The sequence below is a fragment of the Xiphophorus maculatus genome, chromosome 24 (assembly GCF_002775205.1).
Source record: "Xiphophorus maculatus strain JP 163 A chromosome 24, X_maculatus-5.0-male, whole genome shotgun sequence".
In the NCBI taxonomy this organism is placed as follows: domain Eukaryota; kingdom Metazoa; phylum Chordata; class Actinopteri; order Cyprinodontiformes; family Poeciliidae; genus Xiphophorus; species Xiphophorus maculatus.
The window spans coordinates 1064829-1345891 of record NC_036466.1 but is presented as its reverse complement, the minus strand read 5'-3'; the positions used below and the strand labels follow the sequence as shown (position 1 = coordinate 1345891).

Sequence of the window (281063 nt, the reverse complement as noted above, 5' to 3'; positions counted from 1 at the left end):
AGACTGGAGGAAAGGCTGGCTGATCTGGCTTCAGCTACTGTTGCGTCAGACATTAAACAGAAGAAACGGGAACGGGGAACGTTTCCTAATCTTGTTGATGAGCTTTATGCTTTCCAAGGAAAAAGTGAAAAAAATACCATAATCCACATTATTCCAGATTTATCAGAACATACCTCCAGAAATGTTTATGACCTCCCTCCAATCCACCAGCTTTGTTTGTTTAATCTGAACCTGGAAGTGACTCATGTTGGATAATAATAGTGTAAAATGTCAGAGTTACATAACTGACTATTGAATACTATCTTAATCCTGATATCTGGAGTGTGTAGGTCACATGTTAATTACATAAAAAGAGGGCTTTAACAGGTTAGCTCATTTTAACCAACAATAAAGTTTGCTGAACGATAAACTGTCCCGGTTGTAATAAACGATAATATTGTCGTTTTGAGGCCATTTTCAAGTCACATAATGATGATGGCCTCATAATGCACGTTCATTCTCTAAAAAACCAATAAACTTTCTTTTTAATTTTGTAAAGAACACTTAACACTGAATCTGGAAGGTATTTTAAATATCCAAAATGAAACAACAGCGAAATACAATGAATAAAATGGAGATTAAAAAGCACACACAGCCAAATCCATAAATAAAACGGATTATGTTCTCAGTGTAAACAAAATTACCATTCAAAAAATATGAATCATTAGAATGGAAAGTATTGAGCTTATTACGTCTGAATGGGATCTGAGCTAAAACAGCATTAGATGAGCCGTCACCAACTCATAGCATGCACATCAGAGGTCAGAGGTCAAGGCCGAGGCCCCTCTTTGACTCCAACATGGGTTCAAATGATGTTCACACACCTAAATGGCTCCATCTTCTAAAGCAAACAAGGAGACAAAAACTCAGTAGCTCATGAATAAAAATGTGCTGCATTTGGGTTATTCTGACCAATTTGTCCGGATGTCAAAATGACAGATAATTATACTCATGCTGGCTCCTCTTTCAACTCCACTGCGGCTAATTAAAGTGACGACCGCCACAACCGCTGTGGTAAATGTGTCAAACAGCTTGTGGTATGCGGCGGCCTTCACAGGGTTCAACAAGGCAACCCGATCCCCCTGCGACCAGCAGCGAGGACTAACCAGAGAAACCCGTTCACCCGACAAACCCAGAGATCACCTGCTCCGTCCGGCCATCATTAAACCCAATCCTGTGAGAAATCCTTCGCCAGACCCTTTTAATCAGATTAATATCTAATCACCTTCGGTATGTTCTCCTCCTGAGTCTAGTGAAAGCGTTAAAAGGAACAAAAACGGTGCCATTTTACAAGATTTACTCTAAAACAAATATGTTTTCAAAAAATATTTTATGTATATTTACACAGCAGTTTAAAGAAGGGAAAAAAAACTTGTATGAAATAATTTTATTAATAAAAGATTTTATCATAGCATGATTTTTCCAATTAAAAAAAAACAACCTTGCTTAGAAATGGGAAACAATTATTCCTGTTATTGTTGCTAATTATTACAGCTAAGAGTTTCACATTTATTGAGGTGCTTACTGTGCAAAACGATGGAGCTTATCTTTATTGAGGAACACTTTTATTATTCTGTTTTTGTTGGATAACTAACGCTCTTATCTAGTTTTAGTTTCCAAACAGTATTAGTTAGGGTGATGAATGGTGACATTTTAGCTTCCCCATCATGACTTTGCACATTTTTCATGATGTGAAATATTTTCCAAAGCCCTGTATTTGTTTTCTTTTCTTTTTTTTTTTGTAGGTGAGGAGAAAAATCACATTACTATTTCATCAGCCAACCAACCCGAAGCTTGAAGCAACAAATTGTTAGAGGGTGTGCTTCATTCAGCTAGAACCAACTGAGGTCACTTGGACATTTTCAACAGCATCTTGTTGAAAGGGCTATAAAACACAGGAAGGGATTTTCTTTTTCTTTCTAGCAGATTTGAAATTGTAGATTTTTAAAACTACAGTTATTACGCAACCAATGCCTCGTAACATACAAGGCAGATGCATACGGCCTAGTTAAAGTCCAAAAATGGAAGCAACCTGTTACATAAATAAGGCGATTTCTATTAATAAATGCACATCAAATTATTGTACGAAAGAAAATTAGGATCAATGTAAAATAATTCTGGCTTTTTCCATTTTTTCACTTTATTAGAATTCTTTAAAAAAAGAATTACCCCCTTATTTTATTGAAAAGAGAAATCAGTCAAAATTGAGCTTAAAGTGGTATTTTCCCCCCAACATGAAGCTTTAATCCTCTTCTGCATTAATGATAATAATTCAGAGGCAGAAATAAAGTGGCAGTTTGAGGTTTACCTTTACAAGAGATTCAACAGTCTTCATTCATTTCTTAACATCTTTTTCTGAGAATAGAGTCCACTGCTCAACTCCACGGTTTTTATTCAGCTGCAGCGTTTTTTCTTTTAAAGTGTGAATCAGGTAAAAGCTCCGCCAGCAGCTAAAGCATCAGCTGCTCAACAGATAAAGGAGAAAGGTTTGCATTTATCCCTCAGCCATGACTAATGTGCACAGCAGGAATGCCAACTTTAGAAACACAGGAAAAAAATACACCTTAACATACACATCTGCATTCCGCGAAAACTAAATCGAAATTATATTGTTGCTTAAATACGAGTGAATTTTCCAGAAAATGGGTTTGTAGAGAAACTTTCACCTTTTTAAAATGTTAATGCTTTAGAATTGGATGGATTTAAGCTGTAGAAGTTAGGCTTGTAGTTCTGAAATGGGAGAAAATTACAAAAGTGAGGTCACATCTGTGATGCGACACAAATAATAAAAGAAGATAAGATTTTTTTTTTAAAGTTAATTATAAAACGTTTTTATTGGACGTTTCAAGCTAGTGTCAAAGCAATTTAATGCCATCACATACAATTGATGACTTAAATTCTCCCAAATTTTCCTCCGTTCTGAATTAAAAACACTTCCTGAACTTAAACGGGAAATAATATAACATATGAACATAAAAGCTCAGTGAGAGTGAAGACATGAATCGGGAAGAGTTAAATAAACTGTTAGCATCCCGTTTTCGGCCTCATTCCACAGCAAATATCGGGGAGATATTGCATCAGCTCGCCGTCCACCGAGCCAATATCTGAAAACCACATCTCCCAGCATCACTCTTACATCCTCAACGCTTTTCAAACCGTTACTCGCCCGTCTTCTCTTACCTAGAGGTTCAAATGCAGCCAGAAACCGATGGAGAGGAAAAAATGAGCTTCAAGACGAGAGGTGACTTCAGGACGCAAGAGGCGGAATGAGACGCTTCCGGGAGGTACAGCGGTTTTGGAGCACAATGAGCACGTGTAGCATACAGACAGGAAGCAAGTAAAGGAATAACTTGATTGGCTATGGTGGGGGCGTCTGTTTGGACTGCGTCGCCCAATCAGAGAGGAGGTCTCTCGAGACAGGATCAGGATAAACAGGGTCGCCTAGTTGTCCGCACCACCTGTTTACCTTTTTGCTGACCAAACACAAAGCCTCGTACTTTGGTGCCATGTGTCATCTTGACGGCTTCTCATGAGCTTTGGCTTAGATATCAAAAATGTTGAGTAGACAAAAAAATTACAATTATTTTTACTTATAAAATAATTTCTGCGCTTGAGTACAAGTGATATCCTTGTCAAAAACTCAAGGATGAAAATTAAAATAACTAGACAAAAGGATACAATTGCTTAAATATGGGAACATTTGAGACATGTTGCTACATGATTATGACTCAGTCTACAAAATAAAGTGCCAGTAAAAATTCCCATGTATCACTTTTACATGATACATGCAAAAGTATCACATGTACTTCATTTCAATTCTCTTAAATATTGGATTTATAAACTTATCTGAGCTACTTCACAGCATTGACTTAGATTCAAGTCAGAAAAATCAACCAAAGAAATTCTAGCAAGAAATTTTCCAGTTACCCATGTAAGATAATTTTGGTTCAAGATTAGCTTTCATGAAGATTTTCACACTTGGCTACTGTTTAAAACAGTTATTTGTGCAAATTTATGCCTGAAAAGTTTTCCTTCCACTCAACCTTCCATTAATAACATCAGGTAAAGCATTCTGAATAGTAAGCTTACGTAGTTTACATGCGACTTAACTGATAACTGTTTACATGAACGGAACCAACAAAACAAAATCAATGACTTTAAATCAAGGTTACTATACATTATCTGAGGAACATTTTTAAAAAAAGAGAAATTTCCTAAATTATCCATTCTTCACACCTATTTTAAAATATAAAATTAATGAATATATTGCAGACATTTCTACTCTGGGTAGACTTTGAAATTGGAACAAAACACAGACTAGTAATACGGGTGGAAATACAAATAACAAAAAGAAACAATGAAAAGCAAACAAAGAAAGGAAGGAAACAAGCAAGGAAGCATATGAAGAACAAAGGATGGAAGAAAAAAATAAGGTAAAAAGAAAGAAAAAATCGATACACAGGTGAGATGATCACAAGGAAGAAATGACACGAGGAATAAAAAATAGAAAGGAAAAACTTGAGGTAGAGAGGAAGGAATGGCAAAGCATTGATTCTTGTGGAGAGAATTCACAGACGGATATTCTGGCGGTGCAGTTACAAATCTGTTTTATTGAGAAAGCGACACGAGCTTGTCTTTTAAAAAAATTGAATAAAAGAAAATAACAGTTTCAACAAGTCATCGAAACAAAAACAGAAAAAAAGAAGAAAAAAAACACAAAAACATTGCTGGGTTAGGAAGTAGGGGATTCAATGCATCAGTCTCAGCCTCTTTCAGAACCTCCCGGACCGCTCCCGGTCCCTGGACTTCCGCCTCTCGCGATCGCCCCGCCGTCGATCCTTGGAGCGGGAGCGCCGTTCTCGGGAACGGGAACGAGAGCGGTGCCTGGTGGACAACAAACACCTCATTTACAGACCAACAGTGACTGGAGAGAGAGAACATTTGTTTCCACTGAGGAGTAATTACTTTTTCCTGCGGCGGCCGTAGAGCTCCCTACGGAGTTCCCGTGATATGGGCTTCAGATGCATGAAGTTGCAGAATCCTCCTCGGGTGCATTCCCTGTAGGAAAACGGGACATGAGGGGTTAAAATCTCTGGCCTTGCTGCAGATGGAGCCCTGCCATAAAAAGCTGGCTCTACGTTACACATGCCAAGGAGCACGGCAGCAGAAAAAGTTGAAACTTTTATCTGCTGCATGGGGAACAAACCAGAATCAAATGGAAAAACCCTGAAGGGCACGTAGCTTATCTTGGTTCTGAATAAAATGTTAGCTTACACAAAGCAAATGCAGCTGAGACGACTTCAGACTTTCAAAAGGAAAACCTTGTGACTCTGCTCTGGTTCTGTCAGAAGCAACCTTTAAAGGCCTCTCGGATTTAAAGGCAGGAGACTCTGGCCAGCAGTAATCCAACCTCAGATGAGGAGAGAACAGTGAAGCTCTGTCATGGTCTGAACAAAGACAGAACCTTCTCTCTTCACGCAGCACACCACACACAACAATAACCTGCTTCACTGCTACAGCAAAGAGGTCGGATTAAAATCAATTAATCCGATATTAATCGTTTCAGTCTTAGTATCGGTAAAACGAGTGACAGCAAAGGTAAATAAATGTCTCCTAAATCAGCCATAAAGAGGCGAGTTGCAGGCTTGATTCAGCAACCTGAATAAAATAGTTCAAATAAATCTGTTTTCGACACTGATGTATGGTTTGGGTCATGTTCAGGACAAACCTGTGTGCAAATATTAGTGCATGTGATTAAAAGACAACATTTCAAATTGTATGGTTAAGAATCATAAAAAACTAAAATTTATCAAAAGACAAAAATAGTTTAAGAAAAACTAATTGTCATCCAACAACAACACCTGCAAGAGCTGATGAAAAACTTTCACCTGATCTTCTGCCACCTTGTGGTAGCAGCTATACATTGCAGTCAGTTACAAATACTATACTACTGCTTCGTGCCTTTGCATAAAGGACTGTGGTGTGAGAGTGAGAGAAAACAGCTGGAAGAGAAGTTTAATCTTAGACCTCAAAGCTTTTTTATAATGATTACAACAGCAACTCTGGAAACCAGAAAATTTTATTTGCTGAAAGTTGATTGCTCTAATATTTGTAGAAAAAGTTGCCATGGTGTGTTTATGATGATCGTTTCTCCACTTCCAAACACCAGGCTTAAACAAAAACAACATTTTTGATGTGACTTAATCACATCAAATCAAAGCTGGAGGACACTGTAAACCCAGATTTGATTGAGCAGAAGAAGGAAAACAACTCAGCACTGACCAACAAGCTAACAGACATTTAGCAAGAAGCATTTCATTCTTCTCATAAGCAAAAATGTTTCTGGATGCATAAAGCTGCTTAGTTGGTCTTCAACAGGTGTGTGACCAACAGCAGACATGGACAAACTTCAACTCATTTGAGACTCACCCCATTTCATACTGGCGGCAGCAGGCTTCTCTGAAGTCAGTGACCGGGGACAGCTCTGCGTGGATGGGCTGGGCGTTGAACCAGCGGTTGTTCAGGTCCATGACTGCTTTCTCTGCGTCCTCCTCACGACGAAACTACACACAGAGTTAGACATTCATTTTTGCAGAAACCAGATATGTACACACACTGAATGCATTCCTCACATTCTGAGATCAATTCAAACTAAACTTTATATTTAAATCTGGCTAACATGATGGCTACCTGGAGTATTAGATGTTCAGGTGTACATGACTCACCTTCACATATACATTGCCGACAAGGTGGTCACCGAGGTTATCACACACATTCATCTCCTCCACCTCTCCATACTTCTCCTCCATCTCTGTGAACACCTCCTAAATTGAAAAATGAGGGGAAAAAATTTAATGAATTGATCCATAATTTTGCCACTTTTCAACATTACAATTCTCATTTTGATGTTTTTTTTTCAACAGGAAGTAGTTACCAAAACTTTCCACTATTAACAAAGTTTCAGGTGTTGCACAATTCCTATGAACAAACTCCGAAATCCGCCCACAGAGGCCCCATTTTGGCTGCTGTTTTGGCTCTCCTGAGGCAGATAAGGAGGCATAATGGGCCGCTGCCGGGCCAGCAGGTCACTCACCTCAAAGAACTCGTCGTAATGTTCCTGCATTTCCACATCGCTCACGGCACCTGCGAAACGGCAACGACAGACGGTGAAGGACGAGCTGGACAGACGTTAAGCGTCAGGAGACTTCAAAAAAGTAAACACACGGCGCTTTGAAGAAGCATTCACACCTGATGAACCCTTTAGGTTTACGTTACAACCACACAAAACTATCCCAAATGTTAAAGGTTGGTTGCAATGTGGCAAACTGGGGGTGTAAATACTTTCTCAAAACGCTGTAGGAACATTTGGAAGTAGGGATGGTATGTAAATCTGAAGCTAAATGTCACAGAAGCAGTCAAAACAAAGTTTCTCCCTCCCATTTTTCAGCTTGTTTGGTGTTTAACTTTAAACTGACTTCAGCCAAACTCTGACCTTTTTTCTTGTTGCTGAACTATTTGCATAACTGTGTCATAACACAGACACACTGATAACACTTTCTTCATGACAAGCAGGCCGAGAAACCATGCAAAACAGCATGAGGCCCGTGCATCTAGCCTTAAAGACACATCTCTCACTACTACACTGTGCCAGTTTGGTTTGGGGAGGAGTAATAAAATGAATTCAGTGCAGTCGGTGCTGGAGGGTCCTGTGGATAAAGATAGAACTTACAGTGGAAACCATCAGCGGACTGGGCAGTTTTGAAGGTTATGAAGGTAAATGTTCAAGAGGGAAATGGTCTGAAATACAAAACATAAGCTTCTGTGATAAAAATCCAACCAAATACGAAGCTGGGGAGGGAAAAGAACGTTATTAGATATGTTTCGCTAAAACGGCTTCGAGCGATTGGTTGAGAGATGAAGCTGCATTTAACAAGAGTATTTTAGCAATTGCTTTCCTGATATTTAGCATTTATGTTTGAAGCAACATTTTAAACATACAGATTGTCTCACTGAGAAAAACCAGTTAAGCAACCAGAATGACTGGCCTGACTGGGACAGAACCAGGTACAAAAGTCACACCAGTGACTGGTGTTGAGAGAGCAGAGAAAGACCAGAACGTCTGAAATGATGTTCTTCGGAAATAAAAGTTATTAGGACGCAAGAAAAGAGGACATGCTTGACTCAAACCAAAAGAACCTCACGGCAGCTATAAAGCACGGAAGTGGAAGTGTCATGCTTTGGGAAAAGATCATAGAACCCATCAAGAATTCTATCATGTATCGCAGGGTTTTTGTTGGAGATTATTATTAGACTAGCAGTATAAGAGATTAAAGTGAACATACCAGGAGCTCCATTAAAGACAGGCTGACGTTACAAAATAAAAAGCATTGGTCTAGTCAAAGCCCAGATTTAATACGAAACGCTTTAAGATAACAAACGATGATGCAAGAAACATCTCAAACATTAAAGTGAGGAAGGAAGCCATCTTCCTTAGAGCGATGCTACAGACCGGTGGACGGATAACAGAAGTAAGTTCAACTACTGAACTCCCCCTTTCTCAGCAAGAAAAATATCTGTTAAATTAAAATATTTACTAGATTTCTTGCGGTATTTCCAAACAGAGCTTAAAAAAGCAAGCTAACAAAAATCACAATGAAAACGTGAAAAAGACGCATCTGAAGAAAACTGAAGGTTTTGAGCAGCAGACTTGTTGTGGAATAACTAAAATCATAATCATAACTGTCAACAGTTATGGAAATGTTGACATGCAGTGGGACATAACATTAAAGGGTTCATTCTTTGAAATATTTTCCACAGATAAAAACAATAATTTAGACATTGGCATGTAAATATAACTTAATCAACAACTGGATATTCAATAAAGTGTCTTATCTTGTTCACATGAATGCAGCTTTATGTTTTGCTGCCTGAGGGGAAACAGACATTTCCTCCTGCTGACTACACCGGCATCCAACAACAAACTCCAAGACTTGCAGTAAAGTCACTCTTATTGGTTGTTTAACAGTTTCCCTCAGTTACTGTATGTTTAAAAAAAGCTCAGTTTACATATTAGCTAAACTAATATGGGAGGCAACATTTTTTAAAACTTTATTTTTCAGTTAGTTGGTGGCTACCTTCAATAATCAAGAGGGTTTTTTATATGTTTTACCCTTTAAAACACAAAAAACAATGTATTTGCCACTCTAATTGGTGCAGACAGTACTTTGGTATTAATCAGAACATTTACTATTTCCACTCACCTCAAGATTGATTATTTAAATATGTATTTTAGGGCCGATTTATTTTCATATTAATATTTAACACACCTACCTGTATGAGGCGGTCTGTTTCTGTTTACGGCACACAGCCCCACCTCATGTTTCTACGTATTCCAAGCTAATCATCTCTACCTGGAAGTTCTGTTTGCTTTCATATCCTAGGTGGCATTTGTTCATATCATTGAGTCACACGAAAGTCTTACAGATACATACTTGTCTACTTTAAGCCACTGAATGGCTTAGGGGTTAGCTAGCTAACAGGACAAGAGAAGAACCTCAGTTTTAAGAAAAACGTGTCTGACTTACAGCGAGAGGCGTCGGCAGTCTGAGCGCTGTTCTGAGGGTTACGGTAGATGTTCTGGATCAAGATGGTCTACACAGCAGACAAACGACAATAAATCCGGTGAAACTGGACTAATAACTTTCGAGTATTGCACTTTATTGAGATTCAAAGACAGAGCAGTCCAAAACAGAAGTGTACCTATGCTTATTTTGTCACTGACTGAAGTTAAATCAGAACTGATTTCTATTTTATTTTAGGTCTGTTAGAATTACCAAAATTATTTGTATTTGACAAATATAATAATAAAATTCTGTACGTAAATCTCTGATTTTAAAGACATTTGTGAATAAGTCTCAGACATATTATCTGATTCTTGTGACATTTAACTGACTGAAAACAAGAAGTTTGGTCTGATTTAATATCAGAAAGAGAGAAAAAAAGAGTTTGTGTCTTTTTATATGTATATAAACTTCTGGTTTGGATGAGGCAAACGGGAAATGATAGCTAGACAGGTGTAGTTCAGGAAGCTGTTGACCGATTGGTAATTTTAGAAATATAAAATCATTTGTAAGGCAGAAACTTACCTGGCTGAAGGTTGGTTTATTGTGCAATCTTGAGCATCGGTCTCCATGTCTGCAGGCTCCAATTTTGAAATAGAAGGAACAATTTACCCTGGAAGCGAAGTTGACATTATTTGTTTATTACCGACTCGGGAACCGCTGCTAATTTGTTAAACAAAAGTAACATAATGACTAATTAAAATCTCATGTCTTAAGGTTATCACATGCACAGACTCATCTATGTAAAGGTTTTGCTACAACATTTGGCTTTGCAGAGCCATGTGTGACTCTAGTGCTGTCTCCTTTCTCTACTCAGCGTCCAACTGGAATAATAAGCATACATACAGTAACTGCAGCAACAAGTTGTGCTGGGTGACAGAAGATACCATCACATCTAACTGACACAGTGAGTGTTACATGTTGAAATGTATTGTTATCAGGAGAGTAATAATAATGAACATCTAAAAAGAAGACTATATATTTACGTTATGGGAGACAAAATGCTGCTTCTTCTCCACAGTGTTTAATATAATTACACAAATGCAGCTTCCTTAGCCTTACACCTTACCTTCTAGTGACTAAAAAGAATCTCTATATGTATGTAGTTCTTGATCACTTTAAATAATTTGATTTTAATTTAAAAAAATAAAAAAGCAGCTTATATTTGTACCCCAGTACTCTAAAAATCAATACAACCAAGCTCTGACCGGCTAACTAGCAGGCTAAGGGTTACTGGGTTTTGGTTAACTGTGCTGCAGGCTTTAAGTGTAGGTAAATAAACAATAAAAGCAGCGAAAATTATATAAATGTATTAGTTCCTTAATATTTTTTCATAAACCAACAGGAAACAGAAGATTTACGTTCTGACTACATGAGTTTCATTCAATGCGGTAGCTCTATGTTAGCTTCCCCTCGCTAACTATAGCTTCAGCGGGACTTCCAGGGAAGCTGAACAACCTAAATAACCTGCTAGTAATGAACAATAAATCTGCAGCAAAAAGACTTTGCATAAAAGTCGCAGTTAATGCGTCAATCCTAACCAACACTGAATAAAACTTACTTGTCTTTCTCTGTGCCGAAGATGGACGCCAGATACTCCGCCATTTTCGCCCCGTCTAAGACGTTGTGGAATGCGTCATCACGCAAAGGAAGAGACGCCTGCGCTCAAACGCTATGAAGGTAACCATGACAACATGTACATTAGCTTTAATGACCGCTTAGGGGCGCTGTTTACCCAATAAGAGGTTTAAAAACACCTGAACACGTACCTTTTTCATTGTATGCCTATACATTTAATATTTTAATTAATCTCCTGAACTTCTGAACTTTTTCTTCTTCCAAAAACTTAATTACTCTTAAGACTTTCCTTTTCCCCCTCCTCAAATTAAAAGTACATGTTTAGAGACTTGGATATACAAAAGAGAGGGGAAAACCAGAAAATGAGCATATTTTTATTTCAAATGATAACTGTAGAACCTAACATTACAAAAGTACAACAAAAAATACGAGGCACAAAATTCTAAAAATAATAATATTAAAAAAACTGTTTAAGATGACAGCCGACTATTCACTTTGGCCTGTCTTGTCTACGTCTACTTGGCAATTATGAAAATAATTAAAATATTTCATGGTAAAAACATCACTAAATAATTAAGTCTAGTCTTTTATCCTTATAATATCAAAAAAACACTAAATGGTTCTTCAAAATCTGAATATAGCTGATTCACAAGGTGTAAGTGTTCATGTGGTGACAGTGTTGACCCAATAAAAGCCACCAAAACACCATCAACACAGTGGGCATTGAAGCCATTAAAGAGGCTGTGGGGTCCCCATCTGCTCATCAGAGCACCTTACAACCTCCACTGAAACCACAGGCGCTCTGCAAGAGGTCGCGCAGCGCTGCAGGAGATGCACATGGCGGAGATTAAAGAAGAGGAGAAAGGAGAGGAAGTCAGCTTGAAGATAGCAAACCACAGAGGCTGTCAAGAAGTGATGAAGGCGGTGTCAAGGTGCACAGACTGAAAGACGCCTCGGAAACGACAGCAAGGTCTGTGAGAACGATGAAGATTTTGGCTCAGTTTGTGATATTTGCTGCAGCTGGATGAGAAGGGGAAGCCCTGGCCTGAGTCGGACCTGCAGAAATTGCAGAAGCGAGACCACCCACCGCCTGATTCTCACCTCAAAAACTATAATCCCGTCTACTTTCAAGGGGAAGAAGTACCGTACGTTACAGGGCGTGTGAGTGGCAGCCAAAGAGGAAGCAGCTCTGGCTGTTTTGTTTAACAAATTAATGATGTTTTCGGAGGAAGATTTCTCAGTTGAGCTGGATGTGACCGGATAGTAACGAGCGAAGAGATCATGAGGCTTGAGCACCGCTGGGTGGTCCTGATTTGGTCCATTTGGACCGTCCAGTTCCTCACCACTGAGGCTGACGGTAAGTGAAAATGTTTCCTTTCGTAACTACAGAGGCCAAGTAAATGGTTTTTGTGCAGACAAATCCAGAGGGCAGAGGTCACAGCAAAATCTGACCATTAGTGAAACTAGTAGACATGTCACACCGGGAAGTCAGATTAAATAAAATCGAAGCTCCTGATGATTTTAGCAAACATGGATTGTATACTTTATAGAAATGTCGGTTCTCTTCTCTGATGAATGTCATACTATTTTTTTTTTAGATTTTGAAAAACAATTTTCTTTCATTTTGTTTCCCCGGTACGTATGACCAGGATGTTGTGAAAGAGTTTAAAAACTCACAATAACAAAATATTTACAAATTGAGTTAAAGAGGGAAAAAAAAAGATAATATAATTTAGATGTTCCATTTTTTACTCGGCAATCAATCAATCAAGTTTATTTGTATGGCACATTTCAGCAACACAGCAGTTCAAAGTGCTTTACGTCTTGAAAACATAAAAAAATAAAAGAAAACATCATCAACAGTTGTGAAAACCAATAAACATGACATTTTGTCAAGTGTCATCGTTAAAATAATCAATACGCATCAAATATGTTGGTCAATTTTCCATTTAGAGTTTCATTATGGTTCAAAAACAGCTGTAAATAAAATGCTGACCAATAAAAAACTAAACTAAAACTACAATAAGGTTTTAGCATCCATATTTCAATTATACGCTGTCAGACCTCTGTGTTGTAAACAAATGGTTAAATAAGCAACATTTTTAATGAAAAGTTGCTATTTGACTGAAAGCCTATTTTCTCCAGGTTTTATTTTTTTTAAACTGTTATATTATTTGTGGAAACATAATTTATTGGCTGTAACTTGTTTCTTTATTTAAAAGTCGCATCATGTTTTCTAAAATGTTCCGTCATGTTAGTAGAACAAAGAAGTTTCTGTTTGAACGTTTGACTTTCTTATTTTCAATGAATAATTTGATTATTTAGAAAAAATAATAATAATAAAAAAACAGCTGGGCAGGATAAACTCATAACTAAGTGTGGTGTTTGAGAAAAAAGAAGAAGAAGAGTAACTACAGAGGATGAAGAGTTGCTCATGTCACTTTAAAAACTAGTCTATGAAACAAATAAATTTCCTAAGGGCAAAAAAAAAACTATTTTGAGTTTTAATGAAGATGGAAAAAGGCCCAATGAGAATGCTAATGCTTAAAATTTGTCAACTTATATCTTCTAGTTAGCGGATCAACAGAAAAGCTTCCTGTGATACAAGAGGCTGAGCTCTTCATGTAAAATAACTCAACACTGACTATTTAAGCAACTGCTTAAAAAAGAAACTAGTTTATTATAACTGTGCTTCAGAGAAACAGAGAGACATACCTGTAGGTGTGTAAACATTGACATGAGGTTAAATGACAAAAAAAGGTGAAAATTTGAAAACATTTTTAGATGTAAAGCCTGTTAGCACTAGTATTTGTTAAATCTGATTCGACAGAAGTCGCTTTTAGATTGAACAGAAACCAAACAGTTATTTTATTGTAGCAAAAGGATTTTCCTGAATTACGTGGGCATTTTGTGAGAAGTTCATTCAAAGTTTAAAGCTAATTAGACACAAAAAGCACAATTTATCTATATTATCTTATGTCTAATGTCTTCTCTTCCTTTAGATGACGACTGCACAACAGATCTAAAAGTTCGTCGGAATACGAGTTATAAAGCGTCTCTGGGACAAGAACTCAGGATTGAATGTCCAGTTGCGTTCTGTAGCAATTTACCACCAACAATCTGCTGGTATAAAGTTAAGGAAGAACATATTTGTCTCAATGACAACAATAGCAATCACATGAAGACGGAATGGAAAAGATCAAATCCGTCAGAAGGGATATTCTACTTGTTATTTCAAAGCATCATCAGCAATGATTCAGGTGAATATCGGTGTAAAGGTGGAGGCAGTAGGAGTCACATCATCTATATCAATGTTTATGGTGAGTAATTTTTCAGATATATTGTTTATAGCAACACGACAAGTAACATCAGCCAGCTTTACATTTGTATCCATGCATGAATACTTCCTTATTTACAAGATTATAACTCTGGCTCTACAGATATGGACACAAACGACACACGTAAACCAATAACCAATGACACAAGTAAGAAAACGTTTATATCTGTATCCTGATTTTGTACATATGAATGGCAGAAAGGAACAGATCAGAATTGTCAAAAAAAGAAAAGGGGTGAAAAGACTAGAATTTGTATTTGAAAAAGACACTTTTAAGTTGGATAATTTATCATTATTTTTGTTTTATCATGTTCTGTTTTGTCTTCCTGCAGACAACAAACCCGAAACTGATCCAGCAGATACATTTTTGATGTATATGTACTCTGCTGCTGGGATTGGTTCCTTTGTCGTCATAGTGATTATTATTTCTGTGATATGCATGGTAGGGTGTAAAGGTGAGACTTCTCTACTAGTTTTATTAACATCAGCTTGTAATTGCTACGTTAAATACTCAGTCACTGCCACTGCATTTAACAAACTGTTTATCCTGCAGGGAAGTCAAAGAAAGAGAAACAAAAAGAAAATCAGGTAAGTTATTCTTACCTGATTATAGCCTCTTCATTCCATGTTTATGCCTTTAAAATTTGAAAACTTTAGTTTAAAGTTTTCTTTCTACTTTTCTATTCCTAAAGTACATGGAGATGCCGTTGGCTGAGCGAGTCGTCCCAAACACCAGCGGGATCCAGCACTCACCAAGAGGAAGCCCCAACCCGCTGCCACCCCGCAGGCCCAGCGGGAGAAAAGCCACAGGGCAACCTGCGGAGCTGATGCCATCGAGAGACAACCAGCCGCCTTACGGCCAGAGGACACGAGACAGAAACAGGAATGGGGCCCAGGCGGAGGAAGCAGGTTCTGTTGTGTATGCTGCTCTCAACCATGTACCCCCACCTAGGGAAGCTCCCCGGCCACAGAGGCAGATAGAGGAGACAGAGTACGCAGCTATACGTTTGGTGTGAAGACTGAGAGTCTGCTGGAATAAATCACACTAGAGGAATGAAGTCTGAATCTGGATCTTCCTCTCCAGAGGAGCACAGGATGGATTCCTCACAGCAAGGATTCTGGAATCAAACAACTCAAATCATGACTTCCTTTACCTTTCGGAGACACCGATCTTACAACAGAACATGCTGACGGATTTGCTTAAGCACAATACGACATCGGCATCACAAACTGGATGTGTGGTTTCTACTGTTCTGTTTGGGATGGAAAATGTTCCAGCTGAAATCAAGAACATCAGCGTCACTGCAGGCGGTAGCCTGCGGAGTAAAAAGCACGTTTCACATCCTTCATAAGTAAAACCAAAAGGAAATGAACCATGTAACTTTTTTTATGATTGTTTACCAAAAGGAATTCAACATTTGTCTAATTTTCTTCAATCTGCACTTTGTTTAAAGACTCTTTTCCTGGCCTTGGTGCTTTACAAGAAGTAAACCACAATGGCTAAATGAGATGAATAAGTAGGTTATCCCACCCGTTCAGGCTCCAGAACACGATACAGAAATCAGTCAGCGCTTCCTCACCAACTCAGTGCACAGAAAATGTCTAAACAACCACAATAGAGCATGGAGCTAGCAAACCCAAACCGCTTAGCTAAATACACGCTAGCTAGTTGGCACCACAGCATAATAAAGAGCTAAAAGAGACTAAACCCTTATTTTGTAACCATGTCTAATTTGCTTAAAGACAATTTTATTATCTTTTTGTCTTCCTCCACCAGTGGCTTAAGACCTAAAAAAGTACGCTATTCTCTGTAGTTAGCGTGTAGCAAACACAAAGCTAAAAGAAACCAAACACCAAAAAGTTACCATATTATTAGTTGTGTTTCAAGAATAGCCATAGGTCGTCATATTTTACTTTCTTAAACTGGAAATGTTGAGTCACACACGAGCTAGAAGACATCTTTGAAATAATTGATATTCAGCAGCTAGCTTGAATGAGAACTAGAAAAAACATATTGATTTGGCTAATTATATCAGGCATTTAGATAAAAGTAAATATGTAGCATGTTAATGCATTAGGTGCTGGTCAAAATGACCAAATGACCAGGTTTGAAAAGATTTGTCTACCACAGGATTATGTTATTTCTATTAGTAATCTAATACTACAGTGTAAACTTAAAATTGTTTGTAGCCCAACATATTTAACCAACATGCTTGTTCAATTTATGAAAAAGGTTAGAGAATTAAACTGATAAACATTGGTAAAGTACATGAGTGCAAAATTGTAGAAGTAGGCAGGAATAAAATGCAAATTAAGGACATAGATTTGCAAAATGGTGAGTTGATCTGGAAACTTTTTAACTGGCAAAATCATAATTGTAATATACAGTTTACAAACTTTCCTACAGAAACATCAAATTCGTATTTTCTTCTTCAAATTCGTCTTCATTCAATGTATGTTTTTCTTGCTCTGCTATGAGGTACAAGTACAGCCGTTATTTGGACTCTTTCCTCAAATATGAAACTTAGTTTTTTTGTGTGACAAACAAGCAGTAATTCAGATCTTTGACAATAATGAATGCAATTACAGTCTACAAACTGAGCATGTAAACTACAATGTGTGATATACACAGGAGAAGCAAAAAAACCAAACTGTTGTTCTCTTGAATGTTTTGCACGTATTCGAGTAAATACTGATTTCATTGCATGTGCATGACTTGAAATCACTATTTGGAAGAATTTCAGTCATTTCTGGTACTGTAGCCTCGGACGGTATTAGATGAGTCATTTTCTAACTTTCACTGTGACTGAAAATTTTATTCTGATTACTGATTGTGATTCTTTGAAAAGATAGAATGTAATCCTAATCACTGTGTGCAATGAAATAATGTCTATCTAAAAAAAAATCTGGATTTAATCTTGTGGATTTGATTCTTTTTTTGTGGTAATTATGAGTATTTCCCTAAAACAAATTCACAACGCAGATTAACTGAAGTTAAATGAAATGTGTGGAGAAAAAGAAATTTCTTCCTGTAATGACATCAAAGCTTGTAGATTCACATTTACTGGAGGAACTGTCTACCCAAAGACCCCCCGTAATCAAAAACAGGAAGTAAAACCAACCGCATGTGACTTTCTGTAAAATTCAGAATGCAGTCAAGTTTCACTGAAGTGGATCATTTCTCAGGTGCTCGACATGAAACCTTACAGCTATAAAGTCCTTTTTTATGTCTTGATCCTAGTGGTACTCGGTGGCACTCAGGATGATAACAGTAAGTTATTATTACTACAATAATTTATCTGCGTGTTACATTTTTTATTATATATTACAAAATCATTCATTTTGACTTTGTGCAAATATTTGAGAAAAGTAGACATTATGAAAGAGCAACTTGCACCTTAAAATATTACGGAGAAATATTTCCATACCGCCATACTTATTTATTGTATGATATACAAACGTATTTCAGGCTATGTAGTAGTTTTTAGTTTATATTTTCCATTTTTGTTTAGATTTTCTTTCTTAATTTGCATAAATTGAGAAATATCATTAAAAAATAAAGAGCAAAAGCAAATGGAAATCTGCTTTTCTGACATTCTGAAGCAAAACGAATGTGAAAAGCAACAGAAAATGTTCAACTTAAAGAACCAGTTCAACGTGGAAATCTTAAATATTAAATGTTACCAACTTTAATAAAATTGCTAACACTTTTAATATTCCGTTATGTTAATTTTAAGCTTTTTGATTCATGTTTTAAGTGGCAAAAACTTGAAACCACAGGATGCGCTGTGGGTTTCTGCAGCGGGTTTGACCTCAATTTGGTGGACACAGCTGCTGCATCACATCTGTCTCTGATTACTGGCTGTTAATACTGAGGTAGAAGAAGCAGCCAGTCATGTGTGACCTTTTATGATTCGACCTTTTCCTGCAAACTCCAAAACAGAAATAAAAGCACAACAAGTAACTAGAGACTTTAGTTAAAGTGACAGAAAGTCAAAACTTCTCATTTCCTGACATTTTTGCTCATTCTTCCCAAAGTAGTTCTAGCAGGGTCAGGTTGGATGGAGAACATCTGTAAACATGAAGTCTTAACAAAAAATTCCGATTGACTTTATGTTTGGACTTTGACTGGGCCATTCTAAGTCACGAATGTGTTTGGATTTAAGCTTGTCCAGCTCTATTTTTCAGCCTCTATAGCAGGTTTTTCTCCAGGGCTGATCTGTTTTTGCTCCATCAACCTTCCAATCAAACCTAATCAATTTCCCTGACCATGTTTAAGAGGAACATCCCACAGCCTGATGCTGCTCCCACCAAATTAACGATGTGCAGTGTAAGATTTCCTTTCAAATTCAGTGTAGGTTTCGCTTTATCATATGGAAATTGGACTTTTTTTTTTAACTCAGGGTATCAGGTTGCAGGCAGCTAAACACAAATCCGTGCCACACTTTTCAGATTGAAACACATCTGAACACATGTTGCGTTCTCCTTCCTTCTTATGATTGTTTACGTTCTTCTCTTTTCTTGCAGAGAAGCCGACCAGTCTGGACATGTTCAAACATTACATGTTCCGCATTTTGGCCATTAAGATTTTTGTCACCGTCGTCATACTGATGTTTGTGAAATTTCGCCCTGTGATTGAAGGTAGGAGTCTAGATATAAAAATACAGGTGGCTGATTATCTGAGAGCTGTAACTCATTGAACTTTGTATCCGTTCTGCAGAAAAAGGCCAGACAAGAGATGATTATGGTTCTTCGTCTTCCCATCACATCTATGAAAATTTACAGCTGCTTCATAGATGAGTAGATAAACATGTTTGCCCTGAGTGGAGCTTTTGTAGAACAGCTTCTTGCTTTTGTGATCTTGAACTACTGTAAGCCAAACTGCAAAGTAGTGAAAGTGAAACTGTGAGGCAGCTTTTGTTTACTGTACAAAGAATAGTGAGACAGAGGACAGGTAATAGTCATGTTTCCTGTACAGGTAACACATCTGCACACATCCTGTATAAAGTTTACGTTCACAACAGACTGTCTAGACTACAGAGTACTGTGTTCTCACCTTCCTTTCTTTTATTTATTTATGATTAAATAAGCTTTTCTTCTTGGGTAAATGTATTTTATGAAAGGAAACTAATTTCACCCATCATGACTGTTTTCATTCTACCCAAAGTATTAGTTGTACATTCTGAAAAATTAGAAATAGGCAGCCATATTGTCACTTATCATTTGTATTTGTGTTCCGCAAAGAATTATTCACGATTAGTCTCAGATTGACATAATCTGTTTGTTTTTGTGAATAAATTTGATTAATCTTATATATAAATCTGCTGTGTTTGTGTAATTTCTCTGACATTTGGTGACTCACAGTGTTTGCAGAAAAATCACATCAAAATGATTTAATTGTAGAAAGGTACCAGTCAGGGGAAGAGCAAAAAAAACTCCACTGCAATATGTACAATACATATCATTAGTGAGCAGCGAGCTGATCTAAAACGGGAACATTTTAGTTTGACTTACTGTAGCATCGTTTATGTGCATTTCTGGTTTAAACTGTTTGTCGCACTAAGGGCGGAAAAAGTTATGAACATAACGATTTCATTCTTTATGTCACAACAGTCTGAGCTTTAACTAGCTTTAAAAAAAAATTACATCCACAGCTGAAATTGTCTGAACTTGATTTTAAAACATTAGTTTTCTTTGGTTCTTTTTTCTAGTAGTACAATTAACAACTGTTGAAGCACATGTTTCTCCTTGTATCGACTTCATCAAAGCTATTAGCATTTGCAGGAGGGTTTATAGAACCCCATAATCGCAAACAGGAAGTAAATCAACCACATCTGCTGTGGTGTAAAACTCAGAACATACAGAAGCTGAACAGAAGTGGACGCTTCATCAGACTATCAACATGGTGTCTTACAGCTTTAAAGTACTTTTTTATGTCCTGATCTCTGCCAGACTGATGGTTCCTCTGGATGCTGATGGTAAATTACATTAACTATTAAACTAAGCTATAATGGATTGTATAGCCAGGCCGTAACAATGTCGGTCATGAAGATTCAGTCGAAATCTGTTTTTTTTGTTTGGTTTTGTTTAAATTCCATAATAAATATTGGTAGAAACTAGATGAAATGTAATTTCTTTAATATCACAGTGTTTAAAACTTACCAAAGGTTTTTCACATCACACGGCGTTTCTACAGTTCCGCAGTTGACAAGATGACACATAGACTAAATAATAGAGTCTTGAAACCCAACATGTATAAGTAAAACAACCAGACATGAACCTGGACGTCTTTAATTCTATGTTGCCAAACTAAACTAATAATTTATATTTTTACTACATGTTTTAAAAACATATAGCGTAAAGAGATATTTTACATAAAGCTACTGTCACTTTGTTTCCTGTCTTGCCATATTTGGCGATGTGTTGAAGAAAGCGTTTGGTTGGTCTAAACATCAGGAAATGAAGTTGATTTTGTGGAAAATTAAGTCTTTAAAGCATGTTTGTTACATTTTAGGTGCTTCTATTCCAATGTGGGTACACAAGTCAAAAGTTAAGGATGCACAATGTTAAACTGTGACAGAATCATCTATGTTACTTGCATTGTGACAAACTAAGCAATATTTAACTGGCTGCAACTTAAATTATTACCAAATTTTATCATAAATTGAATTAAAGTATAAGTTTTAATTTCAGTTTTAAGCATTCAACATGCTGATGTGAGTGGAGCATTACAGGTTTAGTCTGAGTATTGAATGAATGCTGCAGTATTTGCAGCACAGAAGCATTGATCCTGCATCAGTGTTGCACAAGTGTGTCTAACATGATCAGTGAAAGTGATGGTTATTATTTAGAAATATTTTTGACATGTCCAAAGAAATGTGGTACAGGCAGGCATAGCTAGTGATTCAAATATCTCTGCTAAAAAGGCAAATATGTAGGAAAGTGATGTTGGAGCCTTATTTTCCCATTGCATCATGTCTTCCAACAACACTTGCATGAAAGGCTCCAGAAAAATTGTTAGCTAAAACTTGTGAAGAATAATTTACAGATTTCAATTAAAACAACGCAACATGTTTTTTTTAGCAGGTTGGACATGAAAAGTCCAAATCCTAGCTACTTTAATCAAAATAGACACATTTTTAACAGTTAAATAAGAAGATTTTCACGTTTTTGAAATTGTTATTTACATTTTTCTGCACAAGTTAAAAATCATCTAGTGTTCTGGTTTTTCAGCAATTTTCCAAGTCAAATTTGCTGAATCAAACTGATTATTATAAAATGAACCTTTATTTTCTACTTTTGCAGTGTTAATAAGGCAGCAAAAAGCGCCCAGGTATGACATTTCAATGTCTGGTTCTTTCTTGTTGCAGATGACGACTGTACAGCAGATCTAAAAGTTCGTCGGAACACGAGTTATAAAGCGTCTCTGGGACAAGAACTCAGGGTTGAATGTCCAGTTGCGTTCTGCAACAATTTACCACCAACAATCTGCTGGTATAAAGTTAAGGAAGAACATATTTGTCTCAATGACAACAATAACAATCACATGAAGACGGAATGGAAAAGATCAAATCCATCAGAAGGGATATTCTACTTGTTATTTCAAAGCATCATCATCAGTGATTCAGGTGAATATCGGTGTAAAGGTGGAGGCAGTAGGAGTCACATCATCTACATTGATGTTTATGGTGAGTAATTTTTCAGATATATTGTTTATAACAACATTACAAGTAACATCAGCCAGCTTTACATTTGTATCCATGCATGAATACTAATTTAGTGACAAGATTGTGACTTTGTTTTGTTCTACAGATATGGGCACAAATGACCCTCGTACGACAATAACCAGTGACACAAGTAAGGAAAAGTTTATATCTGTATTCAGAATTTGTACATATGAATTACTATTTCATGCTTATTTAATTTTATTTTGCACATGTAAATAAATCATTGTTTTTTAGCAGTGCACATTTTCATAGATTATGAATAGATATAAATGGTGATATCTTACAGATAATTTAGTTCACTTGTGAGACAACTTCTGAAAACTATTGTACTATTTGGTTCTGACTCCAATTTAAGCCTCATAAAAGATGAGACCAGTGATCAAACCACATTAACTATTGCAGTAATAGAGTAATATGAACAATGGAGTAATATGAACTATATGTCACCTATCTAACAGAAAAGTACTTTAAATCCTAGTTATTAAAGTGAATAGGAAACGTCTCTCTGACAGTTATGTTAGGCACAAAATGTCTCATGGCAGAAGGAGCCAGACCAGAATAGTCAAAAAAAGAAAAGGAGTGAAAAGACTAGAATTTGTATTTGAAAAAGACACTTTTATATCTAGTTATAAGATTATGACTCTGTTTTATTCTACAGGGATTCATGAGGACACAAACAATGTCACAAGTAAGAAGTTTAGATTTCTATCATTTTGGTTTTGCTAATTCAATCTTTCCTACTTCTATTTTGTACATGTAACCAAACCATTTCATAGCAATGTACATTATCTTAGATTAGATAGTGAGAAGACAAGCATTTATATTTAGAAAAGAACATTTTTAAGTTGGGGGAATAAACACCATTTGTATCACGTTTTATTTTGTCTCCCTGCAGATAACCAACCTGTACCTGAACGAGCAAACACATTTTTGATGTCTATATACTCCACTGCTGGGATTGGTTCCTTTGTCGTCATAGTGTTTATTATTTCTATAATATGCATGCGAGGGTTGAAAGGTGAGATATTTAAATTCTTTTTTCTTTTAACACCAACTTGTAATTGGTAAGTTAAATACTCTGTAGCCGTCACTACAACTGTTTATCCTGCAGGAAAATCAAGGACAGAATCCACAGAGGTCCAGTCCTCACCCAGAGGAAACCCAACGCCGGCGGAGGAACAAACTTCTGTTGTGTACATGGTCTGCCAGGAGGGGAAGCTGCCCGGTCGCTGAGGCAGATAGAGGAGACACAGCTATACGTTTGGTTTAATGACTGAAAATCTGCTGGAATAAATGAATGATGTAGCATTTGTAAACATTAGGTTTACTTTGACTGGTCCATTCTAACTCATGATTATGCTTTGATCTAAACCGTTCCCGCTCTGGTTGCTTGTTTAAAGTTGTTATCCTTCTGGAAGGAGAACTTCAGCCTCAAGTCTTTTTCAACCTGTATATAATCTGTTTGTTGTCTTTAATAAACTTGATTCATCTTTAATATAAACCTGCTGTCTTTGTGTCAAACTGCTTTGCTTTTAAATGATTTCATTGTAGAAAGGTAACAGTCAGGAGAAGAGCATAAAAGTATCCACTGCAATATGTACTGCAATACTTGTGTTTGCCCACTTTGTGATTTATTTTCTGATATCAATGTCATTTGCAAACGTTTCAGATCATCAAAAGGTCTGCAAATGAACATCCAAAGAGATATTTTTACCCTAAATTTAACTAAATAAAACTAATTTAGAGCCACAAATGTTACCTGGCCTCAAGAAATAAAGATAACTACAAAAAATGTGTTAATATGTATAAAGAACCCCTATTTTATGTCTAATTTTTAGGTCTTAAAATAAAGAAAAACATCCAACAGAAACGGGATGGATTCGCTTTCTTCTACAAAATGTTGATTTTATTGAAAACCTTGTAATAAAATCCACAGTTTCCAATGTTTGACAAGAAAACTAGATCTATAAAAACACAACTGGTACTTTTAGTGTCACTCTGTTGTGGAAACCAATAAAATTATTACATGAAAATATAGAAAAACTACATCAACCTGCATTTGGTTACATTTTAAAAAAATTAGTTGGCTATCAGTTACTAAGAGCAACTATTGGTTGTTTTAGGTTCAGCTTTATGCTAAAACTCTCCAACACGTCGAATGAGGCTGAATAAAATGGAGCATCAATAGTGACTTGTGACGACTACATCAAAGTTTATTAGCATTTGTAAAATTCAGAAAACACACAAGCTTTGATAAAGCGGATTATTTCTGTTGTCCAAAATGAAACCATACAGACAACTAAGTTGTTCAACACCATGTTCCTAAAACAATTTAGCTTATTACTCATAGTGAGATCTTGTGTTTTTGTATCAGAGCTGCAGAGGTCTTTCACATCACAAAGGTTTTCACACTTCCTCAACTTAATAATAGATGCAAAGATCAAACAATGCAGCCTTAAAACATAAACTTTGATCCTGCTTTAAATAAAAGAGCAGAACACAGCAGATCTTTAGAAACTTTAAATACTAACTTACATTTAAGTTACATTTCCTAATAGATCAGAGGTAAAAATGCTTGCACTGTTTTTTCTGTATGAAAGTAAAAATGTGGAACTGCAATTTTAGAAAGAGTTGCTTCATATTGGGTCAGAGGACATTTATTTATGGTCGTTAACAGATAAAATAAAGTGATTCACACAGATCATTCAGACATGTTTTTGAACCTTGGTTTCTGTAAAGAGAACCTGGATTTAATTAATGCAGGTTCATCATGAAAGATAGCACCAATTTATTCTGACCTCTAAAATGTGTAAAGTGATATACTAATATAGTCATAAAATAAAATCAATTCCTCAAGTACAAGTATAGTTACATAATTAAATTCATCCCAAGCTCAACTTAGCTTTGTTGAAATCTAGTCAAAGAAAATGAACTTGACTATGTTGAGTTGATTCTGCAGTGAGTTCAGTTAATTAATCTGACATATTTATTCGTTTCTGCTTTTTTAAAATTTACTTGCTGTAAATATTTCACATCATCAAACACATTTTAATAACAGCAGAGCAAATAAACAGTCATATTCAATACATTAGAATATTATTGAACATTTCACTGTGTATACAGGTAAGATTTTCCGTGTTTACTTACAGAAACATTACTGTATAAACGGCTGCAGAAACGGTTTGGATCATCTTGATTGTCCTAAAACAGTAACTTATGACTCTGATTTACTAACAGACACTACTACATAATGAGCTTTAATAACATTTTTCACACTTTTTGTATGTATTGTGTTTTTGTCCACAAGAACAAAATACTTACTAGCGATCTACAACAACTGCAGAAGCAGAAATGTTTCTTCTTCTAATCGACTATTAGGCCTATTAACATTTACAGGAGGTTTTATGTTGAATGACCAGAGACTCCAGAATAGCAAACAGGAACTAAACCAACCACATCTGTTGTGCTGTTATACTCAGAACCTACAGAAGCTGAACAGAAGTGGATGATTCAGGAGACCAACATGATCTTTTTCAGACCCAAAGTCCTTTTTCATGTCCTGATCTCAGTCGGACTCCTCGCTCCTCTGGATGCTGATGGTAAGTTACTATAACTCTTAAAATGAACCTTTTTATCTTGTCAAAGAAGATTCAGTTCAAAGGCGGTTTTTGGTTTAAATACCTAGGAAACAAACTAGATAAATTCATTCTTTAGCACAGTACAGTTAATAACAAAGTGTTTAAAACATACGAAAGGTTTTCAATATCACACAGAGCGTTTTACAGTGTCACAGTTCAATAAGTGATGCGTAGGACAAATAATGCAGCCCTAACATTTAAAACGTAGATGTAAAATAACAAGATTTGCAACTGGATGCCAGGTCTTTAACTCTATGTCTGGTTCTTTCCTGATGCAGGCTGCACAACGGAGATGAAAGTGTGGCGAAACAGTTTATGAAGCGAGTCCTGGACAAGAACTCGGACTGATTGCCCAGTCGTGCTCTGCAGCAACTCAACACCTGCAGTCAACTGGTATAAAGTAGAGGAGAAACGTGTCCTGATCAGTGTCAGCGATAACAGGCACATTAAGACAGGCTGGGAGATGAAGAGTTTCCTACCTTATTTTCCTAAATATTCTCAGAAGTGACTCTGGAGGAAATCGGTGTGAAAGTGGAAGCGATGTGAGTCATATGATCAACGTCATTGTTGACGGTGAGTGAATAGTTTACATATGATCAGAGGTAGTAAAGTCAATGTAGTTTCATCTCTTGAATCAGGAGTATGCAGATATCGTGCATTTGGAAACTTTTCTTTTTGCCAAATCTTTAGCTTGACTAGGACATTTAAATCTATTTACAACTGATCAAATCTCCATTGATGATTGTTTTTTAAATTGTTTTATCAGAGAGTGCTGGAACCTACACACATTTTTAGCTTTCCAAAATGACTAAAGCTGCTCTCGCATAGGAAGCGGTGGGGTTGTGAACCTCTTATGAAACCGTTCATGGTGGCGGCGTTTACGTCAACATGGCGCACGGCTCTTGCAAAACATCGCAGCAAATAACTGGTTTCTAAACTAAAAGTTTGATCCATGGAGGGTTTTTTTTTTTACAGAGAAATTCCCACTTTAATCATAAAAATTAACATGCTTTTTCAGACGACACTCAGTCCACAACAACAGCAAGTTTTCAACTGCGGACGAGTCCAACCTCAGGTTAGAAACTTTAACTTCTTACTTCTGTTTTGTACTTTTACCAGGTTTATATTTTCCATAAAAAAAAAACGTCCTTCACCAATGAATTGGCAAACAGAAATGCTCTTATGCTAATGTGAATGTCCTCTTGTCTTGCAGAGAACGACTCTCAGTACATGTGTGGACACTATATGTAGCGTCTTGTTGGAATTTTCTCATTATAGTGATTTCTATAAGTGTTACATCAACGATAGTGTTGAAAGGTAGGAGCTTTTAAAGTTTATTTACAAACATCTAAAAGGTAAAATACATTCTATTAATGCAGAAGAGCTAACAAAAACATGCTAATTGGAACTTTGTATCTATTTTGCAGGAAGAAGCAGGAAGGCAGATGATTCATGTTCCCAGTCTTCTGATCAAAACTATGAAAATGTTTAAGATTAATTTATAATATCAGTGCTGTTGTAATATATAGAGAATTATTATTTCTCATGAGTTTTGTTATCTGGCCTGTCTTAGCTAGTGAATGTACTTCTCTGTGTGTACTTTATGTACAAAAGTAGTGAAAAAGTGAAAACAAAGTACATTATTGCAAAGATTTTACCCGTTGAAGTTTCCATCTGTGTTTAGCATGTTATAACAGCCATGAAGCTGTCATGCAGCAACAGCCTTCAGTCAGAGGCCTCTTCAGACTTGCTGCAAGACTGACTGCTACTGCCCACAGCATCATCATCCTTAACAACTCTTAAAGATACTAGGATGATTTGAGTTATGCCAATATTTAATTTTCTTTGGGATAAGTAAATAACTTTTGAATTGAATTGATCAAATTGTGTTCTCAAACTTTGACATTTGTTTGATCTGTAGGCTGCATGGAAAATTTTGAATGAATTTTGTTCTTTTTCCTGTAGCGTACTTTATTAAAACGAGAAACTTTTAAATCAGGAGACTTTTATGATAAAGAAAAAAAGTGTTTCATTTTTCAGGAAAGGAAAATCTAATAAAAGCTCAATTTAGTGAGTTGTGGCTTCAACTGATGTATTTTTGACACTCTGCTTCCTGAACTGATTGAGTTTAAAGTTGCTCAGTAGATTTGACAGGTTTAGTGGTTTAAGTGAGTAATGAATGTTGACATACAGGTGATAATCAAGAGAAAAAAGAGAAGACGCCGGCTTATAAATGGAAAACTTTGAAATACTAACAAATCATATGTTCAGTTTTTTTTCCAGCTTGAATCCAGGAAGCAAAACCTTTCAGGTCAGAATGAAACCATCTGCAGTCTCCTGAAACACCCAAACCAGAAACGGCCACAAAGCATCATCAGAGAACAATTTTGACTAAAGCAGAAACGTAAAGTATTATATAAACGTAAACAGGAGAGTAAAGTGTAAGAATAAATTAGATTTTGGTCTAAAACTGAGAACTTACTGATTTTTCTAGAAAAATGACAAAATCTTTCCGTAAAACCACATTTGTATTCATAAATAAATCAAAGTGAGCAACTCTTTAGCCGCAAAGGCAAGATAAGATATCTTTATCTACTTCATTAAGCAGCATCACAGGAAACATCTAGCAGCCGTGACAAAACCACAGCGCGGCGTCGATCGCAAGTTATTGAAGCAAAACCCTGCGATCAAAACGGGTTTTTAAAAAGAAACGAGGAGAGTGGTAGGAAATGTTGGATGTGCAGTTGCAGGGCCGCGCGAAACCCGAGGGGAGGATGGGCCGTGGGACGTGTTACCTCTGCGGTTTTGAAAGTGCGAAGGGTTGACGTGCAGCGCCGCGTTACTCATGGCTGCAGACACACGCTCCTTTTTCTCACACAGCACGTCCCAGCCCTGCATGCAGTCACCCACCAATCACCGTGTCACAGACGCAGGCTGCTGTTAAAACGGCAAAAACAAGAAGAGTTAATACAAATCTTTATTGCATCATTTCCTCTGTTACTGTTAGTGGAGGTGAAGGTGAAGGTGAAGGTGGGCTCAAAATTGATGAAGAAAAACCTGGTAAGATCCTGTTAAACAGCAAAGCAAACAGGGCTGCCACCTAGTGGTGAGTTAGCATAAAACTGAGGGATTTGTTAAAAATAATAGAACATGTTTCCACTATCCAGAAAATAAATAAATTACCAAAAAATGTCCTCTAAGATTTGGGATGATTGGACTATATTCCACAATTCCTTTAAGGTTCTAGGTTTAGCCTCAGAAACAGCATTTGGATGAGACAGAACAAGTTTTCTATTGGGTCAAAGGTAATAAACTTGGACAGGTCATCCATAATGTCAATCCTGTTGGTTTAGAAACAAGATGCTGTTTTTTAGGCTTATTTTGTTTTTAAAACAAACATTTCAAAACAATTTCCTCCAGGATAAAGCAACAGGACATTTTTTTTAAACATATTTTAATAAATCCATATTTAGGCTGAATATAGTATGAGAAACATCCACATTCCCAATAGTTTGTCTTCTAACCATTGCAGTTCTCAGGTATCTGCAGGCCTCCTTCCTTCAGCCATTTTGATTCGATGAGCCGATTTCTGTTTTCCTTCCCATATTTTCTTGTTCTGGTTTCTATTCCGCTCTTTTTGCCTGCTTCCTCTTCTCTATTTAATTTTTTTTTAAAAAAGTAAGTCATTTTTCTGAACACTTTGATAGCCAGTCATCAACTTGCACAGAATAAGTATTTTACATGTTGTGATTTTCAATCTCAATATTCCATTTCTAAGGAAAGCAGAGATTGTTCTAGTTAGTGATAAACTACAATTTAACAGCCTGGAAAATATATAAATAGGGAAATAAATCTCTTATAGAAAAAGGAAAGTGAGTGAAACTAAAATAATTTCCCCAAACTATTGGTTTGAACAACTGAGCCATTCAATGATCTTTGTGAGACATATGGAAAGGAAAAAAAAAAACCTGTTAAAAAATAATTACTTGAACGAAAAGCCGAAAAATACTTAAAATATGTATGTTTCCAAAAGCGTAAACTGCAGGAAATATTTGATGAAGCTCATAATTAGTGCTCTTATTGACAAAAACAATTAATTGGCTCATTTTTTTTTTGACAATTAACGTTTAAATAGAGAATTAAATTTTATTCGCAGCATTAAATAATTAGAATATTGAATTTCCTGTCACAAATAAATCACCAGAAATACATTTTCCAGTGTGGTATCTACATCACAGGTATCAGACTGAACATGATTCATGCGTGACTCATTCAATTTCCACGTATACCCTTATAGAAAACGCAAAAATTGCCCCCTTTTAGCTATTTAAAGAGAAATATTTGCATTTGCAAGAAGGAATATTTGAATTCATTTGATTGTATAATGATCTTTAGACTTTCAGAGGATTCAAAAGTGAAACAAACTAATACCAGCAGCTGTGGGTGAAAACGAGTTTCCTCCTGTGTCAGTTTTCCACGTGTCGAGCAAACCACCAACATTCTCCATGAAATGTTTACATCAGTCAGATTTGCTACTTTTCATAAGAATAAAAAGAAATCTCCATGTGAACACGTTTGATAGTTAAACTTCTTGGACTTTTGCACAATAAAAAAAATCATACTCAGGAAAATGAAAGATCCTGCTTTTCCCCAAATTTGAAACAAAGTTTCACATAAAAATAAGATTTCATTGAATGTGAGGCATTTGGAAAGTTCAGTAATTCATAGTTCAGAATGTAAAATATTCACAGAATTACATATTTGCCATTGATATGGATTGAAAAACAAATATTTGACAGGAAAACTGCTCCAGTGTGCAGCTCAGTGTTCCACATCACATTTATGTGGCCGATGTCCTAAAACATTACAGTTGGGTGTTTTTGTAAGGAATTCCTGTTTCATGCAATAACAAGATACGTTTCCATTGACCATATTTGACGCAATTTGAGATTTGGAAAATAAAATGACTTCATAGAAACACACCAATTTAGGAAAAAATCGTTTCTTGATAAGGTTTGTGCGTATCAAAATTGTTTTATTTTTTTCACAAAACTGCAATGGAACGACATTTTTTTGCATCAAACGAGTCACATGATTAACAACCGGATATTGTGTTGGTGCAAACCATGAAGAAGAAGACAGGAAGCAGTTTAGGATCATGACAGAAGGATTTATAACGACTTTCCACGTGAACAAACTTATTCACGTGTGATTTTATTCAATGGAAACAACGGAATTGCAAAAAAATGTTTTTCGGCATTAGCGGAATATCGACAAAGTTTTATGCACATCTGTAATGGAAGCGTGGCTAGAGCCATACAGTTACCTGAAACAGAACCATTGTCATTTTCATTGTTATCAGAATAGTATCACAAATTATCCTGATAAAACTTTAAGTCCATGTCGCCCAATCCTAAAGCCACAATAGACAAATAAAGTCAAAGAGGGATTCCACAAATATTTGCAGGAGATATTGTGATGCAGCAGAAATAGTAAAGGTTCTCCCATAATTCATCCAAAGACTCAAAATTGGGAAAAAGCTTGAAAATATACAGTTACTTGTGAAGGCGAAATTTTATTCATTGTGAAATTTTGACTACATTTTTTGACTAAACTTCATTTTTGACTAAAATGAAGTTTAGTTTTAGTCCTTCTAGTTTCTGTACATACCAAGTCACAGAGAAATGCTTTGTTAGGGACATTTCTTTATAACTAAGTGAATTATTTAACTTGAAGCTGAATTAAAGTTAGATTTTAGAATATGTTGATACAAATTAATATATGCAATTTGAAATTTGTACTGTAATTTACTCTTCACAACTAAAAAAGAAAGAAATCTGAATCACGATGTGCATGTGATTACTTGCATATATCAAGTCTGGGTATTTTTCTAGCCCACGGCACTAAAATTAGATGACTTTCATTCTGTAGGAGTTTTAATTTTACTTTCACCGCTTGTTTGGGGAGAAGAAAATGTGACAAAAACTATGATAAAGCTATAAAGAATAAATCTGCTGAAAGTGGCTAAATTAAAAGGACCCAGTGGAGAATTTTGGACAAAACAATTCTGAATATGGAGTCAATTATGGAGACTTTTGAAGACAAATCACAATAATTTGCAATGTTTCAAAAAAAAAGTAACATACTCTAAAAGGTAACAAAACAGCTGCACAATAGTGCTTTAATTCTTTAAAGCTCATCCACAATCACAATGTGTAGTACTATATAAGTGTCATTGTATAAAAATTATTTAAAAAATTAAGAGTACATTTACTTTTCTCAGTACAACTACAAAAATGTCGATGCTGCTCAGTGATTCAGAAACACATAAAAACAGAAACTTCCTTTAAAAACAAACGTGTGCGTGGAAACGGATCCGCCCTCTATCTGTCTCACACTCGTACACACAAACGGTGATTCATAGGTTCATCTGCTCAGGAGGCGTTTGGGTGGCGGTGACCCCAGAAACACACAGATTACATCTCGACCACCTGTCCCCGTCCCACACGCAGGAGTTCAAAACCGACAGAGCTGCCATCCTCTCCGCTCTCAAAATGACTCACGAAGGTTCAACAAAAAGTCACATCCTTCCTCAGAACTTTGGATGCGTTTGGGTTTCCCGTTACTTGCAGGTCCAGAACTGGCCCTCCTCTAATCAGCGTACGTCTCCAGGAACCACTAATAGATGCATTTTGGTGGTGGTGCTGGCGTCCCAAAAAACCACCAGGCCTGAGGGACAATGGCCAGACGTAGAGCTGGGGTATATTTATCCAGTCAGTACACGAAACAAGGCTAAACTTAGAACAGAGTTGGACATTTTGGTTTTTCTTCCAACATTTTTCTGTGTGCTGGATGAACCAATCAGGACTGTTAAAGAACTAGGGCAGTGGCGTCGCTAGCTTATGGTGCTAACAGGTTAATCTCAACATAAAACAGCCACAACAACAAATTTCAGAGCATTAGAAGTAAAAACATTATTTAAGACCATCAGTTTTAACGTGGATGTGTGGCACTTTATAGCTGCAGAGGGTGTTTGTTACAGGACAAAGAGGAATGACATGACCTGAAACCAAATCGTAAAAGGTTTTCAGGCCACTGAAGGTCGACTTCTCAGCAGTTTCGTCTCATTTGTAGCCTTAAATAATCCTTTCAGTAGAAGTGTTTAGTCTGCTCTGGCAGTACATTTCTGGTTGGTAGGAGCAGAACAAGCAGCTTCTTCTGCACGGTGCTGAGCAGCTGGGTCAGGCTCAGAAATCCACTGAAGCATAACAGTGGTGGCGACGCCAGATGCCGAATCAGTCTGGACAGAAACAGAAAATAAAGATTTTTTGAAAAATAAATAAATAAATAAATACATTTAAAAAAAATCCTGCTACAACAAAATCCTCCTCAACCAATGATTGTGTTGCTTTTGTTAAGCATCTCATCAGTCTGGAGTTCCGGTCAGGCTGGGACCTCATCAGGGGGCCAGAGATGTTCAGCGCAGAATAAGCAGTGGGATTCTTCCAGTAATCAATGCACTTTCAAAATTTGATTATTTCAATAATCAAATCAAATTTCAATTGGATTCTCTGATTTTCAGATTCATTTAAAATGGTTAGAGTCTAGATTATCTTGTGCTGTAGTAAACAATTTACAGCGTATTTAAGCTTCGTTTCCCATGGTTACACAGAAACAAAAGGAGACAACCAGGCATGCTGCGTCTCACTCCTACGGTCCATTTAAAGCCTAGTGATCTCCCTCTTCAGGCCTTATTTAAAATAACTAACATTTTACATTTCTCTGGCTGGTTGGTTCCAGTCAAAGTGGTATTTGTGAAAACTGTCAGTCTGGTTTTGAAGCCCAGCACTACACAGAAACAGCCTTTTGTAACCTCTGATAAGGGTCATTCTGTGTTCATTGTATGTGACGACCTCTGACGGCACAGTGGACCACAACATCCTGCTCTCACTTCTGAAATAATGTTTTGATTTTAAATGTACAGCTCTTAAATAGTTTCATTCAACTTTAAAAGTCTTTCTTGGGGTTGTGGTCTGAAACAAACTTTCTTTGTTTTTTTCACTTGCCTTTAATTTTAGTAGCAGGTCGTCAACTCTTTTGAGCTATTTTAATTTTCAAGGTATTTGTTAAGTTTGAATGCTTTCATGTTACAACAGCTTCACAGCCATCTATGTAAAACCCTTTGGTCAATTAAAAATGGATGCAACTGCTAGATTTAACTGTGCTACATAAACCAACAGTTTTCTCTCCATCTGAGATGTAAGATAACATTAAAGTAAAAACACTCATGTTAAACGAATACTTTATACTTAGATGTAATAGTAAATACACATACAGTGGGTGGATTATTTTACCACAAACCACAGAGTCCTATGACTCAGAAGAAATACGTCTGCCACAACAGTTTCCTTTGACAGTTTGTGAAATTTTATGGCGTCCATGAAATCATTGTTGGTGGATTTAACTTTGAACCAGTGTTGTGCAATCTGACATAATAATTACTGAGTTAAATTTAAGCCATGTTGGTGCAACTCCTTTGTTCATCACTCAGTGTTGTCAGAGTAAATCATCCGAAATGAGGAGTTTCTGATCTAATTTTAAAGATGCAGCACAACAGGGTGGTGATTAAAGTTCATGATTAAATGTGTCACAGAGTCGAAGCAAAAGGTTGTAAATGCAACAGGAAGAAACATGTTTGGACACATCAAACACCCACAGGCATCTAAAGAATGCAGAATTTCACACTGAACATGTTCCTGAGTCACAAAGAAATGGCTGCGACACCTTCTGAGTCAACATCCTGGAATGAAACAGCATAGTTTTAAAGCTAATTAAGAGCAAAAAGATTACCTGGTAAAAACTGAATCAATGCACTTCAATGACCACACCAGCAGGTGTCACCATCGGCATGTCAGGATGTTTCCCTTCATCTAATCTCAGAGGAGCTGCTCTCCTGATTGCAGGGCAGAAAATGTTTTTGAGATCCACGCAGGATGTGGCACCACCCCTCTGCGGCAGCATAAACAATGCTGCTTAAGTTTATTTGGGTAAAAACCTGCCATCCTTCTCCAAGGTCAACTTCCTTTTTCCGTGGCGGGCTCACCAAGAATTAGGGAAACATGGTCACAAATAGATCCAACAGATTTTTACTGGAACAAGCTCAGGACCAAGTAATACCCAGAATCAGAGGCCGGTCTGAGGCTTGTCTGTGGTTCGACCTCAACCGCAGACATCACAGCTCTATAAAAAGGTCCGCAGCTCAGAGACTTTGTTTTAACATCCTGTTTTACTTCAGACTGCTGCAACATGCGAAGAGTTTCGTACTTAACAAATGCAGCAAGGAAGTGTGGATTTCTTTCTCCGTGTGGTAGCAAACAAAACGACAAAACCAAAACAGAAATACCAGCCAAGCCAGCTCTGACTGCTTTAGCTGCGTTTCGCTACGTTACATTAAACCGGCGTGACAAAAACTGACACACGTCAGCCAGAATTTAAAAAATAAAGTAAATACCAACAATAACAAAAGCCATCAGTTACTTGATTAAAAACACCTTTTTAGAACCAAATTCACCTTTTTCCTTTACAACTCATTTAATTCATTGTGGCATGGACTCAACAAGGTGTCAGACACATTCTTCACAAAGATGTTGGTACCTATGGAGAGATCACAATGCAGGTACTGCAATTTGTCAACATGTCTCATTCAAGTCTCTTGCCACACAAGAGCTTTGTTGGGTTGGGATCTGGAGTCTGTGGAGGCCAGTGAACTCATCACGCTCAAGAAACCAGGACTGATGTGCTTTGAGCTTTGTGACAAACTCACAACCTGCTACATAAATCAGCAGGATGTGAGTTAGGTCCTCTTATTCCTCAGTTGGAATAAGAGGACCTAACAGCTGTCAAGACAATATCTCCTGCACCATTAGTCTGTGGTTTTAGTACATAGAAGGATCAATCCATGTTTTTAAGAAGTTCTGAATTTGAGACTCGTTGAATGTGCAGTTTTTCTTCCTGTGCTCCTTTGGTTTGAGCTGCACACAGTGAAGATCCAGAAATGCACTGAAGGGAGGTACTGACTGAAGGAGACAAGAAAGACAAAGAAGGACACAGTGGTGCAAGGACACATAGTAGGAGACATTGGTGTAGGACAGAAGATAGGTGGCATGGGAGCAAGGCTGCAAGGAGGTTTGTATTGGCAAAAGGAGACAAGGACAGAGGGAACAAAGGAAAGAACCAGGGAGGCAAAGAAACTTATAAAGAAAGTATGAAACAGCAGAAAAATGCCAGAAAAAAAGTGCAGAGGGACAAAAGACTGAAACCAAGAAAGGGGGAGATGTGAAAAGGAATAAACTATTATAATTAAGCAAAATTTAAAAAATAATTTTGGACTACATTAAAACCCATTCTCAGGAAAAACAATCCTGAAGTTCCATCCATAAATACATTCCATGAAAGACAAATTATGAAATGATCTCCACAAGTCCTCACTTTGTGTGTGACGTAAAAACGAAAGTCATAAAGAATGTGAGCACGCGTTTACAGCTCATTCCAGATACAGGCAGCAGCTGTCATTTCCCCAGAACAACAATTTGAACCACATCACACTAACAGACCGTGTTCCCGTCCAGCATGTTCCAGCTAAGACAAGGACTGGGAAACACAGACGATGCGTCTTTCCCGTCCAAGCTGAGAGGACGCCTTGTTGTCAGACTGGGCATGCTTTCAACTATAGGCATATCAGTGGTCCCTTTATCCGAGCCCCCTGCAGTCTGTCGTCTTCGTCAGCCTAAAGGAGCAGACTGAAAGAAGGCCTTTCCTTCAGGCCGTCAGCTGCAGACAATCAGCGCAGCCACTTGTTATTCTGCTCAGAGCAGGCATAGCTGAGAAAAGAGGAAAACTTCAACTAATGTGGAAAAAGTCAAGTAAAAATATTTTCATTTCGGATTATCAGATTGTTCCAACTCAACAAATCACAAGTGGGGGGAAAATGCACTTCAGATATGATTGTGTCCGCAGCCTCTTATCTGTAACTCAGTGGAGAAAGTTAGGTATAATTTATGATAACAGAAAGAATGAAGGCAATGGCTTTTCCACAGTAACAGTCCACCTTTTGAAAAAGCAGGAATTTTCAGTAAGTCCTGCCTTCTTTCTCCTCATATGTGTAATCAGTGATCAACGCCTTGGTTATCATTCGACCAAGGCTAAACAGAAAGACCTTGTCACTTTATTTTTCTTTCAACGCTCTGGTTCCTACTTTGTTCTTCCCTCCCTTGTGCGCGGGAGGATTTATGGTAAGGGAACTGGGCAGCAGTTCAAGGCCTGGCACCACGCAGTTCAACAAACCAAGAGGAAAAAGGTGTTGCCGCAGTGACCACCTTCATCTCTGACACGTGAAGGTGGGAGATGGCTGCAAAGTGACCTTCTGTCCCTGTTAATGTTTCTTTAGTTTCATGGCAGAATATTTGTGCCAAACTGATTTTTTTGTTACCAACAAATTCAGCACAATTTAGATGCTATCATACCGCCAAGCTTTAAAAGACAACTACTCATGATCCTTGGCTGAAACGACAAGAACCTGTAGATAAGACTGTAGATGTCAGGTTCTGCATTAGTGCTAAGATGGTGTAATACACTGTGTGTATTAATGCAGGCTAAAGAATATTTGATGTTTTAACTATTAATATAGGCAATTCTAACAGCCTTTAGAGCGGATCAGAAGTATTCGAGGGTTTGTGGATCTAAGAAAAATAAGAAATGTTCCAATGAAAGGAGGTAGGAAAACAAAGGAAGACAGACAAGACAATAATGAGGAAAGAATGACAACTTTTAGATTATAAAATTAAACGGATGTGAATGAGCTGTCAAAGCCCAGGTTGGGATGCAGAATTTGGTCTGAAAATACATATTTTTACTTCATCTTTTCCTTTTCCAAACTGCTTTGAACTACAGAGTCAGAGGTGAAGGTGCTTCTTTATTCAGAGGAACATAAGGAAACTGCAGTTCTCTGCCAAAACATCTGTGGATTTAAAACTTGGTCCAACCTCAAAGATGTTGTTCATTATTACAATAAACCATATCAAACTGAAACAGAGACTTAAATATAAATTCGTCTAATGAGACAAACCCTGGCTGGGCTACTGTAATCCTTCAGGTCCATAAAACACCCGACAGCTTTCTGCTTATGCAACCAGCAGATGTGGGAACGCTTCATCACAGCCACACACAATGACAGCCACTCAAAACTTGGCCTCCACAGCAGGCCACAAGAGAAACAATGCACTGGATATCTGCTGAGCGTTTCCTCCCCAACGGCATACACCCAGAAATTCTTGTGGCTAAAAAAAAACATGTGAATGTGTTTAAAAATGCTTCACTTCACATTTTAACTCATTTTCCAAAGTTACAGAAACACCTGTGAGAGCTTCCCAGAACAAACGTCTGGTGGACTATGAGGGAATCGCTCCAATTTTATTTATTTTTAGACCCACACTTTTTTTCCCCAGCTGCAGTAATGCTGAAACCAGCTCTCACTGTGACAAAAAAATCCGTTTCACGTAAGCAAAGAGATGAGCTTCTAATTAGCTTTTGATTACCGGCTTCACTTTCTGGGAAAGGAGCTTGGGTCATCCCGCTGCCACAAGCAGAGGCTCTCTGAAGTGTTAACAGAAGGAAATGTGGTGAAGTGGACTTCAGACTTACCGTCAAATACATACGAAGCGCTTGCAGAAAAACACACACAGACCCAGGATGACGACAGTTGCAGCCAGACACACAGAGATGAGGACAACGTTGGGGGAACTCACTCCAACAGGCAAAATATCATAATCTATAAAAAAACAAACAAACATATATTATAACATGTGCAGAATATACAGTATATGCAAGTTTATTTATAATCGTTTGATAAATTTGTCGCAGGAATTCTTCCCCTCAGTCCTCTTTGCTCGAATGCCACACCAGGATCTTGAAATGCAGTTGCAAACTGAGGAGTTTGGACGTTGACATGCCATAGGTACAAATTAAACTTTAATTTTAACTTTCGTAGATTTTTCTCCAAATTTTCCTGTTTGCTGATTTTTCTTGGAACATTTCTAAAATGTTCAAAAGAAACCGCAGCTTGGAAAGCTGAAAAACCTCAACGCAATGCTACTCGGCATGCTATTGGCTTCATAGATCCTAGTGATTCTGGTTCTTGACCCTCATGAATACCAGACGTCCACTGAATAACGTAATGTAATGAAACACATTGATAGATAGACAACCTAAAGACCTGCAGCTGCAGCTGAGGTAAGGTGGCGGTTCTACAACGTATTGACTAAGTGGAAAAAATCAAAATGAAGCACATTGTTCTGATATAAATTTGTGACAAAATGTTAAAAGCGGTGTACAGTTTTCTGATTCTGTGCTGGTATATTGTAGAATATCCCAGTAATGCTGTATTCTGGGTACCACAGATCCTCCCAGCAACAATAAAAGTTAGAATCTCAATCTAAAAAAAGTGTTAACTTCTCTGCTGTCATTTTATTTCAGGTAAATCAGCAATTTTTCATGGATAAATACACATTTTGTACATTTTTTAAAAATGATCCTACTCCACTGCACATTTTCTTTGAACTGAATGTGCTATTTCAGTAGCACATTGAAAAACTTTTATTTCCTTACTTACTATAAAGTTTCTTATTCTTTCTTGCATTAGTTTGAATATAACTTGCTGCTGGTACACTTAGATAAAGGATATTTTTATTCAAAAATAAACCTGAAGTTGTGGTTCTTAAGAGAGGGAATGTGAAAAAGTCAAAGGGGAGTGAATGCTTTTTTAGACATCTGGACTAAACATGTCAAAAACATTAAACATGTCAAAGTCATGCGGTGTGAGAAAAAGAAACCTTCCTGAGACGTTACGGGATGCAGGATCCCACGACCAAAGTATCCATAATTACACCCCGACTAAAATAGAAAACCTCTAATCTCTGCACCTCAGAGCCACAGATTGGGAAGCAGCGACAATCATGTCTGGGACGAACAAACATGCATCGGTGCATAAACTGCTCACCGTCTGCTTTGACGTCCAGTGTGAGGGCTTTCTCTAAACCCTGGTGCTGCACGATGCATTTCACGGTTCTGAGCGCGGACCGGAAGCGCAGCATGCTCATCACTATCGTGGTGCCGTCACCCTGACTGTACGCCGACAACACCGGTGGACCCAGGGTGACGGCATTGTTGCTAATGTCCCACAGGATGGTGGACGGAGGCCTCGACTTGGCGGTGCAGTTTACCTCCGTGACTCCCGAGGGCGACGTCGAGAAGCTCACCTGAGGGTTGGGTAAGACTGGGGATAGAAATGGGAGATCAGGTCAGCTGGTTGATTTTTACAGCTTTGTAACTAAATTTTTATTTGGTCAATAAATGTGGAGCTTTTGGTCGATCCGCTTTTTTAAGCACATTGGTTTTCAAAACAAAGGAGAATATTTCTGTTAACATTAACATTGACCAAAGTTTCAAACATTTAAAAATGATCGTTATTAGAAGTATATCGATTAGTGTGAACATAAGACAGCAGCTTGTGATAATTTATTACATACTATGCAACATTACTACATTATTATTAAAAAATAATTAATAACCACGTAAAATGTTATTACAGCAGAAAGTATTAGGAAATGAGTTAAAAGGATTTTATTATATTTTGTGTTATTACTCATAATGCGGAATTACAAGCTTTTTCTGTGCTGTGTTGTGACGCAGAGAGAGACAGAATATCAGCATCGATGCCTCCAGACAAAGACAACTTGGAAGCAAAACCCAGACAAATGTTGGTGTAGCGGCTTTTAGCGAATGTTTGTGCGTTTGGAGCAAAGCAAGACAAACACACACCAACACAGAGGCTTTGTTTGGAGAGGAACCATGAGCAACTCAAACCTCACGGGTTGCTTTCCATGTTAATCACTCCATTCCCTCGCTGCGACACTTTCCTCTCCCTTCCTTCCTTATCAGTGTAAAAACAAACTTCCAGAGGAAAGGGAGCAGCTCCTCACGCTCTTGGAAGTCTTGCCACTGAGCGTCTGAACTCGATTACTCTCAGCGGAAATAAAAAAGGAGGAGGTTAAGTGCTGCGTTAGAAAAGTGAAATCCATCTCCAGAACAGTAGTTTAATGACCGACTTCAGCTGCCATCATCTCAGGGCTTCCTAGGGTGTGTTTATGCTGAGAACTTCCTTTTCCTGAGTTGTTCAGAGAGTTGCTCAGAGTGCACAGCGTGCGTGTGGCCCTGTCCACCTGAGTAATCATTACTCAGGTGGACAGAAAAAACTTGAATATAGCACAAACAGCGTGATTTTAAAGGGATTTGGAGGGAGCAGGTGAACAAGTGTTGGGGGAATTTTCTGGCAGAATTCATCTTATTAAATCACTTCCTGCAGTTTGTTTTACATTGCAGAAATATGAGGGGGAAAATGTTCTGATTCTCTGCTTTCAAACATTCCTGATTTCAAACTGCTCAATAAGCTTTCACAACAAGGCTTCCCTTGCCTCCCAGGGCACAATTACTCTTGATAGGATTTATTTCTTAATAGGTTTACACACCATTGAAACAGCAAAGTGAAGCTTGTTCTCATTTAGTAATAATTACTTTAACTGTCAGAGAGTGTAATAGATGCCAGATCTGCAGATAACACTAAAAAGGCTCAGAGTTTATTGAGCCAACATGACATTAAAAATCTGAGACGCAGCAACTTGCAAAAGTGTTCGAGCATCTTGAATGTTTCCACATTTTGCCTCATTACAATTGTAAACTTTACTGGGATTTTATGTGACGGATCAACAGAAGGAGTGCAACAGTGAATGAAAATTACAGAGCTACTTGGTTTAGCATGTTTTACCTGTAAAGACCTTCATTCACTTGAATTAATGCTTTGCAGATGTGTCTTACCAGAGCATCTTCTTCCACATATTTAATGTACGACTACATTACACACAGGTGGACTGTCCTAATTTACTATTAAACGATTTTTTTTCAACATTTGCTTGTCATTTCCTACAAAGATATCAGATTTTCTTTTTTATTTTAACTTCACAAAATGTTAGAAGGTCAAAGAACGTGAAGATGTTACTCCAGCATTAAAACAAAAGTTGCTTAAATCATGTTGAAATTCAATATAAGGTCAATATTTCAACTAAATGTTTGCATAACTTAAATTCAAGTTTTTACCTTTCAGAAATCTAACTCAAACATTTACTATACATTCCTGAGTTTCTGTATCATTTCTGTCTTTTTATGAGCTGCAATAAGTGCTTTCTGAAAGCTGATACTTTCTAAGAGAATCCAAAGTTTCAGCAGAAAAAATATTGAAGCTGCCTGAAAGCCATGTTAGCCTCACCGTAGACGTGGAGGCAGGCGACGGCGTTCCTGGTTCCGTCCGGGTAGGTGTGGAACTCGCAGGTGTAGCACGCCTCGTCCTCCATTTTGACCTCCTCGATGGTCAGTCTGGTCTCCCCCAGCGTGGGGCTCAGGCTGACCCGACCTTTGAACTCCTTCCCCAGGTAAGAGCCCAACTTGGCGTACGAGGCGACAGTGACGGTGTCACCCTGCTCCGTCGTCTTCCTCCACAGAGCCTGGGCGACCCGTTTGACGAGGGTGTACGAGCAGGACAGGGTGACGGGCAGCCCGCGTATGGCCGTCCTGTTCCCCTCCAGGTGGACTCTGCCTCCTGTTGCAAAGAAGAAGAGCAGTGTGCAGGTTTTCCATTTAGGAATTGCCTATCAGCAGCAACACATTTGCATGGGGTTATCTGTGTGTGTGGGCTTTTACTTCTGCTGATCTGGGAGTTTAACATTTATTCTGCAAAACAAACCCAGTGACTAATCAAAAAAGTTACATGGCCTCAATAAATAAACTTTAAACAGAGTTGAAATGTCGGGCAGAGATGCTGCATATTTCCTGAGATAACTAGAGTTAAATAAAGTACATAAAAAGTTTGTGAGACACGGAGGAGAAGTGGAGGTCTTCCTGCACCCACCGGTGATGGTGATACAGGTGGTGCCTTGCTGCTTCCCAGAGGGGTACACGTCGAAAAAGCAGTGGAAGCAGCCCTCGTCATCCGGCCGCACCTTCTTGATGGTGATGTAGCTGGAGTCCTTGCGCGCCACCGTCACCTTGAGGTTGGCGTCTTGGTGGACGATGCGGACCGGCGAGGTCGGCAAATACGCCAGGATCATGTTGGAGTGAGGGTCGTGCCAGCGCACCTGGTGCACGCTTTCATCCGCCTCCATGGTGATGTTGCAGCGAAGGTGGGTGGGATCACCAGCCACTGCATCCACTCTGGCGGGAGCTGTGACCTTAGCAGCTGTCAGACACGCAGAGAGGCAGAAACTGTGAGCAAATGTCTGGATATCAACAAACCAAGGTTTATGAGGCTGTAACATGAATGCAATGAATTAGAAATGTACTTATTTTAGTCATTTGGCTTTAAAAAGTGAAACTACAACCTAACCCTTCCTGAACTTCCTTATATTTTCCATCCAACTAGTAGGACTTTCTTGTAACTTAAGTGGTTAAAAGCTCTCAATGATTTCTGAAGGTCTTTTAAAGTTCTCTGGACTTTGGCTAATTTTAAACTGACATTTGATCATTTGGATCTATATATGCTCCCAAAGTCCAAGGATGAACTTGAGATTGATCAAATTTGGGAATTTTCTTTACTTTATACCATTTCCTTTACACAAAATATCAAATATTATTCAAATGGAACATACAGCTCTTTTTTTTTGGCTTTTTGTTCTCACTCCATTTTCTTTAAAATCAAACATGAGAAATAGAGACTGTTAATGAAAGGTCCTCTGGTGGTATAATTTTAGCTTCACCTGGTTCAAATTCTGCAACAAAAGATCTCAGATTTTAGCACTTTTTGATATCCAGTTAATCCAAAAATAGACCCTAGATCAGCTCTACACTGCATTAAAAAGGGCTGAACTTTTCACAAATTGATGTTGGCAGCAATAAAGTATTTTGTTTTGTTGCAGATGCATCCTTTGCTACAAATGACCAAGAATGCTGTTATTGCCTTTTAGACCATTTAAAAAAACTAATTAAAATATTAGTTTATTTGCATCTTTTAGTTTTTATACTATGTCAGATGGTATAAAAAATTCATAACTGAAAAATCTGCAAAATGTGCAAATTGCCTTTAGCCTATTAATCAATAAATTGTCAAAATAATTGAAAGATTAATCTTTAAGTAAAATAATCATTAGTTGCTGCCCTAAAACAACCAAAGAAAAATTTGGAGAGCACCAGAGTAAGAAAGGTAAACCTAAAAAGGAACATATATGAAGCATCTGCACAGAAAACTGCTGTGTGCTGCACTGTGAGTGAAACTTTATGTCTGATGTTCTCATAAAACCAGCAGCAGTCTGCATAAAAACCCTCCTGGAGGTGAAACATACCTTGTGTTGCTTGCAGGATCCACAGCAGCAGGCACAGGGGGAGGACCGGTTCACACATCGTCTGATCAAGTCGCTTTCACATCTAGTCTGCAGCTGCAAACACGGCCAGCGAGCCACAACCACAACCTCAATCTGAGTGGTAGACCTCAACTTTGACAGCTTGTAGCTACAGAAAACGTTAAATGGTGATCCGTTATGTTTCCTTGAACAGGTTGAGAATGGTGTCTACAAAAACATGTTCATGAATTTTTTGCACAAAACTCATTCCTCAATAATGAGATTTCAGTCAGAACTGGCCAGTTCTGCCTATTTTGAGCTCTTTTCAGAATGAGCTGTTTTATGGCCTCTTGTCACTTTAAATCCAAACAAGCTGCTGCTGGTCATCCCCCCACCCCCCAAACTAAACAATTACAATCACAGGTGAAAATGAATAGATGACCTATTATACAACCATACATCTTTGGGAAGCATTAGCAGAGCCTCCTGCACAACCAACAAGAATGCAGGATGTAGTTTCTGGATAGTAAGTCGACAATAAAAGACTTGTTTTTTCCAGCAGCCATTGTAGAGCACATAAAGGGGTAAAACCAGCTGACCAAACACACCAGAGCTCACCTTGGGTTGCCAGGTAACAGGCTGGGCTTTGCTGGGGTTGCTAGATAAGGGCCAGTGCCTACTGATATGTGATGTTACATATGGGAAGTTTTTGAAATGGCATCAAACACAAAAAAATCATCAACCTATCGCCAAAAATCAGCTGGATGGGTGTTTTATAAGCTGTTTTTAGAAGCAGTTGAGACCAACATCGAAGTAAAAAATTTACAAAATTTGAATTTTGTGTGATAAATCTCCTTTAAACATCATATAAAGTAGACTTACCTCTGTCAGATGTCCAGTGTTGTGGCTTGGTGAGCTGCTGGTCAGCACATGCTGAGCTGCTTCCTAACACCAACTCCTGTAATGAGAAACCAGGCGACGATTATGATGATGCCTCCATCCGGATTTCTAAAGAGAAAAACACTAGAAGGAGAGATTTTACGGGAAAGGGGAACCGATTTGCTCTTTAGATGTTTTTAGTGATGCTTCCAAGTTACCATGGTGATGAGGATTATCACCTGGGGTTCTAATGGAGGTTTCGCATGTGCGCCACAGTAGGCGCTCTGCTTTGGTAAGCCCATAATTACACAAACAAGCTGCCACCTCAACAGTCTAGACGGCATCAAAGCCTGGGGTTTCAAAATCGATACCTGGGAGAAATTATAGATGAGGAAACACAGGGCAGTGAGGCATTAATCACAAGATGACGGAAGGTGAGTGTAAAGCAGAGGGTGTGTCTGTAAACCCAGTGAGATGGGTTTCAGCTTAGGAAGTGCTTCCCTGTCAGAAACAATGTTATTGCAGTGGGATTACAGGAGGACCACCCCCTGCTGGTCCAGACCCCACTGCTTTATAGGTATCCTTAGCTGTTTTTACAGGGCCAACCATCTGGTTTAGAACAAGCAGCCTGCTCCTGTTGGGCAGCAGCTGAAGAACATTTCCGCTGCAAAAACCTCCTTCCACAGACATCTCCAAGAACCCAATCAGAGTTCATCAATCAGCTGCTCCCAATGAAGAGCACTAAAATAAGGATTTAAGTGACATTTCTGGACAGTTTCGTAGCATATTTGGGGGGGTCATGATACAGAGGAAACATCCTCAGATGGTTTCAAATGAGATTTCTTTGTTACGAACATGATAATAACTGTGGGTTTAACTGTTGACCACTGTTAAACAGATATAAGCGCATCAATGAGCGTTTCTGTTGTTAAACCGTCATTACAGGGCTAAATTACCACCGGCTTGCTCCATAAATATTAGAAACATTACTCAACTAGTCGATTAGATTATTAGCATATTTTTACTCAAGTAACGAGGAGCCGTTCAAGAAATTACTTGAGTAAAAAAAATAGTATTTGGTCAAAAGGCTACTCAAGTACTGAGTAACTGATTAAAAAAATATCGAAATTATGACAAATTGACTAAAATATGAAGCTATGTGGAAATTTATGTATTTTAAAGACCAGAATGAAAAAAAATTACACAATGATAAATTCTGGGAAACCAATTTCTTTGGATGTAAAAAAGTTTACGAAACTAACAAAAACAGCTGTGAATTTTTGGCTAAAACAAGCTTGTTCTTCATTCAGTGAAGTTATTTTAGTATCCAGAAATTTTACTCAAAGTAGCAATACTAGATATTGCTATTACTCAAGTAAAATTAAAAAGTACGGCATAGTAAAAATACTCTTGAAAGTACGTTTTATTCCCCCACTAAAAAGTTACTCAAGTAAATGTAAATAGTTACTGTCCAACTCTGTCAGTCCCCAAACCCTGGTAGCGGTTAATTATAAACTGCCAGCTCACAGAAACTAACAAATAAATGATATTTAACCGCTACAGTCAGAGTTACACGGTCAGCTTTCCAATGTTAGAATGGACTTCTAGCACACTTGTATATTAATATTATTGTGTCAATAATTGATATTTACCTGACAGATCCAACCGACAACAACAATGGCCGCCTCCGTTGTTCAACACCCGTTACAGCGCTGAACTGTCATTAGATAATCAGAAGTGCTCAAGGTGTTCGATACGCCCTCTGGTGGAAAATTGCTGCAACTACATGCTTACTGACACTGAGTCTCAATAGGAGAAATGCAGCTTGAGGAAAAATGTCTATGTCAAAACAGGATAGTCTTCACTTTTAATAAAGTACATAAAAACAGAGGGGGTGTAATTATATCTAAAGTCTATTCTGTCCCATATCCATAACATATTGAAGAGAAAATTTCCCATAATTTCTGTTCCCTAAAACTATTTTCCTGACAAAAAAAAAAACTATTAAAGCTGGAGCAACACAAAAACAATTAGGATAAAATTTAAAGTTTGAGGTTTTGGATTTTTCATTTTGTATATTTTAAACAGATTCAGTAAACAATAAAAAAATGCGGCTATAAAAGGTTATGGTAATATTTTTAAGAGCTTAATACGTCGCCCGCAGGTGTGTTTAAACCGTGTCGATAAACTACAAAGCTTCATTTTAAGCTAAATTGAACGGTCTTTTAGTCTTTTTAATTTAATATTTTTTAAAATAACTTTTGAAACTTACCCAGTGACAGCAGCTAGTAGTCCGTAAAAGCAAAAAGTAACTCCGATATGCTCCGTTCTGCCTTTACTGTCCATATGAAGAGGCCGACCTTTACGTTGAAGCATTTAAACTGCTTGTTTTCTAAAATCATGCATCAACAGTAGGTGGCTCTACCGCTCTACCGCCACCTACTGTTGAGTTTGGGTATATCCTCACATCTTGAAATAAAACCAGTCTTTACATACAGTACAGTAGATCCAATCTATTTGAACGTTTGATTGTGCGTCAGCCTTTTTTTTTGTCTTAGTCATTACTTATTTAAAATTATTTCTTGAGAACATCTATGAGTTAGATTCACATTAACGAGGCAATTCAAACAAAAGCATGTTCTTTTACTCCTCAGCAAAAATCCGACATACATGCATGTCGGCATCATAAAGACATGACAGTTTGATTCTTTAACTGGGAACAATTTGTCGAATTTTTAAAAAAAGTATTTGTAATTGTAAAGGCTTTCTTCATTAGCAGATGTTCGATTTAAGCAATTAATATCTTTACTGTTTAAATCTCACTGCGGAGTTCCCTCTGATTTTGAAAGCAGAGTTATGATGCATGAAGTTTAATACTGCTAAAGCCACCATTTCCTCTCTTTATTTACTCATTTTTTTACAGATTCAGTGGATCTTTTTAAGAAGACATCCGTTCTTACAAATCCTGAAGTAACACCCAGGCAAAGACACAAAGGTCACTGAAAGCAACAGATTAAATACAGAGTTGCTAGTGATGCACAGTTGTGCAAAAGATTCAACAACAATCAGTCTCTCCTTGAACTCTGCGTGTGTCAGGAATTCCTGCATTACAGTGACATTTGGAAAGAGCTGCTGTTTGCTCAAGAAGGAAAGTCTGGCTGGTTCCACTAATGGTGGAAGTACAGTTCTTCTTCAGCTGCTTTGGTCAGGTCCTCCTTGATGTCCAGCATAGTAATTCCTGGTAAAAGATGATCAATCTATCTGTGATACTGAGGAATGAATTACATGCTTGCATTTTCTGTGGCGTCCTTTGAAAGTATTTTTTCTTATTCCTGTGAATGAATTAAATTAAAATGTTAGCAAAGAACTGTTTCTGAAACATTAATGAGGTAAAACAACAACAACAAAAAGCGATTTGATAGAAGTACCTAGTACAAGCAGGACAGTAAAAAATGCCAGGCTGCCACTGCTGCAGCAGTAGAAAGCCATGCTGTAGGAAGAAGACGTGTGGTTCAGCAAAAGGAAAAAAAAAAAAGAAAAAACAAAACTCATTTGAGAATCTGACTGTGAACTTACTGACGCCTCTGTCATACGACGCAGAATATTCAGACGACCCTGAAAATGAAAATGAAACGTTTAAATCACATCGAGCATCAAATGATCATCAAATGAGGTTCTCACCATAAACCTTCAGGCAGGTTCTCCCTATCAAATTTCCATCAGGGAAGGTGGCGAACAGGCAGCGATAACATCCTGCATCCTGCTCTGTGACGTTCCTGATAACTATGGAGTTCTTCTGCAGTCCAGCTTCTGTAAACTGAACTTTATCTTTATATTCTGGATACACCGATGGACCAAAGTTCTCGGAGTAAGCGCCGATATTCCTCTCTGTGTTCTCTGAGACCTTCTGCCAGGTGACCTGCGAGACAACTTTAGTTTCCAGGAGCTGACAGATGAAAGTGGCATCTTTTCCCAGTGCGGCTGACACAGTCTGCTGAGTTTGGACCACGGCTGCTACACCTGTAGGAAACACACAGTTATATAAAAACAGGGGGCAATTTTTAAACTAAGGCTAAATTATTCTTGTATTCATCAACTGAAAGGCACTCCTTTTGAGACAAGCACAAAGAAAACAAAAATGAAATTTAAGTGGTTCTGTCTGTCTTAATTGAGCAGAAAAATCTGCAGAATGTGCCTTTATTTTATCCGATTAATAGTCAGAATTAATCGATGGATTAACAAATAACTAAAATAATCATGCTTATGTCTGATGTTCTCATAAAACCAGTAGCAGTCTGTATAAAAACCCTCCAGGAGGTGAAACTTACCTCGTGTTGCTAGTAGGATCCACAGCAGCAGACAGAGGAGGAGGACCGGTCCACACATCGTCTGACCCAGTTCATCTCACATCTGCAAACAGCCAGCGAGTCACAACCGATCTGTTCACCACCGCTACAGTGCTGAATTGCTGTTCTTGCCCTGTAAAAGAAAGTATCAATAACATTGCTCAAATAAATTATTTCACCTTCGCTAACGTCTTCTGGAACACAAACAAGAGCAGCGTAACAATTATATAGAGGCGGATACCCAAAAAATACTTCAACATCTTTTTACTCAAGTGAAAGTAAAATCTAGCCATTCAAGAAATTACTCCAGTAAAGAAATACTTGATAAAAAGGCTACTCATGTACTGATAACTGATGAAAACATCAATCATTTAATATCTAAAAATTACATCATCAGACGGATCAAAATGTAAAACTGAAGTTGAAATTTTGGTATTTTAAGATGAGAATGAAAGTAATTCATACAAACATAATTACAGAAAACAAAATTAGGCAAAAAATAAAGAGTTCTCCAAATAAATTTCTTTCAACATAAAACTTGTGCAGCTAACCAAACCGCAGGTGTGTGTCTGAGTCTGGTGATTTTATGTTTAAAACAAGATTGTTCTTCTTTCAGTGAAATTAATCAAAGTTTCCTCAAGAGAAGGGGTTCTTCATAATAACATTATTCAAGTCAAAAGTACGGCATAGTTAAAGTACTGCTAAAAGTACTTTCCCCCCCCCAAAAAGTTACTCAAGTAAATGTAACGGAGCAGGTGTAACTAGTTACCTGTTTAAGGCCGTCATTAGCGGACACAAATAACATTTAACCACATTTAACAGTCAGAGATAAACAGTCAACTTTCCCCAAATATGGAAAATTGTGTGCAGCTGCAGACATTAACATTGCTATAACTGTGTCAATAATTTATATTTACCTGTTGACAGATGAGCCGTTATTCAACAGCCGTAACGACGCTGAACTGTCGCTGGCTAGTCAGAAGTACTCAACGTGATCGATACGCCATCTGGTGGCAAACTACTGCAACTACATGCTCACAGCCACCGCCAGTCTCAATAGGAGAAATGCAGCTTGAGGAAAAATGTCTACGTTAATACAGGGCAGACTTTAATTTAACTAAAATAAATGAAGAAAGGGGGTGTAATTATGTCCAACGTGTATTTTGTCCCATCTTTAACATACTGTATGGAATAATACATTTTCTGATTTCCCATCATTTCTCTTCCCAAAAACTATTTTCCTGTCAGAAACCTGTTACAGCTGGAGTGAAAAATTACACTTTAAGTTATTTGGGGGTTTGTGTTGTTTTTTTTAAAAAATAAATGAAATAAATTGCTTTAGTGAAAATAAAAAAATATGTAGTAATAATAATAATGATGATGTATTTTCAAATGCTTAAATCATCGCCCGCAAGTGTGTTTCATTAAATTAAACAGTCATTGGCACGCAGTTTTATTTTTCGACTAATTTTAATGGACTCTTAAGTCTTTTCTATTTTGATATTTTTTAAATTACCTCATGAAATTTACCCCATCACAGCAGACAGTAATCGGTAAAAGCAAAAAGTAATTCCAACAGCTCCCTGTTCTGCCTTCACTGTTCACATTAAGAGGCAGATCTGTTCACATGTTCTTTTGTGTTTTTACAAAACAGTCCAGAATAAAAGCCACACTATGCTATTGCTTAACCAGGTGATTTTACTCCTTTCTCCCTTGTGCATTGCACATATTAATGAAGTTGTTACTTTATTTTATGAATTTCTTCTGTATCAGAACAAAAATCCTGTAAGAATATGAAGCAGCAAAACCACAGAGCAAATCCACAGGCTTTGGGAATTTCCACTTGTTTATTTTGCTTAAAATGTTCACAAAATAGCAGAAAACTATTTCATTCAACTGTTTTGGAGCAGCAGATGAATATTGTTTTAATCCATTATTAAAAAAAAAAAATAATCCAGCTGTTGTGTTTTTCTTCATAATGCAAGAAACTTAAAATCAGTTTTGTTTACAGCAGTAATGAGGTAAAGGTTGACACGTTGTTCACTCGGCTCATTTAACACATGCATTTCTCTTGTATAAAAGAGAACATGTGCCACTATTTAAATAAACAGGCTTTCCGTTTGTATCAAATGTATTGCAAAGGATTATTAAAATGTAGAAAAAACAGTATGTTCATATAAAGAATGTACATTTGTAAAATCGTATGCCTTTCCCTTTAGTTTTAAAGAAAACAATAAACACCATATTTTTACACAAATGGTCTCTATTTACACATATACATATATATATAAAAACTGACGACGTCAACAATGTTCAAAATACTAAAAATACAGACAAACACTAATAATAAAGGCTTTTAACCATCTGTTTTAGCTTCTACTCACATTATTTAGGATGGCACCTTATGTAACAGTAGCAAAACAAAACTATAGTGAACAATGTTTTTTAAAATCCAATAGTTTTTGTAACGACACAGCTTCAGCTAGCATGTAGTGTTGTGTTGTTTTCTACAGTGAAAGTTTTTGCTCCATAATTATCGATTACATGCAGGAAACGTGGATGAGCTTCATTGAAGCCAACAGTTAAAGAGGCAACATGGCTGCCGACGGACAGAAACAATCAATGTCTAAAAGTGCAACTTTTCAGGAAAGGAGCAAACATCTTGCATTAAACATTAAAATACAAGTCAAGTGGTTTATTATATTACCGGTACTCAGATTTCTTGGCGGTTAGTTTTTGATGTAGTTTCATACCCTCAGGTGAACAACTTTCTATATCAGGTGTTGTTGGAGTTGTTGGTGATGACTGCTTGCTACTCTGTCTGTTAATCAATGAAGCTGCTACTTTCTTGTCCTTTTCAGGTATCGGAAACTCTTCAGACCTTAAAAAGAAACAAAAACCAGATTTAGATGAGAAACTTGTATAAATGAACACAAGGAAAGATAAACATATCATTATACTGTGGGGCAAATATGATATTAGGAAAATTCAGAGCAAATAAAAAAACAAATAAGACTCTTACTGATTATTTCTAGTTTGTTCTGTGGGGTTTTTCTCCTTCCTGTGTGACACATGCAGAATGTAAGAATGAGGAAAAACAAAAATATTGTTGACAAAAAGCTAAAACTGTCTGACAATAGTCACCTGTTCTGATGCCTTTTTCTGAACCACAACATGGTTAAACAACCAAAAGCTCCACAGAGAATCACAAGTAATCCCATTGCAACAGCTACAAGTCGTCCTTTGGAGAAAGAGCAACAGATGTTAGCGACATTTCTGAATGAATAAAAATACTCCAGCACATGATTCTGAGCTCACCTTTGTCCTTGTCATCAGATTCAAAGTCTTCATCCAAACCTGTCCAAAAATCAGAACCACAAAGTGACCATCAGTCTGACCTTTGCGGTGATTAACAATAACAACTAAAACCTATTTTTTTGTCACAGATCTTATATTGGACGTTTGCAGCCACAGCTGCAGTCTTACGGAGTTGAAAACTTATTCAAGGCACAGGAGGTTAATAGTTTCTTAGTCATTAAAAGAGTTTCTTACTATCAGACGTCTCAGTGAGTCCAGGAACGGTGACCAGCAGCTCTCTGGGAGCAGCAGAGTCCACTGACACTGAACATCCAATCTGTGTGCTGTTCAGAGCTGAGAGCAGAACTGTAGTGGTGAAGGTGACGGTACCGTTGGTGTTGCTCACTCTGCTGGTGTTGTAGTGGGAAAAGCTGAGGTTCTGATGGAGAACAGTCAGTGTTACCATGGGAACAGGTCGACCTGTGGCTGAACAGGTCACAACCGACCCTGGAGGAGAGTTTGATCTGCTGACCTCAATGAAGGGTCCATGCAGCTCTGTGAACAGAGAACAGAGATCATGGTCGACATTAAGTTATAGAAATTAACCTTGTAATCCTCTTGGTACCTGCTAGGTGGTAGCATGTTGGAGTAGCTCTGTGACTTTCATACCATTTTTTACTTTTTAAAAAACTTTCATTCCTCAATTTCTGGCAGAAACTTTATTGTTTTAAAAAATGACTCCCTCTGGTTTTCATTGCTTTGCAGGTTGGAATCAGTTTTGCTGATTTCCTTTTGGGCATTTGTCATTATGCACAACCATAACAACCAGATGGCTTACAACAGGAGTAACTGCTAAATATTGCAAAAGCTCAAAAAAATACCTCAATTGTAGCCACAAATGTCATATCAGTTGAAAAGGAGGCCTAACAAAGACCCAGCTAGAGTCATGAGGTATTCAGCAACTCAGGAGCACCACAGGGCACTGCACTCTCACCATTCCTTTTTCACTCTACATTTCAGACTTCCGATACAAAACAGACTCCTGTCATCTACAGAAATATTCAGATGACTCTATAGTTGTTGTTTGTGTCAGAGATGGACAAGAGGCTGAGTACAGAGAGCTGGTGGACCGCTTTGGAACAATCCTCTCATCTTGAATATGAACAAAACAAAAGGGTTGATTTTAGATTTCAGGAGAAACAGGGTTACATCAAACCCTATTTCCATCACATGGGAAGAAGTGGAGGTGGAGAAGGAATATAAATATCTCAGTGTTCCTCTGGACAACGAGCTGGACTGGCTGAAACAGTAAAGCTACAAGAAGGTCAGTGATGGTATAGTTACTTTGAAAAAGTAACTTTAATCGGATTACTGATTACTCCTTGAAAAAGTAACTCAGTTAGATTACTGACTACTTGATTTGGAAAGTAACTAAGTTACATTAAAAGTAACGTTTTTAGTTACTTTCAGCAGCTGCTAACAACGCTGTGAAAATGACATTGATCTTTGCCGATACATTATTGGAAGCTATTTTATAATGGTAACATCAACAATGTGTCTCCACTGATAAGGTTGAACTGAAGGGGAGACTTTTTAATGGTTACAGTACAAAAAGAAAACGTTACTAATTTGTGCAGTTTTTGTGTTTTCCACTATTGTCTGGAAAACTCTAAGAAGGATTTTAAGGTTGTGTTTAGTTGCACAACTTTACGGACTCGTTCATTTGCGGCTGTCTTCACGTTTATTGCGCTGTTCATATTAGTCTCCATGTTTCCAATGTTCTGGATAGCTCGACGTAATTGACAGGTAATATATTAACTTGACATTAACAAAGACACAGCGGGACGGATCATCCGGGAAATGATGGACAGGGAGAGCCTGACTAAAACTAACTGGAGGTCAGACACATTCTGGGGTTTCTGTCTGCTTATTTCCAAGCCCAAATGAGCAACTTCACGTTCAAAAACGAGCCCAAAAAGTTCAACCTGCGACTCATTAAATTTGCGAGCAATTTCAAGAAAAATAAAAATCCCACAGCCGCTTATAATAATCAGACTTGGCGACAGAAACTCAAAGTAGTTCCTGTTTTTCTACCAACAAAATGTGCATCTCCCTCTTCTCCCCATTGTTTACGTTTCTGTCGCTGCTGATGCTGTCGCATAGAAACGGCGATCACTCGACAATAAACTCGAAATAAAATTAAATTCCAAAAGAAAATAGTAACGCACAGTAACGCAAAATGATTTCGATAAGTAACAATAGTCTGACTACTGGATATGAAATAGCAACGAGTTAGATTATTTGTTACTGAAAAAAGTGGTCAGACGTCAGTAACATGTTACTTAGTAACGTTTTACTAAGTAACGTGTTACTGACATCACTGAAGAAGGTACAGAGCAGACTTCGCTTCTTAAAGAAGATAAGATCCTTCAGTATTTGCAGAGAGATGCTGCATATCTTCTAAAGGTCTGTAGTTGAGAGCATCATCTCTTCTTCTGTCATGTCATGTCATGGGAGGCAGTATCAGAGCTAGGAACCTAAAAAGGCTCAACAGCCTGATGAAGGAGGCTGGTTCTGTTCTGGGGACGACTGTGGAACCTCTGGAGATTACTATGCAATGAAGGATTCTTCATAAAATCATAAAATCATGAAAATTATGGGCAATCCTGAGCATCCTCTTCACAAGACTGTTGCACAATGAAACAGTGTCTCCAGTCAGAGGGTTTTCTAGAACTGCATGAATACAGACTGTCACTTTCTGCTCATGTGGTGACGTGGCCTCCTTTTTGAGTTATTTTCAAGTTTCTTCATATATTTGCTGTTTTGAATTTGTTTTGTTGTGATATTTTGAAGTTATCCACTTTTGCTGTTATATTTATTTTGAGTCTATGTTTGGAATGCTGTGTTTTTTTTCTGACTGTTTGTGTTTCACTTTTGCGGCTGGCGTCACCACCCACAGCCCGTTGGAGACGCCCACTTTGGCTGGCACAAGTGTTCCCTGTTAGTTGAGCAGCATACAAGCCAGGAAATTGGAGGGATAAAAAGGGTAGAAGATCCAAACTTCCTACTGCGAGACACTCTACCTCACGGTAGTATTGATCTACTGTGAGTGTGGGACATACACAGTCATCAGCATCTCTTTAAAGAAACGTCAAGAATATGAGCTACAACATTCAATTTTCCTTTGGGATTAATAAAATATTTCTGAATTGAATACAGTCAGGTTCTCACCATAAACCTCCAGGCAGGTTCCAGCTATCAGAGCTCCATCAGGGTAGGTGTTGAACAGACAGAGATAACATCCTGCATCCTGCTCTGTAACGTTCCTGATAACTATAGAGTTCTTCTGCAGTCCAGCTTCTGTAAACTGAACTTTATCTTTAAATCCAGGATTCACTGTTTCACCAAAATACTGGCTGTAGGAACTAATACTCCTCTCTGTTTTCTCCAACACTTTCTGCCAGGTGACCTGCTGGACGTCTTTAGTTACCAGGAGCCGACAGCTGAGAGGAGCATCTTCTCCTACTGCTGCCAACACCGTCTGCTGGGTTTGGATCAAAACCGCTAAAGCTGCAGGACATGAAGATAATAGATCAGAGTAACTTTATTTATATTATGTATCCTCTATAAGAGTGCTTTAATTTGCTCTCTCTCTGTGTTGAAAAATAGTTTGTCACAATTTTATATTAAGCAGGAAACTGAATGTGGTTCACTTCCTCTTTTTTCTTTTTCCATAAAATTCCGTCTCCTCCTTTCCCTATATAAGGTTATAAGATGTAAAAATTCCCACAGAGTTCTTAGTTTGTCAACGTTTGCATGTTGGGATTTCATAGAAGAGGCTGCCAACAAATAAAATTGTAGTCAAAGGGCATAATAAAATGATCTGGGGCCTCATGTATAAAAGAGTGTGCAGTTTTCACACTAAAATTTGGCATATGGACAAATTTAGAAAAGTGCAGCACACAAAAAACACGGATGTATAGTATTGTGTGGGAACCATACTATGGTGGGAACTTAAGAAACAAATCTGCCTAAACAAACCTGAGAATCTCAATGGACTGAAGCTTTGTTATTAAAGCCAATATTCCTCAAATATCATTTAATAAAAGTTACTGCAACTTAATGTTGTTCTAGAAGCTGTAAAATATATTTTCACTCATTTGTTTAATGCATTACATCGAAAGATCTGTTGTGGTTTTCTACAGATTAGATTAGATTTCAATACATTTTGTCCTTAATAATGTTTAAAGACCAGACAACATTACATACTCACATTTAAAATTCTAGAGCTAAAAGAAGTTGTTCTTTTTCATCAGAATGATTGTTATTATGCTATAAATTGGTCTTCTCTGGTCTATATTTAGGCAACAAATAATTAACTTGTGTAGTTTATTAAGTTTACCCACTAGAGGTAGGAAGCTGGTCAGAATTAAAGTTTCATTAAGTTCCGGATTGGAACATATTTTGACACAAGACTGGTTCTCAACATCTGAGAACCTTTAAGAATTTACTCCATTCTAGGTTAAACACAATTTCTCCCCCTCAGTTTAACGACTGTACTAAAAGAAATGAACCGAAGCTGCTGCTTATTGAAGCAGGTAGTAGCAAAGCTCTGTGCAAGTTTGATTTGAAACGAAAGAAGAACTAAAAATGTAGGAAAGATTAGTTTAACTCTTCCGTCTGTTAAAACAAATCAGTTCTCACCGGTTTGAAGGATGGTGGTGATTAAAAAGCAGCTGGTTATAACAGGAGGAAACATTTTGTTGTCCTTTACGAAGTCTTCATATTTCATATTTCCTGTTCTCCTTGTTTATCTCGAGCTGGGCGGAAACAGACAGGTGTGTCAGGAGTCTTGTGACAAAGTCTGCGCCTCCGTAAAGGTGTGACGCGTCTATCCAAATTCATCACTCTTTATTTGTTTTATTATTTTCTTATCAAGTAAAGTTTTTAAAGACACGCCCAGAGCCTCTTTGATTACAGCGTACAAACAAAATATACAGATTATAGAGAAAAAAGAAATAAAGAATTAAAGGAAATGTATTTATGTGCAGTCAAGATAATATATGCAAAGAAAACAAGGACATACTTTCACAGAGCAAATGTGCTTATTGTGCTTAGCAGTGACTCAAAGGGCTGTTAAATGAATCTTACACTCCTTTAATGTTCCTTTGAAACATGAAGTTAAGGTAAATGTTCCTAAAAGAAGGAAAAATGCATTTCATGGTTAAACCTATTTTCTCAGAGATAAAAAAATCTTTATAATCTAAATGGGTAAAGGAGAAGATTATTTCACAATATGATGATTTAAACAAGTTGTTCTGCTGTTAACCAGACAGGAAGAAAAAAAAATTAAGCAAATTTAAGCAAATAAACTGTAACTAAGCATACAAAATACATTACTTTACTTTAGGACAACAAAAATCAATAAAAAGAGAAGATACAGAACAGCTTTACACACATCTTGAGGCAAGGAGATTTTATTCATATAACACATTTTCAGCAAAAATGCAATTCAAAGTTCTTTACATTAATTTGAAAGAAATACAGAAAGTATTAGCCTTTCATTAGCCTGTCAGCCTTTTTTTTCTTAAAAAAATTATTTAAAATTATTTCTTGAGAACATCTATGAGCTAAATTCACATTAATGAGGCAATTCAAACAAAAGCATGTTCTTTTTCTCCTCAGCAAAAATCCGACATACATGCATGTCGGCATCATAAAGACATGACAGTTTGATTCTTTAACTGGGAACAATTTGTCGAATTTTTTAAAAAGTATTTGTAATTGTAAAGTCTTTCTTCATTAGCAGATGTTCGATTTAAGCAATTAATATCTTTACTGTTTAAATCTCACTTTTTTTTTTTTTTACAGATTCAGTGGATCTTTTTAAGAAGACATCCGTTCTTACAAATCCTGAAGTAACACCCAGGCAAAGACACAAAGGTCACTGAAAGCAACAGATTAAATACAGAGTTGCTAGTGATGCACAGTTGTGCAAAAGATTCAACAACAATCAGTCTCTCCTTGAACTCTGCGTGTGTCAGGAATTCCTGCATTACAGTGACATTTGGAAAGAGCTGCTGTTTGCTCAAGAAGGAAAGTCTGGCTGGTTCCACTAATGGTGGAAGTACAGTTCTTCTTCAGCTGCTTTGGTCAGGTCCTCCTTGATGTCCAGCATAGTAATTCCTGGTAAAAGATGATCAATCTATCTGTGATACTGAAGAATGAATTACATGCTTGCATTTTCTGTGGCGTCTTTTGAAAGTATTTTTTCTTATTCCTGTGAATGAATTAAATTAAAATGTTAGCAAAGAACTGTTTCTGAAACATTAATGAGGTAAAACAACAACAACAAAAAGCGATTTGATAGAAGTACCTAGTACAAGCAGGACAGTAAAAAATGCCAGGCTGCCACTGCTGCAGCAGTAGAAAGCCATGCTGTAGGAAGAAGACGTGTGGTTCAGCAAAAGGAAAAAAAAAAAAGAAAAAACAAAACTCATTTGAGAATCTGACTGTGAACTTACTGACGCCTCTGTCATACGACGCAGAATATTCAGTAACAACACAGTAACAACACTCTCCCTTGTGCATTGCACATATCAATGAAGTTGTCACTTTATTTTATGACTTTCTTCTGTATCAGAACAAAAATCCTGTAAGGACATGAAGCAGCAAAACCACAGAGCAAATCCACAGGCTTTGGGAATTTCCACTTGTTTATTTTGCTTAAAATGTTCACAAAATAGCAGAAAACTATTTCATTCAACTGTTTTGGAGCAGCAGATGAATATTGTTTTAATCCATTATTAAAAAAAAAAAAATAATCCAGCTGTTGTGTTTTTCTTCATAATGCAAGAAACTTCAAATCAGTTTTGTTTACAGCAGTAATGAGGTAAAGGTTGACACGTTGTTCACTCGGCTCATTTAACACATGCATTTCTCTTGTATAAAAGAGAACATGTGCCACTATTTAAATAAACAGGCTTTCCGTTTGTATCAAATGTATTGCAAAGGATTATTAAAATGTAGAAAAAACAGTATGTTCATATAAAGAATGTACATTTGTAAAATCGTATGCCTTTCCCTTTAGTTTTAAAGAAAACAATAAACACCATATTTTAACACAAATGGTCTCTATTTACACATATACATATATATATAAAAACTGACGACGTCAACAATGTTCAAAATACTAAAAATACAGACAAACACTAATAATAAAGGCTTTTAACCATCTGTTTTAGCTTCTACTCACATTATTTAGGATGGCACCTTATGTCACAGTAGCAAAACAAAACTATAGCGAACAATGTTTTTTAAAATCCAATAGTTTTTGTAACGACACAGCTCCAGTTAGCATGTAGTGTTGTGTTGTTTTCTACAGTGAAAGTTTTTGCTCCATAATTATCGATTGCATGCAGGAAATGATAGAATAGAATAGAATAGAATAGAAGTACTTTATTCATCCCGGCAGGGAAATTACTTCGCAGTTACAGCATAGAGACAAGACACACAACAACCACCACTGAGTAGCAGTTGTAGACAAAATAAAAAAATAAAAATAAAATATAACATGCTGTTAATATAAAAAGCAACTTAGAGCAGTCCTTGCAAAGATTCAAAAAATGCAGATATGTATATGTAAATATATGTACAGCAGTGTGCCACAGTGCAGTTGTGCAAAATTGGACTGATTAGTGCAGAACAATGATTTAGCTTTTATTGTACAGTGAGATGGCCTGTGGCAGGAAGGATTTCCTGTATCTGTCCCTACGACAGCGGAGCTGGAGCAGCCTATGTGAGAAGGTGCTCCGCTGTCTGTCCACTATGTGGTGGAGAGGGTGCTGTTTATTGTGCATAATAGACAGAACCTTCTTCAGTGTCCTCCTCTCCACCACAGTTTCCAGGGACCCAGGAAACGTGGATGAGCTTCATTGAAGCCAACAGTTAAAGAGGCAACATGGCTGCCGACGGACAGAAACAATCAATGTCTAAAAGTGCAACTTTTCAGGAAAGGAGCAAACATCTTGCATTAAACATTAAAATACAAGTCAAGTGGTTTATTATATTACTCAGATTTCTTGGCGGTTAGTTTTTGATGTAGTTTTATACCCTCAGGTGAACAACTTTCTATATCAGGTGTTGTTGGAGTTGTTGGTGATGACTGCTTGCTACTCTGTCTGTTAATCAATGAAGCTGCTACTTTCTTGTCCTTTTCAGGTATCGGAAACTCTTCAGACCTTAAAAAGAAACAAAAACCAGATTTAGATGAGAAACTTGTATAAATGAACACAAGGAAAGATAAACATATCATTATACTGTGGGGCAAATATGATATTAGGAAAATTCAGAGCAAATAAAAAAACAAATAAGACTCTTACTGATTATTTCTAGTTTGTTCTGTGGGGTTTTTCTCCTTCCTGTGTGACACATGCAGAATGTAAGAATGAGGAAAAACAAAAATATTGTTGACAAAAAGCTAAAACTGTCTGACAATAGTCACCTGTTCTGATGCCTTTTTCTGAACCACAACATGGTTAAACCTCCAAAAGCTCCACAGAAAATCACAAGTAATCCCATTGCAACAGCTACAAGTCGTCCTTTGGAGAAAGAGCAACAGATTTTAGCGACATTTCTGAATGAATAAAAATACTCCAGCACATGATTCTGAGCTTACCTTTGTCCTTGTCATCAGATTCAAAGTCTTCATCCAAACCTGTCCAAAAATCAGAACCACAAAGTGACCATCAGTCTGACCTTTGCGGTGATTAACAATAACAACTAAAACCTATTTTTTTGTCACAGATCTTATATTGGACGTTTACAGCCACAGCTGCAGTCTTACGGAGTTGAAAACTTATTCAAGGCACAGGAGGTTAATAGTTTCTTAGTCATTAAAAGAGTTTCTTACTATCAGACGTCTCTGTGAGTCCAGGAACGGTGACCAGCAGCTCTCTGGGAGCAGCAGAGTCCACTGACACTGAACATCCAATCTGTGTGCTGTTCAGAGCTGAGAGCAGAACTGTAGTGGTGAAGGTGACGGTACCGTTGGTGTTGCTCACTCTGCTGGTGTTGTAGTGGGAGAAGCTGAGGTTCTGATGGAGAACAGTCAGTGTTACCATGGGAACAGGTCGACCTGTGGCTGAACAGGTCACAACCGACCCTGGAGGAGAGTTTGATCTGCTGATGTCAATGAAGGGTCCATGCAGCTCTGTGGAGAGAACAGACATGACAAATGTTACATCATACAGAGAAGAGTTAACCATCTGCAGATGTTCTGCTGCTCTACAGAAAGAATAGATATGATAAATATAAAGAAATTTTAAAACATCAACCAGAGTTAACCATCTGCAGATGTTCTGCTGCTCTTCACTCACCACAGAGTTTTAAGCAGGTCCAGCCTATCAACGCTCCTTCAGGATAGGTGTTAAACAAACATCGGTAGCAGCCTTCATCCTGCTCCGTCACCTTCCTGATCACCATGGAGCAGCTCTGCAGAGATTCATACTGAAAATCCATCTTCTCCTCCAGGACAGAACTCACTCTAGAACCAAACTTCTTGGTGTAAGTGGCGAGGTTCTTCTCTCCAATGGGATGAACTTTCTGCCAGGTGATCTGGAGGACATCTTTATCCTCAGTGAGCCGACAGCTCAGAGAGGCCTGGTCTCCCACTGCTGCCCAAACAGTCTCCTTTGTTTCTATTAGAGCAAACTGACCTGAAATAAAAGTTTTCAGAATTAAGGCTCTAAATATTAACATCAAAAAGTTCTGGCCAATAAAATGTTTACATCAGTAACCTTAAGATGAGATTAGTTTTTCTGATGGACTATGTAGTGGCGACTGTTTGCCAAGCCAAACATCCGATAAAAGTTCCATCAAGCCACTATAGGCACTGGGGTCAAGTTTCTGTACGCAGTTCAATGTCCAAACTTGTTGATTGTTCTGGATGATTTATTTTCCTATTTCAGCAAACAATTACAGAGTTCAAACTTTCTTTCGTTCTCATGCTACCTCTCTTGCTCTGGTAAAAACCGTAGGACCCAAACCCAAATGCCTGCTGGTCCTTTACCAGGCTGCTACACTTATAGAAAGTGGACTGACCCACATTACTTCCTGTCTTACTTAGAAAAAATAAATAAGAAAAAAAAGATAAATAGAATCAACAATTATTAACCTGCAAATAAATTCTGTAAATAATACAACAAATATTAATTTAAGAATTAACTAACAAAATTCTAATGGATAAAGAAATAAAGCATAAATAGCTCCAACAGACTATAAAGAAAATTATATATACAGTAGATATATCTGCAATTTTAACGTTTAATTTCTACTTCCTTATTTGATGCTGAAGTACTGAAATAAAAACGAAACCAAATATTTAAATTATTTAGGATGTACAAAATGTCCGAGAAAAAAAACTAAATTATTAAGAAGAAAACAAAAGATATATAATAATAACAATAACAAAATGTTGATATCTAGTTCGAAAAGAAGACAAAGCTGAATAAATCCTACCTCCAAAATAGGTAATACCATAACTCACATGCTGCGATTCTTCCACGTTTGCTGTGTCATGAATCATTTTTCTTTTCCTTTCATAACTAAGCACATCTTTGTTTTATTTTATCACGTAAAACTCCAGTAGAATACGCTGAAATGTGTGGCTTCAATGTAAAAAACGTAAACAGGTCAGGTGACGCTCTGTAACTGCGTCATGACTGTTTACAAAACAGCGCAACCGTCAAGTTTAGTCAAAACACTTTTTGTTCAACTTTTACAATTATAATAATAATTATAACAATTATTATAATTATAACTAGTAAGGTGGCTCGATGGTAACGTTATTACTTCCGGTCATACCAAGAATTCAACAAAGTTTTTGTGAAAACACGGAAGTTTGATTTTTTATTTTATTTTTTCTCCCCCAACCTTCCTGAGCATCGCACCAGCTGATCCTGATGAAGCCTGGACAGATGCTTCAGATATTATCAATAAATTGTCAATAATTTATTGTTTGTCATCGTATAACTCACTATGAGGTTGAGCATTTCACACATTTGGGGACATTTCAACAATAGAAACTTTTAAAAAATTGGCGAAATAAGTCATTTCATCTAATAAAAAAAACACGAATTATTAATTTCTCCTCACCTGTGTGAAGTAAGCTGCTAATAAAAACGCAGATGACGATTGCAGAGTGTTGCATTGTCGACAGAAAGTTAAAACATCCACCGCTCCTGACTCGCAGACGTCTGCGAGTGACGTCATTGCGTCGCTAGGTGTTGGATCAAGGATGAAGTATAAAAATAACGTCCTCAGTTGTTATACGGATTTGTCTAGAATCAGCGACTTTATTGGGTCAACAAATTAGCTGAGTTTACTTGAAAAGGCAGCCTGCTAAACCTGGAGTAACAAAATCAGATTTGTTGACATATTTTTATAAAAGTGACAACATAAAACAATATTTGGGTCTTATCATTTTAAACCTTGCATTGCAATTAAGTGAAAAAAAAGTTGCACCAAATTTTTCAAACTTTATATAAAAAGCAAATCAGAAGATTCTGACTCTACTTGTTCAGTTTTAAAGAAAAGCAGAAACATATTTGGACTCTTTATTTTAATAACTGAAAATACATCCTGGAAAGCATTTGTTCAGTTTTTCAGTCGCATCAAAGCATCTCTTTCAAACCGAATGCGTCTTAACACTGAAAATGCTCTCTGCAAACAAAAAGATGTAAGTGATGAGCTTCAAAAGCACATTTTCTTTCCCTGTTCTGTATTTGAGAACTTGTCTAGAATTGCTTTTAGCTCCTTAACACACAAATACATCTGAGTGAAAGTTACAACATGAGAACCAGATTCCTGTCTACTAATAACAAAACTGTACTTTTGACCCGGTTAAATGAAGGGGAGAAATGAAAAGTGTATTAAAATGTTTCAACCAACCGTGTCGTTCACAAGGTTCAGTCTCCTTCATCACTCTGTGGCTTCAAAACTTTAACATCCAACGATTTATTTTAAGACAAAAGCTCACAGTGTTGAAATGAACTTTTATGGATTCATGTTTTGTACCAGTGAGTCTGACTTTATTGCAAACTTTCAATTTTCTCTTTTACAGCTTGCCCGTTTTTCAGAATATATTTTAGAGGGTTTTTTTTTTTTACTTTGGCTGATCTTTCAATCATTTTCAGTTTGGTAGAAAACAATGACAGCAAACCCTGAAGTTCTAAAAATATTAGAAAGTAGAAAAATTGAGTACATTATGAAATTTTAAAGAGAACATCATGACATACATAAGATGTTATATTGTAATATGGTGACCAGGTTAATGTGTTTTTGTCCCAGGTGTTGATTTCTGCCTTGCACTATTTTGTACGTTAACATGTTTGTTTCATATCCACATTTTTCAGATTTTAAAGCAAATGTTTCAAAACAGCTGAGCATCTACTGAGCATTTATTCATAACCTGCAATCAGAAAATGTTTGCTGACATTAATAAATCACTTCTTCAAGGCCTCACCCACATTTTTTTATTACCATAATTCAGCAGAATAACTACTTACTAATGAAAAGAAACTGAAATGCAATTCTATGATATATTGATATGAAACACTTTATTTATGGCTATGAAACAATACAACTATAAATGAAAATTGTTTGAGAATACAAAGGGGAAATTAAAGCAAAGAAAATTCTCCATAAAGGAATTTGTTTTTATTTTAAATGAAATATTGAAATATGTGATTTAACTAATAAAAAAAATCTACCTTGTGTTGAAATTATTAATGTCTTTTAAATCATCCATCATCTTCCTATTAGTCCAGGGTCGTGTCATGGAGGCATCGCTCCTTTGGAGGAATCCCAAATTCTCAGACCGTCAGAGAAACGTCGTCCCTCCAGGACGTCCTGGAAACATCTTAACAAGGAGCCAAACTTCACAATAAGTTCTTTTCCCACAGCCTTTGACCTCAGGTGTGGCTGTTTCATCTCTTCCACCACTAACTAGTGGCTCAGTTAGTTTTTTCATGGTTAACATTTTCAAAGTCAGATTTTTCTCTTGGTTCTTCTGATGACGGCTGGTCTTTGTTGCAGCGATGTGTTAGGCATGATGAAGGACGTGCGTTCTGTGTCACTTTCATGGGAATCACAAAAGATTCCACAACACTGAAAACAACAACAGAGAATGTATTATTTTGTGTTATTGTTTGTTTCTTTTTCCATTTGTTTTCATGCATTTGAAGCAAAGTGAGTTAAATCTGAACACATCAGATGAGAAGACATAACAGATTAAATGTTCTAAAATTAAAGGTTACATAAATCTGCAGTGTTTGAAATTCAAAGAAAAGGGAGATAGTAGTAAATGTAGAAGTAGGTTCATCTTTTAAAATGTTGCAAACAAGAGATACCAGAATAAAGACTGGTGTAAATGAGGAATAACAATAAAAGCCTTACAGAGAGTCCATATCTGATGCATCTTCACTTTCCCTGTGTGATACAAAATATATTCAGTTGCGATTACACGGTTACTCCTACTTCCACTTAACATCATACCAACCTGATGTTGGTCCTTGTCTGTCCTGTAGCATCATTCATCTCTTCTGTATCCTTGCAGCTGCTAAAGTCTTTTCTGCAAAGTAGGTTTAAGACAATCAAAGCACATGGAATAAAAAAACATGACATGTTCAATATGTCACAACAGCACTAATGTTCTATTGTAGATATAGTCTATTTTTCTTTGCAGATTTCTCTTTATGTTTATAAAATAGATTGTTGTTCTAGTTAGCCATGACTCTAATTGGAATACTTCTGAGAAAACTCAGAAGCACATTTGTGCCGTGATTTTCCTTCAACATAAATTCCTTTTCTAGGTCATGTTAAGTAAGGAGAGGAGAGTCACTTAGTGTTTACAAACTGGGTAACACAAGGGACACTTAAATGAGGTTAATACAGGACATTTGGATATCTTAGTATACACCCGGGTTTGTGACATAAAGAAACCGGAAAAATGTTAAAATTTTGTTGCCAACGCTGCTATCGAGTCTCTTTTTGGGGGGTTAAAATTGTCGCTATCGTTCGTCGCTTCCTGTCTGTCGAGGCCATTAGTGCATGTGGAGCGACAGCAGGAGAAGGAGCAGAGGGGCGCCTATTCATTATAGTGCCTTTGTTATTGATCATATATTTCACACATGCACAAACAGCTGTTAAATTCAGCTATTTTTTGGCCACCACTTTGTCGTCCACTCTATCGTGGCACCACTTGGTTCATACCAACTTTTGTGACATTGAGAAAGCAGAATAAATATTGGTGTTAAAGAGGAATAACAATAAAAATGATCTTACGCCAAATAATCCAATGCATTTTCTTTCTCCCTGTGTGATACAAAGATATTTTCATCATACATATATTAATCAGTTGATTGAAACATTTACTGAAGTGATGCAACCGTCCAGATATTGTGTAACAGAAGTACCTTTTCTCTGCCCATTTTCTGAGCAGCAGAGAGATGAGAGCAGAAACACAGACCACAAACAACAACGTAGCCACCACAGACAATCCTTTGGGGAAACAGGAACACATGTTGATGGGATCAATTCAACAACAGAAATGTAAGAACTGAAACCTCAGCCTGAACTTACCAACAATAATGGAACTTGAACCAGGTTCTACATCCAAACCTGCTGAGAAAACCTCATGGATCAGAATCACAAACAGACCATCAGTCTATAAATGAGTCTTCAAAAAAATTCCTCACCATCTCCAGACGTCTCTGTGAGTCCAGGAACGATGACCAGCAGCTCTCTGAGAGCAGCAGTTTGCACTGATACTGAACATCCAACCTGTGTGGTATTGAGAGCTGAGAGCAGAGCTGTAGTGGTGAAGGTGATGGTACCGTTGGTGTTGCTCACTCTGCTGGTGTTGTAGTGGGAGAAGCTGAGGTTCTGATGGAGAACAGTCAGTGTTACCATGGGAACAGGTCGACCTGTGGCTGAACAGGTCACAACCGACCCTGGAGGAGAGTTTGACCTGCTGACATCAATGAAGGGTCCATGCAGCTCTGTGGAGAGAACAGACATGACAAATGTTACATCATACAGAGAAGAGTTAACCATCTGCAGATGTTCTGCTGCTCTACAGAAAGAACAGATATGATAAATATAAAGAAATTTTAAAACATCAACCAGAGTTAACCATCTGCAGATGTTCTGCTGCTCTTCACTCACCACAGAGTTTTAAGCAGGTCCAGCCTATCAACGCTCCTTTAGGATAGGTGTTAAACAAACATCGGTAGCAGCCTTCATCCTGCTCCGTCACCTTCCTGATCACCATGGAGCAGCTCTGCAGAGATTCATACTGAAAATCCATCTTCTCCTCCAGACCAGAACTCACTCTAGAACCAAACTTCTTGGTGTAAGTGGCGAGGTTCTTCTCTCCAACAGGATGAACTTTCTGCCAGGTGATCTGGAGGACATCTTTATCCTCAGTGAGCCGACAGCTCAGAGAGGCCTGGTCTCCCACTGCTGCCCAAACAGTCTCCTTTGTTTCTATTAGAGCAAACTGACCTGAAAGGAATAAAGTTTTATATAATTATCTGTTCTTTCTAGTTCCTCTCAAAGTTTCTGAATAAAATGGGCTAACGTCATAATCAGATTACTATACCTCAAAAGTGTGGGAACCTTAGATTATATTATTCATATTATTAACATAGCAACATCGATCAAAACTACCAAGTCTTGTGATCTTGAAGAAATCTAATATATCTATATCTATATCTATATATTCCTTACACTTTTCGGACTTAATGCTATGCTATTTCAAATTAAACCATAAAATGCACCCTAACAGATGGATTATTATTATTATAAATTGTACATTAATTAATTACATTCTGTTGTCAAGTAGCGCAATTCTCGCTATCTACGTTTGGCAAAATCTCGCGTTAGTTTTTAAACGAGGAATTATAAATGCCCTTCCCTGTAGGGTCAACTGTCTCCTAAAAATATTAAGAAAACATCAAATTATTGTGTTGTAGCCTCTCAATAAAACTCCTGAAACCATGTTTTAGATCAAATCCATCCACTATAAAAAATAAAATAAAATAAATGACGAAAACGAAAGAAAACTAAAACCGTGGGAAAAATTAGCTTATCCGTTTCGGTCTGTTGAAACAAATCAGTTCTCACCGGTTTGAAGGATGGTGGTGATTAAAAAGCAGCTGGTTATAACACGAGGAAACATTTTAAACTGTCATTAGCCAGTCTTCATATTTCATATTTCCTGTTCTGCTCGTTCATTTCGAGCTGCGCGGAAACAGACAGGTGTGTCACGAGTCACGTGACAAAGTCTGCGCCTCAGTAAAGGTGTGACGCGTCTATCCAAATTCATCACTCTTTGTGTTTTTTTCTTCTAATTATTTTCCTTTCAGATGCAGTTTTTTAAAGACCTGTCCAGAGGCTCTCTGATTAGAGCGTACAAAAAAATTGATTATATAGAAAACAGAAATAAAGACTTAAAGGAAATGTATTTATGTATTTAAAGAAAACAAGGACATACTTTGACAGAGCAAATGTGCTTATTGTGCTTAGCAGTGACTCAAAGGGCTGTTAAATGAATCTTACACTCCTTTAATGTTCCTTTGAAACATGAAGTTAAGGTAAATGTTCCTAAAAGAAGGAAAAATGCATTTCATGGTTAAACCTATTTTCTCGGAGATAAAAAAATCTTTATAATCTAAATGGGTAAAGGAGAAGATTATTTCACAATATGATGATTTAAACAAGTTGTTCTGCTGTTAACCAGACAGGAAGAAAAAAATTAAAGCAAATTTAAGCAAATAAACTGTAACTAAGCATACAAAATACATTACTTTACTTTAGGACACATGTGTCAAACTCAAGGCCCGCGGGCCACATGTGGCCCGCTACGTCATTTTATGTGGCCCTCTCCCCCCACCACCGTTTTACAGCCCCATTGATTGACTTAAAATAGGTTTTGAGCACGAATTGACTACAAACTACATCTCCCATAATGCCTTCCGATTGTTACCAGCCAACATTACGGCTTCTCGCCACTAGAGTGCAGCAGAGTCACCTCAAGCTGATTATTAATTTTCCCAGCGAATAAAACTGAAACATCGACAAGCTAACAAGCTAAAGAGTGAAGTTTAGCTGAGCAGCTTAAAATTACTGAGCATATTTTTAAACTGCTCAGTAATTTTACATCCATGCAAACTCAAATGTAATATTTAAAACTTGAATACATAAAATCAGTTATTTAACAATATAAGGTGTTGTTTAATTTATTTTTAACATTGTATTTTCATACATTTATGCTAGGGTTGTGTTAAGGAGAAAAGTTATTATGTTAGCTTAAATTTTGGAAAAAGCATGGCTCTCCTTTTCCTCCTGTTAGCCGGGTCGCGAGCGGATGTCATCACGGCTGCAAAAGTACGGCGAAACAGAATGACGTCACAGATCACAGAGTTTAATTCATACAGAGCAATCGACAACAAAGCTGCAGAGATACAGAGATATGCATTTTCTCATGAAAATAAAAACACACAAGGGAAGACAAACGAACACAGAGACAGACAAAGGCGCCCACGTGGAGAAAAGATGAAAAAACTCTCTACTCTCCGGTGCTGACCTGAAACTATAAACCAAAAGGGTGTTTCCCTATTTAATATATGCAAAGAAGGCGTTCTGCTCTTCGACCAATTAGAACTCCCTCAGGCCCCCAAAGAAAGTTGGGACTTCCTGATTTATAGCAAAGGTGTCTGTTTTTTATCTAAGCAAAGGGCGGACTACCCCGTGGTCATCTCTGCCTGATACGGAAGATCCCTGGCGCCAAGAAGTCTCTTCTGCTCTATCGGAATTGTAAATTTTATTGCTGTGTCTGTCAAAAGGGGGAGGAAAAAAGGGCCCTGCCTGCCTGTCTGCCATTCCCAGTTCCCACATGCTCAACAGAAAACCGTTCCAAATAAAAGTGTTGGCTATACCTTTACACGTGTCGTATATTAGCTGTATTAAACGCCAACAAATAATCATTTTCCTTTACAATCCCCCTTTTGAGGTCTTAATCAAAAGACCTCAATAAAAATTGAGTAAGCCTTCTAATACAGAACCAAAACTATGTATTAAAAAACGAAAAAACAAAAAATAAAAAGACAAAAGAGTGACGTACCCTAATTACATACAATCCCCCTTTGAAACAAAACCCAAGGTGTAGAAAGACTTATCCTTAAAAATGTAAAATCATAAAACAAAATTATCACAATACAACCAAAACACAAAGTATAAAATGAAAAAAACAAAACAGGGACATACATAGAAAAATTAGTAAGAAATGCTCTGCAACTTCAAAGACAACATTCATCACAAAATTACAAACCGTCGAAACAAGAAACACACAAAATTACAATCTGCTGCACGTCTTTTCTGTTTTTTTTTTGTTTTTTTTTTAAATGTCCATCGACAGTCTCTCAAAAAATATGAAGTCTTCGTCAGGAATTGTTCAAAAAATGCGCGCAAAAACGAAACGAAAGTCCTTTCCAGAGTTCACAACGAACGAAAAAACACGCAATAAAAAGTTAACGATGATCCTCTTGCAGCCTGATCTTCGTCGGTCGGAAACCTCAGGTTTCCACCTGAGCGTCCGTTGCTCACTGAAAATTGGATTATTATGCCAATTTAAACAGCGAGTTCTCAAGGAGACAGTGAAATCTCCTCGTGCGGAAACTAAATCTCGTGAAACGACCTGTCACAGGTTATTAAACAGACATTTTGTTTTCAACATGAATTTCATTAGCATCAGAAACACAATTACAACATTCTTTAATATCACCTTCATTACCGTCAGCATAATCAAATGATGGTTTCACCTAAAAATAAATTTGTCTTGTTATTTTCCATCCGGGGAAATCATTTTAATCCTTTTTATCAAAGAACGCAGATTTTGAATGAGATCACATCCACAGGGCACCAGGAAAACGGCTGCAAACTGAAACGACAAACAGAGATCAGATTTTCCAAAAGCATCATTCATTTTGTGTATTCAACACAAACATCTTCAAGTCACTCCGTGTCTGAGTGAATCCTCCACCGCTCGTGACTCTGTGGCTGCTATCGTCGAAAAAGTGTGAAACCGCTCCTCCAAGCAGCCGCACTCCTCCTTTAACGACAGCTTGTGTGACAGAGTCCAGAGACCCACCTGGAGCTCGGAACTCCAGGGCAGTCTGTGTGTAAAACCATGAGCAACACATCACTTGAAACCTTATCTCCTAGTTTGTCCAGTTCTGCTCATCAAATGGTGGATGTGATCCCTTCAATTTACGTTGCTATTATTATATACTATAGCTCCAACCGATGAAAAATACCAAAACCCTGTAATCATTTGCTTCAAAAGACATGTTTCCAAAGTAACGTTTTCCCAGAATGTTAAGCAAATGCAGATCTTTTCTTAAAGCAATCTTGTAAAAATAGGATCAAACAAACGAAACAAAACAAACACAAAAACCTAAAAATGTAGTTGTAAAGCTTACATTTACCACCAAAATGAATAACAATGTGAATTAAACAGTCCAGTTTAAATTACTTTCATAGAACAAACTAGATCCTACTGTTTATTTGTCTAAATGATTTTACATGCGTTCCTTAAACAAAATTCAAAAGAGTTAGACCTGGAGAAATTATAATGTAACAAATCCAGACATATTCAAAATATACCAATTTTACCTAGGCTTTTACTTGTCGTCGAATTTAAAGTTTTATTCAAAATCGTTTTAAATGGATGTAAATCAAAACAAAAATCAAGTTTAGAAAAATCATTATACTCCCGCCTGTGTACTTTTACTGATTAGTGATAACTTTAATCAAGAACAGATTCTTCAAAACGTTTCTTAAAACATTCATGCTCCATTAAATCAATGCTCTGAAAATGGCTGACACAATAATATTTCTAATTTCTATAATTATTTTCCCAAGTCAATTAACCAAAATATGCTTCATTATCACTATAAATTTATCTATTTTCTCAAAATATGTTAGCCCATTATCAGAACATCTTTTAATGGAGAACAACTCAAATCCATTCAAAATAAGCACATATCAGACATATTCTTCAAAAGTTTTGTTTAAGTAATAAGTGTTTCAGTAATCTAATTAAGTAATATAAAAATAACCCATAACATATTCTCCCTCTGTATGATACATTACTGGCAAATGTATCATCATTACCTAATATGTTAAGTAACGATGTTGATGAAACAGGGTCATTATTTTACTGAGAAATTCTACCCAATACTGCCCCGTCCTAACAGGCAAACTGTCAAAACAAACAGAACAATTTATTATAGCATGCTTTAAACCTTCAAGATTACTATTTTCAAAAAAACATTTCACATTACAGTTTTAAAACTCAGTATTCAATTTTACTCTCATGATTATCAAATAATTCGTTGTAGAAACTTCTCAAAAATTTTCAGCAGTGTTTGACAAAGCACGTGTACCAATTAAGACTCTGCGAAGGTTTTGCATAAACGAGCCAGAGAGACGTTGAAGAAAAAAAAAATTCAAACACAGTTAACAAAGAAAATCCAAAAATAATAAATTGGGCCCCTACTGAAATCAACATAACAAAAAACAACACAGGTAGTAACAGAACGACGTAAGCACAAACTGACCTAACAAGACATGAGGGGAACTTAGATAACGGCTGATCAGACCATTAACACACTAAGGGGTAATTAAACACAAAATCCTAAAATACTGGTCAGTATATCACTAAATCTACAAATGAAAAGAAAGTAAACTAAAGATCAAATTTCCCCCTCCCCCTTTCGGAACAAAATAAGAGGAAACTGGTAACTCAAAAATGAATTCGTGATATTTAACAAAATATAGAAGAACTGACACTTAAAGTTAACTAAATGAGTGCACAACAAATAGCCAACTAAAGAGTCAGACTAATGAAAACAAATTTAAAGATAAAAATCTAAACTACTCACTACTCACTATATAAAGTAATATGAAAGGAAACCAGAAAATCATTACCAAGAGTGTCAGCGTGTGACAGTCGACTCAGTGTTTTGATGCTAAAAACTTATATTTAACATTTTCCACATTATTCCTTACTCACTATGTATTTGCTTGTTTAAACTATCTACTTTAAAGAGAAAATGTTTCACTAAAGCTAGGAAACCAAACTGCATCAAAAATCCTGTCTTATGTGATGAGAAAAGACTCTCTACTCCTTCCTATAATCTATAATGTGAAACAATACCCTAAAATTTAAACAGCCAATCTCTATGTTCCTTAGGAAAAAAAGAAAAATTAAATCCTTTTGTATTTTTAAATTTTACAAGTTGTATTTTTAAAGTCACTACACTTATCCGAGCAACCTCTTCTGCCAGAGCACAAAGCAAATCTATAACCCCACCATAAAACCCCTCCCTCACCTCTTGGAGGGGCTGATTTTATGGCAGGAAGAGAGCCGATAGGGATTTCAGGAGGAACTCCTAATTCTTTATTAGGCTTTGGCACTTGAATCATCAGATATGTTTTAGTTCCTTCTACTTTAAAAAAAAATGAACTTAAAAAACCTTTTGTCGTTCCACTACTAAAATTGTAACTTACATGCAGATATTTTGTCAGGAGGTACTGTAAACGATGGGAGAGAAAATGATTTGCCTCACAGCTGCTGGTTCTTTTCTGCTGAGCTGCTGTGAGCAGAGGTTGCTTCGCATTTAAAATTAGTGGTATACAAAGAGGCTTCACATGTTAATTAGTTGAATCTAGTGGGGGTAGAAGTTACAGCACCGCTGTTGCTTGTTCTCCCGTGCTGAATGTCTGTAAGTGGGGGTTGAAACTCCTCTTTGGGCTACATTATTCTCATATCTAAATAAACATACTCGTCGCTTTGTCTTGTTTTGTTCTATGTATTTATTTTTAACAATATTTTATCTATCTTAAAGTTTTGGTCAGTTTTAAAAAGACTGATTGTGAAACTATCTAAAATCGGTTGCATGCTATAGTTTGTTATCTGAGCAATTCCTCTTAGAGTTAGAGCCTGTTTCCCAAAAATCTTCGTTTTTTCAGTATCCTCCACCCATTTAAAAAGGTCCTATTGTAACTCATTGTATGTTATTCCATTTTCCTACTACCTTCACAGCCTTAGAAGGAATAATTAACATTATATCCACTATTTAGTTCTCAAGTCTATATAAATTTTTATTTAATTTATTTCATTGCTGTACCTAATCAGTTATGTATTTATCTATTTATCCATTCACCATATTTATGTATTTAACTATTAATTTGCCAAGACAGCATTTCTAGAATCCTCTGTGACCTAATTTTCTTGGCTTATTCTTTCTTTCTTTATTTATTTATTCATTTATTTAACCGTAGAACCCATAATTTATTTTCAATTTGTTCAGATGATTTATTTTATCAAGATTCTATCCTTTAATCACCTTCCAAACTTTACACTGCAGGTCACACTTACTGCTGTTATTACTTAATTTTAATAATTTAGTCCAATTTAACACAGAGGATGTTCGTAAAAACTGGAAATTTTGCACCATAAAACAACACTAAAAATTTCTCTGTATGTATAAGACAAGAAATACCCAGTGATATTTTATCTCCAATCACACACACTTTCACACCAAAATGAATTGCAACACAATACAAAAACACAAAACATGTTACAGAAAACACAAAACCCACACATCTGGCCAGGTTTTATAGTCAGTCAGAATTTCATCAGTCCCCAAGTGTCAGTCTGTGGTCATTATTCTATCAAATTTTACTGTAATTTATATCAATTTTACTGAAGTTTATATGAAATTTACTGAAGCTTCAGGAATTGTCCAATGTTTTATTAACATATTTTCATGTGTCCATTTAATTAATTTTAAACTCCAATCGTCAGGAACCTTTTAATTCCCCGTGCACGTTTCAAAGAGACATCTCAAAGTTATGTTAAAATCAAACCACAACCAATAATTTAGTTTTCTGGTACCAGTTTTATGTATTTAACTCCTATTTTTATTTATTTATTTATTTATTTTTTAAACTAAACGACCACGTTTTCGCCATCGTTCTACTGTCCCCGTTAAGACGAACCCCGACCATAAAATAGCGTATAGCACGTGTCGCAACTCAGTGTCCATAATAACTTTACAATAAAACGCAGCAAAAACAACTCATATTCAAGCAAACAGCGCTATTTAAACACAGCTTCTCACTCTGCACAGACACACAGCCAGCCCGAACGCACACGGCCACACACACACACACACGCAGATACACACATGCACACATACACACACCCAGAGCTCTGGAGCACACAGCCTCGTGTCGCGGCAACAAGCACAGATCGCGACACACAGAGAAACACAAACACGGTGTCGGACAAACGGAAGAGACAACGGGGAAAAATAAAAATAAAATGCCGGCTTTAAAAATGCATTTCTATTCGTCACCACGGGCGACGCAACCCAGCTCAGTCACTTCGTCTTACTGAATACAAACGATTGGCCTTGCTCAGGCACTTCGTCTCATTGAAGACAGGCGATTCAGCCTTGTTAAGCCAATTGTAAGTCTACTGGAGATGAGTCAGTCTCCGGGCCAATACAAGCCCAAACTACCAAATTGATACACAATTCCCAAATTCTTTTTAAATTTAGAGGTACAAGAATAAACCCTCCGGGTAAAAGAACCAAAAACGAAGAAAAACCCAGCCTTATGACAATAGGGTAAGCAAGCCCTATGTCTGGACCCGCTACGGTCCTCTTGTTTCGTGTATTCATAATCCAATCACTCAACCATCGACTCTTTTATAAACACAATCTCTGTACCTGTGCAGCTCCGTGAACTCCGCGTGGCTGGATACAGCCGCAACAATCTAGCTCGCCTTTTTCCAGCACACGGCGGTGCAAACAACAAAAAATAATCAAAAGTATCTCACCTCACCTCACCGAACCAGGCCAACGCGTGACAGCTCCACCCGCTCAGAATCCGCAATCGAACGAGCCCCCAAATTGTTAAGGAGAAAAGTTATTATGTTAGCTTAAATTTTGGAAAAAGCATGGCTCTCCTTTTCCTCCTGTTAGCCGGGTCGCGAGCGGATGTCATCACGGCTGCAAAAGTACGGCGAAACAGAATGACGTCACAGATCACAGAGTTTAATTCATACAGAGCAATCGACAACAAAGCTGCAGAGATACAGAGATATGCATTTTCTCATGAAAATAAAAACACACAAGGGAAGACAAACGAACACAGAGACAGACAAAGGCGCCCACGTGGAGAAAAGATGAAAAAACTCTCTACTCTCCGGAGCTGACCTGAAACTATAAACCAAAAGGGTGTTTCCCTATTTAATATATGCAAAGAAGGCGTTCTGCTCTTCGACCAATTAGAACTCCCTCAGGCCCCCAAAGAAAGTTGGGACTTCCTGATTTATAGCAAAGGTGTCCGTTTTTTATCTAAGCAAAGGGCGGACTACCCCGTGGTCATCTCTGCCTGATACGGAAGATCCCTGGCGCCAAGAAGTCTCTTCTGCTCTATCGGAATTGTAAATTTTATTGCTGTGTCTGTCAAAAGGGGGAGGAAAAAAGGGCCCTGCCTGCCTGTCTGCCATTCCCAGTTCCCACATGCTCAACAGAAAACCGTTCCAAATAAAAGTGTTGGCTATACCTTTACACGTGTCGTATATTAGCTGTATTAAACGCCAACAAATAATCATTTTCCTTTACAGTTGCCCAAGTCTAGTTTTCCAGACCAATCACTCTTTAACTTTAGATGCGTTCCTTCTCTAACACACCTGGATCATTGACTCATTCATAGGCCTGTACAGAACTGAGTTGCTGCTAATGAGGGAAGTCAACTTTTTGTCTGGGGTATGTTTTAGCAGGGACGCATCTAAAAGTTGCAGTCTGGAGGGCTGCACTTGGGCATTCCTGATTTATACCGTCAATGTGGCCCGTTGAGGGTGGCCAATATGCTGAAGTGGCCCTTGGTGAAATTGAGTTTGACACCCCTGCTTTAGGACAACAAAAATCAATAAAACGAGAAGATACAGAACAGCTTTACACACATCTTGAGGTAAGGAGATTTTATTCATATAACACATTTTCAGCAAATGTGCTATGTAATGTACATGAACTTTGAATTCATGTGAAGAATTCAAAGTTCTTTACATTAATTTGAAAGAAATACAGAAAGTATTAGAGTTTCGTTTATCCAAAAAATAGATTTCCAAATGGGATCCATTCAGTTTTCAAGCATTTTAAATGATCAACTGGATCAACGCTCATGTCAATCTGTCAGGTCAGAGGTCATCGAAACAGTCTTTTTGCCACAGAAGGAAATGCTTTGAGGTCATTGTTTTCTGGACTTTTCTTGGCAGAAGGTCTCTGTTTAACCTCATTCGTCAGCTTCATAAAAGGTGTTATGTTCCTGTAAAAATCATTTTAAATATTAAAACAAGTAAATATTAATATAAATCCGATGACACTCTGCAGAAGTTAGTTTCATTTTCAAAGGAGACCTGGCCCAGGCAGGCAGCAGAACATAAAACTATATATAATTAAAAGACACGATGATGCAAATAAATAATACATGATAGGAGATCTTAAGAAGGAATTCCAATGAGAGGAATTAACCTGAAGCATCATGACTCTCTAAAGTGGAACATTTGTGATGTCTGTGGAAAAAAGAGCATCATTTAAATGTGGTCTGCATTGAGAAAAAGATTTAAAATACAAATATGCAACTAAAGTATTCAGACTATATGAATTTACACTGTATATATGAGGAATAAAAAGTACCACTGTGGCATCGCTTCATAAACTGACTAAACGGAGGTGAAATCTTAACCTAATAAAAGTTTTAGGATTGAGAATGAACAGGTTTAAGGTCAAAGTCAAACAGCAAATGTTTGTTCTGTTACAACATGTTCTCACCTGTCTGCATGTTTGTCTGATCTTAATGGTGTTTTGTTCTCATCGTCTCTGTGAACAGAATAGTAATCAGAATTTAAGAGGTTTTTATTTTATATGGCACAGATTAAAAATGCTAATGAAGAAAATTACCTGTTTTGGACATTTTTAAGTCTCCAGAGGGCGATGATTACAGCACAACAACAAGTCAAAGCTATACCAGCGACAACTACAAGGATCATGGGGATTACTTTGAGAAAAAGAAGAGAAATGTTTAACGGATCAACACAGAAAATGGAAATCAAACTTTTACACAAGAAGACTTACTCGGGTCTTTAAACTCCTGACTCTCATCAACACGTAAACTAGATTGTTTCTGTAGCTCTGTCAAAGAAAGACAACTTCAGAATCCCAAACTGATCATCAGTCTATAAATTGAGAGTTTTAGAAAGTTTTTAACCATCATCAGACGTCTCTGTGAGTCCAGGAACGGTGACCAGCAGCTCTCTGGGAGCAGCAGAGTCCACTGACACTGAACATCCAACCTGTGTGCTGCTGAGAGCTGAGAGCAGAACTGTAGTGGTGGAAGTGATGGTACCGTTGGTGTTGCTCACTCTGCTGGTGTTGTAGTGGGAGAAGCTGAGGTTCTGATGGAGAACAGTCAGTGTTACCATGGGAACAGGTCGACCTGTGGCTGAACAGGTCACAACCGACCCTGGAGGAGAGTTTGACCTGCTGACGTCAATGAAGGGTCCATGCAGCTCTGCAAGCGAAAAAAAGAAGAAATGTTCAAGTGCCTTGTAATTTTGTAACATTATAACCTCCAACAATTATAGCCGTCTTTCAACAATGATTTCTTCTTCGTTGGTCATCAACTGAAAACAGGTTGTCAGTTTCAAAAGCACTGACCGTTTCCAAAAACGTTTTCATTGACATGGAAAACACAGAAAATGCCCAAAATGCTATTTTTACTCCCCTAGATCTGAATGTGATGCTGAACAGAAGGGAACCGGATTTCTACTGAGCTCAGATCACACACTCATGGACTCTTCTGCTCATCAGGTGATTTTAAGGGCGACTGATTATATTGAGGGCTGAGTTAGCTCCTGGTTTATCAGGATTATTGTCAGATGTGGACTAGAAAGCTCTCAATTTTACATTAACATTTAAATATAAGAAACAAGTTTATTACCAAGAAAATGCTATGCCAAATTACTGAAATGTTTTTATTGATGTATGGTGCTAGACAATACTTTTATGATTTATTAAACAGGTTATTGAATTTATTTGTTTATAGAGCTCAAATGTCGTTTAAGAAAGGTGTTGTGTTGTTACAGATCTGCAGATGTTCTGCTGCTCTTCACTCACCGTAGAGTCTTAAGCAGGTCCAGCCTATCAGCGCTCCTTCAGAATAAGAGTTAAACAAACATCGGTAGCAGCCTTCATCCTGCTCCGTCACCTTCCTGATCACCATGGAGCAGCTCTGCAGAGATTCATACTGAAAATCCATCTTCTCCTCCAGACCAGAACTCACTCTGGAGCCAAACTTCTCGGTGTAAGTGGCGAGGTTCTTCTCTCCGTCAGGAAGGACTTTCTGCCAGGTGACTTGGAGGACATCTTCAGTTTTAGAGAGCTGACAGCTCAGAGAGGCCTGGTCTCCCACTGCTGCCAACACGGACTGCTGGGTGTCGATCAAAGCCACTGCACCTGCATGAAGGAGATCACGCCTTCTGTATCTGGCTTTTATAACATATAATAGAAGTTTTGTGGAACATGCCTTTACATACTGCAAAAATCGAAACAGCCTGCTCCAACTAAGACTTCTGAGCTGCTTACTTTCATTTAAACATGAGTAAAATTCACAAGTTAAAACGTTTTTAACAACAAGCTGTCTCCAGCTGCTGCGTCTTAGCGGACAGCTGTGAAAGACAAAATGTTCTGATCTTACCTTTTATAAGGATTCCCAACGAGAAAAAGAAAATCGGGACCGCAGAGCGAGACATTTTGTGCGCCAGAATTTCAAATGCTTGCGGTCATGCGCAATGCTGAAGAGGTGGCGCTTGCACGCAAACAAAACAAAATACAACACGAATTAAATGTTTATTTTAAATCTGGGCATTATATTAGAACACGTATAAATGCAGTAGTATTCTAACGGCTTATGTTTAATTTAATTAGTTGAATTTTTTCCTCCCCGTGTAGAATCACCGCTGCCGTACGCATGCGCACTTAACCTACTTTCACTTTCTGTTGGGTTTTTAACGATATAAAAGCTACAGAACCATAGAGAGAATCATAACGCAGAAAATCACGTCCAGTAAGAAAACACTCATTTATTGTAGTTTGAATTAAACTTACAGCTGCATCAGTGGCAGAGAAAAACATCCGACAAAACCTGGATGAAATGCATTTTCATCAGAAAGAGACAGCGACCTCCAGTGGCCATTTACCAAAATACAGTATTTTTGTATTATTTTTCCTTTTTTAAAATTAGAAACTATTGAAATATATCAAATAAATTAAACAGGCATAAAAAAAACGAGTAAAATTGGTTTTCAGTTCAAAGCACAAAATATAACAACAATATGAGCATTTTTTATTTTTTTTGTAGAGAAAATACAAAATTCGTTTGCAGTTCGGTCATATTTAAGACAATACAAACTAAAACGACCAACAGAAAGACAAGAGAAAAAATTGCAATCTGCACACGTTAGCTTATGCAAGCAAAGAATAAGTTTTACTGTAATTGGCTATATGTGGTATGGGTGAATATTTTTTACATCATAGGCCAAAAAAAATCATCCTTGTTCAAATTAATAAGAATTTTCAATCAGTCCTTGAATTATTTTACATTTTCATTAGTTTTTCCTCCATTTCTAATGTGTGATGCAACATCTGTAAAGGCTCAGGTTCTGTCAGTACTCTGTTTGGGAATAAGTACTGACTCTGGGATTAATAAAGTATATTCATTCATTCGTTTACCACAGAACAGCTGAAAAAGAACATAAAAAGTAATGTACTTTTTTTTATTTTACATCTGTTTGAATATGATACTTTTCCTTTGCCTGTAATTCTAAGTTCACATTGTTTTAAATGTATGTAAAAGAAAAGATACAAAAAATTTTATTTCTCATTATTAAATGTAAAACATTTTTCTTTCTGGTTTTACATCATTGATTTCATCGGAAATCCTGAAAGTTTGCAAAGATTAAAAAATACCAAGCATAAAGTCTTCATAATTGCAGTTTCTTTTGAATCAGCAGCAGTAACTTCGACATTTGTCTAATTCATTATGTAGATGAATACATTACCTTCAGTACAAAAACAAAAATACATTCTTCTCCTTTAGTCACCTGGTGTGAAGATACTTAAAAGATAATCTTTAGTATTGTAAAAAAATAATAATAATAAAAAAAAAAAAACAGGAAAACAATTAAGCAATACTTGAAAAGGTGCAGGATGCATTTTTTGTCTAACAGCATCTTTATAAGAAATGTTTTGTCATCATTTTTGATCAAATTTGGTGTAAAAACCAAACAAAGCATCACTGAAAACAATACAAAAATAGAAAATATTTCATGCTCTTGCAATTATAAACACTGATTGTTGTTCAGTGGAATTGAGACAAAAACTTGGTTACCGGCTTTTATCTAATTAACTTGAGGATTAGCTGCCTTATTACATATTGGTGGGTTAACCAAACAAAAAGGTTAAAATGTAGTGTTTCTGTTGTCATGGCGATGAGTACAACCCACTGTTTAGTTTTTGTTTTTCAGGTGTTTGTTGTCTGAGGTTTTTGCTCGAAGCTGTTGAGATGTTCATCCTTAAAATTAATCACAATATGTTAGTAAGACACTGAGGTTCTTTATGTCATATGAGCAGGAAATGGAAGGGAGGAATAGATCGATAAAATACTTACTTCTGATTTTCTGTGGTGTCCTCTGAAGGTTTCTTATTCCTGTGGCTGATTTAACAGTCACCAAAGAAATGTTTTTGAGACTTTAGTGAGGAAAAAAAACCTCAGGAACAAAAACACTGTTTGATCGACGTACCTTCTCTGATATCTTATTCTGAGCAGGAAAGCTAAAGAAATCATGACTGGCATCACTGCAGCAATCAAAGGCCATACTTTAGAGAAACAAAGAGATGAAATACGTTTCAACAACAGGAAGAACTGGAAACTCCATTTGTGGGAATCTCAGCAGGCACTTACTGGGGGCGAGGTGATATGACCGAGATTGTTTAGTCAACCCTGACAAATGAGATTGAAACATGTAAAATATACCAGTCACTAAATAATCATCCAATGAGAGCCTTCCAAAGAGTTTCTAACCGTCATCAGACGAACCTTTGACCTCAGGAACGGTGACCAGCAGCTCTCTGGGAGCAGCAGAGTCCACTGACACTGAACATCCAACCTGTCTGCTGCTGAGATCTGAGAGCAGAACTTTAGTGGTGACGGTGACGGTACCGTTAGTGTTGGTCTCTGTACTGGTGTTGTAGTGGGAGAAGCTGAGGTTCTGATGGAGAACAGTCAGTGTTACCATGGGAACAGGTCGACCTGTGGCTGAACAGGTCACAACCGACCATGGAGGAGAGTTTGACCTGCTGACATTAATGAAGGGTCCATGCAGCTCTGTGGAGAGAACAGAGATCAGCATTAACATCTAGTTATAGAGATTAACTCTGTGATACTTTCAGGTTCTCACCATAAACCTGCAGGCAGGTTGCAGCTATCAGAGCTCCATCAGGGTAGGTGTTGAACAGACAGAGATAACATCCTGCATCCTGCTCTGTAACGTTCCTGATAACTATAGAGTTCTTCTGCAGTCCAGCTTCTGTAAACTGAACTTTATCTTTAAATCCAGGATTCACTGTTTCACCAAAATACTGGCTGTAGGAACCAATATTCCTCTCTGTTTTCTCCAACACTTTCTGCCAGGTGACCTGCTGGACGTCTTTAGTTACCAGGAGCCGACAGCTGAGAGGAGCATCTTCTCCTACTGCTGCCAACACCGTCTGCTGGGTTTGGATCAAAACTGCTAAACCTGCATGAAGGAGATCAGATGACCTGTATCTGGCTTTTATGACAAAAGTACCTTGCAGAACGATTCATATAATTTAGATGTTTCACACTTTGTCACAACCACAAACTACAATATCGAGTTGAATGTTGTAGATATACAACAGTTGGAGCAGGAATGATCTATTTTGATAGTAAAAGTTTTCAAAAAGGGAAAGTGCAGAAGTCATTAAAGGCCAAGTTCTGACTAAATACCAGTTGACATCACATATTTCACTTTTACTTGTAATGCAGTAGGTTGCACTTTATTGTATTGTAGGGATAATAAAGTAAAGCAGCTTCAACAGAAATGTATTCCGCACTTTTCAGATTTAAATCTGTTTAAAAAAAAATCTCTTGCATTAAATATGCTGGAGTTTGTGTTTGAAACGGGACAAAATGTGGAGCAATAAAACCTTTACATGCTATGACAAGTACAAGAAAGGATCAACTGCAAAAGATTTGTAAGTTGTTTGCTTTCATTTTAAAACATGATGAAAATGCAGAAATTAAAAACGTTTTTAATTACAAAACTGTCCGCAGCTGCTACATTTTTTGCATAAAGCTGTGAAAGACAAAAGTTCTGATCTTACCTTTATTACAGATTCCCAACAGGAAAAATAAAATTGGTACAGTCGGTATGAAGTCCATATGAGCGCCAGAAATTCAAATATGAATTGTAAACACGACGCTGAAAAAAAAGTGGTGCCTGCACGAAACCAAAATAAATTAGAATTTAATTCTGATTTAAAATCGGAGCAAACTGCGTCTTTTTACAACGTTAATGTAGATAAAAGCGTTTTTTAACAACTTACCTTTAGATGTAAATCTGCTTGAATTTTCCCCCACCGGAAAAAACGTAAGTCCTTTTACACTTTCACTTCCGGTCATGACGCTTATGTCTGGTCATATGACCAAAGTGCCAATTTTAAAAATAAATAAATAAATAAAATCCTAATATTAAGTTCCCAGCCCGGTTCACTCCACGATTTTCTCCTCACGACAACAAGGAGCTGAGAAAAGGCGATGATGTTTTTGGTTGATTATTATTATTTTTCTTCTCTGCTCTCCAGGTTTTCTTCCATTTACCCGCATTTTCTACCAAGAGCAAAATAGTTTAAGCACAGACACACACAAGCTTTTTAAATTAGCAGTGAAAACACTCTCTAAGTGAGAATGCATTTATTGTTGATGGTTGAGTTACCTTTAGATCTAATACATAAATTAAAACACAGACTAGGAGATGTAAAACCAGTATGATCCATCTTCTCCACTGTGGAATGAAGGAAACTATTACTATTTTATGATAATCTTTTGAATAATGTACAGATCTGTACGTGTTTTTTTATTTTTATTATGAAGCACGTTAGTGTTCATGATATTTATTAATTTTTTAAAGTAGAAAAGTAACACCACCCTGTTTTTGGTGTTCATCTCTTCAAAAGGTGATGCTCAATATAACATCTTTTTTGAATGCATGATATGAAACATTTCTGCTTCAATGTAAAGCTGCTGTAGTCTAGACAGAAAGCAGTTTGTCTTTGAAAACACCTGTTGATGGTTTGTCAGTGGCTTGAGATGGTAAATTATATTGAACTTGAGCGATAATATCAAAGATACAGAACCACAAAGATAAAGACTATAACACATTTTAATGATCTCACAGGAGAATAGAAAACAAATATTAACATCAATATCATTCACCTGATAAAGTAAAAAAAGCAAATAAATCCCAGTTTCAAGTTTAGTGTGAAATACATTCAGAAACTAAAATGTGTATTTTAATTTAATTAAAGGCTTTTTGATTTTTATTTCTTTTTTTTTTAAATTGCAAAAATTATTGCAGTTAGTACTTAGTAGTAACTGCAATAGTTTTTCCTATTGATCAAAAGCCATAAAGATTTTTTAATGACGTGTAAAATGAATTATTTTTGTTTAAAAAAAGAGGTATAAAAACAGTAAAAAAGTATAAAACCAAACAAAGCACAATTAAAAAAAGTAAATACAACATTAAGATCTAAACAATCAGACTAGTAGCTGCAAACACTGATGGAATATCTAGTCATTGGTACAAGAACTTGGTAACGGGCTTTGATCCAATTAACTTCAGGTTTAGCTGCCTTATCAATTTGATCAGGTATTGATGAGTCACTGTTGGCATCAAAAACATTCTTGACACATTCATGTTTGAGGAATATTAGAATCTCCTGTAGTGACCCTTTCAAGTTATTTCTGACATGAACAGTATTTTTGTAATAACTCAAGTTAACAATTATTTGATCACACCATGTGTTTGGAAAATTTAAAAATAATTCCCCCATCACTCCTTTTGAATCAAATATTCAAACGAAGAGCTTCTGTTATTGTGATGAATTGGACTCGCTGTTTTGTTTCTGACTCTCTGGTGTTCGTAGTCCGACGTCTTTGGTCGACACTGGTGGGTTGTCCAGACTTAAAAACAAAATGAACAGAAATGAATCTGACTTATAGCGTTCAGGAAATAGAGAGTATACATCACATTACAAGGGAATGTAAAAGATGAGATAAATCTTCATCTGTGAGGAATGAATAAATAAAATCCTTACTTCTGATTGTCTGTGGCGTTCTCTGAAGCTTTCAAATTCCTGGGAATGATTTTAGTTAGTAAATCAAATCAAATCTGAGACATTAATGATGTAAAACTCAACAACAAAAACATTGTTTAATTGAAGTACCTGTTCTGAGATATTCTTCTGAATTGTAAAACACAAATACAGATCAGGACAATCAGGAATACAACAATCAGAGGCCATCCTTTAGGAAGAAATGAAATGTGTTTCAACAACAGAACAGTTTTCTCTCTTGCATAGATCTGTTAATTCCCATTCTTTACACTTAAATAACATTTTTCTTTTGCAAGTTCCACGTGTTCGAACTGCAAGCATTCAGTGTTATGGCTCCTTCTGCCTGGAATCAGCTCCAATCTGAACTCAAGATGTCAGAACTGGTTTCAATGGATTCATTTCGAGCGGTTCTTAAAAACAGGCAACGAGACTCTATGAAACAGTGTCACTGCTTTTAAATTGTTTTCTATTGTTTTACACTTGTGCATATGTAATAATTAGTTTTATTTTGTAACCAGGTCGCTGTGTATTGCAGACTTCTGCCCAGGTCCCTCTTGAAAATGAGATCCAGATCTCAATGGAGTTTACCGGAAAAAAAAACAAAAAAAAAATTAAATGAAAAATCAACATGTGAGAATCTGAACATGAACTTACTGAAACCTCTGAAATCTGAATCCGATTGGTTATTCAAACCTGGTAAAAGAGATTCAAACATTTACAATCACAAAGTGATTTGCAGTTTATACACAGGGGCCAAAGGTAATCACACCCACGGAGGTCCACCATACACACACACACACACACACACACAAATGCCCACCCCCTCACACAAACACCAATGTACTCTTATAGTTTTCCACATTGTGTTGCATTACAAATAAAAACTTTAGTGTATTTTAGAGAGATTTTATAAAACCAGCACAATGATAGACAGATGTGAAGTGGAAGGAGAACGATACATACATTTCAATTTCAACAGAAATCTGAGAAGTGAAGTTTATTCATCTATCTATTCATACCAAAAAGCCATTTAATTATGCAGATCAAAAATTAAGTAGATTGTTTTCTGGACGTTAATCTTCCAGCAGCAAACCTGAAGCTCTTCATCCAATCTGATTGAGATGGAGCAATTTGATGGAGAAAAATCATACAAATATTCTGATCTCTAAAATGTCGGTAGAGAGATTAGTAACATAAAAATGCAAACTGGAGGGAATTCTACCAAATATTGACACAAGATACCTAAAACAAATGCGTATCACTTCTTTCAGATTTTTATTTGTTGGAAATATGGTCTCTTCACAATTATGCTCCCACTGGTTGGTCAATACAAAAGTGTGTGGTTGCACTGTGACAAAATTGAAAAGATTGATGAATGTGAATATATCTGTGAGGCACTGAACCTCTAAGAGTTCCTCACCATCATCAGACGAATCTTTGACCTCAGGAACGGTGACCAGCAGCTCTCTGGGAGCAGCAGAGTCCACTGACACTGAACATCCAACCTGTGTGCTGCTGAGATCTGAGAGCAGAACTTTAGTGGTGACGGTGACGGTACCGTTGGTGTTGGTCTCTGTACTGGTGTTGTAGTGGGAGAAGCTGAAGTTCTGATGGAGAACAGTCAGTGTTACCATGGGAACAGGTCGACCTGTGGCTGAACAGGTCACATCCGACCCTGGAGGAGAGTTTGAACTGCTGATGTCAATGAAGGGTCCATGCAGCTCTGTGGAGAGAACAGAGATCATGGTCGACATTAAGTTATAGAAATTAACCTTGTAATCCTCTTGGTACCTGCTAGGTGGTAGCATGTTGGAGTAGCTCTGTGACTTTCATACCATTTTTTTTTACTTTTTAAAAACTTTCATTCCTCCATTTCTGCCAGAAACATTATTTTTTTTAAACATCTCCCTCTGGTTTTGTTGGGTTCGGTAGGGAGTGGTTCCTTCTCCTTCACAGGGTGGCAGGCTGATGGGATCCAGCTGTTGCTCATCACCTCCAATCTGCAAAGTCCTTAAAGGGGAGCGGCTTCCAGAGTCGGATGCCAGATGGTTCCGCTTCTACTGTGGTACTCTCTAGCTGTCAGTGCTGTATTCCCAGTGTTCTCCTTGTTCTGACTCCTTTTCATCTGCTCCTCCCTCTACAGTGAACCCGAGCTGTACACTCTCTGAACCGGCCCCACCTGAAGAATCGGATCCCAGCTGCTCTGTTTGGCCTTGCACCTGGGTGCGTCACACCCGCCACTCAGCTGCTGCCTGTCCGCCCTCAATCGCCTGCTGGAACTTCCCCCATCTGGAAAACCCTGCCGGACCCCCATGTACCCTCCTCTGCTTACCTCAACCCGCAGCCCGTAAGTCACCATCAGGTTACGCCATCATTCCCTTCATTACTTCCCACTTTAACCGCTTGCCCTTTGCAGTTCCTCCGCTGGCCCAGTTCCTCCCTGCTGCCGCTGATCGATGCCCCTCCACACACTCTCCAGCACATTCAGTTACCAAATAAATCTGTTAAAACTGTTTGGTGTCCGTAGTTGTTGCTTGCCTTAAGAGTCCTAGAAACCTCGCATTATGACAGGTTTTGATTGTTTTGCAGTTTGGAAGCAGTTTTGCTGATTTCCTCTTGGGCATTTGTCATGATGTCCAACCACAACAGGAAGACGGCTTACAACAGGACTAAGGCCTAACAAAGACCCAGCTAGAGTATTGGTAAATCAGTATTATGCATTTTGTGGAGATATGGCTTCAAGATCAGTCGCATCCCTGACTTCACTGTTTCTCTACTGGACTTTCTGACTATCGGAGCAGACAAAGACCTAAAGAACAACTGCAAAAGCAAAGGAGGTGGATTAGTGGTGCTTATGAACAACATGTGGTGCCGTCCAGGACATGTTGCTGCGACATGTCGTTTCTGGAACCCATGTTAGCAGTAAGTTTCCATCCATATTATTTACCAAGAGATTTCAAGAGAGTGTTATTTTGACAGCTGCTCACATTCAGCTGTTACTGACGATGCGTAATTCCATCAGTTCAGTTGTTACTAAGCTACAGACATTATTTGTGGCAACATTTGTGAGCTTGAGTCACGCCTTAATATCTGCTGCAGTTACATTTCAACAGTTGGACAGCTGCTCTACCAGAGAAAACAAGATGTTGGATGTTTTACTTTTTTTATGTAAACATCAAAGATGCACACATCTTCAAAGCAAGACCTTCTCTTGACAAATCCACAAATATTAGAGATGTGAGGTCGGGGATGAAGAAGATCACAAGTTTCAAGAAAAAGGAGAATTTGACCGATGAAAGTCTGAACAGAGCAAATGAGCTGAACTCATTCTTCAAAAGATTCAGTTCAGGAACAAGCTCATCATCATCATCATCCTCCTCTCATGTTCCCAGCCAAACAGACATCCTATCCTCCTTTCATTTGACAGTTTTCCTGTCCTTCAAGAAGTGGAGGTGGTTCTGGATTATAAATACCTTGGTGTTCGCTTGGACACCAACCTGGACTGGAGTTGGAACAGTAAAGCTACAAGAAGGGACAGAGTAGACTTCACTTCTTAAGGAAGCTTAGAGCCTTCAGTGTTTGCAGAGAAATGCTGCATATCTTCTATTAGTTTGTTGTTGAGAGCGTCATCTTCTGCTGTCATGTGTTGGGGCAGCAGCATCAGAGTCAAGCACCCAAAAAGGCTCAACAGCCTGATGAAGGAGGCTGGTTCTGTTCTGTCCTGGAGATTACTATGCAACGAAGGATTCTTTATAAAATCAGGAAAAATGATGGACAATCCTGAACATCCTCTTCACAAGACTGTTACACAATGAAAGTGAAGTGTTTCCTCTCAGAGGGTTTTCTACTGCTGAAATGCTGACGGTCACATGAGACCCTTTCTGCTCAGAGTCATGAGCTTCTCTTCATAGGAACCTGAATAGTATGAGTGACAACATTTAACTTTCCCTTTGGGATGAATAAAGTATTTTTGAATTTACACAGTCAGGTTCTCACCATAAACCTCCAGGCAGGTTGCAGCTATCAGAGCTCCATCAGGGTAGGTGTTGAACAGACAGAGATAACATCCTGCATCCTGCTCTGTAACGTTCCTGATAACTATAGAGTTCTTCTGCAGTCCAGCTTGTGTAAACTGAACTTTATCTTTAAATCCAGGATTCACTGTTTCACCAAAATACTGGCTGTAGGAACCAATATTCCTCTCTGTTTTCTCCAACACTTTCTGCCAGGTGACCTGCTGGACGTCTTTAGTTACCAGGAGCCGACAGCTGAGAGGAGCATCTTCTCCTACTGCTGCCAACACCGTCTGCTGGGTTTGGATCAAAACTGCTAAACCTGCAGAACATAATCAAAGAAAATGGATCAGGAAATCTTTATTTATATCATGTATCATTCCATAAGAGTGCTTTGATTTACTCTCTCTCTATGTTCTTAGGATGGAAAATCACAAGGATTGAGAAACAATAATGTTTGTCGCAACTTTATATTAAGAAGGAAACCGAATCGGGTTCACTTCTTCTTTATTCTCTCTGGCAGCCCCAAGTAAAATGTTAAGATATGAAAACCCTCAATGAGCTCTTAGTTTCTCAAAATACAGATGTCGGGATTTCATTGAACAGGCTGTCCGACAAATAGATTTGTAATATCTAGTTGCATATCCTGGTTATAAAGATATAATAAAATGATCCAGTTCTCAAATGTACAAAGTTAGACCACATTTCCCCAATGTCTTTTATTAACTAGGGATATTAACTAGTGCTTCTTCCATTGGATTTTTATCAGGGAAGTCGCAGCTCGATGGTGTTGATCAAATGTGTTGATAAAATTATAATTTTGAGAGAGCACTCTTATAAAAACAGGAATTTGGGATATTTTTTGTCTGCAGCAGTAGCAAGAAAATCTAGACTAACACCTGGTCATAATACTATGGGGAGAACTAAAAGAGAGATCTGCCTCAACAAGTCTGGAGAGTTCAGTGGACCGAAGCCTTGTTATTAACATTCCTCAACTATCATAAACAAGAAGTCAGAACTGAGTTACTGCAGCTTGATTTGGTTCTAGAAGATGTAAAATATATTTTTACTCATGTCTTTAATGCATTACAGCAGGAAATCTGTTGTGTTTTTCTACAGATAACATTTGATTTAAATACATATAATACTCTTAATAATGCGTAAGACCAGACGTTAAAAGCCAACATCACATTCAGGACTTTTTGGCAACATTTACAACAACACTGAGGAGAAACAGACTTTAACGGTAAAATACAGACGGCAGCAAAACGTTATCAGTTGGTGTTAGTTGGTGTTAGGACCTCACAACACAATGTTGTCTTGTTTTCTCACAGTTAATCTTGGTGATATTAAGCAACATCTGACTTATGAGCTTCTTGTCTGTTCCTTATGAAGCAATTCTGTTGCTCAACACTCTGCTGACTGTCCATAAACGTAAGGCAACATCATCCCTAACGTTTATAAGTGAACCACAATAAAATGAATGCATGTTCTTTTCAGAGGCTTAGTGCAATAAATGTTACGAGACATAAATGTTTCGAAGATCTGAGTCCTAAAACCAGAGTCTAAGTCAAGTCTGAGTCTTTTATTTAGTGTGACTTAAGCCAAAGTGCAGTTTTTATGTTTCTGTTGGGAACTCTATTGTGATTAAAACACGTCTTTCCAGGTCTGTTGTTCCTTTAGTGTAGACATCCCAGTTCCTCCTGTCTGGTTTGGCAGTTAAACCGTCTGCATTTCACAAAGTCAGTTAAATAGAAACACACCTACCCAGATAATCTTTAACTAGAAGCTGAGCAGTCTAGATGTGGCATTCACTATTGTGTATTCCACTGCAGTAAATGTGATTAAAACAGTTTTTCCTCAACATCTTCTCGACCTAACTTTTATCTGCAAAACGTAAACTAAACCAAGCAGCATTATTATTCAATAATAATAAAAAATACCTAGAAAAAAAGTATTTGATGAAGAGACACTTCAAACACCCAGTACATCCTGGATTGTAGTTTTAGATTTACTTTTTTAGAGAGAGAGAAAAGATCTAACTAAGGTACAAGAAACAAATTCCCTAATTAAAGTTTTTTTTTGTAAATATTAAACATTTGAAACTAAGACCCAGAGTTAGTTACTGTAATATTTCACCCAACATCTAGTCTGCAGATGTACTTTATAGATTTACTGCCTTCCCCAAACTACACCAGACTCAACAGACGGGAATTGAAGCGACACGTTACTTAAAATATTATTCAACAGGTAAAAAGTCTGCAGCAGTAAAACTATTAGAAGTACATTTATTTAAGAAATTAATTTCCTAGTAGGTTAAACATGAATTCCTTCCCCTCGGTTTAATGACTGTAGTAAGAAACAAAGGACAGAATCTGTTTGAAGCAGGCGTGTTGGCTCCGTGCCACCATTGTTAGAACTGGATCGAACTGTTTCATTAGTGAAACTAAAAAAGGTTCTGTTAGGTCCAAATCATCAGATCTCAGAGTACCGAAGGAGTTAATTCAGATCGGATCGCATTTATTTATTTATTCATGAATGAATGAATGATTGAATGAATGAATAACAAATGCTTTCATCATAGGAATACATTAGAAAACAAACCAAACAAAAAGTCAACTTCGTGTACTAAAAGCTTTTGTTCTCACCTTTGTGAAATGATCCTCCGAGGGTAAAAAGACACAAAATTAGACACATGTCCTCCATGCGGCATCGCAACGTCGGTAAAATGGAGAACAAATGATTCAAAGGCAACACATGAACCTCTGAATGAGTCACTTGATTCTGGTTCGACGTGTCACTGACTCCACTGCTGCGGTCAGTAACGGTGATGAAAAACATCGTTCATGACTTCAGCTGCGACTTGGTGTTTCCCTTCGCTTCCAGACACCCACACTGATCAACTTTTAATTCTATAAATGTCTCTCCGGGAGATTCAGCATGTGCATTTCTGCGATGTAGAAAACAAACACAAAAGTCTTTGTTTTCTACATCCATGCTTGGAGCTCCACCTGCCTCTCTTTGGATGGATTTGTGCACATTTTCACGTTCAGAAATAAAATCAAATATTACATCACACCGATCCAAACTGTTGCTGCAATGTCGGGTTTTTTTTTTAGCAACCCTTCTTTTATATAATTACTTATTTAATATTTTAAGAACATCTATTAACTGTTCCACAGTAACTAGAAATTTCATTATTAATTATTAATCATTCATTTAAAAAAAATGTTCCTTGGTCCCAATATATCCAGTTTGATTTTGCGTTTGCCATCATTTAACAACTATAATAGATTAACAAATTAGAATAATTCAACATATAAGTGAGCACAGAACTTAAAGGTAAAGTGATATATATATATATATATATATATATATATATATATATATATATATATATATATATATATATATATATATATATATATATATATATATATATATATATATATATTCTTTTTTGTGTGTGTGTTTTTTACATATTTGTTAAAACTGTCATGTTGTGACACTATAACATTGAGACAGCTATTACCCACCTTGGATGGGCTGAGGGTAACATGACAGAAAAGCTGAGACACACACGTTCAGCTTAACAGGAAAGTTTATTCTTCTTCTGAACATACTCCATATACAATACTTCATATGCAATAATTCATATAAAATACTTCAGGTGTCACTGAGTAACTCAGTACATGACAAATGGCCATAATGTCGCTTTAAACTGAACAAGGATTATTTGAACAAGCTCAGTTTAACATTATGAATTTTGACAAATGACAAAATCTATTCACAGATGGCTTTTGATTATCTAAACCATATTATAGTTGTTTTTTTTTTTTAAAGTTTGTGCTTTAACTCAAACACTGTTGCTTTTTCTCAGACCTTTTGTATTTGAACGCTAAAAGTAAAACACATGAATTGCGCTTAACATTTTTAACAGGTTTTACAATTTTTATTCTGCACCAGTACAATATACTTGAATATTTAATCATTTTAGTTTTTAACTGTATTAGCATTAATTTGCCTCTCAAACATCTCATTATATTTAAAACCGTTTTACTTTTTTCTACAGTTTTATCTATATGAATCTTCCATGTACGTTTTTTTTTTTTTATCAAACCATATACCCAAATATTTACTTTGATCTGTCCTTTCTATAACACCCCCATACAATTTGAGATTCACATTAAGATTCAATTTCCTATTTGTAAAGTCAACTAATTTAGATTTGGACGTTGAGAATCTAAATCCCAGGTTTCTATATTATGTAATGCCTCTTGCAATTTCCTAATTACAAATTCTAGATTTTTTCCCCCCTCTTCCAAATAATACCATCATCTGCAAATAATGAAACACCAAAAGATTTATCTAAATTACTAAAAATATCATTAGTCATTATAATAAATAACTGAGGACTAATTATACTACCTTGGGGATTCCAGTTTTTTTATTTGATTCTTCTACATAAGATTGTGATTAACAGCCATGTTTCCAGATAGCACTAGGAGAAACAGAGGAGCTTGATGTTTCACAGACGATCCGTCTCATATCGTACCGTTACAGAGAGACAGAGTGGTCACAAGTACTTTACCGACTGAGGAACAGGACAGTGAAACACACTGATAGCTTCAGGGTCAGTTTCACCATCAGTTAAAATAGAATTTATTGCTTTACAAGAGAAAATACTGTGTACGATCTTCAAACGCCTCTAATTCAATTGATCTGGACCACAAAACTTACAGCTGCAGTTATTTAGCAGGAAGAAAGTTCAAATTTTGGGTTCCTGTTGTCATGGTTATGGTTGGGACTCGCTGGTTTGTCTCTGTTTTTCAGATGTTCGCAGTCTGAGATGTTTCTTTGGTAACGAAGAGTTCTCCACACCTGTAAAACAATATGTTACTTCCACACTGATGTTCTTTTAAAGTGCAGGAGACACACAGAGTAGATCATATTAGCATGGAATGTAACAGAAACAACTATATCTGAGTAACTGAGGAGTGAATGAATGAAATCCTTACATCTCATCGTCTGCGTCAAGACAGTTTCCAGATCCTTTCTGTGTCTTAAAGGAATCCAATGAAATAGTCAAGAACAAAATGTTTCCAGGGCATTAACTTGGCAAAACAACAACAAAATCATTGACTGAAGTGAAGTACCTGTTCTTATATTTTCTTCTGAGCCGACAAAAACACATACACAACAGCAACATCAGCAATACAAAAGTCATCGTCCATTCTTCAGGAAGATGAAACGTGTTTCAACAGCAGAACAAAGAGAAAAATCAACATGTGGGAATCTGAGCACAAACTTACTGGGGACTTGAGATTGTTCACCTGAAAAAAAAATTAGATTTAGATATTTACAATCACGAAGGCGTCATCAGTCACTAACCAATAACCAAATGAGAGTATTAGGAAGCTCCTGACCAGCAGCTCTCTGGGATCAGTAAAGTCCACTTCCACTGAACATCTAACCAGTGTGCTGTTGACAGCTGAAAGCAGAGCTGTGGTGGTGACGGTGATGGTACCGTTGGTGTTGGTCTTTGAGCTGGGGTTGTAGTGGGAGTAGTAGACCATATACACAGTCAGTGTCACAGTGGGAGCCGGATGACCTGTGGCTGAACAGGCCACAAGTGACCCTGGAGGAATTAATGATCTTCTGACATCAATGAAGGGTCCATGTAGCTCTGTGTGGAGAACAGACATCACCATTAACATCTAGTTATAGAAGCTAACCTGTGATACTTTCAGGTTCTCACCATTGAACCTCAGACAGGTTTCAGCTGTCAGATTTCTGAAAGGGTAGGAAGTGAACAGGTAGAGATAACATCCTACATCCTGCTCTGTTACATTCTTGACGATTATGGAGCTGTTCTTCAGTCCACTGTATGCAAACTGAACTTTATCTTTAAAGGGTGGAAACACTTTTGCACTGGAAAGAAGGTTGTAGGAGCCAACACCGCGCATCGTACTCCCCGAGAGCTTCTCCCATATGACCTCCTGGACACTGTTACTACCCAGGAACCAACAGCTGAGTTGAGCATCTTCTCCTACTTGTGCTATCCTGGTGTGCTGGGTTTCAACCACATGTATAATAAGTGCAGGAAACACTGGAAAGCAAAGAAGATTTCAATGGCTGCCCCTGAAATTCATTCATCATATTATTGGCCCCCACTTGCTGGTGAAACTGACCGATCAAGCCGCATTTTCCCCATCGTTCTCTGTAATTTAAGTTTTTTATTTTATTTTGTTTTGCATTAGTCATTGTTTAACAGAAGCGAATGATTCACACCTGTCAAACTTTTCTTATGTTAAAACCAGAAAAAAAAAATCCCAAAAGCTTTTCACTACAATTGCAACTGCCAATATTTTTTTAGGATGTGTATCTTCTTAGCAACAGAGATCAAGTTCAGTCAGGCTGGATTGGAGATCATCTGTAAGTCTTCCAACAATTTCTGAGCCAGATTTAAGTCTGGACTTAATAAGACATTGCATGGATTAGAAATGTGTTACTTATGATATATTTAAAATGTAGCCTCATCGGTCATATTTCAATCGGATTTCTTCTTTTTTTAATGAATGTGCATGATCAATGCGCCTTCCAGCAAGTCTCGGCACGCATGCGCTTTTCTGCAAAGCACCGGAAGAACGGATCCGATCCGAACAGAGTGAATGAATCGCAAATAAAACATACAGGATGAACCTGTACAGCAGCGATGCATAAGCTCACCTGTATGTAATAATCCTGCGAACAGGAAGAAAACAAATCGGGTGCTCTCCATCATGAGTCATCGCAGCTTGCTCCCAAAAGTTTATTTTCACCCTGGCAAGCAACAATTTTGCGCTTTACCGCCACGATCCGTTCAGGAGAGGAAAAACAGGGAACGTGAGCGAGCTGAACTATAGACACGCGACTCGTGTTATTGTTTACGTCCGGATATTTCGCGCATGCGCACAGTGCTGGCGGACGAAAAGATTTGCTCTTACTTGCGATTCATAACCGCGCCGCCGCAGTAGAACAAGACAAAACCTGGAGGTGTATTAATGAAGTGCAGGGCGACACAGCAAAGGGTAAACGATGCATGAAGTTACTGTAGAATAACTAAAAACAAGTCATATTCTTCTTTTTTTTGTTCTTGCTCTCTGTGAAGGCTACGCAGATTCGTTGTCATGGCAATTGACTGACAACAACGCCGCTATTCCGTCAGGATTCAACTCCAAAAAAATATTTAACCATTTTCCACACAAAGAACGGAGCATTCAGTCTGAACAGTATCATGTTTTTAGGTTTGATGCTTATTTTGCGATTATTAATATTAATAAATTGTGTGAACACAGCAGTGGCAGATTAGATATTTAAACTCCTGCCTTATTTTAGAGTTTTTGAGTACCCTATTTTTAGAGTAGGCTCACTTTTCCTTTTCCTTTTGAAACCTAATTCCACAGCACATCTACATGCTAAAGTTAAACCTTTTTCCTGATCTAGTCGCCGTGTTGACAATTAGTATTGCACTGTGTCCCTTTTTCTTTTATATATCACGCATACCTTTAAGATTTAGATCGCTATATTGACAACTTCACAGTTAAAACAACCAATCACAAAGTGGCAACACTCACTACAAACAGGGTTTGCACTTTATGCAATGCAACATATAAGGGCGCCAGACTGAAAACTGTTAGCCTGCATTTTCTGTATGTGTCTTCAGAGAGTACAGTACATACAGAAAAGTTCATACATAAATTCAACATCTACAAATTAAAGTGTTTTTCTTTTTAAACAAAATACACTTACAAATATGAAAATGACTTTAAAATGTGCTTACACTTACAGACCTGCTGTTTAAAGAAGTTAGATTATTTTTAGATTTCTATACTGACTAACATGTGGAAAACTCCCTGCTGGGGCCAGCGTCGTGACGTCAGAGACATTATAGGGGATGTACCACGCACCTGCGCGTATTCATGACTCTTGACTTTCAGTGTGCTTCGCTAGCAGACACATGCAGTTCTGTTCCAGCACCTCACTAAAATGTTGAATTCTTTTTGTGTACGTGTGCGTTGATGACAATGTAAGTACATAATTCATTTCATCCGCTCGTGTTTCTTACACGCTGCTTAGTTCGGCAACCGTGTAACCTTGGTTACCGCGAGCTCCAACGTATTTTGATGAGGAAATGCCTATTTCTTAAATGCCTGGCTAAACGCTCATTTCTTGGTTTAACGTTACAAGAATAGTTCAGTTTGAGAGTTGTCTGGCAGTACTCTAAATTGTAGTGTTATTTCTACTGTTCTGAAGACGTTCAGGACGGTAAACTAGCTTCCAAATGTAGCATCGAGCGCTTATGGAGCCGGTATGTTCGAGTGGATAAACATTTTCTCGATCTTGCGGCGGGAAGAACTGCTTCTACCATTTGTGGTCTTTATGCGCCACCTTGTGGTCATTAAGTGTACTGCATCTATATGCTCTGTATTAACACTTTGAGTGCCTAGTTCTCACCTATATTATCCTGTTATTACTTGTTACTTGCAGTAATTCTCTTCCTTGTTACATTAATGTTACTGAATTGCAATTACAATTATATATATTGTTAATGTAACTGGATGTGTATATTTGATTCTACCTGAAATCGAATATTTTGCATACGTTAGAATTTGTATATGTATACGTGGAATTTAGATGTACAATATTCTAATTACTCTTTCTGTATATGTTTATCTTGCAGAGACCACACACACACACACAGACACATATGTTTATCAATAAAACCCATAACATCACCTAAAGTCGCAGCTGTTCTCTGACCGGAGCACATAGTCAGTGAGGGGGCGACTAGCCATCGACGTACACGTCCGTCACATAACAGCTTGAAAGAAAAAATACGGTCTTGCATTACATATGATCATAATAAATGCTTTACTAAACCAGTAAATAATCCAGAGTTGCTCTTTAGTTTCGTGTCTCTAAGAACTGACTGCAAACCACATCATTCATCTCGGAGAAACCATCTGCATATGGCATAACTACTGTATCTATAACACCAGATCGTCCTTTCAACAGAAGGTTTTCTAACTAAATTGAGTTGAATTCATTCATTATTCAGTAATCTCTGAGAATTTTAAATTGACATGCGGTTGAATCTTGGTTTTGGCTCTTCAGTCTCCTGCTGGCTGCAGCTGCTGAGAGGCTTTGGTTTCACAAAAGTGTCCCGTTTACATTTAATGTGCTAAAAAGTGCCTGTTCTGATCATGCTGACTGCATTACAAGCTATCACAGGACTAATCATCTTCCCTATCATAAACCTGGAGGGCAGGATTTACTTAATTTGACGTCTCACATTTTGTGAATGAAAAGAAATAAACAGAACTGGGTCCTTAGTGGTTACCTCCTTTTGATCTCTCAAGCCTTAATTTATAGAGGCTATTAAAAAAAAAATCACATTTTCAGTAAAGAAATTCAACAGGCACAAGAAAGGGCATAGCAAGTTTATTTTTATGGATGCTGTAGAGCAAACTGAATGTCCAACTTGACAAGTTGAATGAAATGTTAATTGCATGCAGGTGATTCTATAACAACAAATTATAGCAGGTGAAACAATAGATGTCCACAAGAAAAGCATTTTTATGCACATTTTATATGAATTTGACAGACAATAAAATGGCTCATAATTGTCATATTTAAAGTAATGTGGATCACAGGATAGTTAATTTCCAGTGTATTTTTCTGTGTTTCAATCACATTTAGCAGTATCTATTTCAAAGTGCACTGGTAAACCATTTTCACATGCAACAGCAACATGCATTTTCTGGTGAAAAGTACCTTTATATTTACAGCCGTCTTTAACCAGTTTTCCACTCTCCTTGGTTATCTCACATATAATAATGTCAAACTTCTCACTACTGCATGTGAATGGTTTTTTCTGATTTTTCTTAGTTACAGTATACTTATATTTTGATTTACAAATGTCTTTGATTGATTGTTCATCACCAATTATGAATGTATTGATCGGCTTACATGTTGGTTTGTTGTCACGTTTTATGAATATGCCACGGTCTTTAATCCCCTTTGTACATTTTTCATCAGAAGAGTTGCCAGGTAAACCCGTGTTTCCGACGATGTGCTTATTTTTGAAGTCTTCATAGGTTGGTATTCCGTTGATCTCCTTAAACACGGCAGCCATGCAGAGCAGAACAAATGGCAAATGAAGAAGCATGTTCCTCATCATCATTTCCTGATGAAGAAAAAAAATACTTTTTATAATTTTCATATTATAAAAGTTATAATATGAATTTTTTCATATTATAATTGAAAAAATTATAATATGAACAATTTTCATCAGACAGACTGATGACAGTCATCAGTCTGTCTGATGACTGAATGCTGTTAAGCACCTTAACAGAATTTGGTCAACAGTGTTAGAAAGGTAGCTATTTTCCTCTTTGTCACTAGTTTTTTATTGCATATTCAGTATGTTTACTTAGAAGAGGCCGGTGGTAATTTTTGTTATATAACACCTCTACATAAAAAAAAAACCCCACTGCATTATTTATAAATTATTTAACTGGTCTTATGACCTAGTAGGAAATACTCTTACCAAACATGGTCTGTTGTTAATGAGTCAATTTAAACACTAATTAGACAATCATGAGATAAACTGAACAGATAAAATTGATGTTGGAAATAACACTTAAAAAAAACAGAAAAAAGTAGTCAGATAACAACAATTCTTTCTTTATCAATCAATGTAAGCAGTGACACAGCAATAGTCTATCAAGACGGAGAAATAAGAAATCATTTTACTACCTTTGTTCTCGTCCACGTAAGGAATTGTTATTCAGGTTGTTGGATGATCAGTTTTGCTAAAGCAGGAGTGGATTCTCAAAGGCTTCAGCTGCTGCAGGTCTGCAGGGAGAAGTGCCCTCAGATGATGCAGCGTGCCACGTTCTACGCATTTTATACAGTTCACATCTGGTGGCACAGGCAAATTCATCAGATTAAAATCAAGCAAGTTCTCAAAAGGGTTTTTACCTTAGATCACTCTTAGCTCGTTTTTCCGATTAAATTATGCAAAAGAGATGAGGCAGACTTTAAGGACTTTCCTCTTCCTAGATGGTGCAATCTAACATGACGCTTGATTTTCTTTTCAGACATTTAGCTGTTATTATGCAGGCTGTATTTAATAAATAATGTAAAATTAGAGGCTGTGCATTTCTTTATGGATTATGATGCGATAAAACACGACTCTTTTTCACAACAGTCATTCATGGTATGTTCCATGCCTTTCTACCTCTGCAAATAAAACTAGCCTAGGTTTACGGTGGCAATAGACAACAAGAGGCAAAAGCAACATTGGTTTTTATTCATTTTTACTGATGTGAGCATCAGTTTTTTGCAAAGAAATAAGTAGGCAGAATTCGCTTTAATTTCCTTTATAAGAAGTGATTGCCAACTAACTACATCTGTTGTGCAGCAACTTTATGTTGAAGGACTCTTCTAGTGACAACTTCATATCTGACTGATTTACCTATCATTTCATTTGACTCACGATGTTCAGAGAAACTTCTTCATGATTTCTTTTATCTGACTGTCTATTATTTGCATAAACTGTTCTGTGCGTGTGCCGATCCAAATTATGTTCTAAGGCTCTAAGAATATATGGCAGTTTATGGTCAGATAATTCCTTTAAAACTAGTCCACCAATTCTCTGTTTTATCGTATGTAAATGGCGCATTTGCTACTCGCTGCACATGTTGGTCATGATGCTTTGAGACTTCAATATTTTTCTTTGCAGAAAGACTGCATGAGACAGGAAACTTAGACTAGGCCAAAGAACATTTTAATTAATTCTGACCAATTAGATATTTAAGTGAAACTTATAACATTTCTTTTATATATACCAATGCAATTCCAAGCATCTCAAAATGCAAAAAGCTTCCTAAATAAATACATAAATAAGAAACACTGGTGCTGGGAATGTGATTGTGTACAAAAAAAGGGGCAACATTAATGTAATTTATTCATGTATATATAATATTTAGCATTTAGGTCTGTTTAGAGAACTAAATGGACTTTATTCAGGAGAGGAACTTGTGGCAGAAAACATCTGAGGTGATGACATTTTGTCTGTAATAAAATCTAGGAATTACAAATAATTTATTTCAATTTAAACATGTAGAAGTGAGAATTATCAAGCCAATAGTTATCATTATTATCCATGCAAATCAGTCTACAAATCTTTTGAATTCCTTATTTCAAGTCAAAATTGCTCGATTGAGCAACAGCGCCCTCTGCTGTTTGTGCAGAGATGTAAAAAAACCAACTCATGAGCAGAATAATTGATATTTATTAGAAAATATTTCACTGCATGAAAACATAAAATGCTCTGAACATATGAATAATACAGTAGACATACACCTTGTGACATCATAGCGTCCAGCAGGGCCATCTGCTGTTTGTACAATGAAGGAAACACGTCAAGCACTTGTGGTTTCTCATGCTGTTGTAAATGGGTAAAGTGTACGAAATGGAAACACAGGCTTCAATAAAAAGAGCTTGGCTTGAACCTTCTATGCTTTAGAAGATATTGGAGGTTGGTAAAAAAAAAAAAAAGTCAGCCTCCAATATATCCTATGGCTTCACCAATAAGGTGCACAGGTTTTCCATTTTCACATTGAACTGTAATGTCTATGGCTTCATAAGATTTACCATTGTAGAGACAATTGGGAAACCTGCTGATTTTGTCATGTTCACAGATGATCATTTTAAAAACTGAAGTTGCCACTCCTACCAGCTGGCCTGAGCTGCAAATGCTTCTTAACTCTCTTTCAGGGTCAAAGTAGAACGTATTTGTTTCTTTGCACAATTTCAGATTATAATTAATCCTTTTCATGTTCCTGGTGCAATCCCAATCCTCTCTATGCATTTCCTGAACAACATGTTTATGAAAGAAGTCCAGAGCTTCTGAGAGTTCTGCTCCAGACAGCAGCACCAGCAGAAAGACGGCCACCTGGATCTTCATGGTTACCTCTGGAAAGGAAAAAGAAAAGATTGGCTTTGGAGCACAACATAGGATAATTTCATAAAAATAGATGTGTTATCTTCTAAGTTTGAAATCTACTGAAAATATACCATCTAAGTTCCAACATGCAGTAATGGATTGGTGACTCTGTACTAAACACTACATAAATTGCCTTGCAAAAATGTTCATTTCACTTACGTTTTCATTATCACCACAAATGTCTATATATTTTTGAGGTTTTCTATGTATTTATTTACTCACCAGAAGGCCCTTAAAGTGTGAGGTAGAAACCTCTTTTACTGCAACTACAGATGCAGGTTTTTTGGTTTCTGGCTCCTCTGTATATGTCGAGATTACCGGTAATATTTTTGGCATTTGGTTTAAGTAAAGTAGCTAAATAAAATCCATTGAACTTTGTGAATGCTATATTCAAACATAAGATAAAGTTCAAAGGGTGCTAATATTTTTGCAAGACACCTTAAACAAAGTTAGAACCCATTAAAAGTCTAAGCCAGGGGTCTCAAACTCAATTTACCCGGGGGCCGCTGGAGGTAGAGTCTGGGTGAGGCTGGGCCGCATTCACACACACGGTCTCCTCAGCCAAACCTTTCTGATTGCCTATTACCATATTTGGCCGTAGTCAGGCGCTGTAACAGCCGTAATTGTGTAGTGTCTCTTTAAGATACTCTAGTATTGCTAATGATGTCAGAAGTATGCGCCACGGCTTCTCTGTAGAGAGCGTGGGAGAAACGTGCAAGACGGACATGTTAGCTCCCTAACTTTTTAGTAACGTTATGTTACTTTTGAACGCTGCTCAATTTTCATGTCTGATAATATAGCAGCCGTTCAACTGGCTTTGTAAGGTTGGTGAAGAGCGAATTTATTAAAGGACAACACGGTGGAATTCCCAGTACGGTTGTGAGTTTTTGAATCTGCCGCCTCCTCTCCTCCCTTAAACACAACCCAAGCGTTACAGCGCCTAACCTTAATTACGTTACACTGATCAGCAACTTCCGGGTCTAGACTGGATGCTGTAGCACGTGAAGCGGGAGCGGCCGCGGAAAGTGCGCATGTACCGCATGCAAATAATGACAAATAGAAAATGCAAATAGGCCCGGCCGATGTCCCGCCCCCGAGAGCAATATACTCCACTGTGATTGGTAAGTTCGTTCAGCTCCACACACAACACTGAAAAGTGCCAATTATATCAAACTCGCGGGCCGCACTAACATTAAACTTTCATATTAAGGCGGGGGCCACAAACTATCGTCCCGAGGGCCGCAGTTGGCCCGCGGGCCACGAGTTTGAGACCCCTGGTCTACAGGTTTTGTGCTGCACTGCAGGGCTAAAGTCTGACTGCCTCGTCTGGAACTGTTTTATAAACAACGAGATAAAATACTCTTAAAAACTAGGGTTAATTGAAAAGTTTGCAACAATAACTCTGACTTACTCAACTGATGGAAAAGCTTCACCTTCGGTACTTGATTGGTCAACTTGTTATTTGGGACAACAGGGTTTATTTTCTGTTGATCTTTCCTGAAAAAACATCAAGTTCCTCTTTAAACCTCAGAGTGAATTTTAATACCAAAGACAATTGCAGATACTTTAATGTCCCTTTCTACTGACAATTAGCAATACAAACTGTTATTGTTAGAGAAAGTGTCACCCTGAGGAGATTCCTTGACTGATCGCTTGTTGTCTCATTCAGTGAAGAAATTACATGTTTCTTCTGCTTTTCATGTCTTAAATGTTTCAGTTTGTCATAGAAATTTTAATATCGGACAAAAATAGCCAAATTAAATAAAATATAAATTTGTTATGTGGGTCCTAAACCCATCATTCTAAAGAGGAGTCACATAGTCCACAAAAACAAGCATTACCAAACATTAGTAGAAATCGAATAGTTTCACTTTTCAGGTGATCACTTACCTCGGTTGGTCCCTTCCAGGGATGGAGGTGAGATTATAGAAACGTTCTTTCTCAGTTAACTTAAATGAAACCCATCAAAATTAATTTACTTCCACCTTTTCCACCTTATATGTTGTTCAGTGTGCAAGAAACTAAAGGAGGGGTTTTCTAACTAACCTATCCCCATCTAGTACTTTCAGAATTATACCAAATAAAGAAATAACTCTCATTCTACCCAAAGCACTATAAATAGATAATTAGCTGAGATTAACTCTGATTGGTTATTTGAAGCCTTCATAATGGATATTTATAACGCAACACACAGATCATGATTGGTCACTAAATGATGTGCTGAACACTTGCTGTTCATCAAAGATAAAACTGTCATGCAGCTAAAATGGATGTAAAAAGGAAGTGCTATGACTGTGTTCTGAGATACAGAATTAAACAAGAAATGGTTGAAGAGGTGTCATACGGGTGTACAAGAATAAATAGTTGAAGTACCTTCAGCTAAATGAAAAACAAAGTATGACAGAATTAATTATAATTCACATTCATAATCCACAGCAGTACATGCAAAATAAACCATAAACCATCGTTGAATAATTTAAGTATTTAGACCTGATTTCAATATAAGCACAATAAAACACAAGTTTAGTTTTAAATGCTTTATTCATTGAACAATATATGTTGAAAAGCTACTACTGTGCATTATGATTATGCTTTAATGCAATGAAGCAGAAATGAGTACAATGCTTAAAAAACTCATGTGAAATGAATGAAACTAGAGAAAGAAGAAAAAAAGCCTGATGCTTGATTATTAAGATCTGCTTTCTGACTGTTGAGCTGAAGATGTGAGAAGCTGCAGAGAGAAATTATCTTCTGCCTTTCCCCCTGAACTGCTTGATGAAATGCACAGGTAAAAATTGTTCGCCAACCTTTTCACATTCTGCTTCAAGAAACAGGACACTTCTTCTGCCCTTGTAGTTGTTTTCACCTGTGTACGTACACAGAATAACGGTGAATTTATTTTTACTTTTTCTTTTACCAGGTTTTCCCTGACAAATGGCTCTGACTGCTTCTTCACCAGCAATTATGAATGTGTTCTTTTCCTTCGGTTTGTCTTCATCTGCTATGTTCCTCACTGCAATCACTCTTGTGCAGTCGTTTTCATCCATAGCATCAATAACATGCTGTCTGAGAAAGTTCTGGTAACGTTCAGTTGGAGTGGGGCTGCGATCTGGCCTGGGGGCGATGACCAGGACCAGCAGTGACCAGACAAGCAGGCAAGTAGGAAGGATGCGCATCGTTACTGAAAGAAGAACAGAAACTTTATATTTAATGTTAGTTTCAAAGAGATTGCGCTTATGTTGTTCCACTTCTACTAAACAGAAGAAGGTGAGGATGTAATAAAATAAGTGCACATAAACTCAAAACTTCCTTTATAATAAAACACATCAGTTTGTTCTGTCAGATGCAGAAACATTATTTCCTCTGTTTTGTCACTAGATGAGTTGACAGCCTGCAGATTCCTTCTGCTTTTATGTTGAGATTTTTATTACATCTGATTTCAAACAAAATAAAACTGAATGTTGAAAAAAGGTGGGTATGAAAAATGCAAAGATATTTTTATAGCAACATTTTTAGATCATTTCAGTACATTTTTATGACGTGAAAAAAGTTACTTACTGCTCTTTTTTCCTCTTTGATAAACTCAGAAGTGGTAAGCAGGTTCTCTCCAACAGGACTTATCTGTAAAACAGAATTGTGAGAATGTAAACTGGAATAATCACAAATGGATGATAGTTGACTTTAATTTCTAATTTTGGGAAAATGTGAATTATTCCTACTTACCACTTTGGAGAATAAAGTCGATGTTAACAGCTGAGCAGGAACCAAAATGAGAAAAGATGTTTGAAGTGAAGTTTGGCGAAGTTACCCCAAAGTTTACTGTCCTAGAATGGCTAGAGTTAGTCCACTTTGACATATACCTATTTCGGCTTAGATAGTCCAACTGGCCTGAAGGATTTTATCTAGCAGGTGCTTTTGTTCAGTAAATAGGGCCATTACCTTAGAAGTACCCTGATAATGGCCTCAACGCATCTCACAGTTGCACAATTGTTCCTTAGACTTCGACTTCGACTTCGACTGACTTTGTTGTCATTTTCAATGCACAGGGTGTATACAGAACGAAATTTCGTTGCATACGGCTCAGGACAATGTTTGAGGTTCCAATGTTGTGAGGTTACTCCAGAATAAAATAAAATACAGTATAAAATATGAATATAAATCTAAATATAAAATATAAAGTGCAGGACTGACAGTAAAATAGAAGTTATTTAGCTCTGTACATGTGCAAGGTATAAAGTGGAGACCAGTTTTTGAGTGCAGTCCAGTGAAGAGTTCAGCAGTCTGAAGGCAAGTAGGAAAAAGCTGTTTCGGAACCAGGTGGGCCTGCACCGGATGCTGCAGAACCTCTTTCCAGAGGGCAGCAGGGAGAACAGTCCATGGTGGGGGTGTGAGGGGTCACTGACGATGTTTCAGCCTCAGGACACGCATCCTGCATCGATGGTTGACCTGACACTTCGCCCTTTTGCCTGAGCTGGGTGTGGAAGGTTGTTGCCGAAGCAGTTTCTCCTTGTGTGCCTTCTTCTCACTCACATGAGAGTTACCGAACTCTTTTGCAAGCTCAACCAGGAAGTCCACCCGTCTCTCCTGCACCCCAATGCATGCCTGATAAAGCACATGTGCATTCAGTGCTGCCATGTCAATCATGTTTGCCAGGTTTGCTGACCAGCTGTCACATAGTGATGGAACCTTGGTCACCCCCCGCAAGATTATGACTGAAATAAATGCCATTAGTTCTTGTGAACTAAATAGGTGAAGCAGTCACCTATTTATCCTCCACAGCACAAAAGGCTGCATGCAAATTTGCATGTGCAAAGTCTCCCAGATTTCTTTTGCTTACACTTTTTGCATGATTTTTTTGAGGTGGATCAACACAATTAATCTGGTTAGTTTATTTCTAAACTGTCATGTTATACCCTCTTAGCTTTATTTCAAAGAGAAACATTACTCATTTCTTTTAGAAAAACCTTTGCATATTTTTTGAAACAGATTCTATGTTTTGCAAACTCTATGTACATTTGGCAAAATGACCTGGATAATGCAGCACAACATCATGGATCAGCTGCAAAAGGTCACATCTCTCCAAAAACACTTCATGTATGCTTCAAAACTAAACTGAAGAGCACTACCTACAGGAGACCTGATCTCCTGCAGGTATCATAGATACCCACCCCCAACATGGACTATTCACATTCCTACCTTCTGGCCTGACGGTCAACGGCCACATTTACAATTGAAGAAGGGATGCTAATTTGAGCCATCAGAGTCGTCAGGGTGGACTCCGGCCTTTTGGCCCTGTTGAGCCGATATGGGAAGGACTCGAAAACCGAGCCATACACAACAAACTGAAGGAGGAGTTTTCTCACTAGCCTATCAACATCTCAGGCTTCAAATTAAATACCATATTAAGAAATATCTAAGACCACACACTGCATCAATAGCTTGAACAACTGAGTGATTGGTTGATTTATTCAGAGGTACAGTGACATTAAACTTGTTTGGAAAAACATATTTTTAGTAGTAGTCTCTCTATGCTGTACTTTTACTTAACTAGTAATATTTTTTAAAGTATTTCTACTTGAGTGAAGTTTCTGGATTTTTCACCCAGAGCAACTTTCCTGAATGAAGAAAAACATGAATGTGATACAGACCAACACTTAGACTGAGACTCTCTATGCACAAACATAATTATTGTAATGTTATTTATTGTTTAACCTTGTTGTGCTAATTGGCACTACAAGTACTCTATACTGTTCTAATATACAGTATATTTGCATGACCAATTATATTAGTTACACTGGGTTATTTTTTCTTGAAAAAACTCTATGCCTGAATGTTATTTTTAATCATGCATTTTGTTTTCATTTATGCCTATAAAGAAAGTTTTACATAACTTTACAGTTTCTGTATGATGACATGTTTAAATATTAAGTCAGATGATCCAATCAGTTTCTTAGTACTTGAGTGACCACTTTATGTTTTACGTGAGTAAAAATATGTTGAAGTTTTGGGGAACTCTGCCCACCTCTGATCATATTCATTGTGTGGTAAACATTTAAAACAGAACTGGTTAAATGTCACAAAGCGTGCCAACACAGCTAAAAAAAACACTAATGTCTTGCAGCTTTTCTGAGAAGGAACCAAGAAACGCCTTAAAAAGAACCAGAGGTGTGAACTCAGTGTATACTCAGCATGATGCAGCTAAATTCATAAACAGTTCTCTTTTGAGAACCCAACAACTATGACCTTTTATAAAAGGTTTTAGTTTTTATACCTTTTATAAAAGGTTTTTTGATGCATTTATTTTGCATCAAAAAATTATAGAAATTCTACTGATCTTTTCCTTAGTTTATGTCTTTAACGTCACACTATTAATGACAAAAACAATTAAGAATCAAATTTTGAAAAAAAGTAATCCCAAGACATTTAGAACAGTCAAAAAGGCAACTTTATTTTTTTTCTCCTTAATAGCACTGAAACAATTCAAGTATGCAACGATCTCTAAACCCCAATCATCTTTGAGCATGTGATTCTCAAAACATTTGTGCACCATTCAAGTGTTAAAGTGCAGAAACACCAGATGCACATCCTTTTTTTAAACCATTACAGCCACATCCTCACTTTCCTCTTGTAGGTGGTGATAACGGACCCCCTTTCAGTGGACCAACACTTTACAGAGCATCTAACCCCAACATTTACTATAATTTAACTACTAAACACTTGTAGTTATAGATAGAAACATAATTACTTCAACACTCAAGATCTCTCCCCAGTTTGAAAGCAAGAAAGAAGACATGTTGGCAGCCAGTTTCTTCTGACCCGCTCCTGTTCAGGTTGAGGGCGACTGAACTGGCCTGTATCAACGTTTGGACTGGACTGTGGAGCCTTTTTCATTTGTGATCCACTCAACAGAAATGGAGGAATCAGCAAAGACCGATCAAAGTCCTGATCCTGCCGTGGCTGGACAGAAAAGCTGGTTTCTATTGGCGACGGGACGTTTTCTGGAGACCCCGGGCAGCATGGCTGACTGACCTCACTGCTCTGAAGGCGTGAAGGATGCAGAGGAGAGAAGCTGTCATAGGTGGAGCTGTGAGGACAGAGAAGATAGAGTTAAAACCTTAAATTAAAAATGATCACAAACATGATTAAGTCATTTAAACATGTAAGGTTTGTATTTGTCAAATTGTTCCTTCTTGTGAGTAATGGCAAGGAACAGTCATGTAAAAAAAATGGACACCTGCTTGGTTTAAAAGTAAAAATGGAAAAAATCATGTAGGGGGGAATCCCATCAGGTCACTAAAGAAAGTTTGTCCTGTTTGAAAAGCAGACATTTAGTTTGGTGCTGACTGTGGAAGTGAGTTAAGGCCATGGAGAGATAAAAGAATCTGCATGAGGCCTTCAGAGAACAACTGGAGCAGCTTTTCAGTCTGATGAAGTTTAAAAAGGTCTCAAATTATATTTAAAATCCATCATTCCAAAGAAAACTGTCACCAGGTGACTTTGTTCTTGTAGTAATGATTTTTCCCCACATTACTACAACTTCTTACACATTATGATGACAACTTTCTCAAATTATGACTTTTTCCTCATCTATGACTTTGTCTTACAACTTGTATTATAATTTTTGTCTGGTATTATTACATTTTCCGCCATTATTACTTTTTTCCCCTCTACAATTACCACGACTTTCTCTTATTTAAACTTTTCCTGGTATCTTTCTAACTTTTTTCACATACAAGGACTTACCTCTTGTATTATTATGATTTGCTACTCATGTTAAAATTATCCTGGTAATATTTTGACTTTTTTCTAATTACAACTTTTTCTCGCAATATTGACTTTATTCTCGTAATACATCGTTATTGTGATACGTTATTCTCACAATATCATGACTTTTCTCTTGTAAATAAGTGTTTTTTTCTTAGCCTGTCCCTAATAATTCCTCATAGATTACACTGATATGTGACCATTTCAAAATAAAAAAACTTATATTTACTGAGGCTTCCTAATTAATTTACCTGCTGAATGACGTCTGAAGAGAAGAGAACGATGAAGAGGAGCAGTATTCTGGCCGGTTGAGTTTTTGTGGACTCTCCATGACAACATAATCATCCTGAGGTAACTCAGACAAGCTGTGTCTGACAATCGGGGACATCATCATGTATTCAAGCCCTTCTTCCTTCTCAGCCAACTCCCAGCTCTGCATTGTGCAGCTTTTGGTTTCCGGCGCAGGGCTCTGCTGGCATCTAGCAGGGCTCAGGTGCGACGTGAAGCTCAGAGAGGATTCAGACTGTGTGTCTTCTAGTTTTTGAGCTCTTCTGTGACGCTGTGCAGGACTAGTTTGGGTCTCCGAGTTTCTGGGATGAAGAACCCGAGGTGTAAGAGTTCTCACATTAGCCGACTTGTCTCTCTGTTTGCGTCGGCAGCGCTTTGAGGCCAGAAGGGCTGGCTGTTGATTGGGACTGGATGTCAGAGATCTGGTGAAGTCTGGAAGAGCTCGTAGGGATCTCACGGTCTCCCGAACCGACTCGTGGATGTGTTGGGCCAGAACTGGGTTTCCTGAAAAACCAATCAGGAAAATCAAAAATGTTTCATTTAAAGCAGAACTTTTTAATGTGGCGCCCACATACCTTCTTCTCTAGCCTCCATCCAGATTTCTCCAGGACCATGAGGCGCCGACCTGCCCAGCTCCAAAAAGAAAAAGCCATCCAGGTGTCCAAAGCGGCGGACACTCAGCAAAGGTATCGTAACTGATGGCAAGTCATTACTGGACCCCAGCCGGACCAGAACGAGTGTTGATGCAGAGAGGCAGAGACGGTTCTCCCCTGTGAACGGTTTGGAGGAGCCCAGGCCTCTGGGCTTCACCATGACGTGCCAAACCTTAGACGAAGACGACAGCAGCAAGAGCCAAATGACGCAGCGATAGACGAAGAGTACGAGTAGAAGAAGAGACTCTCTTCAGTGAATAGCTATAGAACCGTGTCACAAATGTGAGTTTGGATTCACAAAATGAGGCGTAGAGTCCATGATTTGGATCTCTCTGAAATTAATTTTAAAAAATTGATTGATTATAGCTTGATGGATGGATGGGCAGACAGATAGGCTCATGGATTTTTGGGAAAATAAACATATTGATCATAGCGATAGATGATATATAGACAGATGGCTTTAGAGGTGGATGGATTGATGGATTGATGGAACAAACAGATGCATAGATGCAACTTTTGAACAATGAAAATTGGAAAGTCTGTTTTCAGTCTTAGTCTAATTTTCCAAACCTGGAATCTGGATAATTAAACCCAGACTTTTCCAAACTCTGCAGCATCCCTGCTTTCACCTGGACAGTTCAAGGTAAAACATCCCATCCTACCTCTTTGAAGAACGCTGCAGGCGGTAGGGTGCAATACCCATCATCGTCTTCATCAAACCCTTCTTCATGCTCCTCATCTCTTTGCTCTTCCTCCATCAGCCTCTTTATGGCCAGGTACCAATCCTCCTGTTGCTGCTGCTCCTCCATCACAAGCACCAGAGTCTGATCCTTGTCATACAGCGCCACCGTGTGGCCTTTTTGGGAACTGCCATTCCGACTCACACCAAGACAGCGATGAAGGAAAATGACCCTGAGAGAGAAGATTTTGATCAGTTTCAGTCAAATCCAACAGAAATATGACCACAATAAGTTCAAATACAGAATGTTAAGCCTGTACCAACAATGGTTTTTTACACTGTGATAGCGCTATCCTGTTAGCAAAATGGTTGCAGTTATTCCCACCAACCCTTGCTTGCTGGTTCCAAACAGAGCGGCCTTCCCAGCAGACTTCTCCATTGCAGCGAACTTCTCTTGGTTCTTGTACCACTCCAGTCTGCTCAGACCAGTGTGACTTCCCGTTCGCAGGACGAAATATCTCCTGTGGCTCCGCTCCAGCTTCCCCAGATAACCTTCTTTCACCACGTCACCCTGCAGCCCCGAGGCGGCCATTAAAGCACCGGTCAGGGGGCCCAGCGGTATTGGGGTCTCTCTGGTGTAGAACAGCTCCTCAAAGCAGCGGGACGAAGGCGATTCGTTTGAGTCCTCGTCTTCATCCTGCTCTGCGTGACGATTCTTCAGGTGAAACTGCAAAGGAGATTCACCTGCCCGAGTGAGGCTGCAGTGCTGTGACGACTGAGGGGTGCATGGAGGCTCTACAAATCCTCTTTTGACAGAACTGTCATGCCCCTCCGCCATTTTCCTATGTTTAAAGTCTGCAACATAAAGACAGAGAAATTAAAACCTTAAATACTAAAAGGAGGGTTATTTTTGCAACACAATGAAGTCTTAAATTTGATGCTTTGCTATAATTTATATATTTGAAAGAAAATTGTGACAAAAGCCACTCATCTTTTTGGCACTGTAAAATTGTACAAAAATAATAATAAATAAATACATTATCTGATCTCTTGAAACTTTGACCTAAAATATTCATATGAAAATTAACCATATTTTGATTATTTATGTTTATACGGTACCACATCTATATGGCAAGAAATAATTTTTTAGTTATTGCCAATATCAGATACTGAAATGAGTCAGTGATTGTCTGTCTTTATGTAGTCGAATGGCATATATAAACTTATATATATATATATATATATATATATATATAGTATATATTCAACTTGGTATAAATTAGTTCTTAAATTACATAAAACAGCACATAAAAATACAAATGACTGGAACGTTCAACTTAATGAGTATGAAAAGTCAGGGTAATAAATTAAAATGAATATTATAAGTTGCAAAACATACAAGTTGCTGAAATAAATACAATGTTTAAATAATATTTAATTTATTTATTTTGTTGGTTTTGTTAGTATTTGTGCGCCATGTAGCCACTTAGCTAAAAACATTAAACAGCTTGGTAGCGTTTTTTTCACGTCACAGCAATATTTTTTATCTCGGTATAAACTTACCTGAAAGTGAAAGACGTCAACATTACGTTCCGTCAACAAACTCTGAACCCAGTCGCCCGTTTTTCACGTTTTTGGGTTTCTTTTCTCTCAGAAAGACCATAAAATCCGAGCAGAAATGATTTGATAGTTTTCGGTTCAGATTCTGCGTCTCACAGGTGCAACAGGCGGCAATCAGTGCGGCCTTCAGGAGCGCCTCGTAAAAATAACACTTCGGCTGAGAAACGGATAATTCAGACATTCAAACTATTAAAAATTAACTTATTTAAAGCTCTATGACCGTAGCTTTAAAGTTTTAAACCTCCTAGTTTACTATTTAAAGGCAGGAGACAAGCCTGACGTAGCTTCCGGATTTTAAGTGAAGTACTTGTATTTGCTGCCTTCTCCAGCTGTTGGGAGATGTTTGTGGACCAGCTGAGGTCAGTATAGATTTGGGCTCCAACAACACAAAGACTTGAGGAAGTTCTAAAATGTAGAACACGGTTCAACACAGCAATGTACGCCTAAAAAAGGATCAGACAACCAACAGTGCTTTTTCTGCCTCTTTATTTATTTTTAGAAAACTATCATTCAAAAAGTAGCTTGTAAATTGAGTTGAATGTGGTTATGAGTTTTAGCCTGGAACTGAAGAAGTAGTTTTATATTTTCAAGAACTACAACCACATTCAGATCTTCAGCAACCTCAAGCTGATTTTCTTGCCCTGTATTCAGCCTAATTCATCTTTTTTTTTTTATCGACGCCAAACAGCTTCTGTGTTCCTACTGATGAAAAGCATCCCCACAGCATAATGGTGTCACCACCATGTGGCCCCATTCTGTGATACTTTCCAACCACATAAAGCATTTTGAATATAGGTCAAATTAGTAGAGTTAGTCATCTGACTAAAGTACTTTCCATCATTTTTGCTGTGTCTCCTTCCTGAACTGTAGGTTTCTTTACAGTGTGACCTTAAAACAGATTCCCCCAAATCTCCTAGATTGTTATTTAAAAGAAGAAAATGATAAAAGTGTAATTTTTCCTCCTTTTCCCAGTTTTGCACCTCTTATTGTTGGCCCATCGACTAACGTCTGTTTTTGCAATTAAGTTCACATCAACATGAAATCTCATGCAGTGAACATGATGAAAGTGACCGCATTTAACAGACAAAAGGAAGTGGGGCCATAACAATGTCAGCAACTGTTATGAAATACGCACAACGTTGTGCGGAAGAAGTTCAGTTCCTGCTTGTTTCCAAATCAACAGGCTGTCAGCTGCCTCCGTCGGACCAGAACATCTGAGCACCGGGTGTTGTTTTTGTTTTTTCTGCTCCTGTGTCCCACCATGGCTGTCCTTCACAGGCTCCTGTCGCAGCTTTTCAGCTGGTCTGGGATCAGTTTCCTCCTGCAGCTGATGGGGACCGCGCTGCTGGCTGTGGTCGGAGTTTGGACGGCGAGGCTGCTGGTTCGTCACGCCTGGTACACTCACAGGTTGTCCTGCTTCAACAAGCCGCGGACGCATTCATGGCTGATTGGTCACCTCGGTCAGGTAAGGTTCAAAATCCGGCTTTCAGACATACAGCATTACTTTAAAAAAAAAATTAAATAAACATATTAATATCTCAGATGCAGAGTACAGAGGAAGGTCTCCAACAGGTGGATGAATTGGTGCAGACCTACAAACACTCCTGCTCCTGGTTCTTCGGGCCTTTCTACCACCTGGTCAGAGTCTTTCATCCTGACTATGTGAAGCCCCTGCTGATGGCGCCTGGTACGAACAAAAACCACGCAAAACACAGGAGATCATTTCTCAATATGCAAAACTCACGCTGGTATTTTCACTCCATATACCGTCCATCTTGAAGCCAACGTCACGATGAAGGATGAGTTTGTCTACGGGCATCTGCGGCCGTGGCTGGGTGAGTCAGACATGTTGTATTAACACGCGAAGAAAACTGAGTACACTGTAAAACCTAATTAGATCTCCTTACTGAAGAAATACGTTTTACATCACAACTGTTTAGTTTTTATTAAATTAACTGTTTAAGATTCACTTGTGTAATTTTAATGAGCGTAACTTAAATTAACTTAATAAATCTAAGTATGATGTACTTAAACATCACCCAAAGCTTTTTTTTTTGTATGTTGTCACCTTTCTAAAACAATGTACTAAGTCATGTTTTTGCCAAAGGTGTTTTTTTTCTTTCTTTTTTTTCATTTTTGGCAAAAAAAAAAAAAAAAAGTTATTATTTTAGGAAGGTGATGATATGTAAATAAACCCCAAAGCTTTCTGAAGCCACCTTTTTAACTTGAAACTACTTATGTAAAAACAAAAAAAAAACTTATTTGATTGAAATGGTCTACTGTAACTTCAACAGATATGCGGAGCATTCATATTTGCTCACGTTTTTTTCTTTTTTTTACAGTAAATCAAACACGAGCGTTTGCGAGACTGCGCCCTCATGTGGAATAGTGTGGTCATGACAATGAACATACAACATACACTCACTGTGCAGTTTAATATATTCAAATGTAAATGACAAGGGGAAAAAGCCAATAGAAGCTGTACTGCTCTAAGAGTGGCTCATTCTTAATGAACTGACTGCATAGATGAAGTTTTGGAGTTTACCTGTTTGCCGTAATTTAATTGACTAAAATCAATTAAATTCACTCATCTTTTTCAGTTAAATTCAATGTTTCGATTTACAGTGTATAAATGTGAATATGGTGTTTTCTTTCCCAAATCTATTTATTACAGCATAAAATTGAGCTTAACCTGGTTTCTTTTTTACAGGTCGCAGTTTGTTGATAAGCAACGGAGAGGAGTGGTCTCGCAAGAGGCGACTGCTGACTCCGGCTTTTCATTTCGACATCCTTAAAAACTACATTCTGACGTTTAACTCTTCGACTAACACCATGCACGTAAGGCACACACTCAGAAACATGTATGTGCTGTTTGGAAAACTTCACTGTTTCGATCCTCGTCACTGTTGGCGACTGTTCAGTGTAGAAAATAGAAATCAGTCCCAGAAACCATCATCAAAGCTGCGTAATTATCCATTTGCAAGCAAGAGTTATGGACTCTGGGTGAGAGATTAATGCAATGGGAGAGTTTAAGAAAAAACGTTTAGACAAAACTTTATATTAGGGGTGAAACGACTGATCAAATTTATCGGATTAATCGTCAAATAATTTAGTAATCAATTAATCATTACCTGGAGTATACAGGTTAAAAAAGGCATTTGTTGAAAATATAATGCACTCAGAGCAGCTTTTCCATGTCTTCTCATTTACTGTCCAGAATAAATGGCACCGCCTGCTGGCAGGAGGAACAACCAACATAGAGATGTTTGGCCATGTAACTCTCATGACCCTGGACAGCTTATTAAAATGCGCCTTCAGCTACCAGAGCAACTGTCAGGAGTGAGGACTTTACTATTTCACCCAAAATGTCTTGTCTCTGTTCTGGATTTCTGCTTTGAAGAAGCACATGTTTGTTTTTAGGTCCACCAGTGAATATGTGTCCGCCATCGTGGAGCTCAGTGACCTGGTGATAGATCGCCGCCTTCGCATTTTGCACCACTGGGACTGGATCTACTGGAAAACGGAGCAAGGAAAAAGATTCAAGCGAGCATTAAGTGTGGTACACAGGTAGAATGTCATTCATGCAGCCGAGTTTAACATCTAGTAGGTAGGAGGAAATTCTGAAAATTAAACCAGATGACAGCTTAAATGTACTTTTCTATCTGATTATAAAAGCTGGAGATATTATTTATACAATTCCGTCACAGTGTATTTCCACAAAGCTTTACAAATAAACTTATTTATATATTTTCTATATAAATATTGTAATATATAGTGTATTTTGTAACCGCATGCTTACCTTGCAGGTTCACCAGGGATGTTGTGCAGAAGCGCCGTGCTCTCATTGACCAGCAGAGGGAGACGGAGACACTAACCAGCATGACCACAGCGCAACAGAGAAAGAAAGATTTCGTGGACCTCATTCTGCTGTCAAAAGTGAACACAGAACGGACTATAAAATGAAATATGATAAATTAAACTCCAAAAAAATGAAAATAATTTCTATTAACACAGGATGAAGACGGACAAGGACTCACAGATGAGGAAATTCAGGCGGAAGCCAACACTTTCATGTTTGCAGGTGAGACGGTGTTTTTTCTAAACACCTCCCTCTGGAGCCACAAATGTGAACTGCAACTATACAGCTCGAAACAGACTAAACTGATCAATTTAAAGTATCTTATCCATAGAGATGATAAACATTCTACCACTTGTGTCTCTACGTTTACCTCTGATCTTATTTTAAAAGTATTTTGGATCAAATTATACTTAAATGCTGAGAAACAGAGAATGCTGAAAACAGAAGCAGAAAAAAAAACAAATACCTTACAGCCAGTTGGAGCATAAGTCTGCATGATATTAGGAAAACATGCAATGAAGATATGACTTGTGATAAATAAAAACAGAAATCAGTCTCACTTTTCTCACAGGACATGATACGACTGCGAGCGCAATTTGCTGGATGTTGTACAATTTAGCTCGCCATCCCCACTATCAGGAGAAATGCAGGCAGGAAGTGATGGAGCTGATGCAGGGACGAGATGGACATGAAATACAGTGGTTAGAAGATGCGCGCGCACACACACACACACACACACTCCGCTGTGGAAAAGTAAAGATTTTTTTTAACGATTTGTCCGATAACTGACCCAAGAGTCACATTCCTGCAGGACAACAATGTGATGACACAAAAACATATTTGTGCAGTAGAATGGCCTAGTCAAAGTTCAGACTTGAAAATTGACTTGCCTTATAGCCAACCTGACTGTGTCTGAGTTATTTTAGTCACTAGATGTGCAAATCCAAAGATTTGCAGGTGTAGTAAACAAAAAAACCCTGAAATTCATGGGTGTAAAGTAACGAAATGTGAAAAATTTCAAAAGGTAAAAAATACTTTTCCAAGGCTGTAATTGTTTGTTACACTGACACACTTTTTAATTCAAAGGGAGGACCTGTCCAACCTTCCTTTCACTACCATGTGCATCAAGGAGAGCCTCAGGCTGCACTCGCCTGTCCAGGCTGTAACCAGGAAGTACACCCAGGATGTGGCGTTGCCAGGAGACCTCACCGTACCACAGGGTGAGAAGCTTGGCCTTCTGGGAGTTTTTACGATAGATACAGGATTTTACTTTACTTTTACTTACTTTATTTTACTTTAGGCGGTATCAGAAGCATCCTCCTTGTTATACATTTATTTTGTGCCAGTCCTAACTGGGAAGTGAAATCTGTTTTTCCCTAAGGTGTAATCTGTTTGGTCAGTCTTTACGGGACACACCACAACCCCGAAGTCTGGACAAACCCACATGTAAGAAAATTTAAATAAATATCCCTTCAAAATAGTTTTAAATTTGACACATTTTAATGTGCTTTAAAGGAGTTCGATCCTCTTCGCTTTGAGCCGACCAGCGCACAGAGTCGCTCCTCTCATGACTTCATCCCGTTCTCCTCCGGTCCCAGGTTCAGTTTTCTCCTGAAGGAAACAAGAATTTAAGTATCGGAATGTATCAGTGGTGAATTTAATCCGTCTCTGCTCACAGGAACTGCATCGGACAGAAATTTGCCATGGCTGAGCTTCGAGTTGTCGTAGCGCTGACCCTGCTGAGGTTTCGTTTGACCCCGGGCGTTGACCCTGAAGCAGGGAGCGGCTCTGGGAAGGTGCGGCGTCTCCCCCAACTCGTCCTGCGCGCCGAGGGAGGCCTGTGGCTGCAGCTGGAAGCTCTGAATGAATCAAGCTTAGGGGAGCCGGAAAATAAATGATTTTTATTACAATGATGTGTCAGAACGTAAAACGCAAAAACACGGTGTAAGATTCCATATTGCATTCTAACCCAGGCTCTGCTTCAACCTGTTTTAAGATGTTTCATTCTGTTTTTGTTTTTCAAATTGCTAATAAATATTAATGACATTGTAAATGCAAGATTGAAAACACAATTTAATTTATTTAACAAATACAGAAATGGCTTTTTCATAGATGTAATCATTTAGGTAATAAAAAATGAGTGATATTTCTAGCTGTTGGTATTTTTATAAGTAATAATATAAAAAAGTAAATTCTTGTTAACTAAATACTTTATTTTATATTTGCTGTGCTTCATCAAGAACCAAAAGCAGCATAACCCAATAAATTAATAATCAGTTAATTGATTGTTATTAGTTTGATTACTGAGGTACATTTGAAACAAATACATGAAATAAACATAAATATAAAACTTTGTATTTTAATTTTATTGGATAAACAACCAAATAATTTAATTTAGCAATAAATTTTTATCCAAACTCCTTAGATGTTGAAGTCAGTATTTTTTTTTAGCACGATTTATATAATTGCGTCATGTTTGTTGCTCCATAATAAGGATCAAAGGTAGTCATTGTAACAGTGATTTCTTTACTTATTTTATTATTTTGTATTTGTGACGATGTATTGAGAACCAAAAGTGTCAACATGCAATAAAATGACTGGTTTGATTTGGATTGTTACATTATTGTACATTTTATCATGTAAATAAAACAGCAGAAAATGCAATCAATTAATAAAAAGTAATTATTATTTAAAGTGTATATATTTTACTAAATATGCAATTAGCTAATATAAATTACAAATGCTTAATGAAACGAATTACTTACACAGGAAGTTACATATAATGACACAAATTTATTAAGCTATTTTATATCAACTGTGCAAGTATTATACATGTTGATAAATTAGCTCCACATTTAGTACAATTTTGTGAATTACTAAAATAATTTGTGGCCTTTTTTAACATATTTAAGCGCAACACTTGTTTATTTAAAGTTTTTTAGCCGTACTAAGTTTTTGCAAACCTGCTCCATTATATTTTAGTCAGAACTTGCTGCAGCACCATATCAAATCACTGACCCATAGATGGCTTTTCGAGGAACATGATCTGGCTAGAAGCTAATAAGACTAATAGTGACCCTCACATTATTGCTGGCTATTTCATTGATGCTGTGATGGAGCATAATGGATTTCCACAAAAGATACGAATGGATCATGTCACAGAGAACACTTATGTGACAGCGATGCAAAGATTTCTGCACAACACCAGAATGAAAATGGTTTTGAATCTGTTATTCTCGGTCCGAGTACAAGAAATCAAAGGACAGAGCGATGGTGGTGCACTTTAAGAAGTTTTGGATGGACCATTTCGACCAGCTTAAAGCCGATGGCTATTTTGTTGACAGCTTTCTGGACGAATCACTGATCCAGTTTTGCTTCCTACAAACAATACAGGTACTATAAATTTACTTCTTGCTTTCAGCACACAAATTTGAAATAAGTTACAAATAATACAAAAGCATGAATTTGTTTTCTAACAACTATTTTCTTATTTTTTTTCTCGTCTTTTTTTTTTATCAAACAGGTGGAGCTGGATCAAGTTGTCCATACATGGATTGACCATCGTATACGATCTACAAATAATCCTGGGGCTCCTCCTGGTCGTCCCACATTAATGCATGGTGTTCCCAACCTGTATGGGGTTCCAAACGTTTTACAGTCTGCTAATCTAACAAAGCTGGAAATATGTATAGAAGAATGTCGTTTCAAGGACTTTCCCTGTGATGTCGATGTATTTCACTTATGCACTGAACTCATGACTGAGCACAGACTGGTAATGACAGATAATGTGTATGAAATTACTAATCTTTATGTAAGACTCCGTCAAATGATCAGTGACGGGCTGAGGGAATAGTTTCTCTAAGTCACCCAGGTCCACAAAACATCTAACAAGTCAGATATTATGTCTATATGTCCTGTGTAAACACTGATTGTAAAACTAAAATGCATGACTGAGTTACAATTTGTTTCCATGGTTTACCTAAAAAGACTAAACATTTTAGTTTCCTTCAATGTTGTGGTCAAGGTCAATTTCTTCTTATTATTATTAATTTCTATGTGTTTAATCTTATTTATTAATGGAAAATACTAGCCTCCTGTTCAAAACAGTACTAAATAGCACCAACATTTGCAGGCTCTGTTTTCTTAGCCTTACATGTTCAGGGAAACTGTTGATATATGGACAGGAGTGTTACATGAACAAGCAATGTTTTAATCATGTTATTACTAACAGATAACCAATATGCTATTGTTTGCAGTTGGTATTAAGAGTACAAATGTTGTCCTTACTCTTGACACATATATGTTTTTCAGTATTATGGCCAATCAATTTATTTACAGTGCAACTGCAAATCATAAACAGACTCTAGACTTTATTCAGAATGTATTTATTTTGTATTCTGTCAACAAAGAACAATCCATTACTTTGACATCCCCAAAAATAAATCACAAGTGCTTAAAAAAAACTTGCCTTGTTGTAAAGTGCATTTAATAAGTTCCATTATACTCCATCACAGCATCAATGAAATAGCCAGTAATAATGTGAGGGTCACTAGTGAAGCTTCTAGCCAGATCATTTTCCTCGAAAAGCCATCTATGCATCCATTAATACATATTCCATAAGGCTTTAATTTGTCGTACTCGTACCCATCGATGTGCCAGACATAGTTTGGTCCCCGACTGACATATAAGCTTCGTCTCAAGCGATTTTGTGCACGCAGGTCAACCCCGTTGGGATCCAATAGGCGCATCAAAAGACGTACTGTTTCCCTGTCTGTGACTATGCCAGCCATCCAACATTTCTGGTGCATCCTCCTGTAGCCGTGCTGTCTTCCAGATCCATGTAGTTGTTGCTCAATAAAAGAGGCAACGTCTGCAACATCTGTCTTATTTTTTCTACACCAAAGGCTCTTCTTCTGCAGTCTTCTCTCCAGCGTCCAGAGACTTAATTTAACATTATGGGTTTCTTCCAAAACTCGCAAGATTTCAAGATTAGTAAAACCACTTCTGAAGTATTGCTCAATGATATTATCAATATCCATTTCTTTCTATCAAGTTGAACATATCTCAAACTATAGGGCCAACTCAAGTTATCTCATTATAATGAGATAGTAACTGAAAATAATGCGATAGTAACTGAAAATAATGAGATAGTATCTCATTATAATGAGATTTTTTTTTTTTTTTTAGAGTGGCGGAAACGGGCTTCCATAGTACCAAACTCTGAACACTAGGGGGCGGAAACTTTCCGCTTCAGACTTTGAATAAACTTTAAATTCAACAAACCTGGCTCAACTTTAGTAAAACATGCTAGAGGCGATACTACGAACGCCAACTAGCACTATATGAAACAATAAGGGTCAGTTTGACAAATATATATTTAAATATGTCTCGGAGGCGGAGTCTTAGAGCCTGAGTCATGTCCCACTTATACTTTCACTTTCCGGATTGCGTTTCGAAACTGCCATTCACAGTTTTCATAGCGCCTCTGCCTGAAACCGTGCTTTACGTTGTTTAATTCAGGGTTTTAAAATGCTTTTAATCTTAGTTTAACGTTGCTGGACGTGTTACTTTCGGTCACAGACGGAAGCAGCCCATTATCTCGTTCATAACCCACTCAGACCAACGCCATGATCGCTTCGTCTCCAATCAGAACTCTTTCGGGCCTCTGGTGGCTCCTTGTTGTTCTGGCGGCGGCCTCTGTGTCCTCAGGTGAGTCCAGATCCTCCACCCGAATCAGCTGTAACCTAATAAACGTTATTCTGTATCTTTTTATTGAGTGCGAGAGTAGTTTAAAACTGCGTGGCCCCACCCAGCTATTGCTGCTCGAAGACAAACGCTCGCAGGGTTATCCATGTGTTTTTTTCATGATATGAACCAATTGTGTCTGTTTTAAAAGGGAATATTACAGCTACAGCGCAATAAAAGTCGTAAAACACATGAAGACCATGTAAAAATGTGATGCAGTACAGGACAGGTAATAGAATTTGAGTGGAAAATGGAATTTCTGCGGTGGAAAGGGGCCAGTGTCCTGTAGAAAGGCTTTTAAGGTGATTTCCAAAAGGGGTGTGGCTAATGAAAAGCACCATGCCACATGAGAAATAAGATCAGAAAAGCATGATGCTGAAGATGATACAAAATAAAGTATAATTTCCTCAAACCGAAGGTAGCAGGGGAAACCTTTCACATAATAGAAAGGGACATGAGGCCTGGATTACTAAAACTTCTGGTAGTGAGTTCTGATCCAGTAGGGAGAGTCTGATAAATCTTCATCTTTAGAGAAAACTCACTATCAGGTTTTAAACACAAACAATCCTGACGAGGTGAATACAAGTAGGGGCAGGTAAGGAAAATGTGTTTACACCCCAACGAAGCGTTCCTCTTAATGTAAGTCCTACATATTATGTAAGTAAACAAGAAAATGAATCAGTTGTTTTTGGGGTTAGTGGGTGAGTTAGTGTGAAACCCACTAACCACACTAAAGGACGTGGATGCTTGTTTTATCTGGCTGTGGTGGTGTGAAACACAGTAACACACCACCCTCCCACACCTGTTGCTGAGTAGGACCAGTTAGATGTCTAAAAGAAGGCAACAGAAATATTTTCTTTGCTTATAAATTAAGACAAATGAAGGTGTTTGGAGTAACACCAAAAGTAATAGTTTGGCAATAAATCGTATACTGTTAGAAAGCCTGTGTTTTTTTGTTTATTGTATTTCAGGTTCAAGCAGCAGAGTAGGGAAAGTAGATGCCTTCTATTCTGAGTCAGCAGCTGTAGATCTTCAAATTTCATTGGTCCTTGAGATTCGCACAACAAACCAGTGTCACCATAGAAGGTGGGAACAATATTCCCAACGCCCAAATAAGCTGAAGGTGGAGAAAACTTGCCTACACCGCTGTCTGTAAAGCTCAGATAGCTTAGAAAAATCTATCTATGCTAATCCTACAACATTTTGTAAGTAAAACGGTTTCACATAAATTAAGAGACCATTTTGGGTTAAATTAGTCTGAGGAAGAACTGAATGTTTTTTCTTGCTTTAAGATGAAATTACTGACATAAATTCACACTGCTGCTGCTGTTTTTATTTTTTACCTCCTACAGATGAAACAATCTATGCAAAGGAGGGAGGCGAGGTAACGCTCAAACCAAAACAGGGGTCTGTGACTGATGCAACCAAAACCATCACCTGGAAAGCTGGGAAAGATCTGGTTGTCGATTTGGAATCAGACGATATCGTATACTACGGTAGATTTCAAGGTAAGTGACTCAGTGGCGTTCTTTTTGTTGTAGCTTTTGTTTTATTTGTGAGGTGAAAGATAATATTCTCAACTATTTTTGTTTGTAGGTCGGAGCAACTTGAACAAACGGACTGGAGAATTGACTCTCAGAAGCCTGACTTATGATCTCACAGACGTGTACACGATAGAGATAGGCAACAATGCAATTGACCACATTAAACTCGATGTACTTGGTAATCGACCCCCTTTTTACTGTGGACTAGTTTTAGATTGAAAGACACAGAACCTGATTGGATTTCATCTTTATCCAACTCCAGCTGCAGTTCCTGTACCTACCATTGCTCCATCCTGCCCTGAAGGTGCAGACACATGTACCCTGACCTGTGAGGGAAACGCGGCCAGAGCAGAACTAGTAGAATACAGATGGATGACTGATGACACTGAAGTGCCGGGTTCCACAAACAAAACATTCACTGTAAAGGTATTAACTGTCTCATACGTCATATATAGGAGGCTGAAAGATCAGCTAAAATCTTCGGTGAATAATGTTTTTACAGTTTAACAAATCCTGTTTTTCACACTTTGATGATAACTGTAGCTTTTTTCTTGCAGGACGACAGTTCAGGTGTCGGAGAGTTCAGCTGTAAAATGAAGAATCCAGTCAGTGAGAACAGAAGCAAACCCTTCGCCAACCCATTCAAGCCTCGTGAGTTGACCCCATAAAGAACTGACCTATGCAGCTCTATTCACTGTTTTCCTATCATTAGTTAATCCATTAAGTGCTATATGTAGTCATTGGTGTGGGAAGACACCAGCCTGTACTTCCAATTGTATGTTTTGGCTGAAACACCTTTTGTTCTTGCCAAGCCATTGGATACGGCCTAACTGGGCAGTAGCCCAGGGCAGCATTATAAAGGGGAACCACATGGTCCTCTCTGTCCCAATTGACAAATTCAAATAAGTTACATTTTCACAAACTTGGGCCGTTTCTTTGGAAGCAGAAATGTAACTGTTGAAAGCATTAGTGCTGTAGCACAGTCAGCTCCTACAGGAGATCAGAAAAGTTTCACTTTGAAACGTTCAGAAACCCTCCCAAAGGAAATAATTTATTTAAATGTGCAAGTGTACACCAGTAAGGCATAACATTATGACCACTAACAGGTGAAGTTAATAAGAACAAGTATCATCGTGGTGACATCTGCTAGAGGGTGTGAACTGATCGGGTCTTTGAGTGAGTTTTGCAAGGGACACATGCATGAGAATGGTTTTATCGTACCGCAAATTTAATCTGCTTAATGTCCCTTTTCTATATTTCATATGTGTCGTTTTAACTCAGCAGAAAGCGGTCCAAGGATTTTCACAGGAGTCACAGTGTTGGTCATATTGCTGTTTCTTGTGATACTGGTGGCCATTGGCCACAGAATGAAAACAGGTAATGAGAGTTCATTTATTTATATATTTATGTACTGTAAATACGTACAATTTCATTGTATGCCTGGTTTTTGTTTCAAAGTGTAAAATAATATCTTGCTGGTGATTTTCTTCTTTTCAGGAGAATGGTTCTTCAATAAATGTAAGATTCCTTTAAAACCATTTTAATTACAAATTTTATTTGCTAGTTTTTACAAACAAATTTTGACTTAAATGCAATTATATATCTGTTTGCACTCCATACAAATTAAGATGCATAGTTGATGTACCATAAATATCTAAAGATGAACTTGTTTTTGATTTCTCTCTGCAGCCTCCAATCCTTGGGAAGGAGGTAAATAGACGACAAAAGCAAATTTCAACCTTTTTTAGATTCAAAATCTCTGTTAACTTAAGAAATACGTTTATGTTCAAACATACAATTTTTTTTTCTTTAATCTGTTTTTCAGATTTCTGGAGGAATACCAGGGCGCAGCGTAAGTCGAAACCTGAACTTCCTTTTGTTTTCCCAGTCTATGAAATGTCAAACGTTTCATTTAAATCGTTTGTTTTTGTTGTAGAACCTCAAGCAGCTGCTTCAGAATCCAATGGCAACACAACTCCACTAAAGGGCAAATTAGATGGTAAGATAGTTTTTAAAAAGTTGATGTTTTTGTCAGTCAGCTCAAAAGTTAAATAATTTTTTATTGGTTCATTCATTTACAATTGAAATTGAAGGACAATTTTTTTTATATAGTCTAGCCCTTCTCTCAATTCAGTTCAGTTTCACAGTAAGTTTGCTCTGCCAGTCTGTCTACATTTCTACAAAAATGTCATACGAGCTTCTTTTTCTGAATTGACTTATTGAAATGAACACGTATCCAACAAGTAGCATCTATTTATCTTTTAAAGCACATGACCACTCAACGGTTCGTTTCCTCTTGTTGCAGAGGAAACTGCACTGACGGAAAAGTAAAACGTCTTGAGACTTTCACCATCGGCAAAATCTTCTCGGAAACAAACATTTTGAAGAATGGATTTTTCTAGAAGTGTTTTTTTTTCCTCCTCAGAATGGTTTTGACATTTTCCCCTGGCATTGAAAGCAACAACTGACTGGAGAGTACACACCAAGTTATTCTGCTCCGCTGTTACACTGGATGTTTTTTAATAGGAAACTTTTTTTTTCTGTTATTGTTATTGCAGCATCTGAAACATGAACTTCAGTGATATTTTCAAGGGAAAGTAATCTGACTAGAGTGAGTTTAGATAAGACAAAAGGAAAAGAGGTGGGCTGCTGACCCTTTGGAGGTTTGGTTCAGGAGTTTCCAAAGTGTCAAATAACTCCTAAGACAATTCCTGGAAAACAGGTACAGTGAGCTTTCCTGTCAAAGAAAGCTCACTATATATAAAGTCATTAATTTAAAAGACTTTATATAAACAACACCCACTGGTACTTTGACCTAATCAGACCTGCGTGTGCTCCTGGTTTGATGCGAGACGGGATTCGTGCACTTTTATCTGTGTCAGAGCAACCGAGCCAAGAGAAGAAACAAAGGAAGGGCATTGTGTGAGCTGAGCCGCCTGTTCAACCTACAGTCAAAGCTTTGTGCAGAACTGCTGACGGTTCGGCATCAACCAACATGTTTGGTTTGGGACTTAGCTTTTGGTGATGAAATTTGCTCCTCCTTAGAGATTTATGATTTTATTTAATAAGAAAAAAAGCAATCAAAGCCAACCTGGCTTTATGTGATGAGAGCAATCCAAGCATCAACATCCTATTTTTTTAAGGTCAAGTCAAAGTATTGTGTTCCGTAATCTTTGTGTGTTTTCCTAAAAGTCTAAGGAATGATTAGGATGTTTTTGCCAAATGTGAAACAGGCCTCTAGAGTATTTTTAACGAATCGTGAACTCTGACGTAGAGTTTCAAATATTTGCGGACAAAAAGACGTCTGAAGCTGCGTCTCCATTACGAATGTGCGCAAAACTTTGTTGATATTCCACTAAGGTGGTGTTTCCTTTACATAAGAAACCCAATTAAAATCACACGTGAATAAGTTTGTTCACATGATAAGTCATTACATTAAAAAACTTTTTTCCCCAAGTCGTTAAAAAAAAACCACATCATCCTCCAACTACTTCCTGTCTTCTTTGTGGTTCGAGGCAGTGGTAACATCTGGTTGTTGATCATGTGACTTGTGCAATGCCCAAAAAGTGTTTCCATTGCAGTTTTGCAAAATAAACCAATTTCAATATGGCCAAAAAACTACTTTATCCTAGCACCAAAACCTTTGATCCAAAAATGAGGTTTTCTTTTTCGAAATTGGTGTGTTGCCATTAAGCAAATTGATTTTCAAAATGTCAAATTGCGCAGTTACATAGTCAACAGAAACCCAGCTAATGACTTGGATTACCTTTGAACACGATGTGTTGCTTCATGTTGTCAAGCAGGTTCTTCTTCGGTGCATTAAGGTTCCATTTTCACGCAGGGTCAGGTTGGCTTGGTGAACTTTTAATCGTAAAAAATGAAATCATTATGAAACACTACAATAACAACAGAACTGCATCGTGGGATACGTCTTTCAGTTACTTTTAACCTTTTGAAATTTAAAAAAAAAAAAAACAACTAAATGTGTTTGAATACTTGTCGTTACAGTGTTTGTGTAAATGTGTAGATTATGCATGTTTTTCTTCGACTTATTTTTTTTTCCAGTATAGCCTTTTTTCACTGACATTCGTCTACTTGAAGAGGAAGTTGAGGTATTTCAGAGACTTGTACTGAGATCAAACCCAATGCTGGCAGTTCTCCATTTTTTAAACATCTTAAGCATGTAGAGATTAGTTTATTTATTACAAAGAAAACACATGCAGTCACTGTTCTACATGAGCTAAATTACATTAAATAAATGCAACAACAACACAGTTTTTATTTTGTTTTGCATTATTTTTCATTGTTTAACCGCTAGAGGGCAGCAAATGTTCTATTTTATGCAGTAAACAAAATAAAATGTATTAAAATATCTGTGACTTCATGCTCTACTTTTTTATTTAAGCCAATTATGCTTGGAAGTGACTTTTTTTGTCTCGTTTTCATCTGAAATTATATTTTGATCAAAAGGTAGATTTTCAGAACTTTGTGATTCAGCTGTACAAACAGTTCGGTTAAAGGAAGAACCACCAGCTGAGAAATCAGGAACAAAAAAAAAAGAAACAATAATCAGAGTTGTGAGCGACTACAGCTGAGAAAACAAGAATCATAACTTGGAAAGCGTGTTTTGAAAATCTTTTCATATGTCCTGATTGTCTTCATGTTACAACAAACAATGTATTTTAATTGATTTTATGATAGACCAGTGCAATTCAGTACTTGTACTCCACTTCATCAAAGTCTTTAAAAAAAGGCAAAATACAATGTAGCAACTACTACTATTTTATTTATGAATAAAAAATAAAAACTTTCAATTTCCTATCATACTGCATTTCTCAAATTATTTTAATCAAAGTAAAAAATGCACACTGAGCACATTCTGAACAAAAGTAGAATCCTACTAAAGAAAAATGAATATGACAGAGTGAAACTTCTGCTGTGTGGGAATTAGAAGTTCACTCTGAGCTTTAACCTGGTTTTAACCTGCAGCAGGATTAGGTAACACTGCATTCCTATGAATTTCAAAGTAAAAGCAGCAGTTTTTCTTTCTGGGTCCTTAAACTGTGGCACTAAATCTTAAAAAAATCTAAGAATAAAAACTGAGTTGTCCTACAAAGAAAAAAAGAAAACAATTTGTATCAAACACAAATTAATACTAGATTATTACAAATAAAATTAAACACTGCAGAAAATCCAGCAGTTTGTGGTCATGTTTCTTTTAGCTTTCAGCATGTGCTTGTATCACAAAATATGATTGTCTTTGTTAATGAAAAAAAAACAGCAAAATCAATACAATCAGATTTTGTCTACAGATATTTGTAACAAGTACAATCGGAGTGCTGTGTTAGGAAAAAAGTGTAATATGTTTCAAACCTGATGTGCTCTGTGACTGTTTCATGGTGCGAAACATAAATGTAGTGCAAGAGGCTTCAGGTAGCAGAAGACAAGACAGTTGCATGATTAAGGCTCAGAAAAAACGTCAGCCATCTTTACCAGATTAATATGACCGGTACCTCAGCAGCTTCTCCAAAGTGTTTGTTGCCTTTAGGCTTTGACACTTTGGCTGTTAGACAGCGGCTCTTCTTCAGAGGTCATTGAAACAGGCGTGAGCTCTGTGTGCAGCCCGTCGGGTGACGCCTCCTCCTCCCCCCGGTTCTGGGTCCGGAAGTGACGCACCAGGACGACGGCGGCGCTGATTAAGTACACCACGGTCAGCAGGATGAAGTAGATGAAGTAGATGCGGAACTGCAACAGAAAGTCAAAAGCTGAAGGAGCTGCTGGGAGCCGCAAGACGAGAGCCTGGGAAAAGTTTCGCTTGGCACATTGTTAATGTTTTCTGTCTCCTACAGTGAGTGACCTCACCTGAGACGTCACGTCTAATCCCAGGCCTCTCTTGTCTGAAAATATCAGGTTGATGATGCTTTTCAGTACTGTCCCCAAGAAAGTGTTGATGCCGAACACCAGAGCGCAGAGCTCCCTGGTGAGCGACGAGGCGATCTGGAAACTGGGGGGTGAGAAGATGGCAACACCCAACTGAGCAGTTTGAACACTAGAGGGCGCTACCAGCAGGAATAACTCTTTATAATCGATGCAAAACTTGCTGTTGGACAACAGGAAACGTTTTACTCCAGATGCAACTTTCTCAATCTCCAAAGATTAAATCATAAACTGGATTGCCATATCAACGTCGCTTCAGGGGGTGGTATTTTTTCTTTTTTTTTTATGAAATCGACAAACGGCAAATTACAGCACAATTTGAGCCATTATCAGTTTATAAAAAAAATAAATAAAGCCGTGCCTCAGTAACAACGTCTTAGTGTATACCATGTTTTCTCTCTTTTTTTTTTTTGTTACTCACGTGGCGATAGGAACCAGGAACTGGTAGAATCCTCTGAAGAGGATGTAGCAAGAATAACAGACCCAGATGTTTCCAGTGGTGCCCATGACCAGCAGCATGCCCGCCTGCAGCGCCGTGATGCCGCCGATGACCAGCTCCGACCAGATGTTCCAACGGATTTTAGCAAAGCCCGCCATGAAGGAGGTGATCGCACCTGCAGGGAGAGAGCAAAACAAAAAAGAAAAGAAATAATTTAGAATTAATCACGTTGTTTTCCAATAATTTTAGAACGGTACGCAGAAATCAATCAGGGCAGGTCAAACAAACACAAACATGTGGTTGTTGGTTACCCAACATCACGTTTTGGTTTATGACACTGTGGTGTTTCCATGTGATCTCCAGGTTACTTAATCAGATTAAAGTGCAGAAAGAAGTAAAAACAGAAAGTAAAGCAGTTGGTTTTATTCAGAGCTCTAGGGGAATGAGAACAATCGGTTATCCAGCCAGTAATGATGGTGCATCTGACTATAAGTATGACTATAATTGTCTGGTAGAAGAATCAACCGAAACCTGATCTTTTCCTGTTGGAAAAATCCAATGATAAGTAATTTATTATCATCTGTTAATCAGATTCTACGTGCTTTATTCTGGGTTTCCTTGACTTTTTCATAAGGATTACAAAACTCCAAATCCTCCCAGTCTTGTAAGACAGAAGCTTTAACTTCGATGAAAACGCCCCCGCCAAGCTACACTTGCTCTTCTCTCGCTTTCTTTTCTCAAACAGAAATGGCAAATGACTTTGAAAATATTTTCAAAGTCTGGCTGTTTTTTCTATCACTTGGTCTGGGATTTGACCTGAATTCAAAGTCCAAATAAACACATGCTGTAAATAAAGCACGCCTGTCAAACAATATGGCCACCCTGGGCACGCTGACATCACTAAGTTATGGAAACCCAAGGAGTGCATTTGTGAAAAATGAAGATTTCCCTCAATTTAAATCTTCAAACACTAAAAAAAAACAACAGATTATTTGATTTACTGCCCCGCCCTACATTTTATCTGTGCAACAATAAATTGTGATGAATCTGTTATTGAAATAATCTGCAATTTATTTAGCAATCAATTAATCATTAACTGGAGTATGCAGACTCAAAGATGGCTGTTTCCTGAAAGAAAAACACCCAAAGAGCCATAATTGCACATTTTGCACTTCATATAAAAACAACTTTTGTCTGTAGATCTATTCTACCCAGAACTCCTCAAGTATTAACTTGACCTGGTTCAGATTCTATACACCAAATCTCCTATTAAGGGCAGCAGATCAGCCCTACACAGTGCTGAATTAAGTCAAGCAGAAAGGTCTGAGTTTCCACATGTTGGCATTAGAAGTATTATTTAGCAGCAGATGCTACAAATGATCAAGCCTTCACTAAAGGAATGCTGTGTTACTGAATTCTAAAAAGGAATTGAATTGTTTGCTATTTACATCTTTTAACGGACTTTTAATATTGCATGTTAAGGACTTGTATGAAAATTGTCAGAAAGTGTCAGGATATGCTAATCTCAAAGGAAGGACCTACATATCAGGTAAAATGACCTACACCTGTGCTGGACAAAGTCCAGCGTACATCAGATATATTCCCGTTAACAGCAGGTGGGATAATTCCAGGTAAAGCGCTCACTCAGTAAGGTCGCAGCTGCCTCCACCGCGCCGTTGTAGTTGGCGGTGGAATGCACTTTGTTCCACAGGATGTGGACGTAGAACAGTACCAGGTAATACCCCGTGGAGTTGAAGATCCACCACAGGGACCAGAGCCTCAGGTTAGGCCTCTTCACCATGTTCCCGACCTCCAGCAGCATCTGCACAAAGATGGACTCCTTCCAGCGCGCCGCTGAGGACAAACCCGCCCTCCTGGGGTTCATCTCGTCCGTTTCAGAAGGGGCGGCTTTCTCCGCCGGCTCCTGTCTCTTCGTCCGGTTGAAAAACAGCGAGCGCTTCGGCCAGGGCAGGCAGCACGCCAGCGCCAGCCCGAAGCTCACAAAGCCCAGGGAGATGGCGTCCAGAGTGTAGTAGCTGATGTCACCCAGCGACAGGCACAGCTGGCCCAGCACAGAGCTGACAAAGACGCCCAGCAGGACGGAGGAGCGGGAGTAGCCGGCCACGCGCTGGTAGAGCACCGGGCTGACCAGGGAGAAGATGTAGGAGGAGTACGCCACGCGGCACGCCATGGTGATGCCATAGAAGAACTCCATCAGCTGCATGTGGAGCAGCGTGGCGCCCAGCAGCATCAGCACCCAGATCACCACGTGGCTCACGCCCTGGATGATCAGCACCGGCTTGTAGCGCAGCAGGTCGGTCAGCAGGAAGGCCGGCACCAGCACCGCCATGTAGGAGTACGTCAGCACCGGAGTGATCTCATTGGTCACCTGGGGACAGCAGCGGCGCCGGGTTAAAACTTTTCCCCTTATATAGTGTCCAAGCTGTTCACAACAAATGTTCCTACGGTCTTACAGTTGACTGTACCTGACACAGAAAACAAGGAAATAACCAAGGACAAATCCTGGCTCCTTAAACACTTCTGTTAAAACTCTTATTTCAAGAGCTCAGTTCCTATAAAACTATAAACCTTCATAGTTTTCATTGTTATATAATTTTACATCATCTAAAACTATAAATGGATGGATTTATAGAAGGCTGGATTGTGTAGAAACATTTGATGTTTCAGCAAAAGTGGGAGAAGGTTGAAAATAAAAACTAAAAACAACTGTCCTTATTTTTAACAAGCTTGTGTAAAATAGTAATTTAAAAACATGCTTCTGATTATTAGCATGAGTCGTCTGTCCACTTCAACCGCTTTAGTGACCTTTCTGAACTCTAAGCTCATTTTGGTCCTTCGAAGTCATTAAACAAAATCACATCTGTACAAGTCACTCATCAGCCTCCGATGACGCAGTTAGGAAGAATGTGAACTATGACCTCGAGTGAGACGGATCAGTTCCCCTGCGGGGAAACTTGAATTCATCCGAGGAGAAAAACCCGATAAACAGTTGCAAAGGTGAAATGTGACAGTAACAAGACCAGTTGGAAAGCCTTTGTTGTTTCCTCTGAGTTAATTATCAATGTTTGGACCCCACTGACCTGCTCTCTGGTGAAGTTCTTCTCTGAGCTCAGCAGATTGGGTGTGATGAACGACTCCCCGGGCCTTATGGAAGCCATGAACCCGTAGAAACACAGAAACATCACGGAGTACGTCAGCTTCCCGACGTCCTCGGAGGGACACGGCACCGCGGCCGCCTCCGGGTCCCCGCGTCCCTCGCCGTCTTCCAGCGGCGGCGCCGTCTTCAGATCCACATCTTTCCCCGCCGCCGCTCCGTCCGCTCCCATCGTGGCTGCTGGATGGTCGGTCGCCCCTGGATACGGAGCGCTGCCGTTCTGCTGCTCTATCAGATCAGCATGTGAAGCAAAACTGATCCGGCTGGAATGAAAGAGCAGTGGTGCTGTCCCACACCGTTTGGTCCTCTGTGAGTGAAGACAGGCTGAGCTACCTGGAATGAACCATTTTACAGGATGATGAAATAGTAGGTACACAGCTAGCATGCCGTCGTCCGCATGAGAGAGAAGCTGTTGACCTTTGCCCCTTTCGACCGTGCAATATTGTTCGACAGAAAGCTATCCAGCAGCTGAGGCTCGGCGCTTTGTTGACCTGAAACGATAACAGTGCATTCTGTTAGTCAAGCCTATCTGACTTTGTCTTGCATAACAGAAAGTAAAAAGGAAAACCCTCACATTTTTATCCTTTTTGTGATTTTCCTAAACAAAATCTCTAAACATTTGGTCTAAAAACGGCTCAAATCTGACGCAAAGATTATGAAAAGATGGCCAATGAGAAAATCTTGTGATGTTCTCCACCTCAGAGACCGACATGGTAACGCACTGTATTCTACACATGGAAACCAGGAAGCTTAGTTAAACAAATCCATCTAAACCACATGCAAAATAACCAGAGACAACAAATCACTGCAGTCAACAAATCACTGCCCTCTGAGGAAACAGATCCGTTTAACCACAAATGTGTTGTTGATGCAAAAAAAAAAAAAAAGACAATCAGGAAAATAAACTACATTACACAGATTATAAATTAGTTATATTATTTACTTAAGCTTTTTTTTTTGCCAAAAATGTACCTTTACAAGTAGTTTTAAGGCACCATACTTTTAACCTTTACTTGAGTGATATTATTATGAAATACTGTTTAAGAATAACATAAACGCACTACCCTAAATTTGCTATACAATAAGGTTATTTATGTTTAATAACGGCTTTATTTTAGTCTTTAAAACATCAAAATGAAATGTGTTCCTGTCATTTTACCATTTAACTCTTAGTTGAGTAATTTCCTGGAAAGCTTTTTACATTAGTAAACAGCAGCGCTGCTCTTACTGTACCACCACATGTCGGGGGTATGAATACTTTTGCGAGGCCCAGAATGTTCTAAAGCCACTTCGGTTCTGAGGCAGTAAAACAGGTGCTATAAAACCATTTTAATGTGTTTACCACGAGGACTTTACTTATTCTGCATTATTTCCAGGTGTCATTCTAATGAAGACAACACAGTGCAACAGAAGACTGAACGTGTCTGACTGGACGTGTTTTTACAACAAACGCGTAACACGCGGCACTAGCGGGCTAGCTGCTAATGTGTCTAACAATGATATTAAAAAGAGACGTAAGCTTTTCAGTCATAGAAAGCTGCAGCTAACAAGTTAGCATTACTGTCCAAAAGGCGGAGCAGCAATCTGGACTCCGTCAGCACAAATTATTAAAATGGCGTTTAAGGCTAATTAACCTCAGCAAGCCAGAAAATGGTTAGCTACCTGTTAAAAACCTGCATTTCAGTGACATAAAATTAAAAAATGTAACAAATAAATGTAATGTTACCTCGTATGGATCACTTGCAAAGCTTCAAAACCGCTAGGGTTTCTGGGAACCGCAGTTCTCCCCCACAACCAAGATGATTAACGGTCTCATATGTTGTAACATGTTTATTTGGGGGATTGTTTCTTGTGCAGCTGACACAAAAATGATTTTAACTGGCTAATGTTTTTGTTATATGTCTTAAGCAATATGCTTAAAATGTACAATAATAAGAACATCTTTGCTATAATTTTCTTGATTTTATTTTTAAACTTACCTTTCGCCTTAAAAAGGAGGTAATGTATGACCTCTTCTGGTAGGTCACTGCTATTGCAACAACAACTACTACTACTACTACTACTACTACTACTAATAATAATAATAATTAATAATAATAATGCAGCTGTATGACACACACTAATACATTTCAGCATGTCATTTTATTTTCCCTTTTTATACCAATATAAAAATATAATTTGAACGTATATTACATACATAAAAGTAGATATATTAATAATGTTTTGAATGCCAAAATCCTTAGTTTGTTCACAAACTTCACATTCATTTATTTCTGTTTTCTTTAATAACTATGACTTCTTGCTTCACTGAAAAATTTACATTAGAGCAATAAAAGTATTCTTATTTCACAAATGCTATGCAATTAAAAAAGACCGACATGGTTAACATATTCTGTTTCCATGTGCGGTTCATCGCCACAAGAGGGAGATAAACCACACAATATTTTTGCTATTAGTGGGAAGTTGAGTGGAAGGGAAAAAGTGCATAGGCAGCAGAAATAGCTTTCATTTATAAATGAATGTCCCAGGCTCTAGAGGATGAACAGACATTCAGTTTATTTAGCTTGAGGTTCAATGGGAAATTTCTGTGGTCAACGATGATTTTAGGACTCTTGTCATCTGCTTTACAACTTTATTGTAAAGATGCAAATGTGTAAAATGAAATTAATTTCAGCTTGGAAAAGTTAAAACAAATTTATTTAACGAGTTGTAAATAGATTTATTGGTTACAATCAAACCAAACAAGTTTGGATAGAATATATATATATATATATTTCATGTATTTGCATATGAAAGCACACATTCAGCATCGTCTTTATTCACAAAGAAGACAGATAAAAGTTGAAACTTTACACTGTACAATTGTAAATATGGTAAAATTATACTTTTAAGGGATTTAACAGTACTTTATTTTCTTAAATATATCGTAAAATGCGCTACCATTGTGTCAATGAAATAACATAGGTGTAACATGACAGCAGCAATATGTCATAATATCTAAGAGGAGTACAAGAAGTCCAACCATTGAAAATAATTGAAATATCTATTGTCTTTTATTTCCATAAAAACAAAAAACAAAAACAATGATACATCCTAAAGTGGATCTAATTTATTTTATCTTATTTTTGTGACAGATTTGGACACTGCTGCCAGTTTTCATCATCTCAAATCAGATACAAAGAGAATGTTAAACCACGTCTCCATGTTTGTTGATTCCTCTCACTATACAAGCAATACAAATCTAAGTTTAAGACCTCAAACGCATTCAGAGAATTGTTCCAGTTCCCTCCGAGGTCTGAGAGGTTGACCGGCTGGCCTTTGACCCTGACATCCTCTCCTGTCTGAATTTCTTCTGCATGAGGTACATCATTTTCTTCCTGAACTTCTCTCCCACAAAGGCGTACAGGAACGGGTTTATGGAGCTGTGCAGAAGAGCCAGGGTGTTGGTTATATCAAGGGCTAAGGTCACCGACCTCCTGAAGCTGCAGTCGAACGGGATCAGGTTGGTTCTGACCAGCGTGTCGATCATCATGGTTATATGGTACGGCGCCCAGCACAGCAGGAACGCGATCACCACGGCTATGATCACCCTCATGGCCCGGTGCTTCTGGAAGCCGCGAGTGTTCAACAGCCTAGTGACGGTCACGCCGTAGCAGGCCACCATGACGGCCAGCGGGATCAGAAAGCCAAAAATGTGGCGAAACCCACGAGTGGCGATCCTCCAACTGGTGACGCTGCCAATGTCGAATCGTTCTGTGCAAATGAGCCTCTCGGAGTTCTCGTCAAGCTTGAAGGCGTCGTTGAAAAGGGCAGGCAAAGCGAGGCCCCAACCGAGGGCCCAGACCGCCGCACACAGGATCCTGCTGCACTTCCTCTGTTTAGTCCCGTGGGTCTCATTGGCATGCACAATCACAAGGTACCGATCAACACTGATGCAAGCCAGGAAGATTATGCTGGTGTAGAAGTTTGCTTCTATGACCAGGTTGAGGAACTTGCACATGAAGTCGCCAAAGAGCCATCCCCAAACCAGCGCTACTGCGAAAAATGGGAGCGTCAGGGCCATGAGTCCGTCTGCTACTGTCAGGTGGAACAAGTAGACGTCTGATGAAGTCAAAACCTGTCTGCTGGAGCTGATCACCCATCCTACCAGCAAGTTACCCGGGATCGCCAGTAAAAAGTTAGCCACGAGGATCAGAGACGAGATCGCCCCTGCCGTAGGATCCAGAGGTTTTGGATTACATGATATTGTGTTTAGGTTCACGTCGAACGGTTCAGTTTCATTTTGGTCAAAGTAGTCGTCAGGGATGACATAGGTGAAGGACATGGCTATGGGAAAGAAACAGAGTGAAATCTTTCATTTAAACTGAAGAAAACAGTTTGGGAAAGTTCTTCAATTTGGTTTCAGAGCTTCAACATTTTAAAGGAAATGCTAAAAGGACGGCATGGGATTTAAAAAAGAGGTTCTTTAAATTTATTAGAACTACATAATATCCTCTTGGTGGAAATAATAATTTCCTCCGAATCAAATGCAGTGGATCCCTGGTGTTTGTGGGGATCTACAGCCACCCATGCATTGCTAGAATTGACAAATACTTCAGACCCCCTCTAAAACCATTATAACCACCCATCTTAATAATTCAAATATACCTTAATATACACTAATACACAAAGCTTAGTCTTTGCACTGCAGTAGAAGTTAACATCTACTCTTCCTTATCTACTTTCTTGGGGGTTAAACCAATCAGCAACAAGGAAAATGTATGACACACCGGGATTGGCTGTTTTGCAAACACCAGTCAATAGTGTATTTGTTAGAATTGTGTCTTTATATTTCAGTTTCCCAAACTGGATCTTCTTTCTTATATATCTTAGTCGTGGTGTTTGAAAGAATCTGTGAATATGCAATTTTTTGTAAGTAATTTCTAGTTATGTTCAACTGAAAAATCGTCAAATACTGAACCATAAACATACAGTATATGCAAGAATTTAGACAGAACAAGGAGGTTGGAGGCTTGGATGCATCACCAATGATGCTCCTGCTTGAAACACGCACGCAAATAAAATATTCCTATAGCAACTGTGCGATATAAAAGTAACCAAAATATCATTGAAGTTTAAGTGGATGTCATTTTATTGATGTTTACACTTATTTCTAATTGTAATTCTGCCAGAAAATAAATTCCATCTTCAATTCTCATGGACGTTTCAGACAGGAAGATCTTTGGAGGTGCACTGCCTCCAACCTGCATTTAATGCGAAAATAACAATCAGCTTCTTTGTTGGTAAGACAAATGCAAAGGCAAATACTGAACAAAGTACAGTATTTAAAACATTACGTAGTTTCATCAAGTGAAACTACTTAATTTCAGCTTTCTCCCTAAACCTTTTTTTTATTATTCCTATGACAATTGTTTGATTTCAAACTATATCAAATGTCACTAATTTAGCCAGATCTGTTAACTTTTTAGAAGATTTACTGTATCAGGGACTCACCTCTGTCTTGATAGGAAACCTCAGCATCCAAATGACTCTGCACCAGTGTGGTAATTTCTTTAATGATACGTTATGTCCTGCTTGTTTTTTCCACTGCGGTTTGACCTAATGTCCTGTTTCCCTTTTTTACGTGTGTTCCTGAACACGACTGCATCAACACTTTTTCACTACTACGACATGTTCCTCTGAGATAATCTGTTTAAAGTTAAGAATAAATAAGTATTTTTAATCAGGTCCACATCATTAACCTCCCGCCACTATGTTTCTCGATGTTTTGGAGTTTGGATCCATCGAACCATAAAATTGTAGAATATGTCACATTTTCTAAAAAATACAACAACAAAAAAAAAACCCAACCTGTACTTTGTAGAAATGAAAAGCCTCCCTGAGCCCGTCTCCACTTTCTGATGATTCACCGGATGCAAAATCAGGATACACTTATTGATAGTTGACCATTTATTTGGTCGGAGATTCATGTTTCTTACTGCACACAAGAGGAGGGTGTGTGTTGCAGGATTTCGTTGGGTAACCAGCTTCGTGTTGTAAGGTGTTTCACAAAATCCACTTTCCACTTTTTGGAAATCAGTTTGTAAAATGTTCTCCTCCTTGATTGAGTAAAGGACTGGTTTTAAGCAACAATCTGCCAACTCTGTATTTTTCTGAAGCAGACAGGTTTGGGTGGGCAGCTTCATGTTGAGACAAACATCACAAAGCATGAAGAGAAGCTTGTAAAATAGTCAGTAATGACAGGTGGCAGACTGTCTCGCTGACAGAACCCTTCCTTCCCTGCCTTCTACCACTACATTGTTCTTCTAAAGAATCAAAACACATACATTAAATTTTTACTCCATCTTTGACTCATCTTTCTTGAGCCCTGCTTAACAACAACATGCAGGCTTTTACAATTGTAAATGCCCTCAAGCACGACGGTTCCCCAACGAGAAATGCCAGTTTTTAGTTTACTCTTTTTTTAAGTCAGAGGTGTCTCTTATTGCTCTCACCAGCTGAGCAGGTGTTGGTAACAAAGAAATAACAACATAATAAATCTCAACAACAAACCAATTCGGCGCTCTTGGCGCGGTGCTCAGGGGGAGAGCGGCAGATGTCACGGTCGGAGAGCAGGGAAGCTGGAGGATGTCCAGTCAGACCGTCAGTTCCCGAAACCGCACAACAAAAATGACTTTGTAGAAGCGCACACGGGGTCACCGTGACACCATCAGACAAAGCACAGAGTAAAATACACATGGGTTTTTTAAGACCTTGGGAGAGTTTGAAAGAATCTGACATGTATTCCAGATATTTCTTCTAAAACCACACATTTTATTCATTTTCCTTAATCATCATCATCATCATACATATACGGAAGCATTTAATGAGAATATATTTAAAACACACTGAATTCCAGATCTGTTTAGGATCCCATTCATCAGGAAAAACCTGAGATATTTGTTGTACTGACAGGCTGGAAGCTGTCACACACGTTCGGATTAATTCTCGCTTGAAAGTCCGCAAAACTGGACGTTCGCCTTCCTGGGGGAACTAGAGCAACCTCTCTGGAAAAACTTGATTGGTGCCCGGATTTTTGTTTGATGTGCTTCAGAGGAACACTCAGCAGATACTCATCTTGGCAGCTTAAAGACGGCATTGCAGGCTCAGATGTCATTCTTGTGCTCTTCTGGTAAACATACGACTGAAAGTAGAAGACATTCCAGTCAAGTTAAAGGTTTCATTCGTGTGAAAAACACTCTCTTCGTTCATGCCTGAAATGTGCAGTTTCATTTTGCACTTTTAATGAAGTGCTTTTATTTTTAGCTTTCCCTCCTTTCTGTTTTGCTGTTCTTTGTAATGCAAAGAAGGCAAAACAGAAAAAAGCTTAACAGAAACTGTTTAGGTCTTTAAATAAATACTTTTATTTAGTCATTTTTAAAGATAAGTCCTTTAAATTCACATTACACAAATTGTAGATGGCTAACTACATTCTATAGGTTTTGGTTTTCCAGGATGTCTCACTGTTCCAAGCAGATGCTGAGTAAGTCCTCCAAGTATTGTAAGATTTTCTTGGATCAGTCCAGTTACTCTGAGAGCTCTCAGTACTCCTCCGTGTCAAGTTTTCTCTCATTATCATCTGGAGGTTTCGGGCTCTCCTTGTGTACACAACAGTCAGTCCCGTTGCCGCCAGAACCCAGAGGACCTCCGTGTAACTGGACGGCTCATGTCTGCACAGGGTTTTCTCCCTGGTTGCTATGAGAACTGCAGATGCTCCAGTTTTCTTCTGCAGGCCGAAAACATGTTGGATTAAGAAAGAAGATCAACAATTAGCAGCATTCGTTTTGGTTTTACCAACTGATGCAAATATAATCGCTTCAACAGCTGACTCATTATTGATACCTTAGAAATTCACACATAGATTTATTTCCTCTTAATAAAAGGGAGGAGGGTTCTGTTGAGTGAGTTGGGTTTTTTTTGTTGTTGTTTTCCTCATTCGTTCAAATGTTCTGTTGGCACACCTGCACATATGGTTTCGGTTCTAAATCAGGAAGCTTTAATATCTGGTGTTTTGTTTGTACTGCTGAAAGGTTTCTATTTACAATCCAAAACAGACACTGAACAGCTTGTTATCTAATCTAAAATAGTCGCTGAAGGAAAAAAGTTGAAAGAAGCAGCTGAACTCCTCATGAGACACGAGTAAACAGACTTTGTGTGTGTGGGGGTGTGTGTGCGTGTGTTAAGACAGATGTCCGACAGTTCGCCTTTACTGGAATCAACTAAATAAACATCGTACGATTAAACATATATACATTTTTAATAAATGCCCTCTTTAAGCTCTGAGAAAAGCCAGATTTTAGTACATATTTCTCTTAAAGTGAAACTAGAAGCGCTCTGATGAATAAAAAGACAGAGGATGAAAACAACAGCAGGTACAATTACACATGTATGCGCTTAGTGCACATCTGTCACCAAGCCAGCTCTTCTGCCAAAACACTGCATTGGTATATTGTTACATCCAAATGAATAATAAACTCACATGGTGCCTATCTAATCTTTTAATTATTTTGTACACAAGAAGAACCGGATCAATTCTTCTGTGAGGACTAGGAGTTTTGTTTTGTTTTTTTCCCAGAGAAACAAGCTACTACTATGACAAATAAAGTTCAAGCACTTGCAGAATTCTTATAGTAGGATAAACATCATTCTTATGGTTAGAAAATACATCTTGTCAGTAGATGAAAACATTTTTAAATGGTAGAAATCTGTATTTTGAAAAAAAAAATACTGCAACAAATACAGTTTTGAATGAAGTATGAGACATAAAATATAAAGTTTTTCCTCCAGGACTTTGTTTGATCTTTAATTTCCCATTAAACATGGCAAAGAAAAAACCCATTTTAAACTGTACTTTAATTTATTCTTATCCTTGTATGACCTGCAGTGACTCAAAGAGAAAATAAATCAAATTCAAATGATTTTAAATTATATAGGTGTTCCATAGTTTCAAACAAACTTAATACTCTTCTACATATAATTATATATCTAATACATTCATTTGGTAGTTAATAAACTGTATTTATTTAAAATTACCTATATTTTAGACATTTAGAAAAAAAATCTTGAATTTTCATGTATATTTAAATCTCTAAAGCTTGAATTTCAGGCTGGACTTCATGAATTGTCACTGTTTAAGTTTTTTAATTATTTTATTGTCACGACTAATAGCTACTAATATTGTCTCCGATGATCCATTAAAAGCAATCATTTACTATCTTTATTTTCTTACCTGGAAGAATCAAACATGTTAGAGAGGTTGAATGTCAAAAAAGTAAAACTTTATTACCTAAAAAAAAAAACTATTCAGCCACCTGAAGACCAAGTATCTATAAATAAATTAAATTCCTAACCTACTCTGGGTTAATTTTGTGAAAAAAAAGAATAAAATACACATATCTTTTGCTTACCTGTACTGAAATCTCAAAACAAAGCAACCCTGATGCGTCTTGTTTTCGTTTGACCAGCTTCCCTGGAAATGAAATGAAAACACCTGAGATGAGCCTTTAAAAAGGAAAATGCTTCGACTTGGCAAAACAAAAGCGGAAGGACGAAGAATGTGAATCATTGGACAAGACCCCAAAGCAGATAAGACAAGAAAAAAAACAAAAACAAAACAGTGACTGATACCAGGGAATGTTTGATAAAACTGATCTCACTGATGGAAAACAAAAGGCAATATTCAGGTTTGTGTGTGCTTTGGCTTTCTGACTTGATATTTTATAAAGTCCATATAGAGGTTAAGATATTTTCAATTAGTGTTTGATCTTTTTTCACACATATTTTTCCATCAGCAAGTGTAATAACAGAGGCCTTTTTGGCAGCACATTCTAATACAAATAGGACTGCGAGTGGCAGCAGAGAGCAGATAACCACTAAGTTTGATCAAACTGCAAGACAAAATGTAGAAAATCTTAAATAGTTGTATTTTTCTAAATAAAGGCGGTGCTTTGGTCGAGCTTTGCATTTACAAATCCTATAATTTCTCAGAATTTAGCAAATCCAGTCCAGGTTGGACGATAACTGAGGTTTTAATGACTGCAAACAAATGCCTGGTAATCAAGAAAGGCAACGCAAATTTAAGCCCCACACAAGTTAGGGTGATTAAATAAATGTAAGAGTAAAAATAAAAAGTAGAAAAGTAATATTATATCATGCAAGACAATAGGAAGAAGGTTAACAGCATAAAATAAATAAATATTAATACAGAAAAACAGAAAGATACTTCCTTTATATCGTGTTTAATCTTCTTCTTTTGCTCCATTTCAGTGGTAATATTAATCCATCTGACTGACTAATGGCACCAAAACATCTCTTTTGTATCTCCAGCTTGACTATTATTATCTCATCACCAACTTTTCAAAAACAAAAAAAGAAAAAAAAAATCATATAGCCGCTTTTTTCAGCATTTGCACCTCCTTTGTTTGGCTGCTAATGGGCGGTCTTCAGATTTGACTTTTTGTTGACGGGGAATAACAGAGTCTAGTTCAGAATAACAACAATTGAATCTGTGCCAGGGGTTAATTTGGTCTTCATCCCATATTTGGCATTTGGCACAATCAAGACAGTGTGCTTTATTTCATCACAAGCTGACACATAATTAGTTGCCAAAGATAAACGCCAAACATACAGTAACTATTCTAAAATTGAGCCCAACATTGTTATTGTTTATTAAATCTGATTGAATAAGTATTTAGCTCTTTTATTATTTATTTATTTATTTATTTCTCCTTCACAAAGGGCCCTTTAAATCAAGGGCCCCATGGCACATGTCCAAGTCGCCTTCATGGAGGATCAAAGGTCGACTATTTGCTTCACTGACAGAAGCTTTCATTTTCTCTCTCCGTGCCTGAAAGAAGAAGTCCCTGTGATAATTCATTTCACATCTGTCACAGTTACAACTTTAACGTTGAGGTTTGAGGGATTTTACTAATCCTGGTTAGTAAAATCCAGGAGGATGAACAATCTCTAAAATGAATATTTTATTGTTTTCTGGAGCTTATCCTGACTGCTGCAATCAGCCTGACAAATAAATGCTTGAAAAATAAAAATATATCTGTTTAATGACTCTGGGTAGTACATAAGACATATTTTCTTGCTCAATTAAACACAGATTTTTTTTTTAATTACATCAGCTCTTTGATGACATTGTAATTGTGTTATTAACATGTGCCTTTATTTAATGCCACATATACAGGCACAGTGTAAGCTACAGTTAAGAAATAGCCACAGCATTTCAAAAATAGAAAATCACACAAATCTATAGAAAAAAAATTATTTTGTGAGTTTAGGAATTACAGCAGTATTTTTATGTGGTAAGCATGTTGGAGCAGGGGGTTTTCCTCCCCTCTGTCGCTACATACATGTTCAGTATGAAGGCCTGCTGTAAAAGTGAATGCTATGAATTATATAAATATTATCCTCCTGAGACCCAGAAAAAAAAAGTTTTTGATTTTTTTTTCTTTTTCACTACATGACTCTTTGGAGTGAAAAAACATCACTACAATTGAAAAAGTTTCAAAACATGTTATTATTTATTTATTACAGTATGTCCTTTGGAGAGGACATCGGGACTCTCTTGTGGCAAATATGAACACATTTTGAGGCCCAGGATGTCCTCTCTAAGGACCACCAGGATTTAACACAGTGGCATGTATGGTTTCAGAGTTATGAACAAAAAAACCTATGTCCTCCACAGAGGACAAAAATGTATTGCTGGGTCTCAGGAAATAAACTGAATTGAAATTTTCTTCAGGATAAATAAAATATTTTTGGACTGAATTGAATTGGCGAATTAAAGACAGGCAGCATTTGAAGCCACCCAAATCAGCCGGGGTCCTGCGTGTGAAGTACGCGGAAGCTACAGGCGGAGGGAGCTTCGACGGAAGCGGTCTGGTCTGTCAAGGGAGGAAAACATTTTCACCTAATATTTGACACAAAGCGGTTTAATCCTACCAAATAGCACCGGCATCCGCTGCGATGATCCTCTTAGAAATTAATAACCGCATCATAGAAGAGACGCTGACGTTGAAGTTCGACGGCGCATCCAACGGGTGAGAAAAACTGCTAATGGCAGCTAGCTTCCCCCTTCAGCGTTTCCCTGAAGAGGACCGCAGCTTAAAAAAACCAAGCAAACAAATAAAAACAAGAAACTACCGCCGATAAAAGCTCACAAAATTGCATGTTTCAGCACTAATTGTCTATAAATGTGCTGAAGGAGCTTAAACTGTCTAGCTGGCTGCTGTGCCCGAAGCTGGGGTGTGTCTGCACTGGCCGTGTTATGTCAAAAATGGCAATCCTGATCAGATTAACCCACCGACCAGACATTACAATACGGAAGAAAACACACAACAAATGAACAAATAAAAGTTTGGGGGTAATTTTACGAATATGTAATAAATACAGAAACCAAAGCAGAAAATTTCGGTTTATGTTTGGCTTTTTGAAGCAACTCAAAAGAGGGGTTACATGGACCCCCACAACCGTGTTTGGCTAAACTCTGTCAACCTAACACTCTTAAGTCGTCCCAGTGTTATTCGTTAGCAGCGTGTTGAGCACAAAACTGTGGTTTACGCAACATAAACGGCCTTATTAAGAGCTTTTACAGGGCTCTGCGCATCCATTATGTGGCTACATGTCAGTGAACCATCGCTCCTCTTCCCAGCTTCCGCATTCCTGTAGTCAAGCCGAGTCAAGTCACTCCGCAGCAGCTAAACTACAGCAGCAGGTCCCTGCAGCTTCCACCTTCATGGAGCTAGCTCAACTATAACTAACTGGATTGAATATAAAATAAATTACATATTTAATTGCGTTCTTTTGATTCCAACATAGAATAAAGGAACAATAAACTCTATAACAAAAAAACGAGATAAATTTACATGCTTGGATCAGTACTGGTGAAAGTGGTTCTCTAGTTTTTGATTCATTTAATGAATAAGTGAAGAAAGAAAATCTGAATTTTCAGTCTTTGACTTGCCAGTTAAGGGGAAATGTCCCTTTTTTATCTTATTGTAATCATTTACTTGTAACCCAGTTTGGTAATTATAGATTCAAAGGAAGGAAAGAGAGGTTGCACCAGTAAGATGACTAATAGTAAATAACATGGTGGGGTTTCTGCAGGATCTTAAAAGGTTTTACACTGTGTCATGTGGATATGTCCAAATTTCCCATACTTGAGCTTAAATTGTAAATTATTCAATATTTTGTCATAGGAAAGTGCATATTTCACAACTGTTCGCTTTTCAGTCAAATTACATCATCGGTAGCTGTTATTTAGTGCTTTATTTTTTCCTTTACAAAGCTGTTGAAGTCAGATAGCCTCTGTGTAAAATCACTTTTAGGAATTGAATGTAATGTACTGAAACTCACAGTAGCCCAGTGTTTCTCAATTCCAGTCCTCACACACCCCCCCCTGCCTGCATGTTTTAGGTGTTTCCCTTCTGCCACACGCCTGGATCGAATAATGGGTGATTAACAGGTTTCTGCAGCACTTGATGGTCATGCAATCATTTGAATCAGCTGTTCTGGTATAGAGGCACATCTAAAACATGCAGAGCAGGGGGGCCTGAGGACTGGAATTGAGAAGCACTGCAGTAGCCCAAGTCTGTATTCTCAGAGATGAGACGGCAACTCTTCGGCTGCTCCTCTTCTAGATTTTTTTTGTTTATTTCTTGTTTAATACGCCATACGTCTCCATAATATCACGTTTTATGCCTTATATGCTAACAGTCAGCGTTTTGTCCCGACAGAACCAAACCCGAGGCCGTCGATGTGACGTTCGCTGGTGAGAAACCTCCGACCTTATTCAAGTTTTAAAGCCTTTTAGCGCCCTGAACGCTTTCATTTTGGAGAGGAAGAAAAATCTTACTGATCAATATTTGTGCAACTCTGCCAGTAACTGTCAAACATTAAATACATTAAATAGCAGAAAATAGCTAATTTCTCATCTTTAGACATGAATGTTTTCTCCCTCCCGCTGCTTCAGATTTCGATGGCGTCTTGTACCACATCTCCAACCCCAACGGGGACAAGACCAAAGTGATGGTCAGCATCTCCCTGAAGTTCTACAAGGAGCTGCAGGAGCATGGCGCTGACGAGGTAAACCCCAATAATCAGCCATCAAAAATCAGTCTGGAGGAATAGCTTTGCGTAGCTTCTCTTTCACAAGTGTCTGACAGTCGGCTTTAAGGTGCCAAAAACGGATCGGTCTTGTTTTCAGCTTGCGCTTAAAAGACTCAAAAGTGCAACTCATTGTTCCTCTGGTCTGAAAATCGACCACCAAACTGCAACAAGTGTTGACATTGTGTTCTGCTGTTTGCACTGATAGCATATCAGCAGGCACATAAATCTAGTTCAGCACAGGTGTGTCAGCAGCGGGAAGTCCAGACCCAAAGTGTCCGGGGTCGGAGCGGCGGCCGCAGACCGGGAAGAATTAAGAAGCTGATCCGTCATCTGCCGCTCTGATCGCACCTTCAGTTACAAACACTCTGTTGCCATGTAAGGAAGAAAGCAGCTGCTGTGGTTCCAGGCAGAAACAGGAAGTGAGCTCTAGTGACTCACCCCCGGGCGAGGAAGTACTGACTGTGAGCTGCAGACAGCGTGCGCTGACAGCTAGGCTGCTTTTTGGAACCCCTCTTTTTCGCCCCCTCTTAGTGGGACGTTTAAAGGAGGCCACATTCAAGATGCTTTCATACTGAGAATTTTCTTGGAAACGATTGAGGAAGAAGCCTTTTGGTTTTCTCACATTCTTTCCTGCTTTTGATGTGAAAGATTCCTCTTCCTTGAATTGGCGGCGAGCTGAAAAGAAAAGAGGAACGTGCAAACGTAGTTTTTAAAGCTGCATTGCTGCCATACCTCACTCTGATGTGTGTACTTATTCTGTTCACATCAGCTCATACCAAACAGACAGGCTCTCATTAGAGAGGACTTCCCCCGCTTCCTTTACCTTTAGATGTTCATTCCTCTCCAGCCCCAGTCCAGTTTGACTCCTTTATAGTACAGACGGTGCTTTCAGGCGCTCATTCTCTGCTGTTGCTATTCAAGTCAGCTTCTTCCTCCGACAAGCTGCTGAAAATCAGAGAAGTGTTGGGCGTTGTGAAAATCACAGCGTGGCTGTTGTTCGGCTCCAACCTTAATAACAACGTTCAAATAATGAAGCTACTTTTAAGCAGAAGTGTTATCGTTTATCATTTATCGCTATACATTTCTTATGATGACAATTTTGATTTATTGTCGTCATAAATTCCAGTTAATGTAAAAACCCCTGAAACTCTCTGTAGTTGGGATTTTTTCAAAGAAGGCGTCAATAAATATCAATAAACTTGAAAATATGATTAAATGCAGTTCCGATGTAAAGTTTAATGGTTTAGATCAGAAGAGTGTTACGGATGGGAATGTTTTTTCACAGGGCTGTAATTGCTGTGACACACAGTCGCAGCCACACGGTTACCAAAAAAGAAGTAATAAATAGTTTTTAATCATCACTTTTATCGTTTTCACAATAGTATCATAAAATATTGTGATAAAACGTAAGTCTGTATTGCGCAAGTTTCACCCTCACCCATTGCAGTTATTGATACAGATGCATCCTCAAGGCGACTCTTATTATTTTTTTCCTTCCACTAAATTTTTCACTAACATGCATACATACAGCACTCCTAAGGAAGTTTTATTCCCCGTGAGCTGTAATCATCCCAATGAACAAACATTTGAATGAAGTCACTTTTTGTATTGACTCCAGGCTGTTTGTTGTTTTGCTCCTTCTGTGTCTTTTTGTTTTTGAGATGCTTAAAAAAAAAACAAAAAAAAAACATCATTCTTTTATTTATTTACAGTTACTCAAGAGGGTGTATGAGAATTTCCTGGTTTCACCAGAGGCTGGTAAGTTCTCAAAGTTGCTTAAATCCCTTTTTTTTTTTTTTTAATCTGCAGTGTCGAATGTTTTTCATGTTTCGTTCACACTCTTTCGTTCCAAATCTGTGAAATGAGAAGTTTTGAGATCCCGTTATTTGTTCGTTTTGTGTGCCTTCCTTCAAGGCTACAACGTGTCCCTGCTCTACGACCTCGAGGCCCTGCCGGCCAATAAAGACGAGGTCGTTCACCAGGCGGGGATGCTGAAGAGGAACTGCTTCGCTTCGGTGTTCGAGAAGTACTTCAAGTTCCAGGAAGAAGGCAAAGAGGGCGAGAAGAGGGCTGTGGTCCACTACAGAGACGATGAGTCCATGTAAGAGCATCAAGTATTTTGTTTAATTTGTCTGATGAGGTCAGACAGGAAGAGGTTTGCTCCAAATAGATAGGTTCCTTTTTATTCAGCTGATGTGTCTCTCTGCAAGCTGATTCAGAGCTGCAGTTCTCTGGTGAAATGGACACGTTTTGACTTTTAGATCAAACTAAATGTGTCTGGACCTTCAGGTACCTGGAGGCCAAGAAAGACAGAGTGACTGTCGTGTTCAGCACCGTGTTCAAAGACGACGACGACGTCATCATCGGGAAAGTCTTCATGCAGGTGAGCGAGGCGGCAGGTCGCAAACGTGCCCTTTTTATAAAATTATTAAAAACCAGGCCCTATATGCAAAAACAGTTTGCCACAAACCCTAACCTTTAAGTAGGCCACTTCAGTTTCAGACATAACCAAAGAATAGAAAACGAAGCGGATTAGCAGTTCTGGCTAGCAACTAATGTTGTCATCCAGGACATGTTGCTGTTAAATACTGCCTCTACTGGCTGGATATTGAGCTGTTTGCGTGTCATGACACACTGCCACAGTCTTCACTCAGAGGCCTCTGCCATTTTGTTGCAAGACTGACTGCTACTGGAGATCATTCCTGCCCACAGCATCAACATTCACAACTAATCTTTGAAAGATACTTGGATGATATCTCTCAACCAATGCTGTTAGTTTAATTGAACCGGTTTTTGAGCCTTTCAAAGTTGCAACGTGACATAAAATTTCCTCTGTATCCATAGCAACATGTGTTTCTGCGTGCAGGAGTTTAAAGAGGGTCGGAGAGCCAGCCACACGGCCCCCCAGGTGCTCTTCAGCCACAGGGAGCCGCCTCTGGAGCTCAAGGACACAGACGCTGCCGTCGGGGACAACATCGGATACATCACCTTCGGTCCGTTCTAGGGCTCCAACTTGTCATAATCAATTATTCTGACGATTAATCTATTAATCAGATAAAAAAAATTGGCATGTTCCATAATTTTCTTCCTTTAACTACTTAATCCTTTCTTTTTTTTCTTTTTACAATATTAGAAATGCATTAAAAGATGCAAATAAACAAATCAACTTACTTTTTAAATGAGAAAACAAACATTTTATTGGCTAAAACGCAACAACATGACCAATCTGAACCAGGTGAAGCAAACACTGCCAGTTGAGTTTTAGGTGAAACAAATGGAACATGTATATGCATTTTATAAAGTTTCAGCTTAAATACTGCTATGAATATGTTGTCTTTTCAGCAAATGGCCTTTTTTTTTTAAGTCTGTATAGTCTGTACTTGTCGATTATCGATTTATCGTAATTAATCGTTTCAGCCCTTATCGATATTTGTTTTCTGAGTGTGTTTTGTGCTTGCGTCCCTGCAGTCCTGTTTCCTCGTCACACCAATGCCAATGCCAGAGACAACACCATCAACCTCATCCACACCTTCAGGGACTACCTGCACTACCACATAAAGTGCTCCAAGGTGACTCCGCTCATAAATCTCACAAACCTGCACTATTTTTATCTAAATAAATAAATACCGGAGTCCTAACTGGAATCAGGGTTTGCAGTAGATGACAAACTGCTCACAAAGCCTTTCCGTTAAATAAAAAGCTTAGCTGGAAGTGTAGATTAGGGTCCTGTCAGAACAGGTTTATGTTTTGGGTTTGATTTATGCTTAAACGTTGTAATTCCAGCTTGTTTTTTTAAGAGAATGTCATTCAAAGCTTCTGTGGAAACATCCTGATCACAGACAGACAACGGAAGTGGTTGTTAAGTGCACTTACCTCAAGCAGTGAGTCAACAAAGGTAGACTTATTGGCCGCCGTGGGTTGGTACGCTCTTAAAACGTCCAATCTCTCGTTCCATCTTCACGGTATGCGTCGCTCAAGGAGCATTAATACAGCATTTGTTGCATGACAATAAGGCATTCTGCTGAAATTCATCACCGTCGATAGAAACGAGCTAAAAGCATCCTGTTATCTTAGAATCCCGCGACGGCTAATCTAGATCTTCATACTTTTTGCTTTTTTATTCTTCTTATAGGCCTACATTCACACACGGATGAGAGCCAAGACGTCGGACTTTCTCAAGGTGCTGAACCGCGCTCGACCCGACGCCGAGAAGAAGGAGATGAAGACCATTTCGTGAGTAGCTTTCATTCACGTTCACCGGCGCGCAGAGAAGAACGAGATAAGGGAAAGAAAACGTGAATCTGTGATTTGAAATATGTTGTTTTTGGCGTTACGACTCAAGCTTTAGGAATCCTTTTCAACTGTTTTTTTATTTTTATTTTCTTTCGGGTGAGATCTACAGGGAGGTTTCGAGATTTATTCTTAATACACGATCGCCGTGTTTTCTTTCATCTTTGTTGCCACGTTTTGCTTCAGAGTCCGCTGGGATTACAGCAACAATAAACTCCTTTGAAGGAGGACAAGGAAAGGACTCCACATGAATTCCGTGCAGCAATTTTCAGATGCAATTAATGAAAATGAAACCGCCAGTCACTGATTTAATTGGAAGCTCGCAGAGAATTAAAGCATACCGAGAAATTCCTATCACTATCAGTTTTAATTGTTTTCTTTGATGAGAGTTTTTGGGGCGGGAGGGAGAAAGCGTTTCCGCAACTTTTAGTGACAAACTACTGAACAACAAACTGGTTTCACTGTAGCTTCTGTAGAGAATAGTTTCATTTTTAGGGACAGTTTTCAAGTTTGTCTGCATCAGAAGTTAAGACTCAACTTCTTGGTATGTCCTGACTCAATGTAAGCTTAATAAAATCCTTCTGCCCGATCGAGAAAATGTCAGAGGAAAAGTACTAAAAAAAAATTGTAGCTGCTTTTTGGCTCACCTGATGTTATTATTATGATTTATTATTTTTTTTTTTTCTAGTGGGAAGACTTTCTCCCGCTGAGGCCAGAAGTCGCTGGAGAGAGCTGAACCCCGGTGGACACGCTCAGCTGCGCCACAAATCTGACTTCAACGCCACATTGGACAGGATTTCAGGACGTCCCCCCACCCTTCGCCTCACCTCCCACCCAAAACAAAAAAACATCCAGCTTTTCTTTAAGTTTTTTTTTTTAAGATTTCTTCTTGTTTTCGGATGAGTAATAAAGTCGGCTCTACACAAGGAAAGCTAAAGATAAATGGAAAAAAAAAAAAACGGGCATTCCTTGCTTTTCATTGTTAAAGAGAATTATTAGTCCTATATAAATATATATATATGAACAAAATGAATGAAACTTTTGATACGATATTTTACTCCATTTGGTACTCTTGCTTGCCCCCCTCCTCTCTTCACCATGCATTATCCACATGTTGGATGATTGAAACTTCCTCTCTGTGCTTTCATGTCATCTGTACCATCATCATTTGAAAAATAAAACACTTTAAAAAAAGAATGATCTTTTTTTACTTTGTCCTGTGAGAATATCTTCTAACTTGTTTTTTTCCTGCAGTATCAGGTCTGAATCTAAATTTTTCATAAAACGTTTTCCAATCTTGAGCTGCACCATCTTAGCATTTTTGTTCCCATTTCTCCTCTTTCTCTACCCTGACCTTTTCCTCATATATTTCAATGAGGAAATATGAGTCTTTAATCATCTGTATTTTTTATTTTATTGTTTTTTTTGCAGATTTCAGCTTTCTTTTGTGTTGGAATACCGTCTGTTGTGTTTTTGTGGTCAATGAAACTCCAAAGACCAGCGCTCCGGGCGCAGGCACGAGGAGGAAGGTAATCACAATTAAAACTGTCAATCACAAAAACAAGAGCAGATTAATTGAAGTGAGCCGCAAATATTTTATCACTATCGTTTTGTGTTCGTTAGTAGAGGAATTTTCCTTGATCTGCGTGGCAGAAAAGGCAAACAAACAGGAGCGGTAAGGTACTGACCGGAGTCCACGCACTTAAAGTGACAGAACCTGATGTTATGAGTCATTAGGCCTTTTAAACTAAAATGTTTTCTGTTTTCTTTCATCACACACACCCATGTTTTGTTTTGTTTTTTTACTTGGGATTTTATGTGATTAAATCGACGACAAAGTTGAGAATAATTATCGGCTGAAAAACAAAATGGTGGCTAACCACCAAATACTGTTTGCTTCTCTTGTCCACTAATCCACAAATGACAATCACGCAAGTTCTGCGCACAATCTAATCCCATTGATAAAAAATAGCTACAGTGGATTTCTGACAATAAAATTCTCCATAACTGTCAACACAATGTTACACTAGAACTTGCACTCCAGTGCCAATCATTGAACTAAGCAGAGGAGTGCCTCAGGGATGTGTTCTCGCTCCTTTGCTATTTCAATTCAGTTTAAAGATATTTCATTTACCCCTCTGGGACTTGGCATCGTAGTTCATGTATTATTTTAGCTTTCCGAGATGCTAATAATACCTTCATATGGTTACCAAACCATAATAACTGCCAAAAAAAAAAAAAAATGTAAGGGCTAAAAATCTTTCCAGTTGCACAATATCCCAAACCAGAAGGAACAATCATCCAAATATGTCATGCCTCAACCAAAAGACATCTAACTTAGCTCCTTAGAGCTCCTCAGAGTGTTATGATAAATACATTTATGATGAGAGCTGTTAATAGTAATTCATGACAGATGTTGAGCTCTTGGCCAGGGTTTTGCCACTAATCGACATAAAAGCCACAAAATGTCACCTCTTACCAATCACAATCTTGTATTGTGGAGCTTCAAACCATACAATTGAAGATGGTCTGTAACCTTATCTCTGAAAATGGTTTTTTTTTAAATGTTTTTGGCTATGAAAGTCTATAAGATAAGATCTCTTTTCGTTCTTTGGAAGCCATTTGAGGACAGATGCTTGTGGAAAGTCCTCTGCGTTGTGAAAGACCTCCAATGATCTGGTAGACGTTATCAGACCGTCGAATCTCAGACACCCAGAATGTGAAAAAACTTCATTCCAAGTGCGTGTAAACACGGGAAACACAAACAATCAAGAATGTTGCATTTTCACGTGGTTTTTGTTCAGACATGTTATTTTTAAGTCAAGCTTCAGTTGTAGGTCCTTTGTATGCGTTTTCGTTTTTAAATCCAATGCGGGAATGAAAGTAAAGGAGGCTAGCGTCACCCAATGGCCAGCGTATTTGGCTTCCAACGAGACCGGTTGTGGGCTAATGGAGAAATCGCAAGTGCTGCTTCATGTCCAACGTCTGAAGGAAAACTTTACTTTTTTTGATATTCTCCTGATAAGAGAAATACTTTCTTTACATTGCAGATTTTTTTGATAAACAGCTTTGTGTAAAATTTCTTCATCTTTGGCAGATTTCACACTAAGATTTGTCAAAGGAATTTTAACATCAGAACAAAAGTTTTCTGAGTAAATGCAACAAGCAATCTTCATTTACTAAGAATAAAGAGCCAGGAATGAGTCACACTTGGCAACAACAGCTGCTGTCAAGCATTTGCTTTAACTGGAAATGTTTCTTACATAACCGCAGAGCAATTTCAGTCTGCTGTTATTAACTCCAGAATTTGACTTGCTGATGGTTGCTGTGGATCAGTCCTGCTGTAGAACTCAAGCTTGCCAATGCTCAGACGTTCTCCTTCAGGATTTTGACGCACTCTTACAAGTGTGTCTTGTTAAAAACACGTTTCCACCACAGCTCACCACTGTTGACGTGAAGATCGGCCATATTGACATACAAATTCTGCCTTGTAAGTCGTAAAATTCTGCCTTGTAAGTCGTAACTGGGTGTAGTCGGTGTTTCTCCCACGCTGGTGCCCCTTGAAAAGTCTGACAGTTGATTTTTCCGACTTTCCAGTCACAATCTCCCATTCCCGACTTCAAATGGGATGCACCAACTCAAGACAAATGATTTCTTTTGCGACCTCCTGGATGAGTTATCGATACTTTCTTGGAGTGATTTTGGTTCACCTCTGTTCTATGTTTTCTTCCATTTCTCACGGAGATTCACTGACATACCAAAGCCTTAGAAATGACTTTTCAGACTGATAACGTTGATTTTTTTTTTTTAATTATTATTTGTTGTCAGATTTTCAGATTGGGGATAATGTGTTGCCATTTGAGATCTTTACCCGTCTTCATGTTATCAATCCATTGGTCTGGAAATATTCAGGACCATGTGTGGCTTGTGAAATTGAATTCAGCTGTCTGAAAACTGAAATTAATCCCAATTGTTTGGAGATTTAAGAGGTGAAGGGTTATATTTGGAAAGCTTAATTATCAAAACTATTTAAAAACTACTTTTTGAATTTACTCAGGTTGTCTTCTGGTACTGAGATTTGCTTTAATCATTTTAAACAGGAGTGACAAATTAAAATCTTAAAAGGTGAATACTTTTGATTGCTCACAAATTAACAATATGTAACTTTGCTTATATCTCATATTTATTTGGATAACTCTTTGCTTCCTTGGCATATGAAGGCCTTTTTAGGGTGTTGGATAGTCATAAAGGGTACATTATTTGGATAATATAAGGAAAGTGTCAACTACTTTTCCTCTTTCTCATTATAAGGTCACTTGTAAGAATTGTTGACATCACAAATCAAGAGTCTGTTTCTGCATTGAAAACATCTTTATTTTTGCTCACACCACACAAGACACGTTTGAAGAACCCCCACACGTATTATGCAACTTTGACAGCACCAATCATTTTTCTTTTACTGAGTGACAGAAACAAAACGGATCAGAGCACCGTTTTTAAAACAACAATCTTCCACAAGAACTTCAGGTATGTCATTTTTTTCTTCGTTGTCAGACTCAGAGGAGGGAGATGAGGAGGAGGAAAAGGAGGAAGAGGACGATGAAGAAGAGGAGGTTGAATTTATCTTGGGCTTTTTTTTGCTTCTTTTTGGATTTTTTTTCTGGCTGCTGGGTTTCTCAGGTTCCTTGTCGAGGTTACTGGAATCCACAGGCGCCAATTGAATGTTGGATGCTTGGGATTAGATATTGGGGACGCGGCCGTCATCCACTAGGACCTCATCCATCCCTTCGTCATCCTGATTGTTAGGAGTTGGGGGTTCTGTGAACAGAAACAGGACATATTTTACACCGTGTGCAGGTCTTCCTTTTGCCCTTCATCCAAATTCTGCAAAAACTAAAAAGCTGAATCAGAAGCTAGTTTGTCGTGAGCTTGATTTGGGTTTTAATGCTGCGACACTTTTTCATTTGTCTAGTGATTTTTGTTGTTGTTTTTTTTTTTAGTAGAATCAGGTTGTGGTTACGCATTTAGAAGATGATGACAATCTGCTGCAGTTAGTAGTATTAACAGCTAAAAACAGTGGAAGTGCCCTTAATGGCATCGAAGACGCTGTTCTCTTCTGAAAGCCTTTAAGTGCACTTCTTAAACTTTTTGTTAAACAAAACATGGTGTGAGGCATTCATGTTTAACTGAGCACTTCCTTCCTAACCGGTGTAAACTGTGGCGTCAAACAGTGGAGAGACTGTCAGGCAACTTGCCCCAAGACACAACGGATGTGAAAAGTGTGAATATTTTTCTTTTATAGCCATAAATATAGCATTTGTTTTTTAATTGCTTTGCTGCCATTTAGAGTTACGCATGTCGTCTTACATTTGAACATAAGAGCATGTCTGCTGTTCATCAATCTCTCCACGGCATCAACCAAACTGCTTACACTTGTCGTGTGGAAGAACAAGGGTCACATTTTTGCGTTTGTTTGATTCTTCCTGTTGGAAGACGGCCAATCAGATTGTAAGAGTGAACCGAAAGCATCCGTCTGGTGAGTTGTTGACTCATGTCTGCTTTGGTGAGAAGGTTAATGGTTGATTGGGAGATCTGCCTTCTTGTTTGGGTTTTTAGCACTTTCTTAGGAGGCGAATCCAGAACTTACCTTGTTGTAATACCTCCTTTAAACTTAACTCCATGCTGTCGGGGAAGAAGAGGATAAATAATGCACCAAGTATTATATTTAACTGGCTTACCCTTTATTCTGGTTGCATAGGAGTTTTTATCCATTAAAACCAACTAAAAGCAACAAGAAGAAGGAAACGCTAAAGGTAAGCAGGAAAGGTGCACATGAGCATCCTCACCTCTCCTTATCAGCTATTACGCGAATCAGCTTGTCGTAGTCTTGGATTTCTTTCTCCAGCTTCATTTTGAGGCACAGCAGCTTTTTGTAGCTCTCCACCTTCTGCTCCACCTGAGCCCTCACATCCTTCAGCTCAGCCTGCAGGCTGACTATGACGTTGTTGAAGGGGACCAGTCGGTTGTTGTTCTCTGCCATGACTTTGTTCAGATTGTCCTTCAAAGCCTGGATCTGTAAGCAGAAAGGTAGGATTTGTTAGAGCTACTGTACAGGATTTAGATCCTTCAGAAGGAATTACTTTTGCAGATAGTGCATAAAAACGACTAAAACTAGCATTTTTGCAAAACCATGCTTCTCATATCCTCTTATTTTTGGCCAAATTTATTAGGAACCATTGTGAAAGGCCTGAAGAACCAGACAGCCTGTGTGTGTTGGTTTGCAGGAACACATACAGTTGTTTTTTCTGACGATAACCAGCAACTTTAGCTTAATGGCAGGCTTGTCAGGAATGCCTGTGAAGGCCAACCTTGCTGGCAGCGACATGATAAAAGACCAACTCAGAGCAACTGTTTTTGGGATGTACAATAAAGATAAAGATCAGGTTCACTGCATATCTGATGAAGGTTTTTGTTTTTTTTTTAGATATGGCCATGTGTGAGAGTTTTTACAAACCGTGGTGTGGCTAGCCTGAATCTGCATTTCCAGGCTTTTCTTCTCCTTCAGAAGAAGGTTGTACTTTGTCTTTTCGGTCTCCAAATCCTTGTTGTTCTGGGCCTCCTTCACCTGGATGTTGTCAAACTAGAATGGGAGGAACAAACATAGTGAGACAATCAGACGAGTGAGGGAGGAAATCAGCAGCCCAGTTTCCAGTTTCTGACCTTGTCCTTGTACCAATCCTCTGTCTCCTTCATGTTTCTGTCAGCCAGCTTTTGGTAATGTTCCCGTATGTTTTTGATCATGTCAGCCAGGTTGGAGTTCTGGGAGTCGATCTCCACCTTCACCTCTGAGGTCTTGATCTTCTCACAAAGCTCAGCAACCTCCTACAACAACCATGTGCTAAGAGTCAAACAAGTAACAAAAATAACACTGCAGATCCAAGCAAACTGAGCCTTACCTTCTTGTGGTCAGCCTCAAGGCGTTCCACCTCATCCTTGACCAATTTCAGCTCATTCTGCAGCTGATCTCGGGTCTGCTTGGTATCCTCAATGTCCTTTTTCAGGGTGTCTATGTCTTTTTCTAACTCCTTCTTCATCTTGGACTCATGGTTCAACCTGTTAGTGAAGATCACCACAAGTGTAACACGTCAAACGAGCCACTAGAAACTTTTCACCCTTTGCCCCTGGCCAAGAAGTCATAAGGCTTAGAGGACTTTCAAGGTCTTACTTGGAAACAAAATGAGCTTCTCTTGTAAATACTCAAAAATATTTCATGATCATTTTTAATTTTTTTCCCATGGTGCTGGAGGACTTGTGGGACTTATGGGACTCATAAGTCCCCATGTGATGCTGCAAAGATGAGTTGAAATAAATGCACAAATCTATTTTCCTTCCAATATGGGTGGGATGTAAATTCTGACTGGGCAACAATCATAAGACAAGAGTTTCAGCTCACTTGTTGTTGAAGTCCTCCAGGGCCAGCTTGGAGTTGTCAATCTGGAGCAACAGCTTGGCGTTGTCCATGGTGAGCTCCTTGATCTAAACATATAATAAGAATGAGAAGAAGAAGAAGAAGAAGAAGAAGAAGACGGAGAAGAATATTTAATGTATGCCTTAACCCACCTTCTTGTCGAGAGCATCCTGTGGTTTCTGGATTTCATCCCAGTCTCTGCTCTCAGGAGCCTTCCTCTTGGCCAGAATGTCATCGATCTCCTCCTTCAGCTTGCCGTTGTCCTCCTTCAGCTGCTGCACCCTGTCCAGGTAGTTCTTCAGGCGGCTGTTCAGGGTCTGCAGCTCCTGCTTGTTGTCCTCTGGGAGCGAGGTGGGGGCGGGACTGGAAGCGGTGACCGGAGCGGCGGTGGGAGTGACCGGAGCGGAGTCTGTCTCGGCCTCGTTGCGCAGGACTTTGCGGAGTCCCTCAAGGCTGGACACGGACGCCTTGACGCCCCTCCCCCCGGCTCCTCCGAACACGCTGGCGCTGCTGTTGCGAGGCATGTTTGCTGATGATGGATGACAGAGACGTGACTGAACGCTGATGGGTAAGACTACACCTGGATAGAAAGGATGGGGGGTGAGTTTTATAGCTCCTCTCTGCCTTCTTATCCGCCCACTTTAAGGACTCTGCCTCATGGATCCAATCCTCACTCTTGGACAAACAGGTTCAGGGTTGAAATTCAAGTATTTCATGTTGACTTCTCTGGTAATTCGGCACCTGTTCTGTTTTGATTGGACACTAGCAAAGATTTTGGGGAGGTACGGAGGTCCATGCGCCTTTATAAAGGTGACGTGAGGTGGGATCTCAGTTCATCTGCTCAGTCAGTCTCCAAGGTTCAGCACCATGTCAAAAACAAAAACTGACAGCAGCAGGAGCGTAGACCTCAGCGGGAAGGGGCCCAAAAAGAGCGAGGCCACCGGAAAGCTCGACTCTAGGCTGAAAACCGGGGAGAAGAAAAACTTGGTCGACCTCAACGACAAGTTCGTCCAGTTGATCAACAAGGTCTGTACGATTTAAAAAAATTTTTTTTTCTTTTAATTTATAGGCTGAGATATTTACTAAATACAGCGCTGGGGGAAAAAAAATTAAGAGACCACTTAAAATGATCAGTTTCTCTGATCTTACTTTTTTAGGTATACAAGTAAAATGAACATTACTATTTTGTTCTATGAACTACTGACATGTCTCCGAAATTTCAAGCAAAAATGTAGTATTTATTTGCAGAAAACAAGAGATGGTCAAAATAACGAAAAAGATGCAGTGCTTTCAGACTTAAACTAATGCAAAGAAAACAAGTTATTATTCATTTACAAACAATACTAATGTTTAAACTCAAAGAGTTCAGAAATCAATATTTGGTGGGATAATCATGAGGTTTTAATGGGTTCAGCGCAGGGGCCTCTTAATTTTTCACAGCTTGTATTATTCGTTTATTTAAATAGATTAATTACACTCAGACTGACGTTTTTAAGCAATCGTGTTTGTTAATTTTGAAGGTTCTCCAAGATTAGAGTGTGGGGGAAAAACAGAAAACGAAAACATTACAGTAATGTCGACCGAATGAAAATCATGTTTAATAGTTTAAAGGTAATTTTGAAAAAGTACTTCTAATCTATGAAACGAGTCTCAACGGAATGTGATATATATATATAGTGCTTTAAAAAGATTTGCCTAATTATTATTTTAATTAAGCTTCCTTTAAAGTTTTAAGCGTTCATGTAAAAAAACAAAAAACATAATGAGACCTAATAATAACATAATAACATCAACATTTAACAGTTCAAACATAATAACAGGGTGAAACTGGTACCTGAGGCCATGAAAAGTGACTCACTCTGCCAGGTTTCCTATTGTGTATGGCTAACAAGATCGCCATCTAGTGGTTAATTGGTGGAATGGGCCCAATTTAATGTAAAACTGAAAAAATGAGGGGAAAATTGAAAGAAACCAGACAGACGAACCTTAAAATTAGCAATAGTGTGCTATGACATTCCTCACAAATCTTTAAGGCTCTGTTTCCCCCCCAAAAATGAGATATCGGACACTTCGCAGACACTGAAAGTGCAACAAATGTAAAGTTACTATTTGCCTTAAGCACTACCAGTGACTTTTCATTATTTATGTCCAGTGAACATCCCTTGTTCTTCCTTTTTTTAGGTGAAGGAACTGGAGGATGAGAAAATGAAACTGCAGAAGAAGCTGGATATCCTGAAGGGACAGGAGGACTACAGCGGGAACGTGGATGCCATCGTGAGGCAGGCAGAGAACAATCTGCTGGAGAAGATCGACAACTTGAAGCACGACCAGGAAAATCTGAAGGTTGAGCTCAAAGACATCGTGAAGGATGTGGAAGATGCCAAGAAGATGTAAGCAGCTCACAGATGGCATCCAGGAAGTTATGGATGACTCCAACGTACCTGTGTTCCTGCAATGTTATTTCTTTACCTTTTATCCTCTCTTGCTTGCAGCTATGAGGATGCAATGAACAAGAGAACTGATCTGGAGACTGAATTTGTTGTTGCCAAAAAGGTAATACCACAATTTTCTGCTTTTGGGGGAATGAAAACCACTAAACATGTTTCATTGTTATGAAATGTTCCATCTTTACATGAATTCTTTCCCTCTTACAATTTAAATTATATGTGTGCAACAGGAAGTAGATGAAGGACATATGGATTTGGTAAACAAGGTTCTGGATCTGGATGACCTGACCAGAAAACTGGAGTTCCTCAGGGATGGCTTTGATGAGGTAACGGAAAACTATTTACTTACTTACTCACTGAACATTAGATACATTTAAAATGGTTGAAAACTTGTCATGAAACCAACTGTTTTTACCTTCTCAACGCCTTGCAGGAGATCAAGGAGCTGCAGTCGATGATTAAGAATGAAACGGTCACCCTTCCCAAGTCCGCCAAACGGTCTCTGGACATGGAGGACTACGTCAAGAACGCAGAGGCGCAGTATGCTGCATATGCCGCTCGTGCCAGGGATGAGGCGGAGCAATGGAACCAGAGAAAGGTGAGGATAAAATAAAGCAGATCCAGTCCTGGTTTACAGTGCAAGTAAATGTTACAATCCTTTCCCAACTTTCAGATTGAGTCCTTGGTCCAAAGTGCAGAGCAGAAGGAGCAGGAAGTCCGTGACCAAAAGAGGGATATCTCTGACCTCTTGCGCCGAATCCAGAGGCTGAAAGCTGAATTAGACGGTCAGAAAAGAAAGGTAGGAATCTGACAGACAGTAACCCCTTTACACACACTCCGACCGTCCTGCTGATATCCTTTGTTGTGTTGCCCCATTAAGGAAGAGTCCTTGAGTAAAGAAATTGACGCAGCACGAACAGATGGCGACGAGAACATGGCGAAGGCCAGAGATACCATTAAGAAGCTAGAGGAGGCCTTGAAGGCAAACAAGCAGGAGTTGGCCAATCAGATCCGCGAATACCAGAACCTGCTGAACCTCAAACTGGCCCTTGACATCGAGATCGCCACCTACCGCAGGCTGCTGGAGGGCGAGGAGCAGAGGTAAGGGTCGGCAGACGCCACAAAGTGAGGTTGTGTTAATAAGATAAACGTGTGCGAACACTTTGACTAACGTCTTCTTCTCTCCTTTATCTCCATGAAGAATGGACAACTTTCAACGTGCAGGTGAGAGCCATTTTATTACCATTCTGACACAAAAAATTATCTTTAGAGAAAAATCTAAATCGTGGCATCTCAGAGTTGTCTTGCTGCATGTTGTGATCACAAATTAATCAATGAAAAATATGCAGAATTGGAATGTTTTAGTGACCAATAAAATAATTGTTAGAAATTTCTCTGATTTTTAGATGCTATACTTCCTTCTAACACAGTCTTAACATCCTAATGCACCTTTTCTTGAAAATGCACCAGTTGTATAAGAAACATATAAATAGTAAGCACATAAATTGAAATTATTTTATAATTAAAACTTTTAAGTCAATTTGTCCTTTGTGAAGAGACAACCCTTCCTTCTCCTAAGGGAAAACCTTTAAATTTAGATCAAATCTTAATGACTGATGCTACAATTTTCAAATATGACAACAGCATGCATGTAACTAATTTCTGCAGATCTCAAACTTCACTGTTGTTTTGTGCTTCACTAAACTCAAACCTCTCTTCCGCTCAGATTACTAAATGCAAACAACCAATCCAAGTCCTTACTTGCACGCAGACGTTCACCCACCAGAGAGGAAACACCCGCAAGAGGAAAAACACCTGCCTGAGAGAAGTCACCTGCGAGACCAACGACACCGGCGAGGGAAACCTCCAACAGTCGAGTCCAGCATCGTCCCAAAACCGGATGAGACCCCAGACCCCGCGAGTACACAGAACCCCCCCACATCCGCCCCATCTGCCAAGCGCGTACTGATCCGGGTGGAGGTGGAATGTGGAAAGCTTATCTCCACAAGCACCCAGTACACTGACTGATTTTTCTGGGACTTCCTGCAGCCAAATCCGCAAAATGTGAACAAATTATTTAAACAATGAAGCTATAATCAATCATTGAAACCTCCTGATCAAATTAAAAGTAGTAATCTCTCTTGAACGTTTTCTGGCAGTGAACGTCTGACTGCAGCTCTGTGGCAGGTTGAATCTGTGCTTGAACTGGTTTACGTCAAGCTGTGTGTTTTGGAAAGGTTTTTTTTTCTTATCTTTTGTTGGGATGTGCAATGCCTTTGGGGCTTCAGTGTTTCCTTTCATCTTCTCCTGTGTTATTTCCTTCAGACAGTGATGACCCAAGCGCTGAGGTTTTGTTTTTGTGACGCAAAAAAAAAAAAAAAACTTCTAGCGTGAAGGTTTGTTTTTATTTCAGGATAAATAGATTTATGGGTCCGAGCATGTGGGAGTGTTTCCGTTTGCTTGATTCCCATCTTGCCAGTATGAGTCAGGAAATGCAGATAAAAACAATAAGGAAAGGTTCTCAGACTGGTACTTAAAAGTTCAACAATGTATATATACATACATATATTGCTGTGTTTTGGGTACATTGTCCTGCAACATTGCAATGGTGCAAGTTTGAACTCCTCTGTTGGCTCTTGTGCTCATGAGTCTCAAATCTTTCAAATGAATCTAAAGTAATCGGATTTCAGGGTTTTGTGCTAATAAATTAACCTCTACAAATGCTGACTCTGTTTTCTTTCTTTCCCTCATGCACACATATATAGAACACACTCATCACTTAAAGAGACACTGCACCATTTAGCCCAGGAATCTCATCCGATTGCCCCCTCCTCGTCTCCCTGTTCTCCTCTGTCTTCCTGAAACATACAATATAATCCAAAGGAATAACCTGAACATATGATGTAGCTGAGTAATAAAAGCATCCCTGGACTGCTGGGCTTCTTATTTCTCCAAAAGTTGACGTCTTAGTTGCTTTTTATGTGATTAAAGACTTGTTTTCCTCTTAGTCTGCTTCCAACTGTATGTTTACCTCCAAGCATATGCAGAAAATACAAATTCTGGATCATTAAAAAAGGATTATGCTACCATTATTGCTACCCCGATTTCATTTTAGTATTTTGAACAATCAAGTGGCTAAAGGACATGGTTAAAATTATCAAAAATGGAGGCACAGCATATTGTTTAGAATTTTAGATTAAAAAAGAGAGAGAGAGAGAACACGCACGATAAATTAATATAAAAAGTCCAGGGGCACATTCTGTCCTTAAACGCACCACTTCGTCTCATTAGCCAATCAAAATTAAGAAAACAAATCATTTAAGAAATGATGAAGGCGCGCGCCGACAAATTAAACGAAGAAAAAAAAAGAAGCAATTATTTTGAGTGAAATTGGAAAAATTGACTTCCGACGTTGGCTGCTCTAACTGTTTTGTTGTTTTTCCACACTTTTGTGGAAAGTTTTTTCGCTTAACTCTCTCAGTAAGGGCCGCGGCTGGTAACCACACAGTAGCTAGCTAAGTTGTGGCAGCTAGCGGGAACGGGAACCTGTGACACGAGGGCAGCTGGGACGGCAATACAGGAAGACAAGAGAGGTGAGCTCAACATATTTATTTATTTGATCTGTAGGTGTTCTGCCCATGTTTCGAGCAAAGTTTCACTTTATTTATATTTGGAGAAGATAAATTTGACAATTATCAATAAATAATTTGACAATTTTACCCCATTGAATATCAGCTTAAACTGTAAAGGGGCTTATATTGTTTGATTTTCTCTATTTTTCATTTTGAAGAGTTGAGACAAAAAAAATATTATTCGCTAAAGTGAAATTGTTTCTTCACTGAAGTAGTGAATTCAAACTCAAGGTTGGATATTAACATAGTTTTTGTTCTGCATTATTTTCATTGAATAGATTGTGAATTTATTCTGATATATTTTTAAATATCATCAGTAGAGGTGCTAATAAATGTTCAGACCGCTTTAATTCGGAGGATGTCTATGCATCAGAATTAAATTGTGAGAACTATAAATGTTACAAGTTGATTCAGTTAACTTGTAGCATTTTATCCCTGTAACTGGAACCTGGAAACTCATAGCTTCTTGTCATGCATGCTCTTATTGCCTGGCCAAATCCCCTCTTGTCTTGGAGATTTATTCGCAGCTGCCCATGCATCCATCTTTCCTCCACAGCCTGCATACCAGAATACAGATAAACACTGCTGATGGAAGTAGGAGGAAATGTTTTCAGCAGGGAGAAATGACAGATGGCGAAAATCAAAGCTGTATTTCTACACTGTACAACACTGATGTATGGGTAATAAACACAGATGCATTTATGTGGTGTTTCTATCAAATTTGACGTTAAAGTTCAAGATTTAGATTACGACACAACAGTACTGAGAAAATATACAGAATTTGATATTATTCTGTCGCCAGGTGGAGCATATTTGTCTGGCACAACGCAAGGTTCTTGTGCTATAACATTTTTTTGTTTTAAACAGCCAAATTAATTTCAATTGTAAAAACAGAAGAAAAAAAAAGTTCTTCATATTAATGTGACAGCAGGAGGTTTTTTTCTGTTTCTTCTTGTCTGGTGATTTTATGTGTTTCAAATTATAGCAATGAAAAGAAAATCAAACTAAAGTTAGTTTATTTGGACCAAAAAACAAGAAGAAGCATGTTTTAACTTTACGTCGTGTATTTTTAAACAAAAATCCACTTGATTGCTTTTCATTCGTGACTGTTTGATGAGAAATTTAAAAAAATTGGCAGAACACGTTTGGATCCAATAGGTGGCGCTCTTTCTTTTACACAACTCAGCAGTGTATTCAAAATTAAGACAGAGGAAATAGTCCTTCTAAAATAAAGATTTAGATGGTGAAAATAAGCATTTCTTTAACACTAACCTCTGTTTGGACAGTGATGTCGCCGGGCGATGCACATTTGTTTTTGCCCAATTTTAAGTTTTTTCCCATTGGAAATTTCTCCTTGCTGTTAATTTGTCCTTGTTTATTATTAATTATGACACGAAAAATGTGCAGAAATGCTTTCAAGTAAAATTTAAATGAACTTGATTCCTGCGATAAGGATATTTCTTGCATAATTTTAAGGTGACGCACAAATATTTTAGGCTAAATGAAGAAACATCTGATAAAACGACATGAAGATTTCTATGATGCAAAAGGAAAAGTATTTGCAAGACCCCTCTGTTGCTCTGCCTTAGATGACCTGGTGCTCTTCTTCTTTTTCGTCTTCCAAGTTATCTTTGCTTTACCATCACCACCCGGAGGCAATTTGAAGACTTTAAAAGACATCTGAATCCCTTTTTTCTCTGAGATTATAGTGAACGGTAATAGGAAATGGACAGTCCTACAGGGCATTTTCTGTTTTTACTGCTCTATATTGTGAAAGGGAATCTTATCTTCATCTCAAATCACGAGTGCATCTAAAAGGTGGGGTCAGGGGGCCTTGGTAACTTCTGCTCAACTAGAAAGGAAACAATTATCCAAGTTGAATGCTAATAAAAGGTTATTTATTCATTTAGTGGGGAATTAATAATTGAAACAAAACAAAATGAAGTAATCCAGAATGAACTGGAGCTACTCTCATAACCATGTTGTAGGTCACTGCAGGCATATGGTAAGTCATAGTTGAAGACCTTTATAAATTTCTGAAAGTTATTAACAGTAGCGATTCCCTTACCTTTAGTAGATAGATTATATTTAGCTAAGCTCTTGGAAAAGTAAATACATTCAGTTGTGTTTTTAAAACAGATTTTCTACTAGAGGAGAAAAAAATCAATATAATATTTACATGCGTAGTGAATGGGATTTGGCGCCCCTCTGTGGCGTGAATACTGTAAGAACGGTCAATGCTCACAACGGGTGGCTGATGCCATAGTCTGTATTACTTGTAGTTTATTTTGCACTATTTTAGTGTTTTAATGGAGTTAGAGCTTCAACAAATGACGAGAAATGTCAGAAGCAAAAAATAGCATATTACATTTTAAAATTGATTTCTAGCTATTTTTATTTTACATTTATAGATTAAAAAAATAAGATAACTAAATAATAAAAATTAAATAAATACATGCAAATTCAAATCGATTGGACTGAATTATACAGTTTTTTAAAGACACTGTTGATGGTTTGAGAAACATTGATGTGGAAAAAAAAGAGAAAATTCACAGATTTCCTAATAACGTAGTTGAAAACTATTCACATGTCCATCTTTCTAGATCAGTAAATAACATATCAATATTTTCTAGTGATATATCATTTTTACTGGGCTTTGTGGGGTGTGTGAGCACATATTTGGTTGTGCTCTCAGTGGCAGAAAGAGGCACTTGCCCAGGGTGGCATTCATCCGGAAGGAGTGGTGGAAGGCTAGCCTTTCACCACCCTCTCCATTTTAGCAGATTTTTAGCAATTTAGCCAAACATGGCTTTGAACAAAGCTAATAAATATAAAGCCAGTACTAAAATGGAATTTCAGTGTTTTCATGCAGGTTCTTTATTATGTCACAAATAAAATATAGTTTGTTTTTTTTCTCCATTTTCCAAAAACATACAACTTTCTGTTCAGTAACCTGTGTATGTTTTCTTGTACTAAAGATGTTATGTTATTCTTTGTGTAAAATTTTGGTTAATTTTACCAAATAAACACATTTTGCACTATTTTAGTGTTTTAGTGTGTGCACAACTTGAAAAGCTTTTTCTTTGAACTCTTATACTAGCTTTGTAGTTCACGTTAAGTTTAATTTAGTTCGAGCGAGAATAAAAACGGCAGTGGTTAGCCTCCCTCTGCTCTGACAATGACTATTTTTCTAACATATGACCATGTGACATTTTTCTACTGCAGGTAAAGGAACTACTCGAGATAATAACTTCACTATTTGACATTTAGAAAGACTTTATGATGCATTTGCTATGAAATATTACCTTAATGGTACCGTAATTCAACTCACTGTAAAATAAGCTGCCGCAAACTCTTTCTGATATCAATTCTTGCAGAAAAACTTGATAAATATTAATACACAGCATTATTTCAGATTGCAGTCTCGTCTGAACCCCTTGCCCTCCACCTGTCTCTGAGTTTCTGGAGAAGCTTGAACGCTGGTTCCGTGTACTGCTTGTTGGCCAAACCGAGGACCATCGGCACCACGGCCATGCTTCCGATGCCGATGCAGGACAACACGATGTGAGTGATGGAGTTCTGCTTGGTGTCAATGATGAGGAATGCTATACAGACGTGCATGTAAATAAGGTAGGGAACCCAGCAGGCTAGAAAGGTCAGGGACACCGCCACTAAGCAGCGGGTATACCGCAAATTCAGCCTCTGTTCCTGGTCTGACGCCTGGTTTCCTCGCTCCACTGCTCTATGGAGGCGGCAGATGTCCTTCATCTGGCCTCTTGTGATCCACAGTACACGTCCGGTCATGCCAGCAATGATAAGAATGGCCGGTAAAACAAGGCCATACACCTCTAAGTAGATGAAGGCGTTGGGGAACACCCGCCTGTAGGAGCAGCACAATGTCAGATTTACCGTACAGTTAGAAAGAGGCGGAAACTTTGCGGCGCTTTCACAGCAGTCATTCCAGTCTGGTCCGGACCAGTTACTCCACCCGAAAGCGGGCAGAGACGCAAACAAAAGCGGAGGTGCCCACACTATAAGCAGCGCTAAGGAGAAATGCCGATGCATCCACAAGGTGTTGTAGTGCAGAGGGTCGACGATGCATATGTATTGCTCGTAGTGGACCATCACCAGGTTGGACAAAAACGCCAAGAAGAGGAAATTTGGGAAGATGTGAGCCACCAGGCAGGAGCTGAAACTCAGCTCCCGGTTCAGACCCATCAACGGGATGAAGGGCAGCGCCACGCCTGTGCACATATCGGCCACCAGCAGGCTGAGGAAGAAGTAGTTGGGCGTGTTGTGGAGCTGGCGGTTGCATGAGATGCCCAGGATGATGACCAGGTTGGCCAGGATGATAGAGGTCGACAGTGGCACGGTGATGATGTAGACGAGGTTCTCCATTGAGATCAGAGCGTGGGCCATCACTGGTGAAATCAGCAGTCCTCCTTCCATTTGCACACACGCCAGTAAACAGCTACCCTAGAAACAAAAACAAAGCATAAAAACTAAGCAGTGGGGGACCCAGAAGGTTTATGGCTATACTTGTCTGAGGTCGGATGTTTGCACAAACATTCAAATGCATTGTATGACCTTGTCAGCTATTTCTGCAAGAAGTAAGATGACAGTTTTAGGGTAAGAGGAACAACCGAACGGATGTAATAAGACACAACAGAGGATGCAGCAGAGGAAGCGAGCTGGGGGAGTTTATTGCAAAAATAAAACCAAACAGAAAGAGATCGAATCAGTAATGATGATGCACACGTGCTCAGTAATGTGCCTCAAAAGGTGTGCATGGATATCAAATCATTTAGATTTAAACTCCTAAAATGTCCAACATTTTAGGAGTTTAAATGTCCAACATTAAACTCCTAAAAATGCCAGGTTGTTCTGATATATTAGAGACCCTGATGAATCTGTTCAAATCCAAAGAATAATCTGATATTTATCCGGTAAAACTAAACTAAAAACTAATACTACTTTGATTAATTTTCAGGAATCAGTCATCTTTGGTATTCGCCCACTTTACCTAGCAATAGTTCTCCAGATCTCTGAGATTGTCACGGTTTGTCCTCTGTCATTCCAAAACTTTAATTTCAAACTCCAGGTTAGTGCAGCCAGCATGTTTCCCTGTGGGTGATGTTCTCTTGGCGATCTGCAGAGTTTTGTGTGTCACCTTTTTGGATTTTGTGGCCAAAGAAATTTATCCGAGTTTGGTTCCATCAGACCCATAAGATATTCTCCCACATGGTATTGGGGGATTTTACCCATGTTGGGGTGTGCAGGAAATAACAATAACACAGAGACCTGTTTCTGTCTGCTGCACCTTAAAGTGAGCTGAAAGAGCTTAAAAGTGTGCTTTCTCTTTAAAGTGAACTAGTCGTTAATATTCTTAAAATAGGGCCACTTAAAATAGTTCTTTCTGCAGATCACTGTGCAGCTCAAGAGTCCACTTCAGCTGAGTATTTATGAATTTTCTTATTTATATTCACCACATGTTCTATGTGGTGCCTTTCTATAAAAGAGCTGCAGATTAAACCGATAAAAAGTCACACGCAACAGGGGTCATAGGTCGCCTCAACTATAACAGGACTGACCCTATTTGTTGTCTGTTTTGTAAAGAGGTGAGCGGAGATCAGATGAGGGCGTGTGTTGGGAGCACAAGGCTAATGTCATGCAGCAATTTATAATGAGAAAATTTGATGAATCATAGTATATGATACAGATCCTGGAAAATATATTTTTTAGTGGTTATATTGTTTATGTGCAATGGCGGTCTTTACATGATTGCCTCCCGTTCTTAGAAAGACCTACAACCCCTACCTGCCAAAAACAAACACATTTCTGCAATAAAATTATATATATATTTTTTTTTATTTTTGTTATTTTAAAACTCATTTACAAACAAAAAATGTAATCATTAGTGTGACTTCACATTTCTTGGACCTCTACCCAGAGATTCATTTTACTTTTTAAAATGTTTTTCTCTGAATAGTTTCTCAAAGCTACGTTTTTGTTATGCTTATTTCCATGACAGAATTGTTCACAAAACGTTTTCTAGTTGGTAAATACTCAGCTTCTCCAAATGATTCCAGTCGGTGTTTTATTTGTTTTCCTGAGTTTTTATGCAGCCCCTTCATAAATGGCTCCCTGAATGGAGAGCTGCCTCTGCGGTATCAAAACTACTACTGTTTATGTAGGTTTTTTATGATAAAATAAATAAATAAATGAGATCACGGTAAATAATGTCCAAGTTCTTTCAAGCTTTAAATGTGAACAAACATCCTGTAAATATAAAAATGTGTATGGGTAAAAAACAACAACAAAAACAAAACAACAGAAGCTGCACTAGTTAATTTTTTGCATCTTTCGATCCAGCATTTAGTCTTCTTAAACAACAACTATCAGTTTTAGTGTTAGAACCACTTCAACTTTACTTAGCCCGATAATATTTGTGCTTATGGTACATAATGTTATATCAAACACTAGCAAGCAGTAAGAAATAGAATATCGACAACATCTATAATTTTGATAGTGAAAATAAACAAGCCTGTACATTTCCAGGGTTTGCGTGTAAAAAGTGCATTTTCAAGCAGAACGAGGGGGAGTTTTATGGTATCAAAGTCCTGCTACAGTTTGAGCAAATGGTGTTTTTAAAAGCTCTTTAAAAGATGAACACACAATGCAAATTGGTTTTTAGCCTTTACAAGTTAAGAGCAGTTTTATGCTTTCTAGAAGGTCTTTATAGTCAGGGATGCAGCAGATTATTGACTCTATTTTAAGCTGGATACTTCCTCTGGTATAAAGCATCGTAAGTCAGTTAAATAACATTCTGAATTAAAGTAATCTTTCACCTCATAATATGTAACATGCTGTAGAAAAGCCGCCTTTTTATAAAATGATCATCAGAAGCCTGTGGAAGCTTTTTGAATCAAAAACCAGAAGGAATTCTAAACTTTTGTTACCTTGTGTGATGAATTGTCCAGTCATTTATCATTTATGAGATGAAATCTCAGCTTCCTTTTCTGCTGCATATCATATCCACAGCCAGCAGCGCTAAAGAGAGTCACAGAGCAGCCGACCCCAGCAGCTTTAACAACCCACAGTGCAAGCTTAGACAGAGACAGAACAAGCAGCCAACTCTCTTTCTCACAGTTACTTTAAAGAGGAAGTGTGCTCAGAAGGAGGAGGAGGTAGTGGTCATCCTGAGGCTGTCTTGTCCTAAATGGCGTTTGCTTGCAGTAAGAGGAGTGCCCTCTAACCCTCAGTTATCCAACTAACTTAGATTTTGTACTTTTTCTCATGCATTAAATATAATTTTGCTCATTGTTAGATAATGAATTAGCTGTTATTAACAGCCTCTTTGGGTTTCATTTGATGATTCGATTTGATTCGAAAATAATAAAGAGACAGGGCAGAGAGCTCCAAAGCCAAAACCACTGCTGACCAACACAGCATCTAAAATTTTCCCCCAAAAAAGCCCATCTTGGTGAGCACCAAGACTTTTGAGAAATATTCTGTGTACTGACGAGACTGAAACTAAACATTATGGAAGGCATGCTTCTTGTTACATCTGTTGCAAAACTAATTCCAGAAAGAAAGAAAGAAAAATTTGTAGTGATGATCTGTGGCTGCTTTGGTGCTACAGGATCTGGACGACTAGGAATGGAATCATGAAATTTATTATTTATTGTTTTTTAGCAGTGATACATCTGAGCTGCATGCTGTACATAATTATACATAGACATACTGGAATACTTTGATAGTGATTTTTGGTTTGCATCTCGCTTAATGGACAAGTTCTTAACTTTTTGCTGAACTTCACTTTTCTCAATAAAATGTTGCAACATCCACACAATGTAGGAAAACATAACAGTGAGCTTTAAGAGAGTAGATATAAATTGTTTAACTGAAATACCAAGGTGTAAAAAACAAGTTTCTACAAGTCTAAGAAGCTTGCTACAGCTAACTGAGCAAGCTAGCTCAGCAAGCTAACATGGAAGTCATTGCAAAGCAGAAAATCGTGTTTTTCAAGCAGTTTATTGTTCAAAAGCAAGTGAGATGTTCCAAATAAATACTGTATCTTTAAAAAAAAGTCTGCTGGAAGTGGGAAAGCCTTCTTTTGAAAGATTCAAAAGAAGGCAAGCTAGCATCTACTTAATTTTCCTATTTGCCCTCAGGGTGAACAATGCTTATAAAGACATACATACGTGTATACACCTGAATTCATAACAGCTGTCACAGATGTCTGATATTTAAACAAGAAGTTGGATAGAAGAGCAGTGGAGAGCTGCTTTGCTAGCCAAACACAGGGGCCTCTCCTTACCCTAATAGTTTGGGGCAGACGTAGTCCTGGAAGAGATGAATAAGCTGCGGTCAGATAATGCTTTTAAACAGAAATGTTCCCAAGACTTGGAGCATTTGGAAAAAAGACACAACACAGAGAGGACAAGCTGGACATAAAAGAAAAACAGGAAGAGACAAAGCATTTCCCAGAACTCCAGGCTGTGCGATAATTAATCAAATCCATATTCTGGTTTATTTCTGTGTACAGCAGAAAAATGTAACGGAATAAGGTTAGTTAAGCTTGGTTTCCAAAGAAGATAATTACAATTTTTGAGAATTTTTTTTTTTTTACACTGAAAGTGACTTAAAGCTATAGCCATCGCTGGAGAAAATATATTTACAGAAAAATGAACTTCAGAATATAGTTAAATGTGAACATTTGTAACCAAAGTGGGAACGTTTTTTTTTTTGGGAACAACGTTTTCTATTCAGACTGTGATTTTATGGGCATGGTTAGAAAAACATGTAGGCTGCTTCTACTGAATATTTTTTGAATAAGGTTTTTTTGTGATAAAATAAACAAATAAGCAAATAACGAACCAATCTATCACGAGTGGCTGATGTTGACAATTGGAATTGGAGCATTGGTTGCCGCAGGGGTGGAAATTAGCACCCGCCACTGGCCAAATGCTTTGTACAAGTGTGAAGTGGCATGTAAATTGGAGCAACGCACCCGCCACTGTGGCGGGTTGACAATTTGAACAGAAAAAAAAAGAAAGCTCCACTCAGTTTGAACTTCTGTCCAGTGGAGGACTGATCATCTGGGATTCAGACTAATGCACATAGTGTATATGGGGCTGTCATAATCACACGAAAAGGTAGATGAAATATAATTTTTATCAACTGCGACAGCCCATTGGTTGATTTTATTAATGGACATAGCATTGTGAATTTCAATAGAAAACGTAATGAGTAAGGGAAAGCAAATATAACAGTTAGAGAACAGCTATTGAAACCCTTTAAAAATGTTTAAAAAATCATTAGACACATCTTAACTTAATACTATCTGGGGGAGTTGTAGCCAAAATGTGGAAACGTTCAACATAGGAAATGATTTCAAGAACTTTAGGGTTGTGTAGTTAAGGTTTGCTGTTAGTAATTACTTCAAGTGAACTTATTGCTTTACACCTCTGTTAACGTGTCCATGCTTTGTTATGTTAAATTAGTCTGTATAAGTACATATGTATGGCAAACTTATTGTCAATAAATCGGTTTTCATAGAGTTAAGAATAAATTGTATGTCTGAGTGGCCAGTAAAAACATTTCTCTAACAGCCACAGTGGCTGGTGGAGAAAAAACTTCATTTCCACCCCTGGGTTGCCTCCTCTTTCCCATCCTTAGACATCTTTTAACATATTCATTTAAGCTTAGCTTATACAATCAATATTTTAACAGTCCACACAAAGTAAAAATTGTTACGTTATACATAATATGCAGTTTGGTTAGATTTAAGGTCAAAGCTGAACATTCTTTCAATCCAAATTACTTAGAAAGAAATTCCATCAGAGTAAAATTGACATTAAAAAGATTTAAGTTTTTTTAAGTTTTGTATTAAAAACAAAACCCATAACCAAAGTTAGGAGTATTAGTAAAATGAGATTTACTTTTTCTTTAATCTCTGAGAATCTTGTTGTAGGGGATGACATCTTTAAAATAGTCCATTTAAAATATGGTAGCTTCAGTTAGAAATAAAAAAAAAGTTATTATTTCTGCAGGATACATATTTACAATATAAGAAAATCCTCCCAGAAATTGTTCAGGAGACAGAAAATCCACTTTTTCCCATGGAAAGAGACACCGGACCCATGAGATTTTGCTCAGTTTTTTCTCCGAATACTGCAGCCTTATGAAATGTTATTGGAGAAGTGCTTTTCTAAACAAATGCTCATTTAATCAATAAATGCATCTTGCTCTCTGACAGCGTAAACAGAGACGAGACAAGACAGCAAGTGAAAACTAATGTCCAAACGCTGTGTTGTGACAGTGGAGGGAAATACCCTACTGTGAGCGTAAACTTCATCTGACAGGTATCATTTTTCCCCCCAGTGTCCTGTTGCGACTCTGCTGAGTGTAGCGCAAACACATGTGACGATGCATTTATTCATGTAAAACACACATCTTGTTTATGCTAGCAGATGTATGCCTCAAAAAGGGGAAGCTGTACAGCCTTTCTGGGTCAGTTACCTTTGCACTTTTGGCTTTGTACAATGGCACAAGGAAAAAGCACTTGTGCACAGGATAATCACTGACGGTTTCCTCTTTAACTGAACTGACAAGCGGAAGGGAAGAGCATGAGGACAGAAATAAGGCTGACACTAGGCATCTCAGGTTTGGTAAACAACATCTAGGAGGCTTTCTGGAGTAAAGCATGCACCAATGTGTATCAGTGATACACTGACCCCAACCCCATTTGGTTGACTTTAATCCAACTCTAGTTTGTTTGCCTAGAAAGTCCTGTTTGTTTGGGGAGGTGTGAATGTGCAATCAAAAAGAGAACTCTCTTCTGCCTACAAATCTCGGTCTTGGTTTGATTGAGGTGAACTCTTGTGCAGCTCGAATCCATATGTGAATGCCAACCGAACTGGAGAGCGCTCCAAAAATAGGAAGCAGACTATAGCACAGGGCATTTTGGGTAAATAGAACCAAAACAAATGTGCAAGTCTAGTGCTAGCAGGAGAAATGTTGCTCTCAGTGTCTTCTTTAGAAGCTTTTGTGTTGTTTCTTTGAGTGTTTCTTAGTGCAGCGCCACCACAGGTGAGGAGTGGAACAGTCTCTTCAAAGGGTTTGGATTGCTTGACAGTGCAGTGTGAAATTCAGCTGGAAATGCAACAAATATCACAATTTTGGTCCCTACTAGTGTCTAAATGCTCTAACTTATGTGTGGCCGACTAATTCACTGCTTGGTAATCAATTCAACAGTAGAAACTAATAAAGAAGTTGGTGAGTGTATATCATCCTTTTTAGCAGGAAACAAAACAAACAGTATTTTCTGGACACAGTTTAAGGTTGTTACTGCGTCATCATGAACAACATCCTTTTTTTCTCAGCCTAGGTCTCACTCAAAGAAGCCTTCTTCCGGGAATATTATGTTTATATAAACAAAGATTCCCCAACGGATCTTAATTATGTAAGGATGGAAAGAAACCCCATGCTGCTTAAAGCCTCAAATGTTGAACACTACCTAAACACGAGTCCAGATGATTGATGTTTTTTTTTAATGAAGTTCTCCAGTAAGTGCCAAACAGTACTTCAGTTACTACAACAAGTTAGAATATTACAACAGCAATAAAACTGATTTTTATACAAGAAACAACTGAGTCTGTTGAGAGGATCGACAGGCCTTTTGTTTCATTTTTACAAATGAAACAAAAACCTTGTAAGATAGGAAACTTTCAATACCAGAATGAGACGGACCATGTCACTGACCACCGACCCATTGTGAATGTCCCAACATCTTCATAGGCTTAGCTTCAAAATCGTGCCAATGCTTCACTTATCCCACAGTTCTCTTGTTCTTTTTCTCTCGCCCAACTTTTCATTGATTTGGTTGGACACAGTTCTCCATTTTTTGTGACATGATTACCTGGTCATAGCATAACATTTTTTTTTGTTAAAAATCCTTTTTATTGGTTATTGATAAAAGACAAATAGTAAGAGAAACTGAATTGTGGGTTTTTATATCTTCAAATATGTAACACTGAAAGAAAATAAAAATCACTTACTGTAGCTGCTCCTGCTTTTTGCAGATAAGATACTTGACAGGCCCATTGCTGGCCTCGATGTGGTCTCAGTTACTGAGAGCCGTCCGAGTTTTTCAGATCAGTTCAATCTAAAAGTTAAGTTTACTTGCCAAAGGAGACAGAAGTGGGATTTATAGAATGACATTAGAAACCTCCTAACCTGATGTCCTGAGTACTGAAAGCACATGGTGCTGCGTTTCTATTGAATTATAAAGAGCTAAATGCATTATGTGAGCTTTTTCAAACTCATTGTCTGACTCAGTCTTGCTTTAATCACATCTAATGTTGATAGAGCTTTAAAAAGAAATCTCCCTCCCTTAGGAGGTTGTCATCTCCAGATCAACTCAACTTCTGCTTTTATGTTTATCTAATAACATATTTCAGCAGAAACTGAAGGCTAAAGAAGCACTTACAGTCACAGATTTAACTGAGTGCAGTATTTTTTTCGCCAGTTAACCATGTTGCCATGAACTGTAATACAACAACTTTGCCCTCCGGCTTGGTTTGAGCTGCTTTAGGAAACATCTTTATCTCGTAAACACACAAAAATAGATGGGAGAATGAACGTAAGACACAAAGCAGTCCCTGAATGAAAATAAAAGTTTAAATTGCCCAGAGGAGAGCATATTGTTTTATTGTCTGTATTTACAATTGAGTTTACATGAATAAGTTGGTGTATTTAGTTGGAAGACCACACACATCCTTATATTTAGGAAATGATGCACCACAATATCAGGGAAAAAAAATCACTGTCCTTTCACGTGCTGATTCATGAATAAGACCATTTAAACTAAACAAGTAGGTAGATTTGTTTAGTCTGACAAACTGAAAAATAAGAAGAAATCAGGAACATTTCTGTTTTAAAGGTTTCTGTCAAGAAAACACATGAGGATACTTTAAAATACCGAAAGGATAAGAAAATCTATTCTCCGGTAAAAGAAAACAGAAAGTTTGAGCCGTAATTGTCCATTTGCTGTGACGCAGTTCCTCTTTCCTTTTTCTCTAGCTTTTGTTTTATCGATCGGGTCTCTGGAGGCAGAACACTTTGGCCTGGTTGTCTCCTGAGGCCGTTACAGCAAGAGACGCTTCCCTGAGGAGACACAAGGATACCGTCAGGTGAGGGAGTCGCATTTATTCTGCTTTAATAGTCAAAGAAGTTCAAAAACAATGTGTTACAACAAATATACCTTAACATGCATGAATAAAGCAATATGTTTGATAATCAATTAGAATTGAAGCTGTCATGGTAGGCTATGAACTCTTGCTGCCAAACAAGGTCATTTGACACTTTTTCTTTTATCCTTGCAAAAACAAATAACTGGATTCACCAATTAGAAATGAAGTGAATCTTTCAGGCTTCTGGCTGAATCTTTATTTTCTACCCTGACCACAAGGTGTCTCCGAAGCGAAACAAAGGCCATTTCAACAGTCATACCTGTTGACGGTGAAGTTGAGGATCTCCGCGGTGTGGCCGCGGTACTCGGATAACAAGTTGCCAGAACGGGCGTCCCATAAACGCAGCGCTCCGTCCAAACTGCAGGTGGACACCACAGATGAAGACTCTTCCCACTGCAGGTGAACAATCCCAGCCTGGAAGAGGCAGAAAAAGGTGGCAGCGAGGAGATTTTCAACGTAGTGAACTAAAGTAAAACAAAAGCACACTCACCTCATGCTGGCATCTGTGCCTCAACACCTGTGTAGAAAGGTCATAAATGGCCAGAGTCCCATCCAGGTACGCCACAGCTATGAGAGGTAGGCTGCAAACATCCCCGCAGATGTAAGACGCTGAAGCTAACATGTCACATTTTGTAATCTGATTTTTAAACTTACATATTGCAGAATCCCACAGACTCGACAGAGTTGGACTCTTCCTCATCTTTTGATCCTTTTGCTTTACCTCCCTCCACAGAGAACACGCCAACTACCTGTAAACATGCTTTTACTGAGACCAGCTGCTGGGAGGATGTCTCCTGTTTCATGTTGGCTATACCAGCTCATGGCTGCACCCACCTTGCCTGTGGTGGTGTTAACAAGCTTGGCACAGCCGTCCACTGAACCCGTCAGCATGAGAGAGCCATCCTTGTTGCAAGCAAGGCAGGTCAGCGCCCCCTGGTGTCCGTCTTGACCTGCATAAGGATGCACTTTAATCTCTGATTGAAATGTTCTCCTGACTTGGTGACATATGTACTGTGATAATTTGGGCTGAACACATAAAGTGCTATGTATGCTGAGTAATCAATCTTTGTGTCCTACCTTTGATGACATGAATGGCATTTCCATGCTTTAGGTCCCACACCCTTACAGTTCCATCCTCATAACCCACCACGGCTCGTTTACCTGGAGGAAGGTGTGGCAGCATCAGAGTGTTTCCCCAAAGACTTGACAGCATCAAACTTAAGAAGGTAAATTAGTTTTTTCTTCATGGTTTTATCTGGAGAAACACTTAATTTAGTGAACACTTATAATGTTTTAAGATTTAGGATAGGTCTGCTTTTTATTCAGTCTTTGCAACTATAAATCGTCTAAAATCAAGCCCTGACTGTCATATTCACCACTAAACACTTGTTACAACCTTACTGAAATATTGTGAGGCGTTCTTTGTTTTGGTGTTTTCTCACCGTCAGGGAGGACTTTGCCACTGGTTGCCTGACACGCAGGACTCTCGAAGGTTTTACAGTCTCCTGCAGGGATCTTCCACATCCACACGTTGCCATCGTTTGTCCCCGCCAGCAGCACAGGAGCGCAGGGATGCCACTCCAACCACTGAGGAAGAGGTGAAGCAACAATTTAATACAGAAACACGTTGATCTATTGATGTAATCCTGTATTCTTGATATTTCTCTAAGGGGAAAAAACTAGCTTAAAACAAGAGATAAACTGACTCTCTGCATTTTACCTCCAGATCTCCCACTTCGAATGACCAGATCTCCTCTTTTGTTTCCACTTTCCAGACTTTGATTAGACCGCTCATATCCCCTGAAGCCACCAGAGATGAGTCATGGCTGAACATGGCACACGTGACTGAGTCTTTGTGGCCTGCAGGGTAAGAATAACAAAAAACAAAACACATATTAGAAAGAAAAACTGGATGGATGGATAAATAAATGAATAAATAAAAAACATAATGATAAGCAGATGCATGAATAGATAAGTATCAAACATGGATAGGTAGATTTGAGCAGGAGTATTCACCTGTGCACTCCATCACGACTTCTCCGTCGCTCACTCTCCAGACGTAAGCCTTATCATCCTCTCCACCCGTCACGGCTAGGCTGTTTGTGGCTGGATCCAAACTCACACAGAACACAGAGCCTGGGCACGGGGAGAGGAGGGCAGCAGGACAAAGTTTGAGCCTTGAACAAACGTAGGATGTCAAGTAGATGCAGCACAAACCTGCAGGATGGGTCTACCTGTGTGCTTGGAGAAGGTGAGCTCGCTGTCATCTTGCTCCGCCTCTGCTTCCATCTCATCCTCTGTCTCCCAGCCTTCATTATCGTCCTCCGGGTTTCCAGGATCCCCAAAGTCAACATCTCCCAAGTCGTCAGCCAAATCATCTACGAAAATAAGGCTTATCTATAAACACTGAAACCATCAAATTACAAGAAAAACTTGCATCTAAATAACTTCCGTAGTCCTGTTCCATTCCCCAAACACACAGAAGTTGGGACTCAGTACCACCGCTGAAAGGTAAGCAGGGACTCCCTCAGTACCTGGCCCAGGCTCTGTGTCGTGGAGATCGATTACTTCAATTATTTCCTCATCTCCATGGAGATCAATGGCATTCTCCTCTGTGTTGTCCATGACGCTAACAGGCTAAAAGCAGGCAAAAACACCAGCGCTAATATACCAAGTAAGTTAACTTTTAGTTACTTACAGAATCCAAACGAATCTAAAAGCCGCTCTTTTACTCATAAACGTCGCTTTATGTGATATAAGAACTTAGCCGAGCAAGTGTAAATTGTCAGAAAAACTGTCTGTGCATGATTTCTTCACATGTTGCTGCCTGAAGACTGAGGAACTGCCGCATAATAATGACGACGAACTCGGTCGGCCTCCAGTCACACAAGCGACCAATTACGTTCTAAATGCCGGAGTGACGCCTACTTATAACCCGGGCTACCATTGGCTGAAATGGTTAGAGGGAAGGTTGGGACTGGTTGTCTGGACAGAGTGGGCGGAGTCCTTTTCTGGGATTTACACAACGTAGAACCGAGTCACGCAATATCCACCAGGGGGTGCTGTTGACAAACTAATGACTCAGCATCCAAGCGAAAGGGGAAAAAAAAAATCTTGCAATGACTATATTATTACTGTTAAATAAAAAATACATTCATTATATATTTTTATATGTAAATGAGAATTTTAATAATTACATCGACTATTTCATAATAATTTAACTCTTTAAAATAATTGTTACTTTCTATAAATGTAATATTACTATGCTATATAAGTAGTTGCATGTATTTTTTATTTAATTATAATTATAGATATGCAAATTCTCATTTTTTATATTTGTACACTTTATGATTTAATTGCATAATGTGCTAAAAGTCATGATGTTCTTATAATGTGTTTATTTATTCATTCATTTCTTTATTTATTTTATTATCTTACATTTTAAGTATTTTATTAGTTTATAGACAAGATTTGGGCCCATTGCTCATTGTGCTTATCTGGTGTACTCAGTGTCTGATTAGCATCCTTCTCCTCTCTAGCAGCTCTCTGCTCCCTCTTGAACAAACAGCAGCTTGGAATGATTTTCTTTCTGATTAACATTCAGAGTCCTTCTCCTGAGAGACGGAGGAGGGATAATGGGGTGTTATCAAAACCGTAATTTACCTGCGCGGTATTAAAAAGTCGCTGAGGAATTTCGAACACTTTTGAAGTGTTGTTTGTTTTTAAGAGAATTTCATCACGCATTAATGACAATTAAGACTATAACATAACAGAGTGGTTTAATCACGGATCCATTCTCTCTCTCTTGTCCTTTTGCCAATCCTCTAACCGTTCCCTGCCAAGCTCTGTAAAGAAAAAAGAAAAAAAAAACTGGATTTCTGATTTCTGTGTGCCTTGGGAACAGTCTGAAAACTTTTCTTCCCAGATGTCTGACTGTACACTCCTGACGTGTAGACATAGGCTGTAAAACCACAGGGAAAACATCATTAGCGGCAAAGGCTGCTCTCCATTTTAAAAGAAGCTGGTTCTCCCTGCGTTAATCCCTCCTTCAAACATCCCCGTGCCAGGGATATTTTATGAACACTTAACGCAGTTTGTCTACTTCAGGTCTTTTTGGTCGGACTTGAATGCCCCTGGCAGAAGTCACATGCTGGATGCAAAAAATGTTTTACAGGCTCCTCCATTTCTAGTCTTCCGTGGAAAAATACAAGCATGTCATGATGGGAGAGATGTGGAAATATCAGTGTGTAGGTTATTTAGGCATTTGAAATCTGCAGCCAGTAACAGATTTATAAACTCTGCAGCCATTTATGAGTAACATTGGACAAGTCTGCACGGGAAAATTAAACACCGTTAGCTGCTTTCACTTGCTTGGTAGGTTCAGTTCTTTACGGTACTTTCCACCTCAACAAACTTTGTCTTTTGTTGCCACATTTAAATGTTTTAGATTAAGTTAATTCACCATCAGACAAAGCGAACCTGAGTAAATAAGAAAAGCAGCTTTTAAATTAACGTTTCACTTTTTAAGACGGTTAAAAACTATACAAACCAATTTGACCCTATGTGGAAAAACTAAACCATTGTTGTGTTTTTTTATTAGCCTACTTCATGTTGTTGCTAATAATGTGGTTATTCGCAAATGGTTTTACTTTTATTCAAATGAGCCTATTTTCATGTGAAAGCATTACTACTGGTGTCTACTTTCATTTTGAACGATCCTGTGGAGCGGCACGGGGGCTATTATGAGACTATTAAAACTCAGACATTGGCTTTAAAAGACTGGCAGTGAATCTTGTTGGAATACACAAAGTGTATCTCCTCTGAGTTATAGACAGTAGACATATCCTGGTCAGGAGTCGCTATCTAAACCAATAAATCATGTGACTCAGTTTCCAGAACTGCCAAAGAAGCCTAAAAAAATCAGCATGTTATAATAAAGACTTTGCATTTTTAAGACATGTAAGCTGCTGGTCTTTTTCTGCTGGTATGCATCAACGCCACATAACTGTGGCCGCAAGCTTTTTTTTATTTTTTTATTTTCAACAGAAAAAAAGTCACAAGAGTTAGGAAATCATGGGGTCAGGTCAGTAGCGTTTACACCTACAGAGCCTGACGACAGGAAGTCCATTCATTTCTATTTACAGTAGTTTATGCAGCAGACAGAAATTGGTAGAAGCTGATGGAAATGCTGTAGCTGGGGCCGTCTTGCTGTCTGAGTTTGATTTTTAGTCTTAAAGCTGGTTTCCTTTTCTTCATCGATTTACTTAAGTATGTATTCCCTCCCCCTATTTTAGCTCCAGGGTATTTTTAGAGTCGGTTTCATATCATGATTTAATATTTGCTTTGCTTCTGAATCAGCATTGTTTGCTTTTGTTTTTAGATGCTATGAGTCATATGGAGAATCAGCAGGCGACGGTTTCAGTCTTGTTTGCTCATCTTTAAAATGAGATGAAATGATTACGTACTTCACTTAGTTTTATTATCACTCCCTGTAATTGTTGCATTATTTTTTTAGCTTAATTAGCTTTGAATGCCCGTCAGTTGGGAAGGCATAAGGCTTTTCAAACTATTTTTTTTCTCACTTTCATCTGTCCAAATTGTAATTTGAAGTTAAAACTGAGTAAAAAAAAAGACCTTACTCTTTTCAGTAGGATGAAGAAGATAAAGAAAAATCTCAAAAGTGAGACATTTTTTTGGAGAAATTTTTCCCAATTGTGTCAATGATCACAAAGTATGCAAAGATTTCACCTTAAAGCCGACATCACTCAGAGGTTATACACTCATGGGTTAGAGACACTTTAAGTCTCTAACGCGCCGCCTCTGGAACAACGCACTAGGTGGGCTTCAGAAACCAGGAGTGACCGGTCATAACATTTCTCAGTTTATCGTGCAGGCGAGCTGGTTTATGTCTCAAATAGCTGTAGTCTCCGCAGTGCTGTTTCTTCACAGGCAGTGGAAACAACACGCTCTGTTCCCAACCAGCTACTGGAGCCATATTAATCTGCTGTGAGTGCCGTACCCTCACCTTTATGCACTCACAAGCAGTATGAATAAAAACGTCCTGGGAGATGGCTCCGGTAATTACTCTGTGCAGCTCAGCGTTGGCTTTGATGGAAAGTTTTAGACCAACTGGCACGACTTGAAGAAGCCTGGATGCTGATGCTTATTATTATTATTATTATTTTTATTTAACAAGACTCCACTACTGCTTCTTCCTCCCTCTCTCAAACATGTCACATGAGCTATACCCAAAAGGCAGAAATGGGCTTTGGACAATCTATAACTGTTGAGAGTCGCAAGTGTTTTCATCCTCGTGGGCAAAAGGCAAAGGATCTTTATGACTCTTGAGGTCTGCAAGTGTTGTCTGCACGCTGCATCTGACTCATGTGGGTCTGTGTTGGGTGAGACGACTGCTTCCCTTCTAAAACCACTAACAGGCAGTTTTGTGTGTATTGCAAGTGGTCTGGTCCACAGCCTGTGTGTGATGTGTCTTCTGTGGTATCACAGTAGAGCTCTTTTTCTTTTTCTTCTTCTTTTTTTTTTGCAGGCACTAAACGCTTGTCTGTTAACTTTCCGGCCGGTTTGCTGCTCCCCCCCACCCCCACCCCAGCCACCGGCCTGAAACACAGTGTATTTTTGGAACGTCATTACTCAGGATGTCTTTTTTAGGCCAGTTTTTTGGGGTTTTTTTTGCGGTACAGATGCCTTTTTAAGTGAATCACATTGAATATAATCCCCCACAAAAACAGAAAGTAGGTACCAAATACCCTCCTGGATGTAAAAATACAGTTCAACCGACATAATCATCGGTTTGGCAGTTTGGAGCGTGCTAGTCGCAAATTCGCAGCTCTGGGGCAACATAAACCAATCTAATCCCTGCTTTGACATCATTGCTCTCAATGAACTCGCTTCAGATCGCCGCACAAATGCACACATCTGAGTGTTTAATGCGCGTGTCTACGTCAGCAAAAGTCAATACGCAAACAATACGGATGCAGATGTCCCACAGCAGTTTGTGCTCCCGGACAGCTGCTATAAACCCTGTTTGACAATCAAGCCACATGGAAATGATGAGACACCAGCGTTAACCTTAATGCTCCTGTTAATGGAGCATTTTAAAAGAACATTTAATGGTTGTACTTTTTTTGTTTGTTTGTTTGTTTACATTCTGGAGAATTCACATATTTACCTCTAAATTATTCCCTCCAATTGGAAAACATGTAAAAAAAAAACCCCAAAAAACCCGAGGAAGGCCTTCGGTTTTACTTGTCGTAGTTTGTAGCCCCAAAGAGCTTACTGACAACATCAGCAATGCCTCCCAAGACCTGCCGTCTTATGTAACCGAAGCTTCTGCAGCTCATCCACAAATTACAGTATAATCTTCTGTTTCCATGGATATGACCGTCCCAACAGGCTTCCTTCCCCTTAACTCCGAAGGAGGAGCAACCTCGATTAAAAAAAAAAACAGCTGCAGCAGAGCAGCGCAAAGCCAGGGTCAGGTTAGAACGAACAAAAGAGCGACTTGTGACAGAGATGACTATTTCCGATGGGAACAAAAGGGAAGGTGAGGATCAAGAAATTAGGGATCTGCATCTGCTGATGCAGAGGAACATCGGATTCCATCCCCAACACTGATCTCTGGTCTCTGAGGAAAGTTTCTAAAAGAGGCGGAATAGGAATAGTGATTGACTAAAACAATGACCATCTGGAATCCAAGTTTACGTTTTTAGGTCGTCTATTAGTATAATAGTAGTTTTTGTTTTAAGCTGTAATAGTAAGCTTAGTGAAAAGTAGCACGTTTATTTAAGTAACAAAATCAAAGCTTGTTAAAAATTTGAGTTGACAAAATAAAAATCTACACATCTTGCATAAAATACAAAATATATTCTGTATGTAAAGTATAATTGTTTCCAAATATATTTATTTATAGCTAAATAAATATATTTAGCTATAAATCTATTTTAAAACAGTCAGCTGTTTTATAAATAAATAAATTTATTTAAATCAAATCTGTACTTGGTAATATATTTGTGGCTCGCTAAGTAAAATTCTAGTTAGCTTTGTGAAAATCTGTAGTAAGTTTTTTGAAAATCGGTTCTTAGCTTTGTGAAAGTCAGTAGTTTTTGGGAAAATCTGTCGTATGGTGAAAATCTCTAGTCACCTTTGTGAAAGTGTGTATTTGGCTTGCTATTTGATAGTTAAAAATCAGTAGTTCAGCTACATATAAAACAAATCTAAAGTTTACGAGTGTGGCGGAGTTTAGTTCTGCTACTTTGGATTGACTTTGTTTGTTTGGATCCATTGAAGAAGGCTCTTCTGACAGCTAAAAATAGGCTAACAGCTGAATATTTTAAAGTGATAAATATATTATGTACTGAGCCTAATCAATCAGACAAACATAAGAAACTAGTTTACTTGTCATGGGAGCTTATCAGATGTGGTGAAAGGAAAGAAGGTTTAAACAGGCCATTGTTGCTTATCCCAAATGAACCAATTATTGGCAAATCTTCAAACCAAAAACAGCTACAGTATATGCACAGATCTGTTATTTGGTAGTTGCAGCAGTGATATTTTGCAGACAAAGCTTCGAGAAAAGTCAAAACACCTTTTGCCTTTTTCAAATCTTGATGAGTTGCTCAAGTGAAACATTTCGTTATTTATACTTAGAACCAGCGACGGCAGACAGGTCCAGAAGAGTTGGATCTGAGCTGAAGCGGCTAAAGACGACACCGTGAGCCGCCATTATTGAGACCAGACATCGTTTTGAAGCCACACAAGACAGCCTTTACAAGGAGGAGGAGAGGTTGAGCCACCAAAGAGGAAGAGGCTGCGGTACCAGATGATGGGTAGGGTGCATGCCAGTGGAGGTGGGGTTGTTTTTGTAGGTTGGTGAGTTTTTCCTTAAGCAAAGCCAGCAGGATCTTAAGATTTTTGCTTTACTTAAAAAAAAAAAAAGGAACGGGGAGTTTAAATACTGAAATAGTGCTGTCTAGTAATGTCTGGAATGGTGCTAAAATATCTAGCATGATTTTCTACCTGGTCTGTCTCAAGTACATTTTATTGGGATTTAATGTGACGCGTCAACACAAGACATTGTGAAGTTGGAAGTTCTGCCTCTTTCAGCTCCTTCGTGTCGTTTCTCTGTGAGCTTCAGTGAGCCGTGGAAGGAGCCCCGAGGGGCGAGAGAGCAGACTGAACTCCCACAGAGCGGTGCGGGGTCTACCTGCGCTTTCTGAATAATAACATTGTCTCCACGCGCAGATGCAGCCCATACGGAAGCTGCTTAGCATATTACGGTAATCGAGTCAGCGGAAACGGGCCGCGGTGTTTCAGACTCGCCTGTGGGTGGCTGCCGAGATGCAAAATCAAATAGAAAGTAATGGAAATAAAGGCTAATTGGATTAGTGCTGGTGGTGGGAAAGGCTTTTCGTGTTGCAATGAGCAGGAATTGGATAAAAATGTTTGTTTCATTTTGCTGGCGAAGGTTATGGAAGACGTTGAGCGTCAGAGGGAGAGGTTGAAATGCAGGAGGGAGAAATATTAGGTTGTTTGGAGAGCACCAAGAGCATTTAATTGAGTCCTTAGGCCTGTCTAAACCACCGCTTTTATGGTGGAGCTTTAATATGCATCTGCAAATGTAGCAAAAGAAAATGGTTTCTCACAAGATTTCAGGGGTTTCCCCTCCACCCCCGGCAGGTCCATTTTTTTGCTAAAAAAAAAAAAAAAAGTGACGCAGATAGCACACAGTTTCACTCCAGTGAGCAGGCATTTCTTAGATTCCCTGAATACCTGAATGATATTGTGTTTCACAAACAATGACAATGTTAGATTCCTTTGAATTTAAAAGAAAGACACTTTCTGCTTATTTTCTAGCTTTTGCCTTTATCCACGGTGAGATTCCCACGGTCCGCTAGCCTTGAGTGTTAAAAGATTAGAAACAAAAATTGATCAAATGTCGTAACTGCATGTAGGACAGCTTGTAGTTTTTGAAACGGCGTAATGGGTTGAGTTCCTTCAGTTTCTGCGCCATAACTTTCTATGTTTTTCACAACAAAATGTTTCCAAACAGCTGGCCCTTTGTCAGTAATGCAGCTGTGTATTACTTCAAGCTAAAACAGCTAGAAAAACCCCCTACAACTCCCGTCTGTTTGGCTCTTAGTCTAACATCAAAAAGGCTTTAAACTGTTTTCTTATAAATACTTTAATACCTTGAATTTTTTAAATCATATTTAAGATTAAATAGGGTTTAGATAGATACTAACAGTAAATCATGAGGACAGGGCACACATTTTTCAAAAATATTAGTTAAATGATAAGTATGCATAACTCACTACACACACAATTATTGTGGCTTACAGGTAAATATTTAGAATATAACATAAAAATTCTTTTTAAAAACACCTCAGAGATGTTAAATTATCATAATAATTATAGGAAAAACTGCTCACTTAACAGTTGTTGTCATTAGCAACCTTCACCAGAAAGGCGAGCCACACAGAGTTACCGCTAAAGAAGCTGCAGAGGGCTTTATTGAGTGATATTAATGGGAAGTTAAGTGGAAGGAAAAACTGTTTAAAAAGAAGGAAAAGCTACGACATAACGCAAAAGGAAGGAAAAGCTACAACGACACAAGGCAAAAGGAGCCCAAACCAACCATCAACGACATCATTACTCACCGCTGGCAGACATGGAGCTCAGCATTTAAGATAAAAGGTCAAAATATCAGTGAAATTTTTAATTTCTGAGAACATCTATGCCACAATCATCACAATTAATAGAAATAAACGTTAGAAATATATGACTGTGTGTGTTATTGACTTAAAGCAACTTTCTGACAATGTTTGGATTTATTTGAGGAATATTTGGCCAAATAAAGTTTGTACCGACTCCATGATATTGTAAAACACACATTACTATACAAAGTATTTTTCCTTTTCTTTTTTTAATTAAAAGCATAGTGATAATCTCCAAACAGGACCGAGCGCTGGATAGCGGCAGATGGGCCCGTTTTCATCCGGCTGACCCCGCCTCTGGTAGATGCAGGGGCGCTCCATGTGACGCTGGGGCTGTAACAAAAATCCAGTATGGCGGAATCTGTCAGGAGATGAATTTTCTTTCCCCGTCCGCGCCCCCCCGTCGGAGTCTCTAACATGGGAGAGAAATAAAAGGCCAACCGAGCGGGAGACACGTCGGGACGCCTGGCCCTCCGCCTGGCCAGTGTTAGGTGAGCCGGTTTGTGCGCCGTGCGGATGAACGAGTGGCCGAGCAGCGCCGCTTTCATGTTGGTGCTCCGCCAGGGATGCGATCCACACACAGGGATTCATCAAAACAATGTCCGGCTCAAGTTTCCACACCGCTCCGCTTCGCTTTCGTTTTCCACGGCTGCATTTCAACGGCCGTCCGTGGGTCTGAGTCGTGTTTCAAGGCGGTAGGAGTTATTTCACCTCTTTTCGGGGAATTAAGCCGTCTTTTTTTTCTTTTCTTTTTTTTGTCCGGCTACGGTTTGTTGCGCTGTTGCGGGCGGGAAGTGAGGGGCGATGTTTATTATGCCGATTGTTGCTGAGCTATTTATAGAGCAGGAACGAGCCGTGGGCTTTAGCGTAAAATACAGAGTGGAAACACTTCTCCGGAGCCATTCTGGCCGGGCTGCTGGCATGGAAAAGGTGTAAAACTGAGGTCCAGGCCCGGGTATTTGTGTGTGAATGGTTCGGGATGGGCGGTGGTAATTCTCTGCATGCGTCAATCTTTTTTTCTTTTTTGTGAATGGGGGCGTACGGACTGTTAAAGCTGTTAAAGCAACATCTGAGTTGTAGATTGTGGTGCGTTTAAAAGCGCTGCTTTGCTCGTGTTTCTGCAAATGTTGTGCAGAGGAAGTGGACTTTTTGTCCTTGTATGTCAGAGAGTTGTGTTTTGTACTGGAAACAGGCTGAGTGAGTGTGAGCCCCCTGTTTTTAGGGATGGGGTTACAGAAAGCTGTGTCATCTACTATCGGTCCACCGATGCATTTTCTTATGTGGCTTATTCCGGTTCCAAATTTTGACGTTTAAAGCTGATATATAACATACATTTATTTGTTTTGAACCCATAAATTAACAGTTGAAGTTTAATAGATTTTAAAAAGGAGATAATTTTTTTTCTTTCTGATTCAGCAGTTTAGTTCTGATATACATTGGTTCTGGCTTTTGCTACCTCCTGGTCATACCGTCATTTCCTCACGATGTGACCAGTGGTATCGATAAAATCGATTTTTTTCGATTTTATCGTGAAAAAAGTTGCAAGTTGGTTCATGTGGTAACCTACAGAAGCTACTATAAAAATGTTAAAAACCAGTAATATAGATTGAAAATACTGAATTTATTCAGCACTTGGTTGTTTCATACTATTCATAAAATAAGTCCTAACATGTTCTTACTGCAAGAAAAGCTACTTTGCAAATAATTTTTTAAAATTCACTCTTTGTTTATTCTTCAAATTATTTGTAATCCTTAGCTTTGTCAGTCAGTGCAAGTGCGTAAAACAAATGAATGTGTTTTATTTCTCATTTTTATGAATGTTTATCCACATAATTGACATCAAGGCTGCAGGTGTGTAATACATGATGTAGGATGAAACGAAAGATTCTTTGTTTGTATCTACAAAATAGCGCGTTTGTGTAGGAATGGAGGTACAGTGTATTGAAAAAAAACTCCAGAGCCTGGAGTATTTTTATTATGGGTTAGGGTTAGGGTGCTGCTTTCTTCTCCTTTCCTATTTTGTAGTGAAGCTACATCCACGTAGCTTCATTGTTTAATTTATTTCATGAACGAAAAAGTTGTGCAAGAAATGGTGTGGTCTACTTACTGGGTCGTACCAGTCTTACAAAAGGTTTACAGAAATGTTTGTTGGTTCTTCACAGTTTACTCTCAGGGCATGATTTATGACTCAAATAAATAATCTCTACTAGCAGGAGGCAGGTAGCGTTACCTTGGCTTTATCATAACTGGTCATATTTCTGATGGTAAGGTCTAATTGCACAAGATTTCACGACCAATTATTTCCACATTAAAAAAAAAGAATAAAAGAAAAACACCAGATCTCATATTAACAGTACATGCACCGATTTGGAACAATATCGGATATTAATATCACTTTTATGTCCAATAACCTATATTGAATTGTAACTTGTGTATACACATTTTGAAAGTGTTCTGACTACAGTAATAGAGAACGTATTAAAAAAAATACTTTAATTAATTTGAGATATTTTAGCTTCTTGTGATGATTTATCAAAACAAGTTACTATCAGAACAAATAAACCTCTCGCTCTGACCACACCTCTTCACATAAACTTTGACAGCAGATCATTTAAAGTAAAGTTTCTGTAATTTGTTGCGTGTTGCAAGGACGTCTGGACTTTTTCTGTCAATATAAAACATCAGAACTTTTTAGGATTGACTTTTCTCTTCTTTTGAAAAGCAAAATATCATCTGATAAAGGTCTGATACAGTTAGGTTTTTTAATAAAAAAAAAAGTTAAAACTTAGAGCAAAATGTGAAACGATTTGCGTCTCTGTGCCTGTTATTCACCAAAATGTGATTAAAATATAACTAAATTAGGGTTTGTTTGTTTAAATAAAAGGAAGTTCTATTATTGGATTTGACATGGCTGCACAGGTTCAGGTCTCATAAGCCAATCATTGTCAAACTTGTAATCGTTATTGTTTGAAGTTTTATTCTATATTCATGTTTTTCATGGAGAAATACAGTTTTTCTGTAATATTTAGATAATTTTCCAGCTTTGCGTTGCTCTCTGTGAGTGCTTTTCCGTCATTGCCACACTTTGGGCTGCGGGGCATGTCTCCCCAGTTCTGTCACCCTGCATCAAGCCAACGTGTCTTGGGGGACAATGGTCTCGGACATTCGCGTTAATGCCCTCCCTCCCTCGACAGATGAGATACCCTGGGAGAATGGTGTTGCACCCAGCTTCTCCCTAAAACCCGGCGACACACATTGAGGATCCGAGATCCTCCCCTTCCCAGCTCTGCCCCTTCATCACAAAGTGTGCGTGCACTGTGCAGTGACCGACTTTTTTTTTAGGAGGGGCGGGGGGACAATTTGTCCTGCGGCTGTACTGTCTGGCCCCTCTCGTCTTGAGACCAACCCCCAGCCTTTAATGCACACACATCCACACACACACACGTACGTGCATGTCCTGCTTCGAACAGCCTCGGAGACCCTCTGCCAGGGAGTAAACATCCACGCTACCCCCTCCCTTCTTCCACCTCCACACCAACCTCCCCCCAGGCAGTTCTACCCCTTCTATCTGTGGTGCTTCAGGGTTAACCACTGATTACATCTGACACTTAAGCTTTGGGCTCAAGGCATTCAGGTCCCCCGTTACCTCCCAAAGAACATTACAAGTATTTGTTATCAATGACAACAAAGCAGAACCCTTTCCAAAATAAAAAGTCACATTTTGTGGATGATAGTTGCAATTTGGGTCATTTTGTACCCCAAAACTTCTGGTGAACTGCATCTACAGTGTATTTCACCTAAAAAACACTTCCTCAGGGTTTGCTGTGGTGGCGCGGGGGTTGAGCACGGCCCATGTATGGGAGGCCTTAGTCCTCGACGCGGCTGTCGCAGGTTCGATTCCCAGCCTGGCAACCTTTGCCGCATGTCTTCCCCTTCTCTCATTACCCACTTTCCTGTCAATTAACTATCAGATGAGGGCCACTAGAGCCAAAAAAATCCTCAAAAAACAAAACACTTTCTCCAACATATCTATAAGGAACTTTTTCTTATCAACTGTTACTTACAAATACATCATTATGGTGTCTTACAAGGACTTTTTATGAAGTATGAAATGTTGTGGTGAAAACGAACTTTGTTCTTATTCTTCATCCTACCTTCAATAAAACAGCAAGAATCTCCCCACCCTTGGTGACCTTTTTCCTCACTTGGTCACCATTGCTTTACCCAACTTTAAATAATCTACTTGTAGTCTCCTGCGCCGATTCATTAGCGCGAACTGGTAAAAATGAGGATCAGAACCCAAATCGGTGGACAGAAGGTGTAGCATAAAACTTCATCCCTTAAAAATGTAAGCATACAGTCCCATCAACCTGACAGTGGATGGATTTCAAAACCAAAAATATATATCTCCATAATTCTTCACCAAAAGAAACAAACAAACTCAGTGTTACGTGGTTGCGAGGTACAAATTGGTGAAGGGGCAAACTGACACAGAGCCACATTTTCTACTTTTTTAAAACTCATGTGGAGAAGTACAGGTTCAATTCGATCCGTAGAAAAGTGCCACATTATGCCCTTTTCTCCCTTTCACAATTTCTTGCCCGTTTGCGCTGAAAGTTTTAGGAAACATTTTTCAATCAATAAACATAACTAAACTCTTCCCCTCCTTTAACTCTTCTCTAAATCAGCAGCGGCTTCATGTTTGACGCAGATTTTACAAAAAGAACCCGACGGAAAACGGAGAACGTTGGACGCCGATTCCTTTTGTTTACAGTAGGAAAGCTCCGAATGTTTTTATAGAAGCAGTAACGACGCTGTCCTTTCTGTCCCATCTCCTAGGTTGATGCTGACGCTAGACAGCGCGCTGCCTCTTTTATTGCAGTAGCCACATCATTAGGCTAATGGAGATTGGCTGCTGCTGCTGCTGGACGCCTGCTTCCAGTTTCCTGTTCGACCGTCCGGAGTGTTGGATCAACCCGAGCTCACATTTAAGCGGATGCTCCCAGACGCCCTTAGTTTTGGCAGGATAACGGCCTCCCTGTGAATAATACTTGCATTACACACACGACCACCCCTTCACTTCTGTTCTGCAGCACACAAACACTCACGCATAAACACAACGAGCCGGCTGCTCGATTTGCTGAACTGTGTGGACACCAACCTGACAGAGATGACATCAAACAGCCACCAAGGTAAGACTTTTCAGTTCTTTGGTGATGGTTTTTTTTTACAACATTTTTTAAAGTTTTTTTTATTGTTAGCCATATTGTTTTTAACATAAAATGTAAAAAATCCCATCTCATCACAAATTTAAATATACTTTTTATTAGATTAAATATGTATGAACGGAAATATTTGCCCATTCTTCTTCCGAAAACAGCTCAAGCTCAACCAGACTGGATGGAGAGCATCTGTGAACACAATTTTTAAAGTCTTTCACTAGATTCTCACTTAGTCTCGGTCTGGCCTTTGACTAGGCCATTCTGGTACACGATTGCTTGTTGATGTAAGCCCTTCTATAGTAGCTGTGGCTGCATTTAGTGCCATCAAATGGTAAATGGAATGAAGTAAAGTGCTTTCTACTCCAATCTGCTTTGGAAGACAGAATGACAAACGGAGACATTGAACTGTCCTTTAAAACATTAATCCGTGCTTAAATGGAATTGTTCCAAGTTGCATCACGTTCGTGCCGTTTTGGTTGTTTTGGCAACCTTCCTCTTAGTCTCTTGTTGAGGCTATCTCAGTGAGACATTTACGGGAGAGCTCAATTTTCATTTTACAAACCGAGCAAAACCAAAACAAGTTCGTATTTTTATCTTCAATGACAACAGGTTTGTTTGTGTGTCTTTTGCTTTCATTTTTGTACTGTCCTCTGTGTTTTGGTATCTTCCGCATTTGCGTACGTTCCCATACCAACTGCACGGCGACGTCCCATATAGTTAGAAAATGTAAACTTTTTTTTTACTTTTTTTCAAATTAATTTTAGGAAATTTAATATCGATTCTGAATCACAGCAAATGAGTATCTTGATTCTTATTTGAAATTATTATTTTTTATTCTCCCAATGTCCAGTGTTGACTTTAGTAACCAGTATTTTGCCTCAAATGTATCTACACTTACCTTCCCATCAGTTCTGATCATATTTTCTGACCCCCATGATGAAAATCATCCCCACGGCATGATACTGCCACCACCATGTTTCACTCTTACTGTGGGTAGGAATACTTTTGCAGGGGACTTTATATATTAAAATAGAGTTAATAAAAGCCTCTCGCTTCTCAGGTGGGTTAACATTTGATGGGGGTCCTCCGAGCCCCCTGATGAAATGTTAACCATTGCACGTCAAGTAACAAGCGCTTGGCTCCCCGCCACGTTTTGCTTACACACAGAGACGGATCGCCACTCACTAAAACGCAATAAAACATTTTAATCTGGTCTTATGGCAGCTAATAAGCTCAATTCAATATGAATGAGCTCTGGAGTGTGATAGAAGATCCACAGCATCGTCTCATTAGGCGAGGCTCTTCTTTTACTCCCTGGCAGGCTAATGAAGCTCCCGTTCAGCAGCTTTGGCTTGCGTTTTAGTGAGCTGATAAACGATTCCGTGACCCGCTGGCAGATGGAGAGACTTTCGCTAGCTGCCTCGGTCGCCGCGCTACCTGATGGTGTCCAGCGTGTCGACTTTGCACACCTGGGAGTGTGTGCAGTTTAAATAGCACAGCCACGGCAACCGTCAGGCCTCCCTGGAGGGATGTGAGTGCCCTCGGCGTTCCAACGTCTCCTGAACTCACCGCGGAGGCAGAAAACTCACCTCGACAACTTTACCTGCAACCAACTAATATATTCTTAAGGTGAAACACGAACAACCGGAGATGTTGAAATACTTGACGCTGTATTGCAAATTATGATCATATTTTCAAATAAAAGCCAGTATTTTTAGGCATTTATTGCTAATACATGTTACAGTTTACAGCTGAGGAATGGCAATAAGTAAATGTGCATTCAGCAGCAGAGAAAGTATCAGGATGCTGATGTTTAAAATTCCTGCGACACGTCTCAGAAACGCTGCACCGGTCCACGATTACAGTAGTGTTGCATCAGTTCCTCTCATTGTAGCTCTGTTTAAGTGTGCAGGAACCGACTGGGACCAGTTCAGTTAGCTTGGAGAGTGAAATGTTTTCCCTGTAGACTGGCCAGTTTGCCAGCGAGGTTTAATATGTGCAGGATGTGGACGATTATCCGGATCCACGTCAGCACAGGTGTACTAAACTGTTTGGTTTTGACACATATTTACAGTATGTGCTCTAATAGAAAAACCATAGTTAGTTTTTAAAATGCTGCTTGGGCTGCATCTGACAATTATTCCAGTAATCAATTATCCTGACGATTAATTGATTAATCAGATAAACATTTTTTACAATTTTTACATTTAACTACTTAACCCTTTTTTATGCAGTATTAGAAATACATTAAAAGATGCAAATAAACAAATAATTCCTTTTTTAAAAATAAAACTAATCATTACTTGGTTATCCACTTAAATTCTGGATAGGACATATTAACAAACAAATATATTTTTCATCTTCAGTGCAAAATGTGTAAATTTTACCATACAGTAGGTTTAACTACAGCTTTCAGTGTGAGTCTTTCAGCAAATGTTCTTCTTATGAATCTCTACACTCCAATTCGCGATTAATCAACTACTAATTGCTAATTTAGTTGATGATTATTTAAATAATTGATTAATTGTGATTAATCCGATGAATCGTTTTGAACCCTAAATGGTTCCATTTAAAATGTTAAAAAATCACAGAATAAAACATGTTGTCACATGATTCTCCTTTAAACGGTTTCTGTAAAGTTTACGTCGAATCATCAGAATTTTAGACTGTTCATCTGTTCCTGAATTTCTTTAGGTCGGGGCGTGATGTGTTCCTGTTCACATGCTGTCAGACAGGTTCTATCATTCTGGCTGTAATTAATCTTCCCTAAAAATATGCTGCATGAATAATTTCCTGATTTAACAAAGGATGAAGATGTTTTTATCATAATTAGCTTATTCTAGATAGACTATCTCAGTTTTACCTTAATCTGCCTTTGCATTTCTGATTAAAGCCATGCTCGGGAAGACCTTCAAAGCCCGAAAGTTTCATCAAAATTACTAGTTTGTAGGCATCACGTTCCCACATTTCTAATAATACGGGTAACATTAGACCCCAAGTAACAATAAAAAAACAACAAAACTGTAAGAAAAACCTCGTCTTTTTAAAATAAACCGCCTAAGTCGTGTTCCCTTGCAGCTCTCGCTTTTTTGTCCAAAATGCTCTGAAATAACAGCTCCCCTTTATGCGAAGTCTGTAAAAAGAACACAAAGAGTGAAATTGAATCGGCGTCCTGCCTTGAAGACGGGTCAGGAAGCTTCGCTCTCTGCTCGGCCTCGGAGCCGCGGCGGCCGACGGAAAAGTGAAACCGACCCTGCTCGCTGTCAAAACACAACGTTTAGCTCTTTTCTAATTTCCCACGCTGCCCTTCCGTGATGCCTTATTTCCACAGTTTTGCTTCCCGGCATCCAGGATCCACCTGCCAACCCTTTGCTCGCTCACCTCCGACTAAAACAAAAACGATCCTTTCGTCGGCGGCCGGGGAGGCGGGGGGGCAGAGGGTGATTCATATTTCTCTGAGCCGCGTTCGAAAAGCCTCTGGAGGAGACGATCCTGGTCCTCGGAGAGCTGCCGAGGCGTGGGCGTCGATCTGAGGTGTTGCTTGTCTCGTTTTGAGTGACAGCTCGGAGACGCACTTGTTGGATGTTGGTGCACACACTGGGAGACAGAAGGAGGCAGCCAGGAGACATCCAAAGACAGAGAAATGTGCAAAAGTGTGACCTCCAGGCACTTGTCAGACGTCTTCCATATCTTACTTTTTCGGCGGTGGGGATGTTGTGAGACAGAAGGGAGCGCAGGGTAAGCAGTTCACTGTGTTTACACATCAGCTTTGTGGTCACGTTCATCCACAGAAACGGGGATTCGTGGGAGAAGTCTGGAAAAACCTGCACTTTGATTTCAAGATTTTCCAGGTCTGGAGAAGGATGGGGAAAAGAATAGAATGAGAAAATTATGTGTACTACTGCCTGCTCTTGTCTTTTCTTCCTACTTTCTGTTTTTGTTCTTCCATCATTCCATCCTTTTACCTTTCCTTCTTTCTGTCACAAAAACTAACCCCCTAACCCAAAACTCTAGAAAGTTGAGTGTGGAAATGTCTGGAATTTCTACATAGAAAATCTGTAGGAACACTGACAACTCGTCCTAAATCCCTTTGAGTTTGCGTGTGTGTGTGTGCGTGTGTGTGTGTGTGTTGATCCCTCCCCTCCTTTAGCTGCATTTCTGCTGGATGTTTCTGAGCATGCCTGCCTGCTTATGTGCAGTTTCTGTAATCTGTAAATGAGCTTACTGCAGCTCACTTTTTTTCCTTTTTTTTATTTATCCAGGACTTATTCATTTTCTTTATTACAAAAGCATTGGGATATTTAGATTAAATATCATTTACCATAAATCTTTTTCCCAGAAAAGGGAAATGCAAAGCGCTTTGTCACGTTACGGTTTCTGGGAACAAAAGGGGTCAGGCCGATAAGACCTTTTAGTTGGCCTACAGTGTTTACCCAGCAGTGATTTCTCTGTATACAGACAGATTTTGTTTATATTACTCTACAACATTTGTTTTACATGCTAAACATACATCAGTGTTTGTGTAAATGTCATGCTGAAGATGAATTGCAGTAGCTAAAGGCTATATTTGAGCACAAACCTGTGGCAGAATAAAAATGGCCTCCCAAAAATGCTTGTACATTTATTTTGATGATAGTAGTAACCAAATGTTGACAAACACTGTATATATAAAAGAATTTAGCAACTAATTGCCGGAGAGATTTTTACTTCAGTATTTTTATTCTTTGTGATGCCATCTATATTTTTGAAGAGCATCAGTTCCTTCTGCAGCGGAACATTCCCACAAGACAGTGTCCATTCATCATTAAAACATTTTAAATACATTTTCAAACGTTAATTTAGCTCAACGTTAATCATGGATCTTAAATTCACTTTGTTCTGTGACTCCAGGCGGTGGTGGTTACCGGTAACTAACTGCTAATATACTCTTGCTAGCTAGTTTGCTAGGGTAAAGGATAAATGTCTTCCACCCTTTTTGTCATTATACAGGTCTTACATTTCGTTCATAATAGTCTTAAAAGGTTTTTAAAAAGTGTACAAAATAATGGTGCCACTTATAGGGATGACGTCATCAGGCTTGCAAGCTTCCACAGTCAAACACTGTTTTAGCATCATCAGACCACAGAACATCTCCAAACAGAAAAGCCTCTGTCCCTGAGTTCACTAGAAAGCTGTAATCTGGTCTTTGATGTGTCTTTTGGAGCAGTGGCTTCTTCTTCACTGATCGGCCTTCCATGACTGTTCAAGCCTTATTTCACTGTGGATAATGATTGTCTCCTCCCAGCTGACTCAATACTGCTGAGTGAGGTTGAACTGGACTTGTTCTTCAAGAAGGAGCTTACATTAACAGTTGAAGAAGTGAGTGTGTGTGAGTTGTTTGTTAATGATTGACTGGATTATGACTCAGTTACACTTTTAACTGTTTCTTTTGCTGTTCATTGTCCTTTACTTAGAATCGACTGAACTCTAGTTACATCTGTAGGTGTTCCCTCTCATTCCCAGACTTATCAGTTCCTGTTGGCAGATGCCGTTTTTGGCCCGATCTCCACAAGGAAGGAGTCTTTGTTTGCTATGCAGAACAAACCACAAATAGTAGATGTAAATTTCTGCAGCACAGACGAAAGGGAGATTCTGCCAGGTGGGGCATTAGGAAAAAAAACCCCAAAAACCCAAAGCAGCTCCACCACACGTTTTGATTGTGAAAACGATGCATGCAAAAGCGAGCTAACATGAAAATCAGGATTCAAAGAGAGCAGCCCTCAGGTGTCAGAGCAGCTCCACTAAAAAGGGAAGGTGATACCATTAGCTGCCAGTGATTTGCTTTAGTCAGAAGTGAGCTAGCTTTCCAGGAAAGGCTGCATGGTGTACCGCTGGAGTACAAGCCGGGCCTGCGTATGAGTCACACACTCAGTGTGAGGCCTATGAGTAGCTGCTAAGTAGCTCCCATGGTCTGTATTTGTGAATGAAAGGGTTGAACTTTAAATCTTTGCATGTGTGGGGGGAAAGAAAATTAAAGATTAATGCATTCCTCGAACATTATCAAGCTGCAGCGGGACATAAACGTTCAGATTAGATTTTTTTTACCACTTTATTGTGCTCGGGCCTGCGTGGGCGTGAGCGCCGTTTACAGCTCTGAACTGGCGAACTTGACACAGTGCTCCTTTCCTCGAAGGCTCAGCTGTATCTAGGTTACAAGTACCAGTTTATATAGCAACAACACAAATTAGCCAGAAATATACAATCGTCTAAAATAAACATTAACAAGGAGCACCAGATGATTTAGTGCCAACCAAGATTAAATTGTTCTCTCTTGGGTTTAGACATTTTAAGCAACTACATATTTATGGCTTAGCAAAGCTGCTTGTATTATAGCACAGGCAATACCTTCGGACTCTGGTGTGAAGGATTCTTTCCTACTTTGATGCATTTCTCTAGTTTTAACTCCACCAAACCAGCTTTGCTAAGACAATGTTTTCATTTGCAATGCAACAGTCAGGGTTAAAGTCTCGCAATTGTTAGTACAGTAGTTTGAATGTTGAGTAGTTTGCAAGGATTAAAGCAAGAGCTGGGAAGTAATTAGTTACATTTACACAGTTACTTGAGTAACTTTTTGTTGAAAAAATATAATTTTAGGAGTTTTTTTTATCACGCTGTACTCTTTACTTTTACTTGAGTAAATTTATTACAAAGTATTTCTGCTCTTATCTGAGTACAATGTTGGGGTACTCTGCCCATCTCTGATCAAAGCAGTAAAAAAACCCCCAAAAAACAACATAACTCAAACCTTTCTCTCTCTGCCGTCTGGATGATTTGAACTTTTGAACTCCTAGATTGATGAAATCTATAATTTCAGGACCTCAGATCACCGCAAAGGCTTCACAGCCACGCTACGTTCACCGGTACTCATGGTACCAACATTTGTACATCAGTTACTTATGTTGCAACTGTAAGTGTTCTTTGCAAATAATCTTATATATTGGTTGTTTTACATTAAATTCCAAGTAATTATCTCAAATAAAAGATGACAAAAGCGGTTTGGAGGCACCAGCCAATTTTTTATTTTTTAATTTTTTTTTACTGCTCCTACACTTTAGAGTCCTTCCGTTGACATGGCAGCGACTGAGAGCTTTCTCTTCAAATCTCAAGCTGTCAGTGAACTGTGTAGGATTATTTTCCTTCTATAAGGGCAATAAAATACTCGCTCCCCAAACCCGCTCTTTTTTATGACCCGCAGTTTTGAAACCAATGTTGGCAACACCCTCTACCTTACCACACTCATTGGTAAAATAAATAGTCTGCTGCAGATCAGTAAACAAGCCTAATTAAGTACTTGGCTGAAGAAAGTTTGATTTACAGCAACATTTTCAGTCTTCTTAATCCATCAAATTTGCACTTTAACTGTAAAATTTACACTCAAAACCTTTGTTTTATATGTATATTTGCTCCTTCTGAGTAAGGAAATATACTTTGTTTGTTTTTAAATGATTTCTCACATGCTCAAATTTCACTGGTGTGACGTGGATGTGGAGCCAAGCGCGGGCTGACAGGCAGGAGGCAGGGAGGCGGCGTAATGAATAAACTTACATTTAATTTGAACCAAAGCAAACACGCCTGGAGGCAGGCTGTTAAAAATAACAGGAATACAGGCCCGACAACACAGAGACCAAAACCTGCTGTGGCAAGACCATGGGCTGCAAGACCTGCAGCCCATGCGTCTGACCGAGAACAAAGTCGGCGAGTATTTCTGCCATTTATGCCGAGAATAGAAATCACAAAAGGTAGAAGAGGTGTAGTAATTGGCGACTGTTGGGAGGAGGAGGGAAACCAAGGAAACGGACTGAAGGAGTGAAACAAGCTTTCAGCGGCTGTAAAGTTCGTCTCGTCGGCTAATTGCGATAAGATAATTAAGCATCTTCCTGGTGTGTGTGCAACTGTTTGCCAACTCTTACCATTTGGTCAGCGGGGAGTTTTCTCAGAAATGCAGAGGGACCGCTGCTGACGTAAACCGTCTTCCAGGCCAACCGGTGACACTAACGCACGCTCTCACCCTTGCGTGGCAATTTTTCCCTCCCGGTGAGGAAGCGCCGACCCGAGGGAAGTGCCACCGTTCACGTTACGGGTCTCCCTTTAAACACTTCTTAAAGAAAGATGAGGCGTGTCTTAATAATTTCCAGGTAATTGCTGTCGTGACCAAATGTTAATCTTGTAGGTTTATCAGGGCACACGCTAGTAAAACTCCCAAACCGAAACGCCGCAGCCTGGCAATCTTGGATGATGACGTCTCGCTGTGGCGGGGGGACAGAAAGATTTATTAGCTTTCATTTTTATTTGAAAAGTATTAGATTGTCGGTTTTGGCAGCCAGCTGCTTCGCCCGCTAATCTCTCCAGAATAATTTGATGCCACATTTTTCTCTCTCTCTCTCTTTCCCCCCCTTTCTATCTGTCTTTTGTACTGTTTTTGGATCTTACCCACATCTTTGACAAACATCGCAATACAGTATGCACACAGATCTCCAGATGGCTATACATCTATGTTATGGATTTGCTTTTTATTACACCTGCCAGATACTATTAGGTAGCGGCGTGGAGATTTAGAGAGCGGTCTGAGGCTGTAGGATGAGAGCTTTTCCACGACGACGGCGCCTCGCAAAAGTATTCACACCCACTATATCACATTTTTTCACACTACAAACACAAACACCCATGTGTTTTGATAGGATTTTATGAGATAGACCAACACAGGGTAGTGCGTTATTATGAGTAAAACCCCCTTTACATTAATACACTAAAATAAACTGACACATCTCTCAGAGCTCTGTTTAACTCCAACAATAAGAATATCTTGTAAGTTCTGGTGTGTAGTGTTGTGTAACAAAAGCCATCATGTCTAGGATAACCACAATAAAGCGCTACGTTTTGTTGGTCTATCACAAAAATGTTCTGTAAAATTAAGGAAACGTTTCGGGAAATGGAAAGTAAGACAGAATTTTTGTTTGTTTCTTTTTTCCTTTAAAACAACGGTTCTCTCATCCCTCTTTTCCACTTTGGCACCTTTCACTGATCCAACCCCCCCCCCGCTCTTCATCCCCTCCTGCAGCTGCGTGCGATCACACATCAGGCCGGCGGAATCCGGGGCCGAACGGGTTAAAAGCTTTCACTGCAATAAAAAGGGCCCGGCTTATCCCTGAGTCTATTTTTAGCAGCACGCACACCAGATATGAGCACGTGCGCATGTGGTGCACAAACAATCATTATTTTTGGTTCTCTTCCCTCTCCTCCTCCCCCCATCATGTTGATTCTCCCCTTCATCATCGAGCGGCTTGCTGCTAAAAACGAAGGACGAGGGCATGCATGACACAAACTCTGGCCTTTTTTTCCCTCTTTTTTTAAATTTTGTTTCGGTGTGTGGCAGCCGCCGTGGTAGGTGCACACGCCTCGCGGTGGGTAATTTCAACCCTGACTGTCACGTTTCTCAGCTTTTTCACTTGTGGAGACATGTTGTTTCTCTCTCTAAAAGCCAAATTACAAAAAAAAAAAAAGGTTGCAAAATACTCTGCAGCGTGTTCCCACAATGCTGCACCCCCACCCCCCTCCCTCTCCCAGAGAGAGGAGTTTCCAGCCAGCCAGACAGTTTGTCCGCTCCGTCCTCCCATGTGCCACCGACTTGGCTGAACACGATCAACCGTCCATCAGAGGACAACCCCAGGGGGTCTCTTGTCCAAACGGCGTGCACAAGCCCCCCTTTGTCCTTGTGCAAGCAAGGCACGGCCTCACCCAACCTCCCCACTCCCCCCCGTCTCCCAAAAACAAACACCTAATCATGGCATTTCAACCCCAAATCATTAGAAAAGCCTTGTTTTTAATTGGTGTTGGGACAAAGACAGCAGAGAGTGAACATGAGCTAATGAAAGCAGCGGGACGCGTCCTTTGTCCCCGTGTCTTTTGTCTCGACCCAGCCGAGAAACGGGATACACTGTGTTCTGCCAGCAAGCTGTCGGCGGCAATTATGGTTTACACCGCTTCCCCAGAACCCTATCCCCGTGCCTTTTGACATGGTGCTGCATGCAGCGATGTACACAAAGTATGACTGTCTGCCCCGTCCAGCAGGGAGATGCTGAAGTTACGCAAGCAGATTAAAGATGATCTTTAGTAGAAAACGGGGGCGGCGGGAGGAGAGAGAGAGAGAGAAAAAAAGCGAAAGTTGAGACAGATATTAAATGTTGCACCTGTTACTCTGAGTGGATAGTAGGTACAAGGCCACTATGAGCAACTGCGATAGCGTGGGCGTTTGTTGTTGTAAGGCAATAGGCACAGCTAGTGAGTTTTTTTACAGTTGCATCACAGGTCTCCTAGCAACCGTTTGTGGTATTATCTCGGATGCTCATTAGGAAATCAACTGAGCAAATATGAGCTATTTATACGAGGCGCTCTGCAGACAAAAACGAGATGATCAATTTAAAAAAAGCTGTTGCTTTGAAAACACTTTTTTTTCTTTTATTAAATAGAAGGCCATTTTTAAGAAGTGGAAGAAGTAAGAGATTTTTCAGAATAAGACTAAAAAGAGCTTTTTTTATCTGCTTCCAATCATTTGATTAAAAGATTTAAACAAAAGAAAAACTTTTACATTAGTAAAATTGGGTTTTTAGCGACTTCATCAGCTCTGCAACTAAACAAACAGCTGCTTAAAAATAGCCAAAACATCTGGAGTGACACAGTAAGGCAATCAGTCCCACCTTTGCGTTTTGCTAAGTTTTAAGTATATGAGATTAAAGTAAAAATCTGAAGTAATACCTTAGATCTTTTAAAATTTCAATTTTGTGCATATTTCACAACATTTAAAGAAAACTGTTAAGATGTTCTGTTCTGATCATTTCAAACAAACCAAATCTTATTTCCTTGAATGTTTTTGCCTTTCTTTAAGTACATAAAACATACTGACAAAGTTTATCAGTAAAAATATCCTTTCCTTAAGTAGAAGGTCGGCACATAATTGCAGATATCAGATGGGAAATCTGCCAGTTGGATGTGTTGGTTGTCGTTCTCATTTGCTGGCATTTATGAGAATAATTGGCAAAAATGCCAAGCAAAATATATTAATTTAAATCACGTAAGACACTGAGGCAGTAGTTGTGACTGGAATATCTTAAAAGGAGAAATATGAGTAATTTTCATGCCAATTTAAGGCTTTTTTGGAATAATTGGCACTGTTACCAATTAGCTGGGATAAATCAAACTGGAATTCTCCATGGTTTTTATGCCAATAAGAAAAATATACGGAAAATTCATCCATTTATTTCAACATTTGTAACCTCATAGTTGATAGTTTTTTCTTTTAAAGGCTGGAAATGGCGTCCGACTTATTTCTACTTGCGTTGAGTTTTACCTCATCTGCTTGGGAATAAGTAAAGTATTCAAATCTTACATAAAACCCTTTAAAGATTTAAAGATTAAATTGTTTGGGTGCATTTTGGAGACTTCAGCGCAAATGTTTGGCTTCCAATGAGCAAATAAAAAATTATGTTTGAGACATTAAACGAAGGAGAACTACAGTTTTTTTTTCGCCAAGTCCCGCTTGAGCTCGTAAATTTCCAGCTTTTTAAATGAAAGCGCCGCACTCTCGCCAGCTTAAATTATGAATGCGCTTATAAATTTCACACAACCCCCCCCTATTGAAATGTCACAGCCATATTAGATTCATAAATCTGAGCCGCACGCTTCCGTCTCTACTAGTTTTGCTTGAACTTCTCTGCAGCGGACGCGCAGCAGATATTTGCAGTGTAATTACCGATTTCCAGTTACTTTTTTTCTTTTTTACGTTTTGTCTTTATATCAAGCGCAGGCCTTCACAGAGAGGCACAGGGAAATGGCAAATTGCATCACTGGTGTTTTTTTGTTGTTTTTCTTCCTCCCCAGTATGAAACCAGGGTCAGACCGTTGCTTCCTTCCAAATGCAAACCGGCGGAGGCTCACACAGGGGTCACCCATTCTCCTTTATCAGTCGCCATGACGTCAGGCGGTGCCCTCGGGAAGCGAATTTGCGCCCCCGGAGGAAAAGGGCTCTTCAAGGAGAGGCGTGTTTGATTAATCGTATTGTTCCTGTCTGGTTCACCTTGCTCGCCGGAGTCACCCTGGACGAAGCAGCCAGAACGGAAGTGCGCTGAATGTAATGAGGCCGGAGCATCCTTCCTTCCTCCCTTTCTCCGTCCCCCGTCCCTCTTTGTAAACGCCGCGCTGCTGTGGACAGACGTCTCATTCTCATTCCTGCTGCGTAACAAAGGCCTCTTTCAACAAGGCCGAGCAGAGACCGGGTCAAGTCCCCCAACACAACCCTCTTGTTCTCCCTGCTCATCATAAGAAAGCATGTTTTTGACGGAGTGGGGGGGAAGTAGCTGCATTAGGTTGGGATGACTGACTCTCCGCCCGAGGGTAGCGAAGGCTATTTTTAGCTTCCCGTCTTCCCGATGCTACCCCACTGGGAGCAGAAGATAGGAGGAACGAGAGAAGAAGTGGGAGAAAGATAAGAGAGGAGGAGGGGAGCTGCCGGGGAACTAGGCTGCATTTAAGATTGATGGGGCTTGTTGTTGTAGGTTTCGTCTTCTCTTGTTTGTGCCGCTTCTGGCTTCGTTTTCAGTCTGCTGCGAAACTATTCACAGTTTTGCCCCAAAAAGTGGGGCGTAGAGTTGCCCCACGTTTTGCTTCGCTGCGGCCGCGAACGCCAACGGACTTCACTGGGATTTTGTATAGCAAGCAGTGCAAAGTGGAGCGACGGTTTTGTAAAAAGTGTTTTATGTTCTCAGCTCTTTATTCCAATACTCAATAAAAAGCAGCCAAATAATCCAGCTTTGTTTCAGGTCTGTTAGAGATCACCATGAAACCTGAGGAGCACGACTCGTTGTCATGGACGCCTCAAATCTGGCCTTCGAGGAGGGAGTGGCAAGGAAGCTAACCTTGAACCATGGCGGTGGCAGAGTCATGCTGTGGGAGATGATTTCTTTAGCTGGGGACAGAAAAACTGTTAACACTTGATAATAAGATGGATGGAGCTACATTAATCGACTATACTACCAAGTCTTGTTGCTCAATTCCGATTTTTAAATTTATTTATTTATTGCATCATCATTCATGCTAATTAAATGAGTCCCGCAGTGACCCGAATGCGTAGAAGATGAACGTTGTCACATAGCAACGATGGAGTCGATTATGGATCAATTTCAAAGTTTGTTCAGCCATAATGGGAGCCGACAGTATTGTATAAAATCACAATGCGAAGAAAACTAACAAAAACAACGCACAACTGATAGCAGCGGCCTTCCATGGAGCGATGACTGCACCTACAGTAGGGAAGTTTGTTTGGATGTGTAGTCATGCCAAGAGTGGCGGTGTGATGTGATGCGATTTTCAGCCTTTGTTTTCATCTGTATTTACCACGTCCGGAATTAGATTGCCTTCTATTTGGCTGTTGTGAAGGGAACAACTCTAAACATCCACCAAAACGGGTTTTTGGTTTAGAGCAGGTGATGTTACTAAGTAACGCGTTACTGACGTCGGACCACTTTTTTCAGTAACAAATAATCGAACTCATTGTTATTTCATATCCAGTAGTCAGACTATTGTTACTTATCGAAATCATTTTGCGTTACTATTTTCTTTTGGAATTTCATTTTATTTCCTCTACACGTCTTGTCGAGTGATCGCCGTTTCTAAGCGACAGCATCAGCAGCGACAGAAACGTAAACAATGGGGAGAAGAGGGAGATGCGCATTTTGTTGGTAGAAAAACAGGAACTACTTTGAGTTTCTGTCGCCAAGTCTGATTATTATAAGCGGCTGTGGGATTTTTTTTTTTTTTAAGTTGCTCGCAAATTTAATGAGTCGCAGGTTGAGCTTTTTGGGCTCGTTTTTGAACGTGAAGTTGCTCATTTGGGCTTGGAAATAAGCAGACAGAAACCCCAGAATGTGTCTGACCTCCAGTTAGTTTTAGTCAGGCTCTCCCTGTCCATCATTTCCCGGATGATCCGTCCCGCTGTGTCTTTGTTAATGTCAAGTTAATATATTACCTGTCAATTACGTCGAGCTATCCAGAACATTGGAAACATGGAGACTAATATGAACAGAGCAATAAAGGTAAAAACAGCCACAAATGAACGAGTCCGTAAAGTTGTGCAACTAAACGCCATTATAATTATTAATATTAAGATAAATGTCACAAATCTGTGCAGCAGCCATCTGAACTGTGGAGCCGCAGGAGGAGCTCTGTGCGCTGCGCTCTGACACCAAACGCAGGGCCATAAAGCACAATCTGGAGGCTGGGGGGGGATAAAATCCTTCTCAGAGTTTTCCAGACAATAGTGGAAAACACAAAAACATGCACAAATTAGTAACGTTTTCTTTTTGTACTGTAACCATTAAAAAGTCTCCCCTTCAGTTCAACCTTATCAGTGGAGACACATTGTTGATGTTACCATTATAAAATAGCTTCCAATAATGTATCGGCAAAGATCAATGTAATTTTCACAGCGTTGTTAGCAGCTGCTGAAAGTAACTAAAAACGTTACTTTTAATGTAACTTAGTTACTTTCCAAATCAAGTAAGCAGTAATCTAACTGAGTTACTTTTTCAAGGAGTAATCAGTAATCCGATTAAAGTTACTTTTTCAAAGTAACTATACCATCACTGGTTAGAGCAAAGCATATTCTTTTGCCCAGTCAAAGGTCAGACATAAATGTAATGTTCTCACATGCTTTCCATCCAATCAGAGCGGTTTTGCAAAGAAGAATGGGCAAAAACCTCCGTTTGTAGATGAGAAAACCTTTTTGGGACGAATACAAACTGCAAAAACACAAAATTGCTTATGATGAAAGTATTTTTGTCTAGTTTCTCCTGCAAGTATGTTAGTAGACTTAAAATAAGACAAAACCAACTTGCAAATAGCTTTTCGGTTTTTAAGTTAATAACTCCTTAGTATTAATGAAAAACCACTAGTCTCACTGCCATATTATTTCACCAGTTCTTTTTTCATCAGTACTAAGGATTTAAATCAATATATCTTCCTGAAAATATACCTACAAGCCCTTTTTGCTTTATTTCAAGTGGACTGAGAGATTTGCAGTAGAAACTAGACTAAAAGTACTTAAGATTTTTCTGTTCTATCACATAATCTGTCCAATCAAACCCATTGAAGCCTGAGGCTGCAACCTGGCAGAATGTGAAATGGATCCTCCCATCCGTGGGCAAACAGCTCTTATCTGCGACTCCGCGGTTTGCACCAAAAGCCAATCCGCTTCCTCCAGGCAGCCGCATGCAAACACATCCATCCTCTACCTAAGCGCGAGACGCAACCGACCAAGTTGTGCATAAAAAGCAGGGTGGATTTACTCCAAAGCCACAGGTGTCATCGCACGCAGATGCACCTCATTTCCATTGCAAAAAAAATTTCAACAAATAAAATAAATAAATAATAAAAAAAAACACAGCTGCCCACACTGGGACCGAAGGGTTCACCTGTGCGTTCTGGATGCACTGTGTTTGCAGGATTTGGGGGTGGATGTGGGGTTGCTTCAAGTAGGCCAAAAACGCTCATGCGAGGTGCTGCACAATCCGCAGCGAAACGCATGCTCCAGCTTCGCAGCTAATTAAGCCTGTGTATGTGCGAGGCTATTCCAGAGAGAGTTCCAGAAATAGACGGAGAGGCTGGCCGCCTGTTTTCCGCTCTTTTAATCCTCCAGAGGGGGTTTCACATGTTTTTTTTTTCTTTTTTTTAATATTTACCTCCAATCCAAAAGGAGTAGTTGCACGTTTGCGCCTCTCAGACGTCTGTGATCGGAATATATATGAAACAGGTGCTTATGGTTACTAAAAATATTCATTTTCATTGTGATTTTTTTTTTTGCTCCATCCCCCCCTCCCCACCTCGGTCTCCAACCCTCCTCTTTCCTCTTCCTCCCCTCTATCCCTGATGCATCCTCCTTCTCCTCCTCATCCTCCGTGTCGCTCTGCTTTTTATAGCCATGTCTTCCCAGGACTCAGCAGCTACAAAAGCCTTTTCATGTTGCCACTATAATTACAGCCTACACACACGGACATGCATGCATGCATTCACACACACACACACACACACACACACACACACACACACACACACCCCTTTTGTGTCTGTATGTGTGTGCGCCGTGCGTGCTCTGCATGTGCTGTTATACACAAAAGGGTGAGCTATTTTTACTTCCCCCCTCCCCTCCCCACTCCTCTACATCCCTCTCTCCTCTGCCACCGCCGCCGTTAGCCACATTTGCTATGCCGAGCACAGGCGCTATCAAACACACACCAAACCGACACACGAGCGCTGATGAGCGCGCTCAGCATCCCTCAGAATCGAAGCTTATCTGAGCGTTCCGCTCTGGTCCAAAGCATCCACCCCTCCCTCCTCCACCTTCCTCTTCCTAGTTCTTCCTCGCCGCTCATGGATCAGGCTGCAGCAGCAGCGTCGGCACCACAGCACGTGCTCCCAGCCGTTTGGATGACCTGAAGCCCCCCCTTACTTTCTCTGTTTTTTTTTTTTTTTAAAGCAGTCGCTTCGTCGCCGGCAACCAGCCCCCCCTCGACTCAATGCTGCGGACCATATTTGAAGCAGAATGTTCTCTTTCTCCCACAGAGGGAATCCTGGGGAAGGAGCAGTCGCTCGAGGTCCTCAAGACGTCGGCGCTCAACCACATCCCAACAGGTTGGACAATCCCTAATCCCTCTCTCTGTGTGTGTATGTGTGTGTGTGTTTGGATGTGATTCCACTATTAATGTGCAAAAAAAAAAAACATCTCCCATTTTCCGACGCTGTAACTCCTCCAACAGACTCCTCGTGTGTTTTATTTATGCAGTCGGTTATCTCTCTGTGCCATTTTGCTGAATGAAAATCCGGAGCGCCAAAAACTGCCAACATACACAGCAAAACAAGCTATTGTGCAGGTCGCTGGTGTGTTTTGCTGCAAGTTCCTGACTTAGTTTGGGTCTCAAAACAAACGGAGGCGACTTTTTCTTGCAGCCACCGTCGCCTTTTAGTGTAAAATAAGAAAAAAAAGAAAAGGGGTCTCTTATGATGAATTCCCATGTATTCCTGAGAATAAATGGGTGTTTTGTAGTGATAGTTGAGAAATGAGCAGGAATCTTTAGGAAAAACTGGTGCAAGGAAGATGAAGCTGCTGGGCACATTTTTGTTTTTTCAGCCAGAGGAGAGTCCGATTCATAAATCCGGGCTGTCGGATCAGCAGTAGACCGGCTTGTTTTCTACACGCCTCCGGCTAGGGTGATGAAATATTGAAATCCACCGGAGCGTCTTCATCAGATATTCTGGAAAGCTGTTGTCTTGGATACGGAGCTGCCGAGGTTTCCATGTTGTGACCTGAGAGCGTTGTTTTTTGTTTTTTTTTAATCTCACACAGGCGGGAAAATGTAGGGTGAAGAGTTTTCCTGGTTTGGGAAGGAATAGAGAAGAGAAGATGGAAAAATGTTTCCATCTTTTTATCCAACCATCCATCCACTTTAAAAAGTCCTAAGTTAAAACTGAACCTTTGCATTTATACATTGGCTGAAAAAGTTCAGAAAAGGATAGTCTCCCTTGCCATGACACTTTGGAGCAATAAATTGTTTGTAAAGAAAAAAACAACAACATTAAAGTTATAAAAAAGTGCTGATGTGTTTGTGGTTGCACTCGTCAGGTAATGCTGGTGTCCGAACCGACAGCGCTCTGTTTCTGGAATGCAAAGCTGTGGCTGCTGCACCTGCTGGGAGTTACACGAGTCAAAGTAAACACCTGAGTTTGGGTTCACACAAAGCAGCACAGATTGTTTTAAGAGCTTCCTCCACGTCGGATGTGCGGCAGCTGGAGCTCGTGATCGTCTGCCAGAGCCCTGACTTACAGGAAGCTCCCATGCGATAAATGCGTCTCCAGTGCGGCTGGCTTTAGGGAGAGCAGGTTTACCGCTCTGCGTTCAGGTGGCGCCCTCTACCTCCTCCTCCTCCTGCGTCAGCCCAGGCAGCGAGCTGTGACACGCTCCATTAGAGCCCTGCTGCAGAGGCCGGGAGGGACCGCCACCTCCAGGTCCCGCTCCCATTCCCGCCTCCCTCCTTCTTGCTACAGAGCGCCGCTGCAGAGACGTTGCCTGACATCGTTATGGCGGCGACGAGTCGGAGATTGCTTTCTCGTGCCAGCCAGTTGGTTAGAAACGCCTCCTGTCATGGTGGACGTTCTTAGTTTTGATGCTTTTAATCATGTGTGTCAAACTCAAGGCTCAGGGGCCAAATCTGGACCACCATAGCTTTTAATGTGGCCCTATAGACTCCAAAGAGACGCATAAACAGAACCTTCAAGGTAATATTTTATCAATCCAATCAAAATCATTTTTATCTGCAAACTCTCAAATTTTTATGTTTCCGTGATCTCCAAAATTAACTCTTTTTTTTTTTTTTTGCACTAATGCATAATTGAGTTTGTTGTTTCCACATTTGGTTGAAGTGATGCGAGCTAGGCCTGTCACGATAGCAAACTTTGCTGGACGATAAATTGTCCAAGCAGTTATTTGCGATAAACGATAATATCGTCTTTTTGAAACAATTTTCAAGTACTACAATGGTAATACCATAATAATGCAAGAACTCATTCTCAAGTATCAATAAACTATAAATTCTAACTAGAAAATTTCTGAAGAAATTTAAACGAGGCCTGCCAAAGTGTGCCTGTCGGTTGGCACACTTCGTGGGCGTTCTGATGCTACAAATTAGCATCAATGCTAAAGTAAGCTACAATGTACTCAATAGCATGTGGAGATTGACAAACATGTTGAGTAACATGGACTTATGCCATTCAGTATGTTGAAATTAGTGTACAAGTTAAAATGAGCCAAACTGCTAACATTAGCCAAAATGCTGTCAGTAGCATGTGGAGCATCACTCCATTCAGTGTACTAAGCATGGCTAATAAATAAGAAAAATAGCTAAAAGCTTCTTTTAGGGAAAAGGCTAATGCTAATGGGGGCAGTGAAATGCAAAGGTTTGTGCTAAGGTTAATTTACTGTCTTGCGCAGCAGGGCAGTGCAATAACCTGAGAGAAAAAAGATAGTAAATGCTAATATTAGTTAGCACTACCCTGAGAGGAATATTTAGGCTTTTATTTTGAAATTCCGTTACAAAACTTAACGCGGTGTCACTGTTGCTCCCCGTGATTAAGCTCATAATTACAATCCTCTGTACTGAATAGCTCTCTGATAACAGACGGTGTCCATAAACAAGTTTACTAAATATTGTACAATAACTGAAAACAGAGATGTAACTTCTATCATGAATATAGATTAGCCAAAAACCCTCCAAATTACAATGAAATACTTCTACTTCTGGTGGGCGACGGAAGTAACACCCTTAATCGTTTCCCCAGTAAGCCTCCCAGGAATAAGGTTGATAGAATGTTCAATTCAAATGGTATCAATGACATCAGCAGTTATGACGACACTCTATGATACCACAAAGGAGTCTCTCTCTTGAATGTAGCTCGCAGACAGCGTTTTCTCAGACCTGTTCCTCAGTTCTATCGCGACAGATCACTCTTCAGAGCAAGTTCGAAATTAATCGAAGCAAGCGGGATATCGATTCCAGATATTACACGCCTTTCAGAGAAGCAAGAATTTACCAGAACATCGACATGAAGCAACAACAGATTGCTTGTGAACATGAAGCTTTTCCACCTGAGCTTTCATGGGTCGACATTATGGACCTGAACATCCAAGTCGACTACGACGCTGTCATTTTCCCTTTCGAGGAAGACACAGACAGCCCCATTGAGCCGGAAGACGGATCAACAGAGATCCAGGGGGAATCAAGTCCTTCCGGCGACTTAGAGAATCCAACATCATTGGAAGTCGAGCAGGAAACAACTCCCTCTGCTGGCTTCGAGATTACCCCCTCGGTGGAAGTCGTGGAAGAGTCAAGCCAACACGTCATCGATCTCACAAAGCAGGTAGACGATCTTAAAAAAGAACTGCAGGGTAAGATTTTTGATCTCCATGAGGAAAGAGAACGAAGGATTGCATGCCAGGCTGAAGTCAAATCACAGCAGGAGGAGATTCAAAAACTGCAAAAAATGGTAGTAAAAGAACATCACCTGCGAGTCAAACGCGAACATGAAAGAAACGTGCCAGAGATCCACGTATCAAAGGTTTCTTGCTCTACCAAAGTTACAGCTGACAAGAGCGTTCTTCAACAGTTGGACTACTTCAAGAGGGAGGCTGAAAAATACGCCTCCCGCAATAAAGGTCTGATAGAAGTAATGGTTGAAGAATATAGAGTGAGACTTAAATATGAGGAGCAGCTCAAAAGTCACACAGAGCAAGCTTCCAAATTCAAAGAACAGGAGGAAACAGTGAAATCTCTGCAGGGTCAGGTTGCAGACCTGAAGGTGAAGTTAAAACTTGCTCTGGAAAACAACCATCCTAGAGTCTCCACCCAACCAGAGGCTCCCCTGCAAATAGAAGGCTCCCTACGAACAGAGGAGTTCAAGGAAAGACATACCTCCCATCAACCAGGGAGGTACGAGGAAAGACAGACCTCCAATCTATCAGGGAGGTCTAATGAAATACAGACCTCCCATCAACCAGGGAGGTATGAGGAAAGACAGACCTCCAATCTATCAGGGAGGTCTAATGAAATACAGACCTCCCATCAACCAGGGAGGTATGAGGAAAGACAGACCTCCAATCTATCAGGGAGGTCTAACGAAAGACAGACCTCCCATCAACCATGGAGGTACGAGGAAAGACAGACCTCCAATCTATCAGGGAGGTCTAAGGAAATACAGACCTCCCATCAACCAGGGAGGTACGAGGAAAGACAGACGTCCAATCTATCTGGGAGGTCTAACGAAATACAGACCTCCAATCAACCAGGGGTCTCCATGCATAGCGTGGCTCGGCCTTTTCACCGACCCACACCCAGGTTGCAATCAGAGGAGTCCACGCAAAGCCAAACCTCCACACAAACATGGAGGTCAGAGGAAAGAGAGACGTCCATGCGACCAACCTCCACTGGTTGCATGAAGGGGCTTCATGTTGGCGTTGGCATGAAGGCCAATCTATGCCCGGCTCGGCCTTTACGCCGACCCACCCCCAGGTGGCACTAACCTAGTGGCACTAACCTAGGTCACTATCCAAACCTAGGTTTTGCTAACACTCGGCATTAATTGCTTGATTAATTGATCTCTCTAAATTGTCCTACAGTGTGAATGTGTGTGCGCAAGGATAAGTGTGTTAGATGATGGATGGATGAATATTTGTTAAAAGTGTCTGACAGTAGAATATGAAACAGAGAATCTGCGAAAATGCATCTAGCTCTGCTACTATCCAGAAACATCCAATCAGAACCAAAAGGCAAACCTTTGGTTCTGATTGGTTTCTAATGCGTTGAATGTGTCTCAGCACATTCAACGCATTAGACTACTAGTACACTGCAGCTACACAATTGGCAGAAAAACACCCTAATATTATATCATCATTGTTTATAATGATTTAGAAAACAAAATGCTGTACAGGTTTGTCAAAACTATTTCGACCCATATTAGAACTTTGCATTGATTTCCTTCATTTTAGTAGCTGCGATTTTGCCTAATCCACACATTTTCCCTAACCCCAAACAATATTAGTCTATTCCTAACCCTAACCCTAACTAAAACTTAATTAGCATCTTACCTCTAAATGTTACCCCTGACCCAAAACAATGAGTCCATCATATTAGGACCAAAACCTGGTCCTAATATGATGGAACTAATGCAGTGTTTCTCAATTCTGGTCCTCAGGCCCCCTGCCCTTCATGTTTTAGGTGTTCCCCTTCTGCCACACACCTGGATTGAATCTGTGGGTGATTAACATGCTACTGCAGTACTTGATGACTGCAGAAGAGGTCATGCTGTTCTGGAACAGCTGTTCTGAAACAGAGACACACCTAAAACATGCAGAGCAGGGGGTTTAAGGACTGGAATTGAGAAGCACTAACCTAATATGACACTGGACATATAATGGTGCGTTCACACCAAATACGTTTTGAGCGTCAGGCGCAGCTGGTTTGCATTCAAAGTCTATGTGGAGGCGCGTCGAGGGCCGTTGCGTCGTGCTTCAAGCCTCTAGCGCGGCGCGATTTGAACCGTTTGGAGCGTTTGACAAATCTAGCGCATCCAACGCTTCACATAGACTTTGAATATAAACCAGACTCGCCTGACGCTCAAAACATGTTTGATGTTAATGCATCAGTAGAATGTTCAGTTCCACTGGTAACAATGATATCAGCAGTGATGACATCACTCTTTGATGCATCAAATGAATCTCTCTCTTGAGTGTAGCACACAGGCTGTTTTTCAGACCTGTTCCTGTTTCAGAGTTATAAGTTATGAATCTTTTCCAGGAGTATTGTTAAAATTATTTGAAGGCACAGAATCAGCCCAGTACAGGTTCACATTCTCAGGTTAGAGAGACTCATCTGGTATAAAGTTAATTTTTTGGTACTGGAATCACATTTATTAATTTAATCAAAGCATGTCATCATGTCCAGAGCATAGTAGCATTTTGTTGCTTTTGCCACCACTAGATGATATGCATATAAGATATAACATAAACAGCACCATTCAGAGATGCAATGAGTTTATAGCAGCTGTTCCACCATGTCTGTAGTTCTGACGTTCTGCCATCACTGTGGTTCTAAAGAGCAGCTCAGAGAGGCAGACTAAATTCTGTCTATTTTGAGTCTAACTGACACTGTTTTGTGTCAGTTAGACTTTTGTTTTGAGTTAAATTTGGCTTGTTTTTTGTTAATTATGTCACCACAGTTACTCGAAATGCCAACAAAAGTAATAGCTCCCCTCACAGGATTGAGCCGCACGTTTTGATATATATATTGTGAGGGGCCACGCAGCGGTACGAGCCGCATTAACGGTAGTAGGAGGCAGCAGTTATTTTGAGGTGTAGAACAATAGGGGCCTGCCCATAGCATTGCATAGGGATTCTATGCTATGGGCAGGCCCCAATAAACATTTAACACTGGTATTCTAAGACATTTTAAATATTCAAAAATAAATAAATAAAACAACAGAAACAACAGATAAAAAGGGTCTAGCTGACACCAAAGCAGCAGACGGAAGACATTTGTCATCCAGTTTTTGTGGAAAGAGAGAGAGAAAAGAAAAGCATACATCATGTAAATGGAAATCATTGAGCTCGTTTTAATTTATCATGTGATCAATTGATTTATTGCTTATTTTTGACGGGCCTAGTTGGTGATTGGTATGGCGAGTAACAAAAAGTTACATTAACCGTCAAACATAAGTGCGAATATGGCAAAATTTCTTGCAAATATTTCTAAATTAGAACCACAAATCAGTGATATTTATTGCAAAAAACAAAAAAACAACAATCAGAAGATCCTCGAGGGACTGAAAAGATGTTCAATATTATGCCACTTTAATAAGTACTTGTTGATCACAGGCACAGCTATTTATTAATATTTTAGAAGGGTGCTATTATATTGTGCAGGCATGTAGTATCATTTCATAGCACAATAAAGTTGCATCCAGTTATAGAAACGCTGTCTATATCAAATATCACGTAAAAGACATTTGATTTTGTATTTTAACACCTTGAAATTGGGCTTCTGTCTCTTTAAAAAGTTCTTTCAGAAGCTCCGTCTTCAGGAAGTTTTCACAACATGACTATTCAACAACGTTTTTTACCAGCTTTTCACTGAGCAGTAGCTCCTATAATGAGATCAGCTATTGTTCAGTTCCACCAGGTGTTTGCTAATTGCTGCTGGCTAGTCTGAAGGAGCTGAGTGAAGTTCAGAAGCTTGAAAACTGTAGATCTGAAGGGAAGCTGTGCTTTAAAGGCCAGGTGTTTTGCACAGCTGAATGGTTGCCATGGAGATAAAAGGATTAAAGAATCAAAGGAACACTCCAGGTCTGTTTTTGATGAGGGACTAACATTATAACAGGAGGTTAAGCTGAAAAAATGTTGATTTTACGTGATGCCGTCCCTTTAACAATCTGAAACGGGTTTTATCAATACATTCCGGCACAACCGACCCTTTAAGAACACTCATGGTCTTGTTGTGGCCCAATATGAAAACGAGAAAGAATGTCTTAGTTACGTGGCAGGAAGCCCCCATCCAAACTGAAACGTGTGCTTTCTGCTGACAAGTCTGAGCTAAATCAGGCTGCAGATCAAAGGGGGAGCCTTTATTTAGATCCCACACACTGAAACTGAACCCAGCTGCTTTCAAACAGGTACACCGGCTTCGTTGCGCAAGACTCGCTGGAAGCTCACGCGACTCTCCCCCGAGACACCGTCTTTGTTTTGGTTTGGCAGCGAAGGCCCCTCACATTATCCTTTATCCCACTCGCATCAGTAAACGGAGGAACACGCTTGACGTCAGTGCGCGACGACAGGGCCCATATCAAAACGGGTCTTTTCCGAGCAGCAGCCAGGTCATTCCCACGAGCTTCTCTTTTGGCTATTAGAGCCCAAACTCCACTGGCCGTGCGCCAGTGGAGTTTGGGGTCCTGTTTTGTTGTTGTCGTTTAAAGGCGTGGGCTTGTTGACCGTTGATCAGGAAAAATCTTAAGATTTCTGCCGTTTGATTCGGTTTGGTCATCTGTTGGCGTGTGGTTTTACTGTTGTGGTAAAAAAAATAAAAATAAAGAAAGGACAGCAGACATTATCGTATGGTAATAAAAATGATCTTTGCCAGGTTGTAAAATAATATAAATTTAACCTCCTGCGTGGAAAAACACAACCGATTCCACCCTGGAGAGATGTTTTGCAACACAAATGCAAAGGATGCTGTGCCGTTTTGTGCTGTAAAGGTTACTTTGGAGGCAGCACTGACAGTTTTAAAGTGAAACAAATCCACAACCGTCCCTTCAAAGCGTTATTTTCAACCTGGCATTGTCTCTGCAACGATTCTGGCTTCGCTTACTTGTAAAAAGGACTCAGAGAAAGTTAGTTTACATTCGCAGCTCCGCCGCAGCGGGAAGGGGAGAGATTGATCGTGCTTTTCTGGCCACGCTTTCGGGCCCACAGTTTGCTCAGCGAGTCGCTAAGCCTAATACTGTTTGTACTTTCTTTAAACAGTAGGCTGACCGAGCCCCGGATGAACAATCAAGAGAGATCAGAAGCGGGATCTGTTTTTTTTTTGTTTTGTTTTTTGCACAGTTTATTATGAAGACCGACAGCTTCTTCCAAATGCGTCACACCAGAAGGTTCAAACCTTTCTGTCGGAGGTGCTTTTAAACCTCAGATTGACAAAAGTATGTCGCTGCAAACAGAATGGAGTGGGAAAACTCCTCTGCTCCATTTCACCTTGAATCCATTCTGCTTGTTTATCTGTTTTGGGGGGGGAAATGCAGGCAAATTCTGTGCCGGGAATATAAAGCGAAGAGGAGAAAAAACAAAAAAAAAAAAGGGAGAGGCGGTTGTTGTGATTTTGAGTTTGGGATGGGAACTGCGTGAAGTGAGTGGGAGAAGTGGGGGGGTTAGGTGGGGAGTCTAAAAAGGGATTTCCTCGGCCTTAGGAGCAGGGAGAGTGGGTGGAGCGAGCCAAAAAGAGTAGAAAGGGTGAAGAGAGGGAGTGCTGCGTGTGTGTGTGTTTGTGTGTGTAAGAGAGAGAGAGAGAGAGCCGCTGGTTCCTGGAAAAGCTGCAGAATAAACAGGCTGCATGCCTGAGACTGCCCTGTGATGTCACCACTGGGCAAGCCGGGGACGAGGGGAGGAGAGAGACGGGAGGGGAGGGAGACACCCATCAGGTTAAGACCGGAGCAGGGGACGACGGAGACAGAGAGCATGAGGACAAGTCAGACGAACGCTGCTGTCATTCCCCCGTAACACACTGAAGGAAGAAGAGCAGAAGAGGAGGAGGAGGGTGCATCAGTGAGGAGGAGAGGACAAAGATGGGTAACGACACCACTGACTTCTTTCTGTAGCTCCTGCTTTTCATCTGGTGAGCAATTAGCACCGCCAGGGTGGCGGAGACCTCGAGCGAGGTGTGTTTACGGATCCGCATGCGTCGCCATCGATGAGTGCATCGTTTCAGAAACACCTCCCCCTCCACCCCTGAACATTTTGTGCCGGTGGGGTTTTTGGGGGGGAGGGGGGTAAAGTGAGTTATGGATTCACATTAACCGAGAAGGCTGCGGCGCAGCTCTGACAAGTGCAGGTCTAACCCATCCTTCCTCGTTTCTGCTTTCCTGTCGTCCCCAAAACCAATATTTCCGATTGCTTTGCTTTTCTACCTGTTTGTCCCTAAAGGGCTTCAGATGAGGCATTGATTTGCAACCTTAATCTGCAGAGTGACTCATGCAGAATCAGGTAGAGCTATATTAGACTTTAATGGAGAGGCAACGCGAAAATTGCTGCCTACTGAAATCGGACAACTTTAAGCTTGATCAGCTCTAACCAGTAACTGGCCTGTTGGAAAGGAAACAGATATTTGAAACACTCCTACCATGGTGCAAAGAAGTGAAGAAAAGTCATTGTTAGCTGTGTTTTAAAAATAAATATGTCGAGACATGTTTTATGTTAATTCAGGCTGCAAGAAAGCAAGAGAGAGCAAGACATTATTATTTTAAATGGAGTTCTCATTTCTAAAGTTGTAGAACTTAAAGATAAATCAAACATAATTGTTGGTAGCAGGTCAAAGTTTTACCAAAATTGGCATCTTTTGACCCTAAAAGTAAAAAAGAAAAGAAAAGAAAACAGATCTTTTTCCTAATCTTGAGCAAATCATATTTAAACTCTACAAAGTTGCACTGAGAACGCTTCTCTGCAGTGTGGAAGGTAAGGGTAGGGAAGCACTAATGTATTACTAGTTTATGAAGCTATGTAAAAGCAAACTGTTAAGACATGTTTATTTAGGCTGTGAGAAAGCGAGAGAGAGCAGGACTTCAACAACTGTGCTTCAATCCTTTTAGACGTTCAACTTCTCTGCTGTGAAACATGCTGGATTTGAAAATGTTGGAAACTTTTGCAAACCTTCAAGCTACATTCTGTTGGAAATACATATGAAGACTGTTTTTAGTAAAGCTAACATCGCTAACGTAATTCTTTTCCGACACAAAGTTCTACAGACGGTTTAAAATTTGAACTCCAAGTCATTACATTTTCTTTATGGTAGTAAATCCCTTCTTTACAGGAACAGATATGTCTCGCACACAGTGTGACGTCGCTTCTACTCCGATTTTAAAGAATTAATCCGGAAGAAAAAAATAACAATATGCTCAAAAATCGACCAAAACATTCCACTTGGTTTATCTCTTCAAAGCTGTTTTTATTTTAAGGTTTCTTTATAGAAGTCAACTAAAATTGATAGTTTCAGACCGTTTTTTTTTTTTAATTGATTTTTGATCGGCCATTGATTTCTAACCTTAACCTACAGAGTGACTCATGCAGATTCAGGTAAAGCTATCGCAGACTGAATGAGTCAGAGGGTTTAAAAAAGAAAAATCTACCGATTCACAGTTTCACACAGCTCCTCTTTTCTTATAAAGCTCTCCTTTCTCTCATCTTCTCATCACGTGCCAGATCGTAGGGCCGCGTCTTGCAGGCTCCCTTTCAATTAGTCCCAGCAGCAGCCTATGAGACATGTTGTAATCTCCCCCCACATGACTGCAGTCCTTTAGGACCCTGTTGCATGTTGTTGTGCTGTTCTCCTGCAATAACCACACAGGGGGGGGCATTTCACCTGCTGCACACAGTGAGAGTGGAGCATTTCAGCGTACAGGCGCCATATGGCCTTAGCAGTAGCAAAGCTGCTTGGATGTGCAGTTACAGTTTGGTGATGTTCAGGATGGGGGGAAATGCATCAAACAAGAAACGTCCAGAAGCAGAAAGTGACTCAAAGTGTTGGTCAGTTCATCTCACCGCTGATGTTTTGTTTGCTGATTCATTAACGTGAAGTATCCCCGGCTCTCCGCAAACATTGTAGGCAAATAATCAGACCAATCGGCTCCTATTTGTCCAGACTTATTGGTAGGAAGCCGGCGGATTGGTGGGCTTCCTGTGCCCGAGCCAGGGGTTTTGGGGCATGGGAGTCGGGGGGCGGCGGGGTGTCAATGCAGGCTTTGTCGGATGGGTCGGCGAGCGCCGTGTGGAGGAGCAGCACGGCACTTTTTCTTCCCATTAGATCTTATCAGGACTTTACCAAGTTTAAAGATAGTTCTCTTGGAACTGATGTTACTTCACCACGTGGAACAAGCATGGAGTTAATTTGTGATGCTCATTAAAGATAAACTTTTTTCTCAGAAATGGCAACTAAATCCAACAGCTTTACTCCGACGGTTTGATTTACAGCTTCGTTATCCGTTTATTGCTTTCTTGTTTTACAAGCAGTCCGTCCAATGTGCTGCTTAAAATAGCCAAGTCTTGTATTTTAATTTTTTTTTAAATCTAACGTATATTCCTCCCGTAAAAGTGAAGGAGCATAAAAAACACGGGAGACTTTTTTTGTGTTAATTAATGAAAATCTCAAAGTTTAAAAAATTCTCTTCTGGGCATTTTCCTAAGAGGTAGACTAATTAAACAGCTCTCTTGAAGTGCTTTGATGAATCCGCCCTCAGCTTCATAACCTTGCAGTCGTGCTAAGTATGAAAACACACGGCGACGTGCAGAAGAAGAGGAACATGTTTGCTAGCGTGTCTTTTAACCTTGTGCCGTGTTTTGGTTATTCATCCTGTTCCGCTTGTCTTGCTTTGGCGTCAGAATGTGCTTCTGTTGTTGACATGACGTTATGAGTGCATCCTATTTAGGAAACTCGGCCTCGCTGATATAAAACACTCCTGGAGGAGCTCATTTCTTTTGTGTGAGATGTATCAATAAAATCTTCAGTAATATGGGTTTTAATGCAGGACTTTAAATTTTTCTCTCGTGGAAAAGGAGTGTTCAAATTCTGATTTTGTTTATTAAGAGAAAAAGGGTGATTCAAACCAGCCTTGCCTTTAAGGTAACAGTAATTTTCCTCCTTAACCAGGAATTACCTGTGATTAGACGCAGTTTGTGAAGAGATAAGTTAAATTTCACTCACACACCCAGTTTTGATAAGGAGTAAGAAATCGCTGAAGTAGGAGCTACCTGGCAACATGAAGTAGGCAGAAAATGGGAAAGGCTTTACATCATCACAACAACCTTTCATTATCCACCCATTCATCTGTTTTATCATTCATTCATAAGTCCATCCATCTGTCGAACCGTTTTATAATTTATTTATCCATCATTCACTCATCCATTTATCCATCCATCCATCCATTTTATCTCCTTCCACCTCTCCACCTGTCTGATCGTTCTTCTTCTCTCCTCTTCAGTGGACATTAACTCTGCGCTGCCCCTGCGTCTGCCCCCTGCTGCCATCCCCATGGACCTGCGCGTTGATCACCACCACCAGCAGCAGCAGCAGGTGTCGTCACTCTCCCCGCCAGGCCAGCTCTCCCCCAGCTCCCTGGGAGGATCGGGTGGCGGTGGCGGTGGCGGTGGCGGCGGTGTGGTGGCGGCCTCGGTGCGCGAGCAGCAGCTGCAGCAGGAGCTGCTGGCTCTGAAGCAGAAGCAGCAGATCCAGAGGCAGATCCTGATCGCCGAGTTCCAGCGGCAGCACGAGCAGCTGTCCCGCCAGCATGAGGCCCAGCTCCAGGAGCACATTAAGGTACATCATTTACAATTAGCATTATTTATGGAGCAGCATTAAAAGAGGATTTCCCCCTCTTTCTACACACCTCGCTCACCCGTTTCGCAGAAATTCATTGAAAAGACGCAAAAATAAGAACCTATGGAGTTTTAAATTAGTCCAATTATTCCACATAAAACCAGCAGGTTGTACATCGTCGCTATTTAAATCTCCCCCAAACCAAACGAAGACGGCTCTTAATTTATTCAGCCTCAGGAGTCGGCAGACTGAACTCAGCAGCTAAGAGCAGCCTCATCAGCTTTAAAGGGCTTCGGTTCGAGCGGCGAGTGAGAGCAGAAACAGAAAGGCACTTTAGCTTCATTTTCTTTAACTCCTCGGATGGATGAGGGCAATATAAAGATGTGTCTGGCTGCAGGAAGAGTGTGAAAAATGGACGTGTGAAGCTTTCCTTTAAATGATTAAAAAGCTGGAGTTGAATTTAATTAGAGCGGAGTGGATTCTACTGTCTTTCAGCTCTTCTAACGTACCAAATTTCATTCGTTTTCACATAAGCATGCATCACTTTGTGGCGTCGCATGTTGATGAGGAGCGAGGAAATAGAGAAAGTTTTAATACGGCGGGATTCTGCAGTATTTGTTTTTTTTAAAATAGATTTGACTCGGTTTGTTTGGAGTGAAGATAAATCCTTAGCTTGACTTTATATTGCTTCTTTATTTTAGCTGCCTTTGACATTTTTTTCCATTCATGCTTTTATGACTTTTTTAAATTAAAAAAAGTGGTGAATCTTTCAGATTTTTTGAAAAAAAAAAAAAGATTTCTTCCTCCATCATCATTCTTTTACACTCTCTTTCTTCCCGTATTCATCACTGATCTCTTGGGGTTTTTTTTGCCTCTTCCTTCCTGTCATTAACTTCTTCTTTCCATTAACGTCTTCCTTTCCTCCTCCTGTATTTACTCTCTTTCACTTATTCCTCCCATGTTCTCTTTTCACACTTCCTTAAATCCTTTTCCTTTTTTTGGCAATTTCTGTTTGCTTTATTTTTAACATTGTACTTCTGTTTTATTACTAAATTTGTGCAATCTGTGTTGCTTTTTCATAACGTTTTAAAAAATTTTAACCATCCTTTTTTTTTTAAATGCCATGCTTAAAAAATGTAATAAGTAAAAACAACCCAAAATTAATTAATAAAAACAGCAGTGTTGCATTGATTGCATCTCAACAAATGAAAAATTCAAATAACTAAATTCATGTCAAACTGATATGTTAGGAATATATTTTTTTGCTCATTTTTACAATTATGACATTTGCACCCTCCACCAGGACGGTAAGGTACTAAAAGTCACTGTTAAGAAATGGAAAGTTTAGTGGAAAGAAAAAGTGTGGCAGAAAGAAATGCATAAGCAATAACCATGAAACCAAAAAGGTGCATTAAAGCAACAGAATATTTCTTTCGGACATAGTTACGAGAAACATTACCTTTGTGCAAGGCAGTTATTTGCAGAACTATTTTATTAAAAAGGTGACAGGTTCCCTCTTTGTTATTGGGTGTGACCATTTAATGCTCTGTGTGTCCCGGGTAGGACCGTTAATAGCTACAACACCCTCTATATTTACCGCTATCTCTTAATTTAAGAAAAAACTTTAAATAATGTACAGTGACATAACCTGAACCTGAGATTATTCCTTCAGTTCCTTACTCTAAAAATCTTTTATGTCACTTATAATAATTGTTACTGTACATTCGAGTGAATAAACTCATCCTCATTTAACCTGTTCATAACACTTCCTGTTTAATTTTATCTTGGCTATGACTAAAGATGGGGGCGGGTTTTTGTTGCTGTTTCCTTACTCATAAATTTCTTAATTATTTATGTTTTGTGTAACCTTTATTCAACCAAACAGGGCAGACAGAATGTATTAACAAAAAATCAAACGGTATAAAGACTGGACGGAGTAATCATGTCACTGAGGAAATCTAGAAAGTTGTGATTAAATAAACCAAAATGACCAAAACAGACCCTGGGCTAGCAGTAGTGCTCATCATGAAAATAAGCTCTCTTATCTTTCTCATTTTGAATAGTTGGGACCATGATCACATCATACTTACACAGCAAGAAAATAGTTTTGGATTCCTCAGAAATATCCAAGTGGCGTCTTCTCTTGTCTTTCCCATTTTGAACAGTGCATTTTTGTTTATTGCTTCTGTTTTTTCCCCACGCAAACTGAAGAAATGCACTCAAATTATGCTTCTTAACTAAAAGTTGCTAAATTGTTGACGCAAAGTGAAAATGAAAACCGTGTCACTGTTTGGAGATTTTGCCAAGCAACAAAATTAGACGCTAAAGACAAATCAACACCGTTTGTTTAATCTTCTCCCTTAAAACCGCATCCTGCTCTCCTTTCTCCTGTACTTCTTGCCGCTCTTGCTTAAAATTCCACACACAGCCCGTCCCTGTTATGACCTGCCAAGCACAGAGTCCTGCCTCGGTTTTCGTGATGCTTTGGTTAATGGGCGCTGCCATCTAAAGGGTCCTCTTGGCTTGCGGTTGAAGCGGCGGGACAGCTCAGATGTTCGTGACGCACGGTTTCACCGCGGAGCCCCCAGCCTCAATCACCTCTATTCACCGGGCATACACACACACACGTACACAAACACAAAACACACATAGAATTGCCTTAGAAAACTCGAAAACATACACATCCTCTTAAATTTCATCAAAACGTTTGCGTGCACTCGCTCGTCTACGTTTGCGGACGGCAGAGAAATCTCCTGTACAAGCTGTTTCTCAGGAGGGAAGGATGTGCATGGCTCTGGTCGGCAGAGCCACAAGGGGTTTTGGGTGTGTAAGTGTCCTGTGTGCATGTGGGCGAGGAGGTCCCACCCACTAAAACCCCTCTTCTCTCTTTCCCAACCTCGGTTTGAAGTCAAAAAGCGATGGCTGGCTGCGCTCCAGAGAGCTCTTCCTCCTCTCGGCCCCAAGCCACTAATTTATTCACAGCCTTGTTTCAGGGCTTTGATTTGGCCTCACCGTAAACACAGTTTCACGTCCCTGCCGCAGAATGCCCAGTTACAGTGTTTGGAACCCAGCTGATTACGTGCCATTTCTGTGAACCGATTAAATATCGGTCACTAAACAAGCTTGGAGGGACTGCGTGTTCCTCAGCTCTTCACGGAGAATCGTCTGCACACTCAGAGGTGCAGCAGACAGGAGCTGGGACCATGGATCATCCATCCATTTTCTTACACCCTTATCCCATTGGGGTACTGAGGGGTGCTGGTGCCTATCTCCAGCTGTCAATGGGCGAGAGTCGGGACACACCCTGGACAGGGGAGCATGGATCATGTTGAATGTTTATGACAAAACTGAAAACTTACAAAAATCACAGGGAACGCAGGGAGCCAGAGCAGAACAAAAACAGGAACCAGGAACAAAATGCAAGCAGAGTATCGATGGGGAAGTAACCAGGATATGACTGGAGGATCCAGCAAGGACTGTTTGTTCACAGTGCTTGGGTGTAAATACTGGGAGGTTAAATTCTGAACAAAGACTTAACTAATTATCGAGCTAACAGGTTGCAGGTGTGAGGAGAGAGAGAGATAAAGTGGCACTCGGGGCGAGGGAAAGCACCTATGGGAAATAAATCTAGCACTAAATAATAACTAGAGCCTAGAAACAATAAAACTAGGAATAACTAGAGACAAGAAATAAACGTAGCAAGAAACACTAAGAAGGACTGAACTAAAGTAAGTAAAACAGAAACTAATCAAAGATAAAGAACTAAGGAACACAGAAATGAACAAAACCCAAAACCAACTCAAGCAACCCAAGATCCAGAAAGGTCATTTATTATTTATTTTATTTATTCAATATTTTATATTGGCTGTTATCCTCCCAATTGCACTGAGTGAACAAATTAAAGTTTTGTTGTTTTTTCATGTTTGACTAAGCTTGTGATGCTCTACAGTTATCAAATAAATTTGCAATTTGGTACAGTTATGTCTGTGTTTAAAAAAAAAAAAAGAAAGAAAATGTTTTAGTCAATTCAGCTGTTGTTCTGCATCCGATTGTTATCGACCGAAACTAATGATATCAGTATCAGAACTGAAAAAAGTGGATCGGCACATCTCGAGAAATAATGTTGATATTATAACATTTTGTAAATACTAAGTTCAGTTTTCAAAAATGATTCACTTTATCGATAGAATATAAAACCTGAAGGTTTTGGAGTAGCAGAGTAAAAGTTTGAACATGTCCGTCAAACCCGTTTTAATGGCTCAGTTCATTCTGCAGAGAAAAGTTGACCAAAATTCCTCCGCAAAAATGAATTCTTAGTTACACTTGGTGTCAGTTGTGGCCCAAATAGTCATCAGGTTACTTCCTCTCACAGTGGGGCTGCTTTATATACCTTTTTTATCTTCAATAATCTAAAGCATTATTTGAAAAAGACTTTTTGTGCTTCCTCAGGTTGTCTTGTTCTGCTATCAGGGAACATGCAAGTAATAGCTGCATATTGTTTATTGCAGAAGCTCATTTCAATGCTTTTTAATTGGCTGCTTTTATGCACAGTGACTCACAGCAAGGGTCTAATTTTTTTAAGGACCCTTCAGCGTGATGAAGCGGAGGCGATTGTGGGCACATTGTAGCTTTGGAGCTGATTTTATTCCTGACCTTTTGGTTGCAGGACAAGCCTTCAGGCCACAGATTGGTTCTTAGCAGAAAAATAAAGAAATTTACTCTTGGAGCCTTTTTAAATAAAAAAGAAAAAACAGCGCAATGAGGAAGTAAGCAGATTGGATTATGTGTTTTGCTAAAGCCTGGTTCCCAGTTAAATTGCTTATATTTGTTTAAAGGCTAAAGCTTTTGGCCTGAGGTTTTTAGAGGAATTGCAGAGGTTTAATTTTATGGCTTTGAACAGCTGTCGGAGTTATTTACTTCAGAGAGAGCAGAAGTTGAATGAAAATACTTTTTTTAAAGTGAGAAAGGCAGAGCGAATTGAATCTGTTCTGAAGAGAGCTCATGTGAGGCTGTTACGAAAAGGTCTTACGAAGCCGAGAAACACTTCTCCATTTTTGTTTTCTTTTTAACTCACAATATTTCTGATGTTTCTTTGTGCAGCAGCAACAGGAGCTGCTGGCCCTGAAGCACCAGCAGGAGCTGCTGGAGCACCAGAGGAAGATGGAGAACCACCGGCTGGAGCAGGAACTGGAGAAGCAGCAGAGGGAGCAGAAGCTGCAGCTGCTGAAGAACAAGGAGCGGGGCCAGGAGAGTAAGTCGCTCCGACACCGCGTGTTTCCCGTCTGCGTGTGAAACCACAACGACGCCTGACGTTTACGAAAGTTTTCGTGCCAAAAAATATGCACAACCCTTGAGCTTTTTCACTTTGTGTTGCATTAGATCTCGATATTTTCTGTATTTCATTGTGGACGTGCAAGGACTGCAATTGAAGTTTTAGAAAACAATAAACCCCTGCAAAAAAACCCATTTTGTTTTAAATGTTTCAGATCTATGATGATTGCAGATCAATTCACGTGGAAAAATCTGGATACTTTATAAAATAAAAATGTACAAATAGCCACAATGAAATTAGTTTTATGTTTTTAAAATTGTTCAAATTACATTTTTGTGACCCAAGAGTAAATGTATCATGCGTTTAATGGCATAGTTAAAGTCGAAATCTACATCTTACTGCAAATTTGTGGCAATACTCAGCACAACAACACAGCACCGACTCAGGTGAGAAAAATACAAATTCGTGCCACGCTTTTAAGATTGTGTGCAATTAATTTTGTCTTGTTTAAATATTTCATGTTAGGTTTATTCTTCAAAAAGTGAGATTGAATTACAATAAAAATGTATTTTGTGTGTATTAATATTTCAAAAATTGTGTGTGCATGTTTTTGGCTCACATGGCAAAATGTTTCAACACACAAAGCAATTTCAGGTGTTAGAGTGGCCTAGTCAAAGCCCAAATCTGCATACAATTGAGAATCTGTGTCCAGACTTGGAAACTGATGTTCACGGATGCTCTCCGTCCGATCTGACTGAGCTTGTGCTATTTTGCAAAGAAAAACAGGCAAAGGTTTTAGTTTCTAGATCTGCTAATCTGGTTCAGATTTACTCCACAGACTTGCAGCTGTAACTAAATGGTGCTTCTGTCCCAGAGGTGATGAGTACAACTTCAGGTTGTGGTTCTTCAATTAGCGAAATTATCGCAAAAGCACCATAAGTGAGGTGAGATTAGAAGCAGCAGGAGAAACTTCATTAAAAGATTTGACACCTCTCGTTACAGATTCTGTCTTTTAGCACTAAAATAAGCAAAACTAGACACTTCCACACCTAAATAGCTCCGCAAATAGTTCTCCATGTCAGACAGGCTTCAGGCAGCCAGTCTCAGTAAGAGCTCCTCATTCAAGCTGCTCCAAGGTTGAAATAACTGTTGTGTTTGCCTCACATGCGTTTCCATTTCACTCGGAGAGGCGGCGCGTTCTGTAGCGGTGAACGAGCGGTAATAGCCCGGTGGCCTTGGCGCGGGCCTGGCCGAGCTATTACCTCTGGACGTCTCTCTCAACAAGTTCATTGAAAGCAAATGGACAGGCGTCCTTGAGACAGCGCCTTCTCACACTCTATGGAAAATGTTCAGGGATCGGGCAAGCGGGGAGTCAGAGGGTTGCAGTGTTTTCTCCCGTGTGTGTCTGTATGAGTGTGATGTGTGGCGATGGTGTCTTCAAATCTCTCCAATGAGTTTTCCATCATTTTTGTTTAATTTCTTATGTGACAATTATTAAATTTCCCGTTTTGAAGGCCTCTGAGTTATTGGTTTCTACGCTGATGATTGTCTGTTTTTAATCCTAAATCCACATCCTGTCTGCAGCATTTCACAAATAGATAAATCAACTGATTTTAAATCAATAAAATAATATTTTACCAAATAAATAAGATTGTGTTTTCTTCATTAAATTTAGGGGAACAAAACACAATTGATAAAAAGCCGAAATACCTAGCCGGAATGCTACTTTCACGCTATTGACTAACGTTTGCGATGCAGCCAATCCAAGAGTTCCATTTATAATACTTGGCGTTGATTGGCTGAACGCCATAGAGTGGAGATAAGGAAGACTAGATGACAATTACTGCTAAGACTCTTGCTAAGATGTATTTGGTGTTTGAAATATTATAATAAATAGTTACTAATGTTTTTAGGAGGGATCTCAAGTTTTGATGAATTTTAAATACAAGAAATTCATTGCATCTTGTGTTTACCTGTGTACATCAGGTGCTGTGGCCAGCACCGAGGTGAAGATGCGTCTGCAGGAGTTCGTCCTGAACAAGAAGAAGGCGCTGGCCCAGCGGAGCCTCAACCAGGGTGGCCTCCCCAACGACGCCCCCTACTGGTACCGGTAAGACGGCTTTTCCTTAACCATCACCTGATTGGAAACAGCAGAAAACAGTGGACTGACAGCTAAGTAATGACGCATGCTTCCTGTCCTCCTACCTGCTCTGTTTGGGTCTCACTGAGTGATTAGAGACAGAAAACAAACATGCACAGACGTTAAAGTGAGAGGAGGATATTGGATCCTGACGACGGCTGAAAGTCCTTGAAGTTAATTGTAGCATTCCTCGATCCGTTTTGCAGGTGTGCATACTTGCTATTTCCGATTCTTTTTTGCCGCAAGTCGGAGTGAGCATAAACACAGCAACGTCACGTCGACTGAAGTGTTCATTATGTAGAAGCATACATCGGTAGATTGAAAGATACGCCAGTGAATAATATCAGTGCAGGTTTAGCTTTTCTGCTTGTTTTACAAAGTAAAACCACAGGTGAAAGGTGAGATTATTCATCTCCCTCTTGTTACCGTTTTGTTTTTTTTTTTTGGTCTGTAGTCTTGAACCTTTTTGTGCTTGTGTCAGTTGAGAACACATTCGTGGTTGAAGTGAGAAAATATCACATTTGAAATTAAACGAAGACGGTTCAGAACCGCCTGCGTGGTCCTCGCAACATCTTCCCTCTTCTCTGACGTCTCAGAGGAATAAATATAGCCGAGAAATGTCATGAGAAAAATGAGATTTTTGACACGACATGCAAAAAAAAATTCTGATTTTTATCCACAGTTGAGAAGCAAAAGGACAAAAAAATACCCTATACTTGTTACTCAATAAAAAAACTCAGCAAATAAAATTTGGAATATTGCTTTTTACCAGCTTTGTAAATTGCAGTTTTGAAGGAAATAAAATGAGGGCAAAAAGCCTTGAATTAACTTTTTTTTTCAGCATCGTAATCTCATGCTGGAAATGTATTAATTTGAGTGTGAAATACAAATTCAATAAATGTTTTTAAAGGTTTAACAGTTAATGTATTGTTTTTTGGGATGTTGTTGTGATCTGAGGATCCACAGGGCTCTGTTTTGGGCCCTCTGGTTTATGACTTGTCTTCCTTCAACTTCTGCCAGCTGTAAGGTTTGAATTTTACATTTTCCAAAATTATTTACCTCTACATCTATATAGTTGTTTTATTTGTATGAAATGGCACAACTAAATTCATAAATTACAAATGCAGTAGAGAGAATAAGTAATGTTACGTAATACTGTTACGTAATACAGTGTCTGTGTGCTTCTGCCTCTGCTCCTAACTTAAATATAAACTCCTTCACTCTGGACTCAGCCTCCCACTGAGTTCTGGAAGAGACAACTGCGTACCCTCTTGTCAGGAACATGCATTTGGGCCAGATCCAAACGCGGCTTAAGTTTTTCCTGCAAATGACACTTTGTACTGTAGGAAGCGAGCAGATGGCGACACATGTCTGCATCCTTGCCAAGCGATTTGCATGACGCCTTAATCGTTTAGGTCCACGAGGACGAGATGGTTTCTTTTCAACAAACACGCTGTTGATGATTTCTGTTTGGGGTTTTTTATTGCAGAAAAACCCAACATAGCTCTCTGGACCAGAGCTCGCCTCCACAAACCGCAGTGTCCACCTACAATCACCCGGTGCTGGGCGTCTACAACCCTCGGGATGACTTCCCACTGCGAAAGACCGGTGCGTTTTTTTGTTTGTTTGTTTGTTTGTTTTGCCAACTCCCTAGTTTCACTGGAGCAGGCCGGCATATCTCCTGCATGCATGCTCACACAGAAGCGCTACGGCCGCTAGCTGCAGTGCAGACTCATGTCTGGCATATTTTAGACAGCATCACAGGTCTGCTCCATTAATCAGATCCACATTAGGCTGTCAGGGTCTCCCAGCATCCACCACATGAGAGTGTTAAAGAGTTAGTGTAGGTGGTAGTGGAGCACAACAGAGAGAGAAAGTTAAGTGGGAAGAGAATCATGATTTTGTTACCTGATTTATTTTAAAGATGTCCTTCCAGAATTCTTTCAGAGCTTTTGGAAAATGTTTGTCAATCTGGAGTTTGATGCATAAATGGATAACAGTTCTAATATTTTAGCAAAACGAACTTAATGAACATGATGAAAAGTTTTTGTGGGACACTGATCTCTTACAGTGTAATGGTTATGATTTGAGGTTCCACAGGGCTCTGTGTTTGGGTCTTTGGTTTATGAAATACTTTCAACTTTTTACTAATAACAGACATCTGAGAATAAACTCAAATTCTCTTTAGAGCTTCTTACTTTTATTTCTCTTTGACCAATCTTCATTAAGCATACGCCGATCGGGCTTTTTGTGGCTGATACTGATTCCTTATCATTCGTGCTATTTCAGATTTTGGTCGATTCTGTTTTTTCTTTTCAATATAAAATAATCTTAGTTAATTTTGTTTTAATAAAAAAAATGTAAGTGTTTACTCTTCCTGCATTTATGCTTTTTTTCCATATTTGACCTGCTAATGGTTGAGCCAATCAATTGAAAATTATGTTATTTTGATTACTGGCTGATTGCCGCATCATTATGCTTTCTTTTTAAGATAACCAAGTATAGAAACATAATATATTACAATTATTGATTCACTGATACAAAAATTTAGGCTGATATCAACATTGACCGACATTGACACAGCATCTAGATGTTGTGTAGGGTTAGGACCAATACTAATATCTTTAAAAATGACAAACATCGACTTATACCAATGTAAATATCAATATATTGTGAATCTCTAATAACAAACAACCCACCAATAATCACATTTTTCAGTTTTTACTTGACTCAAAAAATTGACTAAAAACAGCTGATGTGTTAGGTTCATTAAATGCACTAAAACTCAAAATTCCACCAAACCTTTTTACTCTCTGTAAAGAATGCATCAAACTGTTGTGATGTACTTTGTTTCTTGTTCTGTGAAAGTGAATGCTTTACGCTTTAATATGTTTACTGAAATGAGTTTTGTACGTGTCGTAGGCTTTCGGTGAAAAGATGAAATAAGCCAATTAAAATCTCGGGAATAAACAAAAATCGCTCTCAGTCGGTAAGACTCTGATCTCTGCAACTGAAATCAAATTTTGTTTTTTCCAAACTCAACAAAAACTTCCAATGAACTTCCTCACCGCAGCTGAAGTTGACTTTTGAATACAGAAACCTTCCTTAAAACTAGCTGCAAATTTCTGCACCACTGGGCGTGCCACGGTGGCGTGGGGGGTAGCGCGACCCATGTTTGGAGGCCTTGAGTTCGACACGGCCGTCGCAGGTTTGATTCCCGGACCCGGCGATATTTGCCGCATGTCCTCCCCCCTCTCCTTCCCCCTTTCCTGTCAGCCTACTTTCATATAAGGGACTCTAGAGCCCACAAAAGACCCCCTTGAGGGGTAAAAAAAATAAAAACATTTCTGCACCACATGCATACTACGTTAGCTAAGCTGTGGCGTCTTTTTCCTAATCTTCTATTAGCTACTGTAGGTCGTTAAAGAACCAGAAACAGGTGGAAGTGGGACACTGCGAGGAAAAACAGGTGAAAATGCACCGTAATTCATCTTTTCTTGTACATACAATTTTAAGAATAAAACCACTGCTGAGCTTTGCCCACTCATGGTGTAGCAGTAGCGTCGCATTGAGCCGCATGTTTTCTTTTCGATCCTGCCCAGATCTTGTCAGATCTCTGTAAAGCGGCTAAAATACTCCTTAATGCCCTACTGGAAAAAAAGATTTGCTTGTGGCTCACAGCCTTACATCTTTTTGAGGTGCAGAGTAAAACCAGCTGTTTTCCGTCTGTTTTTGTTCACCCATCCCTCCCTCCCTATGTTTATAAGCGTAGCTTTGTGTGCGGGTACTCGACGTGTGAACGGCGCGCTGTGGCGGTGTAGCTGCGAAGCGGCGGTCATCTTACAGTGCAATTATTCACTTAGCACAGCGGCAGGCGGCTGCAGCCGGGCCCTGTTTACTCCAAGGCTTTGAGCCGCTGGCTGCGACTGCGGACAGACCGCAGTTGACACTGGCCCACACAGCCACATTCCAACCTGGGAGAGCAAGAGGACAGGGAGGGTGAGGGGAATAATGTGAGAGTTAAAAAAAAAAAAAAGGGAGGGAAAGTAGGGTGAAGGACACTGAGAATTTTCTGGGGCAGGTAGGATGGAGATCTCCTTCCAGCGACTTTGAAATGGAAGATTATAGCACCGAAAACAAGAGATGGCAAGCTGGATTTAAAATAAATCATGTGGCACAATGATCTCATAAAATGAACCTGCTTTACAGGGGGAAAAGAAGCGTGAAGACGGTCCCGGAGCGTCGCCGCTCCGCTTTTATAATGCCAGAGATTGTGCTCGGCTGCCGGGAGCGAGGAGAACCTGTGCCACCCTGATGTTTGCCCGCAGCGATGACGTGCTTTGTGGAGTTTGCTTATGGTAATCCCAGCTCGGGATAGTTTAGAGGCCCTTTTATATCAGCGCCAGGTTGTAAAAGTCAAAGCCTGGAAGCCAGGACTTCCAGCGGTGGTCGAAAATAAAAACAGAAAAGGAACGTCGTCCAGTGGCGCGTCGGTAGAACATGTCTGCAGGACAGGAGAGGTTGTGGATGCTTTATGGCCGCTATCGCGGCTTCTAAAGTTTCTTCGGACGGGAAAAGTGTTTGCGTGACAAGAGGGGGGCTCCTTAAAAACCTCCATCGTCCAGATAGAGGCCCAAACCCATTAACCTCCCCTACATATCACACAGCGAGGAACGAGAGAGAGCATCACATGAATAATGCCCTGTGTGGCCCGCGCCCTCACACACAGTGATGCCTCAGAGAGACGTAGACGAGGTGGAAAAGCGTGAGGCCCTCAGACTCACAGCGCCCTTTGATAGAGGCACAGCTAAGCGTACTGCTCCTGGCAGAGCAAGCGTGGATTTTACCCCGAACTGGGGCAGCCCATCTTCCACATGGATACAATGGCACATAGGGAGCCTGGGGCTGCACAATGCAAAAATGCAAAGCAAAATGCTGCGCCCCGATTGTGCACAACGTGGAGCTTACTGACTACGCTCTACGGCCCATTTTGACAGGACGGCAACAATAGGCCATCTGTGGAGTGATATGATGTAGCTACATGCTTCTAAGGAGAATTATCGTGAACATATAGCGGACCTATTTGCGGTTCAGTATTTGCAAATTTGGTCTTTTAGCTGATATTCTTTCAAATCGCACATGTCAAAAATTCAAAATAAAATGCATCTTCGGAAACTAGATGCAATGCTACTGGATAGGCTGGTGTTTGTTCCCTTAAGAGTGGTGGAGATAAGGAACACTGGAGATGTTAGCTAAGACGCTTTCCACCATCTGTATTAATGCATATGAAGGTATATTTGGTGTTTGAATGATTAAATTAGTCAGTTATACGCCTTTTTTAGGAGGTGTTTCAAGTATTTGCACATTTTTGTTGCGCCTAAAGGTACTATACATTTCAAATAATTATTTTTTTAAAATAATCCCTCAGCTAAACACAGTTCAGTTCAGTTTAGTTACAAAGGGCCATTCACAACAAATAGTTCAAAGTAATGTAAAGTAACTCACAAGATAATCAACTCAGTTGTTAACTTTGAAGCAGTCCCCGATTTTGAGCAAACACGTGGCGACAGTAGAGAGGAAGAACTCCTCCCAACAGTATGAGAACAACCACTAGAACAACCATACTTTTTATGCTAAGTTAAAATCAAGAGTGAAATAAACACCATAAGTTCAAATGCAGACGGATAAAGACAGAAGCACAGAGCGTGGTGTACTTTCTAATACAACGAGGACACACGGTTTAGTCAGCAGTAAGTCCATCAACAGAATCACTTACGTTAGCAGTACTTTCTTTTCAAAGAAAAACTTAAAGTATGCATTGTTAATAGCAGCAGTAGCTTCATCCAAATTTGCTGTTCTTGCCATACTTTCTATCTAAAGCAAAAAAACAAAGTTATAAGCTGTAATTCCAAGTAGTGCAAAAATGGCGAGTAGCAGGATGAAATGAGGGGAGAAAATGGTCTATTAGTCCAAAGCAGATAGCTCAGACTAACCAAGGGCTCTCTAACTATAAGCTTTAATTAAACTGACATTGCTACTGTCTCCAAAAAGCAGCACATTGTTTGGCAGGAGTTGCATTTTCATAAACATCCCATTGTGTCGTCTTCTCTCCAGTCTTCTCAGATAACAGAGAAAACCTCTTTTCACGAGTATTGACATTTTCTGGATCAATTCCACTTGGCTTTGAGTACATCTTTGCTGTGATCATTGGGGCTCCTGTCACACCGGATCATTCTCATTCTCAAATGTGTTTTCACTCCGCCGGAAAACAGAAACCAAACGCTTCTGTTTCACCGGGTGCTAATTATTATTCCTGTCAGTCCCGGGGCTTTGTTTTTCCTTTCGCATGCTAATGGACGCTGTGTTGGGATCAAATTCAGGGAGAAATTACGTCTGCTAAAGTGTGTGCCTTTAACCTATCTTTGTATGTTCAAACCAGCAAAGCTTTAACACGAAGCAGTTCTAGACCTAAATATCACTGAACAGAAAGGCATCATTGACTATCCACGAACAATTTCAATCCATACTTATAGATGAACCTAGTTTGGTATGTAAGAGTTCAGTCCTTGGAGAAGAAGCCAGCCCACAGCATCACACATCCTCCCCCCTAGGTAACAGTTGGGTTGTAGTGCTTCTCCGTATATTCATTGAACTGCCTGGGAAAAACTCAATCTCAGCTTCATCTGACCAAACTGCAAGATTCCAGTTTAGTGTCCTGGCAGAGTTCAGCAAACTCCACATGTTTATATTTGTGATAATATTACAGAAAAAACTACAACTAGCAACTAATTGGGAAGACTTGTTGACTTCTACTTCCCAAAAGTGAGCCTTGGGGTGGTTCGATTGGAGACCAAAATTATAACATTTGTTACATTTTCACTGCACCGGATCAAACAACCTGTTCACCTCCTCTCCTGTGGCGGCGCTGCACCAAGAACCACTGAAGGAAACGACACAAAAACCTCTGAAGAAGACATGAGCCACACTTCTTTATTCACAAAAATGTAAATAAAAAGGGGATAGTGTGGGATTTTAGTGATTGTAAGATTTCGCTTCTGTCTTTGGCTAAAGAAAACACGCCATTTGTTTTTATTGCAGAATGCTCTGGGCTATAGTTCACTTCCTGCTTTTGAAACGGCCCTCAAACTGCTTGGCATTCATATATGAATTCAAACAGAGACCTAGGTGGTTAGGCAGACCAGAGTTTGCTTTTTTGAATTGCGGATTCACATCTCTCCAAACAAACCAAACCTTCTAGACAAATGAAGTACGGTTGGATTAAAGCGAACTAAACAGGCCTGGTGTGAACGCGCTCTTAGAGAGTTCATTTCTTCCTTGCTAATCCTTCTGGTTGGAGAGGTTGTTTGAGTAGCTGACCTTCTGCAGACATTCCCAGACAATAAACACCATCGGGTATGTTTGTTGTCTTTTTCATATTGAAGAGCATATGCTACGTCACAAACAAAGAAACATTCCCTAACCTGCACTTGATTTCAAAGATCGGTGTGAACCGCAAGGCGTCACGGTTGGTTTCGCTGTTGCCTGGCAGCATGAAGTTCCCTTCATTGCGTCTTTCTGGATGAAATTTAGATGTTGCGTCTTGAAATGTTCAAAAGTCTGATTGATGTGATCTGCAACCCTTTACTAGAGTCGTAGTAAATTGGCTTCCAAAGCAGACTTCTGTCTACATTAATTGGTTTGACTCCAACTGGAAGGAGTTTTCCATCCTTCTCTCCCTTCGCACTTCATATTTCACACTTCTCTCCTTTCATCACACTTATTTTTACCTGACACTGGAAACGGGACCAAATCTGCAAGTGTTTGCTTCAAAGGAGATCTCCCCTGCACAGAACACCAAGCTTCCTGGAGTTTTCTGCTCCTGCGAGGTCTCAGTGGCAGATGGATCCAGTCTTGCCATCTTGTGAGTTTTGGGTTTGATATCCAAAAATTAGATAATGAATAATGAAAAGATTCCAAGCTGATGAGCGTCTGGATAAAGTAAACAGAGCATTAGTGGCTGGAGGCCTGGCCAAGGTGACATGCCGTTCCCTTCTCCCTGTCTCCATTCACAAGTCTGTGACAGGCTAGACAAAAGACTAAAATGCCATGTAGGCAAGTCAGACACGGCTTCCAAATTGGAGCTAATTGCTTTTTAGCTCATCTTTGGGAAAATATGAATTTGGCTTGTTCAGAAGCATCTAATTGGGAGGGATGAGTTGTAGGCTAAATGAACGCGGCGTGTAACAGTTTGTCTTGCAAAGAGGTTTTAATAACAGGGCAGCTTTGTGGAAGGTGCTCCATAACAGAAACGTGTGTGGAGCCCAAACTGGAAGATTGTGAGATTGTTGTGTAAAAATGCAACCTTTTCTCAAGCTTAGTGCTTTGTTCGAAGCTCTGTTGAGGCATGAAAAGTTTGGATTCATTTTTTCTCGCCCAGTTTTCCATTCTCGTTTTCAGTTGCAGTTGAGACAAATGCAGTTAACCGGTCTTCACTGAGTTCTGGGATTATTTTAATCTAACCTCAAGTGTAGAAATTACAAGACAGGTGTTTTTATGGTGTAGTTTAGTTTTTCTCTCTTAAAATGATCATAATCTGATTAAAAAATAATTAATTAATCAATTGCTGATTTTTATTATATTCCGGAATTGAAAGAAGGTGTACTTTCTTTCTACTCTGACTCCAGTCATGCACATTAAGGGGGAAAATACATCATTTTGGGTTTTTCTAAATGAAACCAGCAGATTATTTTGTGTTAAAAACGCTGCGTGACAGATGTTGGTCCCTCCTTGTCCCTGCAGCCTCGGAGCCCAACCTGAAGCTGCGCTCCCGGCTGAAGCAGAAAGTGAGCGAGCGCCGCAGCAGCCCGCTGCTCCGCCGCAGAGACAGTCCCATCACTACGGCCAAGAAGCGCTCCCTCGACATGGCGGGTGAGAGGCGGAGGAGGAGGAGGTGGTGGCGAGGATCCTGCTGTCTCAAACCGTTTTTTTTTTTTTTCAAACTCCTGCATATTCTTCGTCTTTTTTTCCTCCTCCTGTCTCAGACTCGGCATGCAGCAGCGCCCCCGGCTCCGGCCCCAGCTCCCCGAACAACAGCTCCAACAACATCCCCAACGAGAACGGCATCACTGTGTCCATCTCCAACAACATGGAGGTACATCACACCCATCGTCTTTATTTGCAGCATATAAAACAAGAAGAAAAAAAATTGTAGCTGTAGGATTAGATTTGTGTCTCTGGGTTCTAGCTCACCAAACATTTCAGGCTGTTGCATATACAAAGGCTGTGAGCGAGGTGACGGGGCTCCAGACGGGGAGACAGCGTCAAGGAGCTGGCACGATGCTATTTGTGGAAGCCATTAGGGCCACTCAGGCAGTGTGGAGGAGGCTGGTGGCTGTGACAACGTTAGAACGCCAGGAGGGAGCAAATGTCGTTCCTCCATGTGCGGACGTCCGCTAGGCCTGAGCGACATGGCTTACAAATAAAAACTATGATTTTTACTTTTTTTTCCATACTGGATCTGACAATAGTCGATTTTTATTTCTTCTTCTTCTACAAAAAGGAGCAAAAAATAGAAATGAGAAATGACTGAAAATATTGTTAAAAGTGGCTTTTATTTCAATCATCCCTCTTCTGTGAGTTGTACGACGGAGTATCAGGACCAGGCCAGGAGAATTTTTGTTCAAGTACGAGAATAAAGCTGTAAAATTAGCACAATAACATCTTAAAATTAAGAGTTAAAGTTCCAGTATGTAACTTTAATAATAAATATATTTTAACATATTTGTTGAAACTATGATATGTTTCAATTTGATTTGATTTCTCTGTCTGATTTGAGACAAATAATCTATAAAAAATCAAGCTTGTCTGCCTTCTCCCAGTACTTACTAGAAACATCCAATCAGAGCCAAGAGGCGGGTCTTAGCGCTGTCAATCACTCCTCTTTATGTTCATGCCCATTTCTGTCTTGCTTATAAATACTCAGGTTTGTTAGCATGGCCATCGCTGACAGCAGATAAACAGTTTTCCTGCAACGGTAAGTTGCTTCTCCGCCATTAACACATTTAGCAGCAAGTACACAAGGTTAATTGACAGCTCTATGACCCTCCTCCTGGCTCTGATTGGTTGTTTTTGGTTGGAAGCGGTGCAGTTCGTCAGATGGCGATAGTAGAGAGCAGGTGGAGGAGATGGATCTTTTCACAGATTATCTGTTTCATATCAAACTGTCACGACATTGTGACAGCTTTGTAAAATATGTAAAAAAAGTATATGTATTTTGTAAAATTATATGATAAACCTTTAAGAGTATTAAAATATAACTTCCTTATTTGTAAAACTGATGCCAAAGTATAACTTTACAAGATTTTCAAAGTTTTTTTTATTTTTAAAATCACTGATTTATTCTCCCAACATTGTGACTTTATTCTTGTTTGAGTTTTTGCAGCACTATAAGAATATTCTGGTGATATTTTCGCATAATTTGTACTCTATTGTACGACTTTAATTTTGGAGTAGAAAAATATTTTTAGCCTGGCTCTAACATTCTGTCGTAGAGTCGACCTGAATTCCAGGTGCAAACAAACTGATGGTGTAAAACACGCTTGTCAAAGAAGATGGCTGCCACCAAGGAAGCTTCAGCTAATCAATAAAATGACCTTGTAGTAATTCAGAATCATGGTGTCTGTTTTCCATTGTGCGCCGGATGTTTCTCCATATCTGTGATGCAGATTGGGTTAATGTGTTTTCCAGGCGTCTCTGGCCCAGCGGCTGTGCGGCGGCGGCGATCAGGGCTCCATCAACCAGCTGTCTCTCTACACCTCGCCGTCCCTCCCCAACATCACCCTGGGGCTGCCGGCCACTGCCACCGCCACCGCCGCCTCCAACGTAAGGAGGAAATCAGCCGGCCATCTGACTCTGCATCCATGAATGTGTTTATTTTGCAGTTTAGCATCTGTTTTTTTTCTTCCCCTCTCTTCCAGGTGACTTCCGCTCAGGATGCAGGCCTGCAACCAGCCCTCTCCCTCAGCCCCCCCTTTCTGTCCGGCGGCCATTTGAGCCCCTACCTTGCAGATAGCGGGTCCGGCGGCCACGGCGCTCACAGCCCCCTGCTGCAGCACATGGTTCTGATGGAGCAGAGTCCCGCTCAGAGCCCGCTGGTGACAGGTGAGGCCGAGTCAAAAAGTCTGGAAAACATGGAACGTTTTCCAGGTCTTCCAGACTTGGGAAACACATTAAAGCAGGCTTTCTGGAATCTGATTTTACAACTTTCCAGCTCTGTACTTGGAAAAATATTTGGATTTCCAGACTTTATTCTCTCTCCTGTTGTTTAAAAGTTGGTTCGTTCCTTCTGTTCCTTTCTGTCTTTCTTCCTTAATTGTATCCAATCATCTTTCTCTATCTCTACCCTTGCTCTCTTACTTTCCTTGTATCCTTTTTCCTTTTCTTTCATTTTTTAATTTTGTCCTTCCTTACTTAGTTTCTTACTTCTCCTTCCACCCTTTCATTCGTGTTTCCTTTCTTCCTTCTGTCATTTATTCCATCTTACCCTATCTCTGTCCTTGTTTTTTAGTGTTCTTTCTTTCCTACTTCCTTTTGTTCTTGCTCACTTTGTCCTTGTGAGGAAGAACATTTGTCCTTAGTCCTTCGTTTCTTCCTTTGTTGTGTCTGTCCATCTTTTTGTGTCCTCTTTATTCCTGCCTTCCTTCTGTACTTCCTTGCTCAGTCTTTCCTTACTTCTGTTCTGACTTCCTTGTGTCCTCGCCCCTTTTTTCCCAATTTTCTTCCCTGTTCATCCTTATCTTGTTCCATCCGTCCTCTTCCTTCCTTGCATCCTTCAAGTCTGTCATCCTTCAAATCACCCTAATAATATTTGTCGCAAGTCCATTGTGAACTTCCTTATTATGTATTATGTAAGATGAACGGAAATGTCTGGAAATATGCAGGAAACCTGGTTTAAATCAAAATTTAGGTGCTTTTTACATGTGTTTCTATCTAAACTACATTCTGTGTTTTTGGTGTTCAAAGTCACAATTTGATTTCTTCATGAAACGAGTACACTGCAGAACAGGAAGTCAGCTGCAACATCATCTTGTTTCATGGCTTGTTGGTAAATGTGTGCATTCAAATATCCCGGATGTGTGAATTTAGAGAAAGTTTCTCGATTTAAGTCTGGAAAAATTGCCATTAACTGAATAAAACATGAAGGAAAGCAGCAAGCCATTAAAAAAAAATTTAAAAATAAAAAGTGAGGCGTTCTTGCACTCAGAGGGGATGTAACCCCCTCTCGCTGACAGACGTCCATTCATTTGCTCAAACTAATGAGTTCCTTTCATATGTCAGCGTATGCTATGAGAGTGTGACATGGGAGCATTGTGTGCCCTTTCCCATCAGCTCATTCACAGACAAAAAAAACATGGCTTCTATTTTCAGGCAGGCATTAGTGTTGAAAGAGCTGTGACGCACACACAGACGCACACAGGACTGTTTTCTGCTCTTTAACAAAAAAGCAAAAAGAAAAAACAAAAAACGTTGAAGACCACTGATGTGAGAAATTACAGATTGGAGGACAGAAAACCGTCGTCGTTTCTTGTTTTCCTCCCGTCTCCGGCAGCTGCGCGTTGGCAGGGTTTCTGCGTCCTGGTGATGCAGCGGTGGACAAATGTGCACAGTAGTCAAACTTCTCGCATCATTTAGCGGCCCCCATTAAGGTTTAGAGCTTCCCCCCCCGCGCCCAGAGATGGCGTTGGGCTCGGATGATCGCGTTGGAGGAGCCGCTGCAGTATGGCGGCACAGATGGCTCTGCTGGTTCGGGTTCACGCGTGCATCTGCTCACTCGCCTCCGGTTCGGCGGCGGCAGATCATCTATGTTGATGGAATCAGTGCAAGGAGAACCAAAAAGTACGGGGGTTCAGACACGTTTACTCTGATACCTCGAAATGAAATGATTAATCAGTCTCTGGTTTTATGTGTCAACTCTAATCCCCACAGCATGATGCTGCCATGATTGTGTTTCTCCACAGAATGATGCGTTCAGGTTGATTTGAATATTTATCTCTCAGGAAAGCCAGAAACCATTTTCCACATCTGTTACAGTAAAATGTAATGTAAGCATTTTCCTCATCTAGAAAAACTAAAAACAGACTTTAACCCATTTTCCGGAGCCAAAATGTTGTCCTTCCTTTCTTTTTTCCTTCCTTTTTGTTCTTTCCTTCCATCATTATTTCTATATTCTCTTTCCTTCTTCCCTCCTTCCTACTCGTCTTCATTGTTGTTGCTCTCATCTTTCTTTCCCTCCTTCCTTCCATCCTACCTTAAATATTTTATATATTTAAACTACAAACAGAAGTCGAGTCTGTATAAACATTTAACTTTTCCCTTCACGAATCCTGACATAATCCCAGATTTTGTCGTCCAAACTGTTTTCCTGAGCAGATCCGATCCGTTTTTCGTCAATAAAAGTCTTTCAGTGTTACTAGTTTAACATTTCTCACCAGGAAGTTCAGATCAGATTATGCCGTTCATCTAATCCCTAAGCCCCACCGTGTTTGTGTGTGTGTATGTATCCGTCCCCAGGCGTAAGCGGCATGTCCATGTCATCGGCCTCCATGGCCAAGCTGCAGCGGCAGCACCGGCCCCTGGGGCGGACCCAGTCGGCGCCGCTGCCCCAGGGGAGCGCCGCCCAGGCCCACGCTCAGGCCCTGGCCCTGCAGCAGCTGGTGGTGCAGCAGCAGCACCAGCAGTTCCTGGAGAAGCACAAGCAGCAGTTCCAGCAGCAGCAGCTCCACCTCAACAAGGTACCACTCCTCCCCCCCTCATCGGCCCTCCGCTGTTGTCTGCCGATCTTGAACGTATTAAAAAAAAAAAGACCTCAAAGCGGGGTTTGAAATATTCAGTGAATGGGTGGAAGCGAGTCCGGTGGCAGCCCCTGGACGTGACACTGCGGCGAAATAAACAGATAATTATCAGCTCCGGAGGGCCCGGGTGTTGTAGTTTTGCGTAGGCAGCAGCCAGCAGCTCAGCCAATGCGGCGTCCTCCTCTTCTCCTTCTCTGTAGTATTTCTGTTTGTGAGTAGGTGGAAGCAGGTATGGGCCGACACGTATAGCAAAACCCGTGTGTGTGTGTGTGTCAGTTTATATCTGCAAACGCTCGCATTCACGTTTCTGTGACTGTGGTTGGTGTGAGCTAAGTGTTGGCTGCCATGGCAACGGAGCGGAAGTCCGCGCCTCATATGGGCAGGGAGGAAGTGAGCAGTCGGCCGCTCCTGACGGCTCTTACCTATCGCAGCTGAGGATTCGCCGGTGGAGAGCCGGAGAGGTGTGCGGATGAAGCAAGGGATTTCCTCTCCTCCGCCTCCCCCGCTCCTTCTCCTTCCCTCGCAGATGCTTCCCGGCTCTCCAGCAGCGGCTTTCCACACAAGCACCTCTGGAAAAGCCGCCAGTACACCGATTATTTGTACCTCAACATTTCTCTGTTGTTAAGGAAAATATGGATTTGCCTTCATTTAGTCCAGATGAAATATGCATCGATCTAGTTATTTTAACATCTCTTTATTTAGTTGAAACCAGATGTACTTTTAATTTTATTTTTTTGCTGCTTTTATTGTTGTTTTGACCTATAAGAAGCAAACACATCCAGGATATCAAGTATCAACTTCTGTTGCCAAACATACCTTTGTTGCATAGTAGATTTACAAGAAACTTAAATAATAATAATAAAAAATCATACTTCCATAACTCTGCTTTGGTCGCACGCCCAGACTGAAGCCATTCCTCGTTGAACATCACAGAGCACCGTTTCCGTCTGGAGAAATATTTCTTCTGATCTGTGATCACAGTTCATAACGGGGTCTGTGAAGAACAGCAGGCATGCATTACCCATGTAGAAACAGAGCGAAGCGGATGCTTATGGAAAGAGAAAACTGGGAATACCCGTAACGCCTGAGCGAAAATGTTCACATGTCAACAAGTCGGAAAGTTCCTTAAAGGGACAACTGGCCCTTTAAGAACATTTAGGATCTTAATTTGGCCCGAAATGAAAGCGCGTTCGACAGCCCTGCTCTAGATGTCCCTTCATAAATAGCATCAGCGGGTAATTGTTTGCATTTTTCAAATTTTTATTTGTAAAGACAAAAGCAGAAAAGCCTGTCGTCAAGGAGTGTTGAAACATCGTTAAGGAATTCTATACTAACTCTATGGTCAAAAAAAAGATAGATTTACACAGATTTAAAAGACAGGAAACTGAAGAAAACATCTACAGCTGGCAGCGGTTGTTCCGATCGGGGACTGGACCTGGGTTTGAACCGGTTCTGAGTAAGTGGAACAAAGGGTTCTCGTCGGGGACACGTCGATGTCTGTTTGGACGCAAAGGAGACTCAGGCAGAAGCCCAGAGGACGAATGAATGCTCTGACGTCAATGCTGTCCCCTTGGCATAAAACCCTGGAACCCGAGGGCTTTGTAGCTCTGGGAACACACACACACACACACCTGCAGGCCACGCTTGAAACTTCCCACTTTGTCTTCCTCGCAAGGGTCCATATCATTAACACCCCACGTCCTGGCTGGGCGAGAGCCATCGGGGCTTTGAGTGGTCTGTGTCGGTGGAAAATGAATCAGCGGGCGGGTGGAGTGGGGAGCAGGATGAGTCGATGATGAGCGGCGCGACTCCGAGTGTGGAATGCCTCTCATCAGCGAGACATGTCGCCTCGGTGTCCTGTCAGCAAGGCCACTCACATCCAATTAGAAACAGAGAGGCTTCAGAGGAGCTGACTGCGTAATCCAAATTAAGCTCGTTAAACGCAGAATGCTTCAGAGAAAGGAAACGATTCATCAATTCGATTCACGCTGGATGGGATTTGTTGGATTATGAAACCGATTTTTTTTTTATTGTTGTTTTATGTTTTCCGTAGATGATGGGGAAGCCTGGCGAGTCGCCCGTGGGGCGGCAGCACCAGAGCCACCCGGAGGAGACGGAGGAGGAGCTGAGGGAGCACCAGGACGCCGGGGCCTTGCCACCGGGGGTCACCATCAAGCAGGAGCCGCCGGACCCACAGGAGCTGCAAGAGCTGCAAGAGCTGCAGGAGGAGGCACTGCAGCAGCACCGCGAGCGGGAGCAGGAGCTGCTCTTCAGACAGGTACAGCATGAATTTACATCCAAAATATCGCTTTGGATCCTCCACGCGACAAAACATCAGAGATAAATCATTTGTTTTGGCCGCCATCTGTTGGCGGTTTGTTGTAATTACAGTAGTAAGGTAAAATTATTTTAAAAAATTGATCAGATTATTCACACTACTCATCACTACGGTGAACTTTGTAAGCTTGAAATGTGAAATGTTTAAGAAAATCGTTTATTGTCTCAAACTAAGCATCTCTGTCTTGTAAGTTTTCATATTCAGAACGATTAAAAATAAAAGTTTGTTTCAAACATATTTCAGACATTTTAAGTATAAGCAGGTTGTGCTTCAAAAGAAGATAATTTATCATTGCAATAAGTAGGCTGCATATGACCTCGATTTTATCCAAGCGTCCATTGAGGTATTTTTTAAGACGTTTCTGGTTCTAGTGGACTTTATTTAGCAGTAATCTAACAGGAAGTGGGCAGAGAGAAGGGAGGAAAGACATGCAGCAAAGGAACCGAGAACGGGATTCGAATTTGGTGTGTTTTTAAAGTGAAATTTGCCGCTAAGCAACCCAGTCTGAAAACCTCACTCATCTTTTCACTCACATTTGTGACTGTTCATTGCCGTCCGCAGTACAAGACAGCGTAACTCTGCTGTGAACTAGGTAACAATCCATGGGAGAGAGGCGTTTAGGTCAAAATAGTTGGTGTGATTAACATTAAGAAGTTAAACTTGTTTAGATAAATCGGGTGCGCAAGTACATTAAAACTTGTTAACATCTGCTTGTCTTCTGCGTTGCCGGGTGAGCAGCAGGCTCTGCTGTTGGAGCAGCAGCGGATCCACCAGCTGAGGAACTACCAGGCGTCCATGGAGGCTGCCGGCATGTCCATGTCCTTCCCTGGACACAGACCCCTGTCCAGGGCGCAGTCGTCTCCGGCCTCGGCGTCGTCCTTCCCCATCAGCGTCCCCACGCAGGATCCTCCCGTCAAGCCTCGCTTCACCACAGGTCAGCACATCTGACCAAATCCTTGAATTCCTGGAAAATGCCTCAATTTCAAGTTGATTTGGAAAGTCTTTGAAAGTGCTTGACATTCAGACTGCAGAGCTTTGCGTCTCCTCAGGCCTGGTGTATGACTCCCTGATGCAGAAGCACCAGTGCATGTGTGGAAACACCAACAGCCACCCGGAGCACGCCGGGCGCATCCAGAGCATCTGGTCCCGGCTGCAGGAGACCGGACTCCGAGCTCAGTGCGAGGTGAGCCTGGAACCCGACTCCAGTAGACGGTCGGACCGCGATCACCTCTCCGTCTGACCATGTGTGTTTGCTTAGTGTATCCGTGGGAGGAAGGCCGCTCTGGAGGAGCTGCAGACGGTCCACTCTGAAGCCCACGTCCTGCTGTACGGAACCAACCCACTCCGGCAGAAACTCGACTGTGAGTTTCACTCTGTTCATTAAAACCAGAAAATGCTGCTGTTTTCTGCTAATCCCACATTTCCTCCCCGATCAACAGGTTCCATAACGCCCATGTTCGTTCGGCTGCCGTGCGGAGGAGTGGGGGTCAGTCACAACCGAATTCGTCTCCCGTAAGTTCCCCCTCCCCACAGGCGTGTCTGACGTGCATGCTGGTGTTTCAGGTGGACAGCGACACCATCTGGAACGAGGTCCACTCGTCCAGCGCGGCTCGGCTCGCCGTCGGCTCCGTCGTGGAGCTGGTCTTCAAGGTGGCAACCGGAGAGCTAAAGGTAAACGGTTCTTACCCGGCCCACAGCATGATTTTCAATCAATTCAGATTCAGAACAGCGAAGATGGAAAGACGTATTTCAATTAAAGGTGTCCGTTCAGGAACAATCTTGATAGTGAGATAAAACAAGATAAAACGTTAACTCTTGAACTTTTAAATAAATCAGTAGAAGCGAGGAAAGTTTTGCAAATAATGTTTAAATTCTTTAAAAAATAATGAGAGGGAAACCCTTTTTAACTCCTTGTAGCACTAATGTTCTGTTGTTTCATTTGTGATTCAGAATAACAAGAAATGCTTACCTCTAGTTATTGATTTGTTGAATTAAATTTTTTCATTCATGCCATAATTACCTGATTTTTGGGGAATGGGGGGATAATGAATAGGATAGAAAAGAAAAAAAAATGGAATTCCCCCTAAAAAAAAGAGAGGTGAATTTGGGAAAAGATGGATTAAATAGGTTGTTACTTTCCATCAACAGAAAAACAAAAGGCATCCCCCTCAGCATGAGACTGCCACCACCATGTTTCACTACATGGATCCAGTTAATTCTTCCGACACACTGAGCGTTCTCCATGTTCCTCAAAAAGTGTCATTTTAATACATATATACAGTACATATATCATGAAAAACTTTCCAAAAACTTTGATCCAGCACATAAAAGCCTATAAAAAATCCAGAATGTTGTGGCTGGAGCTTGACTGAATGAGGGATGTGAATTCATCTGCAGCAGGTTTTTATCTATTTGTGTCAATCATTTCTGCTGTTTTTAACAAACCTTCGTCTTTCTTCCCAGAACGGTTTTGCGGTGGTCCGCCCTCCTGGACACCACGCCGAGGAAAGCACCCCCATGTAAGGCCACATCCGTCACCACACGCCCCTCCCAGAGGCGCTCATTTATCGCAGACACAAACAGCAGCAGGGAGAACAGCGACACTAACCGCTGGGTTTATTTGCACGTAAAGTGTAAAAGGCGAAACTTTGCCATGTAAACCTGACAATGGAGCACTGAAGTGCGTTTGCGTGTGGATTTGTGACGGTTGCTGCCTCTGCTGCCGTTTCAGGGGCTTCTGCTACTTCAACTCGGTGGCCATCGCGGCCAAACTGCTGCAGCAGAGACTCAGCGTCAGTAAGATCCTCATCGTGGACTGGGTCCGTCTCCTTAGCAACCGCATATTTTTGTTTTAACCTGGTCCTAGTTTGGTACTGAACAAGCTCACTTTATCTCTCTAACGTCAGGATGTTCACCATGGCAATGGCACCCAGCAGGCCTTCTACGACGACCCTAATGTCCTCTACATGTCTATCCATCGCTACGACGACGGCAACTTTTTTCCAGGAAGTGGAGCACCCGATGAGGTGAGTTTTTCAACCTCTTCTAGTGACTGAAAATCTTTTTAAACTATTAATAATTTAAAATTTTATTACTAGAAGATTCTCCTGTTTTCTCAGTTTGATATTTTAGATAATTGCAGAACATTTGGGCAAATGTTTTGAATCATTATCCCACTAAATCTTTTCTTAAACGTTTTATTCTGAACCATTTCTTAATTAGTCAGTACAGTGCAGACAAAACTTGTCCATTTTATTACTTAAGATTAATTTATTTAGACTTAGACTTAGACTTAGACTGACTTTATTGTCATTTTGCATGCACAGGGTGTATACAGAACGAAATTTCGTTGCATACGGCTCAGGACAATATTTTGAGGTTCCAATGTTTTGAGGTTACTCCAGAATAAAATAAAATACAGTATAAAATATGAATATAAATATGAATATAAAATATAAAGTGTAGGACTGACAGTAAAATGGAAGTTATTATTATTTTAATACGCAAGAAAAAATACATTCTTTTGGTGGTTATCAGACGTTAAAATAATGGAGGTTGTCACCGTTTTTTGTTTGGTTCCTCTGTTCAGGTGGGGAGCGGTCCAGGGGTGGGGTTTAACGTCAACGTGGCCTTCACCGGAGGCCTGGACCCCCCCATGGGAGACTCAGAGTACCTGACTGCCTTCAGGTAACATCTAGGAAGATCTGACTCATTTTTATGCTTTGGGTTCTTTTTGTTATCATTAAACTGTGTTCCAGGATGTTTGAAGCAAAATTTTCTCAAACTGAAACTTACTCAATCAATACCTCTTCACTGCTTCTGTTTCGATTATTGACCTTGAAGAGTGAACTGTGCAGCTTGATAATCCCCCCGCAACCCCGCCCTTCTCCCAGGTCTGTGGTGATGCCGATAGCCGACGAGTTCGCTCCAGACATCGTGCTGGTCTCCTCTGGCTTCGATGCCGTGGAAGGACACCCCCCACCGCTGGGCGGCTACACCCTGACCTCCAAATGTGAGCAAAAGATTGTTTGAATCCTTTTTTTTATCTCAAACACCAGCTGCACCCACCAGTAGGATAATGTGCAGCCGCATCCAATTTTTCTTTTTTTTTTTGGCATGTGACTGATAAATATCAGGGTGTGTGCAAACCCTTAAGGAGTCTTAAAATAATGTATGTAAATATAAAGTTTAAAAATGTCTAAAATATATTTTAAAAAAGGTTAGTTGGCCTTAAATGTCAGAATGTCTTGACAGAACTATTCTATGTAGTATTTTTCTGACTCGAGACGATTGAAGCTAACACTAACTCACTGCTAACATACACAGCTAGCTGGCTTTTTTTTTGTCTGTCATGGTAAGCATAATTTTATTGCCAGTTGGATGGACAAAGTCTCTACATTTCGATGGAGATGCAGGTCTTAAATTCCATTCATTATGTTCTTAAAAAGTCTTAACTTAAGTTAATGAACCTGCAGAAACCCTCAATATGCGCATATTTGACTAAAGGTTCTGCCGCTCAGGTTTTGGGTATCTGACCAGACAGCTGATGACCCTCGCTGGAGGCCGGGTGGTCCTGGCGCTGGAGGGAGGTCACGACCTCACTGCGATCTGTGATGCCTCTGAGGCCTGCGTGGCCGCCCTGCTTGGACAAGAGGTAAGAAGTTCCTAAATTTAGCATCTAGTTTTGATTCTGAACTGGGGCTGGACATTAGATCAGTTTTATTGATTTTTGATTATTCTTGGTTTTTGAATAGTTGATTTATGGAAAATCTGGATCTGTTTTTTTCTCCAATGCTCTCCAGAGACGCCGTCTTATTTTATTGCTCCTATTTATTTGGACTTTGAATTTAGGTCGACTCTATGACGAAACATAAGGGTCAAACTACTACAAAAAATGAACAATTCTAGGTTTTTTCAAATCAAAGCAACTTTCTTATAATTTTAAGAGGTACTAGTAAAATTGAGTCTTTATTCTAATAAAACTATGACATAACTAAACACAGCCTGGCACTAACACTCTGTCTCAACAAACACTTTCTGTCATTTCTAATTTCTATTTTTAGAAAAGAAAGTGAGAAAAACTATCAACTAAAATCAAATCCTGTATAGAAAAATTCGACCACTTTGCGCTATTCTGAATGCGTTAAAAAATATTTCTTCCTAGCTGGAAAGCTAATACTCATATTTTACTGAACGTGCAGTGTTGATTTATTTCTGGAGCAGCATTTCAGGAGTAAACAGAACAGCGGGAATTTGCTGGGAATGGACGAAGCCTGGTTTTCCCTTGTGCTTTTCCTGTCCAGACTGACCCCTGGTGGAAACTCGCTCCATCCTTATGTTTCCATGCTCTGTTTTCATGTTGTGTGTGTTTTTGTCACGTGCAGCTAGATCCGCTTCCAAAGGCCGTCCTGGAGCAGAGGCCCAACCCCAACGCAGTGCGCTCTCTGGAGAGAGTCATAGAGACTCACAGTGAGTTCGGCCTCGGTCATGTAAACACATACACACACACAGCGCCGCCACGGGAAACACACAGATGTTCTCTAGCTGCAAAACACGGAGGATTACACACAAGATTCTCTGCTGCTGATGGACAGAGTTCTCACTCTGAGTGGAGAATTAGAAAGTGCAGATATGGAAGTGGTTTGTAGGACTTTGAAGGTTCAGGTTATAGAGTGGGAAAGGTTTTCATATTTTTAACTGTGTTATGACTGTATATTTGCTAGAACTGCACTATTCTTTGGTTTTCACATTGACTTTCACTTGGTGAAAGTCAATGTGAAAACGTTGACTTTCACCAGAGTGGACATGCGCGGGACACGTTCCCCGCTTTTTCTTATTTTGTCCTGTCCTTCCCTTCCATCTCAGGTAAGTACTGGCGCTCGGTGCATCGTTACTCATCGCGGCTGGGACTCTCTCTGCTGGAGGCCAAGCGAGGCGACTCGGAGGAGGCCGAGGCCGTTAGCGCCATGGCGTCTCTGTCTGTAGCCAACACCAACACAATGGATCAAAGGTGCAGCTTCCTGAGAGAGCTTAGGAGACAAATTCCTTTTAATATAAGCTTTGAAAATCACAAAATGCTATTTTTATAGTTTTTAGTTGGACATTTGTGGAATTTGTGTCTTATTATCTAAACATACAGCGCCTTCTGAAGTTACTGTCCTTTTCATCCTTGTTAAATTCTACATCTTATCCAGTGTATGAATTTCATGAAGAGCATGAGATCATGCATAGAAGCACATTTTCTGACTTCACACACATTTAAACTCTGTATCTTGGTCAGTGGATGAATTTGATGAAGAACGTGAGATCATCTGCATATGAGTGTAGTTTCTGACTTTTTTCTCTCCCAGCAGGACTGAGGAGGAGCCCATGGAGGAGGAGGCTCCGCTGTAACTGAGGCAGGCGTCAGGGCGTTGCAGTTTTGCCATTGACCTCTCCGGAGAAGAGCCTCGGCTGACCCCTTCATTTAGTCGCCCTCGACCCCACTCACTACGTCAGTCACCTTGATTGGCGATCCCTCGGTCTAAAACGAGGGAGGGGGAGAGGGGCGTGCTCAGCCTCAGCGTAGGGAGCCAATCAGAAGACAGAGGACTGAACTGAAATGGGGGAAAAAAAATAACAAAACTTAACGGCGTTGCTTAGCGGCACTCGTTTAGAGACACTCATTGTTTTTTCTGTCAGTCTTCGCACCTTGGCGTCAGCCCACAGCGGCCGACTGTGCGATCACGGCAGCCGATCGAGATCGGATCTTGTCGCAGAAAGGAAAGGTGTGCTGTCACACCCGGTGCTTTGCGCAGCTGCCCTCTCTGACCGCATTCAGTCGAGAAAGCAGGGATAGCGGCCGTTCGCGGCCGTCCTGGAGCAGCTCGGGAGGGGTGTGGGGAGGGTTGCGGGGGTAGTGAGGGTGTTTGTTTCTTCTCTTAACTTCATTCCCCACTAAACAAGGGGAATGCCGCGGCATCTGGGAGGACTTTTTTTTTTTTTTAACATGCCGCACTCACTGTGGATTCCTGTTTCGCCGTCGTTCGAGAAAGGCTTTCGCAAAAGATTTCGACGGCTGAGACGGTCGCCTCGCTGGAGCAGCCCACCGTCGAAGGTTGATGAGTCAGAGGAGTGCCTTGGAGAGGGGGGTGGGGGGGTCCGCCTGTTTTCAGGATTGTTCAGGAAAAAGATTGCCTTAAGTTTAACCGTTTCTCCCACCAAGGAATTGGTGCGAGAAAGCAGACGGGGGAAGGAGGGAGGAACGACGAAAAAAAAAAAAAGCTAACAATCTTTCAGCATGTTTACTTAGAAAGTGACGGAGATGACATTTATGTCTCCGACAGCCTCTCTTGAAGAGTTACTTTACTTTTTTGATGGATCTATTTTTCTGTAAAAAAGTTTAAAGAGAGAGAGAGAAAGAAACCGCTTTGTAAAAGGTAGTTGCCAGCTTCTTTAGACAACGGTGCAAACACTGAGAAAAGGAATCGGGTCGCGAACTCTCACAGCAGTTTAGCCTTTGATGTAGCCTCCCTTTAAGAGTCAACGCTTTTTGCAGAACAATTTGCAGAGCATGCATTTTAAGCAGATTTTAACGAATGTTGCCCAAAAGAGAAAGGCGAGCAAGGAAAAAAAAAAAGAAGCCAAAGCATGAGTTTGCATTTTTACCGTTCTCTTACATGGAAAGGGCGAGTCGACACACAACATTTCACGTATTGGCCCTTTAACCCTCTATGGTATGCATTATGATGCCAGTTAGGGGAAAAAAAATATCTGGAGTTTTAAAAAATTTTTTTATTAATCTTAAATCACACAGGCAAATGATATGAGTTTCCGATTAAGTGAATGTCATCATAAATCTGGTTGCATTCTTACAACAATTAAAAGATAATTTTGACGTTTAGAACCATGAAACAATGAACAAAAGCAATACAAAACTTTTTCATTTCTTGCTTTATTTTTTTTTTACATTTAGTGCTCCACTCCCCTTCTTTTGCCGCCCTGGGCACCTGCCCACACAGCAAAAAAATAGTTAACATGAAAAATTCTCCCAAAATAAGTTTGAAATGAGCTTTTCCAGAAGATATTTGGCAAATCAAAGCACTCTTGTTGGTTCCTTATGGTCGTTTGTCTGTTTTTAAAGTATTGCATCATGTAAAGCGGTGCCTTTCGGAGCTCTGGCAGGCCAACATGGTACCATAGAGGGGGGCTGCAAAGCTCCCAATACCCGGTCCAACGTTTACTGATTTAATCCGCCTCGGATCAGGTGAGCATTTCTTTACGTGTGCTGATCGAAAGGTTGGCAACTACCTTAATGTGAGCTTCACACCAGTCGTGTAAATTTAACTGAATATATTTTGATCGTAATCCAAGTATTGTCGGTTTGTATCTACGTGTTTGAGTTTCCGCATCGATGTGGTCGATCTTATGATATCAGAAACGTGTTCGGTTCAGCGAGTCCGTTTTTTTTTTTTTTAACGTGCAAGATTATTTTTCTAATGTCTTGTTTTTTTTCATGCATAGGTTTCGTTGTGTTTTGTTTTCATCCATTTTTTTCTGGATAGATATAGTTCTGCGTTCATGTACTTTTAGTGCTATTGTTGTTTATTCTTTCTTGTATTTATGGAAAACGAGGAGCAACACTTCCTTTCTTTCTTTCTTTCTTTTCTTCTTTCTTTCTTTCTTTCTTTCTACGGCTCCCGAAGCCTTTTTCAGCATTTTCATCAACTATGTATTTATAACATGTACTGTTTATAGGAGATTTGTATATGGAAACTTTATAAATGTACTCTTACCTAATGACAGCTATGATATTGTGAGCAAAAAAATCCTAGTACGGTGTATAAACAGCGTATTTAACTCGTCATCGACTGCACTGTTTTTCAAGCGGCCCTCCGGCGAATCACAGCACGGCACTGCAGTTGACTTTTGACTCGTTTCATCACTTCGTTGCCTCATCAGTTCATCCTCCTCCCGCGCACGGACGACATTCACCTTTTGGCTGTGACCGCGCCGTCCGCGCAGACATTTCGAGGCCGTTTTTACGTAGCTCCCCGCGGCACAAAACGGCAAAGAAGGAGAAACCGACTTGCTGCAGCTTTAACCAGACGTTTACGTACGCTGGATAAAAAAAAAGGAAACGTTGCTGTTTTTTTCTCACCTTTGGGCATTAAATCCGACTAATTATTCTGTTTTAAATTACTTACATTTGCTAAATGCCTGAATAATGACACTGACTTTATTAGTTTGAATTCTGAAATGAACAAAAATGGACCTTACCAGAGGGGCCACTTTTCATTGGCTGATGCCCATTCTACGTGGTCACGGAGTTGAGTTGATCACCTGTTCGGGTTATTTTACCTTTGTTTCCCTTTGCTGTTCCGCATTACAGCCGCTGTAGTTTCTAAATGTTGGACTAATTACCTCGATCGTTTGTGAGTTTACGTCATTCACAACAAACATCAAATAGAACAAATACATTTCATAAAATTTTATCAAACAAATGGCTTCTACAGCGACAATTATGTGAAATTAAATTAATTATATCCCAGCTTCAGAAGATTTGCCTTTACCTTCTCAGAGCTCTTTGGTTCCTCCTATCAGCCTGCAGCTTCTCATATTGACGTCATCAAACCAAATTTCAGATCTACCATAACTGACTGACACCTGCTGGCCTCAGGTTTGCAACCAGCTTGTGACTGAGAAACCAGTAACCTCCTCCCAGATGATGACATGAACTTGTTAGTTCCTCTGTCCATGTAGTAGCTGATATATTGTGAAAATCCGGTAGAAATGATGCACTAATGGAGTCATGTTTACATAGAAACAACGGGCGCGAGGCTTTGTTTGTGAGACTTGCGGTCACGTGGGTCGGTTGTGGGCGGAGCTTGGTAAGGTCCATATCCTGATATTTGGTCGACTTGTTGAGGTCACTCAAGGATTTTTGAAATGTTTCCTCCAATTACATCCAAAGCTTCAACCTGACTCGTGTGCAAGCGTCTCAATTTTGAGAAAATAAAACAAAATATTTGATTATGTCTGGCATTTAGCTTGTTATTTAAAAATGCTACTCCCATGTGACGTAGAACAAGAAAGGTTTAGGTTGATTTAATGTCAAACGATGAGGGAAAAATGGGTTTTCAGACAGTTTAAACAAATCCGGTTTCAGCTGTAATTTAAAGACGCCCATCATGTTTAAGCTGATATAATTTTATAAACTTGTAAGATTCGAAGTTGATTTGATGTTTTTCGAGCCTGGCAATACATTCCACTTGTTACCTGTTTAATTTGACTTCTCTTAAGTATTTTTATTTTATTTTATTTTATTTTTTTGTAGAAACCTAAGTAACCCAATTTTTTCGTCGTCGTTTTTTGCTGTCTGCTCGCACCAACTTTAACTCTTTGCATGGTTTGTGAGTCAGCATGCCTGCTTGTCTATGTAATGAAAAGAAAAGAAAAAAAAGAAAGAAAATTGTATTTGCACAACAGAAGAACACTGGAGGGACTTTTAAGATGAAACCTCCCGGGCGAGGGAGGCTTATCTCCAGCCTCCGCTGGCTGAACGATTTACAAAGACTTTGACGCTGAGAAGCATTTGATATTTTTCACATGATTCAGCACTTACGGACTGCGTTTTAGAGAGACGTGCTCTGCCAACATTCACAACTCCAAGAAGAGACTCCCAAAGAACGCTCTCGTTTCAAAGGGTTTTTTATTTTTCGTTTTTATTTTTGCAAATGACGGATGTTGTCTGGAAGGCAGTTTGGGAAAACCAAGGGCATCACCATTTGATTGTCACACCCACATCGGCCAGTTCTATATATATTTATATATATATAGACATATATATATATATATAAACCACTGTGGCTCAAGAGCAAATCTTGGTTTACATGTAAATTGATGAGAAAAAAAAAGTTATTTTTTTGTTTGTTTGTCTCTATTGATGAAAAATGTTCTCTTTCTTTGGGACCTACGCTTTAGACATTTCATCTCTGACATCATCTATAGAATATATTTCTGAAAATTACAAATGTTTCCTGTGTTGTTTTTTTTTGTGTGTGTTCGTTTTCTTTCTTTATGAAACCAGATAAATGTTTTGATTGAGTAGCTTTCTTTTTGCTATTTCATGAATGCAGCGCATTGACAACAAGAAGTCTGAGCAGAATTGATTTAAAGAGATACACTTTGAATTATCTTGTTCCCAGTTTTGCTCAAAGTTCACAACAGCACAAAATGCTGTCGGGCAATCGATCCCTGCCGTGGGATAACTCCAGTATATCTTCTACTTCTTATTTTTCTGTTGATCTGATAATGTCACAAAGAAAAGAAGCTTCCCAGCACATGACAACTTCAAAAAAAGACTCTCAGATGACTTCTCTTTGAGTGGAAAACCTAATTACAAAACACAGTCTGGTGACTTTCCTCTAATTCTGCAGGAAAAGTTGTCTCCTCTGAAAAGTTGTTTCAGCTGATAAAAGAAGCAGTCATTATTTTTTTTGAAGTGATCATAAAAAATACATACAAAAAGGCATTTTAGTGATGTAGAATTAACTAATTAATAAAAATGCTATAGCATCAAAATATAACAAACAAAACGAGTGCTAACCTGTCAGTAAAAACATTTAGATCAATTTCAATCACTAAGTAAGTTCCTTTATCATTTAACAGATAAAATTATCAAAAATCAATATTTCAGATATTTTTGGGTACTATTCCATAAATGGGATAGGACTTCACTTTGCTGTGCAGAAAAATATCGGTCAAATTATTACAATTACTGCAGCTGTCACTTGATTGTACACACTGGGCAGCCATGTTACATTTTGAGGTCTGTACTAAAGAGAAATCTCCAACTTTTCTACTTGGATTTTTAGCTTCAAAGTATTTTCTAATATATAAATTTCTTTCGATGTGAAATTTCATCTTCCAAGCCAAACCGCAATTTACAATTAAACAAATTCACCTTTTCTTTGCTTCACTGTTATGATACGGCAAACTGCACAAATCTATGTCTTATTGTACAACCGTTTTAAAATGCCTGTCGTCATGGTGCAAGTTGGCAAATCTGTTAATTACATCCCTTCTTATAAAAAAGAAATAGTGTAATGCAAAGAATTTATAACATGATGTAATATTGAATTAAATTATGAATTAGATTTTTGCATTTTTATGATTACAAACTTAATTGGTGAAAAGAAAACTGAACTGATAGACAATATTTCACAGTAGTCCGGGATGAAATGGTTCGTACAAAATGGAAGTTGAAAGGACGAAATGGCAACATGTAAGTACAAAGTGGGAGTTTACCTATAATTATAATATTATAAGACTTCTTACCATACAATATGGTCAACATTTATTTCAGTTCACATGCTAGCAATGTAATTTTTTTAGCCCGATATATCTCGTTAATACCTAATGTTAATGATTAAGCGTGCTAATGTTATCTGTCAAATGAATTACAGACAGCGGTGTGGGTTAATTATATGTTACAAAGCTTGCCATATCATGTATAGTAAATAATGACTGCGTGTATCAGTGACTGTCCAATGAGGAGCGAGCTCTTCCTTTCTACATGCAAATACTGACCTGATATTTCCTCTCTGCCGTCTGTCCTCAGCGCTGCGACTGTGCCATGCTCAAGCTGCAACATTAGCACTCTTTACTTCCCCCCGTCTTCATCACCCTGTGGGGAGAGACCCCTCATTGCTTCCGCGATCTCCGTCGCCTTTTTGTTTTCAACGCGTCTGCAGCGGAATCCCTCAGTTTAGAGGACATGCCTAACATCGTGCTTTTCAGCGGGAGCTCCCATCATGACCTGTCCCAGAAAGTGGCTGATCGGCTCGGACTGGAGCTCGGGAAGGTGATCACCAAGAAGTTTAGTAACCAGGAGACGTGGTGGGTCCGCGGTTTATTCAAACACTGTGTTTCCCTCTTTGTTTTAGTCATTTTGCATGTTAAAATCAAGCTGTTGGTCTCGCACGGTGCTCCATCACCGTTATCACGTGTGTGTAGCTTAGCTTCAAGGCTAACATGTAGCCTCATGTAAACAGAGCAAGCTAATGCTAGTGTCCCTATACTCGGACAAAAGCCCATATTTAAGTGTTTTGTTATGTTTTTGACCTGCCTGCAGTTCAAACGAAGCAGAAAGTCTGACTTTAGATTCTGAATAATAGTTGGGCGTATTCACTGCTGCCTGTGACAAGACTTTGTCTCTCATTTTTCACGGTCTTGCTAAAGTTCTCACAGTTAGCTAAGAAGCTAACATTGCAACTTGGGACACTGGACTCGATTTTTGGGGTGTACTAATTTGGACACAACACCGTGTGGCGTTCTCCTGTTTAGCCTGACTGATTTCTGTTGCAGTATTTTTCATGTACTGTTGTACATATGTATGTAATTGTTGCTTTATATCGGGGTTTTTGTAATGTTCTTTTTTATTCTTAGATTTCGGAGACAAAAATAACACAACCCAATACACGTTTACGTCGTTAGCATAGAAAATATACGTAAATAAAATAGAAAACGCCCATATTTATCTTATGACAACATGTTTATGTTATTATTTAAAGTAGTTCAACAATTTATTCAGTAGTATGTTAAATGCAGAACTAAATATTCCTTAAATGTCCAAATAATTCCTTAAAATGAAATATAATTTTCTGCAATGTCATGAATCAAAATGAAAACAATTAAAATTGTCACAAAGCAAACACTGTTTGCTTAGATATCTGAAATTATTTAAATTAGTAAATAATTTATTCACTAGACAATATGCAAATGTATGTGTGCTTTATTGATCCCAAAGGGAAATTAATATAATTTTAGTTTAATAAAAAAAGACATTTAAAATACATTCAGTAAGTTAAGCTATTTAGCTTTTCTATGTTTCATCATTTCATAATAAAATAATATGCAAAAATAATTTATAAAAATTTGTCAACTTTACATTTTTAGAAGTTATTAGGAGCAAATATTACTTTAAGAGTTGTTAAGTTGTATTTGCCCCTCAGTCGTCGGGAGCCGACGCTGAAATTGTCACGTAAACCTGGTGCAGGCTCTGTCCAGTAACGTGTGCAGTAATCATTCATTTACAGTCATTTTTCCAGGCGCTCAGGTGTGATTGGGTTACGGTTAGGAGCAGATCACAGAACTCCCAGCAGCTCCCTGCTGCATTGCCTCTCTGCGTCATGGAGGTTAATTACTCTTAACTCCACTGTGGTCAGATTCACATGCACACAATCCGTGCTCATTAATTTCCAACCTTTCTGAGTCTTGCTCGGGCTTTAGCCCGGTTCTTTCGGGTCTCGTGCGCTGCTGGGAAGGATGACCTTTTTGGGCCTCGTGGCGCTCCACCGTGGCGGTGTTTTTCCCCACTGCAGCGTTCATTTCAGCATGGACTTGTGGCAAACAAAGCAGTTAGAGTAGCTTTCTTTTGTTCGCAGGGTCATTTTGTCTCATGGTAAACAGTAAAATAAGTTGGCGATGTTTCCTAAAGCGGAGATGGGGAAATTTTGTCGTGGCAAGGCGGAGCTGAATTCTGAAAGAAAACCTGCACGAGATTTGAGTCTGAGCGTGTTAGAATGGCCTAGTCAAAGTCTGAGCTTAAATCCATTTAGGAAACAGTTACAAAACTTTAAATTTGTTGCTGCTCTTAAAACACAAAGATTGCGCTGTTCTCACAGCTCCGCTCTGCTGCAGCGCCAGTCTGACCAGATGACCCCAAAGGTCAAGGAGCGAAGCGGCGGAACGGAGGGAGTTCCTGGAAATGATTTTGCACATATTTAACCTCTGTTTGCTTTTTGTTGCAGCCAATGTTTAATGTTGTTCAACATTAATCACCGGTTGTGCGCCGCCGGCAACCCAAACAGCCTGGAAAACAGCAATGCTGCTAATGTGTAATTTTTTACTTTTTTTTTTTAATTTCCTGACAGCGTGGAAATCGGGGAAAGCGTGCGCGGCGAGGACGTGTACATCATCCAAAGCGGCTGCGGCGAAATCAACGACAACCTGATGGAGCTTCTCATCATGATCAACGCCTGTAAGATCGCCTCGTCGTCCCGCGTCACCGCCGTCATCCCCTGCTTCCCGTACGCCCGGCAGGACAAGAAGGACAAGGTCAGGCGAGCCGCAGAGCCGAGAGAGTTATTCCCCCGCAGCGCCGAAGTGGCGACTCCCAAAAGAAAGGAAAAAAAAAAGTTGTGCAGCACGTTATGCACGTGCTGGCACGCTTCAAAAACCCAGAGCGTCTGCACAGCCTGATCGTCGGTTTTTCTTTTCTTTTCTTTTTTTTTTCCCGTCTCGATTCAGAGTCGAGCGCCCATATCGGCCAAGCTGGTCGCCAACATGCTGTCGGTGGCCGGCGCTGACCACATCATCACCATGGACCTCCACGCCTCACAGATCCAGGTGTGTGAGCTCAACCTGCCAGATGAACATGTGAACATGTGTAAAGAGCTAAAAAAATACACGAGCAAATGTGAACAAAATTTAGACTTTTTAAATTGTAGCTCAGTTTAAAAAGACTTCCAGAACTCAAATCTGTATAACACACATGGAATAGTTTGCTCTGCCTCTTTTTTACAAGAAAAAAGCTCTTCTTCCTCTTCTTCTTTAACTTTCTATAAGTGTTCACTCTTTCCACAGGTTTCTTCAAATTTTAAGGTCTAGAAACAAAGAAAAGTTGACTTTGTTCTCAATTCTGGCCTTAATTTAATCAATAACTTGTTAAATACATTGCATTTATATTCTACTTAAAAGAAAATATTTCAGATTACACATAGAAGAAATACTAAATAAGTGAGTGACAAAATGAATCTGTAGAAAGGTGACGATGTAATAGTGGCTGGCAAAGAGAGTGGTTAGGGTCAAAGGTCAGCAACCTTTTCAGCCCTGCGAGTCATTTTTGCCTTCTGTTCAGCTGAACACTAGTTTAGACCCTCCAAAATGAAAAAGCTTTTTATTTTATTTTTTTTACTCAACTTAGAAAATGAGTTTAGATTTTTAAATTCTACAATAATCTTCGGGGTTTTTTGCGTTCTGAAGGGATTCTTTGACATCGCCGTGGACAACCTGTATGCAGAGCCCGCCGTCCTGCAGTGGATCAAAGAAAACATTCCTGAGTGGAAGAATTGCATCATCGTGTCTCCAGATGCCGGCGGAGCAAAGCGGTGAGCAGATTTGATAAGACACATCAGGGTCAAAGGGCGGCGTCGCCGAGTCAGCACAGCTGATTAACAAACCCTGGGGGTCGCTCTGTTTGGTTCTGGTTGCGTGTCGCGCAGCGTGACGTCCATCGCCGACCGCCTCAACGTGGACTTCGCCCTCATCCACAAAGAGAGGAAGAAGGCCAACGAAGTGGACCGCATGGTTCTGGTTGGGGACGTCAAGGACCGCGTGGCCATCCTGGTGGACGACATGGCCGACACGTGTGGCACCATCTGCCACGCCGCCGACAAGTTGGTCCCCCCTTCCCCCTCCCCCTTCCCGTTCAGGTCCTCAAGATGTTCGCCGCTTGCCCCGAACGTCTCTCTTAAAGGCGCCGTGTTGGTTTGTCGTCCATCAGGTTGATCGACGCCGGCGCCACCAAGGTCTATGCCATCCTCACGCACGGCATCTTCTCCGGCCCGGCCATCTCCCGCATCAACAGCGCGCCGTTCGAGGCCGTGGTGGTGACCAACACCATCCCACAGGAGGAGAAGATGAAGGCGTGCCCAAAGATACAGGTAGGCGTTTTACTTTTTTTTTTTTTTTTTCTGCTTTTTCCGAACGTCACCTACTGATTCACTCGACTTGAGTCAAACGATTTGGATTTCATTCCACAAGTTTTCTGCGTTTGATGAACTTTTGCCACCAATCTTCCTCATAGACTCGTTTGTAGTCTCCCTTCTTGCTTCATGATGACCTCTCAAAAGTTGGCTGTTTTTTGTCCTTAAACAACTTTGTAACTAAATTGGAGGTATGATGAGATTCTTTCCCTTTAGAAGACCAATTTTAACATCTGTACTTCCCAGGTTTTTTCCTCCAAATGTAACGATGTTCATTGAGGCCAGACAGTTTAGTTTTATTCTCATCAGACAACCGGACCATTGTCTCTGCGTCCATTTTCCAGCTGGAATCAGGCTGCAATGTTCAAATTTAGTTTTTGGAGTCGTGACTTCTTCCTTTCTGAGCGGCGTTTCAGTCCATGTCGTTACAGAACTTGCTTCACCATGAATAACGTCGTTGTCTTACCCGTACCAACCAGTGTCTTTTTCAACATTTTTTGCAAATATCTGAAACCAGGGTTCATGTGGAAGTTTGGAAAGAGTAATTTCCTGCTGAAACCAGATATTTTTATACACCTAATAAAGACACGTAGTTTTGTCTGTTAAATCAGACTAAATCTTTCTCATTTTAGGTTTGTTAGAATTGTGTCTGTTTGGTAAAAGCCAGAAAACATACTGAGAATATTTTTTTAGTGATTTTAATGTTTGTTTGTTTTTTTTAACTTTTTGTATTTTTTTTAAAATCAAATTACTGTTTGCTTTTTTTGAGCGAGACAACATATTTAGTTACATTTTAGTTCACTTCATCCCTGCTGTGGGATGTAGAAGACATTAACGGTGAATCCAAACTGTTTTCTCGAGTTAATTCGTGTTGTTTGTATCTCCAAAGTTGGGCTGGAAACGTTTCAATACTTACTTTGAGGATTCTTGAACGGTGCTTGAATGTCACTGAGAGCGTTGTAGTTTTCGGAGCCCCAGTGAACGCATCAGAGGAGGAAGTGAAGCTTTTAGAAAGTGTTACGCAGAACTGAGCTGGCTCTTCTGCGCTTCCCACCAGGTCATCGACATCTCCATGATCCTGGCCGAGGCGATCAGGAGGACCCACAACGGCGAATCGGTTTCGTATCTCTTCAGCCACGTGCCTCTGTGAGGAAGAACCACCCCGCCCTCCTCCTCCTCATCCTCCTGCGTTTCTCCTCCCACGAGGCCTCTCTGGCTGGCACTTTCTGGCCGAACGGCCTCGCTCGTGTGACTCCCAAAACGGTCACACACACGCCCACACACACACACACACACACATCGTCAGTGACATTTCCACCCAGCAGACAAGACCAAGTTTGTATTTATGATTTCCCTGTTAGTTCTAAGTTTCACTTCAACCAAGTGGTCCATCTTATTTCTTTTTTTTTTTTTAATTTCTTGTTGAATCCAGTTTCAGTCGTGCATTCCTCACTGGCATGCGACGCAAACATTTAAAAGCGTCTCCTTCTAACCTTTTTAACTCGCTAACAGTCTGACTTGATTAGGGATTTATATTCTGCCATCAGTTTTTTTTTTTTAATCCTTTTTTACGAGCCACAACAAATGCAAGCTGCTGTCATGACGTTAGCATGACCTCTCTGATCTAATCCTTCTGATTGTATTAAAATGCTCTCCTAACTAACGCGAGGTGCGGCAGGCGAGTCGCCTGCTCTCTTAAATAAAGGTCATGAGCAGCGATGAAGCCCAAAGCTTTGTTTTTTTTTTGTTTTGTTGTTTTTTTTTTTTTTTTAATAGTGTTTAAGAATCCGGGACTTATTTGCTGTAAATCGCCGTCGCTGCCACAGCAACGGGTCACTTCTGGTGAGTAAAGGCAGGTTTCACAGTGTGCCTGAAAGCGGCTTGAAAGGTGATTTTTAAAAGAAAGAAATGTGCTGATTTTTTTTTTTCTATTTTATTTTATTTTTTATGTACCACAGGAAAAGCTGTTTCTTTTAATAATAAAGTTCTGAAAATTGCAAACTGATCCCGACTGAGTCTGATTTTTCTCTTTTACACGAGCAGTCAGCAGAAGTAAATCCTCCCTTAAGTCTACGAAACATGAAATGAATTAGTGTGAAACCTGTGTGGAAGTGGAGTTTGAATACATATTTGCATCAAAGTGGCGTTGCACGGTGCAAAACTAATAAAGGTGCAAAACTGATTGCAATTATGGATTGGCGTCTGCAAGAATGTCAAAAACTGCAGGAAATGATCAAACTGAAAAAAGCTGTATAACCTTTATATAGGCTCTGATTAGAAATTAGTGGAACTGCAAATATTTTTCCATATTTGATTAACAAACCAATTAAATACACACCTGGAATTTATCTTAATTTTCACTTGAAGTTCCTTCTTGTTTACTGAAATCCCTCTTGAACATCTGAAACCTACTTCTTATTAACACTAATCTGATAATTCTCACATAAAAGAATTATTTATTTATTTATATTTATATATATATATATGAGGAACATGCATGTTCTGCCTGTATTTCTCTGAGGGATGTTTAGAGGCATCAAGCACTAAAACTGCTTTAAAAAGGAATGTGGGCTACTAACAATACAAAGTTTTCATTTATACATATATAATTGTGTGAATATATAAATAAATTGTTTTGGGGATAAACGTTTTGCTTAAGATTTCTTAATTCTTCTGCGACCCCAACTGTTAGGGTGTGTAGCGGAGATGTACGCCTCATCGCCACCAGGTGGCGCCTAGTGTTCACAATTTAGCAGAAAGAGAGCCAAACATCAGGAAGGTCACATTTTTAAGCACTTATATTTTGACACTAATAAGTCACCTCAGTATAACGGATGACATAAAGTGAGCGTGTCTCTTGTCTCATTCTGGGTCACATTTTGAATATTAAATTCACGTACTTTCATTCTTTTACCCTTTTGCTTCCCTTTTTGGAGAGCGTACTACCCCTTTCGTCCAGCGGAGGGCGACGGCGAGCGAATAGCGGGGAGGAAAGCTGGTGATGTCAGACGTCATTAGCATATTTCTGAGTATATGAGAGGCTTGCGCAAAGACGCCAGCACTACTGCAACCCACCGAGCACAGAAGTCTCATCAGTGAGCCAGCACATCGGTAAGCGCCTCTTCTCGGCTTGTTTCGCCCATCTTTGTCCCCGCTATGTGGTTCCAGCAGCGTTTATGGGGAACCAAGCGGTGGGATTAATGTTGGAATTTGATGAAGACGCAGAGGAAGGATTTTAAAAAAAATTTTTTTAGGCAATATACAACTGGATTAGGAAGGAGACGTATTTAATTGGCTTCACTTTTACATTTTAATTCGGTAAAAATAATTTGGCATGATATGACATCAAAGCTTAATTCGTGCTTTGTCTTGCGCACGGTCTGCTTTTCTTTGTTGTTGCTCTGTGTGCGCGTGAGCTGCACGCGCTCAGTCCCGTTATCAACCCGCTGCTTTTATCTTGTGCAGCAGACTATTTCCTGTTTATGAATCCCTCCAGCTTTCTCTGTTAAAACCAAGACAGAAAGTGAAGTCGAAGTTTTTTTTGTTTTGTTTTTTGTTCATTTAAGGGGAAGCTGAATGAAAATCTGGGCGGTGGTTCCCTCAGACTGCGACCCCGACGCCAGAAGTACGTGATTGGTGAATTTGCGGATGTTGCACAGCTGCCATCCGCGCTCAAATTAAACCGCTTCTGAATTTAAATTGGACTCTAAATAAAAGACACGCATTCCCTGCTTTTCATTCTACTCCCCGTCAGTCCTCCCAGTCTACGCAGCATAGGAACTCCCATTGTTATGTAAATGCCAGACTAAGACTGGCTTCGGTGTCATTGTGCGCCCCCCCTCCCCCCTACCCCTGCCCCCCCAGCCTCCTTTGGGTGCAACATCCCCGAGCTGTGTGCGCAGGGCAGCGGGGATGCATGCCGATGAAATCGGGCTTTGCTGAGCCGCAGGCGAACAAAAGGAGGCGGTCAATTTCCGTGGACATTACAAGGAGCGAGCTGAGAAAGTGATATTCGCTGGCTGAGATTTTTTTTTTCAGGCAACGCCCTTTCTTCCCTCCCCCTCTTCCTGATAAAAAAACAAGACCGCATGCTTGGGAGGATTTTGAAAATACGTCATTAATGTCCAACAAGCTTCCCCCCCCCCCACGCCCCCTTCAGGTTTTTTGCATATGCTGTAAATTAACTCTCCATATTTTTTTTCTTTTTTGCTCCTCTTCTCTTAGACTAACTGCAACAATGAGTGACAAACCCGACATCTCAGAGGTGACCAGCTTCGACAAGTCCAAGCTGAAGAAGACAGAGACGCAGGAGAAGAACCCCCTGCCTACGAAAGAGAGTAAGCTCTAGCTTTGGACTCTTGATTTCTAGGATTTGCTGCCAGGAAAGGTTGTCTAAATCTCTTTATTTTGTCTTTGACAGCCATTGAACAGGAGAAGCAAGCATCATGAAGCCCCTCCCTTCCCGTCATGCACTGTACACCCCCTTCTCCTCCTGCATTGCCTTGTTTTCAGTCACTTCTTTTAGCTGTATAACTCTGTAACCGAAATTATGAATCGACGACTATAACCAAGCTGCACAGCCATGTGGACGGATGATGCCTCTGTCAGCCTCATCCCCCTACCCAGTTCCCACCTTCGTGCTCCGTTCTGTTGGCCTGTAACAGAGGAGGAGGGGGCTCTGATCTGGTCCAAACGCCACCGAGACTGCCAATGCTGACCTGCAGGTTGGGGGGCCGTGGGGCGTGGTCTGCGCTCCAGGAAGCTCATCATCGTCGCACCTTCACCACCACCCAGCATCCCGTGTGGCTGCTTTTGCGCCAAAGCCGAGGCGTCGGGCTCTTTTTCTTTTTCGTCTTCTAATTTTCGGAAATGCACAACTTTGTTCGTACGCTGGCCAAAATGTAAATGCCCAAAAATTGATACTGTCACAACTTTTTTTTTTTTTTTTTGTATGTATACATACACAGATTAAAATAACGGATTTCATCTTGATCTAGGAGAAGCTCAAATGGACCTATCTCGCGGTCCGATTGTAACATACTTGGGCCCTCTTTGTTTTCTGAGCGATTCAGGGAAGCGCTTGTGTTGCAATCTCCCCGAGTTGTCTCTGTTGAGGAAATTGTTTGGGTAACTGGTTCTGTGTTTGCTTTGAACTGTTAATCAAACTTCTTTTGGAGTTTTGTAAATTTCCCAGCAGTCATGTTACTCTGCCACAAACCATTGCCAGAAAATGGAAAACCGTGAAATGTTGTAATAAAAAGAATTTGTTACTAAAATGAACTCTTGACTGCTCATTCTGGCTACATCACACACTCGAGGTTTCTCCCTGCATTGTCAAAATGCTTGCATGACTTTCAAATTTACTGCTAAATGATTAGGTTGAGTAACATCTGCCAAGCCTGCCTTGTTTCCTGGGATCAAGGAAATTCACTGCCCCGAAAAATCTTGTTGGCTAAATGCTATGCCAGTGCTAATGAAGCTAAACGTAAGGTGCCAAAGTCCAATCCTCAAGGGCTAGCATTTTTGCAATTGCAGAGTGTTCCCTTCAACACTTGAACCAAATGTCTGCAATGCCTTGGTTTTGTAGAGGCTTTGCAACAAGAATTGATTTGCTTTTGGTGTTGTGGAGGTAGAGTAGGTCTCAGGAACCCGGCCTTAAGACAACTGTGCATTGAACACCTGTTGACCTGGTCGTTATATCCTGGCCTGACCCAGAATGCAGGGTGTCTCCTGTAGGGGCTTAACTCTGCCTTCCTCCTGAATTAGCCACTTGCTATGAGGTCTAATGACATTAGCATGGTATTGCTTTAAGACGGTGGTCTCATAGCTCAACGTCCTGCAACTGTTAGATGTCGCTCTGCTTCAGCACACCTGGCTCCAATATTAGCTCATTAGTAGAGCTTGACTGCATGTCAGTGAAGCAGTTTAGCCATTTGATTCAAGTTTGTAAGACTATGGACTCTGGCCTCCGAGGACTGCAGGTTGAGATCACTGCTTTAAGAGGTACTAGTACATCTGGGTGTTTTAACAGGACTGAGCTCCAGCAGAGCAAATTGTTTTTGTAATGACACTGCCAATACTGTCAAGGATATGTCGGTATTGAAGTCAAAATCTCGCAAATATACACAGTAGTTTCAATCCCTTCAACTACATTTGAACTTGGAAAACTAGCTAGTCAACGAATCTTGGTGTAAGTGGATTACTGTTAAATCAGATGCTCCTAATGAGGCATTAATCTCACTGGGGGAGGGAAGAGCAGCGTAGCCGTGCAGGTCAGTGGGGAAGTGGCGAAGGGACGAGGCAGACCGCTCCACGCTCCCAGATGGGATTACCTCCTCTCTCCTCAGCCTTCCAGAGAAAGTGGATTTCAAGGGGAGCAGCTGATAGGGTGGAGCCGGAGCAGGGAGGTGGTGTTTGGTGGGGGTCGGATGTGTCAGCACTGAGTCGATCCCCACGCCTGTCCTGCCTGGTAACCCATAGCAACAGCTGCTGCTGAGTCACCGCCTTGCTGGGGTTGGGCGGTCGGATGCTCGGTCTCCCCAGCGAGCATCAAACCTGTTCCTCTGGCGCGGTTCTAACACCCGGGAGATTACAAATGTTTTGTCTATATTTAGATGCTTTTGTCCATCTGGCCCCTCCAGCATTGTTTCTCCAGTGAAGGCATTTCTTTATTACTAGCATGATTTATCAATGGTCGCTGACAGGAAGTCTTCCACTAATGCAGCTCCATTACCAGGCAGCTAATGGATGTAGCGTCTTTGTCTTTCAGCTCTTATAAAAAGGAAGTGGACACTGAAAATACTTTCCTTTGACCACATTTTATCCTAAAAAAGGGACATTTTTGTTGTTGTTGTTGTTGGTTATACTAAAATATTCCAACATCTGCTGGATTGAATCACTTAGAAAGGACAAGCTTAGAAATATATTTTCATGTCAATATCTCAAGATACATTATTTATCTCCTTATCCTGAGATGATGGAGCTATTTATGTTGTTATGCTTCTTCACTTAAATCTAGTAAATATTTCAAAATAAGAGCTCAGAGATGAGACAGTTAACTCCAAAGCAGGCAATTATTTAAAGATGATTAGAAATCTGAATAGGTATTTTTTAAAAATAATCTCCCTTATGTAAAAATATTGGCATAAATTATGCTTTATTCCAAGATAACTTTATGAAAATACATTTTAAAGCAAGACTGCCTTTTTCTGTCTAAAATATCTCTATATTTTAATGATGTGTTAATCTTATTAACAAATCGTTTTCTTGAGATTTCTTGATATGTTTATCTTTGACCTGTAAAGTCAACTTTAAATTGCCGCTAAGCTAGCAGCAAGTTTACCACAGACACAAATAAATGTTGTATTGAGAAATTAAGATATTTCAACCATAATAAAGGCTTAATAATGATTTTCCTCGACATAATATAATAAAAATACATTTCCAAACGTGACCGGTGCTAACAAGTGTTGCTAGGCCAAATTAGCAAAATACTATCTTGTGAAAATACCCAATAATTCTCTAAGATAAGGTGCTTTATCTTGAGATTAAGTAGTTACGTTCAATAAAGGTTCTTTCACTTGAAAATTGGAGAAATCATCAAATTTTGTATTTTGAGATAACTTTGTGTAAAAGCGTCTTCTGTGCTTTTATATACTGCTATTAAGTTGTAGGGGGTTAAAAGAGGTAAATCTTGAAAAAGAAATTGTTTTTCGAGATGACAAGACAGGATTAAAAAAGATATTGAAGCTGGAATAAACCACAAAAAATCCTCGTCATTTTGACATATTGACATTTGCTTTCCCAAGCTAATGATATAAAAAATAGTTTGGCCAACTTGAGATGGTAACAAATAGCTCCATGGAGTGGCCTTCATCCCTAAAAACAACCCCCTGACTCTTCCTCTCATTTCCTCCAGGACTCAGTTTCATTATCCATCCATCTCTGACAAAGACAAAACGCTGCGTCTGCTGTGGATTTCCATGGCAACCGCCCATTCTGGAGCTGCGTTTGCTGTCTGACTGCATGCTAACACCTGGCCATTGGCATTAATAATATCCTCGCCTGTCTTTGTCCACCAGTGTGGCGCAGAGACATGCAAACAGACCCAAACAGGAAATGGATGTTTGTGCCATTATTTCAGCTTCCTGTCTGAAGCATATCTCCTTGTTCTGTTTGTTGTCTATGTATTATTTTTTTTGTTTTCTGTGTCTGCTGCTGTCTTTGGACATCTAGCTTGACAAAGAGAGAGGAGACTGATTGTCCGTTCTTCGCCCGGCTGCTGTGTTAGAGGTCACCAGCTGCTCCCCCACTGCTGCTTCCTCTTCTTTTTCAGACGACACATAGTGATGTCGGGTTCAGCCCAAGACTTCGGACTGTCATGCAATATGATTCTTGAAGCAGATGGGGACTCCCACTGAAACTGAAGTTGGACGTAATCTTTTAATTGAGCTCGAGGGGGAAAAAAAACGTTAGAAAAACGAACCGTTCACAGTTTTTATGATCAAAAATAATGTTTTATTTAGACCAGCAGTGCTTTGCAACACTATTCCTGGAGTTACGCAAATTTTGTTCGACGTCAATCAAAAACCTCAATTTGTTTGTTGCCATTTTCATATGAGAGACCAATACAATCTGATTAGTGTGGCATGCATTTGCTGTAGCCACCCCAGTCAACGAGTTAGCTACGGCTTTTTAGCGAATGTCTCCATGAGCAAACTCAATCATATTGGATGAAAAGTGACTGTAAACATCAATTTTCACATTTTTACCACACATTATTGAGTTCACCTAGGTCTGTACTTTGACTAGGCCATTCTGGCACTTGAATATGTGTTGTTTTGTACTATTCTGGTGTAGCTCTCGCGGTGTGTTTAGGTGAACGGTGAACTTTCACCCTGGTTTTAGGTTTTCTTCCTGTGTTGTTGTAGTATCATGCAACAACACAGCATGATACTGCCGACGCCAAGTTGCAGATAATTGTCCTGACCTGATTAATCAATTCGGTGAACTCAAACTTTCGGTTGTTTGTATTGGATTTTATTCAGGTGTGTCAGAGTACAAGGGGTAGAATGCATTTTTCTTTCCCCTCTAACTTTATGGAACTACTTTGTGACCAAAATCACCAAAGTTTCTGGTTGCCGCATGAGAGAATGGTTTCACCGAGAGAATTTATGGATTTCTGAAATCAGCCGTTTACAAAATGTTTCCTGCAACAAAAAAACCAGGCCTGCTCGACGTTTCGTCACTTTTTCTTCTTTTTTTGTGCAAGGTGTTTACAGCAACCTGTCGTTCCCCATCCGGACTTTGCAGGAAAGCAGGAACTGCTCTTTTATTTATTTCAATGTTTTTTTTAACCCAGCGCATTCCTGAGCAAAGAGACAAATTGCTCTGACATAAAATAAAGGTGAGAAAAAACAAAAACCACTCACAGAAGCCGTTTTGTTATTTCTTTTTTTTCATGTCTGTGAGAAAGCAGACAGGAAGCAGAGAAGCAGCGAGAAATCCCCTCTCTCTCTCTCTGTCAATTTAAACTGCATGCATAGCATGCAGTTGCATAAATAGCAATTACATCAGATCTTTGTGGGTTTAGTTGAAAGCCTGCTGCACAGTTCAGCAGACCAACTTCAACACCAAGCAGCTAAACTGCAGCCTGGCTGTCAGGGTGAGAACAAAGCAGGTGTGCCCCCCCCCCTCATGTTTCAGACTGAGCTGCTCTGCCAGTCTGGCCCCAGGTGGAGCTCTGATCGATGATGTCTGAACAACACCCCCCCTCCGCCCCATTTGCTTCTAAATGCATTACCCAACGCAGGAATCGATGCAGCTGCAGAGACAGCAGAGCTCATCATGTGTCAGCCTGACTCACTCTGACTTGTTGAGAGGAAAATATCAACTCTCAGGAGTGACGACGAGCAGAAGGAGACGTTTTATTTATTTATTTATTTTGCGGCTGGACTGAGCCGTGGGATGTGAAGGCGAGGGGGGAGGGGTCACACGAGTGCGCGTCACCTGGTTGGACCCGCCGAGTTCAGACGGGCAGGAGCTGCTGGCGACCGGAGCTGAGCGTCTCCACGCCTCCTCCTCCCCCACAGCCGCCGCCGATCGGGGCCTCGCTGCTGCTCCTCCGCTGGAGATGCTTCACACTTTTGCTTTCTGTCTTCACCGCACTGCACACAGGACATTTCTGCAAAAAAAAATAAATAAATAAAAATAATAATAATTATATATATATACATATATATGGATGAACAATTTCTTTCAGCACTTTCAGTGCTGTGATGTTTCTTTTTGTCTCATTTAAATTAGTCTGTTACATCCTTTTAGAAAAATTTGACCCATTGTTTTTTGCAGAATTGCTTTAACTCAACTGTGTTTTGGTGTCGTTTTTGGTCAGCCGATCTCTCTCTCTCTCTCTCTCTCTCTCTCTCTCTCTCTCTCTCTCTCTCTCTCTCTCTCTCTCTCTCTCTCTCTCCTGGGAGGCCATTTTTGCCCCGTCTTTTTGCAGTGGTTGAATCATTAACTCCGACTCTGTGTGTGGGAAATGGTCGTCATCGTGCTTCACTGGAGCCCCAAAGCCTCAGGAATGACATTGTAAATCTTTCCAGAATGATAAATGTCAAAAGGCTGCTCTTTGAGATCGTTTCGCCTACTTCATGTCGTCAGGCAGGTCCACCTGTCTGTAAGCTGTTTTTAATCACAAACTGTGTTTCCGTTGGCCATGTAATTGACATTTAGAAAATAAATTTGAATGGAAACAGGCCAATTTCGAAAAAATAATAATAATAATAAAATCGCGTTTTCTGATTATAAAAACGTGGTTTTGTTGGCCTTTGCAAAACTGCAAGGAAACTTTTTTTTCGCATTAAGAGTCACGTGATCAACAACCGGATGTTGCCACTAGCACAAACCAATAGTGATGATGCTGCATGTTTTTAATGACTTATTGTCTGAACAAACTTATTCACGTGTGATTTTAATCGCCTTTCTTATTCATGGAAACATCGCAATAGTGATTTTTTTTTTTTTTACCTTAGTGAAATATCGACACATATCTAATGGAAATGAAGCTACAGTTAACTTGTGAGCCAACCACCAGAGATTGTATAATCAAATTCATAATTATATTCATTTTTTTAAATGCGCTTTGCTCATTTTAAGAACCCAAGACGTGTTTCAACTCTGCAGCCAAATGTCTCCTTTTCACAAGTTCAGGGTCCAGATCAAAACTGGGAGAAATCTGCACATTAGCAGGCTGACGCGCATTACAGGCCAAGCGTGAATCTTCCTGGCTCTCTTCCTGTGTTTGTAAGCCACTTACCAGCAAAAAATGAACACAAACAGCACGAAACGCGCATGAGCTTTGTGAAAGTCCAGGCAGGCAAAGCAGTTGGACTCCCCGGCTGCAGGAATGTTGATCATGAGCGTTAATTACCTGAGTAATCCCAGGAGAGAGCTGCTTAATTACTGCCTGTCGGTAATAACAAGCTTTGCCATGCCGTGACCTCCTTATTCAGGCTTTCCTACTCAGCGACGTGGAGCAGGAGACACATTCAGGTACCCACAGGCGTTTAGATGGAGAGATTTCCAGAGGGAGGCGAGGAGAGGAAGAGAGGATTTCCTCAAAAGTCCCCAGTTGTTGTCTGATGTAAGGCAATATTTTTAGCCCTCATTTTTTTATCGATTACCTTTTACATCTTAAAGTTAGAAGGGATAGCCACAGAAATGTAAAGAAACTGTCTTTTCCCAGTGCTGCATGGAAGCATTGTTATGAAAAGTTGAGTGGAAGGAAAACCGGTGTAAAACAAAGTTGCAGAATCCTTGTTTTAATGATCCTATGCAACATTATTTTTTTTTCTTTTCTTCTGAGAAACAGAGTTATGGCTTTCCATTAACTGTAAATTACAGTCTGGAATATGTATCAACGTCACTTCAAGAACACAAAATATCACCGAGAACTTTTGGTCTCGTTTCTTGTGCTAATATCTCAGTACGCTTGAAAAAAGACAAAACTGACTTACACATGAATTTGTAGCAAGATGGTCAACAATTTCTTTATATTGATGAAAAAGTAGTAGCTACATGATGGGAAATGATTTTACTTACAACATGGAAGAAATGTCTTGTTATAATAGAATAGTACTTTTATTTTCTTGGCAAGTCTGGGGAAGCATTTGAATGTTCACACTGGAATAGTGCGCCATAAAGTGATGATAATGTGGGGATTTTAGAATTAACTACGTCTGATTAATGAACATAATTTTATGTCTTGTTGGACTATTAAGGAATTAGAATCTGATTATAAAAATATTGGGCTGAGGTAAAATTAGATTGAAATGGATCATGTTTAGTGGATTTTGTGGTTTGCTGAACTAAAAGGAATGGATGGATTATTGCAGAATCAGTGATTAATAACTCCGATCTTCCGGGTGGTTTTTGAAATTTGCAGGTGAAACACCTCGGGGCACATTTTCATCTCACAGTGTTGCTGTTTCACAGACGCTGATTGATGATTTGGAGCCTGTATCGTTTCTTTATTTATTTGTAATTTCAGCTGCACATTCTTGTGGTGTAATTACAGGAAACTGCAGGACTCTTGACTCAAGCTGCTGCTGCTGCTGCTTACACATTAAACCAGGAATGAAAACTGTTTCTCAGTAGAGTTGCCAGTTTCTGTCTGTGTTATCAGGGTGGAGTAGCGCTGATAATTTACTGCCAGCGCCTGCTGCTAGTTTCTAACAGCGCCTCTCTGTTCACGGCCTAAAGGAACGTTTATTACTGCAAACAAAAAAAAGCACAAATTATTGTCTGACACTGTGAGATTAGCGTTACTATGGGTTCAACTTCCTCCTTTTGTTACATCATATGAAAATGACTCAAACATTGTTTCTCAAAGTGCCGTTTCACAACACCTTCTTAGGCTGTTGCCGCCGCACGCTTCAGTAATTCATGCTAAATGCTAAAGGAAATGTGAACAGATCTTTGAAATGTGTTTGTGTGCAAAGATCGACAGCCGCCACTCTCCACTTAACCTCCAGACTCATATTTGTTTGGCATTGTGTTTGTTGGCAAGGTTGGTCGTTTTTATGGCGATGAGTCACCCAGGAGCCAAAGGTAGCTGGACAGGGTCAACAGCAACTATGTGGCATAAAGCAGGGCAACGACCAGCAATTCTCCTTCTGTCATCGCCTCATGTCGCTTTTAGCGATGGTTTCTCTACGAAGTTCAATGAAAACATGAAGAAGTTGTTTATAAAGGTTATCCTCTTGTTCATCAGTCTGCAGCTCATATTTGTTTGACCACACTGTTCCCAACCATTTTAAAACAACAAATAGACTTTGATTGAAAGAATAAAATCTGGATTTGTGACTCCAACAAATCATATCCATTCATCATAATGAAGTAATGTGCAATGAAAACAAAAACGTATACAAAAATGTAAGAAATTGTCAACAAAGCATTTATTTGGGCCTAAATATGTTGGCGAAAAACTTGATGGATACATTTTTGTAATCGTTAGCATTTTTTCTAGTTCTTTAGCATTAGCATTAGCTTAACATTTACTAGCAAACTTTTAAAAATGTTTTTTTTCAAATAAGTGATAAAGACAAAGACAAGGAAAAACGAACAGATTTGACAAACTAATAAATCCGAATCTATTGCTAAGTAGCTAGCTAGTGTATGCTACTCTCTTATGACAGCTAATTTCAGCCAGTGACTACATAAATATGGAAAACACACACACACACACACACATATATATAAACCTGATCTTTTCCCCCTGAAGACTCGTATGCACATTATTACAGGAGCCAAAAGATTTTAATAATGTGACTTTTTTTTCTTACTTGTAGGTGGAATGTTTTACCTCATCATATATTATATATGTGAAGCTTTTTTTAATCACAACACAATGCTAAAATGTGTGCAATTAAATACAGCCTTTGCCTGGACCTAGACAGTGTGTTGCCTGATTGAGGGGATGCAAAGTTTTGCATTGACAGTTACAGACGGCGAATGAGACAGTTTAAGTTTTGTGAAGTAAAAGCAGATTCACTCTGGGTTAAGCATCAAGGACAACCCAGACATCAGGAACCTCCCCTCACCAGTTCCTGTGGCATTTTTGGAGTTTTGTTGTGTCTCAATGAGCTCAGCACAGATTATACAACTATTAAATATGTCTTCTGTTTTTTTTGTTTTGAAGAAAAAGTTGAAAAAGTAACTTCCATGCCCTGAGGAACCTCTAAAGAGATTGCGGTCTTGAGTTAAAAGCTTTTGAATTATTCAAACTTTCTTCGGCCAACCTTTGACCTTGCTACGCTTCCCAACAGAGATCAACATAACCATGAGATTCATTACCCTTATATGGATTCAGAAAATTGATCTAGAGTTGAAAAGTTGACTCCCATCAGCCCTGACCGCGGCTAAGTTTGGAGCCTGCCTTCTCCGGCCTCCTGAATGCCCCAGCAGGCCTTTCAGCGCCGCGCATGTGGCTCATGAAAAGGCCTTTTGTGTTCTCGGTCGCCTCAAAAGGAG

General features: G+C 39.4%; 23 protein-coding genes across 39 annotated transcripts in view; 9 read left to right on the top strand and 14 right to left on the bottom strand.

The window, feature by feature from the left end:
* LOC102221949 (cystathionine beta-synthase-like) overlaps positions 1–3341 on the bottom strand; it is a 13031-nt gene extending 9690 nt beyond the window's left edge. Inside the window, exon 1 of the mRNA XM_023329583.1 lies at positions 3220–3341. The gene's annotated coding sequence lies outside the window, so the exon portion shown is untranslated. The remainder of the gene's footprint in view (positions 1–3219) is intronic.
* A 1288-nt stretch (positions 3342–4629) lies between these two features.
* Positions 4630–11313, bottom strand: LOC102219527 (splicing factor U2AF 35 kDa subunit). 2 transcript variants are annotated; one of them, XM_005812217.3, is made up of 8 exons: positions 11221–11313; positions 10185–10272; positions 9624–9690; positions 7133–7182; positions 6765–6863; positions 6469–6602; positions 5005–5097; positions 4630–4923 (listed from the first exon to the last, which is right to left on the bottom strand). In XM_005812217.3, exons 1-8 carry the CDS (start codon positions 11262–11264, stop codon positions 4812–4814), a joined length of 687 nt encoding a protein of 228 aa, XP_005812274.1. In that variant the 5' UTR covers positions 11265–11313; the 3' UTR covers positions 4630–4811. The 2 variants fall into 2 exon arrangements, with proteins under 2 accessions (XP_005812274.1, XP_005812276.1); XM_005812219.3 differs by lacking the exon at positions 11221–11313 and adding an exon at positions 7769–7836 and having other exon boundaries at positions 10185–10206.
* Positions 11314–12182: 869 nt separating this feature from the next.
* On the top strand, positions 12183–19215 carry LOC106700053 (B- and T-lymphocyte attenuator). 2 transcript variants are annotated; one of them, XR_002752333.1, is made up of 7 exons: positions 12183–12594; positions 14240–14557; positions 14678–14722; positions 14907–15029; positions 15128–15162; positions 15267–17845; positions 19102–19215. XR_002752333.1 is itself a non-coding variant. In XM_014473764.2 (6 exons), the coding sequence occupies exons 1-6, from the start codon at positions 12519–12521 to the stop codon at positions 15588–15590; spliced, it is 921 nt and encodes a 306-aa protein (XP_014329250.2). In that variant the 5' UTR covers positions 12183–12518; the 3' UTR covers positions 15591–19215. The 2 variants fall into 2 exon arrangements, 1 of the variants encoding a protein (XP_014329250.2); XM_014473764.2 differs by having other exon boundaries at positions 15267–19215.
* A 1238-nt stretch (positions 19216–20453) lies between these two features.
* LOC111607676 (B- and T-lymphocyte attenuator-like) lies at positions 20454–23742 on the top strand. Its single transcript, XM_023329904.1, has 6 exons — positions 20454–20552; positions 21945–22262; positions 22387–22431; positions 22960–22989; positions 23197–23319; positions 23413–23742. Exons 1-6 carry the CDS (start codon positions 20477–20479, stop codon positions 23532–23534), a joined length of 714 nt encoding a protein of 237 aa, XP_023185672.1. The 5' UTR covers positions 20454–20476; the 3' UTR covers positions 23535–23742.
* An 8352-nt stretch (positions 23743–32094) lies between these two features.
* Positions 32095–47649, bottom strand: LOC102228678 (OX-2 membrane glycoprotein-like). 2 transcript variants are annotated; one of them, XM_023329980.1, is made up of 8 exons: positions 47528–47649; positions 45259–45334; positions 44380–44472; positions 42954–43280; positions 42315–42644; positions 39993–40268; positions 38639–38765; positions 32095–33239 (listed from the first exon to the last, which is right to left on the bottom strand). In XM_023329980.1, the coding sequence occupies exons 3-7, from the start codon at positions 44435–44437 to the stop codon at positions 38641–38643; spliced, it is 1116 nt and encodes a 371-aa protein (XP_023185748.1). In that variant the 5' UTR covers positions 44438–44472; positions 45259–45334; positions 47528–47649; the 3' UTR covers positions 32095–33239; positions 38639–38640. The 2 variants fall into 2 exon arrangements, with proteins under 2 accessions (XP_023185748.1, XP_023185749.1); XM_023329981.1 differs by lacking the exon at positions 47528–47649 and adding an exon at positions 46908–46959.
* A 515-nt stretch (positions 47650–48164) lies between these two features.
* LOC102228940 (OX-2 membrane glycoprotein-like) lies at positions 48165–50566 on the bottom strand. Of its 2 annotated transcripts, XM_023329940.1 has the most exons (6): positions 50519–50566; positions 49584–49734; positions 48937–49275; positions 48832–48870; positions 48684–48745; positions 48570–48587 (listed from the first exon to the last, which is right to left on the bottom strand). In XM_023329940.1, exons 2-5 carry the CDS (start codon positions 49639–49641, stop codon positions 48684–48686), a joined length of 498 nt encoding a protein of 165 aa, XP_023185708.1. In that variant the 5' UTR covers positions 49642–49734; positions 50519–50566; the 3' UTR covers positions 48570–48587. The 2 variants fall into 2 exon arrangements, with proteins under 2 accessions (XP_023185707.1, XP_023185708.1); XM_023329939.1 differs by having other exon boundaries at positions 48165–48587; positions 48684–48870.
* Positions 50567–51437: 871 nt separating this feature from the next.
* On the bottom strand, positions 51438–64147 carry LOC102229202 (OX-2 membrane glycoprotein-like). Of its 3 annotated transcripts, none has more exons than XM_023329179.1 (8): positions 64053–64147; positions 62276–62614; positions 61810–62109; positions 61576–61614; positions 61402–61498; positions 61280–61318; positions 61011–61138; positions 51438–52354 (listed from the first exon to the last, which is right to left on the bottom strand). In XM_023329179.1, exons 1-8 carry the CDS (start codon positions 64105–64107, stop codon positions 52305–52307), a joined length of 1047 nt encoding a protein of 348 aa, XP_023184947.1. In that variant the 5' UTR covers positions 64108–64147; the 3' UTR covers positions 51438–52304. The 3 variants fall into 3 exon arrangements, with proteins under 3 accessions (XP_023184947.1, XP_023184948.1, XP_023184946.1); XM_023329180.1 differs by lacking the exons at positions 61011–61138; positions 61280–61318; positions 61402–61498; ... (2 more) ...; positions 62276–62614; positions 64053–64147 and adding exons at positions 52624–52662; positions 52746–52842; positions 52920–52958; ... (2 more) ...; positions 56130–56468; positions 57603–57711 and having other exon boundaries at positions 51438–52482; XM_023329178.1 differs by lacking the exons at positions 61011–61138; positions 61280–61318; positions 61402–61498; ... (2 more) ...; positions 62276–62614; positions 64053–64147 and adding exons at positions 52624–52662; positions 52746–52842; positions 52920–52958; ... (1 more) ...; positions 56130–56468; positions 57603–57711 and having other exon boundaries at positions 51438–52482.
* Positions 64148–65047: 900 nt separating this feature from the next.
* LOC102229455 (OX-2 membrane glycoprotein-like) lies at positions 65048–69217 on the bottom strand. Of its 2 annotated transcripts, none has more exons than XM_023329251.1 (9): positions 69084–69217; positions 68124–68462; positions 67655–67957; positions 67539–67580; positions 67373–67457; positions 67242–67271; positions 66457–66528; positions 66354–66386; positions 65048–66065 (listed from the first exon to the last, which is right to left on the bottom strand). In XM_023329251.1, exons 1-9 carry the CDS (start codon positions 69136–69138, stop codon positions 65912–65914), a joined length of 1113 nt encoding a protein of 370 aa, XP_023185019.1. In that variant the 5' UTR covers positions 69139–69217; the 3' UTR covers positions 65048–65911. The 2 variants fall into 2 exon arrangements, with proteins under 2 accessions (XP_023185019.1, XP_023185020.1); XM_023329252.1 differs by having other exon boundaries at positions 67539–67577.
* Positions 69218–77929: 8712 nt separating this feature from the next.
* On the bottom strand, positions 77930–80896 carry LOC102236882 (OX-2 membrane glycoprotein-like). The gene is made up of 7 exons (XM_023329830.1): positions 80793–80896; positions 80213–80551; positions 79305–79607; positions 79172–79228; positions 78998–79094; positions 78869–78916; positions 77930–78362 (listed from the first exon to the last, which is right to left on the bottom strand). The coding sequence occupies exons 1-7, from the start codon at positions 80845–80847 to the stop codon at positions 78242–78244; spliced, it is 1020 nt and encodes a 339-aa protein (XP_023185598.1). The 5' UTR covers positions 80848–80896; the 3' UTR covers positions 77930–78241.
* Positions 80897–81419: 523 nt separating this feature from the next.
* On the bottom strand, positions 81420–93496 carry LOC111607656 (OX-2 membrane glycoprotein-like). 6 transcript variants are annotated; one of them, XM_023329824.1, is made up of 8 exons: positions 84722–85005; positions 84500–84615; positions 83554–83892; positions 83178–83480; positions 83058–83096; positions 82897–82972; positions 82764–82808; positions 81420–82667 (listed from the first exon to the last, which is right to left on the bottom strand). In XM_023329824.1, the coding sequence occupies exons 2-8, from the start codon at positions 84555–84557 to the stop codon at positions 82577–82579; spliced, it is 951 nt and encodes a 316-aa protein (XP_023185592.1). In that variant the 5' UTR covers positions 84558–84615; positions 84722–85005; the 3' UTR covers positions 81420–82576. The 6 variants fall into 6 exon arrangements, 5 of the variants coding, with proteins under 5 accessions (XP_023185592.1, XP_023185589.1, XP_023185591.1 ...); XM_023329821.1 differs by lacking the exons at positions 84500–84615; positions 84722–85005 and adding an exon at positions 93171–93496; XM_023329823.1 differs by lacking the exons at positions 84500–84615; positions 84722–85005 and adding an exon at positions 93171–93496 and having other exon boundaries at positions 83193–83480.
* A 16543-nt stretch (positions 93497–110039) lies between these two features.
* LOC102237141 (insulin receptor substrate 1-like) lies at positions 110040–114664 on the bottom strand. Its single transcript, XM_023329859.1, has 6 exons — positions 114524–114664; positions 113350–113815; positions 112944–113193; positions 112204–112453; positions 111592–112132; positions 110040–110660 (listed from the first exon to the last, which is right to left on the bottom strand). Exons 2-6 carry the CDS (start codon positions 113796–113798, stop codon positions 110330–110332), a joined length of 1821 nt encoding a protein of 606 aa, XP_023185627.1. The 5' UTR covers positions 113799–113815; positions 114524–114664; the 3' UTR covers positions 110040–110329.
* Positions 114665–115729: 1065 nt separating this feature from the next.
* Positions 115730–121051, top strand: LOC102221417 (docosahexaenoic acid omega-hydroxylase CYP4F3-like). Its single transcript, XM_023329208.1, has 13 exons — positions 115730–116045; positions 116123–116267; positions 116362–116415; positions 117291–117418; positions 117798–117919; positions 118001–118147; positions 118387–118516; positions 118595–118661; positions 119011–119140; positions 119526–119659; positions 119821–119885; positions 119955–120037; positions 120118–121051. The coding sequence occupies exons 1-13, from the start codon at positions 115842–115844 to the stop codon at positions 120335–120337; spliced, it is 1629 nt and encodes a 542-aa protein (XP_023184976.1). The 5' UTR covers positions 115730–115841; the 3' UTR covers positions 120338–121051.
* Positions 121052–123851: 2800 nt separating this feature from the next.
* LOC111607614 lies at positions 123852–130100 on the top strand. Of its 2 annotated transcripts, none has more exons than XM_023329561.1 (11): positions 123852–124148; positions 125537–125692; positions 125781–125906; positions 125991–126154; positions 126286–126379; positions 127010–127105; positions 127226–127246; positions 127418–127438; positions 127554–127580; positions 127665–127727; positions 128034–130100. In XM_023329561.1, exons 1-11 carry the CDS (start codon positions 124067–124069, stop codon positions 128057–128059), a joined length of 876 nt encoding a protein of 291 aa, XP_023185329.1. In that variant the 5' UTR covers positions 123852–124066; the 3' UTR covers positions 128060–130100. The 2 variants fall into 2 exon arrangements, with proteins under 2 accessions (XP_023185329.1, XP_023185330.1); XM_023329562.1 differs by having other exon boundaries at positions 123853–124148; positions 127013–127105.
* Positions 130101–130106: 6 nt separating this feature from the next.
* slc19a1 (solute carrier family 19 member 1) lies at positions 130107–137107 on the bottom strand. The gene is made up of 6 exons (XM_005812224.3): positions 137006–137107; positions 135206–135770; positions 133749–134493; positions 132087–132279; positions 131591–131732; positions 130107–131473 (listed from the first exon to the last, which is right to left on the bottom strand). The coding sequence occupies exons 2-6, from the start codon at positions 135662–135664 to the stop codon at positions 131273–131275; spliced, it is 1740 nt and encodes a 579-aa protein (XP_005812281.2). The 5' UTR covers positions 135665–135770; positions 137006–137107; the 3' UTR covers positions 130107–131272.
* An 881-nt stretch (positions 137108–137988) lies between these two features.
* On the bottom strand, positions 137989–141243 carry LOC102219006 (C-X-C chemokine receptor type 1-like). Of its 2 annotated transcripts, none has more exons than XM_023329257.1 (2): positions 141130–141243; positions 137989–139605 (listed from the first exon to the last, which is right to left on the bottom strand). In XM_023329257.1, exon 2 carries the CDS (start codon positions 139601–139603, stop codon positions 138545–138547), a length of 1059 nt encoding a protein of 352 aa, XP_023185025.1. In that variant the 5' UTR covers positions 139604–139605; positions 141130–141243; the 3' UTR covers positions 137989–138544. The 2 variants fall into 2 exon arrangements, with proteins under 2 accessions (XP_023185025.1, XP_005812273.1); XM_005812216.2 differs by lacking the exon at positions 141130–141243 and adding an exon at positions 140773–141093.
* A 5910-nt stretch (positions 141244–147153) lies between these two features.
* Positions 147154–154923, top strand: arpc2 (actin related protein 2/3 complex subunit 2). The gene is made up of 10 exons (XM_005812215.2): positions 147154–147368; positions 149064–149098; positions 149300–149412; positions 151149–151194; positions 151351–151537; positions 151726–151819; positions 152303–152429; positions 152905–153005; positions 153569–153669; positions 154415–154923. Exons 1-10 carry the CDS (start codon positions 147295–147297, stop codon positions 154434–154436), a joined length of 900 nt encoding a protein of 299 aa, XP_005812272.1. The 5' UTR covers positions 147154–147294; the 3' UTR covers positions 154437–154923.
* Positions 154924–158085: 3162 nt separating this feature from the next.
* LOC102220898 (keratin, type I cytoskeletal 18-like) lies at positions 158086–161796 on the bottom strand. 2 transcript variants are annotated; one of them, XM_005812223.2, is made up of 8 exons: positions 161347–161796; positions 161180–161262; positions 160683–160839; positions 160447–160608; positions 160241–160366; positions 159573–159799; positions 159374–159408; positions 158086–158544 (listed from the first exon to the last, which is right to left on the bottom strand). In XM_005812223.2, exons 1-8 carry the CDS (start codon positions 161716–161718, stop codon positions 158465–158467), a joined length of 1242 nt encoding a protein of 413 aa, XP_005812280.2. In that variant the 5' UTR covers positions 161719–161796; the 3' UTR covers positions 158086–158464. The 2 variants fall into 2 exon arrangements, with proteins under 2 accessions (XP_005812280.2, XP_023184918.1); XM_023329150.1 differs by lacking the exon at positions 159374–159408.
* A 176-nt stretch (positions 161797–161972) lies between these two features.
* On the top strand, positions 161973–166362 carry LOC102220638 (keratin, type II cytoskeletal 8-like). The gene is made up of 9 exons (XM_014473761.2): positions 161973–162220; positions 163376–163584; positions 163687–163747; positions 163872–163967; positions 164075–164239; positions 164315–164440; positions 164522–164742; positions 164843–164865; positions 165368–166362. Exons 1-9 carry the CDS (start codon positions 162062–162064, stop codon positions 165373–165375), a joined length of 1068 nt encoding a protein of 355 aa, XP_014329247.2. The 5' UTR covers positions 161973–162061; the 3' UTR covers positions 165376–166362.
* A 3394-nt stretch (positions 166363–169756) lies between these two features.
* Positions 169757–174380, bottom strand: gpbar1 (G protein-coupled bile acid receptor 1). Its single transcript, XM_005812221.3, has 2 exons — positions 174233–174380; positions 169757–171749 (listed from the first exon to the last, which is right to left on the bottom strand). The coding sequence occupies exon 2, from the start codon at positions 171720–171722 to the stop codon at positions 170685–170687; it is 1038 nt and encodes a 345-aa protein (XP_005812278.2). The 5' UTR covers positions 171723–171749; positions 174233–174380; the 3' UTR covers positions 169757–170684.
* A 5591-nt stretch (positions 174381–179971) lies between these two features.
* Positions 179972–183372, bottom strand: aamp (angio associated migratory cell protein). The gene is made up of 11 exons (XM_005812214.3): positions 183064–183372; positions 182764–182907; positions 182546–182665; positions 182250–182389; positions 181972–182116; positions 181607–181690; positions 181364–181479; positions 181184–181278; positions 181020–181110; positions 180789–180943; positions 179972–180443 (listed from the first exon to the last, which is right to left on the bottom strand). Exons 1-11 carry the CDS (start codon positions 183152–183154, stop codon positions 180368–180370), a joined length of 1257 nt encoding a protein of 418 aa, XP_005812271.1. The 5' UTR covers positions 183155–183372; the 3' UTR covers positions 179972–180367.
* Positions 183373–191366: 7994 nt separating this feature from the next.
* On the top strand, positions 191367–258398 carry LOC102218232 (histone deacetylase 4-like). 2 transcript variants are annotated; one of them, XM_023329595.1, is made up of 27 exons: positions 191367–191753; positions 196102–196454; positions 213132–213200; positions 225849–226183; positions 231284–231434; positions 233442–233565; positions 235085–235203; positions 242395–242523; positions 242637–242746; positions 244342–244476; positions 244572–244755; positions 247165–247385; positions 249499–249723; positions 250522–250717; positions 250833–250966; positions 251042–251144; positions 251223–251269; positions 251347–251454; positions 252247–252302; positions 252515–252602; positions 252690–252809; positions 253373–253470; positions 253677–253795; positions 254304–254437; positions 255168–255252; positions 255649–255793; positions 256137–258398. In XM_023329595.1, the coding sequence occupies exons 2-27, from the start codon at positions 196433–196435 to the stop codon at positions 256174–256176; spliced, it is 3297 nt and encodes a 1098-aa protein (XP_023185363.1). In that variant the 5' UTR covers positions 191367–191753; positions 196102–196432; the 3' UTR covers positions 256177–258398. The 2 variants fall into 2 exon arrangements, with proteins under 2 accessions (XP_023185363.1, XP_023185362.1); XM_023329594.1 differs by lacking the exons at positions 191367–191753; positions 196102–196454 and having other exon boundaries at positions 212813–213200; positions 256134–258398.
* Positions 258399–262350: 3952 nt separating this feature from the next.
* LOC102217300 (ribose-phosphate pyrophosphokinase 2) lies at positions 262351–268536 on the top strand. The gene is made up of 7 exons (XM_005812209.2): positions 262351–262662; positions 264699–264882; positions 265075–265173; positions 265810–265934; positions 266049–266222; positions 266330–266489; positions 267589–268536. The coding sequence occupies exons 1-7, from the start codon at positions 262541–262543 to the stop codon at positions 267679–267681; spliced, it is 957 nt and encodes a 318-aa protein (XP_005812266.1). The 5' UTR covers positions 262351–262540; the 3' UTR covers positions 267682–268536.
* A 1011-nt stretch (positions 268537–269547) lies between these two features.
* LOC102217051 (thymosin beta-12) lies at positions 269548–271495 on the top strand. Its single transcript, XM_005812207.2, has 3 exons — positions 269548–269642; positions 270756–270868; positions 270952–271495. Exons 2-3 carry the CDS (start codon positions 270769–270771, stop codon positions 270978–270980), a joined length of 129 nt encoding a protein of 42 aa, XP_005812264.1. The 5' UTR covers positions 269548–269642; positions 270756–270768; the 3' UTR covers positions 270981–271495.
* The last annotated feature ends 9568 nt before the right edge of the window (positions 271496–281063 follow it).

Coding starts and splice junctions, on each gene's coding strand:
- LOC102237141 (XM_023329859.1), bottom strand. CDS start 113,798: ATGGCGGAGGGGCATGACAGTTCTGTCAAAAGAGGATTTGTAGAGCCT. Junction 113,194..113,349: donor TTTGGAACCAGCAAGCAAGG/GTTGGTGGGAAT, acceptor CTTCTCTCTCAG/GGTCATTTTCCTTCATCGCT. Junction 112,454..112,943: donor CTGCAGCGTTCTTCAAAGAG/GTAGGATGGGAT, acceptor TCTTCGTCTAAG/GTTTGGCACGTCATGGTGAA.
- LOC102229202 (XM_023329178.1), bottom strand. CDS start 57,690: ATGAAATATGAAGACTTCGTAAAGGACAACAAAATGTTTCCTCCTGTT. Junction 56,469..57,602: donor CACCACCATCCTTCAAACCG/GTGAGAACTGAT, acceptor CATGTCCTGCAG/CTTTAGCGGTTTTGATCCAA. Junction 52,483..52,623: donor GAACAAACTAGAAATAATCA/GTAAGAGTCTTA, acceptor TTTCTTTTTAAG/GTCTGAAGAGTTTCCGATAC.
- LOC102228940 (XM_023329939.1), bottom strand. CDS start 49,641: ATGTGTGGACCGGTCCTCCTCCTCTGTCTGCTGCTGTGGATCCTACTA. Junction 49,276..49,583: donor GATCCTACTAGCAACACGAG/GTAAGTTTCACC, acceptor TGTTTCCTACAG/GTGTAGCAGCCGTGGTCCAA. Junction 48,871..48,936: donor AACCTGCCTGAAGGTTTATG/GTGAGAACCTCA, acceptor TTTCATTTTCAG/GGTCGTCTGAATATTCTGCG.
- LOC111607656 (XM_023329820.1), bottom strand. CDS start 93,363: ATGTTTTTCATCACCGTTACTGACCGCAGCAGTGGAGTCAGTGACACG. Junction 90,845..93,170: donor CGGAGGATCATTTCACAAAG/GTGAGAACAAAA, acceptor TATGTTCTGCAG/GTTTAGCAGTTTTGATCCAA. Junction 88,233..90,505: donor AACCTGCCTGGAGGTTTATG/GTGAGAACCTGA, acceptor TTCTCTCCACAG/AGCTGCATGGACCCTTCATT.
- slc19a1 (XM_005812224.3), bottom strand. CDS start 135,664: ATGCTAGCTGTGTACCTACTATTTCATCATCCTGTAAAATGGTTCATT. Junction 134,494..135,205: donor AGAACTTCACCAGAGAGCAG/GTCAGTGGGGTC, acceptor TGCTGTCCCCAG/GTGACCAATGAGATCACTCC. Junction 131,733..132,086: donor TTCCTGGTTCCTATCGCCAC/GTGAGTAACAAA, acceptor CTCACCCCCCAG/TTTCCAGATCGCCTCGTCGC.
- LOC102219527 (XM_005812217.3), bottom strand. CDS start 11,264: ATGGCGGAGTATCTGGCGTCCATCTTCGGCACAGAGAAAGACAA. Junction 10,273..11,220: donor TTCGGCACAGAGAAAGACAA/GTAAGTTTTATT, acceptor CTTCGCTTCCAG/GGTAAATTGTTCCTTCTATT. Junction 9,691..10,184: donor ATAAACCAACCTTCAGCCAG/GTAAGTTTCTGC, acceptor TCTGCTGTGTAG/ACCATCTTGATCCAGAACAT.
- LOC111607614 (XM_023329561.1), top strand. CDS start 124,067: ATGATCGCTTCGTCTCCAATCAGAACTCTTTCGGGCCTCTGGTGGCTC. Junction 124,149..125,536: donor GGCGGCCTCTGTGTCCTCAG/GTGAGTCCAGAT, acceptor TACCTCCTACAG/ATGAAACAATCTATGCAAAG. Junction 126,155..126,285: donor ACAAAACATTCACTGTAAAG/GTATTAACTGTC, acceptor TTTTTCTTGCAG/GACGACAGTTCAGGTGTCGG.
- LOC102229455 (XM_023329251.1), bottom strand. CDS start 69,138: ATGTTTCCTCGTGTTATAACCAGCTGCTTTTTAATCACCACCATCCTT. Junction 67,272..67,372: donor AGAAAATGGGCAGAGAAAAG/GTACTTCTGTTA, acceptor TGTATCACACAG/GGAGAAAGAAAATGCATTGG. Junction 66,387..66,456: donor CAGACAAGGACCAACATCAG/GTTGGTATGATG, acceptor TGTATCACACAG/GGAAAGTGAAGATGCATCAG.
- LOC102221417 (XM_023329208.1), top strand. CDS start 115,842: ATGGCTGTCCTTCACAGGCTCCTGTCGCAGCTTTTCAGCTGGTCTGGG. Junction 116,268..116,361: donor GCCCCTGCTGATGGCGCCTG/GTACGAACAAAA, acceptor TCCATCTTGAAG/CCAACGTCACGATGAAGGAT. Junction 116,416..117,290: donor GCATCTGCGGCCGTGGCTGG/GTGAGTCAGACA, acceptor TCTTTTTTACAG/GTCGCAGTTTGTTGATAAGC.
- LOC102228678 (XM_023329980.1), bottom strand. CDS start 44,437: ATGTGTGAACCGGTCCTCCCCCTGTGCCTGCTGCTGTGGATCCTGCAA. Junction 40,269..42,314: donor CGCCTGCCTCCACGTCTACG/GTGAGGCTAACA, acceptor TTCTATCCCCAG/TCTTACCCAACCCTCAGGTG. Junction 38,766..39,992: donor ACTGGACGTCAAAGCAGACG/GTGAGCAGTTTA, acceptor GTTTTTTTATAG/ATTATGATATTTTGCCTGTT.
- LOC106700053 (XM_014473764.2), top strand. CDS start 12,519: ATGAGGCTTGAGCACCGCTGGGTGGTCCTGATTTGGTCCATTTGGACC. Junction 12,595..14,239: donor CCTCACCACTGAGGCTGACG/GTAAGTGAAAAT, acceptor CTCTTCCTTTAG/ATGACGACTGCACAACAGAT. Junction 14,558..14,677: donor CATCTATATCAATGTTTATG/GTGAGTAATTTT, acceptor CTGGCTCTACAG/ATATGGACACAAACGACACA.
- arpc2 (XM_005812215.2), top strand. CDS start 147,295: ATGATCCTCTTAGAAATTAATAACCGCATCATAGAAGAGACGCTGACG. Junction 149,099..149,299: donor CGTCGATGTGACGTTCGCTG/GTGAGAAACCTC, acceptor CCGCTGCTTCAG/ATTTCGATGGCGTCTTGTAC. Junction 151,195..151,350: donor CCTGGTTTCACCAGAGGCTG/GTAAGTTCTCAA, acceptor CCTTCCTTCAAG/GCTACAACGTGTCCCTGCTC.
- LOC102220638 (XM_014473761.2), top strand. CDS start 162,062: ATGTCAAAAACAAAAACTGACAGCAGCAGGAGCGTAGACCTCAGCGGG. Junction 163,968..164,074: donor TCAGGGATGGCTTTGATGAG/GTAACGGAAAAC, acceptor AACGCCTTGCAG/GAGATCAAGGAGCTGCAGTC. Junction 164,441..164,521: donor TAGACGGTCAGAAAAGAAAG/GTAGGAATCTGA, acceptor TGCCCCATTAAG/GAAGAGTCCTTGAGTAAAGA.
- LOC111607676 (XM_023329904.1), top strand. CDS start 20,477: ATGGTGTCTTACAGCTTTAAAGTACTTTTTTATGTCCTGATCTCTGCC. Junction 22,263..22,386: donor CATCTACATTGATGTTTATG/GTGAGTAATTTT, acceptor TTTGTTCTACAG/ATATGGGCACAAATGACCCT. Junction 22,990..23,196: donor GGACACAAACAATGTCACAA/GTAAGAAGTTTA, acceptor GTCTCCCTGCAG/ATAACCAACCTGTACCTGAA.
- LOC102217051 (XM_005812207.2), top strand. CDS start 270,769: ATGAGTGACAAACCCGACATCTCAGAGGTGACCAGCTTCGACAAGTCC. Junction 270,869..270,951: donor CCCCCTGCCTACGAAAGAGA/GTAAGCTCTAGC, acceptor TGTCTTTGACAG/CCATTGAACAGGAGAAGCAA.
- LOC102220898 (XM_005812223.2), bottom strand. CDS start 161,718: ATGCCTCGCAACAGCAGCGCCAGCGTGTTCGGAGGAGCCGGGGGGAGG. Junction 161,263..161,346: donor AGGATGCTCTCGACAAGAAG/GTGGGTTAAGGC, acceptor TTATATGTTTAG/ATCAAGGAGCTCACCATGGA. Junction 159,800..160,240: donor TTCAGGCTAGCCACACCACG/GTTTGTAAAAAC, acceptor TTCTGCTTACAG/ATCCAGGCTTTGAAGGACAA.
- LOC102219006 (XM_023329257.1), bottom strand. CDS start 139,603: ATGTCCTTCACCTATGTCATCCCTGACGACTACTTTGACCAAAATGAA.
- LOC102236882 (XM_023329830.1), bottom strand. CDS start 80,847: ATGTCTCGCTCTGCGGTCCCGATTTTCTTTTTCTCGTTGGGAATCCTT. Junction 79,095..79,171: donor TCAGGAGTTTAAAGACCCGA/GTAAGTCTTCTT, acceptor TTTTTCTCAAAG/TAATCCCCATGATCCTTGTA. Junction 78,363..78,868: donor TCAGACAAACATGCAGACAG/GTGAGAACATGT, acceptor TGATTTTTACAG/GAACATAACACCTTTTATGA.
- LOC102217300 (XM_005812209.2), top strand. CDS start 262,541: ATGCCTAACATCGTGCTTTTCAGCGGGAGCTCCCATCATGACCTGTCC. Junction 262,663..264,698: donor TTTAGTAACCAGGAGACGTG/GTGGGTCCGCGG, acceptor ATTTCCTGACAG/CGTGGAAATCGGGGAAAGCG. Junction 265,935..266,048: donor GATGCCGGCGGAGCAAAGCG/GTGAGCAGATTT, acceptor CGTGTCGCGCAG/CGTGACGTCCATCGCCGACC.
- gpbar1 (XM_005812221.3), bottom strand. CDS start 171,722: ATGGAAGGAGGACTGCTGATTTCACCAGTGATGGCCCACGCTCTGATC.
- aamp (XM_005812214.3), bottom strand. CDS start 183,154: ATGGACAACACAGAGGAGAATGCCATTGATCTCCATGGAGATGAGGAA. Junction 182,117..182,249: donor TCGAAGTGGGAGATCTGGAG/GTAAAATGCAGA, acceptor CCTCTTCCTCAG/TGGTTGGAGTGGCATCCCTG. Junction 180,944..181,019: donor GGCACAGATGCCAGCATGAG/GTGAGTGTGCTT, acceptor TGCCTCTTCCAG/GCTGGGATTGTTCACCTGCA.
- LOC102218232 (XM_023329594.1), top strand. CDS start 213,086: ATGCTGCGGACCATATTTGAAGCAGAATGTTCTCTTTCTCCCACAGAG. Junction 231,435..233,441: donor CAAGGAGCGGGGCCAGGAGA/GTAAGTCGCTCC, acceptor TGTGTACATCAG/GTGCTGTGGCCAGCACCGAG. Junction 252,303..252,514: donor GCCGAGGAAAGCACCCCCAT/GTAAGGCCACAT, acceptor CTGCCGTTTCAG/GGGCTTCTGCTACTTCAACT.